This window comes from Thalassophryne amazonica, chromosome 21 (assembly GCF_902500255.1).
Source record: "Thalassophryne amazonica chromosome 21, fThaAma1.1, whole genome shotgun sequence".
NCBI lineage: Eukaryota > Metazoa > Chordata > Actinopteri > Batrachoidiformes > Batrachoididae > Thalassophryne > Thalassophryne amazonica.
Window position 1 is genome coordinate 8,585,565 of NC_047123.1, and position 227,149 is coordinate 8,812,713.

General features: G+C 44.1%; 2 protein-coding genes and 1 long non-coding RNA gene across 6 annotated transcripts in view; 1 reads left to right on the forward strand and 2 right to left on the reverse strand.

The window, feature by feature from the left end:
- Nucleotides 1–55,861, reverse strand: part of LOC117502672 (dihydropyrimidinase-related protein 5-like) — a 57,992-nt gene extending 2,131 nt beyond the window's left edge. The window contains exons 1-12 of the mRNA XM_034161747.1: nt 55,747–55,861; nt 23,035–23,151; nt 22,610–22,759; nt 12,779–12,937; nt 11,052–11,231; nt 9,509–9,577; nt 8,724–8,768; nt 8,557–8,632; nt 8,328–8,484; nt 1,851–1,992; nt 842–984; nt 540–747 (exon numbers count right to left, since the gene is read on the reverse strand). Coding sequence (XP_034017638.1) covers nt 540–747; nt 842–984; nt 1,851–1,992; nt 8,328–8,484; nt 8,557–8,632; nt 8,724–8,768; nt 9,509–9,577; nt 11,052–11,231; nt 12,779–12,937; nt 22,610–22,759; nt 23,035–23,145 — 1,440 coding nt within the window. The 5' untranslated portion in view covers nt 23,146–23,151; nt 55,747–55,861. The remainder of the gene's footprint in view (nt 1–539; nt 748–841; nt 985–1,850; nt 1,993–8,327; nt 8,485–8,556; nt 8,633–8,723; nt 8,769–9,508; nt 9,578–11,051; nt 11,232–12,778; nt 12,938–22,609; nt 22,760–23,034; nt 23,152–55,746) is intronic.
- A 14,050-nt stretch (nt 55,862–69,911) lies between these two features.
- LOC117502670 (DNA (cytosine-5)-methyltransferase 3A-like) lies at nt 69,912–196,581 on the reverse strand. Of its 4 annotated transcripts, XM_034161744.1 has the most exons (24): nt 196,455–196,581; nt 169,161–169,372; nt 160,444–160,537; nt 136,337–136,350; nt 111,562–111,685; nt 111,049–111,086; nt 110,807–110,923; nt 90,482–90,685; nt 89,068–89,226; nt 88,547–88,654; nt 86,959–87,106; nt 85,055–85,198; nt 82,814–82,858; nt 81,583–81,662; nt 80,688–80,800; nt 80,122–80,305; nt 79,529–79,613; nt 79,302–79,447; nt 77,651–77,741; nt 77,359–77,507; nt 74,847–74,932; nt 74,639–74,708; nt 72,410–72,528; nt 69,912–70,125 (listed from the first exon to the last, which is right to left on the reverse strand). In XM_034161744.1, the coding sequence occupies exons 2-24, from the start codon at nt 169,227–169,229 to the stop codon at nt 69,984–69,986; spliced, it is 2,529 nt and encodes an 842-aa protein (XP_034017635.1). In that variant the 5' UTR covers nt 169,230–169,372; nt 196,455–196,581; the 3' UTR covers nt 69,912–69,983. The 4 variants fall into 4 exon arrangements, with proteins under 4 accessions (XP_034017635.1, XP_034017632.1, XP_034017634.1 ...); XM_034161741.1 differs by lacking the exon at nt 136,337–136,350 and having other exon boundaries at nt 160,431–160,537; XM_034161743.1 differs by lacking the exons at nt 110,807–110,923; nt 111,049–111,086; nt 111,562–111,685; nt 136,337–136,350 and having other exon boundaries at nt 160,431–160,537.
- LOC117502675 lies at nt 111,614–136,696 on the forward strand. The gene is made up of 3 exons (XR_004558380.1): nt 111,614–111,739; nt 126,938–126,947; nt 136,669–136,696. It is a non-coding gene; the product is annotated as an uncharacterized LOC117502675 (long non-coding RNA).
- Nucleotides 196,582–227,149: the final 30,568 nt, after the last annotated feature.

Below are 227,149 nucleotides of genomic sequence, written 5' to 3' on the forward strand. Positions count from 1 at the left end.
GAGGCATGAAGAGCTGTTAGAATGAAAAGCTGGACAAATTTCTGACGTGATTTTTCGCTGGACTGCGGAAATACTTAAAGTCTTTTTTTTTTTTTGGAAGTACACGAAGTCAGTGCACGGCATCACGTACTACATCGTATTTTTGTACTACCCAACTGTTTTTCCAAGTTGCCTGAGAACAATTTTGGACTCCTATTTAAAGTTTGTGTTGGACTGTTGATATCAAAACACCAGTGACACACACCAAAATGTAAGTCCCTTTTCTGGTGTTAATAAAATATCAAATCATAAGGCTCTGTTTTTGCTGTTATATAAAAGAAATAATGAATGTTTTTTCATTCTTTCAATGGAACAAATATTTAATTTGATGACAGCTGGAACATACCATTTAACTCGGCTTCGCCTCATTGAACGGAACATGCCATCTTTCGCCTCATGAAATATATAAAATAAGTAGAAGCACTCATTCGTTCAAACAGAATATTAATATGGTTAGATATGGTGTGATTGGTGTAGTTGTGCTGTCAGTGTGAACACACCTTTTCTCTCTGCACCATCTTCTTGTAAAGGAAATCAGGGAAGGTGCGCTGTGGGTAGAACTTTCCTGATCCCTCAGCGCACATAAACACACCATTCTCGCACACCAAACGGCCTCGGCTGATTGTGACCAAGGGAACACCATGGCAACGCATTCCCTCGTACAGATTGAAGTCTCCGCCCTGCACCTGTGTGCTTACAGAGATGGTCCTGCAGAGAAATCGTGTATCAGTGGTACGGTGTGTGTGTGTTCTGCACTCAGCCGGGTATTAATGAGTCATCACTGTTTGTGATCCATACACACCTCATGGCATCTGGGTCCCAGACCACCACGTCTGCGTCGGCTCCCGGAATGATGCGGCCTTTGCGCGGGTACATATTGTAGATCTTTGCAGCGTTAGAGCTCGTCACTGCCACAAAACGATTCTCATCCATCTTTCCAGTTACCTGCAGATGTTGAAGAATTCAAATGTAAAGAAGCATTGGATTTTGAATATTCTGATGTTGCTTCATATCGTTAGTTTTTGACTTTCAGTTTATGTCAGAATATGTTTGGCAGTTTTGGCAGCCAGCAGAGTGTGTTTGTTCTCAGCCAGGTAGTCATACTAGTCATAATAAACCTAACCCTACCTTGTAAATCCTATATAGGCCCTGAAGCTCTTTGCTGCTGGTGCTTATCTCTGGATTCTGTAGCATCAGGTGGATGAGAGTCTACACTAGTCCAATACAGGTTACTTCCCCCACCAGCTTTACCCATTTACAGTTGGGTGGACTGAGGCAATGTAGATTAAATGCCTTGTCCAAGGACACCACAGAATGAGCATGAGCAGTATTAGAACCCAGGTCTATACATTGGCAGGCCAGCTCCATATCCACTCACCTACCTACTGCCAACCTCGAATGATGCCATACATGCTCCAGTTTACTAAGTTTGTGTCTGAAGTGTCTGAGATAATCTGTAATCCAAAGCATTTTCTTTCAGAGGCAAAACCATCTGGAATGAATGGGTGCAGCCAAATCTAGTGCAGCACATAGTGCTGAATTGAAATCACCAACAACACTGTCCACAGAACCACAATGACAAGAAATCTGTCCAAGAACTTCTGGTTTTCTAACACCAAGTTCTGTTAGGACTGTGGGTCTGATAAACCGATGTAGCCAACTCAAAGTTGAGAGAGGTTCAGCTTGTGTGTGTGTGTGTGTGTGTGTGTGTGTGTGTGTGTGTGTGTGTGTGTGTGTGTGTGTGTGTGTGTGTGTGTGTGTGTGTGTGTGTGTGTGTGTGTGTGTGTGTGTGTGTGTGTGTGTGTACATACCACTCCCCTCTCCCAAATGACACTCATCCTGTCCTGAACTCCAGCCACTCCATGGGGGATCTTGGTGAAGTCCTCTTTGCCTAAAGCCCTCTGCTTGGTGCTAAATGGACGGTGCTCTGATGCCACAACACTCAGAGTGTCACTGCAAGGACAAACCGCTTTCATTACAACACCAGCCTGAATTATCAGCACTGATTTAAGGTCATGATTTTGACCATGAATTAAAAAAACAAAAACAAATGGATTTTCAAAGTGTAAAAATTCTTTGAATGACTGTTTTAGTGTTTAATTTAAAGGCATGATATTGTGCAATATTTGTTTTTAATTGACCTTCTTTAATATGGCCTCAGTCACACTTTAAGCCCTGTCTTGACTGTGAGCACATACATGGTGCAAATTTTTTAGTAGCCTGTCCAAGTCCTTACTGGGCACATAAATGGAGGGCAAAGGTGGGTGACGGTTACAAAGGGGCGGGATTTAACATCTTCATTAGTCAACAACATGCAGATATGCACATAAATTCAACCAATCCAAGTTTTACGTGTAACTCCCTTTAAACTGGAGCGCACTAGGTGCAAAGTGATGTGACATTGAGCAGATGCATGTTTGGATTTTTGGTGAGGAAATGGATTGTGCAGTCATAGCGTGCACTTGGAGACATAATGTTGACGGCATAATCCGTCTGCAGTTGGATTAACGTGACTGTGAATACTGCGTCCATTATCACCTGTAACGTGCACTGTGAGTGGAGTGTTCACTGACCACTGTGCACACCCTTTGGAATGAACCTCACACAAATTCCTGAATGAAAGGACGCTGGACATTGCACGCAACACTGGTATTTTTTAACATAATTTAATAACCGTCCAGTCTGTTTGTTACTAAACGTTTGTATTGTGCACGCTCTATGATTCAACACTGACATGAACATTTTATTCTGTTAAACTGGAGTGTGTGATTACTGTTTGGCTAAAGCACAGGTAAGTTTTTGGGTCTGGAAAACTGAATCCCTCCTCCATCCACCTGATCTCCAGACAGCTCCAGCCTTGGGAAGGAAGAAAGGTGGTATTCAAATATATGGCACCAGTCAGAGTTATCATGGGTTTTTTCTTTCATTAGTTATTACTTTTCTTTCGTTGTTAATTTTTTATGTACAATTTAGCTGTCACTATTGTGCATCCCTGTGCACAGAGTGACTCACCACATGCTGCTTTCTGACTTCTACTCGTAGATTCTTTAAAAGCTGTAAATTCATTGAGCTGGAATTTAATAAACCAGGTGTTTAATGGTCTATGGTGCAAATGCTTTCTGGTACCAGACAGTAAGAAAGACAGGTGGATTCGTGATTTAGAGGACATGGTTGGAGTAGAACAAGTAAGTCCTATTGGTCCTGAGCCCCATTGGTCCTTATCTCTGGTTTCTGTAACATGAAGTGGACGGTAGTCTATGATTCTCCCTGAACGTGGTGCCAATTCAATGCAGGTTACTTCCCCAACCAAAGCCAGGACTCACTGAGATGCTGCAAATGAAGTTCTAGTCCAAAGGACACAAACAGGTAGCGTGAGCAGGTCTACACACTGGCAGAGCTACTCATCCACTGAAGGACCGGCTCTACTGGACCTCTCTATCCAAATAAGCATAAAATAACAGATGAATTTATCAGTATAATGTACAGTATGAGTTTATATCCAAAAATCACCAGGCCAAGCAGAATTACATCCCATAGTGCCACCTTAATTGATAATATATTCAGCAATGATACTGAGAATAACACTGTGAGTGGATTATTAATCAATGACATTAGTGATCATCTACCAGTTTTCATCGTTTATAATAGAAACCATCGGCGGAATCAGCCAGAGGAGAAAATAAAATACAGGCGAGTGCGGACAGAGGAAAACATGAACACACTAAAGAAGGATTTACAGGAGCAAAACTGGGAAAAGGTATACAGTGAAAGTGATGTTGATAGTGCATATGAAACTTTTTTACAAATATTTACATCATTATATGATAAAAATTGTCCAATTAAACAAGACTACAGAAAACAAAAAATCCAAGCTCGACCATGGATGATGAAAGGGTTACGAAATGCATGTAATAAGAAAATACACTGTATAGAGAATTCATAAAACTAAAGACTAAAGAGGCAGAAAATAGATATAAGAAATACAAAAATAGATTAACTAATATTATACGGGTATGTAGGAAGGAATATTATAGTAACATATTATATAATAACAAAACAATATTAAAGGAATATGGGATATATTAAATAGCATTATCAAAAATGGTAATAAAAAACAGAGTTACCCTCAGTATTTCATTGATAATAATGTCAAGAAGGAAAATAAGGATGAGGTAGTCAACGGTTTTAATAATTTTTTTGTAAATATTGGACCAAGCTTGGCAGAAAAAATTCCCGATTCCCAATCTGAGGATTGGGATAATAATCTTATAGAAAGAAATCCCTGTTCAATGTTCCTCACAGCAGTGGATGGAAATGAAATTATAGACATTGTGAATAATTGTAAATATAAAACATCTACCGATTTAAATGAAATTGATATGGTGGTGGTAAAACAGGTCATTGAATGGATTGTAGAACCATTAACATACATCTGTAACTTATCATTTCAAACCGGTAAATTTCCCAATCAAATGAAAATAGCTAAGGTTGTGCCGCTGTATAAGACTGGGGATAGACACCACTTCACAAATTATAGACCTGTTTCTTTGCTTCCACAATTTTCCAAATTATTAGAAAAGTTATTCAATAATAGATTAGACAAATTCATAAATAAACATAAATTACTTACTGATAGTCAATATGGATTCAGAGCACATAGTTCAACATCACTTGCATTAATAGAATCAGTTGAGGAGATTACAAACGCAATAGACCACAAATTACATTCAGTTGGAATATTTATAGACCTTAAAAAGGCTTTTGATACAATTAATCATGACATATTAATCAATAAACTTGAACAGTATGGGATTAGGGGGTTGGTGTTGCACTGGGTGAGAAGCTACTTAAGTAACAGAAAACAGTTTGTGAAGTTGGGGGAATATACATCATCATGCTTGGACAATGCTTGTGGCGTCCCACAGGGGTCAGTATTGGGTCCAAAACTGTTTCTAATTTATATAAATGATATTGTCAATGTTTCCAAAATATTAAAATTAGTATTATTTGCAGATGACACAAGCATTTTTTGTTCAGGGGGGGATTTGCAGGAGTTACTGAGGAGGATCAGTATAGAAATGGGAAAATTGAAAATATGGTTTGACAGAAACAAATTATCATTAAACTTAAGTAAAACAAAATACATGTTATTTGGCTATTGTAATACAGACATACAGGTTCAGTTACAAGTCGAGGGGGTAGATATTGAAAGGGTACATGAAAATAAGTTTCTGGGGGTGATAATAGATGATAAGATAAACTGGAAGACTCATATAAAACATATACAAAGTAAACTGTCAAGAAACATTTCAGTTCTAAACAAAGCGAAACATATTCTGGACCACAACTCACTCCGCATTCTTTACTGCTCACTGGTTTTACCATATTTACAGTACTGTGCAGAGGTATGGGGTAATACTTATAAAGGTACAACACAATCACTATCAGTAATGCAGAAAAGAGCTATAAGAATTATTCATAATACTGGCTATAGAGATCATACAAATCCACTATTTTTACAATCCAAATTCTTAAAATTCACAGACTTGGTTCATTTTCAAACAGTACAAATTGTGTATAAAGCAATAAACAATTTACTTCCAGCAAATATTAAAAATATGTTTTTTAACAGATCAGGGGATTACAGTCTGAGGGGGAAATTTAATTTAAAGCATCAGTGGGCACGGACAACATTAAAAGGTTTCTGTATTTCTGTCTGTGGGGTGAGGATGTGGAACAGATTGGGAGTGGGGCTCTAGCAATGTCCAAGCATGACCCAGTTCAAACAGCAGTACAAAAATATGGTTTTTTCTGGGTATAGGGAGGAGGAAGGGTAATGAGGGTTAGGGTGTTTTTGTTTTTTGCTTCGGCTTGTAAATATATAGTATTTTGTATGTAAGTAGGTATGTGTAGGTGTATATTTATGTTTGTGTATATATATGTGTATATATGTATATGTGTATATATGTGTATGTATATGTGTATGTATGTTGATGTGTGTATGTATATATATATGTGTATGTGTATGTATATGTATATATATATATATTGATATCGGTTTAGGTGTGTAGGAATCTATGTGTATATGTGGCAAAGGGTATTACTGGTTGTGGGGAAGAAGGGGTAGGGATAAATAAGCTGATGCTTCACCCTACCCCTTTTCGGACATGTTGGGTACACAGTAGGAACTTTATTGTTGTTGTCTTTACTGATCTATCTTGTAATTGTTGTTGTATCAAATGTTCGAAATAAACAGTTTTCATTCATTCATTCATACTGAGGTAGCTCAGTGGATAAGGACGTGGTTGTATAGTGCAAAAACCATAAATATGTCACCAGGACAATAGCAACAGCATGTTGTGTGTTGGGGGGTGTGGCTGGATATTTTGGTGTTCTTTTCTTTTCTTTGCTCTTCAGGTGGCATGGAAACTGATTTGTCTGTGGAGAAGGTGCTGGCTGAAGAGTCCTCACCCTCATCAACATCATGTGTAGCACCTGTGTCTTGTGCTCACATGCAACCTTAAAGACTTTCAGCTGAAGCAGATAATTGGATGGCGTTCTGCATTTACGTCATGTGTGATTCAAGCAGAACTGCCGGGAACTCGACCTTGTGATGTCCGTTTGTGAGACGCTGAGGACCGCGCCTGGGTTTGACACATCGAGCCCGCGAAGCAAGGAAGGGTGAGGACACTTGCTGTCAGCACACATTCAAGGTGATTAAGTGTTCGACTAATTGTTGATAGTAACTTGGTGTTTTGTTACGCAGTATACTGGAATTGTGATGAGAATTGTGCAGTTTGCTTCTCACTGCTGTGGCGTGCAGGATAAGTGATCCTCCACTTGTTGTGAGAAGCTGCTCATTTGCATAAAGTTAAAAAATACAGACCTGAATGTGTTGCTGATAGCGTGTGTCTTTTGAAAGATATTGTTTTAACTGCTGACTTACCTCACCTCTTCTTTGCTTCACAGAGAGTCAGTTTGTCGTGTCCACCTGGGGGGTGTTTGTCTGGTGGTAGTGGGTCCAGGAACGCCGTGCTTCTATCCTTTTGGGCGCTAAAGAGCGTGCCAACAGTCACTCCACCAGAAGGACGTTGTTTCAGTTTTGTACACATTATTATGCACAGGTGAAAAATAAATTGTTTCTGTTGTTGGAACCGCTTTCTGGTTATTTTTAGCGCTGGGTTCTGTCTGACGCAGGTCCGCTCCTCAACTCGCGTCGACACATAACACAGCACTCTTGTTGTACTGTGCACTGCTTTACTCCAGGTGGAAGACAGGCCCCGTTCTCAGTGAGCATAAATCACAGCAAACTCCACATCTATAAATCTGGTGCCACATTTACAAAACTCTGTGTGAAGTCACAACAAAATCTGTATATGCACAAAGGCAGAAATGTGCATACACTTTTCATCACAATTTTAAAGTCGTGCCTACACACAGTTCTGCTTTCTATATTGCAACAGTCATGACAGTGTAAGTATGTGTACCAACCACATTCCCACCCTATCTTTAGCCATGAATGGATATAGACACTTCCTTGAGTAAGCATTTGTTGATAAAAGCTCTGTATGTGTACGAGTCTAGAGCCAGACACGTGCAGAACAAGTGCATTTACACTAAAACGAGAAACCCATTACTGAGGTGATAAAAGGAACTACTAGTTCTGAAACCATGAACAGAAAAAAAATGAATGAAGAAAAAAGTGACTTTGGCCATAATCCCGCACACAGATACACCTATTTATAGTGGCTAGTTTCAACAAAACAAGTTATTATATGTATACATTTATTATATAATTAATTAATATAGGTGTGTGTGAACAGAAATAATATGTCAATGATAAATTCTGTAACACTGGCTGTTTACTATTACGTTAAATTCTGACTCTCCTCAGTTTTTAATTTCCACTTCACCACATCAGGATTGATGTGTGCTGAAAAAACGTGTGCATAATCTAAAGAACACGTGAGACATGCACAGTCTCAACACACATTATTTATATATTTCAGTTCATGTGCAGAAAAAACTGTGTGTGGGTTTTTAGAAATGACCCCTTGGTGACCTATTTCACACAGTTTACTAAATAAATGTATATGATAATAACAGTAAATACAACATGTACTCAGATTAAGAAACTGTAAAAAATAATAGTCAGTAAATAAATATGTGATATCTTTGATAAAGTGCAACATTCTTAAATCTTTTTTTTTTTTGCTCACTGTCTACTCATATAATGGCAGAAATATAAGCAGCAATACAGAAGCTATATTGGTGTGTAGTGCACATACTTGCCCAGCAGGCCCATGAGGTAGCTGGGTGTGTTGGGGTCGAGGCGGAGAGGAGGGACGATGACGTGGGCGGCAGCGTGGGCCCAGTCCTGGTGATAATACTGCATTCCATTCAACACTGCATGAGCTACTGTGGTCTCTGCATGGACCACTTTTCCTGTTGAAGGACAAAATTCAAAAAAAGGACCAAGATGTGCAGCGTTTCGTTTTCAGTGTGCAGGACACTCACCCTGCATTTTAGCAGCAGCAATCATGTCGCCAGCAGACATACTGGACACATTGATCAGGTATATGGGACAATGTGCCTGTAATCACAAACTTATTTACATTTAACAGCGTATAGATCAATTAATAAATCCCTCCATAAAGACAAGATACTGAGATCCATCTCTTTACCCTGTTGGCGATGGTGATGGCTCTGTGAGTGGCTTCAGACTCCAGCTGCCAGACAGAATCACAAAAAGGAGAAGTTTAATGTGAAGGGAACATACATGCAGACATTCAGCATTCATTGATTTAATCTGATGGAAATAATTCCCCTCAGGACTGTGGATGAGCACAAAGGCAGCGCATGACAAGAACAATACAGTATGTTTACAAGTCCAAATTGCACTGAGGGCTTTCATCGCTGCAGGTAGTTTCTGCAGACTTGTGCACAATCCTCCTGTGCACGCATAGACGCTGATGGTTTGTGATTCCTGGAGCCTCATTTATAAACGATGCATATGCACAAAAAGCATGCATACACCTTTTTCCACAAATGAAGTGGAAGGAAAAATGTCTGCACCCCATGTTCACACGAGCAAGTGATACAGAAAAAATAAGGCAACACAAAATTTAATGTACTGGAACAAAATGGCCAAAATCACAGAAGTATTATATTATTATTTCTATTCACGCACACACACCTATGTTAATACATAAAATTTACTAGTCAGAAAGTGTCATCTAAACAATTAAATGTGTTCTTAATACTTTTTAAATTACTTATGCAAGGGTATGGATGCTGAGAAATTAATTATTACACTTTCCTTCTATGTATTGTCTTTCCTTTCTCTCTGGCTCTTTTCTTTTTAAATAATGTTTGGTTGTTTTGACAGTGTATGTCTTAGAGAGGTAAAACCAAATAAAAATACCTCCATCAAAAATGATCAACAAATTAAAAACGGGATAACACGCACCTCCTCTGGTCGGCTGACTTCGATCCCCTCTGGTCCACTGATGCCCAAATCCAGGGCCTCTTTGGCACCCTGTGAACGCATGCACACGCGCACACACACACACACACACACACACACACACACACACACACACACACACACACACACACACACACACACACACACACAAATAAACACAAGTTTATGTCTATTGTCAGGTTGAAGGCAACTTAAATACATATACTCAACAAAAATATAAATGCAACACTTTTGGTTTTGCTCCCATTTTGTATGAGATGAACTCAAAGATCTAAAACTTTTTCCACATACACAATATCACCATTTCCCTCAAATATTGTTCACAAACCAGTCGAAATCTGTGATAGTGAGCACTTCTCCTTTGCTGAGATAATCCATCCCACCTCACAGGTGTGCCATACCAAGATGCTGATTAGACACCACGATTAGTGCACAGGTGTGCCTTAGACTGCCCACAATAAAAGGCCACTCTGAAAGGTGCAGTTTTGTTTTATTGGGGGGGGGATACCAGTCAGTATCTGGTGTGACCACCATTTGCCTCATGCAGTGCAACACATCTCCTTCGCATCATCCGTGAAGAGAACACCTCTCCAACGTGCCAAACGCCAGCGAATGTGAGCATTTGCCCACTCAAGTCGGTTACGACGATGAACTGGAGTCAGGTCGAGACCCCGATGAGGACGACGAGCATGCAGATGATCTTCCCTGAGACGGTTTCTGACAGTTTGTGCAGAAATTCTTTGGTTATGCAAACCGATTGTTTCAGCAGCTGTCCGAGTGGCTGGTCTCAGACGATCTTGGAGGTGAACATGCTGGATGTGGAGGTCCTGGGCTGGTGTGGTTACACGTGGTCTGCGGTTGTGAGGCTGGTTGGATGTACTGCCAAATTCTCTGAAACACCTTTGGAGACGGCTTATGGTAGAGACATGAACATTCAATACACGAGCAACAGCTCTGGTTGACATTCCTGCTGTCAGCATGCCAACTGCACGCTCCCTCAAATCTTGCAACATCTGTGGCATTGTGCTGTGTGATAAAACTGCACCTTTCAGAGTGGCCTTTTATGTGGACAGTCTAAGGCACACCTGTGCACTAATCATGGTGTCTAATCAGCATCTTGGTATGGCACACCTGTGAGGTGGGATGGATTATCTCAGCAAAGGAGAAGTGCTCACTATCACAGATTTAGACTGGTTTGTGAACAATATTTGAGAGAAATGGTGATATTGTGTATGTGGAAAAAGTTTTAGGTCTTTGAGTTCATCTCATACAAAATGGGAGCAAAACCAAAAGTGTTGCGTTTAGTATCATGGTCCAAAATCATTTAAGTCATTAAAAACTGGCTGCCAACTGGACAATCCTCAATAATAACAGCATTAATAATAATTACATTTTCAACTAAAATAAAAATAACTCAAATAGCAAGTAAAAATGACTTTGAAGGCAATAAAATCGTAAGAACATACGTTTGAAACGTCATCATTATTTCAGTGTGTGTTTGTGTGCAAGTGTTGGAGATGTGCACCTCGGCCACCAGCTCTCCGTTCTCGGTGTGGACGCGTGCAATGGCTCCGATGTCCTTACATGTCTGCAGAGTCTGGTAGAGCTCAGAGTCCCTCAGCATCATTAAGTCTTTGTAGGCCATGAACATCTGGAAGGAGTTGACCCCTTGCTCCCTCACCAGGGTTTCCATCTCGTTATGCACCTGATCGCAGAGTGAAAGCCAGCAGACAAGAAGTTAAATTGTCTCTATTGAGCTGCGCTAATGTGGCACAGAGTGAAATGCCGACTGTGTGTCTGAGTGTGCATGTCACATAACACATAAAGTGAGCCGGTCGGTGACAGTCAATGCATACAAAATAAATTCACATTAGTGACTATGACATATTAGTACAGATCTGTACAAAATATACCAAGTGACACACTCCTGTGTCCCTCTGCCTGTGCAAAGTGTTAATACACAAATGCATAAAAACATGTACATACAAGTGTCTCAATTTAGTGTATGTGTATGTATGTGCATCTGGGTTATAGTGGTGAGAATGCTGTGATCTATTTTTAACTTGGTCACAGAGCACTCATGTGCTCTGTGACCAACTGTCCAAAGATTTTGCCCAGGTGATGGTCTAGTGGTTAAGTGTTGGGTTTGAAACCAGAGAATCCCTCATTCAAGCCCAAGCCAGAATTTACACAGAGCATAAATGATTTGGGTGGGACAGGGTTTATATAGGGAAGTGGGGTGACATAATTAATAGAAATTGTATCTGACCACTTTTGAATGCTTTATACTGATGGCGTGCATGCATGCAGTCTCTGCCTTTTATCTTCTGCAAAATGATCCACTGCAATTACTTCAGGATATATTAATATTGCGTGAACACAAGCGTCTGTGCAAAGGGAGTTTTCTGCCGTTTATGACCTGCCATGGAAGCATGTAATAGATGCATTTGCAAAACGCACTTTGCATCGTTGGCTCACCTGCATTGCTGTGCACAAAATAGACCACAGCTCTGAATACAGATTAAATCTAAAATAAATAAACTGAACGTGTCTGTTTTGTACGCAAGATGCTCTTCATGAGGACCACTTTACAAATTTTGTCACTGCAGCTGGACATCTCGTGTTCTCAATCATTGCTTTTTCCCTCTAACCTCACTGTGCCATGCATATGCACCTGTGCGGCACAGAGTGTGTAGTACACTTCTTTGTGTTTTATTTTTTTTGTGTGTTTTATTTGTGTTTTTTTCTTTGTGTTTGGTACACTGTGGTACACTTCTTTTAAACCAGTCGCCAAATTTTCGAGTCACAGGAGTTGCAAAGCATATTTTGAACATGTTCAGGATGGTTTTCATGATGACACATCACTGACACTAGTTGTTTTTCACAGACAGTTGAACAAATGTGGCATGAAGACCTGTAGTATAGTGGTCATAAAGATACACCAGCTTTAAGGTAATATTTCAAACACTTTAACAATAAAATGAAATGTGGTTTGAGTAGATAATAAACGCTAACAAAAACAGAGAAGCCAGAGGCTGTACAATACATGTTGACTCATGGATTCTGCTGAATATGTGTGTTAACCTAATTCCTGTTAGGTTTTAATCTAGGTCACTACACATTTCATCCAAATAGGAGCTAGCTCGGCTGCTCAGTGTTCATTCAGTGAGGACTAATGTTTGAGAAGCAGAGCGGCACTGAATGAATTTTACAAAGTTAAACATTTGAGTGGGTGATCCTGACATATCATACCTTTGGTCCCCACCAGGTCACGCCGACATGAAGAGCGTAATCACAGCACACTTTGGCATCCGCCAGAGCTCGGCACTTCTCGTAGGCATCCAGTAGGGAGCAGTGTTGTTCAGGCAGGACCAGAGCCATCACCATGGTGGTGCCACCCATTAAGGCTGCCTGGATGAGGTGTGGTGGGGCGATGTGAGGATGAAGGTAGAGGCAGCAGGTAGAGGCAGCGGAAGGAAACAGGAGGCAGAGAAAGGAGAGATTTATCAGTGACGGGAACAAAGGTCCCACTGTTAAACACACGGAAGACGAGTGTCCATGTGACAATAAGCAATGGTCCACATTAATTTACTGTTTCCTCATCATTTGTGCACATTAGTCAGACCACACAAATAACATTTACTCAAATGTCATCTTCTTTCAGTGACAGTTGTGTAGTTTTTCTAAGACAATCCTAGAAAGGCTTGTCCTCACAGACTGTTACTGTAAATAACTGCAGTATTCAAAAATACAGTGTGAAAATGCACTCATGTGCCCCGTGTAAGAGCTTCCTTGAACATCATATTCTTATTTTTACTTTGATTTCTTTGCTGAATTCTGTAAGTAAGCAATGATGGAGAGAAAACAATCAGGCTGGAGGATACTGAGCGCATTAGGACAAGAAATGAAGGGAGTCAACCGCGGTGACTCGTCTGTCTGCAAAATGGAAAATGCACTTTTGCGTATCCATGACAACCAGCTACTGCTCAGCCATGCCCACCCTCGCCCCCTCCTTCATGCTTTTCATCCAAAATTAAACAAAAACTCATCTCGTGCCACCAATCCCAACAGGAAGAGATATGCACTGAAGACATACAGTATGAGAAATTAGAAATGTAATTTATTAAACAGGACCTGATCATGGCAGTATATATATAAAGAGCATTTTTCTGTGTGTGTGTGTGTGTGTGTATACGTACTCATGATCACAGCCCATATAAAGAGGTGGAGTGTGGCAACCCAGTCTCACGGCATGCCGTGATTCAGCAGCACAAAATATACCTTAATCTATTGGTTCGTGATATTGTCACGAAAAGCACCTCATTTTCATAACGGCGGCACAAATTCATTCTAATTCATTCTGTGATAGCTGCACGAAATTAAAAGTGAAGCGGGGGGGTCAGGGGTGGTTATAGTTAGGGTTGGGGCAGGAGTAGGGTTAGTAATAGTGAGTTAAAAAGCATCAGAAGTGTCGGTTTAGCTCGGCTTTTGACGCAACGCTTCTGACGCCTCTAAAAGCAACGTGTCTCATTGAAAATAATGTTTTTTAGACCGATTCATGACGCCTCTGATGCTTCCAAAGCGTCCGGTGTGAAAGGCCCTTAAGTCGTGGTCTACTGCTTTACATTTTGCTTATATTACCACACTACATAAGAGCCCTGTCCCACTGGGGAGAGGATTAATTGCGCATGAATTGAGTACACAAATTACGGGCGTTCGTTGTCGTCCGCAACAAAAATGGCCAAAAATGAGAAATGTCCCAGTATGAATTACAGATATATTAATAATATATAGCGACTATATGATGAACAATCACTGTTATATAACGCATGTAGTGAGGAAACTGATCCGACACATTGAGATTATCACGGCAGTATTACGGGTGTATTATGAATGCATCGCGCACATGTTGCGCGTGCACGGCATCTGCATTGCGGTCATAAAATAAGTGCATTCGCTCCTTTCTGCATCACTATTCACACCAACAATACAGCCTCTGGAGCAAGTGCTGGACTTGGACAAGTTGATCACAGAGTTTGTTCATGTTGTCGTGCAAGGGTTAACTGTTCATGAGTTTGGGGAGCGGCAGGGGGGAAGCCGCTCGGGGTGTGAGACGGTGTTTTTTTTGAGAGTGTCACAGAAAACAGACTTCAGCATGAGTTGTGGCTAAACAGCAAATCTTCCTTTTGTTGCTGTTAAATAAAAGTCCTGGAGGAGACCCAATTGCAGCAGCTACGTCTTTGTGGATCTACACAGCCGGACCGGCACTGACTGGCAGGTATGTCGCTTTCTGCCACATATAATACTTTGGGTTTACGTGACGTGTTTGTTATGCATTCACAGATTGTCCACAAATCAGCTGCAAAGCAGATGTAATAAAAACGCTTTATTCGTGGCCAATTTGTATGCATTCGCTACAACATATTTTAGTTTGTGATGTGGTCATGATAGGCACAATATATATCTGTTTTACACACTGTCCCGGTCCGCTGGCAAGCCGCAAATCCCCGTCAGTTGCAGATATCAGCGGTTAATGGCAGATATACAGCGCATAGAGTGAGTATGTATTGTGTATGAATTGAGTATGTATGGAGTATGTAAGGTGGATGTTATCCGCATCCAGATTTTTGAACAGCTCAAAAATCCTGCCTGCGGACATGCGTGCCTCTTCAGATGATCACGGACGTGTTCGGATGATGGCCGACTCATACAGGCATGTTACACGGATATTGCGGATGTTTGGCGAATATGGGCCACATTTTGTGCGCTATCCATACGCAAATCCTCCTAAACGCCAGTGGGACAGGGCCCTAAGGTCCTATGCAAGTCCAATGCAAGGGGGGCTGAGTGGTCCTGAACCCAAACACAGTTTAAATAAAAATACAGAAGGTTCATAGCACCACTTTAATATGCATAATAACCGGTGCTTTGATACAAAGAAGTTACAAAGACTAATGACACACTCCACCTAAACAGAAAGAGAACAAGCGTAAGAGTGAACAGTTTTTACCTTCTTATTAACAGTGCTGCAGCTTGGTGCGGAGTTGTTGTTCCTCATCCTTCCATTAATTCCATTTATGCACGAAGGACAGTGAACAATCACCACACACACACAACAGTGGAGACAACCACTGTTATTCCAGCTGTCATAGCAGTCAATACATTTCCAGCATCTGATACTTCTGCCTCCTGCGTGTGCACACTTCATGCGCACTTCCCTCCTGAGAAATCCTCTAATTTCTCAGTGCACCCTGTCAATAACAATGCACAGGAACTTGCCCACAACATGACTATGACTATTTAGGTGGTTGCGCTCCGCCATGGTCTGTATTAATATTTCCTGTCTTTTAAATACAAATATGTAATTGGGGATTACCTAAAAGCATTTGCACCATGCACATGACCACTGTCATGACAGGGCCCACCATGTTAATTTAAATCATTGCTCATTGTGTAAATGACAGCTCTGTCAGCCAGAGCACTACTGGGTTTCCTATTACCATAGAATCATGTGTCTGAATCACGTCAGCATCTCAGGCCTTGTGTGTCTGCAAGGGTCGGTGTAGAGTGACATCGATCATAGCCAGGGCGTGTGTCAGAGATCAGAAGACACAGACACAGCTGGGGATTGTGGGATTTGTAATGTCTGCCGGCACGGCTTTAATTAAAATATATCACCCCTCCACTTCTTTCAAAAATAAAGACCGTGTGAGTCAGAAAATAGTAAAAAAAGATATTACAAACATCAAACACAGCTCTGGCTTGTGTGTATTCATATAATACTGTATGTGGAGCAGCAGGAATTTACTTTTTTAATGATGATAAACAATGATTTTCTTGAAGTAGACTGAAACCTGTGCTTTGACAGGAAAAAAAACAAAACAAATAAACATCCAATTTTAGACTGTTTGAACAGTGACAGATTACAGATCAGCGACAGGAATCAAACAAGATCCAACCACCAGTCACAGACGGTTACATAATACAAACACACAGCCCTTATTGTCCAGTGAGGAAGAACAGAAACAGACAAACATGCTGAGATTTTCCACATTTGATTTGTGATTTTTGTTTTGTTTTTAGAAATTTTCACCAATAAAAATAAAAGCATGTCAACTTTTCATGCAGATAACACAGTAGTTTTTTGATGAAGCCTCCAATACCTTTGTAGCTTTGGATCCAATGGTAGCACAGTCATGTAATCACAAACGTATAGTCATTTTTTTATGAACATATCAATTAACAGTGTAGAGAAGCATCATGAATTGTACTAATCGTATCAAGAAGTCTGTATTGAATTATATATTTTTTTAAATCATTGTGATGAAAAGTCAACTACTGCACGGAAGAAATAACGACCTCTTGTAGAAGAATCATAAATGATTTATAAAATAAGCAAAGATGAATGGATAACATCAAACTTACAATTTATATTATAATATAATAATTTACTTTTTTAAATTTAAAACATTCACCACAGAATATTTTCTATACAGTTAGTGTGAACAATGATGTAATTATGTATTGAATTGTGATGGGTGTATTGTGATACGTTTTGTATCGTGGAGCAAGTGTATCATTACACCCCTAATATCAATAATAAGACTAATATCTATTATGGTCTATGAATTTTAATGACTATAGGTGCAACCACTCATGATTGTTATTGGTCCTTCAAAAGATGTTGGACTCTGTAAGAGACTCTCGTTGTCAGAGAGCTCAGCAGCTCTCTGAACAGGTTTGATTCTCATTCGACCATACAATCAGCGATCAGGAGGTGGTCGTCAGATGTTGACCGCAGCTTGATACTCCATGAACACTACACGATGCAGGACGCACGATTAACCTGAAACTTGGTCCAAAAAATTCCTGCATGAAAAATCATCTCGCACAGTGTAAAGTATGTTTTACAACATAAAATGAATGTTGTAAATACAGAATGCAAAAAAATGAAAAAAAAGAATGCAAAAAAAAAAACATGCAAAAAAATTTGTGATGACACTTCCAGAGCTCTGTAAAAATGCCTGTTTTTACAAATGAAAAAATGGAATATTTTAAAAAAGCACATTTAAACACCAACACACAACAGACGTCACATTAACGTGTTGGTTTACATAAATAATGACTGAACCAATCAGTGTTTAGCAGGCACCTTTACCCAGAATCCTTTGTGATCTGTCTCTTTGTTACAAAACCCCAGAATTAAATCAAATCAAATCAATTTAATTTATATAGCGCCAAATCACAACAAACAGCCGCCCCAAGGTGCTCCACACTGCAAGGCAAAGCCATACAATAATTACGGAAAAACCCCAACAGTCAAAACGACCCCCTGTGAGCAAGCACTTGGCGACAGTGGGAAGGAAAAACTCCCTTTTAACAGGAAGAAACCTCCAGCAGAACCAGGCTCAGGGAGGGGCAGTCTTCTGCTGGGACTGGTTGGGGCTGAGGGAGAGAACCAGGAAAAAGACATGCTGTGGAGGGGAGCAGAGATCAATCACTAATGATTAAATGCACAGTGGTGCATATAGAGCAAAAAGAGAAAGAAACACTCAGTGCATCATGGGAACCCCCAGCAGTCTAAGTCTATAGCAGCATAACTAAGGTTCAGGGTGGTTCAGGGTCACCTGATCCAGCGCTAACTATAAGCTTTAGCAAAAAGGAAAGTTTTATGCCTAATCTTAAAAGTAGAGAGGGTGTCTGTCTCCCTGATCCGAATTGGGAGCTGGTTCCAAAGGAGAGGAGCCTGAAAGCTGAAGGCTCTGCCTCCCATTCTACTCTTACAAACCCTAGGAACTACAAGTAAGCCTGCAGTCTGAGAGCGAAGCGCTCTATTGGGGTGATATGGTACTATGAGGTCCCTAAGATAAGATGGGACCTGATTATTCAAAACTTTATAAGTAAGAAGAAGAATTTTAAATTCTATTCTAGAATTAACAGGAAGCCAATGAAGAGAGGCCAATATGGGTGAGATATGCTCTCTTCTTCTAGTCCCCGTTAGTACTCTAGCTGCAGCATTTTGAATTAACTGAAGGCTTTTCAGGGAACTTTTAGGACAACCTGATAATAATGAATTACAATAGTCCAGCCTAGAGGAAATAAATGCATGAATTAGTTTTTCAGCATCACTCTGAGACAAGACCTTTCTAATTTTAGAGATATTGCGCAAATGCAAAAAAGCAGTCCTACATATTTGTTTAATATGCGCATTGAATGACATATCCTGATCAAAAATGACTCCAAGATTTCTCACAGTATTACTAGAGGTCAGGGTAATGCCATCCAGAGTAAGGATCTGGTTAGACACCATGTTTCTAAGATTTGTGGGGCCAAGTACAATAACTTCAGTTTTATCTAAGTTTAAAAGCAGGAAATTAGAGGTCATCCATGTCTTTATGTCTGTAAGACAATCCTGCAGTTTAGCTAATTGATGTGTGTCCTCTGGCTTCATGGATAGATAAAGCTGGGTATCGTCTGCGTAACAATGAAAATTTAAGCAATGCTGTCTAATAATACTGCCTAAGGGAAACATGTATAGCGTGAATTTAATTGGTCCTAGCACAGAACCTTGTGGAACTCCATAATCAACCTTAGTCTGTGAAGAAGATTCCCCATTTACATGAACAAATTGTAATCTATTAGATAAATATGATTCAAACCACCGCAGCGCAGTGCCTTTAATACCTATGGCATGCTCTAATCTCTGTAATAAATTTTTATGGTCAACAGAATCAAAAGCAGCACTGAGGTCTAACAGAACAAGCACAGAGATGAGTCCACTGTCTGAGGCCATAAGATCATTTGTAACCTTCACTAATGCTGTTTCTGTACTATGATGAATTCTAAAACCTGACTGAAACTCTTCAAATAGACCATTCCTCTGCAGATGATCAGTTAGCTGTTTTACAACTACCCTTTCAAGAATTTTTGAGAGAAAAGGAAGGTTGGAGATTGGCCTATAATTAGCTAAGATAGCTGGGTCAAGTGATGGCTTTTTAAGTAATGGTTTAATTACTGCCACCTTAAAAGCCTGTGGTACATAGCCAACTAATAAAGATAGATTGATCATATTTAAGATCGAAGCATTAATTAATGGTAGGGCTTCCTTGAGCAGCCTGGTAGGAATGGGGTCTTCTACTGTAATGAAAACTTATTCCCCACTGCTGGGTAGTCCATCAGAGTAAATGTAAATGTTGTTAAGAAATGATCAGACAGAAGGGAGTTTTCAGGGAATACTGTTAAGTCTTCAATTTCCATACCATAAGTCAGAACAAGATCTAAGATATGATTACAGTGGTGGGTGGACTCATTTACATTTTGAGCAAAGCCAATTGAGTCTAATAATAGATTAAATGCAGTGTTGAGGCTGTCATTCTCAGCATCTGTGTGGATGTTAAAATCACCCACTATAATTATCTTATCTGAGCTAAGCACTAAGTCAGACAAAAGGTCTGAAAATTCACAGAGAAACTCAGTAACGACCAGGTGGACGATAGATAATAACAAATAAAACTGGTTTTTGGGACTTCCAATTTGGATGGACAAGACTAAGAGTCAAGCTTTCAAATGAATTAAAGCTCTGTCTGGGTTTTGGATTAATTAATAAACTGGAATGGAAGATTGCTGCTAATCCTCCGCCTCGGCCCGTGCTACGAGCATTCTGACAGTTAGTGTGACTCGGGGGTGTTGACTCATTTAAACTAACATATTCATCCTGCTGTAATTAGTGCATTATTCAACATTAAAAGATATATGTTATATTTTAACTTTGTACAAATGACAGAATTGACATTAATGGAGTTATTCTATCGGTATTAATGTTATTTATAAATCAAAACCATAAGTCAATATGATTTTATTTTTCAAGACCTCCGCATGACCGGACCTTTATAATTGATACAGGGCTGGCTTTACGGCTGCTCTCAGAGTGCCTTTGTGCTGGGAGGGCTGTAATAAACAAGAGCTTCCAGCAGGGGCCGAATATTGAAAGAAAAAAGTGTGGTCTCATTGTTTGGGTCTCGGGGTGCCTCTGTCTGTGATCGGAGCGCTGCACAGCTTCCAGCAGGGGCAGACTGTTGAAAGAAAAAAGTATGGTCTTATTGTTTGGGTCTGTTGTTATTTTTAATATTATTAGAAGCTATTAAATTTGTTTTAGTAGTAGTTGTAAATGTGCCAGAGATAATATTAGAATTTATCTGTTATCGGTTATCTGTAACTTCCAATAAATTTTTGGGTGGTTTATTGTTTTATCTTTATCGAAGATAACTTTTCAGTTATCTGACTATCTGTTATCAAAGTTAATTTTTTGGTTATCTGTGCCCACCACTGTTGCCGGTGCAAGCTAGGTACAACTCACCCACCAACTGAGGTTGGAATGAACACTAAGTAAATGGCAGAGAGTTGACAAATGCAGCCATGCAAGAGGTGATTGGAGATATCACTGGAGGTGCACAGAGTTGTTACTCAGCCCATTACAGTTTAAAATGGCGGCAACTCAACCAAATATAAGAGTGGATTAAATAAAAACAACACTCAAGATTATATTCAAGCATACAGCAAGTATTTCAAGTTAATGGAAACAACATACAGAAACACAAAACACTAGCTACCATTTCAAAACACGTTGAAAAAAAGAAAAAGGAAAAGAAGAAGGAGATTGCTATAAGATGATGAGAGGGAGGGAACACGATGTGGACGGAAATTGTTTCAAGGTTCCATCACGTGCCATGGTAACACAGTCAACACACAATATTACTGTGTTCATGTGCGTCTACATCCACATCCACACAAACACACTCTCTTCCTGATTTCTACAATAAAAGTGAAGGTTTGTTGTCATGGCAGCGAGGTCAATGGGCAGGAGCAGGCGATGAAAAAAGGCTGCCGGGCAAAGCTGGCATATGGAGGATACAAACCTCCTCCGCAGCGCTGCTCACACCAATTTGGCTGGAATACCATCAGACCAAAGCATGTAATTACACAAAGTCACTGCACTGCAGTTTTTAACGTTTGCCACCAAAATCCACAAACTGCACCAAGGCTGCATCACAAACCAAAGACAAAATATTCTCGAATTAGGAATTTGAAGTTATAATCAAAGATTATACCCTGATCCACGTTGGTATTTGGCACAAGTTTTACACCAGATGCCCTTACTGGTGCAACCCCAGTTTAACCTGGAGAAACACACACAGCACCTGGTGTTCTGAAGAGGTTGCCCATGCAAGTACTAACCAGGCCCCACACCGCTTAGCTTCTAAGATCTGACAGGATCAGGCTGACACCGAGCCACACTGGTGAGAGAGTAACAATTAGAATGTTATCTGTAACCCTTTCAGGATAAATACGTGAGTGCTACCACTAAAACGTATGTTGCTTTGCAACAGGTTTTAAGCCAAATGTCCTTTCTGGCAAAACATCATGTTACATGGAGAACAGACAGGTGTGGCCTTGAACCAGCAACCACTGACTATGGAAATAACACTTGGCCACCACCCCTGCCATGAGGTGTAACCTTGATCTGAATGAATTGGAATGGTCCTATCAGGCAGGCATTCAGAAAAAAAAAATACTTGTTATTTTACAGCACTCTGGACTTTCACCCAGCTTGGCTGTGCATGCTCTTCAACCACAATGTTCAGTTCACTGTGTACTCACGACTACACGGGAAAGAGACAACGTATACTTCATGCTGAACTCCTTTAGCTTTTGAGAGATTGTCTCCATGTCAGGAGCCAGAAGTGTCCTTAGCGTGCAGCACAACTGCACCACCTTCAGGAGCCTTGCACCATCCTGAAGGACCCTGAAGTGCTACAAGGATGCAGGCCCACATGCACCCCCATTAAATTAATAACAGACATAGCTACTGGGGTAAGCTAGAGAGACACCACCCCAGACACCGCTACTACTGCTGCAGGCAACAATTATACTCTCTTTTTTGAATTTTTAAGTCTCCTAATTACTAAATCCTCCTTTCGGCTCAGAGTCTCATGAGATCACCGTGGAACATGTAGCGCCTTTACAAGAAATTAACTAATAAACTCAGCACAAAACAAGATTAAACTGCAGTGTGTATGTGTGTACCTTGGTTCCACTGTAGAAGTCATCCTGGATTGAAGCGTTCATAAAGGACTCCTGCAGATGCACGCTAGTGTCTATTCCGCCCGGCAACACAAGCTTCCCAGAGGCGTCAATCACTTTAGCTCCTCCTGGTATCATCAGTTCCTTTCCAACCTGTCAAGAAGAACACAAACTGCAATACTTCTATACATCCTCCTCTTTCCAAAACGTATCCTGTTGAGAGCGGTGAGGATTTAGAAACTATTCCAAGATAAAGTAGATGAGTAGAATTAACTTGAATATGTATTTTTTTGTGTTCAAGAAACTTTTTCTGGAGCAGAGAATGTATGTAAGAACTGAAGACTGAAGCCTGGATCAGAACACATTCTGTACAGACTATGAGCGAGTGTCAAAAAGATCAAAGATATTGGGGTGCCAGTGTGGACTACCTGCTGAATGATGCCATTCTCAATGTAGACATCTGCCTCCTGGGTGAAGTCGTCGTTGACCACCTTCCCTCCTTTGATGAGGATACGCATGGACCCCATGTTGGCAGCCATAATTCTACCAGAGACATATTTAACACTGATATTACAATGAGATATATAAGCCGGACAACATCTCCACCCCGCTGCCGAGATATCGCCTACATTCGGATGTAACTTCCTCAGCCATATTCTGTGCCGTATCGCACTTCACTGTTATCTGATTACTACAGGAGTTCCTGACTGCTTGTGTCAGCTGGAGGCTGAGCTGGTCGTGGACGACAGGGTGACGAACCGCACCCTTCCCGACCCGTGAAGACAAGGGTTTGTTTCAGGTCCTGTGAAAGACTGTGTTGTATTTGCGGAGGTGGAGGTGTAATTACCACCTGCAATCCTTGAACTGTGTGCGAGGAGTTGCTGAGTGTCACCACACTCACCTCGCTTTCTGTCTTGTTTCCTGCCAGCAGTACCAGATCCGACAGCTGGAGACGGTGGCCACCTGGGATCTCAGGACTTGGCGGCTCCAGTATCCTCCGGGTTCGGTGGCAGCGGAAATCGTGTGGGATCCGGCTCTTCTCTGGATGGACGTCTCCTATCCTCGAGCCTGCCCACACGTCCCCTTTCTACATTTGACTCTAATCCAAATTCTGCATTTGTCTGTATTTGGTTGTGCACGTTTCACAACAGTAAAGTGTTGTATTTTGGCTCATCTATTGTCCGTTCATTTGCGCCCTCTGTTGTGGGTCCGTGTCACTACACTTTCCCAACACTTCAGGCAGTAGTCCAACTGGAAGTTGGACATTTTTTTGCTCTGAACACTACATTGAAGAAACTATTTAATGTTTCTTTGTATTTTATTCCAGATATTTGTCATGCTCACAATTTTAAACCACCGTTTCTGCGGTTCAGTCGGCACAAATTTCAGCTTATTATCATAAATGATAGATATTTCTTTCTTTCTTTATTGTTTATTTGATGAGGACAATGCACATTAATGAACACTTATGAACAATAATAATGAACAATAACGACAATAAATAAATTAAATTAAACATGAGATTATGTATAATACATCTCACCTGTGTTGACAGGTTTGATTGTTTTTGAGCCATTTTTAAGCTCAATTTTAAAAGCACTCATGGTGGGACTGTCTCGTATCATTGTTGGAAGGCTGTTCCAGTTTGTACAACCCTACACAGAGATGGTGTTTTGTCCTGTGGCAGTTCGTCTGAAGGGCACCTCACAGTCCGAGTCCTGAGGTTAGGATCTCTATGTCTAATAAATTCCTCCACAGGAGGTGGGGCTAGGCCATGGAGAGTTTTGTAGACGAGACAAGCACGCTTAAACATTATAAAGTTGTTAAAACTTAAAAGATGGTATTTCTCCAGAATTTCACAGTAATGAGTGGAATATGGCTTTTTAGCAAACACTTTGATGGCTTTTTTATAAAGTTGCTCTAAAGGTTTTAGTACTGTCATACCAGCAAATGACCATATTGTACAGCAATATTCAATATGAGACAGGATCATACAATGAACGTACGATCTAGTAGCATCAGCCGAAATACAAAGCCTGATTTGTTTAAAGTTTTGAAGGTTAAATTTTACAGTGTTGACAAATTTTTTCCCGTGTTTTTTGAAGGAAAGAGTAGAGTCCAAGATAATTCCAGTGATAATGATACTGATGATACTGTTTTGTGTTCAATCATCTGCTTATAAAGCTATAAATTTAATTACTTCTTGAAAAACACAAAGTTGGGATTTTCAGCATTTCACATTTGATTTATCAGTATATACGCCGTCTTGTTTACCCATACATTACTGGACATCAAGAATTATTATATTCCATGTTAAACATAGTAAAGGAGACCTGGTGTCTGATTACCTGCTGCAGTTTTACAGTAAATTTATTTAACTCCCTGAGTTCAAATAAACACCAAATTATAGTGGTTCCCATATTAACCCAGGATGAGTGTTAAATAACCATTTTTGTAAGTGTTAACACTCTTGACGTGTATATTCCTAAAATTACTCCTAGATCACATTTGTGTGGAGCGTGAAAGGTGCAGATTTGTAGTGTACCTCGATTCGCTTTAACAACTCTCCATTTTGATATTTTCTCTGTGAAACATCTCATATTGATTTGCATGTGGCTACCAGGTGGAGATGAAAAGTGTATAACATATACTGTATACTGTATAACAAAGTGTTATTCTTTGATACGTTTCAAAAAGAATGAGCTGAAACTGGATAAAGTGCAACAATCACAAAAGAGTTTTAACAAAATTGAGACAATTTACATATTTTCTGTGTTGCAGGACAGGCGGCACCAGGTCACTTCACTCTGGTGTTAATCAGTGAAATCAGGTGGTGACTTTGAAATCAAAGAAAACCTTCTCGGACCTTTGTTGCATGTGGTTTGAGAACAAATACTACTGTATGTACATTGAAAAAGTGAAACTACGATAAACTTTACAACAAAACCAATTGTTACATCTATATGTCTTAGTTTTTCTAGAGGTATACTTACAATACTTACATAATATGGTTGAAAGCTTAAATGATAAATATACTTTGAGAGAAAATTTGGTGTAACAAATTACATGAATTTTGTACGTAACATTCAATCAAGTTTCATTTTTTTCAAATATAGGTTTAAGATATTTGTTTAAAATTTATACAATGTGTCGTTACTGAAATAATTTAAATATTTTCGGTATTTTTAATTTTTTTTTTTTTTGCACCAATTGCATGTCCAAGCCCCTTTGAGCTAATGAGAGATTTTATTTTACCTGAAATGGGGAAAACAATATGTTTTCTAATGGTCTGATCGATTGTTACCGTGTGAATTTTTGTGCCTGGTACACGATAACACAAAGATTTAACTTTTTTTTTTTTTTGATAATTACAACTGCAACTTCATAAGTTACTAATTTCTTCACCGAAACAGAAAAAAAAGTCTGATGTGATATCAGACATCTCCGCTCCAATTTTCCTGTGACAGTAATGAAAATGTATGTCTAACTAATTACAATATGTGATGTATTAGATATAAAACCAGCATGGATACACAGTATGAGATCAGGTCATGGGGTTCTTCTCTTATCTGTAGATTCAACATAGATGGTTGTCCACGTTGTGTTTGATGGCACAAGACAACAGCTTCCCAATCACACAGAATCAACTCAAAGAGTTGGAGGAGCATAAAGAGAAGAGGAGGAGGAGGACAGCGAGCGGGACAGAGGAGAGAAGAGCAAGGAGACTAAGGAACAGAGAGATAAAGCATGAAGTTATGCTGAAACTAGATGGGACTAAAATGGATCCAATGAGGTGGAGAACAGAACACAGTCAGTTTTGGATTTTTCTCTTGGATAGTACGTTGAACACAGAGGCCTCAGTTAAGACAAAAAAGAAAGAAAGAAAAAAAATCCTGACAGCACCTGTCATCAGTGTATGGTTTCTCAATTCAATTCAATTTATTTATATCAGTCACCCCACAGTGCTTCACAAGGGTAAGGTCTAACCTTACCAACACCACTGAGCAAACACCAAGGCAACACTGATTGGGCATTTTTTGAAGAAAAACTTCAAGCACTACTTCTGAATAGAATAAAATATAATAATCATACCAATAAGGTCAGACCAAAGTCCACTTACACTCAGAAAACAATTTTAGATGAGAGGCGATTGGAATGCAAGATGAAAGAGAGAGGATTTCATAAAAAGGGATGGATCACTAGCAAAGGCAAAAGAAAGAAGAAGCATAAAGGTCTTAATTAATGTAGAGATTAAAGACAGAAGGACTGTGGAAAAGACGACTGGTGGGGGTGCAATGAAGGCAGTGCCTTAAAGGCCTGGGAACAAGAATAAAAGACCGGTTTCCCAGGAGATGGAAACTGGAGCACTTTCAGTGGAACAAGACCCTAAACACAAACGTGCACATGCATGCACATGCACGCACAGATGTGAGCTACAGTGAACCATACCAAAACACCGCAGCTGACCACATGAAATTAAACTGTAAGAGAGTCCAAACAAATATAAAAAATAGGGGAAAAAACAGTTTTCCTGTCTTTAACCAATTAATTTCAAATAATCAACCCACCTACAAGGTGAAGATCCCCTACCCAAACCCTAACCAAACCACTATACTTAATCACATTGGCATTGAAACATTATGAAAATCAACGTGTAAAAAGTCCATGGAGGGTGTCCCCTATGGAGATTTAGCCATAATCCCTCTCCATAGGCCAATGACTGGAAAGAGACTCACTTGATGACTCGTGCTGATAATATCCTAACTGTTAGTGACTTTGATATCCATGTCCCCAAACTACTGAATCCCCACAGCAAAGATTTTTTAATGTTTTGGAAATGTTTGGGTTTGGCCAATTAGTCCAGGGTTCAACTCACTGTAGGGATAATACCTTGGATTTGGTCCTGGTATTGCCATTAATGTGGCCTCTTTTACAATAGCAGTTGTGGATCAGTCACTCATCAAGTTTGAAGTATCATTATCCTGCCCAATGAGACTGGATGCCTTTATGTCATCAACGTGTCACATCAGTTCCTCCACCGTAACTGAATTTAGAGTTAGACTGTGTGAGATTCTGGAATCTCTTTCTGAGTACTGTCACTCAGTGAACAGTCTTACAAACAGCCTGAACACACTGCACACTAAGCTACTGGATTCAAATGTTCCACTTTAATCCCATCGCCACCAAGTTGCAAAGGCCAACCAACCATAAGTTGCAATTTGGTGCATAAATTAGCTCTTAAGTGTTTTTCATCTTGCTGGAAATGACAACATATTGTACTATAAACATGCCTTATTGACTGCAAAGAGGGTTTATTCTTCGACCTAATTATCAAAAACAAGCATAATGAAAAATTTCTGTTTGACACTGCGGCAAAACGTATTCAAGACAATGTCCACAAGCTGTTTTTTAGGGCTACATTGATGAGAAAATAGAGGCACAAAAATTTCTTTGCAAACTTCAGTCAGGCTGAATGATGCCACAAAAATAAAGTAGGCTGATAGAAAACTGACAAAAAATTCTGACACCATCTCATTTGGCAAGCTGTCATGAATTGTGAACAATAGCAAAAATACTGTGCGTCTCTGATCTGTTACCAACTAAATTGTTTAAGGACGCATGGTCTTCACTAGGAACCAATATACTAAGATTAGTAATATGTCATTTACTGTTGTGTGGGCCGCCAGAAGAGGAGGTACTGCTGGCCCACCACCAGAGGGCGCAGCCGCCTCACAGGAGCAGCCAGGGTGACAGCTGTCACGCATCACCTGCAACAGCTGTTACCAATCATCTGATCGGCAGGAGTATATCAGCAGGACTACGTCTCCACCTCTTTGCCGAGATATCGTTTCTACCGAGAAGGTAATAATCTCAGCTGACTGCTTGACAGTAACTTTTGTGATTTTTGTGAGTGATTGCAGAACTTTCCAACGAGAGGTGGAGGCAGCTTACCTGCCGTTCGGATTCCTGGGTGCGAACGCGCCCTCCTTTAATTGTTCTTTATTCCTCGCCAGCAGTACCAGGTCCGACACGCGGAGGCAGTGGCCACCTGGGAATTCGGGACTTGGCGGCTCCAGTATTCCCGGGGTCTGGTGGCGGAGGAAACCGTGTGGTTCCGGTTCTACTTTGGAGAGGCGTCTCCTATCTTCGAGCCTGCCCACACGACACCTGTGTGAATTTGACTTTGTCCATTATTGTAATCTGTTGTACTTGTTGTGCATATTCACAACAGTAAAGTGTGTTATTTGACCTACTCCATTGTCCGTTCATTTGCACCCCCTGTTGTGGGTCCGTGTACTTACACTTTCACAACAGGATATCTCGGCCAACGTCATGGACCCCGTGGGGCGTCAACCGGCTGTTGAACGGCCAATGGAAGAACAGGGCGCACTGGCGTCCGCAGGAGGAATGATCGGTGAGTTGCAGCGGATCCTCACCGCTTTCACGGCTCGGTTGGATTTAATGACCGAGCAGAACGTCCTCCTTAACCGCAGGGTGGAGGCTCTCGCCGCGCAGGTGGAAGCGCGCCCTCAGGGCGCTGCTGCGGCTCTCCCTCCTGTCGACCCTGTGCGTAACAGTGACGTTCCACAGGTCGTTCAACGACCCCTCCCACCTTCCCCTGAAGCATACATAAGCCCTCCAGAGCCGTACGGGGGTTGTGTGGAGACATGCGCGGACTTTCTTATGCAGTGTTCGCTCGTCTTCGCACAACGTCCCGTCATGTACGCGACTGATGCTAGTAAGATAGCTTATGTAATTAATCTGCTTCGCGGCAAGGCACGCGCTTGGGCTACAGCGCTTTGGGAGCAAAATTCACGGCTCCTTCTGACATATGATGGGTTTGTGAGGGAGTTCAGAACAGTGTTCGATCATCCAAATAGAGGAGAGACCGCTTCAGCCGTGCTGTTGTCAATGAGACAGGGGCGCCGGAGCGCAGCTGTTTATGCAGTCGACTTCCGCATCGCGGCTGCGAGGTCCGGCTGGAATAACACTTCCCTCCGCACCGCCTTCGTAAACGGACTGTCGTTGGTCCTGAAGGAGCTCCTGGTGGCCAAGGACGAACCACGGGATTTAGAAGGGCTTATTGATCTCGTTATACGATTAGACAATCGGTTAGAGGAACGCCGTCGGGAGCGAGGCGAAGGACGTGACCGGATACGCGCCGCCCCTCTCCCTTCCGGGTTCGAAAAGGGGCCGCCCTCCCCACGCTCCACAGCCGCAGCGCTTTGTGGGGCAACAGCTCCCCCTGTTGACGTTGTTAGGGAAATGCACAGGGCCAAAATGGGGAGGCTGATCCGTGGAGAGTGTTTTCTCTGCAGCTCAACAGAGCACACACAGAGAGACTGCCCCAAACGGCCAAAACGTCAACACTCGCCCTTAGAGACTGGGCTAAGGGGGGGTCAAGACATTCAAGTGAGACACACACAAATTGCCACACGACTCCCAGTCACAATCCTGAGCGGGGATTTAACCCTTCAAGCCCGAGCACTGGTGGACACGGGGTCAGAAGGGAATCTGCTAGACAGCAGATGGGCAAAGGAGGTAGGGCTCCCTCTGGTGGCGCTTCCTACGCCATTGCAGGTGCGGGCACTAGATGGCACCCTCCTCCCTTTACTCACACACAAGACACCACCAGTAACTCTGGTGGTGTCTGGAAACCACCGGGAGTAGATTGAGTTTTTTGTAACTCCTTCTACCTCCTGCGTGATTTTGGGCATCCCATGGATGTTAAAGCACAATCCCCGGATCGATTGGCCGTCTGGGGTGGTGGTTCAGTGGAGCGAAACCTGCCATCGGGTGTGTTTAGGATCCTCGGTTCCTCCCGGTTCCCAGGCTAAGGGGGAGGTCAAAGTCCCTCCCAATTTGACGGCAGTGCCGGTTGAGTACCACGATCTTGCTGACGTCTTCAGCAAGGATCTGGCACTCACCCTTCCCCCGCACCGTCCGTACGATTGTGCCATTGATTTGGTTCCAGACGCTGAGTTCCCGTCCAGCAGGCTGTACAACCTCTCACGACCTGAGCGCGAATCAATGGAGACCTACATCCGGGACTCATTAGCTGCCGGGCTGATCCGGAACTCCACCTCCCTGATGGGGGCAGGTTTCTTTTTTGTGGGCAAGAAAGATGGCGGACTTCGTCCATGTATTGATTACAGGGGGCTGAATGAGATTACGGTTCGCAACCGATACCCGTTGCCATTATTAGATTCCATGTTCACCCCCCTGCATGGAGCCAAAATCTTTACTAAGCTGGATCTTAGAAATGCGTATCACCTGGTTCGGATCCGGAAGGGAGACGAATGGAAGACGGCATTTAACACCCCGTTAGGTCACTTTGAGTACCTGGTCATGCCATTCGGCCTCACAAACGCCCCTGCGACGTTCCAAGCATTGGTTAATGATGTCTTGCGGGATTTCCTGCACCGATTCGTCTTCGTATATCTATACGATATCCTCATCTTTTCTCCGGATCCTGAGACTCATGTCCGGCATGTACGTCAGGTCCTGCAGCGGTTGTTGGAGAACCGGCTGTTTGTGAAGGGCGAGAAGTGCGAGTTTCACCGCACTTCTTTGTCCTTCCTGGGGTTCATCATCTCCCCCAACTCCGTCGCTCCTGATCCGGCCAAGGTTGCGGCGGTGAGAGACTGGCCCCAACCCACTAGCCGTAGGAAGCTGCAACAGTTCCTCGGCTTTGCAAATTTTTACAGGACGTTCATTAAGGGGTATAGTCAGGTAGTTAGCCCCCTGACAGCCCTGACCTCACCAAAAGTCCCCTTCACCTGGTCGGATCGTTGCGATGCCGCGTTCAAGGAGTTGAAACGGCGCTTCTCGTCTGCACCCGTTCTGGTGCAGCCCGATCCTAGTCGCCAGTTAGTGGTTGAAGTGGACGCCTCGGACTCAGGGATAGGAGCTGTGCTTTCCCAGAGCGGGAGGACCGATAAGGTCCTTCACCCGTGTGCCTATTTTTCCCGCAGGTTGACCCCGGCCGAACGGAACTATGACGTCGGCAATCGAGAACTCCTTGCGGTGAAAGAGGCTCTTGAAGAGTGGAGACATCTGTTGGAGGGAACGTCCGTGCCATTCACGGTTTTCACTGACCACCGGAACCTGGAGTATATCAGGACCGCCAAGCGGCTGAACCCCAGGCAAGCCCGCTGGTCACTGTTCTTCGGCCGTTTTGACTTCCGGATCACCTACCGTCCCGGGACCAAGAACCAGAAATCGGATGCCTTGTCCCGGGTACATGAAGATGAAGTCAAAACGGAGTTGTCGGATCCACCGGAACCCATCATCCCGGAGTCCACTATCGTGGCCACCCTCACCTGGGACGTAGAGAGAACCGTCCGGGAGGCCCTGGCACGAAGCCCGGACCCCGGGACTGGGCTGAAGAACAAACTCTACGTCCCACCAGAAGCTAGGGCTGCAGTCCTGGACTTCTGTCATGGCTCTAAGCTCTCCTGTCATCCAGGGGTGCGAAGAACCGTGGCAGTTGTCCGGCAGCGCTTCTGGTGGGCGTCCCTAGAGGCCGACGTCTGGGATTATATCCAGGCCTGCACCACCTGCGCCAGGGGCAAGGCTGACCATCGCAGGGCTTCGGGACTGCTCCAGCCGCTGCCCGTGCCCCATCGCCCCTGGTCCCACATCGGCCTGGATTTTGTCACGGGCCTCCCGCCGTCCCAGGGCAACACCACCATCCTCACGATAGTGGACCGATTCTCCAAGGCGGCCCACTTCGTGGCCCTCCCGAAGCTCCCGACGGCCCAGGAGACAGCGGACCTCCTGGTCCACCACGTCGTCTGGCTGCATGGGATACCATCGGACATCGTTTCGGATCGTGGTCCCCAGTTCTCCTCGCAAGTCTGGAGGAGCTTCTGCCGGGAACTGAGGGCCACGGTGAGTCTCTCATCCGGGTATCATCCCCAGACCAACGGAGCAGAACGGGCCAATCAGGAGGTGGAGCAGGCCCTGCGTTGCGTGACAGCCGCGCACCCGGCGGCCTGGAGTACCCATCTGGCCTGGATCGAGTACGCCCATAACAGCCAGGTGTCGGCAGCCACCGGCCTCTCCCCTTTCGAGGTGTGTCTGGGGTACCAACCTCCTTTGTTTCCGGTGGTTGAGGGAGAGGTCGGTGTGCCCTCGGTCCAGGCCCACCTACGGAAGTGCCGTCGGGTGTGGCGTGCCGCCCGTTGTGCCTTGCTGAAGGCCCGGATGAGGACGAAGGCCCATGCAGACCGTCGGCGGACCCCGGCCCCTACGTACCGGCCAGGGCAGGCAGTGTGGTTGTCTACAAAGGACATACCCCTTCAAGTGGACTCCCCCAAACTGCAGGACCGGTACATCGGTCCGTTCAAGATCATCAAGGTACTCAGTCCAGCCGCAGTGAGGCTTCAGCTTCCGGCCTCACTGCGGATCCATCCCGTTTTCCACGTGTCCCGGATTAAGCCCCATCACACCTCACCCCTCTGTACTCCCGGTCCGGCACCACCTCCTGTCCGGATCATCGATGGCGAGCCGGCTTGGACTGTGCGCCGGCTCTTGGATGTCCGTAGGATGGGCCGGGGCTTCCAGTATTTGGTGGACTGGGAGGGGTACGGACCTGAAGAACGCTCCTGGGTGAAGAGGAGCTTCATCCTGGACCCGGTCCTCCTGGCCGATTTCTACCGCCGCCACCCGGACAAACCTGGTCGGGCGCCAGGAGGCGCCCGTTGAGGGGGGGGTCCTGTTGTGTGGGCCGCCAGAAGAGGAGGTACTGCTGGCCCACCACCAGAGGGCGCAGCCACCTCACAGGAGCAGCCAGGGTGACAGCTGTCACGCATCACCTGCAACAGCCGTTACCAATCATCTGATCGGCAGGAGTATATCAGCAGGACGACGTCTCCACCTCTTTGCCGAGATATAGTTTCTACCGAGAAGGTAATAATCTCAGCTGACTGCTTGACAGTAACTTTTGTGATTTTTGTGAGTGATTGCAGAACTTTCCAACGAGAGGTGGAGGCAGCTTACCTGCCGTTCGGATTCCTGGGTGCGAACGCGCCCTCCTTTAATTGTTCTTTATTCCTCGCCAGCAGTACCAGGTCCGACACGCGGAGGCAGTGGCCACCTGGGAATTCGGGACTTGGCGGCTCCAGTATTCCCGGGGTCTGGTGGCGGAGGAAACCGTGTGGTTCCGGTTCTACTTTGGAGAGGCGTCTCCTATCTTCGAGCCTGCCCACACGACACCTGTGTGAATTTGACTTTGTCCATTATTGTAATCTGTTGTACTTGTTGTGCATATTCACAACAGTAAAGTGTGTTATTTGACCTACTCCATTGTCCGTTCATTTGCGCCCCCTGTTGTGGGTCCGTGTACTTACACTTTCACAACAATTTACAGCCAGTTCTGTTCCTGCATGCTTTAAATCTTAAGGGATTAAACCCATCCTTAAAAAACTCCCCCCCAAAAAGTACTGCTACAGCAGCTTTTTCGTATCTCGCTGACAGCAGTCTTTTGAGCCACTGTAATTGGTACTGAGAAATTATCACTCCACGGAGACAACACTTACTAAAGTGGTGAATGATCTTCTCCTGCTGTAGATGGACTCAGAATGGTGCTGCTATTGCTTCAATATACTTCATAATTTGATAATGATGACACGCTTGAAAATGATTTTGGTATGATTAGTTGGGTGCTCTCATGGTTGACATTATATTTATCTGACAAATGTCAATGTGTCTTGTGAAACAATATTACTTCAAAACTCACTCTGGTAAAATATGGAATAGTGCAGGGTTCTGTATTAGGCCCTTTGTCATTCTCTCATTACATAGCACCTCTTTGACAGACACTGTAATAATATGGAATTACTTTCACTGTTATGGTGATGACACTCAGCTTTACTTTGCAATTAATAAAAATAACATCTCACAAAATAACATTTTAGAGGATTGTGGAAAAACTTGATGTTTTGTAATTTTTTACTTTTAAATTTTGGCAAGAACAAGATGAGCACTAACTAGTACAGTGAGACACAGAGGCCAATTTGATCAGCTAATGCTAACAACAGCTTCAGGTGTCATTCATCATAGTAACAAAGCAAAAACTCTCTGGGCAATCTTCTTTAATCCCACATTGTCCTTTGACTTGCATAGGGATGGGTGTTGATAAGATTTTATCGATATCGATACCATTATCGATTCCGCTTATCGATCCGATTCCTTATCGATTCCCTTATGGGTACCTCCTGTGAATTTTCTGTGTACTACAAGTAGGCTTTACAGGTTTTCTATGTCGACAACATTTTATTGAGTCTTAAAGTAAATAAATATGAAATTGGTCGCTGGATCCTTGATCTCTGGACATAAATAGAAATAAACAAAATCTGTAGTTTTGTCAAAAGCATTTCCTTTCCTACATTAATGGCATGAATGTCTCTCCATACATCTGAACTGAGCTCAGCTGGCTGCTGGAATCTGCAGGTCTGCAGCCACACAGTGTTGGGCTGCTGCACAGCGCAGGACGTCTCATTTTGGGAGGAAAAAAACATTTTGATCAATTGCAGCTTATTGTTTGTATTACAACGTTTGGAAAAAGGTGTCATTTAATTTAAATGGCGATTTGCTTTGAAGTTAGAAATTCCGAGCGGACTCGACTCAGCAGAGAGCAGTGCAGCGTTTGGAGCAACGGAACGGAGGACAATTCTTGTTTATTTCTTGCAACAAGACAGGAGTCCCAGTTAGTCACTTTAATCCACACAAAAGTGACTCACATATGTTGACATATGTTAATGGCTTTGAGAGGGGATAAGAAGCAGACTTGCCGCTTCTGAAGAGGAGCGAAATAATGAACCAACGAAGCAGCAGATCGAAGCACTGCTTCATTGGTTCAATGTTCAAAGCAAAGCCACGCTGCAGAAACAGTTGATTACAGACCCGCTGCAGGGTCTGTAATCAATGTAGAGAAATGATCATTTTCCCGATAAACGCCCTCAAAACAACAGCCGCTCTGAAGGACTGATAAGGGAATCGTTAAGCACAAAGGGTATTGATGTCAGTAGATCGAATCATTTCTTAATGATACCCATAAAGAACCGGTTCCAAAAACCCAACCCTAGACTTGCACATTACAGAAATTACAAAAAGGTTTGCTTTCATCTCCTTAATATTGCAATTCTGTCCATGGCAGATGCACATGGACTGATTCATGCCTTTGTTTCATCTAGAATTAATTTTTGCAGCATCTTATTTTCTGGCTTGCCACAAACAAACATCACAGTTCTTCAAATTATTCAAAATGTTGTGGCTAGAGATCCAGCCAGGAGAAGAATTTTTCAGCATTTTACCCCAGTTAGGCCTTTTTTTCATTGGCTTCCTGCTAATGAGACACGAGATTTTAAGTTTTCATCATTAACAGACACAATCCATCATAGACTATAGTCCCTCCCTCTCTGGCTAATCTAATTAAATCATATGTACTGGCACATATTGTTTTTTTCCCTCAACAGGTCACAGAGCTTTTTCTTATGGTGCACCCTTTCTGTGGAGTAGTCTGCCCACTAAGATTAAACAGTCATTCTGTACACTGTTTAACAACAAAACAAACAAAAGCAAATGCAGCTGTTATTACGAGGGAAAAACAACATGCTGCTGTGGTTGCTAGAATAATTCTGCAAAGCAATAAAGAAAATTACAGTAAATGCAGTGCATCCAGGAAGTATTCACAGCACTTCACTTTTTCCACATTTTGTCATGTTACAGCCTCATTCCAACATGGATGAAATGATTTCCCCCCCTCACAATTCTATACATAATACCCCGTAATGACAATGTGAAAAAACTTTTTTGCAAATTTCAGTTTTGTTTTGTTTTTTTCAAATTTCAGATTTTTGCAAATTTCTGAAAAAAAAAAACTTAGAAGAAACACGTACATAAGTATTCACATCCTTTGCCATGAAGCTCAAAAATGAGCTTAGGTGCATCCTCTTTCCACTGATCATCCTTGAGATGTCTCTACAGCTTAACTGGCATGCCTTTACCTCATTCTCCATTTTATTTACGTATCACAAAATGGCGTGAGATTGGGTCGGTATGAGCACATTATTTGCCATCACTGACAATGCACAAGAAAAGAAGAAACCCAAGAAAAAATTACTATTGTATGCACTTTGACGTATGTGTACATTTTTTTTTTTTTTGGCTTTTAAGATGGATCGTCCTTTCACTATTTCCATGCGTAAGATTAAAATCTTTGTCACTCCATATATTGCTAAATTCAGTTATCCCAGATCCTTTCTTAATGTAATTGTGAAAATGAGTTTATTAGCAAGTAACAGTGATGTAATTGTGTTAAACTTTTATGTTTACAGCAGATGTATGTTGCAGACTCAAGGGAAAAGGCAGAGGAGAGGAATAAATTGAGGAGAAATGACAAGAAAAGAATGTTTATAAGAAACTGTGGCCCCTCGAGCTGATATTTAAAGAATGAAAACAGAGCAGTCGGATATTTCTAGTCTGCTCCATGCAAACCTCCACAGCTGACCATACGTGGGAGCAGAAATGCTGACTAAGCTCGCCACCGCATCGGACAGCGGGAGCTCTGTGTGAGGTAAAGACGCCCAAAAAAAAAAAAAAAAGTCAGTTCAAACAGTTAATTCCACCTTTAATACAAACAAAGTGGGGAAAAAATCAAAATAATTCACCTGTGGTTAGTGCACTTGATTTCAGTGTTGAAGGTTCCCGGTTCAAATCCCACCCCTCCTGCATGTCACCATGTAATATCTAGTTGTGTCAGGAAGGGAATCCGGTGTAAAACTTGTGCCAATTCAACATGCAGATCCATGTCGGGCTTGCTGTGGTGATCCCAAGTGCAAAAAGGGAGAAGCTGAAGGGGCTTACTTTTACAATAGTTGTCATTTGTTTATTGTTCTATCCTGTAATTATAGTGCCTTATTTAGGTGTTTTGTTTTCTATGTACAGTGGCTTGCAAAAGTATTCGGCTCCTCGATATTTCATGCTTTTTAATTTGTTTATGGCATTTCAAATACAAAAACTAAATCAGGCTTCTCAATATAAAAATTTCTAAAATGATCTTCCTTAGACTCAAACTGAAAGTAAATCTCTACAACTTGATATAAATGAATTAAAACTATAAAAGCCAAGATGATGGGTTGCATAAGTAATCAGTCCCTTTGATATAATACCTGTAAATAATTAATTTGATTGCCAGTTTTCTTCAGACAAGTCAGGGGATGGATACATGAACATTTCCAAGTCACTGAAAATGTCTGGAACTTTATTTATATCAGTTATAAATAAATACAACCAATATGCCGCTCTATGGTAAATATGTGTTGAGTAGACAGTTCTCAAAAACTGAGTGACTGTGCAAGAAGGAGAAGAGTGAGGAAAGCCACCAAGACACACAGACAACCCAGAAGAAGTTACAGACTTCTGTGGCTGTGATTGGAGAAATTGTGCACAGTGCATGTTTGTATTTTGTATCCACAGTTATACTGCTTCAGGATGATGTAGTACAGAGGAGGGTTTTCTTTCACCAAAACATTAAATCTAGGCTTGCATCTCAGATGTACCTTCTGGAAAATTGTCGCTGAACTTTCAGGTCTTGTCCATGATATCACAGAACCACTTTGAGTCCTGGATGGCAACCACCCAAACAGACAACTGGTCCACACCCATCTTCCAAAAATAAACTTCTATCTGCCACAGTCAGCCACTGAGGTCCTGAACACTCAGGCACTAATGCAATGGATTATGTAAAGAGAAATGCCTCACATGGGAAAAACGTCAAAACGTCAAAATTGACACACCATCACAATGCAAGTGATTCATTTAAGTTTCCCTAAGGAGCCACTGTTTGATACAAAGCCAGTCCAGAGGTACCCAAGGATCCTACGATCCAAAGATGTTACGTTTTTATATCCCAGTCAATGTGGAATTGAGCGCACATGCACATGCACCAAACTCCTCCCTCTCCACACCCTATTAAAATAGGCCCTGGGACATGGGGATTCCCCTCCTTGCGTGGAATGATCACAGTAAAACAAATTTGAGTGTGAGCTACAGATGAAGTGTAGTAAATGAAGTAAATGAAGTGGAGATACGCAGGGATATTTTATTTGGTATCCTGTCAACAGGAATATACAGGAAGCGGAAGCAGCACACACACACACACACACACACACACACTGAAGTTAAAACAAATGATGTGCAGCTGATAGTGTGTGACATCACAACTATACTCATGCATTTATGGACAAATACTGAACACAGGGAGACAATAGGGGGCTTGTTAAGAAACTCTTGCTTCACCATCAAGAAACACAAACAAAAATAATAATAATAACAACAAAAAAACATATTTAAATGTGCACATGACCAAATGTGCCCATGCTCATTTCATTCGGAACAATTACGGAAATAAACAATTTACTCATTGCGCACGTGCCACACAGAGGCTAAGGCAGGGGTGGGCAATCATGTGCCATGAAGGGCCGAGGCACTGCAGGTTTTCCTTGCGACCAATCCCCTCAGCAGGTGGGTTGCTGATGATGAGCTTCTACCTTGAAAATAAACACCTGGTCGTCAATGAAATTACCTGCTGAAACACCTGAACATTAATGAAATCACCTTCTGAGGTGATTGGTTGCAAGGAAAACCTGCAGTGTCTCAGCCCTCGTTGCCCACCCCTGGGCTAAGAGAAGGGGTTAGGGTTAGAAATGGTAAAATAAAAACCACGTCACTCATTTTGTGGCAGGAGCATGAAAAAAAAAAAGGCGTGAGACTGGGCTGCCCCAACCACGCTGTTAGTCAGGATGGATGAGTCCTACACTGAACCAGGCCACCGAGTCACTGTCTTAGTTAGATGCATTTGTGCATCACATATTTGAACACTTGTTATGGTTTGGACGCGGATTGAGGAGCGATCCAGCGTCTGACTGAACCCAGCGTCAAATAACCAGAAGCAGTTCCAAAAGAAACGAGTTTTATTTTTTTTCCCCTAGTGCTGTACATGAAATACTAAACAAAACTGGTGAGGTGAAGAGGCGGCGCGCTTTCTCAGCGTCTCAATAGATCGGAGCCCGAACGTTTTGGACTCAGGAATTCCGCCGACACCCCCCCAGGTGGCTTTTCCCAGGACTGTACTCTGTGAAGGAGGAACAGAGGTGAGGTTATTCAACACTGTTACCACGAAATATTATTTAGAGGCACACTTATCAGCTACACGTTCAGGTCTGCTTTCGGATTTAGTTCAAAAGGGCTGCTGCTCACAGCTAGTGGAGGATAATCAATCCGCGCGCCACTGCCGTGAGGAGCAAGCCAGACAATTTTCACCAATATTTAATTATAGCTGCGCAAAAACGCCAAATTACAATTACAGATAAGCCTTGCAGAATAATCACCTCTGACGTGTGCTGACCGCGTTTGCCTCTCACCCTCATCCTCCTTCACAGGCGCAATGTCAGAATCTGGAACGGCCCTCAGCGTCCCCAAACGATCGTCGTATTCTCCGGCAATTCAGCCCTGATCACTGCTGGCTTAAATGCAGCTCTTCATTTCTTCATTGGCACCAGCTGAGAGTCCTTAGATCTGCACGTGAATGCCACAGGTGTCGTAGATCGTCCTGATAGAGAGCCACATGTGAGTGCAACAGCTGCAGCAGATCACCGTAACAGAGGTGAGAGACTCTTCTGCAGCACACTCTCCCCAGAGATCAGCCCCAAACCAGGTGGGAGGAAAATAAACACAAAAACAGCAAAACAATGCCCAGCCAAACCCCCCAACACACAACAACACTGACGGAATGAAAATGTTTCCTATTAACAAAAACAAATTCATCACGTGATGGCTTGAATGTGTGCAGTCAAGAGCTGTGATTACATTTGGGAAACCGGCTCTCGCTGCAAATTGCCCTTTAATTTTGGAATGTGATGTACCTGTATGACATTTGGATGATTGCGTTCCACACAGCTGGCATGGCATGGCTCGGCTCATGGTTGCCTGGCACACTCCTGACAAATCAGCCAGCTCCCACTGGAATACCCCTGTTACCAGGAAGCCCAGCGTGGGCAACACCGGGGTGGACTCACACAACCCCTGGCTCCTCACCGTGCTGCGCTCTGGGCCGGCCACAGTTCTGTGCGCAAACTCCAGTATCAGTGGCCTTAGTAAATCAAAATCAGTTTATGAGCCAATTATTGTCATGTGAAAGCAAATCCTCATGTTCCCTAAATACACGCACATCAGACTGTGCCGTTTGCAAGGACCTCTGATGCTAACGCAGCCGCTGTTAGTGCCATTTTGCGGATCATTTTGCACATGCTTTTATATCATCCATATAACTGCAAACATGTGGGTGTGTTAATCATTCATGTTCATCACTGTGTCGCTGATGTGCACGTCACTCTGATGACTTCTTGTTTTCACACAAATAACGGTTCCCAGCATCACCTCCATGTGTTGGAGATGGCACAATAGCTGTAGAAATGTGTGTATGCCAGCTTTAAGGGCTAAATTACGCATTACACATTTCCACGGTCATTTCACTTTTGATACATCTGAACGTTATTGTGGAGACGGACGTATACCACGTTTTTGTGTGTACGTATGCTTTGTACATGAGGCCCCTGATCCTTTGTGTTTGGAGTTTGCTCTGTCTTCCTTCCACTTCCTTCATGCATGTTTGGAGAACTGGAAATTTCAATCTGACTGTAGTTAACAGTGTGTTTGCCTATACGCGGCCATGCGACAGATTGGTCCTGGCCTGTCCAGGGTGTACCCCGCCTCGTACCCAATGACTGCTGGGAAAGGTTTCTGGTTCCCTTAATTACAATAAGCAGGTGTAGGAAGTGAATGATCCCTAAGAATGATTTCTGCATCTGGGAACCGTACACTTAAGTAAAATTTCCTTAAATTCTTGGTAACAATTTGCACACAGAAATGCTAAACAAATGTAAATTTATTCCCTTGTTTTCATTTGCAAACGTTACTCCGATATCACTATTAAATTACACTTCAAAACAGTGTCAGATGTAATAATAGTGCAGAATCGAATTTTGCACAATTGTTGTTGGTCTACTTAAATCAAAAAATAAATTTGTTGGACACATCAATTTTCAACATGGTGGCCATTTTTTCAAGCTGGCGCGCGGAAATATGTATTTGCACAATCTTGCTTTATTTCTATGTTGTACCATGTAAAAATAAAATTACCTAATGATGCAAAACCTCACAGACCACCAGGCTGAAGCAGAGACTCCCTTTGGAACAGTGTGTGGGCGTGGCTTCTAGTGTCATAAAGGACACACACACACACACACACACACACACACACACACACACACACACACACACACACACACACACACACACACAGGCACCGTTTCTTACCCCCCCCCCCCCAAGACCAGCTGTTTGAAGTTCAACACACAAACACACTTTCAAGTTTCCACTTGTACAAACTGCGCACACAATTAAACAAATACAACATCGAGACACACAACTGAACGTCTCTCTGCTGTCCCTGAAGACATGAGATTATTCATTAATAAGAGTGATGCTGAAAAACTAATTCATGCATTTATTTCCTCTAGGCTGGACTATTGTAATTCATTATTATCAGGTTGTCCTAAAAGTTCCCTAAAAAGCCTTCAGTTAATTCAAAATGCTGCAGCTAGAGTACTGACGGGGACTAGAAGGAGAGAGCATATCTCACCCATATTGGCCTCTCTTCATTGGCTTCCTGTTAATTCTAGAATAGAATTTAAAATTCTTCTTCTTACTTATAAGGTTTTGAATAATCAGGTCCCATCTTATCTTAGGGACCTCGTAGTACCATATCACCCCAATAGAGCGCTTCGCTCTCAGACTGCAGGCTTACTTGTAGTTCCTAGGGTTTGTAAGAGTAGAATGGGAGGCAGAGCCTTCAGCTTTCAGGCTCCTCTCCTGTGGAACCAGCTCCCAATTCAGATCAGGGAGACAGACACCCTCTCTACTTTTAAGATTAGGCTTAAAACTTTCCTTTTTGCTAAAGCTTATAGTTAGGGCTGGATCAGGTGACCCTGAACCATCCCTTAGTTATGCTGCTATAGACGTAGACTGCTGGGGGGTTCCCATGATGCACTGTTTCTTTCTCTTTTTGCTCTGTATGCACTCTGCATTTAATCATTAGTGATCGATCTCTGCTCCCCTCCACAGCATGTCTTTTTCCTGGTTCTCTCCCTCAGCCCCAACCAGTCCCAGCAGAAGACTGCCCCTCCCTGAGCCTGGTTCTGCTGGAGGTTTCTTCCTGTTAAAAGGGAGTTTTTCCTTCCCACTGTAGCCAAGTGCTTGCTCACAGGGGGTCGTTTTGACCGTTGGGGTTTTACATAATTATTGTATGGCCTTGCCTTACAATATAAAGCGCCTTGGGGCAACTGTTTGTTGTGATTTGGCGCTATATAAAAAAATTGATTGATTAATAATAAATGAAGAGCAGCAGGCAGATCTACTAAGAATCTTAGTCACACACAACACACATACACACATTATATAGAATGACACAGATGCACAACACATCTAATTTCATAAAAAAAATAAAAAATCACCTACAGTTGTGTCGGTTTTCAGATTAGGCAGAACTTGTTGGGAAGGTGTCGTGACACGGACCCACAACAGGGGGAACCGGTCCACTATCATGAGGATGGTGGTGTTGCCCTGGGACGGCGGGAGGCCCGTGACAAAGTCCAGGCCGATGTGGGACCAGGGGCAGTGAGGCACCGGTAGGGGCTGGAGGAGTCCTGAAGTCCTCTTATGGTCAGTTTTGCCCCTGGCACAGGTGGTACAGGCCTGGACGTAGTCCCGGACGTCGGCCTCCATAGACGCCCACCAGAAGCGCTGCTGGAACACTGCCATGGTTCTGCGCACCCCGGGATGACAGGAGAGCTTGGAACCATGACAGAAGTCCAAAACCGCAGCTCTGGCCTCTGGTGGGACGTACAGTTTGTTCTTCAGGCCGGTCCCCGGGTCTGGGTTCCGTGTCAGGGCCTCCTGGACGGTCTTCTCCACGTCCCAGGTGAGAGTGGCCACGACAGTGGACTCGGGGATGATGGTCTCTGTGGGGTCTGACAACTTGGCCTTGGCCTCCTCTTCATGCACCCGGGACAGAGCATCCGATCGTTGGTTCTTGGTCCCGGGGCGGTATGTAATCTGGAAGTCAAAGCGCCCGAAGAACAGTGACCAGTGGGCTTGCCTGGGGTTCAACCGCTTTGCGGTCCGGATGTACTCCAGGTTCCGATGGTCCGTGAAAACCGCGAAGGGCACCGTCGCTCCCTCCAACAGGTGTCTCCACTCTTCAAGAGCCTCCTTCACCGCCAGGAGTTCCCGATTGCCAACGTCATAATTCCTCTCAGCCGGGGTCAACCTGCGGGAAAAATAGGCACAAGGGTGGAGGACCTTATCGGACTCCCCACTCTGGGACAGCACGGCTCCTATCCCTGAGTCAGAGGCATCCACTTCAACTATAAACTGGCGATTGGGATCGGGCTGCACCAGAACTGGTGCAGTCGAGAACCGGCGTTTCAACTCCCTAAACGCGGCTTCGCACCGATCCGACCAGGTGAAGGGGACCTTAGTGGAGGTCAGGGCTGTCAGGGGGCTAACTACCTGACTGTAGCCCTTAATGAACCTCCTGTAAAAATTTGCAAAGCCGAGGAACTGTTGCAGCTTCCTACGGCTTGTTGGGTGGGGCCAATCTCTCACCGCTGCAACCTTGGCCGGATCAGGGGCGATGGAGTTGGAGGAGATGATGAACCCCAGGAAGGACAAAGAAGTGCGGTGGAACTCGCACTTCTCGCCCTTCACAAACAGCCGGTTCTCCAACAACCGCTGTAGGACCTGACGTACATGCTTGACATGGGTCTCAGGATCCGGAGAAAAGACGAGTATATCGTCTAGATATACGAAGACAAACCGATGCAGGAAGTCCCGCAAGACATCATTAACCAACGCTTGGAACGTCGCGGGCGCATTGGTGAGGCCAAACGGCATGACCAGGTACTCAAAGTGACCTAACGGGGTGTTAAATGCCGTCTTCCACTCGTCTCCCTCCCGGATCCGAACCAGGTGATAAGCATTCCTAAGATCCAATTTCGTAAAAATTTGGGCTCCATGCAAGGGCGTAAACACTGAATCCAACAGAGGTAACGGGTATCAGTTGTGAACCGTGATCTCGGTCAGCCCTCTGTAATCAATGCATGGACGGAGTCCGCCGTCCTTCTTGCCCACAAAAAAGAAACCAGCACCCATCGGGGAGGTGGAGTTCCAGATCAACCCGGCAGCTAACGAGTCCCGGATGTAGGTCTTCATTGATTCGCGTTCCGGACGTGAGAGGTTGTACAGCCTGCTGGACGGGTACTCAGCGCCCGGTATCAAATCAATGGCACAATCGTACGGACGGTGTGGGGGCAGCGTGAGCGCCAGATCCTTGCTGAAGACGTCAGCATGGTCATGGTACTCGGCTGGCACCGCCGCCAGATTGGGGGGGGACTAAAGCCTCCTCCTTAGCTGTCACACTGGGTGGAACCGAGGATCCTAAACACTCCCGGTGGCAGGTTTCGCTCCACTGAACCACAACCCCAGACGGCCAATCAATCCGGGGATTGTGTTTTAACACCCATGGAAAACCCCAAATCACTCGGGAGGTAGAAGGTGTTACATAAAACACAATCTCCTCCCTGTGATTCCCAGATACAACCAAAGTCACGGGCTGTGTCTGGTGTGTGATTAGTGGAAGAAGGGTGCCATCTAGTGCCCCCACCGACAATGGCGATGGTAAGGCCACTAGAGGGAGCCCAACCTCCTTTGCCCATCTGCTGTCCAGCAGATTCCCCTCCGACCCCGTGTCCACCAGTGCTGGGGCGTGAAGGGTTAGATCCCCACTCAGGATCGTGACTGGGATACGTGCAGATTTACGGGGTTTCCCCACGTGGGTATTGTGACCCACCCTTAGCCCAGTCTCTAAGGACGAGTGCTGCTGTTTTGACCGTTTGGGGCATTCTCTCTGTGTGTGCTCGGTTGAGCTGCAGAGAAAACACTCTCCACGGATCAGCCTCCTTTGTCTCTGATTTGATTGCTTTTTGGCCCTGCTCGTCTCCATAGCAACGTCAGCAGGGGGAGCTGTCATCACGTGGAGAGCCCTGGCTGTGGAGCGTGGGGAAGTCGGCTCCCTTTCGGACCCGGGAGGAAGAGGGACGGCTTGTGCCTGACCACGCCCTTCGTCTCGCTCCCGTCGGTGTTCTGTTAATCGGTTGTCTAACCATATAACCAGCCCGTCTAAATCCCGTGGCTCATCCTTCGCCACCAGGTGCTCCTTAAGGACCAGAGACAGTCCGTTTACAAAGGCGGCGCAGAGCGCAACAGCATTCCAGCTGGCTCGCGCTGCCGCGATGCGGAAGTCGACTACATACTTCGCTGCGCTTCGACACCCCTGTCTTATCGACAGCAGCACGCTTGAAGCGGTCTCGCCTCTATGAGGGTGGTTGAACACCTGTCGGAACTCCCTCACAAACTCAGTGTAAATCGTTAGGAGCCGTGAATTCTGCTCCCAGAGCGCCGTAGCCCAGGCGCGTGCCTCTCCTCGAAGCAAATTTATAACGTAAGCCACCCGGCTAGCGTCTGACGCGTACATGACGGGACGCTGTGAAAAGACGAGCGAGCACTGCATCAAGAAGTCCACGCACGTCTCCACACAGCCTCCGTACGGCTCCGGAGGGCTTATGTATGCTTCAGGGGAAGGTGGGGGGGTTCGTTGAATGACCAGTGGAATGTCTGTCTCTGGCATTCGGTCAGCAGGAGGAGGTGCTGCAGCAGCGCCCTGAGCGTGAGCTTCCACCTGGGCGGTGAGAGCCTCCATCCTTCAATTGAGAACAATGCTCTGCTCGGTAACTACGTCCAACCGAGCAGTAAAGGCGGTTAAGATGTGCTGCAGCTCACCTAACACGCCTCCTGCTGGCGCCTGTGCACCTCCCTCTTCCATTGGCTGTTCAAGCGATGGTTGACGCCCCTCGGGATCCATGACGCTGGCCGAGAAATCCTGTTGGGAAGGTGTCGTGACACGGACCCACAACAGGGGGCGTTAATGAACGGACAATGGATAAGCCAAAAAGTAACAATTTAATGTTGTGAAGTGCACAACGAAGTACAGACAATAACAATATTGCGGAATGTCAATCATACACAAGGTGGCGTGTGGCAGGCTCGAAGATAGAAGACGTCTGGTGATAGAAGAGCCGGAACCCACACAGCTTCCACCACCAACGGATCTGAAGAACACCGGAGCCGCCAAGCCCTGCGCCCCAGGTGGCCACTGTCTTCAGCAGTCAGACCCGGTACTGCTGGCAGAGAACAGAAACAGTTTTGATGAGTGTGAGTTCGCACACTCAGTAATCCCACAGTCTGTGTTCTTTTGGGAGGGAGCACCTCCACCTCCAGTCACACACTCGTGCAGCTCCTGTCTAACCACTTATCTGGTTGGGGTGTGAAGCGAAGCCGTCGCTGATCACACCAAACGCCAATCCCACAGATAAGGCAACACCCACAGGAAAACGGCTGCAAAGAAGTTCAGACTATTAGTCAGCGTTAAGTGTAGCAGAGAAATTTACCTGTATGGTAGCTGATTTCTCGGCGGGGAGGTGGAGTTGCAGTCCAGCTTTTATGGAGGTTGACGTAGACGAGTGACAGCTGGTGGTGATGATGTGACAGCTGTCACTCCACTGGTTTCGGCGCCCTCTCGTGCTTGAAGCCCGTACTCCAAGCAGGGCGCCATCTGGTGGTGGTGGGTCAGCAGTACCTCCTCTTCAGTGGCCCACACAACAGAACTAGGGCTTCAACTAATGATTGCTTTAATTGCTCATTAATCTATTACTTTCTTGATTAACTGAATACCATATATATTGGTCTGAAGACATTTTCCCCCTATTGTGTATAAATATCTTCCATAGCATGCTTATATTACTCAGACGCGGTAAAGTGTGTGTAGTTATCTGCAATTCATGTTCATACATTTGAAAAACCGGATTAATGTTCCACAAAACACTTAAACTACACACAGATAAACTGATGTCTCCTCCAGAGCACCAGGGTTTAAAGATCTGTATGAAGGCAGTGATGATGGTTCAGTCCTGACAGATGCCTAACTGCAGTAATTATGGGTGTATCACACTGATCTCTGTACCAAGAATGGTGCTTACAAGGATTGATCTCTGTACCAAGAATGGTGCTTACAAGGATTACATTTAATAGGATCCAGCACCAGTTATTTGCTACTCAGCAACAGAACAGTCTGGCTTCACACACTAGAAGATAACTAATGCCCGGCCACATCTTACCTCTGTGAATACTTACTGAAGGCACATATATCAGCAGAGCTTCTTTGTAGCCTGTGTTGATTTTCACAAACGTTTAATTCGGTAGAACTCACTGCAGGATAAGGAATCAAAGTATTTCCCCAGACCTTGTCTTCCAAAACAAGACTGTGATGATGAATCCGACTGAAACGACGCAACACTTCAGATTAAAACTTTATATTTACTCAGTGTGAACGCAGTGCAGTGTCTTTTTAAAATACAAGAAACACACTGCTTGACTTTAAATACGCAATAAGTCTATTTCAGGTGGTTTCAGGCTTTATTTTAATTAGTGTCCCATTTTGATAAGTTCTAGCTTTTGCTGTCTGCTACAGTATGCGCCATTGTTGCCTTCCCCGTTTTTGTGGGAGCGTTACAGCGCTACATATAGGTCTGGCATATACAGTGTTTTCAGTGTCCACCGCTGATATGGAACGTTATTAAGTGGTTCGGGAACAATATTTTTTTGTTTTAACTGGTTTGGGAACGCCAATTTTTGAGTGTAACCCAAAACCAGAAACGTTAAAATACTGTTTCTGTTCAGAACGAACAAGTTGGGAATAAAAATTCTGGTTGAAAGCCCTGGCTCTCTGACCTGACCTGGTAAATGGTTGGAGAGATAAAATTTTATTTCTGTGATAGTGTGGTTGTCGCAACACTCCCTAACACTGACTGGTGCGATGTCCCTGCTTAATATGATGATAGACGGAGCCATCCCATGTTGTAACTAGTTACCTAGTCTAGCCCAGCTGTAGTTATTGAAGCTAACTTGCAAGGAGATGTCAAGTTCACAATGTGATAACACCAAAACAAACAACACGTCAGGCTGCGATTCACGCTGTTTAGAAGTAAAAAAAAAAAAGAAGTTAAAGATAAGTTCTAGATTAATAACTGTCAATACATGAAGTAGTGTCACCATGCCAGGTTAGTAAAGTTGTGTAAAATGGTAAAAATACTACATTTTAATTGAATATACTTGAATAACATTATTAAACTCATTGTACATTTTTAAAATGTTAATTCCATCCCAAACCTCTGTGCCTTTATACAGTAAATGATGCCTTTCAGACAGAAACCTTGTCTTAATCTTGATAAACTGGCACACTAATGTCAACATTGTTAAAATCTCAGAAAAGGTTTTCAAACCTTTTCTGTTCATTTGTTTGTTGTGACAGTGACTCAAAAAATATATTTAAATTTATTTTCATTTATATAGCGCCAAATCACAACAGAGTTGCCTCAAAGCGCTTCACACAGGTAAGGTCTAACCTTGCCAATCCCCAGAGCAACAGTGGTAAGGAAAAACTCCCTCTAAGGAAGAAACCTCAAGCAGACCAGACTCAAAGGGGTGACCCTCTGCTTGGGCCATGCTACAAACATAAATTACAGAACAATTCACAGACAAATATACAAGAAATGCTATTGGCGCACAGGACAGGAGGATCGCCAACAAAACCTATAATATATATTACATATATAATATATATTATAGGTTTTGCAGTGACAAAATGAGTTGGATCTGATGTTACATAAGACTGTTTTTGCACTCTATTGAGTACCACTATACTTGTTTGAGTTGTTCATGCAGTTTTGAGTGGAAATTAATTTGGGATGGGTTTAATGTACAGCTTGCTCTGCTCTCCTTTCTTTTCATTGCACCCACAAGAATAAGCTTCACGTGAATTCCATCACACTTTTCAAAATCCTGATGACAACAAACACTGAGTTGTTATTTGTCACAGTCTAAAATGGCTGCTGACATCCATATATATGTGTGTGCGTACATGTAATGACGTGTGTGCAGATTGATGTAGTCCCATTCCCTTGTTTGGACAAGTTTGTTTGTGAGTTGTTGATGCTACGTGACCAAGGCACAGGGTTCTGAGGTCATCCGATCTCCGTCTGTTGGAGGTCCCCAGAGCAAACCTGAAACACTGGGGTGACCGGGCTTTCTCAGTCTCTGGGCCCAGCCTTTGGAACAAGCTCCCCCGTGATCTATGCATCATCACTGATCTGGGTCTTTTTAAAACTAAAGACTTCTCTTTTTAAAATGGGTTTTAAAACTTAGTAGTGATGTGACATTTTATTCTGGTTTTACGTACAGACTTATTCAGTATCCTTTGATTTTACTCGTATTTTGCCATTGTTTATTGTCCTTATGTTGTCTGCTTTTAGTTATACTGGAAAGCACTTTGGTCGCCCTTTGGGAGGTATAAAAGGCTATATCAATAAAAGTCGAATGACTGATTAATTGATTGACGGGACAACATGTCCCATTTAATCTTTGGGTTAGAGTGAAGATTTAGACATGGTAGAGTTAAAAAAAATGTTGGTTTCATGGCCTCTAATCTAACGCAGGTCAGTGCAGTTTATCCTGAAATAAAAAAGCACATTCTATGTGTGTGTGTGTGTGCTGATGCTTGATGTAAGTGAGAAGAATGGAACTGACAGCTGCTGTATCCTGCCTGAGCTGAAGCGATACAAATTGAGATTCTAGACTGTGTGTGTGTGTGTGTTTAGGACACGCAGGCATGCATACCTGCACGCAATGCCCCACACACTTGTGAGGCACTGCATCTGTCACAACAGTACAGCAATTTAAAAATCTAGATCAAACAGACAAGACAAATAACACACAGAAGATAAGAATAGCCATTAAACACACACACACACACACACACACACACACACACACACACACACACACACACACACACACACACACACACACACACACACACACACACACACACACACACACACAAGTTGTGTGTGTTACAGGAGGTTCATGGATGAATCAAGCAGAGATAAACTGGAAAAAACAGCAGAAGTCATGCAAGCATCATTCTGAGGATTCTAAAACAACAGAAAGGGACAGACCACTGGACACGCTCACTATGCTGAGCACTGTGATTAAACACCACATTCAGTGCATAGGTGTGTCAGAAGATGTGCCATTACACAAAACATCAACAGAACTGATGTCAACAAATACAAAGTACCTCCAGGCTGCAGGACATCCATGTGAGCTCAAACTCTATGAATCCGTAACCCCTTTTCCAAAAAGCCATTATCAAGTCAGGTCAGGTTTGGAAGCATGAACCAATGCCACAACGCATAAGTGACCTGGGTACTGGTTTAGCAATCACCAGAATGCAGAAGCGCCAAAAAATGAAGTTCTTCAAATGACCACTTGTGATAAAAGCAAATCAATCCCATAGACCCCCATGTTAAAATGTCCAACTTTACATGAAAAATAAATATGGCAGGAAGCCAGCTGCTAGCAGGCTGCTAGCACCTTTCTGAGCATTTTAATACAAGTCTGAATTTCAACAGATCTTCTGTGCAGCCTGTGTTGATTTTTGCAAAGCGTTTGATTCAGTTGATCAGATTGATCTCCGGGACATCCTGAGAATTTGTGTGATCCGCAAGATGTTGCTGGACATCATAGCCAGCATGTACACTGATACTGTGAGTGTCTTATGTAACGGAAGCAGAGACGGAGTTTTCCAAAATGAAAACTGGTATTCTTCAGGGATGCGTTCTTTTCCCTGGTCTGTTCAATGCTTGCATGGCTGGCTGTTGGGTTTGGGTGATGGAAGCATTCATTGGTGTCTTTGTGGCTTCCCTCACTAGTTTCCCTTCAGCATGTTCACTCAATTGTTGAGAACTGCCAACCTGACACAGATTTATCATACAGCACCGTACTGTTTGCATTTATTAACAACTGATATAAATAAAATCCAAGACATATTCAGTAATTTGGAAATGTTTGTGTAACCTCTGACTTGTCTCAACAAAACTGGCTATAAAAGTAATGAAATAATCCTCATACTTATTGAGAATAAATTATCTCTGTCCCAAATTAAAAAGGAATAGTTTGCACCGTGTATCGTGCTTAGTTATCACGTTATGGGGTAACATATGTCACATGTTATCGAATCCAATGGATGTTAACATTGTTTGACCTTTACTTTGGAGACCAAACATTCAACGCAGTCAAAGGTATTCTATGTATTAATCCTATTAGCTCAACCAATAATTTGCACCTTTTTTAATACCAAAATTAGAGCAACTTTAACTTTTGACCCCTGAACCAAATGAAGCTGACCTTTGTCACCCTTCTTCCTTTTTTATCTCATAACTCCAGAACATTCAGTCATAGATAGTCCAAACTATACCTTTTTAGAATATTTATGATCACACAATGTGGTAGAGTTTTCAATATGATTGGAGCATCTTTTAATTTACCCCTACCTGTCTGCCTATTGAAAATTCAAGTGGCCATTCGCTTCTGTCAAAAGAGTAATGTCTAAGGAGTATTTGTGACAAATTTGGTGCTTCTATCACCATTTGTAGGATTGTTTCATTTATCTGCTGCACTATATGTGTTGAATATAAAGATATATTTTGTAACTTGAGCTTGAAATATCATGCTTTTTTTGTTGCTGTATTCAGGTTGTCTGTGAGCAGCAATGTGGTTTCATACTGAGAAAGAGCACTACATGTTGTGTGGGCCGCTGAAGAGGAGGTACTGCTGGCCCACCACCACCAGAGGGCGCCCTGCTCGGAGTGCGGGCTCCAAGCACAAGAGGGCGCCAGACCCAGAGGAGGTGACAGCTGTCACTCATTACTCCAGCTGTCACTCATCTACACCACCATATAAGCCGGACTGCAACTCCACCTCCCCGCCGAGAAATCGACTACCAGTACTAAGGTAATTCTTCTCTGCTGTTGTTAGTGTATCTAAACTGTGATCTGTGTGCAGCCGCGTACCTGTGAAGTCTGTGGAAGACTGGATTGGCGGATAGTGAGAGGACGACGGTCTTCGTCTCTCACTCCATCCAGAAGGAAGACAAACAGGAGCTGCACAAGTGATAACGTATCTGGAGGTGGAGGTGCTCCCTCCTAACGGTGTCTGGACTGTTAATCACTGAGTGTGCGGACTCACACTCACACATCATCTTTCTGTTTTCTGCCAGCAGTACCAGGGTCGACAGCCGAAGACAGAGGCCACCTGGGGACTCGGGACTTGGCGGCTCCGGTGTTCTTCAGGCCGTTGGTGGTGGAAGCCGTGTGGGACGCGGCTTCTCTCTCGTCGGGCGTCTTCTATCTTCGAGCCTGCCCACACGTCACCTGGTGTTTATTGACTGTGAACATTAAGACACGTTTCGTTGTGTAATATCACAACATTAAATTGTTACCTTTTGGCTTACTCATTGTCCGTTCATTTGCGCCCCCTGTTGTGGGTCCGTGCTACGACACCTTCACAACACTACAGATGCAATGTTTGCTCTGAGAATACTGATGGAGAAGTATAGAGAAGGCCAGAAGGAGTTACATTGTGTTTGTGGATTTTGAGAAAGCCTTATGACAGGGTGCCAAGAGAAGTGGTATTGTATGAGGAAGTCTGGAGTGGCAGAGAATTATATGAGGGCAGTGCAGAACATTTACAAAGACAGTGTGACAGCAGAGAGATGTGTAATAGGAATGACAGACTCATTCAAGGTGGAGGTGAGATTACACCAAGGATCAGCTCTGAGTCCTTTCTTGTTGGCAATGGTGATGGACAGGTTTACAGATGAGATCAACAGGAGTCTCCATGGACTAAGATGTTTGCAGATGACATTGTGATCTGAAGTGAGAGTAGAGAACAGGCTGAGCCTAGCCTGGAGAGGTGGAGATATGCTCTGGAGAGAAGGGGAATGAAAGTCAGTAGGAGCAAGACTGAGTACATGTGTGTGAATGAGAGGGAGCCCAGTGGAATAGTGCAATCACAAGCAAGGTTGGGTAGGATTACTTTGAAAGAATACATGTGGATTACATGTATGTATGTACATACATTTGGATTACTTGTAATCTGATTACATTTCAAAGTAATCCTACCCAACCTTGGTCACAAGTAGAAGTGCTAAAAGTAGATGAGTTTAAATACTTGAGGTCAACTGTCCAATGTAATTGAGAGTGTGGCAGAGAGCGCAGGCAGGGTGGAGTGGGTGGAGAAAGGTGGTAGGAGTGATTTGTGACCGAAGAATATCTGCAAGAGTGAAGGGGAAAGTCTACAAGACAGTAGTGAGACCAGCAATGTTGAACAGCTTAGAGGTGGTCATGCTAACAAAAAGACAGGAGACAGAGCTGGAGGAGACAGAGCTGAATATGTTGTGATTCTCTTTGGGAGTGACAAGAATGGACACGAATAGGAATGACCATGCCAGAGGTACAACTCAGGTGGGATGGTTTGGGGACTAAATCAGAGAGGTGAGACTGAGATGGTTTGGAAATGTGCAGAGGAGGGGGGCTATATAGGGAGAAGGCTGCTGAGGATGGAGCCACCAGGCAGGAGGAGAAGAGGGAGACCAAAGAGGAGGTGTGCTGAGGGAGGACAAGCAGGTGGTTGGTGTGACAGAGGAAGATACAGAGGACAGGGTGAGATGGAAACGCTTGATCTGCTGTGGCACCTTCTAACGGGAGCAGCCGAAAGAAGAGCATTCAGGTTGTGTTTATTATTATGAACATGAATAGTAAGACAGAAAACATACATAAAGTGCAGTATGTATGTGCATCAGATAAATGTATGTACAGCTTTCCTCTTTCAGACAGTTACTTTAATTAATAAGTAATTAGTTATTAATTACATATTAATTACTTTAAAACAATTAAGTACTTTAATACATAGAATAAGTGTTGCCACAATTACTTCAGTTACATTCAGCCGCTGCTGACAATTTGTCGGCAGCGGCTGAATGTAACTAATAAAGTAACTAGTAATCTAACTCAGATACCTTTTAAAATTGAGTACTCAGTAAAGCAACTGTTACTTTATCAACGAGTAATCAGATTACTCCGTAATCAGATTACTACATAATCAGATAAAAAGTAATCAGATTACTTTTTCAAAGTAACTGTGGCAACAGTGACAAAAAATTAAATGGTGGTGATATGAGTTGCACTTAACCCTCCCATGACATTTTATTTTGCACCTGGGACAGTAAATGTAAGACAGGTGACCCCCTATTCTTTACTAATATCAAATTAAGGAATTTGATGAGTGTAACAACCAATGAAAAAGGCCGCTTTCATGTAAAAGGACCCACCCCCCCTTCCCCTGCAAAAAAATTCTTGATACAGCCCTGCTTTTACATCAAGGCTCTAATTAACATCCTTTCAGTGCACAATGCTGCACTGAGGAGCCCCGCGGGCCCCGACAGACACACACAAAGCAAAACCAGACAAATAAAACCAACGAACTGACGTCACACTGGAGATGACATCACGTTAACACCCAAACCTCGACATTTGACGTGGTGCTTTAATCATTTAAATCTACTCCCCCCCCATCCCCCGCCCCGTTATTGAAAATGCAACACGCACGGATTCGCGTGCATGCACGACAACCCCTCATTAAAATGACACAGAAACACGGAACGAGCTTCGCGTGCGCGTCATATGGAAAACGCGTCCCTATCTCACGCGCGCGCGCGCCTGTCTTCACGTCTCGTCAGTATTTCGCTGCTGCACGCACGCGCGGCTCCGCCTGTGAATTTTACAAATCGACTGCCACATAATGACTTTATGTGAATTTAATTTCATTCATTCACAACATATATGGCTAAATACAACCAAAAATGTAATTCATCTCGTTCCAAGACATTTTACAACAAATTAATCAATATCAATTATATATTACTTCTACGTTTCTCAAAGACTGTGTTTCAAAAACAAACCATTTAATATATATATGTTTAGTCATTTCTGCTCCTTACGTTGATGTGCTCGAGTCTCTCTGTTGTCCAGCGCGAGCGGAGTGCGCGAGGACAGCTGTCACAGCGCGAGCCGCAGATGCTTCTTCGCCGGCAGCGGCCAATCAGATTTAGTTTTAGACTTGAGAAGCGTGCGAACCAACCAATCGGAGACGGTTTTGTGACGCACAGATGCTCCCGTTTTCTCTGTAGCGAGGGGCGTGTCCCTTGCCTCGTCGAGCGTACGTTGCGTTCACACGCTTTTGGAAATATGAGTATTAATGACGATCACAACGATGACAATGGAATTTTAACTGATAAATACAAGTGGAAGGACACTCAGGAAACGCGTATCAGCACTTCAAGACCACGTTCCCTTTTAAACAAGCTTTAATCACTGTGAGCATTCGTCTTTTTTTGAGCATTGATCCATTTACCCATTACGTTTTGCGCTGTTTTTCTTCTTCAGAGGTTTATTTTTGTTATGGACTCACAGCGCCCTCTGTTGCCGTCATCATGAACTACTGCTAAATTGGTGGTTGTCCCTTGGAGTTGTTTTTTGATCATTTAACTCATTTTTTGATGCTGGCTGGACTCGCAGCGCCCTCTACTGTACCTGTAGACCCCTGTTGAAAGATCGATCAGTAGGCCCCAAATATCTGCCAAGCTGAATTTATTCTTTGCTTCTTTTTTTTGTTTACAGTAGAATTAGATGCACCAGGCAATTTTTTGTCATACCAGTGAGAACAGTGACGTTTCCCCCTAAACAAAGTTTTCAACAAGTAAAAATAAATAATTTTTGCAAATTGTTGTTATACCTATAAATATGATCAAAATCAAAAACAATGCCATTGATGTGGACCAATTGAAAACTGTAGAAAAGTAAAAACTCTTATCAGTACCCAAATAACTTCACAAATCCAGTTTTATCTGCTATAACGAAAAATAGAGGATGAACTTAAATACAATTCACACAGGGTGGTCTCAGTGGACAATGTTGAAGTTTTTTTTAATCACCAACTGCTGCATCTTTACACCCATCATTCCCAGCTTGAAGATATATTTCTGTTCCATCGATAAACACTCTTCTGCCAACAAATTATGCTGCCTTCCCCTCCTCAAAAGCTTTTTTTAATGATCGGCCCCAGCTTCAGCTGAGATTCTCTGTCCTCCGTGACGTGCAGTCCGTTCCTCTGATTAAAATCCGTTATCCCTCCTTATTGTTTTCTGGGATACCGTGGAAGCTTGGCAAAGTGGTGACACATCCGACTAACTTGTACTTCAATACAATTGTTTGTACTGATGATCTTGGAATCTGCAGTTGTTTAGAAATGGCTCCAAGAGACCTTCCCAACTTGTTTAAATCTACAATTCTACTTCTTAGATTTTCACTAAGGTCTTTGGACTTTCCCATTGTCCTGATTAGGGGTTGGTCCAGTGAGTGCTCTCAAACACATCTTTTTTATGCTGGCAAACAGAAACTAAGAGATGCTGTCAATCATGATCACTAATGAGGAGTTAATAGGCATCAGTCTTGTCAAGTTAAAAGACACTGTAGAACCTTCAACACCATTTACTAAAAGATTTAAGTGAATGTACAGTAGTGTTCAGAATAATAGTAGTGCTATGTGACTAAAAAAATTAATCCAGGTTTTGAGTATATTTCTTATTGTTACATGGGAAACAAGGTACCAGTAGATTCAGTAGATTCTCACAAATCCAACAAGACCAAGCATTCATGATATGCACACTCTTAAGGCTATGAAACTGGGCTATTAGTAAAAAAAAGTAGAAAAGGGGGTGTTCACAATAATAGTAGTGTGGCATTCAGTCAGTCAGTTTGTCAATTTTGTGGAACAAACAGGTGTGAATCAGGTGTCCCCTATTTAAAGATGAAGCCAGCACCTGTTGAACATGCTTTTCTCTTTGAAAGCCTGAAGAAAATGGGACGTTCAAGACATTGTTCAGAAGAACAGCGTAGTTTGATTAAAAAGTTGATCGGAGAGGGGAAAACCTATACGCAGGTGCAAAAAATTATAGGCTGTTCATCTACAATGATCTCCAATGCTTTAAAATGGACAACAAAAAAAAGAGACACGTGGAAGAAAACGGAAAACAACCATCAAAATGGATAGAAGAATAACCAGAGTGGCAAAGGCTCACCCATTGATCAGCTCCAGGATGATCAAAGACAGTCTGGATTAGGAGACGCCTGTGTGAAGCTAATTTATTTGCAAGAATCCCCCGCAAAGTCCCTCTGTTAAATAAAAGACATGCAGAAGAGGTTACAATTTGCCAAAGAACACATCAACTGTCCTAAAGAGAAATGGAGGAATATTTTGTGGACTGATGAGAGTAAAATTGTTTTTACTTTGCATACAGTACACTGTATGTGTACTTTTGAGCCTGTATGTACAATTTTGACCCTGTGTGGGTGAGAGAAGATCCCAAATAAATTCAGACTTGTGCATCCAACTTGTATTTTTTAAGTCATTAATGATGTACGCTATACAATCATTCCACCCCGGCAAAACAACAGGTCAAAGACATCATTAAAACCCAAAATTACCATGACATTCATGCCCATGATGAGTGTATGTAAATTTCTAATCACAACTGTAACATCCTACATGTTGTGTACAAGTTGGAAATCAATAATTTTGAGTCTGTATTTCCGACATCCAGTGCAATCTTGCCTGAGGTTCCAACTTGGAATTCCAACTTTATTGGCCATTTTATTGCACTTTTCCGAGTCGGAGCTTGTCTTCTGAGTTCAGAGGACTGCAGCACTCCCACCTCTTGAAGACATATGAGTACCCCCTCATCAGCTGGAGTAAATTTCTCTCCATACACACTGACAAGGAATTTGAAAGCTAAGTCACAAGAAACATTTCTTTTATTCACGATTCATTTCTTACATTGCTTCAAGTACAAAGTTAAAATACATTTTTAATTAGTTCATATTCATACAAGAGTAAAATAATAGTGCCTTTCATTACTACGACAAACTTAAATACAGTCATTGTAAAGACAAACTTGATTTATAGTCCTAACAATATATTTTTCTTATTTTCAGATAAAATTTTAGCACCTTTTTGAAACATCACCAGTGCCTCCGTTCCTAAAAGCTCATCTTCCATTTAGTCCATGAGATGAGTGTCAGCTTGCGCTGCAGCGTTGTATTTGTACGTGTTGAGCAGGTATTTCTGCTCTGTGTGGAAATAAGTCATCAGTTGTATGTGCTTGAAAGCATGTTAAGTGTTAACAGTGTTGAAAACAGCGCATTGTTCCGCCTACAAGCTGTTACGGGCCAACACAAGCATCACCGTGTCACTCATCACTCAAAAACCCACAAATGTCATCTTAAAAACTCCATCAGTCCCCACGCTTGACCGACCGCTCTCTCAAACTGATAAATGCATGCGGAAATAACATCTATTTTCACCGACAGGGGTCATATTGTACATCTTTACACCAAGTCACCAGGTGTCTTAAAACCAGAATGTACGAAGGCATTTTTGTGAGGTGAAGCATCCTACACTCTAACAAATCATTTTTCTGTACCTGTTGCTTTAAATGGAAGGAGCTGTTATGCATAATTAGGGGTGGGGTGATTTTTGAGTAACAGCTAGCATGTGCCGCTGAGTCGAGAGAGCAGAGCTACGGTCACAGGTGCTGCTAGCCGCTGCTGCTAACTGCTGTGAACAGACCATGCCCGTCTTTTCTGAGCATTTAATTCCAAATACAAGATGCCTTGTTGTGCGCTTAATTGTCCTAGTGAATCATCTAAGAAGTCTGTGCTCTAGCATTTTCGTGAAGTGAAATTTTTGTTATTTGATTTTGTATGATAGCATGTTAGCACTTTTCACAGCTATCGATAACTTGATGACATTAGGTCCACTTAATCCACATTTACTAAGGAAATAAGTCATCATTTTTAATGCCACGAAAAACACTGCTCAGTTTCTGAAAATAGGCTTCAATCAAACTCCTGAACCGAGGTTAGCCTGTTAGGTGATTGTTCGGTAACTCTAAAATGTCTCATAGAGTTTTACTGGTCCCACCCAGGTCACACAGGGTCTCACACACGCTCCGCCGCGTTGCCTGTTTATGGGTTAGCAGTGTCGTAGGCCGAGTATGAACAGAAAGCAATGTTATTTTCAAATAACAAAAACAGGAAACTATAAAACGATGATGCGTTGGCAGTACTGCACCAGCACATATTGTAATCTGGCCCTATAGATTAAATATGAGCTGTATGGGTGGAACACAAAAATTAACTTACACAGGACTATGAAATTGTGGGACGTCTGTCTCTAAGAAGGCTTTCTGGGTACTCGGTGTTTCCCCTAGAATTTCTTTCACGCCTGGTAGTACTACCCAACGCAAACGCTAAAGTTAAGTGATGTGTTCATTATTCATGTAATCCTGCCACAGTCCTGCATTTGTGGTTTTAAAACAGCCGGTATGGTAAAAACAACAACAAAAAAATAAGATGGAATATCAGTATACAAATAAGATTTACTCCAGAGAAGATTGATTGTGTGGAAAAACATCAGAATCGCAGTGTTGTGGAGGTGCTGAAATGATTATTCACATCCAAATGAACGGTTTCTTTGTCTGTATTTTTCATTGGTGTTATTCCCAAAATTTGTCTGGCCTGGCGGGAAACACTAGTACTGTTGGAATGACTTTGTGTCAAACAAATGGTTACTTTGAGACTCAGACGAGGCATACTTCTTACATTGTGGGGGAACACAGCTACCACAGGGCGCTTATCTGGGCATGATCCAGCATGTAGGAGGTTCAGTACTGAAGACCCCAGCAACCGGAGAAGGCCAAGAAGAGGCTCATACTGTGGGGTAAAAAAGTATTTAGTCAGCAAGGTTGGGCAGGATTACTTTGAAAGAATACATGTGGATTACATGTATGTACATATGTACATACATTTGGATTACATTTCAAAGTAATCCTACCCAACCTTGTTAGTCAGTTCCTGATTGTGCAAGTTCTCCTACTTAGAAAGATGAGAGAGGTCTGTAATTTTCATCATAGGTACACTTCAACTATGAGAGACAAAATGAGAAAAAAAAAATCCAGAAAATCACATTGTAAGATTTTTAGAATTAAGAATTTATTTGTAAATTATGGTGGAAAATAAGTTGTAAGATTTTTAAAGAATTTATTTGTAAATTATGGTGGAAAATAAGTATTTGGTCACCCACAAACAAGCAAGATTTCTGGCTCTCACAGACCTGTAACTTCTTCGTTAAGAAGCTCTTCTGTCCTCCACCTGTTACCTGTATTAATGGCATCTGTTGGAACTCGTTATCTGTATAAAAGACACCTATCCACAGCCTCAAACAGTCAGACTCCAAACTCAACCATGGCCAAGACCAAAGAGCTGTCGAAGGACACCAGGAAGAAAATTGTAGACCTGCACCATGCTGGGAAAAGTGAATCTACAATAGTCAAGCAGGTTGGTGTGAATAAATCAACTGTGGGAGCAACTGTAAGAAAATGGAAGACATACAAGACCATTGATAATCTCCCTCGATCTGGGGCTCCATGCAAGATCTCATCCTGTGGGGTCAAAATGATCCTGAGAACGGTGAACAAAAAACCCAGAACTACACAGAGGGACCTGATGAATGACCTGCAGAGAGCTGGGAACAAAGTAACAAAGGCTACACACTACGCAGAGAGGGACTCATATCCTGCAGTGCCAGGCGTGTCCCCCTGCTTAAGCCAGTACATGTCCAGGCCCATCTGAAGTTTGCCAGAGAGCATATGGATGATCCAGAAGAGGATTGGGAGAATATCATGTGGTCAGATGAAACCAAAATAGAACATTTTAGTAAAAACTCAACTCGTGAGTTGCATTCCAAGAAAACCATATCTACTGTGAAGCATGGGGGTGGAAACATCATGCTTTGGGGCTGTTTTTCTCCAAAGGGGACAAGATGACTGATCCATGTTAAGGGAAGAATGGACATGGCCATGTATCATGAGATTTTAAGCCAAAACCTCCTTCCATCAGTGAGAGCACTGAAGATGCAACGTGGCTGGGTCTTCTAGCATGACAATGATCCCAAACACACCACTCGGAGAACAAAGGAGTGGCTCCGTAAAGAGCATTTCAAGGTCCTGGAGTGGCCAAGCCAGTCTCCAGACCTCAACCCCATAGAATATTTGTTGAGGCAGTTGAAAGTCCGTGTTGCCCAGCGACATCCCCAAAACATCACTGCTCTAGAGGACATCTGCATGGTGGAATGGGCCAAAATACCAGCTACAGTGTGTGCAAAGCTGGTGAAGACTTACAGGAAACGTTTGACCTCTGTCATTGCCAACAAAGATTATGTTACAAAGTATTGAGTTGAACTTTTGTTATTGACCAAATACCTATTTTCCGCCATAATTTACAAATAAATTCTTTAAAAATCCTACGTGATTTTTTTCTCATTTTGTCTCTCATAGTTGAAGTGTACCTATGATGAAAATTACAGACCTCTCTCATCGTTCTAAGTAGGAGAACTTGCACAATCAGGGACTGACTAAATACTTTTTGACCCCACTGTATTTCACCTGGTTATGGCAGCTAAACGGTTACATCTGCCTGGGTGGTTGCCATCCAAGGCGGTTCCGTAATGTAGCGGAGGCGGTAATGGGACCAGCGCATGCTCGCAGACCTGATATGACACGTGAGACTTTGACGTGAAATAAAACCCAAAACATATTTGACTGTAAACATCTCTAAGTACAGTTTTGCACAATATGACCCCCGTACAGGAAAAATTCTACCTTAAATTCTAAAAATGTAACTCTTCAGTGATGAAATGTTATTCATCATGTTATCACATTAATATATGATGTGATTAGATGTTATTTCATCCCATGTCTTCTTTGACAGTGCTGCGTCGATCATAGGTACAATTTCTTCGGGCATTCTTGTATACAACAGAACAAGTCACTATACTAACTGCTATATAAGCGTTCTCTAGCCTCTCTCCTGACTAGGCCGAGACCGAACTGAACTGAGCACCAACCTGGAACAATACACACACACACACAATAACAGATTATTATTGTCATTATTATTATTATTATTATTTATCATTACTCCCTACTCTAACATGGAATCGGAGATTACACTGACTGACTGACATGCAGCACCATGGGGGCGGGGAAGCAGGGTGGTTTGGGTCTGGGCTGGCGGGAGCTCCAAACGGCAGGGGGTGAAGTCACACCCACTGGTGCCGTGGAAAACCTGATGGCAACAGGCTGCCGGCAAGAAACACAGTGTGAGTGTGTGTGTGTGTGTTATGTGTGACGTGGCTTGACCTGAAAGGGGTTTAGCGACGGGTGAGATTCGGCACCGTGTTGGTTTCCTGCTGTTCTGAATGTGTTTGTAAGAGCACTGTAAGAAGAGCTGAGGATAAAAAGCACCTGAAGGTCAGTAAAAACCACGCGAAAATCTTTGACCTAGCTGATTTTTAAAACTGTTTGTGTGAGCGCGCCGGCATGTGTACGCACAAACTGGTGTGTGCTGTTTTTGAGCTGGCTTGTGAGGGAAGGTCAGAGGATTGGAAAGCTTCCAGGAAAAAAGATGGTCATCTGAAGACCAAAAGCACCAGACTGAAAGAGATGTTTTTGTCAGAAAAGAGCCCCATCTAAATAAAAGACCTAAAACTCTTTTATGAAAGCACCAGTTGTGTGTCAGTGACTCTGAAACTATTTAGAACGTGTCTGACACGCCAGGTGACCACCCTGTGTTCTACACCTGCCTCTCCCACTCAGCACCATGGAGAAGCTGAGCTTATCTCAGCATGCATTGGGCAAAAGGCAGAATAAGTACTTACAGAATATAAAGAAAACATTTGTTATTTATACAGGGCTAAGCTGGAGAAAGCGAAAGAAAAAACCCACAACAGCACAGAGTAAAGGTCTGCCTCTGGTTTCAGCGGATGCTGCTGCTGTAACTACGCTGAACTTCAGCCCAAAACATTAGCTGGTTGGAGTTTCACTGCAAAATAGTGCTTATGATGTTCAGGATTACAGTGCATCGTGCACATGCATCAACCCAGAGACACCAGGATGCACAACATGGAATCTGGGTAGTTTCTGTGTTAGCCGGCAGAAAAAAAGTCAAGTTTGTCCAAAAGAACGTTTATCACGATATGTGTAGATGTTTACGACACAGCGACAGACACTGAAAGACATTTACAGGCATCTGAAAGAAAGAAAGATAACAGCAAATAATTACGAACAGGCAGTATTAGTTGAGTTTGCGTTGGCGTTCTGCTCCAGGAAGACGAAAGTGAGGACAAATCCAAACAATGTGACAGAAAGACATTTTTCTTTCTGATGAGAGAGGACCGGACTCATCATTGATGAAGATGCCAGCGTGCATTCAGCAGGCTGTCAATGCACAGGGTGAGTGGTGTGATAGAATGTTAATGATGTTAGTGCCTGGTGGAAGTCTGACTGCCCGGGCAGCGTGCTGCACATCCAGGTACCTCCACGGTGACGCATGCACACAACACGCTACAACCCCAACCATGATAAGCACTTTTAGGGTTGACGTTTCCATATTTAATGTGCCACTGCTTTAAGTTTGCTTTCCCTTCAAGCTGAAGAACAAGATAATGAAAGACACCATAGTACTCTGATGTTCCTGCAAACATTTGTCAGAGGTAGTCGTTATCTCAGTGCAGTGGAACCAGCATTACAATGGGAGGCCAGTCACCAATTTTGATCTAAAGGGAGATGATGTAAAACTTAAAAACTGCAGGACCACAAAGACCCTACAATTTTACAGTTTAGCATTCCAACACTGGACCTGCACAATCGATCCATCTGGCTAGCAAGCAAATTTAGTGTTCTTTTCAGATCCGTTCACCATCATCTTCGAACAAAACTTTACTTTACATCGTATCATAAACAGCAGTCCACGTCCATGTTTTTGTACAATTTGTTTTCACACAGGGTGCAAAATGTACCCAAGTACATGTGGACCACATTGGAAAAAAACCCCCCTGAAAATTCTGTTTTCACCGAAAAAACAAACAAAAACAAAACAAAAAGCTGCTAGCTGTGGTTGCCAGAAAAAATTTGTAAAAATAAATACAGTCAAAATACCTAAATATCTTAAGAGAAAATACTGTAAGTTTTACAGTATAAAGCCATTGTAATTTTGCAACAAAAAAAAGAAATAAATAAAAAATAACAGGAGAATTGGGTATGGGCAGCCTTGAACCGGGGATATTTTGTTTGCAAGCACAAATGGCCACAATTTTATCATATGGTGCTAATTAGTCTGAAAAGGTAATGAAGTTCAGAATCCATTTGATCCTATTGATATTTAGTCGACTCAACTGAATACATTTTTTCAGAACTCCTCATATTCACATCCTCTGTACATATACAGTAAAAATATGTTAATATGAGTTATGTTCATTATATTTTCAGAGCAGTAAGGGGTGGGGATCAAGTGGTTAAGTGCACCGTTATCCAGTGGAGAAGGTCCTGGTTCTGCCTAGTCAGAGGGCATCTGGTGAAAAACGTGAGCCAAATCAACATGCAGATCCACCTCAGATGGTTGGATTGTCACATGGGATTTATTTTTGCGTGGCTGATTCCAGCACACAGCAGCCGGGTGAGAGGATTTTAACCACAGGCTGCGGTTCCGGCTCCATGTCCACGTCCGCGCTGTAAAACACTCCTGGACCACTGTTGGAGGTGAGATTCATGTTTATTAATGTTGTCGTGGCCTGGCACAGCAGTTCCACGTCATATCTCCTACAGAGTTAGAAGGTGATTAAGTAAGAATATGTATATTACAGCGATGAGATCCGTTCAGCTCCAAAACTGACGCGTGCAATGATGCATTATTGCGCACCGCAGAGAGGCGCAGCTGCCTGTGGCATATAGAAATAAGATGGAGACTACAGTTCACATTATTTACATCGCCCATGGGAAGGAATGGACAAAAATCGGTACAGTAAGGTCTATTGTGGATATAACAGCCTGTTCAGATTTGTGGCGGCGTGCACATATTAGTGCATGGTGCTTTCAGTTTGATAGGCTGTTCGCATTCACTGTACATAATGAATGTGTGCCACATACATATCAACAGTTCCTTTGCGCTCCCGGGGGGAGGGGGCATTGGAGGTGGACATTATTATGCGTGGCACGTGCAGGTCATACAGGCAGGCTTTGCCGTGCCAGATCCATCTCGAGGTTCCCTCGTACGCGCTCAAATTGTTTCAGATCCTGTTTTGGCACCATCAGAATATCTAAATTGCGGTCAGATGGTGCTCAGACTGCACACATGGAGCACCGTCGAATAGGTGTCCCATCTCGACGGCGCCCGGAGGGATTTGAACATGTGCAATGCACTCAGGGTCGCCGGCCGACTGGGACCAACCGTGTTGACTCTTGCAGATGGCTGTAAGAATGTTTTCGAACTGCAACGTGACGCTTTTCGGATGTGGGTCGAATCGTCATTCTAACACCCTTCGGCCTCATTTTGGCTATGTGTGACAGGGGTATAAACATGCTTGTCTCCCAAGCAAAATTATATCCAAATCTACCAGAGGCCCTTTTACCATAAGCTGAGTTTACACTGTGTGAGTTTTGACCCATTTTGAGCCATTTCGTGCGAGAATTTTTTGGATTGCGCCGAGTTTCAGCTTAATTGTGCGACCTGCATCCTGTAGTATACATGGAGTAACGAGCTGCATTTAACCTCTCATGACCACCTCCCCATCGGCAATCGTATGGTCGGATGAAAATCTAACCTGTTTGATATTCTGGTCGCCCCTCATGAGGGTGTCGCGCTGTTGAAGCAGCGCTACGAGCGTCTACAAGCCGATTTACCCCAACCTCTCGCACTGCACATGTGCACACACCGATGCGGAATTGGAGAGATCATAAACAGTGATCATCTCTTTGGGAGAGAGCAGTTTATGTTTTTCTTCTGGAAACACGAGTCCGACATGTGGTCTTTGAACGTACAATGTGAGTAGTCAGATCACATCAGAGCATCGGGCCGTACAGTGTGAGAACATAAAGCGTGCGCTCTGAACTTTTACATCCTGCAGTTTTGTCGTAATTTGAGCTGGAGCCGAGTACAACGATTGAAAATATCATACAGTGTCTGCCCAGCTTTATACAGCTGGAGTTGTGTTTGAAAACCAGATCAACATGTGGATCCCTTGTCAAATCTCTTGTGGTGGCTCTGAGCAAAATGGCAGCAGCACAACAAAATCTCATTCAGTGGGATTCAATGTACAACAATAAGCAGCAACTTCATTTAATTTTTACAGAAATAATTAGCTTAAAAATTGCATAATGTTAATTTAGAAAAATAAAAGCTGTTGGATTTATTGGTTTAAAATGTAAATTTTTCTTGTAAATGACAAGAGTTTTATCAAATTTACAAGTTGTTCAGTCAACGAATTTATGTATTTTTACTGTAATATTTACAGAATTGTTCTGGCAACTGCAGCTGCCATTAAAAATGGATATATATATATATATATATATATATATATATATATATATATATATATATATATATATAAAATATTTGGAGTAACATTTACTTGAAATAACCTAAGAAAGTTTTTTGACTCAGGAATTCCAAGCAAATTTTCCAAGGGGAATTCTTAAGTAAAATTTAATTGCATCTATATATTAGTTTTTCTAAAAGATTAACTCAGGTAACATTTACTAGCAATTATCAACTGAATATTTTCATTGAATTTTACTCTGTCTTTATTCATAAAAAGTAAAACTTTTCAGCTGTTCCCCTTGCTTTTACTCAAGGATGCAACAGCAGATCCAGTTTGGATCTGCATGTTGATTTGGCACAAATTCTACACTGGATGCCTTTCCTGATGCACCTCCACATTACATGGAGAAACGTGGCAGTGCACTAAACACTAACCTCAGTGCAGTAACCACTTGTCCACCACCCCTGCACCACAGCAGATCTTAGATCATTAGTTCATGAATGTGTTCATTATAAAACAACTATTGATGCATCTTTTTTCTAAACAGAATTTCTTTTGTCGTACTGTCTGACAAATTTAAGTATTTTTAATAATCCATAGTAGGCAGAGGTGTGGCCAAGTGGTCAGTGCACTTGGTTTCAGTTCCCGGTTCAAACCCCACACCAGCCACATTTCTCCCATGTAATGTGGAGGTCCATCAGGGAGGGCACCCAGTGCCAAATCAACATGCAGATCCAAATTGGATTATTAAGGATTATTTCAACAAATCCTTGAAAGAGAACTATCTGCTGACAAAACTGTACTCAGGAGTCCTTCATGTGTCCGTCATACTGCCCATTATAACTCAGATAAATGATCCCACGGAAAACAGGCCAACACCAGATGAAAGTCTCAGTGTTCAGATAAGATCTTACAAGGATCTGATCTGGACTCAGATATAAAAAGTCACATCCAGTCTTAGCTGTGACATCTGAATCCAAAGTATATAAAATAGATTATTTAACCATTGTAGTTATGGTTACAACTTTACATACACTAATCAGCGGTAATTTTGGACTTAAACCAAAACCACTTACCATGCAGGTGGCATTAACATTTATTTCTATTTTGCATTATTATGAAGAACTGCTATCAAAGGTTACAAAAATAAGATAACACAGCAGCACTACTACAAAAGGTATCAGTTAAATACTGGAGGGTGGAATATAATAAGTATACGCAGTGTAAAAATGTCACCCAACAGTGTTTGGATAACAATGTATCTACACACACATTAGCTTAGCTAATGTTAAATAAAAGAATTGTGAACTAAAATGTTCAAATCAAGAAATTACTTAAAAAGCAGAAAGCATTTTTTAAAGTAAGTTTGGTGTTTGTCCAAGGAGGAAGGAATGTGCCGTATTTTCATAACTACTAGGGGCCTGTTCCTAAATGTTACTACCAGTATTATCGTAGCTCGGACATTTTTAAATAAAATCCACTGCAAAATTTGTGATCTGTTATGACGGGCACAAATTTTTCGCCAGTGGGTGTTAAGAATACGAGACCTGCCCACAGTATAGTTTACAGCAGCGTTTGCCAACCTGTGAAACACGGCGCTCATGATATGGTATAATTACGAGATCGGAAGCGTGCACACTGTTGTTGTTGGTCGACTTCCGGCTGCTCCCAGTTTCTCAGGTCGCCACAGTGGATCCAGTACAGATCCTCATTGGGATTTGACACACGTTTTATGCCGGATGCCTTTTCGGACGCAACTCCAGTTTTAAAGGGACCGATCACACACAGTGGTCTCCCAGCCAAGTCTTGATCAGGACCTACTCTGCTTTACGTCTTTGAGATCCGACCGGATCAGATGTGCTCAGAGTGGAACGGCAGAAGCGTTTTCACTCACACACTGAGATAACGTTTACCTCTTCAGCAGGCTCACCATGAAACAGAAGGATCTGCTTTTATTGTTGCACCTTAAACGAGGCTCGACAATGACTGCGTTCTGAAAACAGTCGCCTTTGTTTTTCTTTTGGGGTCACCAGAACATTCTGCATGTTTCAGCCATCAGTCAAATTTGAAAAGTGCGTCCTCTCTGCTCCTGCTAGTGAGTCCAGGACGTAAAACAGCAGCAGCCACGGAAACAACCACAGGCGTTCAGTCTCGACAGCACAGAGAACTCCAAAAGCACCGCAATCAAAATAGTGGCACCATTTGGACTTCTACCACTGCCAGCACCATCAGCTTTAACTAGTGTGTGAACGTGTGTTGGTATAGTTGTGTTGATTGCACCAGCAGTACTGTTACTACACACAAATAAAGAGTAAGGATTCACCGGTGTGTTGATGGTTGAGAGTAAAAGAAGAAGGTTGGGGTAACTTTGTTGGTTTCTGACCACTGGAGGTGTTACGCAAGAAGACATCAGGTTCCGAGTTGACAAGTCTGTGTGAGGAGATACAGTACACGAACCCTGCAGCAGAGAGCGTATGTGGAAATCTCACCTGCTTCAGCAAGGTAGCACCAGGGGACTAAGATCAGCCAATGGTCTGTTAAGGAAGCAGTCCATTAAAGTGTGTCAGTGAGTATGAGAAACACAAATGACTGTAACTGCCTCTGCAAACAGGTGTGTGTGTGTGTGTGTCTCATCATATGTCAGTCTACATCAGCCCACTATCACGTTGTAGTTGTGTACTGTGTGTAGCTATGAGAGTGTGTCTCTCCTGACATGAGTGTGTGTATGTGTGAGAGATTTGTGTAACTAATTGCAGGCGAAGTACTCCTTGAGAGGGGCAAAGAGGTGTTTGATGACGGGGACGCTCCAGGAACGTCCAAGAAGCCTTTGTCTGGCCAGGCGACTCATGTTGGACACATCAGTGTAGTGGACGGGGAAACCAAACACCCTGGACACACAAAGACAAGATGAGTTGAACGTTGGATTCTAATGCACGTCTAATTCAGTCAACACACCACTGAACACACACTTAAGGCGCCATCGTCAGTACACAGTCTGAAACATCAGTTTGGGGTGTCAAAGAATCATTTGTGTTATTTACAGGGTGCATCATCTGAATGCAAATTTGGGTGTTAAGTGCACATGTCACGTTTTGACCCAGAGCGGCGCTTTGATTCTATTTTTTCCCCACTTTCTTTTCATCATCATCTGCTCCTGCTTTGTTTTATTAGTTGTTTTTTTCATCATGTGTTTATTCTATGTTCCATTTTTGCTTTGCCAATTTGTTTATTTGTTAGTTTCATACTTTGGCCATTGTTCAGTTCCATTCTAGTTTGTTCTGCCAGGTTGTGTTTTCATTGTTTGTCATTTAACTATCATCTGTTTATTTTTGCTGTTCTCATTTCTGTTGTACTTTTACACTCAACAAAAATATAAACGAAACACTTTTGGTTTTGCTCCCATTTTGTATGAGATGAACTCAAAGATCTAAAACTTTTTCCACATACACAATATCACCATTTCCCTCAAATATTGTTCACAAACCAGTCTAAATCTGTGATAGTGAGCACTTCTCCTTTGCTGAGATAATCCATCCCACCTCACAGGTGTGCCATATCAAGATGCTGATTAGACACCATGATTAGTGCACAGGTGTGCCTTAGACTGCCCACAATAAAAGGCCACTCTGAAAGGTGCAGTTTTGTTTTATTGGGGGGGGGATACTAGTCAGTATCTGGTGTGACCACCATTTGCCTCATGCAGTGCAACACATCTCCTTCGCATAGAGTTGATCAGGTTGTCAATTGTGGCCTGTGGAATGTTGGTCCACTCCTCTTCAATGGCTGTGCGAAGTTGCTGGATATTGGCAGGAACTGGTACACGCTGTCGTATACGCCGGTCCAGAGCGTCCCAAACATGCGCAATGGGTGACATGTCCGGTGAGTATGCTGGCCATGCAAGAACTGGGACATTTTCAGCTTCCAAGAATTGTGTACAGATCCTTGTAACATGGGGCCATGAATTATCCTGCTGCAACATGAGGTGATGTTCTTGGATGTATGGCACAACAATGGGCCTCAGGATCTCGTCACGGTATCTCATGCAGATGAGCTTCCCTGAGACGGTTTCTGACAGTTTGTGCAGAAATTCTTTGGTTATGCAAACCGATTGTTTCAGCAGCTGTCCGAGTGGCTGGTCTCAGACGATCTTGGAGGTGAACATGCTGGATGTGGAGGTCCTGGGCTGGTGTGGTTACACGTGGTCTGCGGTTGTGAGGCTGGTTGGATGTACTGCCAAATTCTCTGAAACGCCTTTGGAGACGGCTTATGGTAGAGAAATGAACATTCAATACACGAGCAACAGCTCTGGTTGACATTCCTACTGTCAGCATGCCAATTGCACGATTCTGTCTGCTTTGTATTTTCATTTACTCCCGCTCTTGCACCTGCTCACTTGTCTTTGGTGTCTTTGTCTCTTTCATTACTCCACTCTGTGCTTTCCTTCCTTCACTATCTTGCAGTGTGCACAATCTTTGTCTCACCCAGTTAAACCCTCACAGTCTCACAACTCACTGCCAGTTTGTTGTCTTTTGTACACATTTCAGCCTTTGTATTCAGTCCTGTTTCACATTGCCATGTACTCTGCTCCACTGCTTGATTACCTTTGCACCAAACCTAAGCCTGGAATAAAGATGATGATTTCTCTTACACCAAAGCCTAGTCTAGAAGTCTGCATTGCGGGTCCAGCTGCTTCAGGTGCCCCACATGACACACAAGGGTTGGATTTTTGTTATTCAATAGTCAAGGGCAGAGGTAGATCTCACTGATCATTCACTGGAACATATTTGGCACAATAAAAGCACCAAAACCTGTTTTGTTGACAATCATAATAAAATTTGGACAAATAGTACTTTGACAATTTAATGTGGATGTATGACTGAAGATTTCAGCTCTTTGGTCAACATCTCTTATTTGTTAGACTTCTCTGATGTTTTGTCAGATACTTGTACGGTCACTCGGGTTTTGAGAATTACATCCTCCAGACTGATGTACCAAACAGTACCACAGTCTTTGCATAATTGAATGATTGACACAAATGAAGTCCAAGACATATTCACTGACTTAGAATTGTTCATGTTTCCATCCAGTGACTTGTCAAAAGAAAACTGACTGTAAAAGTCATGATTTGTTTCAACATTAATCCTGATAAGACAGACACACACATCATCATACCTTTCCATCTCTGTACACCAGAGGATGTCCTCCTTGTTGTCCATGTAGACGGGGAAATGTTCGTCTTTCCCCTGCTTCACAGAGTTGGAGCGTGTCGTTATCGTACGCAACTTCTCAAACTGCAATGAGCAGCCACAACCAAATGCATCACACACACACACACACACACACACACACACACACACACACACACACACACACACACACACACACACACACACACACACACACACACACACACACACACACACACACACATCCTTTTTAATCCCGCAGCTGTTCTCTTTTTGTTTTCTATTATGCATGGTGGATTGAAGCTGCATAGAAAAGTGATTGATGGTGATGATGCTTTTGGAAAACTACTCCTCTTGTTGCAGAGGCAAAAGTGTACAAAGTGCATCCAGAAAGTATTCACGGTGCCTCACTTTTTCCACATTTTATGTTACGGGCTTATTCCAAAATAAATGAAATTCATAATGACAATGCGAAAAGGTTCTTTTGAGATTTCTGCAAATTTATTAAAAATACAAAACCTAAGAAATCACATGTACAAAAGTATTCAGTCTTTGCCATGAAGCTCAAAATTGAGTTCAGGTGCCTCCTGTTTCCACTGATCATCCTTGAGATGTTTCTACAGCTTAATTGGAGTCCACCTGGGGTAAATTCAGTTGATTGGACATGATTTGGTAAGACACACACCTGTCTACATGTAAGGTCCCACAGTTGACAGTCAGAGCACAAACCAAGCATTAAGTCAAAGGAATTGTCTGTAGACCTCTAAGACAGGATTGTCTCAGGGCACAAATCTTTGGAACGGCACAGAAACATTTTTGATGCTTTGAAGGTCCCAATGAGCACAGTGACCTCCATCATCCATTAATGGAAGCAGTTCAGATCCACCAGGCCTCAAGAGCTGGCCTCTCATCTAAACTGAATGATCGGGGGAGAAAGGCCTTAGTCAGGGAGGTGACCAAGAACCCAATGGTCACTCTGTCAGTGCTCCAGGATTCCTCTGTGGAGAGAGGAGAACCTTCCAGAAGGACAAGCATCTCTGCAGCAATCCACCAATCAGGCCTGTATGGTAGAGTGGTCAGACGGAAGCCACTCCTTAGTAAAAGACACATGGCAGCCCACCTGGAGTTTGACAAAAGGCACCTGAAGGACTCTCAGACCAGAAGAAACAAAATTCTCTGGTCTGATGAGACAAAGGTTGAACTCTTTGGCGTCATATTTGGAGGAAACCAGGCACCATCCCTACAGTGAAGCATGGTGGTGGCAGCATCATGCTGTGGGATGTTTTTCAGCAGCAGGAACTGGGAGACTAGTCAGGATTGAGGGAAGGATGAATGCAGCAATGTACAGAGACATCCTGGATGAAAACCTGCTCCAGAGCACTCGTGACATCAGACTCGGGCGACGGTTCAACTTTCAGCAGGACAATGACCCTAAGCACACAGCCAGGATATCAAAAGAGTGGCTTCAGGACAACTCTGTGAATGTCCTTGAGTGGCCCAGCCAGAGATGGATTTAACATCTCTGTAGAGATCTGAAAACGGCTGCGCACCGACGCTCCCCATCCAACCTGATGAAGCTTGAGAGGTGCTGCAAAGAGGAATGGACCAAACTGTGCAAACATAGGTGCACCAAGCTTGTGGCATCATATTCGAGAAGATTTGAGGCTGTAATTGTTGCCAAAGGTGCATCAACAAAGTACTGAGCAGTGTGAATACTTATGTATATGTCATTTCTTAGTTTTTTATTTTTGATAAATTTGCAGAAATTCATGTTGTCATTATGGGGTGTTGTGAGCAGAAGTTTGAGGGAAAAAATGAATTTACTCCATTTTGGAATAAGGCTGTAACATAACAAAATGTGAAACGAAAAAGTGAAGGGCTGTGAATATGTTCCAGATGCACTTTATAAGTGGCAACAGGGGACAACTGTAAAACACCTTAGTCCATAGTGAAATATGACTACAACAGGCAAGAGTGGATTTTAAAAGGTTTAGCTCCGCATCATGCTCCTCAAGTATCACTTTTAGATTCTGCAGACTTATTAATAAATACTACACGAATTTTTCTAAAATGTAGAGATTTATGTTTTTTTAATGCCACTTTTGAAAATTCTATTAGAACCCAGTATCTTTTCTTGTCACTTATCACGAAGTAACACACTGCGTGACAGTAAGCACAGACACGCATGCACACGGACACAAACACGTCGGGATACCTTGGCTGTGCGACCGTGTTCCAGGCACTCTTGAAGGTCCAGTCTGTCGTTGGCCATCGGTGTCAGAGGTCTGACCACATGAAACGTGTCAAATATTAACTTCATGTAAATCAGAGTTAGAGTAACACAATTCAATGGTTTACTCTTTAGAAAAACACAGGTGACCACAACAAGTGCTGATTTCAATAATGTGCTTGTGTGTTTTCACCTGGACATTCCAGGCAGGTTCCCCCAGAAATATCGAGCTCGGTGGGCTGCAGAAACCTCCTTGGCATCGATCATCACTGGGTTACACTGCAGACAAAAGGCAGTGTTATGTTTGTTTCACTGAAATAAGAATCCGAACATAAGTCTGAAATATCTTATTTTAGCAGAACCTTAATGCTTCCGAAAAACCTCAAGGTGACGTCAACTGTACGTACACATGGTCAGAAGGTCCGTGGAAAGATGAGGGATTACCAAGTTATTATTAAGTTTTGTTGTTTTGTTAGAAAATCCCACCATTCTTAAAACAAGACCACGGCACAGTGAGTGAATTTCCTGGTTAATTATGGAGACCCTCCTGGAACCTCTAAGGTTTAAAGCTGTACGCCTTTTGGGTTTTAAGGTTTAAGTCATGAAAAGAATTTTCTTTGGCACCACTATAACTTTAGACGTGGTGGAGACAACTTGCTAAAGTTCAAACCGAGCATCAGAATGGGGAAAAAAGTGGATTTATGTGACTTTGAACATGGCATGGCTGTTGGTGCCAGACGGGCTGGTCTGAGTGTTTCAGAAACTGCTGATCTACTGCGATTCTGACGCACAACCATCTCTAGGGTTTACAGAGAGTGGTCCAAAAAAGAGACAATATCCAGTGAGTGGCAATTGGGTGGAAGTAAATGCCTTTTTTATGTCAGAGGAGAATGGGCAGACTGGTTGAATGCCATGATGTCAATATGAACCAACATCTCTGAGGAATGTCTCCAACACCTTGTTGAATCTATGCCACAAAGAATTAAGGCAATTCTGAAGGCAAAAGGGGGTCCAACCAGGTACCAGAAAGGTGTACCCAATAAAGTGGCCAGTGGGTGTATTTTGTAAATGTTAGCAAGAAATAAACACTTTTAAACTCAGATAAAACTGAAGTTATTGTACTTGGCCCCACAAATCTTAGAAACATGGTGTCTAACCAGATCCTTACTCTGGATGGCATTACCCTGACCTCTAGTAATACTGTGAGAAATCTTGGAGTCATTTTTGATCAGGATATGTCATTCAATGCGCATATTAAACAAATGTGTAGGACTGCTTTTTTGCATTTGCGCAATATCTCTAAAATTAGAAAGGTCTTGTCTCAGAGTGATGCTGAAAAACTAATTCATGCATTTATTTCCTCTAGGCTGGACTATTGTAATTCATTATTATCAGGTTGTCCTAAAAGTTCCCTGAAAAGCCTTCAGTTAATTCAAAATGCTGCAGCTAGAGTACTGACAGGGACTAGAAGGAGAGAGCATATCTCACCCATATTGGCCTCTCTTCATTGGCTTCCTGTTAATTCTAGAATAGAATTTAAAATTCTTCTTCTTACTCATAAGGTTTTGAATAATCAGGTCCCATCTTATCTTAGGGACCTCATAGTACCATATCACCCCAATAGAGCGCTTCGCTCTCAGACTGCAGGCTTACTTGTAGTTCCTAGGGTTTGTAAGAGTAGAATGGGAGGCAGAGCCTTCAGCTTTCAGGCTCCTCTCCTGTGGAACCAGCTCCCAAATCGGATCAGGGAGACAGACACCCTCTCTACTTTTAAGATTAGGCTTAAAACTTTCCTTTTTGCTAAAGCTTATAGTTAGGGCTGGATCAGGTGACCCTGAACCATCCCTTAGTTATGCTGCTATAGACTTAGACTGCTGGGGGCTTCCCATGATACACTGAGTGTTTCTTTCTCTTTTTGCTCTGTATTTAATCATTAGTGATTGATCTCTGCTCCCCTCCACAGCATGTCTTTTTCCTGGTTCTCTCCCTCAGCCCCAACCAGTCCCAGCAGAAGACTGCCCCTCCCTGAGCCTGGTTCTGCTGGAGGTTTCTTCCTGTTAAAAGGGAGTTTTTCCTTCCCACTGTCGCCAAGTGCTTGCTCACAGGGGGTCTTTTTGACCGTTGGGGTTTTTCCGTAATTATTGTATGGCTTTGCCTTACAATATAAAGCGCCTTGGGGCAACTGTTTGTTGTGATTTGGCGCTATATAAATAAAACTGATTTGATCTAAAAATACTGTTTTTGAAACCAGATAACACCTCTGAAGTGATTTACAAGACATCTTACGGATGGCGTGCACGCCCCAAGAACGCGCATCAAGCAAGTGGGTCAGGTCACAAGTAATCTTGAAACCTTACTCACTTCCTCCTGCGGTTCGTCTGCACGATGGCGTTTGAAGGAAAAGATAATATTCGCCTGGATTTCAGCAGTGTGGCCTTTTTCATTAGCACTTTCAAATGTATCCGCTGTGAAACAATCAGAAACTAAAATTTTTAATTCTCTGATGTTGATAGTGTGAACTATGAGCAAATATTCATTACATGCTTTTTTTTTAAATCATGCAGCTAAAATAACAACAAAAAATTTCAATGTCAATGGCCAAAAATTTAAACAAACTGAATTTATTCTCTTTGTGTCTGTTGATGTTTCAGTGTAAACTGTGTTTCGTGTGTAAACATCTGCAGGTGTGTGTGAATTTTGTCTACCTCTAAGAAGCGGGAGATGTCCCGTTTGTCACTCACTCCCATGGCGACCACATTCTCAAACAGCCAGAAGAACGGTCGCTCATCCCCCGGCTTCGGCCGAGCCTCGTGAAGTAGACGGTAAAACTCAAAAAACAACCGTCCGGTTCCCTCTGCAGGAAGAAGAGCACGCTGCATTGAGAGGTGCACAAGTGCCTCAGGAAAATTGTAACGTTAATGTTTCCCAAGGATATTGTGCAAAATTTTCCTGAAAGCACTGAAATCAGTCTTTATATGTATACAAAATAAAATTTACCATAAAGACCTTTTCGTGCTGGGTTGACTATGGAGAGGTCGTTGCAGGGGCTTCCTCCTATAACCAGGTCAAAGGGCCCCCACTCGTCGATCTGACACACATCAGCACAGACAAAACAACTTTGGTGGAATAGAATTAACAATAGCCAACTGATATTTCTATGACTTTTTAGGTAAACAGAAATAAGCTGCGTGTCAGCGCGATGCTCTGTTTAAAAAGACTTTTTCACAGTTTCATCTCACTGAGCAGCACCTTTTTTATCATACGGTAAATCTTTCAAATCTAAAACATTTCTTTAACCCTCTGGGGACCAAGAGAAGTTTCTCAAATTTACCATAATTTACCATACAATCCCCCTTTAAGATACTTTCTTTGAGTATAACGCCCATGTGTTGCATGTCAAAATGTTCAGAACAATCTCAGCTTTCTGAATGTGAGACATATATGGTATTTGTCACAAACACTGTGTAAAATATATAATCTGGTTCTAAAGATGAAAATATGAAACTTTTTTTTAGAAATTCTTCAAATCATCATTGAACATTAAGGGTGTCACGGTTCAGTTCATATTTATGGTGAGACGTCATGGTCCAGTTCAAGTTCAGTGTTTACATACAGTAGCTTTAATCAGTGAGCGGCATGAAAGGTGCCGAGTGCCACCAACACTGGGACAAAGTGTAAATGTAAACTTTCCTTTGTCATTAAACATTTAAAAATTGGATTCCATCTCTTATCATTTCCACTGGGGTGAATTTATTGTGCATCGCGCTGTGTTTTATTTTTTGCTTGTTTTTATGTCGCATGACGTGTGGAGCCAAACTGCCTTCCAAATTTAGTCAATTTAAGTTTGTTTTACTTTTGTGCAAATGACAGCATCTCATAAAACCTCACTCTGTAGAGATTTTAAATCACTGCACACAGCGTGACTATTCGGTTAACTTCTCATCCGTGAAATTTTACACTAATTTCATACAAAACATCAACTTTTGTCATAAATTGGTGGCATTTTCTGTATAAACTCAAAAGCGGACTGACCTCATCCGGGGGGGATTGCACTAAAGAGGGAGAAAGAAATTTTCATAATCTGTGCAGGAAGGCAGCTTCCTGCACAGATTATGAAACTGGAGGGACACAGTCTGTGGACCTGAGATGAAATGTCAATGACTTCTGGAAACAAATACACGTGTCTATAATCATACTGTGCAGCGTCATACCGTCTATTCCTTGCACAGTTCTGTGCACCGAACCTTTGCGTGCGTACCGTAAGATTCAATACAAATACATGTATTGTGACACTCCTAGTAAACATCCATTTTTATTTGTGTTTTAGAGTTAGAAATGGTTTTATCAACATCTTCAGGTCACAAAAGTGGTTCAACATATGAATTTTTTTTTAAAACTATGCATAACTAATTAAAAAGAATAAATAAATAAAATATGTGCTGTGACTGTCTATAGGGGAGATCCATTTTACAGATGAGAATTTGTGGTTTCAGGAAGTAGTTGTATGAATTCACTCTATTAATTGTGTTTTTATTAACAGACACACAAAAATGACAAAAAGTACACTTAGATGCGCTTGCACATCCCTCAACCCCAGAGGGTTAAACCAGCTCTGAATCTTAGTGGTTAAGACAACAATTCCACTCACGTGTTTGCGCGTTACATTGCGCACGTCACCCACGTACATGATGCGCCCCTGATGTCGAACCATGCCAACAGTGATGGAGTCTTCACACACTTCCGACGCCACATACTTATCGACCTGGATGCCCAAATCCTTTAACACTAACAAACCTGAGTACACAAAACCTTTCATTATTACAACTGTGACGTTTATCAAGCACTTTTACACACGCTCTCAAGCAGATACTGGACCTGTAGCAATGCCGTCAAATAGAGACAGCACTCTAATTGGTTGCCTCTTCTCAGCTGCGACTGGAGGATACAACTTAGCCGGCTCCTGAGACACAGAAGAAGAGAGGCAGAAGGACAATGAAAAGGTTTGAACACGAGGAAACTCCAACATAGACAATAAGTGGACTCTTCACTTTGACTATCCCTGAAGATGGAGGACGATTGTCTTTGATCGTTATAGGCTCCGATATGGCTGGTGAGTCCAATCTTTCAGTGACAACCCCTTCAACCCCTTGGAGAGATTTTGACAGTCTGTGGAACTACTACAGACCTGGATGCAGATTTTCTTGTCACATCCAAAAGGACACTGATGCACAACCAGGAGTAACTGAGATTTGATCCTGTTACCTTGTGAATAATCCAGTCATCCCACTAAACCCAAGAAGAGGTTCTGACAGCTAATAGTGCAAATGTGTGCTTCTTTACGCTCCCTTACCCCTCCCCCCAAAAAATCTGTTTTCATTGTGTATTATTATAATAATTTCATAAGTAGTACATTATACATTACATACTCAAACTGAAATAAATGAAGACAATAATAACTTCACACTTACAAACTCTTGTTCGTGGTTGTTAGCAAAAAAGTGTTGTAGTCGGCAGGGCCAGTCGTCCCGCCGCCGCAGTAACCCGTAGGTGTTCCGGGGTCCACACATGTAGCAGTTCCAGGGGTCTTCTTTGATGGCTGCTGCAGCCGAGCCCGCACCTACCAACAGATCCACACACTCCACACAAAAACACCTGTACACACACAATCATACACCCGCAGATGGATTTTACATGAGACTTCATTGACACTTAAGGATAATGAGTACAGGTGTAAAAATACTTTGTATGACAACATACTGCAAAGCATCAAAGTGATCATGTATCAATTTTGGGCAGAGATAAACAATATAATGCTGCAAAAATATGATTAGAACACACTGCAATTATTTGGTCAAAGTCCTTTTCCATCTACAGACATAGAAAATATCCTTTTGTGTCTCTGTCCAGTGTAAAAAGACATAAGTTTTTCTTTGTTGACACATGCAAGCTTTTGTCGACATGAAATTTAAACTGTTTTCTGGGCCATAAAAACGTACCAGCTGCTAGTAGCCAATTAACACTGTGCAATACTGACCTACAGCAGTTGTTGTTGCCACACATGAGCACTTCTCTGCCTCCACAGCAGATGGTGCAGTAGGACTGGTAGCCGTCGTCATCGTACTGGTAGGCACACTCCAGAAATGAGTTCTGTCAGAACACAAAACAGGGTCAGGACCAAGCCGTGTTTGGTGTTCCACTTAATGAACTCTTAAGAACATTCTTTTTAATGATCTTTTTATTTGGAAATACATTATAATACATCCAAGTGCAAATATTTCCACACTTTTTAACTATTATGTTATACAGAACCAAGTATCTTGTAATTGAAATGGAATTTCTTGTTCCAAAGGTTTGTAGTAGCCATATGGCTGGACTATTTCCTTTTATTTCAGTACCGTAAGGGAGGGTGAGACAGAGAAAGAAGGAAGGAAGGAAAGAAAGAAAGAAAGAAAGAAAGAAAGAAAGAAAGAAAGAAAGAAAGAAAGAAAGAAAGAAAGAAAGAAAGAAAGAAAAAACAAAAAAAGGCAGAACATATTGATTAATTAATGATCAGATCTGGACTGTATAATAGAAGATAAACCTTACTGAATTTTCATATACCATTGGGGCTTGGCTCTGCCCAGCTAACAAGCTAGCAACTGGCAGAAGAAACATGATGTCCACTTTGCAGACAAACGTGGGCCAAAATACATAACAGAATGGAACGTAAAGCCCGAATTCAACTAGCTCAAGCTTGAACTCCACCGTTGAAAGATTAAAAGACAAGTGAAGGAACAAGCATCTCACTGTTTCTGAATTTAAAGTCTGCCTTTAACACAGGGTCTATATGTGCATTTAAAATATTTATTTGTTAGTTATTGCTGCCAAATTATTATCGTACAGCCTGACTGTCACTGAGAAGACATGAACCTGAATCATTAGTGTCTTACTTTGCAGCCCTGACACATTGCTCCCACAAAGAGAGGATGCTCCAAAGAGACGTTTTGGCTTCCACAGGAGATGCAGATATCTGAACACACAAAGACACACAACAATGATCACACTCCTAACATGTTTTAACCCATTATTTACACGTACCAGGAGCTGGTAAAGAGGTACGGCGCATCTGGAAAGTATTCACAGCGCTTCACTTTTTCCACCTTTTGTTATGTTATAGCCTTATTTCAAAATCGAGTAAATTCATTTTCCCCCCTCAAAATTCTACTCACAACACGCCATAATGACAACATGAAACAAGTTTTTTTGTTGTTGTTGAAATTTTTGTAAATTTATTAAAAATAAAAAGCTAAGAAATCACATGCACATATAGTACTCCTCATGTGTTTATGTCCAAGAAATCAGAAACATTTCAGCCACAACATTTGCAACTTTTACTTCAATTTACAGTCAACTATCTCATTTGTTGTCCCCACCATATGAATGATTAAATACTGCATTAATGTTGGCCGGTATTACTTGTAACTATGGCAGCTATCTACCAAGTATGAAAAATAAATAATACGATTAAAACCAGAGTTGTTTTAGACATACAGTTTGATGTGAAGCAGAGCTGAGTCCAAAAACATCCTCTGGATGTGAAGACTTTACTGGCAAAATCACATTTTGTTTCCTAGACATGATTTGGTCATAAGTGATGAAATAGATCACCTGTCATTCAGGGTTTTAATATATCTGGGACATATTTTGACATATTTTTACTTTTTTATTAAATTATTACTTTATCCAGCAACTACTCTCTTACAAGACAACTTTGTAACAGGTTTTGGTGACTTTTTGGTCACCTCCAAAACCAGCAAAAAATACAGCTCCTTTGTTTCAGACTGCAGGAATCTTAGGCACAATAATGAGTACAGAAAGCCAAGATACTGTATAAAATAATGAAAAGCTTCTAAATATCAAATAATCTTATGCTAGAGTATTTAGCTTTTAAATGTAAGCAAAATAAATGTCTTCATGAATGACCCAATACAGTTTTACAACAGTATATGTTTTGTTCTTGGGCAATTATCCAATAGTCTGTAATCTTTTGCTTTATTAAAATAAACAATTCTCAGAAAATATTTTATTTGATAAATTTTTGGCTTTGCAATTAGCATTTAGAAAATTCAAATTTAAAGATTATTGAACATCAAACACACAAATAGTTGCAAGCATTTTTACCTTCTATATTCCTCGTCTTCTTTTTGATTTCCTGTATGAGTCTCTCTGGAAAAATGACACATTTCAGGATGTTAATCATTTTGCTTATCAACATAGATTACAAAGGAGATGAACAAGAACGATATCTGTGCTTTCGTGTAAATTATACTGTGAAATTATATGAAAAAATTTCCTGGTGAGAACGAGTGAACGTCTTATTTTGGGCCATCTTTAAGCATGCACAGTAGTAATAATAATAATAATAATAATAATAATAATGGGTTCTCCCCAGACAATGGAACAACGGCACCACGGCGACATACTGCCATCTAGCGCCACTATAGTGTAGCGTCATCTCATCATGTTTTAGTGGGAGACTTGGTGAGAATCTAACGGCACGCAAACCCGCTTTTGCGGGAAATTTCACATAAACAACTTCAGCTATTTATTTTATCCTACTTACATTCAGATGACACAAACCATGACAAAACAAACCTTACACAAAGCCAAATCTCTGCATTTTTTTTTGTTTTGTCTTGGCGGGGACGCAGCGATCGCGCTGAGCATCACAGAGGCAGGTGCACAGCCGACTCGATCAATGCTGTCTGCTGTGGGATCGATCGGATCAGAGGCTGAGAACGATACTGCAGCCTCTGTGACAGTGAACAGGGAGGCTTTTATGAAGAAAACAGCAGAACGGAATTCAAAATTATTCAGTACCGAGACACACTTTGATATTTTGGTGCTGGACAGTTGCGTGCATTATTTTCATTCATCTATGTTTTTAATGACATGTCGCACTGAAATCAGAACATTTCAGAGTGTTTCCGTTTCTTAGAGGAAAATGCGCACTTGAATGCTACTAACGTTAAAAACGGAACCACAGATTAATTACAAAGTTTACGTAACTGTGCTGCGGTGTTATGATGACTCGTTTTTTAAGTGATAACTGTTCATTTTGATGCAGTCACGGTAAAAGGAGCCGCTTTCCACCGTGCAAAAACTTAGTGCGCGTGCACAATGCACAAGTGCGGTGCGCACCAGCTCCACTGAGAAGAAGAAAACCTGAACAGTCATCCACTTGTGATTTCCAAAGTCAAATCCACCAAAGGTGTCCCCATGCACGGATTGTGTGCGATTGCCAGCCGGGTTTGTGGAGCTCCTCACAAAGTTCTCGTCACGGTTAGATAGAAAGTCCATTATCTCCTGAAAATAAAGTATTCTGACTTGTAAAAAAATCCCTCTGCGCGTCCAGCCTGTACAAAACAGCGTCATGGAGACACTCCGTGTGCATGCTCACGGTGGGACTAAAATAGTGTCCAGCGACATAAACAGCAGCATCACCACACGTTAGAATGTAAAATCCGACAGACTCTGAAAAAATTAAGAGTTTTGGGGTGAAGTGAGTCACCTTCTGTCTCTCTGTACAGCCTCTGTAAATCTGAACCTTTACTTTCGAATGAAAGCTCACGAGCTTCATTATCGGATGAAGCAGTGTTCGTTTCTTCACTGTGTCTCCCTGATGTTTCTGCTTTTCCTAAAATGTACATTACACGCTGAGAAATGCCGACAAATGCAGAGTAAAATGCAGAGTAATAAGACGTTTTCCAGAAATGCACCTGCTGACTCGGGGAGGAAAGCTGGACCTTTTGTTTTTCCATTTTTTGACAGTATAGAGGGGCGTCAAAATCTGAATCACAAGGACAAGGTGAGGTTTTCACACTTTGAAGTGAACGCCCCCAGCCTGGTGATACTGTGACATGGGAATTCAAACTTTTCAAATTGAAAACTATGCAGGGGAAATGTGTAAAAAAAGTCTAGAATCTCCCACATTTTAAACTGTCTTTCTGTACATTATTTTTTCTTTCAAATAAGTTTAAAGCACATTTGTTACAAGCAGTATGTCAATAAAACACAAACATTTTAGATTAATTTAACTAATCAACAATTCAGCACAGAATCAGGCCACAAAGAGAACTAAAAGATTTCCATTTTTGTCTTTGGACTTCAGGACACAAGGTTGGATAGGACTCCGAGTGGAAGCGTTGCGCGCGGTGAGAGTTCCCAACAGCACCGCTATACTAAAAATTTCTGGGGAGAACTCTGTAATAATACATCTTGATACATTTTTTTTCACTACAGTGTGACACAGGCTTTTATTTGAATTTTCTTGAATATGTAACATCGTGGCGTCAGTAACTTTAGAGTGTGTTGTGCACATACATACACATTTAAATAAGACAAATGTGAATGTTCACTTACCTCTGGTGCCTTCATCAATCACCTCTCTAATCTTTGCTTTATCAGCTGAGTTTTTGCGAGGTTTCTTTGCAGGGGGAGGTGTGTATGCAGCCTCGGGCTCCACCCACATCTCTGGATATACTTCCTTATACGGGTTTTGTTCCTCTGTGGGGAAGAACATAGGACATAATTCCACATTTCAGGTCTGTTTAAGTATATGGTATTTTCAAGACAATAAGTTGTGTTTTTTTGTTGTGGTTTTGTTTCGGGTTTTTTTCATTCATGTGGAAGCCCCTGCAAACTTATGTTCCGAACTGACTTGTATACGAAAAAATACTGCAGTATTATTCGCAAGTACTCCTGTATACAAACTGGTGTACTATGACTCACACTCTGGAGCAAAAGAAGAACAAGAAGCTGAATAAGCACTAAATGAGAAAAAATATATATTCTTTGGCTTTGAGAACAAGGAAATTTAAGAAATCATGCTCTCAAACTGAAAGACCAAGCTCTGCAAAAAAGAGGAAACAGAACTGTCATACTGCTCAGCACAATACTTGTTCTGACTTTGTGGGACAACAAGAATAGCAACACCAAACCAGATAAGAGAATTCTACTATTTTTTGTACGCTTTTCTTTTCTTTTTTTACATAATACAAATGTTTAATTACATGGCACGTTTACTTCAACTATGACTGTCTGTTTAGTGGTGACAAGAAGCACTTTAATAAAGTTTTGTGCATTGGACAGTAACATTAATTAGCACATGAGCTTCTGATCGCCAGTACACCATTTACTTTATAAATAAATAATGCACCATTTTCAAAGTTTAATTTTAACAAGAACATGTTTACTTACATTTTGTGCCTTGTACAATAACATGAGTTATCTAACAAGCCAACAAAGCGTTCATGTTATGAATAAATAATGTGGAGAGTTTTCAAACGTTTAGTTACAATGCATGTTTGCCACAGGTATGACTGTCTGTTCAGTGGCCACAAGAAGCATTCTACCCACGTTTTGTGCCTTGTACAAATTCAGAATTCAGGTTGGTGCTGTGCACCAACTTGATCAAATAACCGTGAAAGGAATCCCGGTTTACAGTTGTATCGGATACCAAAAGAAGCTAAGTGTCGAAAAGCGTGGTCAGACAGAATTTGCTGTCAAAGTTTTATGTCACCAGAGAACATGTGACTGTTGTTGGTGGAGTAAAGTCTGAGAATCTAAGGTACGACGCCTACAGCCCTCTGTCTTTGAGATGAGCATGCAGGTATATCATGTTGCCTTCTTTCAGCCGTCCTAAGCCCACAGTGTAAGGGGTCGAGATCGCTGGGAATCTATCGAGCTATGGGGCAAAAAACACAAAACAACATTTTCTGACTTTTGCCAAGTCGTGCGCATGCTTTGGAGGACATGGTGCCAAACTCAACCAGGTGAGAGCTGCTTGGAGAAATCAGCTGAGGTGCACTGAGCAAAAATGTTTGCAAAAAAAAAAGAAAAAAAAAAGAGAAAATACAACATAACTGTGATTTTTTAAAAAATCGCAGGAAGCGATCCAAAAGAGATTATGTGGTCTCATCAAATAAAAGATTTGTTTTAAGTAAAAAAAAAAAAAAAAAAAAGGTCAAAATACAAACAAACCGAAAAACAGACAAGTCATTTAAAAACAGCAAATGTTTGCTGTTTTTAAATGACTTGTCTGTTTGGTTTTTTTTGTCACTGTAAATGCACCTAAATTTTTTGCACAGCAGTGTACATATACGTGAACAGGACTGTGCAGTATGTTCTCTTGTCTTTCTAATATTTGTCCCAAAATGAGGAGAACCGTGATGCTCAGCGTGAGTGTGTGCAAGCGTCAGTCCGTGTTTAAGACAGCAGACACAACATGATACTAACGCATGTCTGCTTTTAGTGAACATACACACCCTCTGGAGGGCCCAGCGCTTGGGGGCCGCTCGGAAGGAAGCCAGTCATTGCCCACTCTATCATCTGTCGGGTCTGAAGCTCCACCCCATCAGACTCGTCGCCCACGTCACAGGAAGGAACGGGCCTGCCCGCACGCACACTTGCCACCTTGTCACAAAATAACCATATCCATATTTACTGCAAAAATTCAGTTACAATAAGTTAACAAATCATATTCAGAAAACAAATAAATCATCACATAATCTCTGTTTTCACAGTTTACAAATCCCAGAGGATGCAACAAGAAATGTGCTGCATTATAAGAACAGAGTCCTGTTTCACACCCAGAAACTATCCAGTAGGACAACAGTCAGATCGACTAGCCGGGGGGGCGGGCTTTGGAGATTAAGAGGCTTCTTTAAGGGCACCTCCGCGCTGGTAATGAATGGGAAAACTGCTTTCAAACTCCCTCACCCAGATTCATTCTGCCATTGCGTAAACAGAAGTGACAACCACGTGCTCACAAGACTGCTTCTCTAACGTTTAGGTCATTACTTCCAACACAGCTGAGAAAATCATGCCCACAAACACAAAAACAATAAACTCTATCACCTGGTACATCTCCAAATTAAAAAGGGAGTTAATGAGGACAAACTCAATACAATACAGAAAACTTTGAAGCACTAGATCAGTCAGAAAAAGCAGCTTTGTTTTGCTTATGTACATAAAATCCCACAGTCCTACCTGCCACCCACTAAACACTGCCACCTGATGCATGGTTTGTGGATGATGGATTAGCAACAGGTGTGGTTGTCAATGCGAGAGGGAGGGAGAGCAGAACAGAAATGTACTTTTGTAACAGAAATGTGATTTTCTGCTTGTCTTGTTTATGAGTAGGCTTAAGATGGAACATGAGATCGACAGACGGATTGGGCTGCATCTGATGTCCTGCAGATGCTCGTGAAAACAGAAGCTGAGCCAGAAGGGGAGACTCTCAATTTACCAGTCAGTTTATGCTAGTATCCTCACCTAAGGTCATGATCTTTGGGTAATGACAGGCAGAGCAAGGTCACAGATACAAGCTGAGGTTCCTCCATCAGGTACAGGGGCTTCCACTCAGGGACAGGATGAGAAGATCAAATATTCGTGAGGGACTCAGAGCAGAGCCGCTGCTTCTTTTCATCAAAATCTTCGAGCTGGGGCGGTTCAGTGATGTGGTGAGGATGCCCCCTGGTCATCACCCTAGGGAGGTCTTCCAGGCACGTTCAACTGGGAAGACCCCTTGGGGACGACCCAGCACACGCTACAGCTGGAGTTAGAGGACTTGGCCAAAGTTAGGGAAGTGTGTGTTTAGCAACGGTTGTGTTCCAAATTCCAAAATAACATGGTCACAAGTCCACACAACCCGGTAGAAAGGATTTTGTATGAATGCAGTCAATGCAGATACTTTTCCCTTCTCTGTCAGTCTCTCTCAACATGTGTGTGGTTTTGTTATACATAGCTTGAAATTAGCTTGTTTCTCAGTTTCTTTCACTTCCAAAGCCTCGGCCCAGTGGACACCAAGGCCACCGCCTTTTGTCTTATATACAAGAAATTAATATTTCTGACCTGCAGAGCCTCAAAGATGGCTTTCCGATACATTGGTTGTTTGTTGTAAGTGGGCTGGTGGAAAGCAGACGAGAAAGAGCTCAGAGGCATCAGTTTCTCTACACACACCTGCAAAGAGACATATAAAAAGAAATAGTATCATAACAACTGAAACCAGCGGCACATGGGTTAGAATAAAAAAATAATAATAATGAAGCATTTAACAGTCACTTTATACTGTGGATAAATGTTAAGAGCAGAACACACTGTGAATCCCCCGATCTTCCTCCCGATTACTGGTAGTCTACGTTCTTACTCTTACAGATATTAATCTCAGAAGGTCATGGTCAATAACTGTGTAAGCCAGCGTGTGCAGATCACAGTTGCCCACGGCCAAGATTTGAAACAATTAAAGGTATAAATGTTAAAATTCACCTAAATAGCTCCTTCTAAAGTGTGAAAATTTAAAAATTTTCCCCTCCCGCACCCTCCCCCTCACAGTCACCCACTTCCATACTGTACCCATCCCTCATATTACTCACCACAGAGAACTTGCCGTCCCCGAACCACATGACCCAGCGAGTTCCATCAGCAGCTCGGCTCCGGCCGCTCATCCACCAGGATACAATCCGGCCAGGCCACCAGGAGAAGCCGCGCAGTTTTCCGAACACCAGCATACCAATGCCAAAGCCTCTTCCATCCTGTTAGCACACACAGATAACATTGAATCGTGCCACATCCATGTCTCCAGTTATACCAAAGGACCCTGTGACAGAAAAAGTTGTAAGCAGGTTGTATGCATGTAAGCAGGCGTGTCTCTCCTGAATCAAACCCATTTTGATGGGCCCTAAACATTCTCCTGAGAGATGTAGAATTGATGACTTCTCACCACTCCAGTGTCTTAAGCATGACTTTACACGACATACAGGATTGTAGGTGGTCCTCCTGTATTTGCAAAACACCCCTTAAGGGGTTAGTGGTCGGATCAGTACTCCAGCCAACTGCAAAAACAACATTAATACAGATTCCATATCAAAAGACTGATCGGTTTGTCTGTGGGAGGAACTTGGCTGTTGCCTTCTACTGGAGGACAGGACACTGTGAGTCCCACCTTTGCAATGGACGAAACAGTCATGTCTCTTGGGGGTGGTGACTGGTGTTGAGGTGTCATGTGATAAACAGCGACTCTATGGGCATGTGGAATGTCGTGTCTCTTAGTGGTGGGTAAACACTAAAACCCGTTCTTTGAGTTGGGAGGGAGGAGACATAAACTGTGAACATCTCCTCCAATGCTGCCTTTCCTCAGCTCATGAGCTCTTAGAACATCCTTTTATATCATAACTGTCACATTATCCTGTTAGTTGCTCACAGTTAAGAGAGTCGTGATGAAGGAGCTTCTTTTTAACTCTTAAATCCACACATGGTGTCCTTCAGAAGGTTTTCAGATTCACCAGGAAAACACTGCAGGAGAAAGACTGCTCAGTGCACTGTGTCCGCTGCAAGCATGTGCAAGCATTCCTATCCAATCCAGCCGTAGACAGAAATGACATCATCATCGTCATCATCATCACTCTGAAAATGGGTACATGTGTGGAACTTCCATTTGAGAAATGGGTTCTTCAGACCCAAGTCAGATGAGTAAGGGATATGAAGCAACACCTCCATGCCAGATTTGGCTGCTTGAGCCACTTGCCAGCTGTTGTGCTTTGAAGCACCAGCAGGTCCACTAACACTTCAGCTCTTTGCTTCTCTTTGACTGAAACAGGGGGCTGCTGCACGGATTTACACTCACCTGATCAGTTTCAAAGGGCCCGCACACCATGAAAACAAACATTTCTCATTTTAAACTTGTTTTTGTGACATTTGTGCCTTCATTTTGGAGGGTTTAACACTGGAGACACTCTATCCTTAAAAACTGCAAACTCATTTGCCGTACAGTATCACGTGTCATATTACCTGGTATTCTATCTCACTGGGTGTGGGCTGGTCTCCCCTAGCAACAGGCTCCGGTGTTACAGCGACTGTTGGGGAAGCAGGATCTGTGTGTTGTTGTGAAGGCGGAGGGGCTGGGCTGGGTGGCTCCTCCTCCTTTTGAAAATCGGCCTCAGACAGGTCGTCCATCATGTTGATCTCTGCTTCCCGATAAGCCCGTTTCTCTGCCTGCGAAGGAGGCAAGGAGCCCAGAATCAACTGACAAGACACTATATGACTGTAGTAATTTTTAAAATGTTAGCATAATGGTGAGAATTGCTCTTTTAGTTGTGTCTTGTTGCACAGTCACCAGAACCGCTGTCAAACGCACTTACCTCCATGTACAGTGCATCTGGAATGTATTCACAGCATTTCACTTTTTTCCACATTTTGTTATGTTACAGCCTTATTCCTAACGGGACTAAATTCATTTTACTTCCTCAAAATTCTCACAACACCCCATAACAACAACATAAACGTGATGCACCTTTGGCAGCAATTACAGCAGGGGTGGGCAATTATTTTTTGCAAAGGGCCAAATGAGAAACAGAAAATATTTTGTAGGGCCGGGCCAAAAGGCTAAACTCAAGTCTGCACAATAGTAATTGCATTCCTATATAAAAAGCAGGAAATTGTTTTGACAAGCTAGATGTTCTGATTAGGCAATGAAAAAAGCGGTTACCTTACAAAAATGCAATTTATTCAATCAAATTTTCAATCAATCAATCAATCAATTTCTTTATATAGCGCCAAATCACAACAAACAGTTGCCCCAAGGCGCTTTATATTGTAAGGCAAGGCCATACAATAATTATGTAAAACCCCAACGGTCAAAACGACCCCCTGTGAGCAAGCACTTGGCTACAGTGGGAAGGAAAAACTCCCTTTTAACAGGAAGAAACCTCCAGCAGAACCAGGCTCAGGGAGGGGCAGTCTTCTGCTGGGACTGGTTGGGGCTGAGGGAGAGAACCAGGAAAAAGACATGCTGTGGAGGGGAGCAGAGATCAATCACTAATGATTAAATGCAGAGTGGTGCATACAGAGCAAAAAGAGAAAGAAACAGTGCATCATGGGAACCCCCCAGCAGTCTACGTCTATAGCAGCATAACTAAGGGATGGTTCAGGGTCACCTGATCCAGCCCTAACTATAAGCTTTAGCAAAAAGGAAAGTTTTAAGCCTAATCTTAAAAGTAGAGAGGGTGTCTGTCTCCCTGATCTGAATTGGGAGCTGGTTCCACAGGAGAGGAGCCTGAAAGCTGAAGGCTCTGCCTCCCATTCTACTCTTACAAACCCTAGGAACTACAAGTAAGCCTGCAGTCTGAGAGCGAAGCGCTCTATTGGGGTGATATGGTACTACGAGGTCCCTAAGATAAGATGGAACCTGATTATTCAAAACCTTATAAGTAAGAAGAAGAATTTTAAATTCTATTCTAGAATTAACAGGAAGCCAATGAAGAGAGGCCAATATGGGTGAGATATGCTCTCTCCTTCTAGTCCCCGTCAGTACTCTAGCTGCAGCATTTTGAATTAACTGAAGGCTTTTTAGGGAACTTTTAGGATAACCTGATAATAATGAATTACAATAGTCCAGCCTAGAGGAAATACATGCATGAATTAGTTTTTCAGCATCACTCTGAGACAAGACCTTTCTGATTTTAGAGATATTGCGTAAATGCAAAAAAGCAGTCCTACATATTTGTTTAATATGCGCTTTGAATGACATATCCTGATCAAAAATGACTCCAAGATTTCTCACAGTATTACTAGAGGTCAGGGTAATGCCATCCAGAGTAAGGATCTGGTTAGACACCATGTTTCTAAGATTTGTGGGGCCAAGTACAATAACTTCAGTTTTATCTGAGTTTAAAAGCAGGAAATTAGAGGTCATCCATGTCTTTATGTCTGTAAGACAATCCTGCAGTTTAGCTAATTGGTGTGTGTCCTCTGGCTTCATGGATAGATAAAGCTGGGTATCATCTGCGTAACAATGAAAATTTAAGCAATACCGTCTAATAATACTGCCTAAGGGAAGCATGTATAAAGTGAATAAAATTGGTCCTAGCACAGAACCTTGTGGAACTCCATAATTAACTTTAGTCTGTGAAGAAGATTCCCCATTTACATGAACAAATTGTAATCTATTAGACAAATATGATTCAAACCACCGCAGCGCAGTGCCTTTAATACCTATGGCATGCTCTAATCTCTGTAATAAAATTTTATGGTCAACAGTATCAAAAGCAGCACTGAGGTCTAACAGAACAAGCACAGAGATGAGTCCACTGTCCGAGGCCATAAGAAGATCATTTGTAACCTTCACTAATGCTGTTTCTGTACTATGATGAATTCTAAAACCTGACTGAAACTCTTCAAATAGACCATTCCTCTGCAGATGATCAGTTAGCTGTTTTACAACTACCCTTTCAAGAATTTTTGAGAGAAAAGGAAGGTTGGAGATTGGCCTATAATTAGCTAAGATAGCTGGGTCAAGTGATGGCTTTTTAAGTAATGGTTTAATTACTGCCACCTTAAAAGCCTGTGGTACATAGCCAACTAACAAAGATAGATTGATCATATTTAAGATCGAAGCATTAAATAATGGTAGGGCTTCCTTGAGCAGCCTGGTAGGAATGGGGTCTAATAAACATGTTGATGGTTTGGATGAAGTAACTAATGAAAATAACTCAGACAGAACAATCGGAGAGAAAGAGTCTAACCAAATACCGGCATCACTGAAAGCAGCCAAAGATAACGATACGTCTTTGGGATGGTTATGAGTAATTTTTTTTCTAATAGTTAAAATTTTGTTAGCAAAGAAAGTCATGAACTCATTACTAGTTAAAGTTAAAGTTAATTTAACTTTAAAGTTAGTTTTCCAAGACAATAGTGAACAAACTGTGAAACATTTCTGCCTCATTACATTTGTGACTATTTTCAGTCACATTGACCCCAAAAACTGTTCGAACAAGGAGGGTCTTAGCTTTCAGAAGACATCACATTAAATGTCACTGAATTGTGCAAGAAAAAAGAGAAAAGTGTCCCAGTTCACTAGTTCTTATCATGTCTTTGTATGTTCCAGTGTTTTTCAGTTATTTTTTCTTATTCAGTGAGAAAAATCTAGTCTCTATCTTTAACAAGTGTATCAAATGTGAAGCACAGCTGACAGATGATCATCAGTGAGAGGATTTATGAAACTTCATCAAATCCACCTCTCTCTTTTTGGCATTAGTAGACATTTTTGAGGAGCGATACGCATTGATTGGATTAATAATTTCCGAAAAAAAAAAAAAAAAAAAAAACAGACTTCAAAATAAAAGAAATGCAGTTTTAGTTCAGTCATAAAGGCCCGGTCACACGACGACAGCAGAACGAAGTAGAAAAAGTAAAAAAGTCAGGAAAAGGTGGACGAATGATGCTGTACTTTTCCCATCACCGAACAGCCTGCACACCAAGAGTGCATGAGTGTGAAAATGAAACATTCACGATCACTGGACCGAAAGTGGGAATAAAACCAATAAAATAAAACTGTTTTATTGGCTAACAGTTTTATTTTATTGGTTGGATCCATGGCCCAGTCCTCCATCTCCATCGCTGTCCCCACGGATAATTCTCCATGGATCACGCAAATGCGTCGTGCCAGGCTGTGTGGTACAGGGCTATCGCTCCGTGCCAGGCTCTGCCATTATGCAATGGTGCCATGCCAGGCTGTGTGGCATGCACTACGTGACGGCACCGTGCCAGGCTGTGTGGTGTGGGGTGATCGCTCCGTGCCAGGCCCTGCCATTACGTGGTGGCGCCATGCCAGGCAGTGCAGCTGTGTGGCATGCATTACTCAATGGCGCAGTACCAGGCTGTGTGGCGTGGGGCGATCGCTCCGTGCCAGGCTCTGCTATAAACCCTATCTTTGAGCAGTTTGGTCCATTCCTCTTTGCAGCACCTCTCAAGCTCCATCAGGTTGGATAGGGAGCGTCGGTGCAGACATTTTCAGATCTCTCCAGAGATGTTCAATCAGATTCAGGTCTGGGCTCTGGCTGGGCCACTCAAGGACATTCACAGAGTTGTCCTGAAGCCACTCCTTTGATATCCTGGCTGTGTGCTTAGGGTCATTGTCCTGCTGAAAGATGAACCGTCGGCCCAGTCTGAGGTCAAGAGTGCTCTGGAGCAGGTTTTCATCCAGGATGTCTCTGTACATTGCTGCATTCATCTTTCCCTCAATCCTGACTAGTCTCCCAGTTCCTGCTGCTGAAAACATCCCCACAGTATGATGCTGCCACCACCATGCTTCACTGTAGGGATGGTGCCTGGTTTCCTCCAAACATGACGCCAAAGAGTTTAATCTTTGTCTCATCAGACCACAGAATTTTGTTTCTCATGGCCTGAGAGTCCTTCAGGTGCCTTTTGTCAAACTCCAGGTGGGCTGCCATGTGTCTTTTACTAAGGAGTGGCTTCCGTCTGGCCACTCTACCATACAGGCCTGATTGGTGGATTGCTGCAGAGATGCTTGTCCTTCTGGAAGGTTCTCTCTCCTCAGAGGAATGCTGGAGCACTGACAGAGTGACCATCAGGTTCTTAATCACCTCCCTGACTAAGGCCCTTCTCCCCCGATTGCTTGGTTTAGATGAACAGCCAACTCTAGGAATTCCTGGTGGATTTGAACGTCCTCCATTTACAGATGCTGGAGGCCACTGTGCTCACTGGGACCTTCAAAGCAGCAGAAATGTTTCTGTGCTCTTCCCTGATTTGTGGCTTGAAACAATACTGTCTCTGAGGTCTACAAACAATTCGTTTGACTTCATGCTTGGTTTGTGCTCTGACATACACTGTCAACTGTGGGACCTTATATGTAGACAGGTGTGTGTCTTTCCAAATCATGTCCAATCAACTGAATTTACTCCAGGTGGACTCTAAGCTCCAGAAACATCTCAAGGATGATCAGTAGAAACAGGAGGCACCTGAGCTCAATTTTGAGCTTCATGGCAAAGACCGTGAATACTTATGTACATGTGATTTCTTAGTTGTTGTTTTTTTTTTTTTTTATATATAAATTTGCAAAAATCTCCAAACAAACAAACAAACAAAAAACAACACTTTTTTTCACATTGTCATTAAGGGTATTCTTGTGTGTAGAATTTTGAAGGAAAAAAATTATTTTATCCATTCTGGAATAAGGCTGTAAACATAAAAAAAAAGTACAGTGCTGTGAATACTTACTGGATGTACCGTACATTTAAACTAAAGCTAAATGGGCAGCACACACAGCATTATCAATACATATTTAAAAATGTTTTGAAAGTGACAGTAAGGCCCTCTCACTGACTTCATCTTGCTCATGTTGATTACTTCGATTATCACTTTAGGGTCTTCAATAGACGGTGTCAGACAGCAGCATTCGAGCTTGACCGATATATCGGTGGGCTGATAACACTGGACAATATTTGCCTTTCGCAAACAGATCGATGTTGACATCATTTTTGCCGATATGAAAACCTTTACATTACAGAATAAACAATACAGAGAGAAATAACAAAAAACAAAACACTTTGGCTGTTGAAAATTATGTCATTATCTAGTTAATCCAGCAGAGGGCAGTGACGAGGGTAGCATGGCTGGGACCCCCATTACCCTTAACAAGACAGGTGGTCGCTATGCTGACAGCTAGGTATGGCCAAAACAGATTAGAGGTCTATTTTATGCAAAAGCTGAGAAATGCACTACAGCAACTGCCAATCCAGATAAAGAGAGTTTGATAACAGCAAGATGTACATTGGCTGGTTGTTGGTTACATGTATAGTTATTTTTTTAAATAAATCATTGCCCTTTTATGTAAATATCAGCATATATATTGGTATTGTAAATTTTTAACTTTCTAATATCGGTATCATATCAGCTCCCCCACAAAAAAACTCGAATATCGGTCAGGATCTACTTAGCAGCTGACAGGTTACACCACAGATTTTGATGCTTATCACTAACCACTGATTTCTCAACGAGGTGTAAACAGTGATAGTCATAATTTAACATTCCCCAGCCAGGATCATGAGCAGGTGTGTGAGGTGTCCTGTGTCTCACTGACCCACTCACATGCTGACTGGGTGTGTCACGGATCACAAAAGCCATGGTTTGGATCAGATATGGTTTTTAAGTCAAAGATTGGCTCATTTTTGAATTAGGGAAAAAAGACTGGTTTCCATTTTAAAAAAATAATAATTTAATGAGCAATAACAAGAAGCACTTGTGTCCAATGTAATACATAACATCTTAAAATAAAATGCTCCATTCATTTATTTTCTGCTGTTTAACCAGGTCCAGGTCTCAGTGGCAGTAGACCAAGCAGCTCATCACAGTTCCCTATCCTGCCGATTCTTTTAAACTAACTCAATGCACACTTTTTGCTGTATCCTCTAAATATGCTGACGTTATATTTTACATGTTCAAATATTTTACTCTCAATTCAATTCTTTTACACAGCGCCAAATCACAATATACATGTCATACTGTAAAGAAAAAACCTCCCTCAAGTGTTTCTGATTATAGAGAGAAACCTCAAGCAGACCAGATTCAGTGGGGAGACCATTTGCTTTGGCCATACTACCAAAATGCAATGTGAAAAAAACAAGTAACAAAATAACTGACAAACATGTAGAGAGAGAAATACTGCAACTAAGCAACCATATACAGGGTGACACACAAAAAACAGAACCCATAAAACTCTTAATATATCCTACAAAATATGCTCCAAATGGTGTAAAACAGCACATCGGTTACATTCTGTCAAGTTGTGAATGAGGCGAATTGTCTCCACACACACACACACACACACACACACACACACACACACACACACACACACACACACACACACACACACACACACACACACACACACACACACACACACACACACACACACACACACACACACACACACCCATATTTATCCTACCATCAGCTGCTGAACAATTCAGATCACTCCAGTTTGCTCCTCAAAATCTAGATTAATTCACAGCAGAAGAACTTTGTGACTGCATGCTTAGTTGGGCTCTGTGCCATGGAGTGGCGCAGAGAGGAGAAGACGGAGAGAGCCAGATGTGTGGCTCCACGCAGCTCTCGTCTCACTCGTCAGGCACAGTAGCAGCAGCAGGTGGACGCGCTGATGAGCATTGGAATGAGATGTTTAGCCGACTTGGTGTCACTGTCTTTTTTCAGCATACTGCAGCAATGAAACTGAATGCGGTGCAGCAGAGTTTTATTGTGCGCACGTCAGAAAAGAACGCTGTCATGCTCTATTAAGGATCACCACTAATCATGATGGATCAACACGCTCAGTTGCGACCTCCACGACATGAGACAAAATGAGGTGGGTGAGTGACATTCGTGGAAGATTTTTTGACAGCCAAAAACATGCTCCATGAAAACCACGAATATCACGCACCAACACGCACTATTAAGAAACCTATTCAGATGTGTTAAGTCACGTTAGAATGTCAGGAATGTGCCAAGAATGACGCAAATATGACATTCGTAACACGTCCTGCCTGTATGTAAACGCAGCATAACTCTGACCTGCTATAAAGTATACGATCATGTTTTCATACTGCATGACATAGTACGTGCAGATTTTCAAGTACGTGCAAATTTTCCCCCAAAGTTCCTAGAATATCACAGCCTTATATGTTTTGCCCATTTTGGTACAGAGGCACACCTCAGTCCATCAGGGATGTCTCATAACGGATGTTTAATATGATCTTGTGGCTGTTCCAGATCAAGGCCTTGAGACCCTCGGCTGTATGTAGAATCCCCTACTTGTTTCTCTGAACAGGAAGTGAGAAAGTGAGCTGTGGTGGTTGTACTGAGAGGTGGGTGGGGTGGGTTGGGGGGGTCAATGAGTTTAGCACAACAACCCAGAGAGAGAGAGAGAGAGAGAGAGAGAGAGAGAGAGAGAGAGAGAGAGAGAGAGAGAGAGAGAGAGAGAGAGAGGGTAAATAAAGCAATAACCCAGAGGAATACGAGCCAGGCTGGCTGAGAAAAACTGGACTTAATGAGACACAGACAGACGATACAGATCGTTAAGACTTCAAATGTCATTTTAACAATACTGTAATTTAGACCACATTTTCAACTCTGTCACCAAATACTACAAAATGATACAGAGTTCACGTACTGATTCCATACAGGTATGTCACAAGCCAAAATTAACCCTGAACTTTTTACAGATTAATTAGTTAAAGAATGGCCCATTATGGTGCTGGACAGCCGTATCACTTCCACCTGTCCGTCCCGCTGGGACTGCCCTGTTAAGATGGAGAAGCCGGTAGATACTCTGACTGTACTGCATAACCTGACACAAAAACCACATGCTGTATCTTAAAATACATTTTATCAAATGTAAAACATTTGATAAAAGTAGCCTCTGTGTGTTCTGTCTACATGGAAACCAGTTTTAAAATGATCAATACGTGAATTCTTGACTTATTACATAAAACCACATAAGTCGTTGAAATCAACCACTTGCTATATCACCATTTTCAGAATAATTCGTTTCTGAAAATGTCGTGCAACGTACACTTTATGGGAGGTTACATGTAGTTGTTTTTTTTGTTTTTGTTGTATTTTAAGAAATCTGACTTCCTGGTGCTTTTCCCCAGATTCCACAGCCTGAAGTGCATGAAAGTCTATGACTCCCAGAGAAAGTGGTCTCAGACCATAACAGGTTACTTCCACTGCCAAGGACGGGATCCATTTACAGCAGTATGGACTGAGACAATGCAGATGATGTGTCTTGTCCAAAGACAGACAGATATTGTTACCAGGAAATGAATGCAGGTCTACATATTGGTAACCCAACTACTGCAATACCACTGCTCTGCAAGTGCAGTATGTTTTTTTTTCATGCTGACAAATAAAATAAATACATGTTCAATGATCTGAGAATAATGACATAAGATGCATGTATGATGTAATCAGTATAAAAAAAAAATTCAATAAAGTTCAGAGACACACACAGACACAAGTCTTACAACCCCAATAAGCCAATCCCATATTCAACCCTTTCAACATGGAAAACTTTGAACTACATATCTCTATTTCACAGAATCCAAACTTTTATTTAAGTCAGAAAGCATCATGTATGTAAAGACACAGTCTCCATGTTTGGTTCAGTAGCTCCATTATGGACTCTGAACCACATAATGTGGGATGGAATCCTCACAGAACATTTACATTTTTCAAACTTAGCACACGCTTCACTTGGACATTAATGACAAATGTACAGTACATGTACAACTCAAATGCAGGGTTTATAATAATAAATTAACAAATTTATTCATATCAGACAAGCAAAATAGTCAAAGTGCTCGATACGATAAAACACAGAGACACAGCAATTTAACATCCAGGAGAACTATTATTTAATGTAATCAAGCTGTGTGTTGTATTTTCTTTTCTTTTTTTAAGTATCAATTCAGACACTGTTTAAGCACCAGCACCATTTGACAAAAGGTATTGCAAAGAATGTCTGTCTATAATGGTGTTTTTCACTATGTGATTTATGACTGCTGTGTGACTTCATCATGAAGTCACTCATACCAACCACTCAAATATTTTGCTGACTGATATACGCATTCAATCACCCATCTCAAATTGTTGGTTGTTGAGTTAGAAAAGGTGATTTTGTTTTTGTTGACCTATACCTTTGACCAAACTAATTCAAAGTCTAACCCCCTATAAATATTTATACAAGCAATATTCCCACCAAGTCTGAAGGAAATCTGACCAGCCATTTTTGAGTTTTCTTGTCAAAAGACACACACACACCAGTGAAAACAATAACCAACATGCAAATAAATAAATAAATAAATGAAAAGATTCAGACTCATAGTCTTAATTTGTAAATTTTATTATTGATAACTCTTTATTTCATCAATCCAATTACTGATCAAATGAAGCATTCGTAGAGTTTACAATTTGAGAGAGACAGCTACTGGGGAGCCACATAAAAAAAAAGCAAAATCAACAAAAACGGTTTCATTACATGCAAATTTTTCTGTGTAATTTATACATTTATTTTTGTTTTGTTTTTTCCTACGTTGTTCAGAATACATGAAATGCAAATACGAGCACGAGTTCTTACTTGTGTTCATTTGGCATTGAGGTCAGATAACCGGGGGGAGAACGACAAACAAACTGGAGTTACATTTCAGGCACTGCATTTGCAAAACCTACATAGATTATTGGACATATTTCATTTTTAGCAGGTAATTAGGAACTGTACTTATTACAGGTCTCCCATCAGGAACATCACATGAAGAACCAAAAGGAAAAATAAAATAATAATAAATAAATAATGTGTGTTGTTTCCTCAAGGATAAAATGGCAGTTGGAAGCAGTGGTGAAGAGTGAGGGATGAAAGCATCTACTGACAGTAAAAGTGAGAATGTGATGTTCTCCTCTCAGTTTGACACCGAGTTCAGAAGGTAACTCCGCAATGCTCCTGTTGACATATGACCTCGGATACCTAATCAGGATCATAGACTGCCCCCCCCCACCCCCAACCACACACACACACACACACACACACACACACACACACACACACACACACACACACACACACACACACACACACACACACACACACACACACACACACACACACACACACACAGATAGACATGAAACAATGTGTTGTAACTGGTTTCCTAAAACAGGATGATGTTAAATTCTTAAAATCTAAATTTTAACTTTGCATTGCATCGTTTTGTATATTCAGTGTTTAATTTCAAGTAACAAGTGGCTTCATTCCAATTTTAATATATTTTTGAATGCTCCTCATGTTTGGAACAGTTTCATTTATAGCTGTTTCCATTTCTTTCCATTCACAAAATTACTGTCAACAAAAGGAAGCAAGCTTTGTATCATATGCAAATAATCTCCTAGAATTATGACATAATTACTACAACTAAAACTAATAATTAATAATAATGATGAAGAAGAGGAAGGAGAAGAACTAGAAGAAGTGTATGGATTAACAACCAGTATGCCTGGGAGCATGTCGGAATCCACAGAGTAAGTTTTGGATGGTTTAACGGGAAAAATTCATGGTTCTGACTCTTTTCACCACCACACGAGTGATGAGGTTCAGCAGCTAGTGTGGATGAGTGGAAGAATAAATGTAAAAAACAGAGTTAAATGCAGGCAGTAGAATGACAATTACCCCCCCCAGGCTGGTACAAACACTTCAGAATGTGGAACTAAATGTGACAATTTATGGCTTTAAACTTTGACAAATGCTGTGACCAGGTCACTGTTTTCACTCTTTGCTCCACCCACTTGACCTCTATCCCTTCACCCCAAAGGCCAAGCCAAAAAGGCATTCCTAAAGCCACACCCCTTTTACGGCCGTGGCACCCCGTGACCTCAGGATGTACTCGGCAAACACAGACTCTCTCTCAGGAACATGCTACAACAAAGAGAGCAGTTCTTTGGCGACGCAGGCCGTCCGCACAGCGACTGAGCTGTGATCGCTGCCGTGAGACATGCTGACAAAAACACAAAAGCATGTCGAGCCTGAGGTTAAACCTGCAACACGATTTGGTGGAGTGTGGTTGTTTTCCAACACGTTGCCAGGAGAAAAGTGGAAAATGCCCTTTTCACAAAAACAGCACTCACCATGTTTGGTCTATTTGACACGTCCTACTGATGCTTAACCCGGGTCCAGTCTACTTAAATACTTCTCCTGTTTAAAACAAGCACTTCACATGCAAAAATAAACACAAAAATCTCCACAAACAACTTGTCTGAGTAGGTTTGCCCAAATACTTTCACTCTTTAACACATGCACATTTTGAAGAGAAAGAAAAGGAAAAAAACAAAACAAGCACTTACAGGCCGGACATGACAACTCTGCAGCAGTAACCTTTCCTGGTTCACTCTCTCTGTCATTTTCTTCATCTGTCTTTCTCTCACCTCCTCTTCCTCTCTGCGGCGCTTTGGCTAAACTCGCCCTCAAACCGCCTTTACCCCCTGTCCCCTGCTCTCTGCTGATTGGCCAGCAGTGAAGCGTGTGATTCACTGGCTCCTTAAGCTAACAGATGTTTAGGATAACCTTAGTGGCGCGGGTGCGCACACAGACGCGCACGCACATGTACACAAAGAGCAGCAGTGTAGAGTTTAGGCTTAAGCATGATGATGGTTGTTGGATTTGAAGGGTGAACACACACACACACACACACACACACACACACACACACACACACACACACACACACACACACACACACACACACACACACACACACACACACACACACACACACACACACACACACCCTGACTTGTGTTTACACAAGTGTATAAGGTTTGTTGTACACTGAGGTCAAAGGCTAGGTAAACTTTGGATTGACAAGGTAACAGTACATATGTTGAGCAGGATTTTCTGAAGCAGGGTTGGGGGAGGGAGAGAGGGGAGGGGGGCGCAGTCTGTCATCACTTTTACTCCACGTGGAATAACATAATATAATTGTGACGGCGTTTTTACAACTGAAATCCATATGATGAAAACAGAGCATTAGTTTCGAAAAATGACTGCTCGAGACAATGAAGTTACTTTTTGTGCAAAATTATGACATTGTGGAAAAAACAAAGAAAGAAAATATATTCAGAGCAAAAAACAAACACTTTGGGCTCTATGTTGCAAAGTTGTGCATGATGTAAGCCAAGTGTGCCTGCTAGTTTCCACCAGTGCCAATTTTCCTTCAACAGCAAAAGTACTTGTGCTCATCTGTGCACCAGTGGGCATGTTCGTCTAAAAATGAGGACAAAAAAGATGGCACTTCCTAATGTTACAGGAAATCGTTTGCACTTTAGATGATCCAAAAGCAGATCAAAAGGCCACCACATCTACTGCAGTGTCTTTGTGGTACAATCCCAATTCCAATGAAGTTGGGACGTTGTGTAAAATGTAAAAAAAAACAGAATACAATGATTTACAAATCCTCTTCAACCTATATTCAACTGAATACACCACAAAGACAAGATATTTAATGTTCAAACTGAAACGTTATTGTTTCGTGCAAATATCTGCTCATTTTGAAAGGGATGCCTGCAACATGTCTCAAAAAAGCTTTTTTGAGACATGTTGCAGGCATCGTGTTGCAGAAATCAAACATTCCAACTTCAATTCACTGGAATTGGGGTTGTATTTTAAGAGTGTAGCACTCAGACGCTCCTTACATACATGGGTTCATCAGATGTGCACTCTGTGCACAGCACAACAGCAACATGAAATTGACTTGAATACATTAAATGATAATGGTAAAATGGTAAATGGACAGTACAGTCTCACGCTTTTTTCTTTTCGTGCTCCTGTCACAAAATGAGTCAGATTTTCGTGATGCGTTTTTTTTTTACACTATTTATAACCCTACCCCTTCTCCTAACCCTAATCATATCCTAACCCTCCCCCTTCCCCTAATCATAACCATAAACCCCACAGACCCCTCCACCCCACGTCACCCTGCATTTCATGATACTGTCACAAAATGAATTTGTGTTCCCATAACAAAAAGGTGGCGCTTTTCATGACGATACTACGAACCAAAGATTAATTTACTTTTCATAATGCCATCACGAAATGGCGTGAGAATGGACTGAAATGGACTGCATTTTCCATCTGAATCAGAAGCTAAATGTGCTTTACTGTAATGCCTAACATTCACACGCACACACACAGACACACATCCATGTCAGGGTGCTGTCATGCAAGGCACTCACTACACACAGGGAGAACTTGGGGATTAAGGACCTCGCCCAAGAGCCCTTAGTGATTTTCCAGCCAGACAGCGGTTTGAACCAACAATCTTCTTTTCTCAAGCTCATGACTTAACCACGAGCCCTTCGCCTCCCCAAGGTGATGTCTCATGATCACCTCTTGACCATTTCATTATTCATTATAATGACAAAAGAATATTAAGTAATGGGGGAAAAAAATATTTTAACAAAGCTGGTTTGTACCATATTTTTCGTCTGCCTTTCTCCATGTAGGAACAGGGGAGGGGTTCCATTATCACAGGGGATCCGAACGCTAAGCATGGTTTAAACCAAAAACATAAATGCTGATAATTTAACATCAAGATGTGTAATGTGTATTTTGACACAAAACACACTCCAAATACTAATCACACACTCCAACCCAGAATAAACAGAAGTGCGTGTTGATGACAACACAGGAGGAAGAAGGTTCAAGTCTACAGATTCTGGATGCTTCTAGTCTTATTGCACAGTCCTGAGACATGGAGGCTAACTGCTATCTTAAGGGGTTTCATCTTAGCAACAACCACCTGTGTCACCTGGAAATATTTGGCACCAGTTCTTTCTGTGGAATCTTTTAGTACTGGTGGAATGACTTTGTGTCAAATGAACAGGTACTTAGGGAGCACCAAGAGATATACAAGGAATACCAACTTCCAACTATATGGACACATTTTCTTGAGTACAATCCAACACGTGTGCATCAGTGCTGAGGAACCCAGCAACTGGACAAGGCCAAACAGATGACCACATGTCGCTGGGTAGAAGATGGCTTCTTTGGGGAGGTGGTGATGGACTGAAGGTCTGCTGGGGTAGTTGTCAGTCTGGACCAAGGATAGTTCTTTGAGGTGGTGGACACATGAATGGGCACCACATGCTCCAAATCCTGACCTGACTCCTCAATGGCATCAGCCAAAAATGACTCAAACTGATACCTCCAGTTTGACAAAAACATGACACCCACCCATTCAGGCATTCCTCCACTGTTTAACAGTCGATTTTAAAATGGATCTGACTGATGTCTGGGGCTCGCTACTACCTCTGTTTTACACCTTCAGTCATCGTATGTGATTAGCACATAGGCCAGAGGTGAGGCAGGTCCCTACTTGCACAGTAAAACCTGACGTTAGTTGAACTCAAACAGTTTGCAGACACCGATTACCTCAAACAGCATATATCACCATTTTAAATAAGTAAGATAAACTTGGTTGATCACTGTTGAGTAAATGTGAAATAAATAGTAACAACTGCCTCAAACAGTCCTGAAGGAATCCTTCTCAAACCTGACAAAAGGTTCACTAGTACTGAAGTGATGAGACCTTCACTGAGAACATCTCACACTTTCAGTGTGGAATCAGTGTGACCACGTGTGGTTAGATTATCGTGGCCGAGCAGCTAAACTTCATGTAAATTCTACAAAGTAGCATCAGTCTGTGATGTTTTTCCAATATCTTTGCATGTGAAATCGCAAGCGCTCAGCAATTCCCACGTACGACGTTGGGCCTTTGCTTCAAGTCTTTCCATTGTTATAGATGCTGGGACTTACAGATGTGCACCAAAAGTGCATCATACTCACTGCAGCACACATCTACAATTTGGCTCTAGTAATTTAAAATCTTTGAAAAAAAATTAAGTACCAAGTCCCAGCTGAAGAAACTCACAATTAAGCAGAAGAATTAGGAATTTTTTCTGGAAGCCAAGTAATACAGGTCCTCTGAAATAATGATAAAATGTTTTGTACCTGTGTTTTGACCTTTTTTAGGTGTTAGGCTGGTCCTGCTACTTGTATGCAATATGTCAAGAGCAAATTGCGTATCATCTGCAGCCACAAGATGGCAGCGTCCACACTCGTGACAACTGAAAGATGCTACTGTACCCCACTGAAAAAAACTGAGATATAGAGAGAAAAAAAGAGAAAATGCAGAACTGAAACTGCAGAATATAAAGGATGGAGCTGAAAACTAAACATAAGCAGCAAAAACAAAGTCTGGAGTGAGCGAGAAACGTGTTGGGGAACTGATGAAAAGCAGAGTTAACTCTTGCTGCTATGAACTAAACAAAGGCTAATCGTGGGCTAAAAGCCAGATGGAGGAGCAGGAGGAACAGGTTCACAGATGGTCCTTGAACAGCGAGCTGCTGGCAGATGCTTATCAACAGCACAGTTACGTCTCCATGCCCAGGTAACTGCTAAGGAGATAAATATAGATGATTTTGCTGGTAGGTCTTTTTGGTGCTGTCGCTTCATGCAACACAATCAAAGTGGGGTTTTTCTTGGATTCTTGTGAAATAAAAGTGACTTATGGACCGATGTGACTCATATGTTTTTTTTCCCTTCTTCTTCTTCTTCTTCCTGGTGCATTTTTTGGCAGATGCAACAAATACTAAATACTCCAGTGAGACATATAGTCCAGAAAATATGTTATAACTAGTTCTGTTTATCGACTCTTCAATTTCCTATGGCTACTGTTACACAGTAATTTAACATTCCGTTCAAATTAATATTCGCTTAACATCTAGAAGAAAAAAATAAATGAGTATGGCAAACACATCATGAGCAGTAACAGGTGAACAGTTTGACGTATCACACTGCAACCACTGGAACCAAGGACATGCTTGGCTCCAATGGTTAACAACTGGTTGACTGTACCTCAATAACCCGAGCAAGCATCAAGTCCATAGTGTTCCCACAACAGGCTCTGAACAATGTGACCAAATGCAAAATTATCCCACAATGGCAGGAAAAGCTAAAGCATGAGGATCAAACACATTAATATATATATATTAAAAATGCCAACACTCAAACTCTTATCAGTTGTGAAAAGAATTTCATTCAAACACACACATGCACACACATATCTTTAAAGCTTCATTTATTAGTAAGTGTGTTTGTCTGAAAGTTTCACTGAGGCCAGTCATATCCAAATATTGGTCCATCAACAAGTCATAAAAATCAAACAATCGTGGTTGTTTGGAATACTAATATATTCTAATAAATTAATATATAGTAAATTAATAAATTAATATATAGTAAAACTCACCTAAACCGTCATCATAATAAACCAGATACTCGGACAAAAGCAAAAATGCCAATGTTTTTAGATGGTTTTCCATGTAATAAACACTGTATATACCAGATTTTGCATCATGCATTTTCACTCACATCAGACAAAACATCCTGTCCAATCACAATGTATTTCCATTAAAAACCCCTCGCGTGTCCCAGACAGAGCAGCCTGTTGCAGAGGTACGAAATGAAGTTCAGCACTGACACTCGCAGATTTGCGGAAAGCAGGTACTGTATTTCCTTGATTAAAAGCCCGGACGTTTATTTTTGTTAAACCGTTCTCAGACCTGGCGCCTAAACGAGGCAGGCCTTTATTAAAGGCTAGCGATTATTTATAAAATTGCTGCCAGCACTGTAACATGGTGTTAGGTTGCACACATATCCCGTGGTGTGGTGGACAAAAGACAACCGCTTTAGATCAGAGCCCACTGCGTGGCTGTGAACCCTCTCCGCAGCCTGATGCATACCTGCTAAACGACTGCAAGGGCTGTGATTGGTCATTTTTACATTTTGACTCCTTCCTCTCCTGTCATATTTGAATAGTTTTTGCAGTGCTTACGCTGTTTACATTTTGATCATGGATCAAATACGTTTGGCAGAAATGTCCACAAATATGACCAACTTTACAACACGGAGACGGAAAACGATACTCAAATGACGTGCAATTCATGAAGGGAAACTACACGTGCAGTAATGTTGATTTGGAGGTTGATGATGATGATTATATAAAGAAGTGGAGCTCGTGGAGGGACAAACTGATCCAGAAAAAGCCACTGTTCCTGTGGTAAATTGCTTTAAGACACCCAACAATGTGACGGAGAACTTTAAAAGGGTCACGCGGATGTCGACATCATTGCATGGCCATGAAGTTACAGAACTGCAGAAGCATAAATCTGGCTTTAGGATTTTAAGGTACCAGTCCACAGCAGATTTAGAAAAAAGAGTGACTTGACCAAATGTAATCCTTTTTAATGCACATAATGCCCAGCGTTTTTGTTTTTTTTTTTTTCAGACAAACTTTTGACCGGGTCATTAAATGAGGCAGGTCCTTATTCAAGGTCAGGTTTTTAATCAAGGAAATATGTAAGCCTAATTGGTGCTGAAGATTCGCCCTAGATCTTTCTGTGCCTCCTGATTGCAACTAATCCGTTACATACATATAATGGATTTTGTCCGTTTTATACATATAGCGGATTTTGTCTATTGTATACATGTAGCGGATTTCAATTATAATGCACAAAATTCGCCGAGCCACCTGAATCTATTATGTACCAGTTTTATTGCATTCCATTAAATCCAGATTTCTGGCCCCAAAAAAGCAACAACCGATACATTACACACACCCAATCACTGAGTCATCAATCGGCCGACACGCTGCATCCCTGCAATTGCTGTTGCAACTAGAAAGATTAGCCAGCAGACCACAGTTGCAGTCAGTTGTATGGGATGGCTCAACTTCCAAAAAGCCTGAGGCAACAAATGCACTGATGACATGGTGGTCACCATTAGCCTGGCATGGAAGACAGACAGCCCCAGATACATCACTGCCATGGGGCTGTTCAGAAGATGGGCAGAACAATGTGGTTCCCCAGACAGTCTTTTCTAACTTCTTCAGCTAAGATGATGGCCTACCTGAATGCAATCCTGGATGGATGCTCTGGGTACAAGGTGAAGAGTCGTCTTGTAGCTCTACCAGAGCAAAAATGACCAAAGTTAACAGTAATGGCTCCTTATCCATCGATGAGATTCAAACACCAGGAGCAACATCCTTCAACTGCCTCCCAGATCCTCCATCCAAGAGGCCTCATCCACCAGCATTTTCCTGTCTTTGCCAGCAGAACATCCAGTTACTCTTCTGGAGATCTGAAATCCTAATCCCCTTCAATGTAGTCTCCTCTTTGACTGCACACACTTCTCCCAGCGGTTCCGCCATTGATAGAAGCATTTCTGGAAGTCCTCTTTTGGAATGGTGTCACATTCCACATGATGTCATCTCGCAACTCTAACTGACTCCCTTTTAGTGTTGTTTTGATCTTGGGGAACAGCCAAAAATCAGAGGGAGCCATCTCAGGAGAGGAGTGAGCCTGACAAATTACAAAAGTGTTGTGTTTGGCCAGAAGACCGTGAATCAGCTGAACAGAATGGATGAGTGCATTATCATGATGGAGTAGTCATTTGCGGTGCAGAGCATCACGAAGACGGACGTAGGACCTCCCAATAATACTCTTTATTAATATTTTTGCCTTCTGGTGTGTACTCATGATGCAGCACTGCACAGGAGTCAAAGAAACTGGACAGTTATGACTTTGACACCTGCTGTGCTTTCTTTGTCCGATGACTGAGATGTGGTTTCCGGTTGTACCCGTAAAGCCATATCTCATCACGAGCGATGACGGTGTTCAGGAAGTTGAGATTGCTGTTTGCACATTCCAGCATGTTCTGTGAGATTTCCAGATGCAGCTGCTTCTGCTCCGCTGTTCACCAACACTCTTCGCATGCCCAAATCCTCTGTCAAAATGGAATGTACCGAACTTGTGCTTATCTGCACCTCATCTGCACGTTCTTGGATGGTGACATGACAGTCATCCATGAACAAAGTCTGTATTCTGTCAATCATGTGGCCATTTTGGCTTGTGGATGACCTATTGGAACGTGCGTCACTCTCCAATGATGTGTGCCCATTTTTGAAGTGGTTATAACACTTGTTTATTTGCGTTATGCTCATGTCTTCATGCTGAATCTTGCAAATGCTTTCCACTTGGATATCACCAAGATTTTGGGAAAATTTGATCCAATACCTTTGTTCAAGTTGTTCTGAAAATCTGACAGCTGCTCAGTACACGTCTCAACTCTATGGCTGATTGCTTGCAACTGATGCACCTTGCGGACGAGAAAAAATTCACGCATGCTCAAGAAGCTTCCACAAACCTCCCCACCAAATGACAACTTGCATGCTTTATTTATTTCCGGAGGATAAAATAAGGTCGGACACTTTATGAATGCACGTCGTATATAACTCTTTACTTCTTTATGAGCAGAACACGCAACAGGTCTCACCATAAAATTACATTATTTTGTCCTCAAAATAAAGTTTTTAGCCCTTTCACCCTGACATGAATCTTGGACAAAGTTTGCCTTCTGTATCTGTTCATTAAGACAAACTCTCCCTCCACAAAGACACTGTTAAAATGTTTACAAGAGACTCTCATTAGATGATGACTGATTAGATTCATAATATCCTGGAATTACAAAGAAACTACTGTCATTTAAACAGTTATTTTTTTATTTTTACCTTCTCAAACACATAAAACAGGTTTCCAGATGTGTTTGTTCGGTGGCTAAGATGCTTACATCAGGTGGAATTTATCAAATTGTGATCCTTTTTTTTAAACATTAATGGAGGTTTTATTCGTACAGACAATAAGATGCTGCTCTCCCACCTCTATCTTCCAGCGGCTAAGCCATTCTTCTCTCTGTCTCCTGCTGATGTAGTACGGATCTCCAGCCTGGAAAGTTACTCTGGGAATGGGCCTCCTCCGCAACCTCCCAGTCTCCCCCTGCACCCGCACACACAAACACAACTTACTACACACGTCATAGACTTCTAAATCTGCTAGTATGAAGAAGAATGAAGGTTATCTTTATTTGCGTGAAATGCCATCAGGGACGTGGTATTCCTCACCTCTCTGGGGGAGTCACAGCTTCTGTCATCTACCTCTTCTGCGGGAGAAGAAAAGTGGATTACAGAAAATGTCACATTTGCAAAAATGTACTCAGAGTTATAATGCAGAGGTAACCTCATAATCTCCACTGCTCAAAATGCACAAAAATAATGCAAACTGGAATTTAATTGAATTGTAAAACGTTAGTTACATTTTTGAGGGGTAGTTTTCTAGGATCCATCCCAAAGTACTTTTTCAAGTAGTAGATCAGAAATGTTCAGGTTTCCTGTTGTCAGGAACGCAGCAAAAGAAGCAATGTGTTTATGTGCCTAAAACAAGCAATTTCAGGACTTAAATTTTACTCATAGCAGGGGAGTTTATACGTAGTTGCACACTCATATAACTGAGAGTCGTCTGGGCTACAGTATTTAACATGGAACTTCAACTATGCGTCCCAGTAAAAAGTATATTAAAAACTGTTTTTTGCACAATAAAAAGCTTTTAATAACAGTCAGCTTGCATTAAATTTGCACCTTTACTCCGATCGGTGTGTTCTAGTTTCCGACGCCCACGTTTCTTTCGAGGGGAGGGAGAAGGCTGGAGTTCCTTGGGCAGGGTCGGGAGGGCGTTTGCACAGGAGCCAGAGGTCGCCATCTCCTAGGAAACAAACAAAACACAGTCATAATGTATAATGCAGCAGGATTCACAGGTGTAATGCGCGCACACATAAAACATGTACAGGCACACATGTATCTATAAGCTATGGCACAAAGTAATTAGTCTAAACTTGTTAGTACAATCCAGAACAGTGTGTGTATGCATAGCATCAGTGTAATGAATCCCACACACATAAACACACATGAGATGAGAAAGGAAGTAGTTTGGATGTTAACTGCACTTATGATTAATGAGCAGTTGTGGGAGAAACTCTTTGGGTCCCATTTCCTTTGAGGCCATAATGACCAGCACCGGCAGCGTCATGACTACTTGGTATCTTCAGTCAAGCACAGTCTGTCCAGCTGTTTGGGATTTTATTGTCAGCATACAAGCAGTTTTTTCATCCCTTTTAATGAGGCAACACAAAGACAATTGTTGTTTTGGTAGGAAAAGAAATTGCACAGATAAAAGGCTTCTCTGAGAAATGCGCATTTCAAAATCACTTCGCCTATAAAACGGTGATTCTGGGAAATGAACTGGAAAGTACATGGGTGATTCTTAGACTACGGGCACTTATGTCCTTTGATCATACTGTATGAAAAACAGAAAAAAGGGGAAATTTCACACTTTTATAGTTATCTTTACAGTGAAAGTGTGTTAAGAAATTTGTTCTAGTAGTCTATGATGACTTTTTCACCTTTTTTCAGCATCATTATATGCAAATATTGCCGTTTTGTGCTTGTCCCACACCCAGATTTTTGATCTTCAATGATAAAAATGAATGGTAAAGAAACGTTTTTTCTAATGTTTTAAAATATCTCCAAATAAAATATCAGTAAAATAATCAAAACATAATTGGGGTATTCAATGTCATACAACTGTTGTGATTTTTTTTTAAAAATGTAGTTGTCCCACACTATTGCCGTAATTTCCACCACAACATGTAATGTCCCTTTAAATAGTTTGTATGAAAGATTGTTTGGGTAGTTTCTATGGAGATAAACAGTGACATCAGAGCACATGTATATAGCGCCAAATCACAACAAACAGTTGCCCCGAGGCGCTTTATATTGTAAGGCAATGGTGTGGTGGAAATTACATTTACAAGGCCAATAGTGCCCGTAGTTAAAGAATCACCCACATGCTAAACATGCATGGCAATTACAGGAGGCTGCTGCAAAACGTCAATAATTAAATAAGTATTTGGACAGTGACACAGCTTTACCCATTTTGCCTCTGTGCACCACCACAATAGAGTTGAAATGAAACAAACAAGATGTGCTTGAAGCAAGGGCGTAGGTTTGGTCTCAGCTTTGGTAGGGACAATACCACCCCCCCGCCCCCCTGCCCACCACCACCACCCCCTAACCCACTCATACCATTAGACGCACAAGTACAGCATAATAACATATGACGACATAATGCTGAATAATTTAACACTTTATTTACATTATTAAGTGTGTAGGCAGACAAACAAATAGCTTAAATAACAAAATTGCACCCAAAATCACAAATCTGTTCTATAGGCCTACACCTGAGAGAACAAGACAAAAAAAAAAAAATACTTGGGGAGCTAACAAAAAAAAAAGTTTTTGCAACCAAGATGTATAATCTATTCTCTTCATCAATAATGCAGTTGTAGGTATCTGGCAACCTAATTTGCCAACAAAAAAAAAAAGGGCTTTACAATGATATATATGGTGTATTACGGTAAACGTAAGCCTGTCATATGTCATAACGCAGAGGAAAAACATGGAAGTTTCACACTAGTGCGCCGCTGATTCTCATTACCGTAAGTTCTCATGTAAGCCCTCGCGCTGAAAAATTTCAACACTGACAGCAAGCCAAGAACCCGTGCTTTCCAACAGTATGCTATATGTTGCATATATTACGGTAAAGTGCGTTCGGTGACTTTTGAAATGAGGGAAAAGTATGAAAAAGAGCGCAAAAGTGACAGAAAAGTACAGAGACAGACAGCAAACATAAATGTAGTAATTTTTGAGGAAAAGGCAGGGTGTTAGTGTCATTTGTGAAGGTGTGCGTGCATGTTTGTGTGGGTGTGCAGTTTATTTTAAGTGTGGCACACAGCATTGTTCGCAAGCCCCCGCCCTTCTTGTTTTTCTGCACCGGAGCAGTGTTGCCAGATATGAAATATGAAACTATCGTACCAAAACCTCAAAATTATCGTATTTTGGGAGAAATTATCGTACACAAACAAAACGCATACAACGTAGCTATTTTAGCGTTTTTTTTTTTAATTTACAAAGAATTTTATGTCACATTTTTAAACAGTAATTATAGTAATGGGGAAACTATGGCACAAAAAGAACGCAAATGCACAAGCAAATGCACTACCAGACTAGAAAGATTTTTTTTTTCTGTGAAGGGACACAAACGTGTTAATTACCAGACTAGAAAGAGTCGAATTCAACCTCGAGGTCGCTGTCATCATCCGATGCCATGGCCACTTGTGCAGATTTTGTTGAACACAGAAAAAAATGTTGACACCTCCATAAGGAACTTTAACTTTTTTTATTCTTCTTGTATATCTCTTTGCTCTTGTGTTTTGTTCGTTTGTTATTGCATTTGTTGAAATAAAGTTTCGAAAAAAAAAAAAAAAAGATGTTGGTTGGGGAATCTTCCTGTCACGGTAAAGATTGGATGGGAACTCATTACTTTGTATGGAGAGAGGGCGGGCTTTCAAATGACTGTCCCGGTCGCCCAAAGCCAGCATTTGATGCCGCCTGAGTGCAACACCTGCAAAATGATTCTTGGGTGTCAGAGAGAGATGCGTGTTTGGGCAACCAACTGAAATTATCGTACATATTGGATTTTTTCCCATTATTGATCGTACATTTATTGATCGTACATCGTACAGAGGGCAAAACTATCGTACAAATACGATAATTATCGTACATCTGGCAACACTGCACCGGAGCCACCCATCCTCTGCGCTCTGGGACCTCCCACTTTACAAATGAAGCACTGCCTGCCACGAGATGCGCTTTGTTTACATCCATGTGAGAAGAACGTGAGCTAATGAAATTGCAACATGGGTAACCCTGTCACTCTGGCACGTCGAAAACACAAAACGTGACGACTAAAATTATAGTATCGAGTTCGCAAAAAAATAGTGAATGATTTTGTTATATAAAAAAAATTCTAAATATTGGTAGGGACTATTTTGCCATCCCAAAATATTGGTTGTGACTTGTCCCTATGGTCCATATGCAAACCTACGCCCCTGGCTTGAAGTGTAGACTTTCAACTCTAATTCAAGAGGATTAACAAAAATGTCTTATTCTGCATTTTGGAATTAGCCACTGATATACACAGCCCCTCTGCTTTCAGAAGCCATAAGTAACTGAACAAATATACTGAATAGTGTAAAATCTAATTATTAATTTACACCACTTTTCTTTAGACAAGTCCATATTTATATATGATCCATATTTCCAAGTTACTGAACATGTTGGACTCCATTAAAAATACAAACACATACCATATGTACTTTAATATCTATCTATCTATATCTATTTATATATATATAGATATATATATAGATAGATATAGATACACACACACACACACACAGTAAAATACGCATGTAGCGTATTCAGGTGGACCAGCGAATTTTGCCTGTTATGCCCACATTTATAAAATGGACAAAATCTGTCACGTGTAAAACTGACAAAAACGGATTATTTACAGTCAGCAGGCGCCGAACGATCTGCGGGGAATCCCCAGCTCCAATTAGGCTTACGTATTTCCTTTATTAAATGCCTGACCTTGAATCAGTGGGCCTGTCTCATTTAATGGCCGGGTCAAAAGTTTGTCTGGAAAAATAAATAAACAAATAAACGCCTGACTTAAATAAGTGCTGGGCATTATGTGCATTAAAGCCATTGGGCCTCATGTATCAACGTTGCGTACGGCGATATTTGAGCGTATATGGGGTGTACGCCAAAACGGCTGCGCTACTTGGCATTTATCAATGTGGTCGTTGGCGTACGCTGCGCTGAAAATATACACCAGGTCGAGAGGTGGCGTAAATTATACACCAAATGAACCAGCGCTGGAATCCACATAAAAATGAAGATGATCAACATGATAAACAGTGCCATTATACAAATCAATGCGTATGTTACATAAATAACACTTTCCTGATTATACTACATAATAATCAATACAAATCCCGCCTTTGCGGGATTGTTATGGAGCACGATCCGTGGCCACAGCGTTGACAGGAAGGAAAGCGCTGCACGCCTTTTTCTCCAGACTTCGAGCCTGGAGCCAGAGCAGCGCTGAGCTTAACTTCATGTGGTGTGATCGTTTTAGACTATGAAATTGATAATAACAACTGTAGTTTTGTCATTCCCTTAATTCGCCCGTACTGCAGCCAGGTTTTGTCGTCTCCATTCGGTTGTCACAATAAAATAAATACAGAAATACATTTAAAAAATAAAGAAATCTGACAGATTAGGCGTGTCTTATTAATTGAGCGAGCAAATATCCACATGTCAAGAATTATTGACATGTGAAAAGAGAATACAGTGGTCCCTCGCTATAACGCCGTTCACCTGTCGTGGCCTCGGAGTCTCGCGGAGTATTTAGTCCAATTTTGCATGCCTTTTTTTACAGTGTTCTGTGTTCTGCGTATCTGTTTATAAGAATCTTGTTGCCCAGAAGAGAAAAGAGCGCCAACAACTACTCATAACTGTGTTTGTCACATGGAAACAAACACCTGCTGCAGCGAGATGTGAGTGGGAAAAGGCGCAGCGCCAGGACGCAGAGGCCCGATCTGTGAAATACTGGTCAGTCACTATTAATAATTTCTTATGTGTCCGACCTCGTTCGTTGATCGTTAAAATTAATTCGTTAGTTCTAAATGCCATCATAATTATTTATAGGAAAACGTTCTATTTTTATTTCTCAAACAAATGTTTGGGCCTGAAAACAGTTTGGTATTATTTTCCTACTAAGGTTTGAACTTTGAGAGTGTTTGAGAGAAAAGTGAGAAAATGTTCATGCCTGATTGAGAAAGTGTATAAACTGTGTAGTGAGGGGTTTTACAGCCTTAAAACATCTATAATAATTTTTGCGGTTTTGCGTATTATGGGCTATTTTTTAGAACGTAACTCCAGCGATTAATGAGGGACCACTGTAACGCTTTATTGATTATATACCACAAAACAATTGATACGACAGCCGCTTTTGATGCTCTATTGGCACGTATCGTGATTGGTGGAGTTCTTTTTCATTGCCATCTTCCCGACTTCCATGTCGTAAAATGAGGGTGTGTCTGAAGCGGAGTCTGAATATTTATGGGCGTGTTTATTATAATTACGATCATTTCCACCCGCCGCATTTATCAAGATCACGTCAGGCGTACGCCAGAAATGGGCAGGTGCGCACTGCTTGATACATGTCATGGTGACTTTGGTGTATTTCAAGTTTACGCCGTAAATTTATGCCACAAGTGCGCAACATTGATACATGAGGCCCATTATGTGCACTAAAGCCTGATTTATGCTTCAGCAACTCTGTAACTCTGTGGCCATGCAATGACATCAACGTGCGTTTGATGGTTTCTAAGTTCTCTGTCATGTTGGTGGGTGTCTTCATGCAATTTATGGCAGGAACAGTGGATTTTTCTGGATCAATTTGTCCCTCAACAAGCTCCACTTCTTTATACAATCATCAACCCCCAAACCAACGTTAGCGGTATGTGCAATACAGTGGTCCCTCGCTATAACGCGGTTCACCTTTCGCGGCCTCGCTGTTTCACGGATTTTTTTTAGTCCAATTTTGCATGCTTTTTTTTTACAGTGCATTGTGTTCCGCAGCCTCATCAAGCAGCCGGTCGCGACACCGAGAAGGCAGAGCACGCGTATTGTGTTCTGTGTGTCTGTTTATAAGAATGTTCTCGCCCAGAAGAAAAAAGAGCGCCAACAACTACCCATAACTGTGTTCTACACTCGGAAAAAGACACCTGCAGCGAGGTGTGAGTCAGTGGAAAAAGACGTGACAGCGCAGCGGCGCCAGGACGAAGAGGCGCGATCAGAGGAACTGTGAAATACTGGTCAGTCACTATTAATAATTTCTTATGTGTCCAACCTCGTACGTTGATCGTTAAAATTAAATTAGTTCTAAAAGCCATCATAATTATTTATAGGAAAACGCTCTATTTTTATTTCTCAAACAAATGTTTGGGCCTGAAAAGAGGTTGGTCTTATTTTTCTACTCAGGTTTGAACTTTGAGAGTGTTTACACACGAGAGAAAAGTGAGAAAATGTTCATGCCTGATTGAGAAAAGTGTATAAAGTGTGTAGTGAGGGGTTTTACAGCTTTAAAACGTCTATAATAATTGTAAAAAATAACACTGGCCACTTGCGGATTTCGCCTATCGCGGGCTATTTTTAGAACGTAACTCCCGCGATAAACGAGGGACCACTGTATTCCTCCATGAATTGTGGGTCAATTGAGCATCTTTTTCTGACCGCAATAACTTTTAGAAAATATGAGGGAAAAAGCGAAAAAGTAAAAGTGACCAATGACAGCCCTTGCAGTCTCCGTCATTTCGACCGGGCTACAGAAAGGATTTGCAGCCATGCAGAGGGCTCTGATCTAAAGTGACTGTTTTTGGTTCACCACACCCAAGGATATGTCTGAAACTTAACACCACATTACAGTGCAGGCAGAAAGTAGCATTTTGTTTCTAGACAATAAATTTTGCTGAGTAAAATTTACTCTGCTGCGATAACATTGGGTCCCAATCTAAATAGAGTAAAATACACTCTATTATAGAGTGAAATCAGCTCTACCGTCTTGTCAAATCAAGTGTTTCTACTCCACTAAGAGTTGATTTTACACAGTGATAGAGCTGATTTAGCACTGTGATGGAGGATATTTAACTCTATTTGGACTGGGACCAAATGTTATCTCACCAAAATTTACCGTGTAATCATTGGCCTTGAATTACAGCCTGCCTCATTTAGGCCCTGGGTCAGAGCACAATTTGAAAAAAATTAATGCCCAGGCATTTAATCAAGGAAATACAGTACCCATTTTCCTAGAATTGGCGATTGTCCGAACTTTGCCTTGATGAACTTCATTTCGTACCTGTGTTGCGACTGGGAACATCGAGACTACTCTGTCTGGAACATGTGAGGGAATTTTAATGGAAATGCACTGTGACTGGAGAGAATGTTTTGTCTGATGTGAGCGAAAATCTATTATAAAATTAGGTATACGGTGTTTATTACACGGAAAACCATCCAAAAACATAGACACTTTTGTTTTTGCCTGGTGATTGCGAGTATCCGGTTTATACGATGACGGTTTAGGCGAGTTTTAATATATATATAGCGGGGTTAGAATCTCAATTCTTCCCAATGAATTTTGGTGTTCATCAGGGATGTGTTCTGGCAACCTACACTGTTCAGTGCTTGCATGGTTTTGGTGTTTGGAAACCAATGTGATAGTGAGGAAAGGATAACTGACCTTCACTTGACTTCACAGACTATGCTGTGATCTTTTCAGAATTAATACATATCCCGACCGCAGCAACTGAGAAGGTAAATGAAGAGAAAGAGTTTGTGGATTGTAATAAGTGAAGTTGCTATTTCAGCGTGTGCAATGAATCATGGGTAAGCTCAAAGGTCATTTGTGATACATTTGACCTGGAAGCGATAAGCCGCCAATGTTTTGATAGTGACGTAGATTTTGGACAGGGCAGATGAAATTCATGGAAACTGATGATACAGAGATGAGTTTGGATGATTTTTTTGGAGTTGGACAAGGGTGAATTAAGCAGTTTTGAAGAAACGAGAAAAAGAAAAGAGCGTGCGCGTTCAAGAAATGAACATGGCCATCTTGCCGGACACGGAACAAGTTGTCCAACAAAACCAGGCAGATTATGAATCAATACTTAGGACCAATGATGGGGAAACGATACCAGACCCCATGAAGATTAACAAAGAAAAGTGTACGGAGGAGAAGGATGGAGTGTGCCAGCAACCCTCTAAACGTCTACAATATATTCTTAATTTATTTGACTGAAATGTTGCAAAATCTTGCTAAAGCAGTTGTTAGGGTCTGCGTAAACAAACATGAATATTCATGTTTCCGTAAACAGCGGTATCACAGCTCATTCAAATGTAGTATTTACGTAAATCAAAAATAGCAACTTCAAGAAAATAGTTCTAATAAGCTTCAGTAAGATATTACCGGTTCATTTCACTGAACAATACATGAAATTCTTAGAAAAACAAAGACATACCAGGTGGTTTCGATCCTCGTCACAAACACAAACAAATCTTTCCCAGAAACGGTGATCTGTATGCTTCACTTTCAGTAATTCTACAACTAGTTCACACTAAATTTGCTAAGAATAGAAGCACAGACACACAACCTTTGCTATTTTCATGATATTTTAGTATGCCACAGATCTGAAGCCTATAAAACATTGTTAATATTTTTAGACATTGCACTACCACCGTTCTATTCTCGGCTGACCTTTGGCCAGAAGAGCTCGTGGGACCGTTAGCCACACTGTGCATGCTCCTGCTGAGATAGCGACTTCACATATTGTCCTGGATCAAGACTATAGAGCCGGGCTTTAAATGACTTCATGGACTTGGCCATCAGAAGTGTAGCTGTATGTGGTGAAAGTGGCAAACTTGTAGAGATATTCACTTATCTCTGCACTGACCTTCATGTCTCTGGGTCCACTGCCTTTGAGATGCATGGGAAGAGCTGATGGAGTCCTGAGGTGACTGGACATTTCACACAACAAGGAAGGTTCAAGTCTTTGGAGTACTAGTGTTTCCTGTCTTACTGTATGGTTGTGAGACTAGGATGCTAACCAGCGATCTAAAGCAAAGACGGGATGTCTTTGGTACTCAGTTTCTTTGGATGATCCTTGGGTACCGCTGGAATGACTTTGTGTCAAACACACAGTTGCTAAGGGAGGTTCAGATGAGGAGTATCACCTGCATTGTGAAGGAATGTCAGCTACAATATTATGAACATATTGCATATTTTGTGGCCACGATCCAGCACACAGTTGGCTCAGTGTTGAGGACCCCAACAACTGGACAATGCCAAGGGAATGCCAATATTTCACCTGGCTGCTGAAGATAGATGGTTACGTTTAAGAGGTTGGGATAAATGGATGGGATGAATTTCGAGAGGTTGGGATACAAGGATGATGCTGTACTTTGAGGAGGGGTTGGAGGTATATTTGATTTGGGGAGAGCTGCGAGAGATTTCTTGCCTCATTGACATACCAAGATTTACAATCACTGACTCACTAGCCCTAAGGTCACATTAGTTACAAGCAACACAAGCAAAAGAGGCAAACCAAAGACCTGCCATTCACTGCCAAAACAAGTGAGTGTTTTGCAGCAGCAAGAGACAACGGTCGCTCTGCCACCAGTTAGGCAGGGCCAAAATAGATCAGAACTCTATTTTATGCAAAAGCTGAACAATGTGACACGTGACTGCCAATCTGAGTAAAAAGGCAGCGTGACTTCAGCTGGAGACTTAAGTTGTGATTGGCGCTGTACAGATTAATTGAACTGAATTAAACTGATGGACCATTTGTCTACTTGGATGGTAGATGTGGTGACATAAATAAATGTAACAAAGGTAATAACTATTATAACAGCGGGCACAAATGCTGTTGTAACCAGTTGCTGCTGTTGGAATAAAATGCCATTATTGTAATACTTATTACAAATTACTTTAGTATTGCAAATTACTGTAATAACTGCCATTATTTTAATAATTATCAGAATAGCAGGTGCAAATGTACAGCAAAGCACTATTACAGGCAGGGGCGCCGCCAGGGATTTTGGGCCCCATGAAAAGAAATCTTACTGGGCCACCAGCCATTTTATTTTGTCAGTATTGTTATTGTATTAGGGGCCTCTCTGGGCCCCTGTCAGTCGTGGGCCCCTAGAATCCGTCTCCTTATTCTTCCCTTTTTGGCACCCCTGATTAGAGTACAGCATTTTATGTCACCCTAACAATGACTAGGCTCAACACTTCGCAATGGTACAAATGTCATTTGAAACAAAAGATAGAAATCTTGGTAACATATTTTGCAGTAATTTCATCTTTATATCTTATTCCAGTACACAGTTGTAGACAGTTAAATAAAGTGTGTATACTTGTGACATCTTGCCCCATCAGTGGGTACGTTGTCATACTAAGTTGTCAAATTGTATTATCAACAAATACCTCTACTTAATTAAGAATATTGATTTCTGTATGAAATCTGTCATGGAAATCACAAACATTTTCCCTGTTACTTACACTGGCTAGTTGCCTCTGGCTTTTAAGCAACAACGCTGGGCGCAGCTTTATGAAGGCTGTAATTATTGCAATAGTGACAGTTACTGAAATAACTGGTGCAACAACGCAGTCAGAAATTGTGTTGGAAATCTCACATGCTTAAAAAAACTAACCCACCAAAATACTGAAATACTACACAGTTCATGTTGCATTTAAAATTACACCTCAGTACTAGCCTATCGCCAGTTCTCTGGCTTATCCATTGGTCAACCAGCATTAACAAAGTTGAATTCTAACCATTTCAAAATGCCAGCAGGGTTTTTATGTCTGTGTTGCTAACCAGGTAACAGATTTTTATTGATGGCTTGTTAAAAAGTCGAGAGCCAGAGTAAATGTCAGACTCAAAGGATATGTTAACACTATTGAGCACTAACAAGCTCACAAAGACAGTAATGAACACATGGGAAAGGCCATAAAGACAGAACATAAAAGATGATTAAATAGCCACAGGACAGACTTAGAACATTAGGCAGTCAAGTGCAGGATCTGAAAAAAGGTCGTTTCTCTGAGGTGAATTTTTGGTAGAACATCAAGGTTCTTGTACAATGGCCAGAAAAAAAGGTTTTGAGTGTAAATATGATACCCTTATGGAAGGACGGGGTTGTTTGTTTTTTTTATTGCCGGTATCCTTCGTGGAGCTCAATGTCCTGGCTCCTTACTACAAAAAGGTTTTGATCCAACTCATTAAAAATGCAAATAATAATAATAATAATAAAAACAGTAGATATGATATCATCTTGAAAATGTTTTCCAGCCAAGTGATTTTGGCAGTTTTGGGAAAAACAGTGCCAAACCAGGAGCACATGTTGGCAGTGGAATGAGCTCAAAGCTACTGTGTCACAGCCGTGGCAATGGCTGGAAAGAGGCCCGTCGTCCTCAACAAACAAGTCATCATTTCTCAACTTTTGCATGCAGTTCACAGCTTCACAACACTTCATCAAGTTGGCAGAATATGGCTCACTGAAGGTACTTGATAAACCCAATCCCCTTTACATCCCAAATAATCGATCCCATCACTTTCCCAGTAAAAGGCCTTCTTCAGATGGGTCAAAGCAGATGTTTTCACCACATGGATTGTTTATTGGTCTCTGGTTCAAAGTGGTGGCTCCAGCACTCACCCTGGGTTGGTGTACAACCAATGACAGGTGCTGATCGACATGAAAACAGACGCTCACTAAACAAAATCTTTGCACGTCTGAGTTACTTCATCAGTTACTTCATCAACTCGCTCACAGATGGGGAGGTACAGTCAAGCAATGAGGTGGAAGGCCACCCAGATCTTGACTCATCACTCAGCTTCACTCTCCTTCTGTTGAATTATATGGCTCACCCTTTCACAGACCCTTTCTGTAATCATTTCAAATTCATATCTTTGATGACGGCACAATGCCAATTGTTTTCATTCTGTGTATTTTCTAAAGTATTTGATACCTTTGAATTTCAAACGACAAATACAATGAGAACTCCCACCAAAAGTTATTATATTTTGGTTCTTCTAGATTGTATAAGGAGAGCTATTTGCTGATGTGAGATCCAGACTCCATTATTTCTGAAATTGCAATTTGATGTAATGAATTGGAAATACACTTAAAGAAAATACGTGTATTAGAAAAAAACCTCTCAAATATCACAAAAAAAAAAAGTTTTCACGTTAGCATAAGGTGGGTTTTTTCAGGCAATGTGACAAAATTTTATTTCAGAAAACGTCAACGGAAGCAGTTTTTCTGCAGTTATAGGACATGTTGCAAAATACATGGTGCAGTATGTGTGGCTGTACGAAGAGGCTGAGAGCTTAAAAACATAAGAGACGACATTGCAGCAATATTCGATTTGCAAAACAACAAAATATCAGTATTTAGCAGGACTTGCACATCCCTCGCCATGACAACTGGAATGACAGCTATTGTGACAGGACAAAACTCGATCATCGCATAACATCACTCAGTATAAACGCTGTCATTTGGCAGTTGTGTCTGATCAACCTTCTAAAAATTTTACAGAAATTTTGCACAAATCTGGAATAGACACCTGCCTAGCAACACGACAAGAGTGTGTGTGGATAACAGACCAACCCTGAAGCGAAATATATGAACAATGTTGCACTGTACTGAAGTCCTGGATCCTTTGTTTTAAACAGAATGAAGTGTATTAACTCAGTATCAACTCTTAATAACAAGCTTTAAAGTTAAATGTTTGTCATGCTCTCTCCATGGATTAAAAAAAAATTCAAATAAAACAGCGAGTTCTTCAGTTCATTCCCATTTGAAAACAACGACCTTGTGAACAATGAAATGTAACACAGGTTGAAGGACAAAACTCTGGAAAATGAACTGCACAAACTGCAGCTAATGGATTTCCATTAAGGAAAAAAAAAAACATTTTCACAGACTCAATGTAAAGACAGGTGATATAAGCTGCACAACACATTCAAACAAAAATAAATTAAACCACTTATATCAAGTGGGTGAAATCAGTAAATCAGTATATGCCTTGCTAAATGAAGTTCATTAAACTGTGGATACTTAATTACAAAGATCAACTAAGCTGTGAAAATGTTTTAAAAAATCAAAATGATGGTATGAATTAACAACAAACTGAAAGCGTGCCCTAGTTTTAGCTGTGCACGTACAAAAAAATCATACATTTTACAATCAAGGGAAATTAAAGCTGCATAAGACTTTTTTAATTTTAAAGATGCCAATAAATGATTATACATTATTATATTATTAAATTCTTATATCTAACAATTGATCAAATAATGGACTACTTACACATTCAGGAGATACTGTGGAACATTTCCATTTTTTCCTTTGTAGTCATCTTTCTGGCGTATGTAAATGCATTTCAGGCCTGATTTCGTCCACCAACAGTTGAGAAAAACATGTAGTTGTTCTTGGTCTGCTATGCGCTTTATGCTGTTCAGGCACCCGTTTGATTTGCTTGTTTTCGCCACATAATACTGAACAGGTGGAGGAGCACAGCTGATTTGTACAGGAACTGGCTTTGATAGTGTCATTAAACCAGGAGAATCATCTGAAAGCTGCTAACCCACATATGATCAACAACTCTGATTTTAAACAGAATGACGCTTAGTGCAGCTTTAAATTTCAATCTAAATGAAATGTTGCGAATGTCACAAATGAACAAAAACACAACAACAGAACTGAAAGATATTTGCCAACTCCAAGAACAGACACGGCACCGGATGCGTGCACATTATCGTGAGTGTTTCTGGTCTTCCAGGCCTTCAAATGCATCCTCACTGACCCTGCACTTCCTCCTCACTCAGTCATCTCAATATAACATCGGTCTCTCATGAAATGTACTGTGGAAAGTACTGCACATTATGGCTGACACACATTGATCAACAAATAAAGAGCATTATTTGATTGGATGAAATGTTAATACCTGAGAGGATGTAGCAGCACAGTAAGAAACTAAAAATAATTAAATAAGTACTCACCCCAGCCTATTACATTATAAATTCGGGGGGCATTCACAAGAATACATATTTCTGCCAAGTGACCCTCCAACCAACCACAGCCCCTCTGTACACCACCAAAAAAGTCAAACTTAAACAATCAAGATGCGCTTGGAGTGTAAACGTTTAGTTGTAATTCCTATGGCTAATCACTTTAACCATTTAGGAAATTACAGCATATACATATGACCTCCATTGTCAGAACCTATACGTAATTAGGCAAACAAAATATAACAATTATTGTTACAAATTATTATCAAAATTAGAGCAACTTTAAACTTTTGACCCCTGTACAAACTGAAACTGACCTTTGTCACCATTCTTGCTGTTTTTAACCCATAACTCCAAAACATTCAGCCACAGATAGTCCAAACTATACCTTTTTGGAATCGTTATGATCAGACAAATAATGTGGTACAGTTTTCAATATGATTGGAGAATCTTTAATTTTGACTCCTGTGTAATTGTTCAACTGACCCCTACCTGGCTGCCTATTGAAAATTCAACTGGCCAATCTTTTTTTGTTGTTGGTTTTTTTTCCAAAAGAGTAATGTCTAAGGAGTATTTGTGCCTAATTTGGTGTTTATATCACCATTTGCAGGATTCCTCTGCAAAAAAATTTTATCTGCTGCACTGTACGTCTTGGACTTTATGATCATCAGTCATTAAGAAATATGACTCTCAAAATTCATAAGTGACTTTACAAAAAACAAGAAATCAAATTAACTTGGCCTGGCAACAAACACTGGTCAAAAACGACAACAACAAAACACTGTCTTCCTCTGCTATAACGACATCAAGAGAATGATCAAAAACCAAAAATAATCACAGCTCTCAGATCTTGGCTCTGGAGCATCTGTACTCATGTCAAAGTCTGGCCCAGGTACAGTGGTAGGTCTCCAGTGTGAGCTGTTTGCATTCTTTCCATTTGTGTCTTCTGAGGCCCCTTCAGTGGGTTCAAACAGAGGTTAGCAAATAAATACCCATGATATACAGCACGGCTTCCAGATTCAGTTCCGCCCTTCTCAGCACTGTAACAGCTTGAGGAATGGATGGAATAATTGATTCAAGTAGTTCTGAGTTCCAGATGCACGACACCAACAAGCCTGCAAAATACCCCTTCTGATACTGCATTTACGTTTGAAGTTTGCAACAACATAGTAAACCGGATGGTCCATTGTTTTCAAAGAGACAATGCTAACGATGAAAGCTGCAGTCTCTCACCTCAACAGAAAGTATTGTCAAAGGTTAAAATAAAGGGGGAGGGGGCTGTATTATGGACTATGCCAGCATAACTCTGTTACCTGCCAGGCTGTAATAACAATTCACGAACAAGAAGTATTTCCTGTATAGGTAGCAAGAACTATTGGTGCACGTCTTTATCAATGGACTCTCCTTTCACGGCACGCCAGTCCAACACAGGTTACTTCCCCAGTTAAGGAGCCTGGTGGACTGCAGATGAAATGTTTTGTCCAAAGATATAGACAAGAGCATGACAAAGACTCTACATATTAGCTGCACAGTTCCTTATCCCACTGAGCTACCTGCTGTCACAATGCACAAAATATCGCTTCATGCAGGTTATCTTCATTTCTTTCCAGCAACAAGGGAAACAAAGCATGCTGTTTAAACCAGGGAAGTATTTGGCCAAAGTCCTAGCAATAAATCAGTAATTTTCAACTTCCTTCACCACAGAAATTGGAACTGATTAGAGTCTAATTGCAGACAGATGCATGGCGGTTTGAGAGCTGTATGTGTAAATTACCCAGATTTGCTCACAACATTTATTGAGAGAGTTTTATTTAAATTTTTTATTTATTTATTTTTTTGACTTGTCAATTTCTGATGCATCAATGCAGACAAAATGACTTTGTGGCATCGGAATGGTAAATGGACTGCATTTATATAAGCGCTTTTTTTCCATCTGCATCAGATGCGCAAAGCGCTTTACAATAACGCCTCACATTTACCCTGGATGTCAGGGTGCTGCCATACAAGGTGCTCACTACACAACAGGAGCAACTAGGGGATTAAGGACCTTGCCCAAGGGCCCTTAGTGATTTTCTGGTCAGGCTGGGATTTGAACTGAGGATCATCTGGTCTCAAGCCCAACGCTTAACCATTAGACCATCACCTCCCCTGAGTCAAACTATCAATGTAGAGACTGGGGTTTGATTGCAGGTATGACCTTCTAGCCACCTGCCTGTGTCCTTGGACAAGACACTTCATCTGCATTGTTTCAATCCAGCCAGCTGTACATGGACACCAACCTCAGCTGGGGAAGTAACCTACAATGGACTGGCACCCCTTCTAGGGAAAGTCATAGACTCTCATCCACTTCACATTAGGGTATTCAGGCATAAGCACGGGGTCATTGGGTTTCAGGGCCTGGATAGAACTTATTTCCTATTTGCAGGGCATCCTGTTAAGGGTGTACCTCGCGTCAAGTCCTGTGACTGCTGGGATAGGCTCCAGCTCCCCCCCCACCGACTCTTAATTGGACTAATTGGGTATATAAAATGGATGGATGGATGTTATATTTGCAGGAGGTTAAATATCAAGTTCACAAAATCCTGCTGCCTCTGGACTTACTGTACTATCCTGTATCCTGGATGCTAACCAGTGAGGTGAGATGATGAATGGGTGTCGTTAGGACTCTCTCTGCAAAATCATTGGGTACTACAGGAAAATCTTTGTGTCAAATAAATGGTTACTGCAGGAGACCTACATAAAACCTACTACATTAATCAACCAATACCATGGTCATAAAGGTTTTTCCAAATATGTTCGAAAAGGCAGGCGCCTCATTGCTTAGGACCAAGTAATAATTAAAGTTATGCTGACCGAACATCTGGATTCTGCATACAGATACTGTAGTTACTACTGAGAGAAAATGACTATCTGTTGGGACCCACAGCAATCCCATGAGGTGATGGATGCAACAATGCACAGCAGCAACACATACCACCAACAGAAGTCTAATTTGAACACTTCCTGTCATTGCAGAAACTTATTTTGAAAGTGTTCATTTTGGCTAATAATTTGAAAATTCTGAGAAAAATAAGTAAACAAATAAAATAAACCATGATTTTATAGTTTACATCGGCTTAAGGGCTTGTGACCAACAGTACCCTTTGGTTTGATTCTCCGTCAGACAGGAAGAAAATCACCAAAGTGCCCTTGAGCAAAGTCCTCAATCCTTAAACAGCTCCCAGTGTGAAGCTGAGTGCCCTGTATGGCAGCATCCTGACAATGGAGTGTGTGTGTGTGTGTGTGTGTGTGTGTGTGTGTGTGTGAGTGTGTGTGTGTGTGTCATCACTGTCAAGCACTTTGTGTGTCTGCATGAGATGGAAAAGCTCTATAGAAATCCAGTCCATTTACCACGTAAGGTTTTTGATTCTGAGCCTTTTAAAGCACACTAAAGCTTCTAACAGGAACCAAAGCAAGGCCAGATTTTTAGCAAATTATATTGCAAAGATTATGAGTTTAAACTTAACTTGAAATCCTTATTAGTTTTTCAGCTGAGCTCGAGTACACAGCCACCACTCTGCTGTGCTGCTTTAATTCAGGGTCTGGTGTAATATGTTCTTACAACGGCGTTTTAGGGCCACATTGAATTTTTTTTTTTTAGACTTCGAGAATAAAGTCGTAATACTACGAGAATAAAGTTGTAATATTATGAGAATAAAGTCATAATATAATATTTCAACTTTTTTCTCATAATATTACGACTTTTTTTCTCGTAATATTATGACTTTTTTTCTCGTAATATTACGACTTTTGTCCCGTAATATTACTGTACTGTACTGTTTTTTCATTTAGCTCTTGAGCTGGTTCTACTATAAAAAGGATAAAAAATGATATATGTCATTTTAATGGAGTGCTCACTGAACCTGATTCAGAACATACAGCAGAGCAGCAAAGGACAAAGTGAGGCTGGAAAATAAGGAGAAGCGAGCGCAAATGCAAAGAGGATAAGTGGAAGTTTCAAATAATTAAGGAGCATCAATCCAAAGTAGATACCCATCGAAACCATCATTGTATCTGGTGTGTGTGTGTGCCTGCAGAGTGTGTGAAGGAGGAAAGAGAGGAGAAGAGGAGAATGTCCTCGTCCATCTGTCTGTCCCTCTCTGCTCTCTGCTGTCACTATCAGCTTCACCCTGAGTCCAAAACAATAGAACTATTCCTGGATACACTGTGCTCCTGGGGGGTTGTGTTGGTGTGGCAGTTCTCTTCTACACACTGACGTAAACACAGCCGTACACGACAAATTCTGAGTGCAATTATTTATAGTAAATACAGTGCATAATGCTGTAATAAGGCAGTGTGCTGGGGCCCCCGATGGTTCCGATGGACATTCATTCATTTTGTGAACAATCTATAAAGTTCTACTAATAGACAGCTGTAGTGGGAATGATCATTCTTGCATTTATTAGCATTTGAAAAAAATCATTTGTAAGCTTGCTTTGCTAACTTCTTTTCATCTGCTTTATGAACATTATGGTTGCATTTTGTAATGAGTGCATCACTGAGACACAAGAGTTCCTTCCTACATTTTCTGGCAACCAAGTACCCCTGGTCTTTACTTCTTCATCAACAACATATTCATCGTCCCACCACAGTAAAAGTAAATGACAGTTCAGTCTGGACAGAACGCTTCTGAAGTACTGTCCTAATTTGAGCAGCTGTAGAAGACTGATCTTGCTGCTGGGATGTTACACATCACCAGTGCCATGGTTGTTGTGGCTGATTCTTTGGTCAACTATGAACCACTAAATATTGGTAAGACTGCAAAGACAGTGAAAAACAGCTAAGGGCAGGGAAAGCTCCAGGGATTGACGGCATTTCAGTTGAGCTCCTCCAGGCGGGTGGAGGTGCTGTGTTCCTGGCACTGTGTACAATCTTTGTTTCAATTTGGGAGATGGGTATCAGCCCTACAGACTGGAAGAAAGGACGTCTTGTCCTGCCCTTGAAAGGAAAGGGTGATCACATGGACTGCAACAACTACAGGGTGCCATCCTGCCTTCTGAGCCAGGAAAGGTGCTTGCAAGGATCATTCTTAATAGAGTAGGGTTCAGTAGCCCTTACTAGCCACTCGAAGAGTCTGGTTTCAAGCTCATGAAGTCAACCATCGACCACATGCTTGCTCTGCAATAACTCACTGAACACAAATGTGAATATTAGCAATGCCTTACAGCCTACGTTGGTGGTTCCTGCGGCGAGCTTACAGAGTCATGAGGTCACAGGTTGGGGGTGTTCGGTGATGTTCATGTTTTTGCAGGAGAACAAACGATCACGTCTTTGGGGTCCCGGTGCTTCCTGTTTTACACTATGGTTGTGAGAGTTGGTCGCTAACCAGTGACCGAAAGAAATGACTGAATATCTTTGTTAGAGCCCTGTCCCACTGGGGAGAGGATTAATTGCACATGAATTGAGCATACAAATCGTGGGTGTTGGTTGTCATCCGCAACAAAAATGGCCAAAAATGACAAATGTCACAGTATGAATTATGGATATATTAATAATGTATAGCGAATATATGATGAACAATCACGGTTATATAACGCATGTAGTGAGGAAACTTATCCGACACACTGAGATTATCACAGCAGTATTACAGGTGTATTATGAATGCATCGCGCATGTGTTGCACGTGCACGGCATCTGCATTGCGGTCATAAAAGAAGCACACTCGGGCGCACTCTGTGATCAACTTGGACAAGTTGATCACAGAGTGTTGTCATGCAAGGGTTAACTGTTCATGGGTTTGGGGAGCGGGAGGGGGGAAGCTGCTCGGGGTGTGAGACTGTGTTTTTTTTTGAGTGAGTTGTGGCTAAACAGCAACTCTTCCTTTTGTTGGTGTTAAATAAAAGTCCTGGATTGCAGTAGCTACGTCCTTGTGGATCTACACAGCCGGACCGGCACTGACTGGCAGGTATGTCGCTTTCTGCCACACTTTGGGTTTATGTGACGTGTTTGTTATGCATTCACAGACTGTCCGCAAATCAGCTGCAAAGCATATGTAATAACAACTCGTTAATCGTGGCCAATTTGTATGCATTCGCTACAACATATTTTAGTTTGTGATGTGGACATGACGGGCACGCAATATATCTGTTTTACACACTGTCCCAGTCCGCTGCCACACCGCAAATCCCCATCAGTTGCGGATATCAGCAGTTAACCGCAGATATACGAGGTCTGTCAATAAAGTATAGGTCCTTTTTATTTTTTTCAAAAACTATATGGATTTCATTCATGTGTTTTTACATCAGACATGCTTGAACCCTCGTGCGCATGCGTGAGTTTTTCCCACGCCTGTCAGTGACGTCATTCGCCTGTGAGCACTCCTTGTGGGAGGAGTCATCCAGCCCCTCGTCGGAATTCCTTTGTCTGAGAAGTTGCTGAGAGACTGGAGCTTTGTTTGATCAAAATTTTTTCTAAACCTGTGAGGCACATCGAAGTGGACACGGTTCGAAAAATTAAGCTGGTTTTCTGTGAAAATTTTAACGGCTGATGAGAGATTTTGAGGTGATACTGTCGCTTTAAGGACTTCCCACGCAGTGGGACGTCGCGCAGCACTCCCAGGCGCCATCGTCAGCCTGTTTCAAGCTGAAAACCTCCACATTTCAGGCTCTATTGATCCAGGACGTCGTGAGAGAACAGAGAAGTTTCAGAAGACGTCAGTTTCAGCATTTTATCCGGATATTCCACTGTTAAAGTAGATTTTTTTAATGAAAGACGTGCAGATGGATTGCAGCGTCGGCTCGCAGCCGCCGCGACGCTCCGCCACAGGAAAAACACCTCTGTTGGAAGCCTTAAGGACAACTTGGAACATGCCCAACTGTTAAACAATTTCTCAGATACTCACTCCACTGAAAGCCATCAAAAGCCGCCTGGATTTTACAAATGGTTATCAACACGGAGGTGTTTTTCCTGTGCCGCCGCACCGCGCCGGCTGCGTCCCGATGCGTGGACCCGTCCGCACGTCTTTCATTAAAAAAATCTCCTTTAACAGTGGAATATCCGGATAAAATGCTGAAACCGACTTCTTCTGAAACTTCTCTGTTCTCTCACAACGTCCTGGATCAATAGAGCCTGAAATGTGGAGGTTTTCAGCTTGAAACAGGCTGACGATGGCGCCTGGGAGTGCTGCGCGACGTCCTACTGCGTGGGAAGTCCTTAAAGCGACAGTATCACCTCCAAATCTCTCATCAGCTGTTTAAAATTTTCACCGAAAACCAGCTTAATTTTTTGAACCGTGTCCACTTCGAGTGCCTCACAGGTTTAGAAAAACTTTTGATCAACAAAGCGCCAGTCTCTCAGCAACTTCTCAGACAAAGGAATTCCGACGAGGGGCTGGACGACTCCTCCCACAAGGAGTGCTCACAGGCAGATGACGTCACCGACAGGCGTGGAAAAACTCACGCATGCACACGAGGGTTCAAGCATGTCTGATGTAAAAACATATGAATGAAATCCATATAGTTTTGAAAAAAATAAAAAAGACCTATACTTTATTGACAGCCCTCGTACAGTATGTAAGGCGGATGTCATCCACATCCAGATTCTTGAACAGCTCAAAAATCCTGGCTGCGGACATGCAGATGTTTGGCGAATATGGGCCAATTTTGTGCGCAATCCATACGCAAATCCTCCTAAACACCAGTGGGACAGGGCCCTTACTCGGGAGAATCCTTGAATACAGCTGGATTGACTTGTGTCAAAGGAGCGGTTATTTATTGGAATGTTGAATTTGTTTATTTTCTCTTCATTGTGATCCCTTTGTCATTGTTTTTAATCTTCTTGTGCTCCTACAAAGTTAAACAAAGAAATACGATACAACCTGTGCTATTGTGAAAGTGTTAGAATTACTGCTGCTTTCTGACAATCTGAAGTACATCAAAGGTGAAAAATCAAACTTCATTCATCAAACTTTTGAATAGAGTGACATTTTATTCATTTTATATCAAACTAGAAGCACTCAGAGTGTGCAAACCTCCGCCAATGCCATGGGGTCACTGACACCATAACATCTACACGCCGTGGAATCATTGAACCTAAAAAGTCTAACAATGATGTTTGCTCAGTAGTAAATAAAGTTTCATCTGCTGTGACTGGGTAGCATGTATCCTTAGTGCTTGGCATCACAGTTTATTGCAACTTGCACCTTTCACAAAAGCTGCTGTCATCTGACCCCTGATACTGATATTGCATGTGCTTATAGAGAAAAACAAATAAGAGACAAAATTCAATGTATTATTCAACTAAACTGCAAATATATTAATTTTTTTACATTTATAAAACACTTCTCTAACAAGGCCATAGGATCACTGACCCTAAAGAGATTCCCTCCTTGGCACAGTGATCTATTTCTTTTTGTCTCTTTCTCTAATATTGTATATAATAATCATTAGATTATTAATATATAAACAAAAATACATTTAAGAACTATTACAATTTGAAAACAAATGCACCTGAACGTGATGACAGCTGCAACTGCTTAATGCTAACTTTTAACATTGAAAATGCCATAGACATGCTAACGCATTAGCATCGGGATCCGGACCGTGATCTGGATCACCGCTAAAATTTAATCACTTGTTCCTCTTGTCATTTCCAACCTCTCCACAAAATTTCATCAAAATCCGTTCAAAACTTTTTGAGTTATCCTGCTGACAAACAGACAAACAAACAAACGACCGAAAACATAACCTCCTTGGCGGAGGTAATAAATTACATATACTTACAGTATGTCGCACATGTTTTGGTCTTGCTGCACCATGGTGCTGAGTAATCATGCCGTGAATGCCACCGATACTCACACCGACATGGATGGTGCTCATATGAAAATGATGACGTGCAAAGAAGTATGATTTACAAGCAGAACAGAAGAGCAGTCATTTTGAGCTTTGTGCTGATTTTTTTGTTTTTTAACACTGAGCCTGCCAAGTTCACCGTTACATGTCAAGCAGTGTCTAAAGGCAGCAAGATTGCTCAAAATTACAGATGTTTGCCCAAAATAATAACCAACAAGCAACCTCAGTCTGTAATCACAAAGTCCACACAACTGTTTGCACTGAGACACAGACAGACAGAAAAACAAAGACACAAACACTGTCAACTGTCCCAACTCACCACCACACAGAAAGAGACCACAGCCGCTCACAATCCCTTATGTGATGTTATTATATTGTAATGTTTAAAAATGTTTTTTAAAAAAAGGCCGGTGTTTTTTTCAGCACTTGGCTCAAAATGGTCACTTTTTCCATTATTATCTTTATCGCTTTTATTTTTCACTTCATGATTTCCACAGCCCAACTTTATAGGCTTCCTCTTTAAAACCCAATTTATTCAAATTCCCATCATTTTCATCAACAGGTTCACAGAGTTGACGTGCAAACAACAAAGACTAAATAAAACAGAGCGAGACAATCCCTCGCACAACCACACATGTTGAATATTTCACCCATCGTCCTGTGATTTGAAAGGATGCGGTGTTAGCAGAACTGTTCAGCATGCGGGACAGATCTTAGAGACAAGTGTGTCCAAACACTGTCATTAGTGGTACATTAAATGAAAACCATGTCTCCCTTTGTAAATACATACAAAACACATAGATGGGTCCATAAGTACGGTGCATCCAGAAAGTATTCACAGTATTTATCCATGTTATGTTACAGCCTTACTCCAAAATGGAGTAAATTCATTTTTCCTTCAAAATTCTACTCACAATATCCCATAATGACAACATGAAAAAGTTTTTTTTTAATTTTTGCAAATTTATTAAAAATTAATTTATTAAAAGAAATTACACATACATAAGTATTCACACCCTTTGCTCAATACTCTGTTGATGTACATTTGGCAGCAATTACAGCCTCAGGTCTTCTTGAATATGATGCCACAAGCTTGGTGCACCTATCTTGGCAGTTTTGTCCATTCCTCTTTGCAGCACCTCTCAAGCTCCATCAGGTTGGATGGGGAGCGTCCGTGCACAGCCACTTTCAGATCTCTCCAGAGATGTTCAGTCAGATTCAGGTTTGGGCTCTGGCTGGGCCACTCAAGGAGATTCACAGAGTGTCCTGAAGTCACTCCTTTGATATCTTGGCTGTGTGCTTAGGGTCACTGTCCTGCTGAAAGATGAAGCATCGCCCCAGTCTGAGGTCAAGAGTGCTCTGGAGCAGGTTTTCATCCAGGATGTCTGTGTACATTGCTCCATTCATCTTTCCCCGAATCCTGACTAAACTCCCAGTTCCTGCTGCTGAAAACATCCCCACAGTATGATGCTGCCACCACCATGCTTCACTGTAGGGATGGTGCCTGGTTTCCTCCAAACATGGCACCTGGTAGTCGCACCAAAGAGGTCAATCTTTGAGAATTTTGTTTCTTGTGGTCTGAGAGTCCTTCAGGTGCCTTTTGGCAAACTCCAGGCAGGCTGCCATGTGCCTCCTTGACCAAGGTCCTTCTCCCCTGATCGCTCAGACAGATGGCCAGCTCTGGGAAGAGTCCTGGTGGATCTGAACTTCTTCCTTTTATGGATGTTGGAGGCCACTGTGCTCATTGCGATGTTCATGCAGCAGAAATGTTTCTGTACTCTTTCCCAGATTTGTGCCTCAAGACAATCCTATTTCGGAGGTCAACAGACAATTCCTTTGACTTCATGCTTGGTTTGTGCTCCAACATGCACTGTCAACCATGGGACCTTATATGGAGACAGATGTGTGTCTGTCTATGTCCAATCAACTGAATCTTCTCCAGGTGGACTCAAATTAAGCTGTAGAAACATCTCAAGGATGGTCAGTGGAAACAGGAAGCACCTGAGCTCAATTTTGAGCTTCATGCTAAAGGATGTGAATACTTATGTACACGTGATTTCTAAGTTTTTTTAATTTGTAATAAATTTGTAAAAATTGCCCCCCCCCCATTCTCATTATGGGGTATTGTGTGTAGAATTTTGAGGTGAAAAAAAAAATGTGTGTGTGTGTGTGTGTGCATGTAACAAGGCCCACATTACTGGTGTGCATGTCGTCATGCACATAAAAAGGCATGATCAGATCTGTTCTCCTGTTCTGTCTGGGTGGAGCTGTTTGATCAGCTACCCTGGCTCCCTGATTCTACCGCAGGGTTCAAGCATCAAAAGCACACACACACACACACACACACACACACACACACACACACACACACACACACACACACACACACACACACACACACAGTATAAAGGGAAAGAGATGTCTACAGGAGAAAATATCTCTTGGGGGAAAAGAAAATCAGTGAGAGTAGGAATATGCTGTATACAGGGTAAAAAAAATGACGATGTTGTGAAGCCTTAAGGTGACTTGAATCTTGCCAGTTAAGAGCCAGTCAAGTATTTAAATGGGAAGGAAACAGCGTATGTTTTGGTTTTGTGCAAAACCAAAGACACCCTGACACCAGCTGTCGCAACAGAAATGTTCTGTGGTCAGTTAAGAAAAACAGCTGGAAAAAAAAGCAACCTGCACATATCTACAGTGAGGAAAATAAGTATTTGATCACCCTGCGGCTTTGCAAGTTCTCCCACTTAGAAATCATGGAGGGGTCTGAAATTTTCATATTGGGTGCATGTCCACTGTGAGACATAATCTAAAAAAAAAAATCCGGAAATCACAATTTATGATTTTTTTATAATTTATTTGTATGTTACTGCTGCAAAAAAGTATTTGAACACCTGTGAAAATCAGTGTTAATATTTGGTACAGTAGCCTTTGTTTGCAATTACAGAGGTCAAACGTTTCCTGTAGTTTTTCACCAGGTTTGCACACACTGCAGCAGGGATTTTGGTCCACTCCTCCATACATATCTTCTCTAGATCTTTCAGGTTTCAGCTCCCTCCAAAGACTTTCTATTGAGTTCAGGTCTGGAGACTGGCCAGGCCACTCCAGGACTTTGAAATGCTTCTTACGGAGCCCCTCCTTAGTTGCCCTGGCTGTGTGTTTGGGGTCATTGTCATGCTGGAAGACCCAGCCATGACCCATCTTCAATGCTCTTACTGAGGGAAGGAGGTTGTTTGCCAAAATCTCGCAATATATGACCCCATCCATCCTCCCTTCAATACGGTGCAGTCGTCCTGTCCCCTTTGCAGAAGAGCACCCCCAGAGTAGGATGTTTCCACCCCCATGCTTTACGGTTGGGATGGTTTTCTTGGGGTTGTTCACATCCTCAAAACATGGTAAGTGGAGTTGATTCCAAAAAGCTCTATTCTGGTCTCATCTGACCACATGACCTTCTCCCATGCCTCCTCTGGATCATCCAGATGGTCACTGGTGAACTTCAAAGGGGCCTGGACATGTGCTGGCTTGAGCAGGGGGACCTTGCTGCCCTGCAGGATTTTAAACCATGACAGCATCATGTGTTACTAATGTAATCTTTGTGACTGTGGTCCCAGCTCTCTTCATGTCATTGACCAGGTCCTCCTGTGTAGTTCTGAGCTTTCTCAGAATCATCCTTACCCCACAAAGTGAGATCTTGCATAGAATCCCAGACCGAGGGAGACTGACAGTCATCTTGTGTTTCTTCCACTTTCTAATAAATAATCATAACAGTTGTTAGCTGCTTGGCTGTTGTCCTGTAGTCCATCCCAGCCTTGTGCAGGTCTACAGTTTTGTCCCTGGTGTCTTTAGACAGCTCTTTGGTCTTGGCTATGGTGGACAGGTTGGAGTGTGATTGATTGAGTGTGTGAAAAGGTGTCTTTTATGCAGGTAACAAGTTCAAACAGGTGCAATTAATGCAGGTAAAGAGTGCAGAATAATTAGGGCTTCTTAAAGAAAAATTAACAGGTCTGTGAGAGCCAGAATTCTTGCTGTTGGTAGGGGGTCAAATACTTATTTGCAGCAGTAACATACAAATAAATTATTAAAAAATCATACATTGTGATTTCAGGATTTTTTTTTTTTTTTTTAGATTATGTCTCTCACAGTGGACATGCACCTAAGATGAAAATTTCAGACCCCTCCATGATTTCTAAGTGGGAGAACTTGCAAAACCACAGGGTGTTCAAATACTTATTTTCCTCACTGTATCTACCGAATCATGACTGTGTGTGTGTGTGTGTGTGTGTGTGTGTGTGTGTGTGTGTGTGTGTGTGTGTGTGTGTGTGTGTGTGTGTGTGTGTGTGTCTTAAGGCAGGTATACGTCCAGTTTTGAGCTGGGTTGTCAAGCATTTAAAGTCTGGTCCATCATTTAAGCAAGTATCCAGATGCTTATTCTTGCACCACTTTCTTACGGCCTGTTATACCCAACATGAGGTACGGATAGAAATACGCAGGGTACCAATACACACACAGTCCGGGATTCTGGATCATGCCTTTATTTGGTTTACAGGGAGCGCAGGTGTCACCTTGTGTATCTGCATCACTGTAGCTCGTCAGTCAGTCATGTGGTCATGGACAAAGTCCCATCAGCGTGCTCAAAAGAACGTGACGATAACCAGACGAAGGACACATTACTGGACTTCACACTTGCATGTGTTTGTCAGTCAGCACACTGTTTTGCAGACATCAAATGAGTGTGACTTTGACGAGTTTGAATTTTATGATGGCTGGATTTCATACAGACCTGACAGAGGCCACCAATTTATTGACTAGAGGATTGATTATTTTAATGAACTTGTTGTGTGTTGGGGGGTTTGGCTGGACATTTTGGTGTTGTTTTCTTTTCTTTGCTCTCCAGGTAGTATGCAAACTGGTTTTTGTCTGTGGAGAAGGTGCTGGCAGAAGAGTCCTTCACCCTCATCAGCATTATTGGCTGCACTGGTGGAGGATGTTCACGTGCAGGCCTAATGACTTGCAGCACCTGTGGATGATGCTCACGTGCAAACTTAAAGACTTTCAGCTGAAGCAGATACTGAGATGGCGTTCTGCATTTAAGCCATGAGTGATATGAGCAGAATTGCCGGGAACTCGACCTTGTGACGTTTGTTTGTGAGACGCTGAGGACCGCGCCTGGGTTTGACACATCGTGCCTGTGAAGGAGGACGGGTCAGGGGACATGCTGTCAGCACACATCAGAGGTGATGATTGTCTGAATAAGTGTTAACAGTAATTTGGTATTTTTTTACGCAGTATATTTGAACATTGATGAGAATTGTGCAGCTCGCTTCTCACTGCCGTGGCGTACGGAATGATGATCCTCCACCTGTTGTGAGAAGCTGTTCATTTACATAAAGCTTAATTTCAGACCTGAATGTGTTGCTGATAGTGTGTGCCTTTGAAGGATATTTGTTGTAGCTGTTGACTTACCTCACCTTTTCCATCCTTCAGAGTCAGTTTGTCGTGTCCACCTGGGGGGTGTTCGGTGGTGAGTCTGGGTCCAGAAGCATCGGGCTTCGATCCATTTGGGCGCTGGAGAGTGCGCCGTCCTTCACCTCGCCAGACAACCACACATTTATGTTGTACACAATTATTGCACAGAAGGGAAATAAATTTGTTTTGTTTTTGGAACCGCTTTCTGGTTATTTAGCGCTGGGTTCAGTCAGACGCTGGTCCGCTCCTCAACTCGCGTCTGCACATAACAGTAGTTCCCGGCCATTCCAAAATGGACCCAGCAGCAGAAGCGGTTCCTTTTGCTGAAAGAGTTCAAGAATACTTGGAGAAGATATGGGAGCAATTACGGCCTCTCGCAAATCAAATTAAACAAACAGATGCTCGCATTACGGAGCTTGCAGCGCAAGCCGTTCTGCTTCCTGCTGCTCCAGCTGCGGCACTATCGATACCGCTGCAGAATACTCCGTCACCCAAAGGGAGGCGGAGTGCGGCGGATTATTCCGTGGATTTCCGATCTGTGTCGGCTTTCCCCGACACAGATCAGGGCTGCCTCTTCTTCGCCCCACTGAGACTCCTCCAACGGGACCTCTGGCTCCTCTTGCGGATGAGCCCATGCAGCTTGGACGAGCTGAAGCCGCCATATTGCCCCGGTCACATAAGCGTCAAGAAAGATAACAATGACGTATCTCCAGGTGTTCTTAGACAGGCATAATAATGGACACAAAAAAAAAAAAAAAAAAAAAAAAAAAGGGCAGATCTTTGGTTGTTTAGTTATTTGGGCTGTTTTTGTTTTCTTGTAAGGGGTTATAAATTGTTTGGGGACTTAGAGGCGGTTCTGGTGGAGTGAACGACTGGCAGTTCGGAGCTCGGCTGGACTCAGGTAATCACAGGTTTTCATTTTTTGGACTTAGGTAATTTCTGTTTGAGGATTGGGTCGTTTTGTTTTGTTGTTTTTATTTCCCTGTTTCCCTAACCCCAACCTCACATGCTCTAAGACCGTTTGTCTTTTGGGTTGTGGGGTGGTGCAGGTTGGTTACGCTGAGCGTTTCTCAGAAAACCTCTGCACCTAGGGGGGGGGTTGTCAGGGGCGTTTTTTTTGGGTTTGGTTGATGCCCGGTTCCACTCTAGCCCCGGTGGGGCCTTTGACCGTTCGTCATTGGTGTAACCGGGGTGTGGTGCAGCGGGAACGTACCTCAGTCGGAGTGGTGGGCCGATCTGTGCCATTCGCCATTTCGGTAGTTCCACCCCTCCCGATGGGCTGGTGGTATGGTCGGTTTGGGGCACCGGACGTATTTCCGGTTTTCCGCTGCGCTTAGGGGATGGGACTGGGTTAGTTTTTCCTGTTTCCTTCCCCAGCTTGGTAGTTTTGTGCCGTTTGCCAAAACTGAGTTGACGATAGGCTCTGGGAGTGATCTGGGGTCTTTCGGGGTGCTGGGGGGGGTAACAGGGTTTGCCGGTTGTTTTATTTGCCCCCGGGGTGGTTTAAGGAAGTCCGCCGGGGGTTGGATTTTTGTGTTTTTTTATGTTTCCTTCCAGGTTCCACCTCCAGGGTTGATGGGACGGTCCTCTGGGGGGGAATTGGCTTGTGGGGCCGACTAGCCAAGTGGGGCCGGGTCTGGGGTTCCTGGGTTGTGGGGAGGGTGCCTCCTGGGGTTGATGGTAGGGTCCACTGGGGGGGGGGGCGCTTTTGCTCCATGAATACCTGGGGACCTCTGTGGGATTCCGGCTTTGGCTGTTACTCCTGGAACTGGCGGTAAAGGTCTTCTGGGGGGTGTTGGGCTCTGCAAGTCGTTCTGGGGGGGTTGTTTGTTATTTTTCTTTGTGAATTTATGTTGGTATTGTGTTGTTGGGGCTATGTTGGGTTTTTGGATTTGGGTGTTTTTCTTTTCTTCCCGGGGTTGGATGGGACGGTCCCCTGGGGAGGGTTTGGGTGGGTTTTGTGTTTTTCTTGTATGTTAGGTTGTATATGGGACTCTTTTGGGGGTTTTGTTGATGCCAGCCGGCCTTCCAGCTGCGGTGCCCTGTCCTGCTGTCTGCTGTGGACCTTGGGAGCGTTACACCGTCTGCTTCCTGACGTGGACCCCGGAGGGAGGTGCCGTTCTTGGGCCTGGTCTGTTCGGTCGCCGGGAGGCTTCCCGTTAATGGGGGGGTACTGTTGTGTGTTGGGGGGTTTGGCTGGACATTTTGGTGTTGTTTTCTTTTCTTTGCTCTCCAGGTGGTATGCAAACTGGTTTTTGTCTGTGGAGAAGGTGCTGGCAGAAGAGTCCTTCACCCTCATCAGCATTATTGGCTGCACTGGTGGAGGATGTTCACGTGCAGGCCTAATGACTTGCAGCACCTGTGGATGATGCTCACGTGCAAACTTAAAGACTTTCAGCTGAAGCAGATAATGAGATGGCGTTCTGCATTTAAGCCATGAGTGATTCGAGCAGAATTGCCGGGAACTCGACTTTGTGACGTTCGTTTGTGAGACGCTGAGGACCGCGCCTGGGTTTGACACATCGTGCCTGTGAAGGAGGACGGGTGAGGGACACATGCTGTCAGCACACATCAGAGGTGATGATTGTCTGAATAAGTGTTAACAGTAATTTGGTATTTTGTTACGCAGTATATTTGAACATTGATGAGAATTGTGCAGCTCGCTTCTCACTGCCGTGGCGTACGGAATGATGATCCTCCACCTGTTGTGAGAAGCTGCTCATTTACATAAAGCTTAAATTCAGACCTGAATGTGTTGCTGATAGTGTGTGCCTTTGAAGGATATTTGTTGTAGCTGTTGACTTACCTCACCTTTTCCATCCTTCACAGAGTCAGTTTGTCGTGTCCACCTGGGGGGTGTTCGGTGGTGAGTCTGGGTCCAGAAGCGTCGGGCTTCGATCCATTTGGGCGCTGGAGAGCGCACCGTCCTTCACCTCGCCAGACAAACACACATTTATGTTGTACACAATTATTGCACAGAAGGGAAGTAAATTTGTTTTGTTTTTGGAACCGCTTTCTGGTTATTTAGCGATGGGTTCAGTCAGACACTGGTCCGCTCCTCAACTCGCGTCTGCACATAACAGAACTGTCCTCTGGCCACCCGAGACTCTTTTGTTTTAAAACTGCTACCAGTCAACCAGTCAAATGGGGACATACTGCCAATGCATGCTGTCCATCCTGGTGTGCGTGCATTGATCCCTGATGTTGTGGTGCAAATAAAGGCGCGCGCGGGGGGGTGTCTTGGCATGCATGTGTGTCTTGTTTTTCTCTTAACTGCAGAGGACCGATTTCATGCAGTTTGACACTGTATCCAGAATAAATTATTCATGAAGCTGATGTGCTCCATCAGCGGCTCCTGATTGCAGGAGGTGGTGTTGTGAAAGTGTAGGAACACGGACCCACAACAGGGGGCGCAATGAACGGACAATGGAGAAGGTAAATAACAAGGTTTACTATTGTGAAACGAGCACAATAAATACAACAATCACAATTTGGGGTCGAATCCGCTGGTGTCGTGTGGGCAGGCTCGAAGGTAGGAGACGTCCGTCTCAGTCGAACCGGAACCACCCAGATCTCCTCTGCCACCGAACCCTGGAAATACTGGAACCGCCAAGTCCCGAATTCCCAGGTGGCCACTGCCTCCGCTCGTCGGATCCGGTACTGCTGGCGGGAGAGAGCAACAACACACAGGTGTGGATGCGACCGCACCCAGTAACGGAGAGGGGAGAAGCTGCCTCCACCTCTTGTCAAAGTACAGCAGGAAGGTGAGTACTTATCCAAGCAATGAAGCTATCAGTAGTCAACAGTCCTGAAAAGGTTTAACAAGTTTAGCTGGTTGTTCAGAATATAAATGCAGAGAATATTACCTCAGTCTTAGGCGATATCTCGGCACTGAGGTGGAGACGCCGTCCTCCTGATATACCTCTGTGCTGAGTGGAACAGCTGTGTCTGGTGATGGGTGACAGCTGTCACCCAGGCTACTCCCATAAGGCGGCAGCTCCCTCTGGTGCCTGGAGCCCGCACTCCAGGCAGGGCGCCCTCTGGTGGTGGTGGGCCAGCAGTACCTCCTCTTCAGCGGCCCACACAACAGGACCCCCCCCTCAATGGGCGCCTCCTGGCGCACGACCGGGCTTGTCCGGATGGCGACGGTAGAAGTCGGCCAGGAGGGCCGGGTCCAGGATGAAACCCTTCTTCACCCAGGAGCGCTCCTCGGGTCCGTACCCCTCCCAGTCCACCAGATACTGAAAACCCCGGCCCATCCGACGGACATGAAGGAGCCGGCGGACAGTCCAAGCCGGTGCTCCGTCGATGATCCGGGCAGGAGGCGGCGCCGGACCCGGGGTGCAGAGGGGTGAGGTGTGAAGGGGCTTGATCCGGGAAACATGAAAAACTGGATGGATCTGCAGTGAGGCCGGAAGCTGGAGCCTCACTGCGGCGGGGTTGATGACCTTGAGGATCGTATACGGTCCGATGTACCGTTCTTGGAGTTTCGGTGAGTCAACCTGTAGAGGAATGTCCTTGGTGGACAACCAGACCTCCTGCCCAGGACGATACTTGGGGGCCGGGGCTCGCCGCCGGTCTGCATGTTTCTTCGCCCTCGTCCGGGCCTGCAACAAGGCAGAGCGGGCGGCACGCCACACCCGACGGCACTTCCGTAGGTGGGCCTGGACCGAGGGCACACCGACCTCTCCCTCAACCACCGGAAACAAGGGGGGCTGATACCCCAAGCACACCTCAAACGGGGAGAGGCCAGTGGCTGATGACACTTGGCTGTTGTGGGCGTACTCGATCCAGGCCAGGTGGGTACTCCAGGCCGTCGGGTGCGCGGCTGTCACACAGCGAAGTGTCTGCTCCAGTTCCTGATTCGCCCGCTCTGCCTGCCCGTTGGTCTGGGGGTGGTACCCAGACGAGAGGCTGACCGTGGCCCCCAGTTCCCGGCAGAAGCTCCTCCAGACGTGTGAGGTGAACTGGGGACCGCGATCGGAGACGATGTCTGATGGTATGCCATGCAGACGGACGACGTGGTGGACCAGGAGGTCCGCTGTCTCCTGGGCCGTTGGGAGCTTCGGGAGGGCCACGAAGTGGGCCGCCTTGGAGAAACGGTCCACTATCGTGAAGACGACGGTGTTTCCCTGGGACGGCGGGAGACCCGTGACGAAGTCCAGACCGATGTGGGACCAGGGCGATGAGGCACGGGCAGTGGCTGTAGCTGCCCTGAGGTCTTTCTGTGGTCGGCCTTGCCCCTGGCGCAGGTGGTACAGGCCTGGACGTAGTCCCGGACGTCGGCCTCCAGGGATGCCCACCAGAAGCGTTGCCGGACGACTGACATGGTCCTTCGCACCCCTGGGTGACAGGAGAGCTTAGAACCGTGACAGAAGTCCAGGACTGCAGCCCTAGCCTCTGGTGGGACGTATAGTCTGTTCTTTGGTCCGTTTCCGGGGTCCGGGACACGGGTCAGGGCCTCCCGGACGGTCTTCTCCACGTCCCAGGTGAGGGCGGCCACGATAGCGGACTCCGGGATGATGGGATCCGGGGGATCCGACGGTTCCGTTTTGACTTCGTCTTCGTGCACCCGGGACAATGCATCCGACCTCTGATCCTTGGTCCCGGGACGGTAGGTAATCCGGAAGTCAAAACGGCCAAAGAACAGTGACCAGCGGGCTTGCCTGGGGTTCAGCCGCTTGGCGGTCCTGATATACTCCAGGTTCCGATGGTCAGTGAAAACCGTGAATGGCACGGCTGTTCCCTCCAACAGATGTCTCCACTCTTCGAGGGCCTCTTTCACAGCAAGGAGTTCCCGATTGCCGACGTCATAGTTCCGTTCAGCGGGGGTCAACCTGCGAGAAAAATAGGCACACGGGTGAAGGACCTTATCGGTCTTCCCGCTCTGGGAGAGCACCGCTCCTATCCCTGAGTCCGAGGCATCCACTTCAACCACTAACTGGCGGCTAGGATCGGGCTGCACCAGAACTGGTGCAGACGAGAAGCGCCGTTTCAACTCCTTGAAAGCGGCTTCGCACCGATCCGACCAGGTGAAGGGGACTTTTGGTGAGGTCAGGGCTGTCAGGGGGCTAACTACCTGACTATAGCCCTTAATGAACCACCTGTAGAAATTAGCAAAACCGAGGAACTGTTGCAGCTTCCTACGGCTTGTTGGTTGGGGCCAATCTCTCACCGCCGCAACCTTGGCCGGATCAGGGGCGACGGAGTTAGAGGAGATTATAAACCCCAGGAAGGACAAAGAAGTGCGGTGGAATTCACACTTCTCGCCCTTCACAAACAGGCGGTTCTCCAACAACCGCTGCAGAACCTGACGGACATGCCGGACATGAGTCTCAGGATCCGGGGAAAAGATGAGTATATCGTCCAGATACACAAAGACGAACCGGTGCAGGAAGTCCCGCAGGACATCGTTTACCAACGCTTGGAAGGTCGCGGGAGCATTAGTGAGACCGAACGGCATGACCAGGTATTCAAAATGGCCCAACGGGGTGTTAAATGCCGTCTTCCATTCGTCTCCCTTCCGGATCCGAACCAAATGATACGCATTCCTAAGATCAAGTTTGGTGAAGATATTGGCTCCATGCAAGGGGGTGAACACCGAATCCAACAGGGGCAACGGGTATCGATTGCGAACCGTGATTTCGTTCAACCCCCTATAATCAATGCATGGACGAAGCCCGCCATCCTTTTTACCCACAAAAAAGAAACCAGCACCCATCGGAGAGGTGGAATTCCGGATCAACCCGGCAGCTAATGAGTCCCGGATGTAGGTCTCCATTGATTCACGCTCCGGCCGTGAGAGGTTGTACAGCCTACTGGACGGAAACTCACTGCCTGGAACCAAATCAATGGCACAATCATACGGGCGGTGGGGAGGAAGCGTGAGAGCCACATCCTTGCTGAACACGTCAGCGAGGTCATGGTACTCCGCCGGCACCGCCTTCAGATTGGGCGGGACTCTGACCTCCTCCTTAGCTTGGGAGCCGGGAGGAACCGAGGAACCTAGACACTCCCGATGGCAGGTTTCGCTCCACTGAACCACTACCCCGGACGGCCAATCGATCCGGGGATTGTGCTTTAGCATCCATGGAAACCCCAAAACCACACGGGAGGTGGCCTGAGTCACAAAGAACTCGATCACCTCCCGGTGGTTACCTGACACCACCAGAGTTACTGGAGGTGTCTTATGTGTGATTGGTGGGAGTAGGGAGCCATCTAGCGCCCGAACCTGCACAGGCGAGGTAAGAGCCACCAGAGGGAGCCCTATCTCCCTGGCCCATCTACTGTCAAGTAGATTCCCCTCAGAGCCCGTGTCCACCAGTGCTGGGGCCTTCAGGGTTGAATCCTCAAACAGGATCGTGACTGGGAGTCGTGTAGCAATGTGGGTGTGTCCCACGTGAATATTTTGGCCCACCCCTGGCCCAGTCTCTAGGGGGCGGGCGTTGGAGTTTAAACCGCTCGGGGCAGTCGTTTGCGAGATGCTCACTCGAGCCACAAACATAACAAGCTCCGTGGGCCTGCCTCCTTTGTGCTCCAGGTGCCCTAAATGTTGCCCTGCTCGTGTCCATAGCTTCGTCAGCAGGGGGAGCCATAGGCGCACGGAGCGCAGGAACAGAGGAGCGTGGGGAGGGCGGAGCTCGATCGGACCCGAAAGGGAGAGGGACGACGCGTGCCTGGCCACGCCCTTCGCCTCGTTCCCGACGGCGTTCTTCTAACCGGTTGTCGAGTCGTATGACTAGATCGATGAGCCCATCTAAATCCCGCGGTTCGTCCTTAGCCACCAGGTGCTCTTTTAGGACCAGTGACAGTCCGTTTACAAAGGCAGCGTGGAGGGCAGTGCTATTCCAGCCGGATCTCGCCGCCGCGAGGCGGAAGGCGACTGCATAGGCAGCTGCGCTCCGACGCCCCTGTCTTATTGACAGTAGTGCGGTTTGAAGCGGACTCTCCTCTGTTGGGATGATCGAACACCGTTCTGAGCTCCCGTACAAACCCATCGTATGTATGAAGGAGCCGTGAGTTCTGCTCCCAGAGCGCTGTAGCCCAAGCGCGTGCCTCCCCGCGAAGCAGATTGATCACATAAGCTACTTTGCTAGCATCAGTCGCGTACATCACGGGACGCTGTGCGAAGACGAGCGAACACTGCATCAGAAAGTCCGCGCACGTCTCCACACAGCCTCCGTACGGCTCTGGAGGGCTTATGTATGGTTCTGGGGACGGAGGAAGGGACCGTTGAACGACCAGTGGAACGTCACTTTCGCGCGCAGGGTCCTCGGGAGGGAGAGCCGCAGCGGCGCCCGAAGGGCGCGCCTCCACTTGTGCGGCGAGAGCCTCCACCCTGCGGTTTAGGAGAACGTGCTGCTCGGTCATTAAATCGATCCGAGAGGTGAAAGCGGTGAGGATCCGCTGCAACTCACCGATTACCCCTCCCGAAGCCTCCGCCGCGCCTTGGTCTTCCATTGGCCGTTCAACAGCCGGTTGACGCCCCTCGGGGTCCATGACGCTGGCCGAGATATCCTGTTGTGAAAGTGTAGGAACACGGACCCACAACAGGGGGCGCAATGAACGGACAATGGAGAAGGTAAATAACAAGGTTTACTATTGTGAAACGAGCACAATAAATACAACAATCACAATTTGGGGTCGAATCCGCTGGTGTCGTGTGGGCAGGCTCGAAGGTAGGAGACGTCCGTCTCAGTCGAACCGGAACCACCCAGATCTCCTCTGCCACCGAACCCTGAAATACTGGAACCGCCAAGTCCCGAATTCCCAGGTGGCCACTGCCTCCCGCTCGTCGGATCCGGTACTGCTGGCGGGAGGAGAGCAACAACACACAGGTGTGGATGCGACCGCACCCAGTAACGGAGAGGGGAGAAGCCGCCTCCACCTCTTGTCAAAGTACAGCAGGAAGGTGAGTACTTATCCAAGCAATGAAGCTATCAGTAGTCAACAGTCCTGAAAGGTTTAACAAGTTTAGCTGGTTGTTCAGAATATAAATGCAGAGAATATTACCTCAGTCTAGGCGATATCTCGGCACTGAGGTGGAGACGCCGTCCTCCTGATATACCTCTGTGCTGAGTGGAACAGCTGTGTCTGGTGATGGGTGACAGCTGTCACACCAGGCTACTCCCATAAGGCGGCAGCGCCCTCTGGTGCCTGGAGCCCGCACTCCAGGCCAGGGCGCCCTCTGGTGGTGGTGGGCCAGCAGTACCTCCTCTTCAGCGGCCCACACAACAGGTGGTGCGTTAAAGATGTCTGAAATGTCAACTATCTTAGCGACAGTCCTTCATTCTGCATGTCATGATAAGTCCTGACACCTATTAAAAAAAGTGCTTTGTTTTTAATCAATATGAACAAACACATAATCTAACCTTAATGCAGAGCAGGTCGCTCAGCAGATAAGAGCAGGCCTGCCAAGTTGTAGACCAGGGTTTGAATCCCGCTCATGCTCCCTGTCTGTGTCCTTGGACAAGACAAGTCTGCATTGTCTCAGTCTACCTAGCTGTAAATGGGTACTGGCTTCGGCGAGGGAAGTAACTGGAACCCTGTACAGGGGAGGGAGTCATATAATATCTCAAAATATTCTCTCAAAATTCTTGAAAGGGTAGTTGTAAAACAGCTAACTGATCATCTGCAGAGAATGGTCTATTTGAAGAGTTCAGTCAGGTTTTAGATCATCATAGTACAGAAACAGATAGTGAAGGTTACAAATGATCTTCTATGTCCTCAGGACAGTGGACTCATCTCTGTTCTGTTCTGTTAGACCTCAGTGCTGCTTTGATACTGTTGACCATAAAATTTTATTACAGAGATTAGAGCATGCCATAGGTATTAAAGGCACTGTGCTGCGGTGGTTTGAATCATAGTTATCTAATAGATTACAATTTGTTCATGTAAATGGGAATCTTCTTCACAGACTAAGGTTAATTATGGAGTTCACAAGGTTCTGTGCTAGGACCAATTTTATTCACTTTATACATCCTTCCCTTAGGCAGTATTATTAGACGGCATTACTTAAATTTTCATTGTTACGCAGATGATACCCAGCTTTATCTATCCATGAAGCCAGAGGACACACACCAATTAGCTAAACTGCAGGATTGTCTTACAGACATAAGGACATGGATGACCTCTAATTTCCTGCTTTTAAACTCAGATTAAAACTGAAGTTATTGTAGTTGGCCCCACAAATCTTAGAAACATGGTGTCTAACCAGATCCTTACTCTGGATGGCATTACCCTGACCTATAGTAATACTGTGAGAAATCTTGGAGTCATTTTTGATCAGGGATATGTCATTCAAAGTGCATATTAAACAAATATGTAGACTGCTTTTTTGCATTTACGCAATATCTCTAAAATTAGAAAGGTCTTGTCTCAGAGTGATGCTGAAAAACTAATTCATGCATTTATTTCCTCTAGGCTGGACTATTGTAATTCATTATTATCAGGTTGTCCTAAAAGTTCCCTGAAAAGCCTTCAGTTAATTCAAAATGCTGCAGCTAGAGTACTGACGGGGACTAGAAGGAGAGAGCATATCTCACCCTATTGGCCTCTCTTCATTGGCTTCCTGTTAATTCTAGAATAGAATTTAAAATTCTTCTTCTTACTTATAAGGTTTTGAATAATCAGGTCCCATCTTATCTTAGGGACCTCATAGTACCATATCACCCCAACAGAGCGCTTCGCTCTCAGACTGCAGGCTTACTTGTAGTTCCTAGGGTTTGTAAGAGTAGAATGGGAGGCAGAGCCTTCAGCTTTCAGGCTCCTCTCCTGTGGAACCAGCTCCCATTCAGATCAGGGAGACAGACATCCTCTCTACTTTTAAGATTAGGCTTAAAACTTATCTTTTTGCTAAAGCTTATAGTTAGGCTGGATCAGGTGACCCTGAACCATCCCTTAGTTATGCTGCTATAGACGTAGACTGCTGGGGGGTTCCCATGATGCATTGTTTCTTTCTCTTTTTGCTCTGTATGCACCACTCTGCATTTAATCATTAGTGATCGATCTCTGCTCCCCTCCACAGCATGTCTTTTTCCTGGTTCTCCCTCCCTCAGCCCAACCAGTCCCAGCAGAAGACTGCCCCTCCCTGAGCCTGGTTCTGCTGGAGGTTTCTTCCTGTTAAAAGGGAGTTTTTCCTTCCCACTGTCGCCAAGTGCTTGCTCACAGGGGGTCGTTTTGACCATTGGGGTTTTTACGTAATTATTGTATGGCCTTGCCTTACAATATAAAGCGCCTTGGGGCAACTGTTTGTTGTGATTTGGCGCTATATAAATAAAATTGATTGATTGATTGATTGATATCATCCGCTTGATGCCACATAATCCAGAGAGAAGCACCGGTACCAACGGGCCTCAGGGCCTGAATAGGACTCATTTTTCTGACCTTAAAGTTTGACTTCACTCTTTTACAATCTTATATTGTTAGCAATCAAGACTCTGAGTTCTCTGCTCACCTCTGACAATTATACTGTACAAGAGAAATTTCTTTGTCAACAAGTTGCCGACAAATCCTAAAATTACCCACACCACATTTTTCTGAGCCAAAAAATTACAATGGAAGTTATTTATTTGCGTTTTATGATTACCGTATTTTTCACAGTATAAGTCACATTTTTTGTTACTATTATTAACCATCATCATCACCATTATCATTATTATTATATTGCCTATTTGTACTGGAATTTCCCAGGAATCAAAGCACAAAAAAAACCCTCTAATGATAAAAGAATAAATGCCAACAACAACAAAAATGCTGTGAGAGCACAATATACCCCGCTGGCAAATGCTGCTTTGGTACAAGTGCTTGCTAACATTTCAAGGTATGTGACAGTTGATTTCACAATGCCGACACCAACTCAAGAAACTGGTAGTGTCTGGGTTTGTTAAGCAAGGGCCATAATGCTGCCAAAATGTGTCAATCTTGTACAATATTACAATATGCGTATTGACAACCTATAGCAAGGAACTGTACCAAGTTTTACGAAATTCCTCTTAAAAAATGAGAGAGAAGTTGATTTCAGAATGCAGGCACCCACTCATGAAACTGACGGAGTCTAGAGTTGTTAATCAAGGGTCACAACTCTGGTAAAATGGGCCCAACTCGAATGATATGCGTATTACCAACCTATAAGAAGGATTTGTACCAGATTTCATGAAATTCCTCCTAAAAGTGTGAGAGGAGTTGATTTCAGTAAACTTGTACTCTTTATGGGAGGGACGGATGGATCGACAGACAGACAGACAGAAATCGCTACAACATAATCTCCATTCAGGTCTTTGGCCTGCGGGGATCAAAGTACACTAGAACAATGTACAAAAATCCCAAATTATACAGCTGAGAACACAGAAAATAAACGGGACTTATACTCCAGTCTGACTCGTATTCAGGAAAATATGATACTTACAACATATATTGCTGGTGGCCATGTGTGACATGTGCACAGTAAACTATCTAACCAGAGCTAACTTCTCAGTGATGCAGGGTTGACTGTGGCAGCCCACTGTGACATCAGTGTTTACTTCCATCTAATGACCTTTTTTTAAACACAAATTACGATGGATAAAATCTTTTCAAGCTACATGCAAAGACTTGATCCACCACTTCTCTCTCTCTCTCTCTCTCTCTCTGCACTTAGCTTATCACTACATAACAATTTGTGGAAGTGATATTGGATCATACTTGGCATGGAGAAGATGGCGTGATCAAGTTCACAGAGTACACAAATGTTAGTATTATGTCACCTCTGTACAAATTTGTAAAAATATGCCTTCAATTCAACACATCTAGAATTAGTCTATTTTTATGTGCAATAAGCAGTGTTTCCCTGACAGTTTTTGAGACCTGGAGGCCCACCAGTATAACGACAACCCTCACCAGACCAGAAGACATATTTTTTTATTCAGGAGGGTCGACAAAATTTGCCTGATTCTGAGCACATCAAAATTTTTCACACAAAAATGACAATGTTTGGCAGATAAACAAAACATTTCATTAAAAATCCGAATGCTCATGGCATCAATTTAGTAAATATAAATTGAATGGTAAATGGACTGCATTTATATAGCTCTTCTCCATCTGCATCAGAAGCTCAAAGCGCTTTACAATTATGCCTCGCATTCATACAGACACACTCACACACCAATATCAGGGTGCTGCCATGGAAGATGCTCATACATACTGAGAGCAACTATGGGATTAAGGACCTTGCCCGAGGGCCCTTAGGGCCCAGTCCCACTAGTATTTAGGAAGATTTGCGTTATGAACTGCGCACAAAATTGGTTCATATTCACAAACATCCGCAATATCCGTGAAACATGCTTCTATGATCGGCGAACATCCGCACACATCCGCAAGGCAATCAATCAATCAACTTTTTTTCTTATATAGCGCCAAATCACACAAACAGTTTGCCCCAAGGCGCTCCATATTGTAAGGCAAGGCCATACAATAATTATGAAAAACCCCAACGGTCAAAACGACCCCCTATGAGCAAGCACTTGGCCACAGTGGGAAGGAAAACTCCCTTTTAACAGGAAGAACCTCCAGCAGAACCAGGCTCAGGGAGGGGCAGTCTTCTGCTGGGACTGGTTGGGGGCTGAGGGAAAGAACCAGGAAAAAGACATGCCGAGAAGGGGGGCAGAGATCGATCACTAATGATTAATGCAGAGTGATGCATATGGAGCAAAAAGAGGAAAGAAACAGTGCATCATGGGAACCCCCCCACAGTCTACGTCTAAAGCAACATAACCAAGGGATGGTTCAGGGTCACCTGATCCAGCCCTAACTATAAGCCTTAGCGAAAAGGAAAGTTTTAAGCCTAATCTTAAAGTAGAGAGGGTATCTGTCTCCCTGATCTGAATTGGGAGCTGGTTCCACAGGAGAGGAGCCTGAAAGCTGAAGGCTCTGCCTCCCATTCTACTCTTACAAACCCTAGGAACTACAAGTAAGCCCGCAGTCTGAGAGCGAAGCGCTCTAATGGGGTAATATGTACTACGAGGTCCCCTAAGATAAGATGGGATCTGATTATTCAAAACCTTATAAGTAAGAAGAAGATTTAAATTCTATTCTAGAATTAACAGGAAGCCAATGAAGAGAGGCCAACACGGGTGAGATATGCTCTCTCCTGCTAGTCCCCGTCAGTACTCTAGCTGCAGCATTCTGAACCAACTGAAGGCTTTTTAGGGAACTTTTAGGACAACCTGATAATAATGAATTACAATAGTCCCAGCCTAGAGGAAATAAATGCATGAATTAGTTTTTCAGCATCACTCTGAGACAAGACCTTTCTGATTTTAGAGATATTGCGTAAATGCAAAAGGCAGTCCTACATATTTGTTTAATATGCGCTTTGAATGACATATCCTGATCAAAAATGACTCCAAGATTTCTCACAGTATTACTAGAGATCAGGGAAATGCCATCCAGAGTAACGATCTGGTTAGACACCATGCTTCTAAGATTTGTGGGGCCAAGTACAATAACTTCAGTTTTATCTGAGTTTAAAAGCAGAGAAATTAGAGGTCATCCATGTCTTTATGTCTGTAAGACAATCCTGCAGTTTAGCTAATTGGTGTGTATCCTCTGGCTTCATGGATAGATAAAGCTGGGTATCATCTGCGTAACAATGAAAATTAAGCAATACCGTCTAATAATACTGCCTAAGGGAAGCATGTATAAAGTGAATAAAATTGGTCCTAGCACTGAACCTTGTGGAACTCCATAATTAACTTTAGTCTGTGAAGAAGATTCCCCATTTACATGAACAAACTGTAATCTATTGAGACAAATATGATTCAAACAACCGCAGCGCAGTGCCTTTAATACCTATGACATGCTCTAATCTCTGTAATAAATTTTATGGTCAACAGTATCAAAAGCAGCACTGAGGTCCAACAGAACAAGCACAGAGATAAGTCCACTGTCCGAAGCCATAAGAAGATCATTTGTAACCTTCACTAATGCTGTTTTTGTACTATGATGAATTCTAAAACCTGACTGAAACTCTTCAAATGAAGTAGCAAGTATCCGCAGAGGCACTTTTTCCGTTGCCAGGATTTTTGAGCTGCACAAAATTTTGGTCGCGGATGATATCCGCCTTACATACGCAATACATACACAATCTATGCGCTGTATATCTGCCATTATCCGCTGATATCTGCAACTGACGGGGTATTGCGGCTTGGCAGCGGACTGGGACAGTGTGTAAAAACAGATATATAGCGTGCCTATCACGTCCACATCACAAACTAAAATAAGTTGTGGCTAATGCATACAGATTGGTCACAAATAAGCGTTTGTATTACGTCTGCTTTGCATCTGATTTGCAGACAATTTGCGAATGCATAACAAACAGAAATTGACATACCTGCCAGTCATTGCCAGTCCAGCTGTGGAGACGTACAGATGTAGTTATGGATCCCCAAAGACGTAGTGTCATAGTTGCTGCCATCCAACAACATACCAATCAACGGTCCAGTCCAGCAATTGCTCCAGAGGCTGTGGTGTTGGTGTGAACAGTGACGCTGAAAGACCCGAGTGCGCTTCTTTTATGACTGCAATGCAGATGTCGCGCACGCGCATTACAACCACTGTTGCTGCCACATGTGCGCGATGCATTCACAATACATGCGTTATACATCCGTGATTTTTCATCATATACTCACTATACATTATATACATCATAGTACAGAAACAGCATTAGTGAAGGTTACAAATGATCTTCTTATGGCCTCGGACAGTGGACTCATCTCTGTGCTTGTTCTGTTAGACCTCAGTGCTGCTTTTGATACTGCTGAACCATAAAATTTTATTACAGAGATTAGAGCATGCCATAGGTATTAAAGGCACTGCGCTGCGGTGGTTTGAATCATATTTGTCTAATAGATTACAATTTGTTCATGTAATGGGGAATCTTCTTCACAGACTAAAGTTAATTACTTTAGATTAGGCTTAAAACTTTCCTTTTTGCTAAAGCTTATAGTTAGGGCTGGATCAGGTGACCCTGAACCATCCCTAGTTTATGCTGCTATAGACGTAGACTGCTGGGGGGTTCCATGATGCATTGTTTCTTTCTCTTTTTGCTCTGTATGCACCACTTCTGGCATTTAATCCTTAGGTGATCGTCTCTGCTCCCCCGCCACAGCATGTCTTTTCCTGTTCTCCTCCCTCAGCCCCAACCAGTCCCAGCAGAAGACTGCCCCCTCCCTGAGCCTGGTTCTGCTGGAGGTTTTTCTTTCTGTTAAAAGGGAGTTTTTCCTTCCCACTGTAGCCAATTGCTTGCTCACAGGGGTCGTTTTGACCGTTGGGGTTTTACCAATTAGTGTATGGCCTTGCCTTACAATATAAGCCGCCTTGTGGGCAACTGTTTGTTGTGATTTGGCGCTATATAAAAAATTGATTGATTGATTATTAATATATCCGTAATTCATAACTGAGACATTTGTCATTTTGGCCAATTTTGTTGCGGATGACAACGAGCGCCCGTAATTTGTATACTCAAATTCATGCACAATTAACCCTCTTCCCAGTGGGACCGGGGCCTTCGTGATTTCCGGTCTGGCTGGGCTTTGAACAGAGGATCCTCGGGTCTGGACCCCAATGCTTAACTACTACACTCAAAACGGACTCATTGGATTACCATCTAATAAATATAGGTAGTCCCAACTAAATTATGTTAAATTATCTTGCATGGATGTGCTTTTTGGAGTTGGGGCTACATATATTTATTAGATGGAAATCCTAGACATAATGAATTGAGTTCATCCAAGTGAGTCATTTTTTTTTTTTAGTGTAGACCGTCACCTCCCCAAATTGCTTATGGGTTCCTGTTTCTTTAATATGTACAGACAATTGGAATATTAAATCATTATTTTAGAAATGGGTAAGAGGTTTGACCTATTTCTATAGACCCAAAAATGGAAATAGGAAATAAATGAATAAATCCGAGTCCTATATTACACATCTGAGTCATGTTGTATGTTTTCTTTCATGGGAGTAGATATTTGTTTCAGTGGTTTGAGCTGATGTTTTATTCGGTGGCTAAGAGAATCAAACAAAAATTTTCCATAAAACAAGGTTAACCTGAGTAGTCCAAAATTATTTATAAATGATCATTTTAATAATGTAAGAGAAAAAGTATCCAAGACCTACCACATGCAAAGGTAAATTGCCCGCGTACACATTATTGCTTATTGTGTCACGTTTAGCGCAACAGCTGCAACCACGGTCTTCCAATAACATCGCCGTTGCAGAATGATGGTCCATTGTTCGTTGCAGACCCGCTTTAGCTAAACTGGACCGAAAGCCCTGTTAAAGCTTCGGTTCAGTCCACCATTCGATCACTCCAAAACTGTAATACTGTTTCTCTGGAGCAGTTCAGATATCCTCCTGTACTATATGGAAGAGCTGCTATACAGATGCTTTAATTCTCCATAGAACAGACATGTTTGTCCAACATGTCCCACAGATGCTCAACTGGACTGTTCAGCAGTTTTCCTTCCTTGGACCACTTTTAGCAGGTACTGCCACTACAGACTGGGAACATCCCACAAGAGCTGCAGTTGTAGAGATGATCTGGCGCAGTCTTCTAACCATCACAATTGGCTCCAACACATCAACTTGAGGACAAAATGTTAATTTGCTGCCTAATCCATGACAGTTGCTAATGTAAGAGATAATCAATGATATTCCCCTGTCAGTGATCAGAATGTTATGTCTGTTTGGTGTATGCAGCGCTTGAGTAGACTCCGCCCCCACTCTGTGAGACCTCACCTAATGTGGGAGTCCATACGTGAAAGGCCATGGTCCCCTGGTCCACAATGCCAGGGGACTGAAAACATTCTTACACTACTTCCTGCCATTTTTGACATAGGTTCAGAGTTGACTGGTGGTATTCAACACTATGGATGCAAAAAACAAAACCTGTGCAACACTAACACTCAAAGCCGGAGTCCATGGGACAACCCAACAGGGCGTGACACACCAGGATCAACAAGAGGTTGTGTCCACCAGCATCATCTAGATATGAGTATCAGGTCTGGTGATGGTTCAGGGCAGGACGCAAATGCAGGACTCAGACAACTGGCTCTGTATGTAAAAGCAGTTTACTGAAACAGTAAACGGGGTACACAGTAAGGCAGTCCAACAGGAATAACAAAACTAGGAACATCAGGCACAGTCCGGGGATGAGGATACAAGCAGGTGGGCAAAAAAACACATGAAGCAGGCAGAACAAGATACAGAGCTGAAGAGAAGGCACTAGGGCGCATCAATCTGGCGAGGGAGTAAAGCAAAATGAGGAGCTTAAATACACCCAGGTGAATGGAGGTGCAGATTGAGAGCAGGCGGTGCATGGAATACCAGAATGAGGGTGTGGCCAGCGAGAGGGAAACACCCACCACTAAGAGCCAGCAGCGACAGACAAGAGGAAAACGTGACAGACAGACCCAAAGAGGAAAAACTCCAACAAGAGAATAAACAAAGCAGAAAGCAACGGAAAAAAACACAAAGCCAAGAAATAAAGCAGACAAAACGCAATTCCTACAATGAGATGGTAATCTAGTTTTTCAGGGCAGGAAAAGGGAACAAATACAAGGTAGAAAACTGATCACTATCTGTCTCAAAGATCCCATGTACTTCTGGCAAGCTGTAGGTGAAATAACACATATTGTTTAAAAGAATATCCTTCTTTATTCGACTCCATTATGAAACTGTGAATGGGTGGTGCAACACAATAAAGTTGCACAAAACACAATATCTCCCATCACACCACAGAAGCTCTACGAGCATAGTCACACTAGGCCATTGTACCATGCCCAAGCATTTCTGACCGAAAGTCCAGTTTGTTATACTAGTGTGGATACTTCATCATGTTCACCCCATGGTACGCTTAACTGTGCCTGAGCCCACTTGCAGAAATGGTCAGGGTTTGTGGTCCAGCTGGACTTGGGAATCATATGACTCTAGTGTGATCACAATCCATGCCAAAGCACAGCTCTCAGATGTCATGTCACTGAGTAACTGTTCCATTTCACAACTATGAATAATATTATTATTACTATTTGGATTGTACAGTCTACAATTAATTCAGATTTGGGTTAAAAACAAGGCTGGATTCTCACCATATTGATGAAATTCCAGCAGTGTGAAAAGCCTACAAATACTTCCTCATTTGCAGACTGTACAAAGCTGGTCATGCATACAGGAATATTAAAGGAAGTAAATATTAGAAGAGTTCCTCAGTGGTTTTTTGCTGCAGCCAAATGTGCCATGTCATTCTTTCTAAAGCATGTGTGCACCTTTGTCAGAAAAGATTCCGCTGCCGTTTATCCATAGAAATGTCCTCAGATTACATACAGTAAACCTTATAATGGAATCAGGTGGACTAGCAAATTTTGTCTGTAATAATCGAAATCAGTTATAGGTAGATATGGGACAAAGTCTGTTATACGCATAAAATGGACAAAAATCCGTTATATGTATGGAACGGATTAGTTACAGTCAGGAGGCGTCAAACAATCTACGGGGAATCCCAGCAACCAATGAGGTTTATGTATGTTCCTTGATTAAAAGCCTGACCTTGAATCAGGACCTGTCTCATTAAGTGACCCGGGTGAAAACTTCATCAGAAAAAAATAAACGCCTGCCTTAAATAAGTGTCAGGCATTAGTGCATTTAAAAGATACATTTGGTCGAGTCACTCTTTTTTCCAAATCTGCTGCAAAAATCCTATAGCCTGATTTTATGCTTCTGCAACTCTGTGGCCATACAATGACGTTAATGTGTGTGTGACCTCTTCAAGTTCTCCGTCGAGTCTTTTATGCAATTTACAGCAAGAACAGCAGCCTTTTCTCGATTAATTTGTCCCCTCAACGAGCTCCACTTCTTTATTAATCATCAACCTCCAGCCAACAATACGGTACATACAATTTCCTCCATAAATTGTGGGGTCATTTGACTGGGGATTAATCCATAATCAAATGTAAGCAGCGTGCGCAGTGAAAAAACTTTAAAAGATGAGAAGAGAGGAAGGAATGAAAACGTAAAAGTGACAAATCACAGTCTTTGCTGTGTCCGATTTAGATCAGAGGGCTCTGATCTAAATCCCTCACGAGTGTCCTTCTTGCATGAGCACTAGGTTTTTGAGAACTACCTACTCCAGACACATTTACCACACAGTACCAAACTGTTTGTATTCTTCATAATTGATGTAAATAAAGTCCAAGAGATATTCAGTGACTTGGACAATGTCCTTGTGTTGTGTAATTACTCGTCAAAAAAACACTGGATGTAAAAATTCTGTTATGTTGATGTGGGCACATACTTGTGCACATCGTTTTGGGCATTTTTATTTGTGTCATGTTGTAGAAATTTAGTTCACTGTGAATTAAAAAAAACTTACATTCAGAACGTTTTACTACAAAGGAGACTAAATTCGATATTCTACAAAACTTTAAAATGTGTAAAAGCTCAAGGAGGCACAAGTGTTTTCACAGCACCGTACACACACACTACAAAAGACATAATCCATGACAGATGATCTCAAACACATTGCCCGCCCTTCCTCTGCTGCAGCGTAAATCTTCAAATGCTCATTTCCTTCTTTATTTACAGTACTCACAGGAAGCAGCTGCTTCGTTTTCTGCCAGGACGGCCCACTCTCCGCTTGTTGCGGGGGCTTGCTGGCGTCCCTTCCTCTGGACTGTCGTGGTCTGCTCCATCTTCACTCTGTCCAAACAAACAGTCCCAATCAAGCACAGAGCCAGCTGAAGTTATAACTGATGAATGCAACATTACAGTCAGCAATATGTCAAGGCAACGTGGTTACGCACTCCTGTGAGCCAGTGACCGACAAAAAGGGCAAAATGAACAAACTGCAGCACAGACGTCAAACTACAAATGCACATGACATGAAATAACACCAGAGAAGTCTGTTTCCAGCTTCAAATTCAGCTTTAATTTTGCAAGGAAACCAGGACATTCTTCACTGAAGTCCCACTTTGCTGCAAGTGTGAACATGAGTTCACAATAAAAAATTCACAAGATTAAAAACCCAGATTATAATCTGTCTGATAACAGGCAAAAAAAAAAAAAAAAAAATTGTTGCCATGACTGATGTAACAAACAGTCATTTCTGGGAGCACTCTGGTCCTTGTGCATGAGGCAAAAAGCATCACATGGCCAAATGTTGAACCTGATCTTCCCTCAGCGTGAAAATGATGCTGCTAATCTGATTCCCAAGTACTGCTCCTTGAACACATCATTCCAGAGACTTAGTACCAAAGACATCTAGCTGTCACCTCACATCGCTGGTTAACATCAGAGTCTCACAGCCAAACGGTAAGACAGGAAGCACCAGCAGACTAAAGACTTGGACCTTCATTCTGCAAAGATAAAGGAATTACCAAACACCACAACCCATCAACACTACATTAAATTTGTAATTAAGTGGTGGTGTGGCACTTTTTTTCTTGTTGCATCAGGGACTGTCCCCAAATTTACGTAAATTGCAGATTCTGGAGGATATAAGTAAAATGACAGCTCAACACCTTACACAACTGCACTATTTACACGACAGCTGAAAAGCTTTTAGCAAACTAGAATCTCTATAAAAATGCTGTGATTGTTTGCCCCATTAAAAGCATAACACCTGAGAAACCTCACAGTTTAAGTAAAAGTTTCTTTAGAGGCCCTTCACACATAACACACACTGAAGCCGACTAGCGCACGAAGGAAGAATTGCGAGCCATTCGTGAAAAATCAGAGCTGCCTCTAAAGCCTCGTACATGTGTCACTACAACTAGTTGTGCACACCAGTGGCTGAAAGACAGAGTGTGCCCTGTGAGAGTCCATTTGATCCCTCTCACGATAGGTGTCGGCCAAATTCCAGGTGACACACAAACATCCACCACCGCTCGCTGCACACTCAGAAAACTTGGTGCCATTCGCGCTTTTAGCACGAAAACAGTGAGCAGACGATCACTTTCGAGCTGGATGTGAAATCTGTCTAAGTGCACAATGAGTGTGGCGTTGCAAAGCACACACGTGGCGTGCCAGAGTGTCGGCTCCCCCCCACAACACATGTGCTGTGCATGTGTATCGCATGTGTGTTGAAAATTCCATTATGGAATAAGGCTGTAACAATAAAAATTCAGAAAAAAGTGAAGTGCTGTGAATACGTTCTGTATGCACTGTAACCTGATTAAACAGGAACTATTAAGTCCCTTTGGCTGCTCCCTTGTTTCACTTGGGGTCAACACAGCAGGTCTAAGGTGTAGCGGCATGTTGATTTGAAGTTTTACGCCGGATGCACTTCCTGATGCAACTCCATAATTCATGGAGAATGGCAAGGGGTGGCTTTTTGAACTGGGCGCACTTAACCACTTGGCCACCACACCCCAGGAACTGATAAATGGACAAAGTCTAATAATTTATTATGTTTTATCACCTAAAACACTCACTGGCCACTTCATCAGATCCACCTTGCAAGTTTCTGGTTGGGCCTGGGTTTTTTCAGAACAGCTGTAAAGTAGGTTCCTTTGGTTTCTCCCTTGTTGTCACTCAGGGTTGCCACAGCAGTTTAGAGGAACAGCTATAACTGCCTTAATTCCTCATAGTTTACATTCAACATTCAACAAGGTGCTGGAAACATTCCTCTCAGATTTGGTCCATAGTACTGTAACAGTAGTAGTCACACTGTTACACCAGCAGCAGCCTGGATTATAAAACAGAGTAAGATGGATCCATGCTTTCATGTCGTTTCCAACAAATTCTGACCCCATCATCTGAATGTTGCAGAAGAAATTAAGACTCATCAGAGCAGACAATGTGTTTCTAATCATCCAATTTGGGCCCAATATAGACTCAGCTTCTTGGTCCTTGCAACCAGTGGGTAGAATCCATTGGGGACCTCTGCTACTGTAGCCCATCTGCCTCAAGGTTTGATATGTTGTGCGTTCAGAGATGTTCTTCTGCATATCTGCAATGTGTTGTTATTTCATTTACTGTTGCCCTTCTGTCTCCTAAAACCAGTCTTCATTCTTCTCTGACCTCTGCCATTAATAAGACATTTTCCCCCAGAGAACAAATGCTCCACAGGTGGTTCTTCTTTTTGGGGCCATTTCTGTAGACCCTAGTGATGGTTGTGCATGAAAACAGCTCATCAGATCAACAGCTTGTGACAAACTCAGACCAGTCCATCTGGCACTAACAATCATACCACATTCAATGATCTTTCTTCCCCAGGCTTATACTTGGTTTGAGCTTCACCAGATCCTTTTGACCATGTGTACATGCATGGAATCTGGAGCCCCTTGTGCTGCAATTAACAGTCAGATCACTTTCAGCTTCACCTTCTGCACACATCTTGACATATCTTGATTTTCCTGATATTGCTGTCAGATTCCTATATCTATCACTGCCCTCTTTAGCGCTTTGTCAACCACATCAATATCAAAGGCCGACAGGATCTTTGCTTTGACATTGTGAAACACTTTCAATGATGTTCTTGTACACGAGGACAGCCACATGGTCATGTCTGGCAGTGTATAATGTCACAGCAGTGCAGCTTACACCCTGCTCCTCTGTACTGGTCGTCTGGTCCTCTGTCAGTGGTAGATCACACGGTGAGTCTTGGCCTTGAAGGATGCCTCCTCTTTACCATCCTCTGTTCCCTGCTACCTGAGGTACTCTTGGGATGCTTGTTCCTTGCAGTCTATCTTCTAAATGTGCTCATGAATGCTCCATGATTCATTGTGGACGGCAGCACTGACACTTGCTGGCTCTCGGCCACTCATCTTTTCATACGGCACTTTTGTACAGTCTCATGGTACTGGACTTCAGGTGTAACCCTCCATGCACTGTGAGGAGTGTCCTACTTCCAGCTCCTCCTTTGGACAGCTTATTATTTCAGCTGGGTACCAGTACTCCTAAGGTTAGTGAAACGAGTTTGTGACCAGAGGGTCAGTGGTTCAGTTCCGTGATCAGACAGAAAAAATCTATCCATCCCAGCCAGCTTGTGTAATAAATCAAAACCAATAATTGCTATCATCTTGTAAATCATTAATAACATAATTCGATCATGTAAGATACCATAAGCATGTGCTGCCAGCCTGCTGGGCGATTGTTTGTGCACTATAACGTATACTATATTGCCTCTTCAGATTTCATGTGAGAGAAGAATCAACACTTTGGTTTGAAAAAGGATTTCGCCTCTCACTTGGAAAAGTGTTAACTGTCTGCTAAGTCACAGCCAAGATATTTGGGGAGGGCCGCAGTATGGCGGGTTGCAAGGCGTTGGCGGACACGGCCATCTTGCACGGTTTTGTTTATCAAGTGTTTGCCTTATGCTCAACTGACTTGCACTTCTGTGAAACCTCCTCTCTTGTGCTGGTTGACTGCGTGCACGCTGTGCTGAAGGGGGCGTTAAACATATTTTATACTCCCTGAATAACCACGTCTGTCCTGCTTCTTGCATCTCTGGTCATCTGGGTCTGCAGGATCTGCTGTCCGTTTTTGTGTCGCCTTTAATATCTTCCTCCTGTTCTCTCCCTCCTCTGCTGGACCCTCTGTTTCGGTGACAGCGGAGTGGTTGCTAGGGCACATAAACTGCTTAGCAACTGCCTCCAACAGGGCGGCCGTGCTGACTAAATGCTGTGATGTCACTTCCCTGACAATGAGCGTAGAAACTGGTTAGAACAGGCAACAGCCCCGTGCGGGTTTCCTGGTGTGTAGTAACACACCACAGACGCATCGACACACAACCAGACACGAAGCAGGTGTTTATACACAAAGTGCAACAGGTATCGAAAAACGCTCACACAACAAATTCACATGTGAGCGCAAAAAGAACAACTTTCAGAAAATCTGCCAATCTGTCCATAAAGCTTTGGTCTATTTCTGTCTCCTGGAGGTTATTTTAGGCTCCTGCAGTTGCTAAGCAACCAGACTGCAAACTGGGGGGGGGGAGAGTACGATCCCATCAGCAGCAGACGGCTTGTCCTCTTTCCTTCCATCCTCATGCCCTCCTCCGACGGTCTCTTTTCTTTCACATGCTCTGTCTTGGATTTCCCTCCGCTCTCGTTTGGATTCTGTATTTTTACTTTCAATCAGACAATCACCCAAACCAGTTTATTTGACCTGCATACAAAATACTATTCACACAATCCACGGGAAAAATCATCTTGAACAACACAGCTGTTTTCACTAACGTTTTGATTAAAATAGTCTTTTCAGCCTCAAGAGTCAAACAGTCGTCTCCACTTTGTTTCTCTTTCTGGCTCCTTCCTTCCAGGTTTTTTTTCTTGGACATCTAACATGAAATCAGGTCTTGGGAATCCCGCATACAAATGCAAAGGGAAAACTTTTGTAAGGGAAAACTTTGTACTGGTTGGCTCGCTGCCAGACGGTGGATATGGAAGCGAGTGAGACTACTGCTCCTTATGTGGCGGCGCGACAGAAAGAACTTCAGACTTCTGACAGATTTACGAGGGCTGCCCCAGGTTCTGGGGGCACGAATGAAAGAGGCCATTTTTCACCTTGGGCATGTCTGACCGTGTTTGTGTCTGTCGTGTAAAAACTCTTTTAAGACTAGAAAGCCTGTAATTTCACCTACATGTGGTTGGGACTGTGAGTGGAATGCAGAAATGCCTGCAGTGAACGTAAATGGATAACTGCGAGTTTATTCATTAATGACGAGTGCAGCGTTACTGTTCATATATATATATATATATATATATATAAATAGCAGTAGTAACAGTATTTATGGTAACATATTACCATATAATACCATTTATGGTAATGTATACCCATTCCATTACTATAGACATCAATCGCTGGACTAAATAATGTATATATTGTTTGCTTGTGCCGTGAATTTCCCAGGAGTTCAGTGGTTTAGTGGTGAGCACTGTTGCCTCACAGTCAGAAGGTTCTGGGATCGCTTCCCACCCAGGCCTTTCTGTGTGGGTTTGCACGTTCTCCCAGTGTTTGCGTAGGTTCTCTCCGGGTGCTCCAGCTTCCTACCACTTCCAAAAACATACAGGTTATCAGAACTGGACACTTTAAAAAATAACTGTAGGTGAATGTGAGTATGAAAATGTGGTCGGACTTTTACTTTCTGAAGCCTGAGTTTTCCATCTCTGGAAAGCGGGTATAGAAAATGAATGTACGAGGTCTCTTAGATAATAAACCGACCCTTTTATTTTTTTTTTTAACTATATGGATTTGAATGACATGCGATTACACCAATCATGCTTGAACCCTCGTGCGCATGCGTGAGTTTTTTCACGCGTGTCGGTGACTTCATTTCCCTGTGGGCAGGCCTTGAGTGAGATGTGGTCCCGCCCTCTCGGCTGAATTCCTTTGTTTCACACGCTGCTTCGAGACAGCGCGCGTTGCTTTATCAAAATTTTTTCTGGACCTGTGAGGAATATCCGAGTGGACACTATTCGAGAAATTAAGCTGGTTTTCTGTGAAAAGTTTAACGGCTGATGAGAGATTATGGGGTGTTTCTGTCGGTGTAAGGACTTCCCACGGAGCGGGACGTCCTGCAGCGTTTCCAGGCGCTGTCGTCGGCCTGTTTCGAGCTGAAAACATCCTAATTTAAGGCTTAATTCACCCAGGACATCGTGAGAGAACAGAGAAGATTCAGAAGAGGCCGGCATGAGGAATTTATGCGGACATTCCACTGTTTAAGGACATTTTTTTAATGAAAGACATACGCGCAAATTCGCCGAGTCGTTTCCGTGACGACTCTGCAAATCTGTGTGCGCCGCGACAGGAAAAACACCTCCGTGTTGAAAACCATTTGTAGAATTCAGGCGGCTTTTAATGGCTTTCAACAAGTGAGTAACTGAGAAATTGTTTAACAGCTTGGGCATGTTCCAACTTGCCCATTAAGATTTCCAACGGAGGTGTTTTTCCTGCCACGACCCCCCGCGGTCGGGTCCAGCCCGACATGCGACTCTGCCCGCACGTTCTTTCATTACAAAATGACCGTTAACAATGGAATGTCCGAATAAACTCCTCATGCCGACTTCTTCTGAAAGTTCTCTGTTCTCTGACGACTTACTGCGTCAACAGAGCCTGAAATGTGGAAGTTTTCAACTTGAAACGGCGAGACGCTGCCGCCTCGAAGCGCAGATCACCGTCAGGCGCCGTGGACCGTCCTTAAAGCGACACTACCAGACCAAAATCTCTCATCAGCCGTTAAAATTTTTACCGAAAACCAGCTGAATTTATTGAATGGTGTCCACTCAGTTGTGCCTTACAGTTTTGAAAAAATTTTTATCAAACAAAGCAACAGTCTCTGAGCCATTCCTAAACAATGAAAAAAATCAACGAGCGGGTGGACGACTCCTCACTCAAAGACTGTCCACAGGCGAATGACGTAACCGACAGGCGTGAAAAAACTCTTGCATGCCCACGAGGGTTCAAGCATGTCTGATGTAATCACACGTGATTCAAATCCATATGGTTTTTGAAAAAAATATAAGGTCGGATACTTTTCTAATAGACCTCGTATATGTGCTTTAATGATGGCTACCTGGAACGTGACTGTTCCGGGTAGTCGTGAGCTGAAAGGAGACGGGCAGTTCGAGCACACTTCAGCACAGTGATGATGCTCGGTTTCAGTGCTCACAGCGTCGTGCATTTCTGGGTCCAATTTTCACTGTGTGAACTGACAAAAATGAATACGAGATGTCAAGCAGAGCTGCGATGACAGGAGATACGTAAACATGTGCTGAGCCGCCACAACCTGTGTTTGGGCTGAAACAAGGCAGGAGTGAGAGCGCGCTCTAGCTGAAGGTCTTGTGGGAAAACGCTATTCTGCTCAGCTCAGCACAATGGCCATGGCATCCAATTTTCTTGCCAAGCACAGAAAGAATTAATCTAAGATATCAAGAAGGGTTCATCTGCCTGGAGTCTCCAGACAAGCACTATGGACTCCAATCTGAGAGAAAAAAAAAAACACTTTTCCAAAGCATGGCCAGGATACAGCTGTTTGGAAAAATCAGCTGGTGTGTGCTGTTAGTTTTAATTATAGTAAATTAGTACATTCTTAATAGTAAAAAAAAGTAAATATTAATGTACTTACTATTTATAAATAGGCATTTTAAAGATTGTAAAAAAAGTACATTCTATAAGAAAAAATTAAATTAAATTTAATTAAATAAATTTTAAAAAGGGCGGCATTGTGGCTTAAGTCTGGTTTACATGGCAAGATAATTAGGTTGATATCGGACCCGATCTTCCCCTTCCGACAATTTTAAGGATGCCCCGACAATCGTGATGACGCTAAAGATAATCTTATCAGATATTCCTGCTGTGTGTGGTGTGTTAAGAGCGCTCTGATCTGCTCGGAAGGACGTCAGGAGCGCTCCAATTGCATATCGGAGATATCCAACATGTTGGATTGTCTTGGCCCGAGATCGCAGTGTGTGCTGTGTCCTCCGACCACAAACGAGCACGCAGCCTGCTGAATGTGATGTGTAGCCAATCAGAAAGCGAGGTGACGGATGCACGGAGCGGAAAATAAAATCAAAACAGCTGTTCTGACTTACCAGAAAGTCCGGTGGTCACGCTGTCTCCACTTCTTTAAAGAATGCCTTTTCTTTTTCTTTTTGCATCGTTTTTCCCCCTCTGTTTTAAATAGTCCACAAAGTATCTCCGTTTGTTTACTCTGAAGTCACGTTTAATCTCGAGAGATTTTACGAGATTTCCTGTCTGACCTGGGAATGTTCGTGTGTGAACTCTGTTAGTGTGTGCTGTTTTTACAGTGTGGCTGAACACCACACATTGTACGAACAACACTGTTAGATCTATGAATTTTTATCTCCACGTGTGTGGTCTCTCAGGTTTTGGAAACCTAAAGATAATTTCAAAATCCTGCTATGTGAACCAGGCTTTAGTGGTCAGCACTGGTGCCTCACAGCAAGGTCGTGGGATCAATACCCGGCCTTTCTATGTGGAGTTTGCATGTTCTCCCCGTGTCTGTGGGGGTTTCCTCCAGACACTCTGGTTTCTCCCACAATCAAAAACATGCTGATTTAGGGTCTGCTCCTTTCTCTGCCCTACATCTGGTCTCCGGGCGCTGGAATGTGGCTGCCCACTGCTCCTAGTGGCTAGATTGTGTCTAACTGTAATTAAGATGGTTAAATGCAGAGCACAAGTTTTGTTGTATGTATATATGTGCAGCAACAATAAAGGCTCTATTCTATATTCTAAAGTACATCCTCCAATTTCACCATCCATTGCATTGTGTTATTGTGGACATCTTGATTTTCCAATTAAGTAGACACTGCTGCACAATTTCTTGCAAAATAAACTTCACTGAAGAGCTATTTCTCACCACATCATTGGAGGCATCATTCTCCAGCGTCTGGGGCGTTTCGGTGACAGCAGGACTGTTGGATGGCATGACCAGGACCGGCTCAGTAAACCAAGATTAGAAAGTAAATGTGAACCAAATCAACACATGGGAAAGGCCTTCATAAGCACCAGCTGCAGCTTCAGTGCGTGTGTCAGTCAGACAGCCACTCTCTCACGATCCTCCCCCCTCTCCTGACAAAACACAGAAAACACACAACAAAATTAGATATCAGCAAATACATCTTTCACATTTCAGTCAGTGTAATTCTGACAAAGCAGCTGAAGTTTCAGCTCTCTCACACACATAAAGGCCAGACTGCACACCTTCTGCACACAAACAATGTGTGTTTTTTTTTTTTTGTGATCAGATTAACATGATAATCATATGCAATCATGCTGCAGCTCGACTTAGTAAAAACAAAAACAGACAGCACATCATCTTTTACGTTCTTTCTCCACCTTCCTGTATCAGAAGTGATTTGGGAGTTTACAAAACATTTTTAAAGGTACTTTTGGCCAGAAACCAGAATGCAGTCCATAGCTGAAGCAGTATCACCTTATCATCCTGACGTCTGCAAGCAACAACCTGCTGGTTGTTCTTGCAGCAGGACTCCAAACCAAAGGAGATAAACATAGCCTTCTTTTTTCCCCTAAACATATTTTTATTATGTTTTTCCAACATGAAGAATATTAAGGAATAAGTAAATGAAAAAACTGGTAAAATAAAAAGCTAAAATAGGGTGTACATTACAAAGCAATGTTGCACCACTCGTTCCTTAAATTTAAACAGAAATGTACCAAAAACAACAACAACAAAAAAAGTGGATGGCCCCACTAAGGACCTCATTACTGGGAAGGATCCCGACCCCCGTCACGCTGGATGAGATGGCCCAAAAATGGCTGCCAAATACTGTAAAATTACGGACAATTAAGGTTGTCCATTGTGGCCTTCGGGTTTGGCACGGCGAAAAAGACGGCAGGCTAACAGACAGCTCTCTCGTCACCCTAGTTTATACCCCCCAATTAAACTACTTTAAAACACCAGAAGTGCTACTGCGAAATAGAAGGGGAGGAAAGCATGAAAAGCTATACAATCACAAAACATGGCAAAATCTAGAAAGGTGTGGACTGTGACGATGAAGCTAATGCTAATTTGCCTAGCTCCAACAGAGCCGAACCAGCGGAAGCTAGCTTGCTAACAAGCATGCATAAAGAGATTAAGGCCATTCGCTCTGATGTGAAAATAGAACTGACTTTGTTTCGCTCAACATTGAGCGAGGATGTGAAGAAGGAACTGACCGAATTTAAGGATGAAAATAACCAGGCGCTGGGGGATATAAAAGGGGACCTAAAATCCACAACAGGGGTCGAGGAAGCGGAACAACAAGTGACCGAATTAGAGGAATGCAACGGGACTTGGTAGATGCAATTCAGTAAATGAAAGAAGCACATGAATCCCTGCAAACAAAGGTGACAGAATTGGATGCTCAGTCACGGCAAAATAACACCCGCATGCTATGTAGGCCAGAGGGTGAGGAAGATAACAATGTGGTGGACTTTATGAATAAACTACTGATTTTGGAGTTCGCCAGTGTGCTATTCTGAAGGAAACCAACATAAAATACAACGCTGCCACAGAGCCCTGGGAGCTCGACCCCCAAGATCTATAATCATAAACTTTCAGGAATATAAAACCAAAGAACGAAACCTATCTGCTGCATGGAAGAAGAAGGAGGTTTACTATAAAAGATAAAAGAGTTTATTTCTACTATGATTACCTGACAGAAAATGTCAAGAAAAGAAAGGAATACACCAGAATACGGCAGATGCTGAAGGAGAGAAGTGAGCGCTTCCAGACCCCACCAAACTTAAGTGTTTTTGGAAAGCGATCCGCGGATTTACAAGAACGCAAAAGAGGCCACGATCAACCTACAGATGAGGGGTTTTTCCATCGCCCAGGGTGGAGACCCCAGCCCGCCCCCCCGCGACCTGTGCAGAGTGAAAAAGTCTGGAGCAAACATCAGCAGCAGACATCATACCTGGACCAGATACGCGAGAGGCTCCATGCACTCCGCCGCTCCTCAGGGGAGCCCTGACTGATCAGGACTGATTTTATTCAGCTCAAGATTTGCAGTGGTACAGTTGTATGTAAAAGTATGGGCACCCCTGATCATTTTCATGATTTTCCTTTATAAATCACTGGTTGTCTGGGTCAGATATTTCAGTTAAATATATCATATAGCAGACGAACACACTGATATTTGAGAAGTGAAATGAAGTTTCTAGTATTTACAGAAAATGTGCAATAATTCTTTAAACAAAATTAGGCAGGTGCATAAATTTGGGCACGCTTGTCATTTTATTGATTTGAATACATTTCGCACTAATTACTGGAACACAAAATTGGTTTGGTAAGCTCACTGACCCTTGACCTCCTTACACAGGTGAATCCAATCACAAGAAAGAGTATTTAAGATAGCCATTTACAAATATTTTGTTGTGTGGGCCGCTGAAGAGGAGGTACTGCTGGCCCACCACCACCAGAGGGCGCCCTGCCTGGAGTGCGGGCTCCAGGCACCAGAGGGCGCTGCCGCCTTATGGGAGCAGCCTGGGTGACAGCTGTCACCCATCACCGGACACAGCTGTTCCACTCAGCACAGAGGTATATCAGGAGGACGGTGTCTCCACCTCAGTGCCGAGTTATCGCCTTTAGACTGAGGTAACGTTCTCTGCATTTATATTCTGACTAACTAGCTAAAAGACTTGCTAAACCTTTTCAGGACTGCTGATTACTGAAAGCTACGTTGCTTGGATAAGTACTCACCTGCCTGCCATATTGTGACTAGAGGTGGAGGCGGCTTCTCCCCTCTCCGTTACTGGGTGCTGTCGCATCCACACCTGTGTTGTTGCTCTCTTCCCGCCAGCAGTACCGGATCCGACGAGCGGAGGCAGTGGCCACCTGGGAATTCGGGACTTGGCGGTTCCAGTATTTCCAGGGTTCGGTGGCAGAGGAGATCTGGGTGGTTTCGGTTCGACTGAGACGGACGTCTCCTACCTTCGAGCCTGCCCACACGACACCAGCGGATTCGACCCCCAAATTGTGATTGTTGTATTCATTGTGCTCGTTTCACAATAGTAAACCTTGTTATTCACCTTCCTCCATTGTCCGTTCATTGCGCCCCCTGTTGTGGGTCCGTGTACCTACACTTTCACAACAGGATAACTCGGCCAGCGTCATGGACCCCGAGGGGCGTCAACCGGCTGTTGAACGGCCAATGGAAGACCAAGGCGCGTCGGCGGCTTCGGGAGGGGTAATCGGTGAGTTGCAGCGGATCCTCACCGCTTTCACCTCTCGGATCGATTTAATGACCGAGCAGCACGTTCTCCTAAACCGCAGGGTGGAGGCTCTCGCCGCACAAGTGGAGGCGCGCCCTCCGGGCGCCGCTGCGGCTCTCCCTCCCGAGGACCCTGCGCGTGAAAGTGACGTTCCACTGGTCGTTCGACGGTCCCTTCCTCCGTCCCCAGAAGCATACATAAGCCCTCCAGAACCGTACGGAGGCTGTGTGGAGACGTGCGCGGATTTTCTGATGCAGTGTTCGCTCGTCTTCGCACAGCGTCCCGTGATGTACGGGACTGATGCTAGCAAAGTAGCTTATGTAATAAATCTGCTTCGCGGGGAGGCACGCGCTTGGGCTACAGCGCTCTGGGAGCAGAACTCACGGCTCCTTCATACATACGATGGGTTTGTACGGGAGCTCAGAACGGTGTTCGACCATCCCAACAGAGGAGAGTCCGCTTCAACCGTGCTACTGTCAATGAGACAGGGGCGTCAGAGCGCAGCTGCCTATGCAGTCGCCTTCCGCATCGCGGCGGCGAGATCCGGCTGGAATAGCACTACCCTCCGCGCAGCCTTTGTAAACGGACTGTCACTGGTCCTAAAAGAGCACCTAGTGGCGAAGGACGAACCGCGGGACTTAGATGGGCTCATCGATCTAGTCATACGACTCGACAACCGGCTAGAAGAACGCCGTCGGGAACGAGGCGAAGGGCGTGGCCAGGCACGCGTCGTCCCTCTCCCTTCCAGTTCCGACCATGCTCCGCCTTCCCCACGCTCCACAGCCCCTGCGCTCCGTGGGGTCACAGCTCCCCCTACTGACGAAGCTAGGGACACGAGTAGGGCAACATTTAGGGCACCAGATGCACAGAGGAGATGGACCCACGGAGCGTGTCTTGTTTGTGGTTCAATAGAGCACCATGTGAGAGACTGCCCCGAGCGGTCAAACGCCAAACGCCCGCCCCTAGAGACTGGGCCAGGGGTGGGCCAAAACATTCACGTGGGACACACCCACATTGCTACACGACTCCCAGTCACGATCCTGTTTGAGGATTCAACCCTGAAGGCCCCAGCACTGGTGGACACGGGCTCTGAGGGGAATCTGCTAGACAGCAGATGGGCTAGGGAGATAGGGCTCCCTCTGGTGGCTCTTACCTCGCCTGTGCAGGTTCGGGCACTAGATGGCTCCCTACTCCCACCAATCACGCATAAGACACCTCCAGTAACTCTGGTGGTGTCAGGCAACCACCGGGAGGTGATCGAGTTCTTTGTGACTCAGGCCACCTCCCGTGTGGTTTTGGGTTTTCCCTGGATGTTGAAGCACAATCCCCGGATCGATTGGCCGTCCGGGGTAGTGGTTCAGTGGAGCGAAACCTGCCATCGGGAGTGTCTAGGTTCCTCGGTCCCTCCCGGCTCCCAAGCTAAGGAGGAGGTCCGGGTCCCGCCCAATCTGAAGGCGGTGCCGGCGGAGTACCATGACCTCGCTGACGTGTTCAGCAAGGATCTGGCACTCACGCTTCCTCCCCACCGTCCTTATGATTGTGCCATTGATTTGGTTCCAGGCTGCGAGTACCCGTCCAGTAGGCTGTACAACCTCTCACGGCCGGAGCGTGAATCAATGGAGACCTACATCCGGGACTCATTATCTGCCGGGTTGATCCGGAATTCCACCTCTCCGATGGGTGCTGGTTTCTTTTTTGTGGGTAAAAAAGATGGCGGGCTTCGTCCATGCATTGATTACAGGGGGTTGAACGAAATCACGGTTCGCAACCGATACCCGTTGCCCTTGTTGGATTCAGTGTTCACCCCCTTGCATGGAGCCAAAATTTTCACCAAGCTGGATCTTAGGAATGCGTATCATTTGGTTCGGATCCGGAAGGGAGACGAATGGAAGACGGCATTCAACACCCCCTTAGGTCATTTTGAGTACCTGGTCATGCCGTTCGGTCTCACTAATGCTCCCGCGACTTTCCAAGCGTTGGTAAACGATGTCTTGCGGGACTTCCTGCACCGGTTCGTCTTCGTATATCTAGACGATATACTCATCTTTTCCCCGGATCCTGAGACACATGTCCGGCATGTCCGTCAGGTCCTGCAGCGGTTGTTGGAGAACCGCCTGTTTGTGAAGGGCGAGAAGTGTGAATTCCACCGCACTTCTTTGTCCTTCCTGGGGTTCATCATCTCCTCCAACTCCGTCGCCCCTGATCCGGCCAAGGTTGCGGCGGTGAGAGACTGGCCCCAACCAACAAGCCGTAGGAAGCTGCAACAGTTCCTCGGCTTTGCTAATTTCTACAGGAGGTTCATTAAGGGCTACAGTCAGGTAGTTAGCCCCCTGACAGCCCTGACCTCTCCAAAAGTCCCCTTCACCTGGTCGGATCGGTGCGATGCCGCGTTCAAGGAGTTTGAAACGGCGCTTCTCGTCTGCACCAGTTCTGGTGCAGCCCGATCCTAGCCGCCAGTTAGTGGTTGAAGTGGATGCCTCGGACCTCAGGGATAGGAGCGGTGCTCTCCCAGAGCGGGAAGACCGATAAGGTCCTTCACCCGTGTGCCTATTTTTCCCGCAGGTTGACCCCCGCTGAACGGAACTATGACGTCGGCAATCGGGAACTCCTTGCTGTGAAAGAGGCCCTCGAAGAGTGGAGACATCTGTTGGAGGGAACAGCCGTGCCATTCACGGTTTTCACTGACCATCGGAACCTGGAGTACATCAGGACCGCCAAGCGGCTGAACCCCAGGCAAGCCCGCTGGTCACTGTTCTTTGGCCGTTTGACTTCCGGATCACCTACCGTCCCGGGACCAAGAATCAAAGATCGGATGCATTGTCCCGGGTGCACGAAGACGAAGTCAAAGCGGAACCGTCGGATCCTCCGGATCCCATCATCCCGGAGTCCGCTATCGTGGCCCGCCCTCACCTGGGACGTGGAGAAGACCGTCCGGGAGGCCCTGACCCGTGACCCGGACCCGGAAACGGACCAAAGGACAGACTATACGTCCCACCAGAGGCTAGGGCTGCAGTCCTGGACTTCTGTCACGGTTCCAAACTCTCCTGTCACCCTGGGGTGCGAAGGACCGTGACAGTCGTCCGGCAACGCTTCTGGTGGGCATCCCTGGAGGCCGACGTCCGGGACTACGTCTAGGCCTGTACCACCTGCGCCAGGGGCAAGGCCGACCACAGAAAGACCTCAGGGCAGCTACAGCCACTGCCCGTGCCTCATCGCCCCTGGTCCCACATCGGCCTGGACTTTGTCACGGGTCTCCCGCCGTCCCAGGGACACACCGTCGTCTTCACGATAGTGGACCGTTTCTCCAAGGCGGCCCACTTCGTGGCCCTCCCGAAGCTCCCAACGGCCCAGGAGACAGCGGACCTCCTGGTCCACCACGTCGTCCGTCTGCATGGCATACCATCAGACATCGTCTCCGATCGCGGTCCCCAGTTCACCTCACACGTCTGGAGGAGCTTTTGCCGGGAACTGGGGGCCACGGTCAGCCTCGCCCGCTCTGCCTTGTTGCAGGCCCGGACGAGGGCGAAGAAACATGCAGACCGGCGGCGGGCCCCGGCCCCCAAGTATCGTCCTGGGCAGGAGGTCTGGTTGTCCACCAAGGACATTCCTCTGCAGGTAGACTCACCGAAACTTCAAGAACGGTACATCGGACCTTACAAGATCCTCAAGGTCATCAACCCCATGAAAACATGAAAAAACTGGATGGATCCGCAGTGAGGCCGGAAGCTGGAGCCTCACTGCGGATCCATCCAGTTTTTCATGTTTCCCGGATCAAGCCCCTTCACACCTCACCCCTCTGCACCCCGGGTCCGGCGCCGCCTCCTGCCCGGATCATCGACGGGGGAACCGGCTTGGACTGTACGCCGGCTCCTTGATGTCCGTCGGATGGGCCGGGGTTTTCAATATCTGGTGGACTGGGAGGGGTACGGTCCCGAGGAGCGCTCCTGGGTGAAGAAGGGCTTCATCCTGGACCCGGCCCTCCTGGCCGACTTCTACCGTCGCCATCCGGACAAGCCCGGCCGTGCGCCAGGAGGCGCCCGTTGAGGGGGGGGGTCCTGTGTGTGGGCCGCTGAAGAGGAGGGTACTGCTGGCCCACCACACCAGAGGGCGCCCTGCCTGGAGTGCGGGCTCCAGGCACCAGAGGGCGCTGCCGTCTTATGGGAGCAGCCTGGGTGACAGCTGTCACCCATCACCGGACACAGCTGTTCCACTCAGCACAGAGGTATATCAGGAGGACGGCGTCTCCACCTCAGTGCCGAGTTATCGCCTTTAGACTGAGGTAACGTTCTCTGCATTTTATATTCTGACTAACTAGCTAAAAGACTTGCTAAACCTTTTCAGGACTGCTGATTACTGAAAGCTAAATTGCTTGGATAAGTACTCACCTGCCTGCCATATTGTGACTAGAGGTGGAGGCGGCTTCTCCCCTCTCCGTTACTGGGTGCTGTCGCATCCACACCTGTGTTGTTGCTCTCTCCCGCCAGCAGTACCGGATCCGACGAGCCGGAGGCAGTGGCCACCTGGGAATTTGGGACTTGGCGGTTCCAGTATTTCCAGGGTTCGGTGGCAGAGGAGATCTGGGTGGTTTCGGTTCGACTGAGACGGACGTCTTCCTACCTTCGAGCCTGCCCACACGACACCAGCGGATTCGACCCCCAAATTGTGATTGTTGTATTCATTGTGCTCGTTTCACAATAGTAAACCTTGTTATTCACCTTCCTCCATTGTCCGTTCATTGCGCCCCCTGTTGTGGGTCCGTGTACCTACACTTTCACAACATGTTTCCCCTCTTTGCATCTCTTCTAATGAGTGGCAACATGGGAGCCTCTAAACAACTCTCAAATGACCTGAAAACATCATGGTTTAGGGGAAGGATAAAAAAAGCTATCTCAGAGATTTCAGCTGTCAGTTTCCACTGTGAGGAACATAGTGAGGAAATGGAAGACCACAGGCACAGTACTAGTTAAGGCCCGAAGTGGCAAGCCAAGAAAAATCTCAGATAAGCTGAAGCGACATGATCTTGCTGCAGACAGTGTCTCTGTGCATCGTTCAACTATACAGCGCACTTTGCACAAGGAGATGCTGTATGATGCTGTAATGTAAAGGAAGCCTTTTCTGCATACACGCCACAAACAGAATCGCTTGCCGTATGCTAAAGCACATTTGGACAAGCCAACTTCATTTTGGAATAAGGTGTTGTGAACTGATAAAACTAAATTGAGTCATTGGACATGACAAGGGGCGGTATGCATGGCAGAAAAAGACACCAGCATTCCAAGAAAAACACTTTCTACCTACAGTAAAATTTGGAGGTGGTTCCATCATGCTGTGTGGCTGTGTGGCCAGTGCAGGTACTGTGAGTCTTGTTAAAACTGAGGGTCACATGGATTCCAGTCAACATCAGCAGATTCTTGAGAACATTGTTCAAGAATCAGTGACAAAGTTCAAGTTGCACCAGTGTTGGATCTTTCATCAAGGCAACAACCCTAAACACTGCTCAAAATCGACTAAGTCATTCATGCAGAGGAACAAGTACAACAATCTGGAATGGCCATCTCAGTCATCCAGATGTTATTGAAAATCTGTGGTGTGATTTTAAGCGGGCTGTCCATGCTCGGAAACCAACAAACCTGAGATGTTTGTAAAGAAGAATGGTCCAAAATACCTTCAACCAGAATCCAGGACTCATTGGAAGCTATAGGAAACGTTTAGAGGCTGTAATTTCTGCAAAAGGAGGATCTATAAATACTGATATATTTTTTCTGTTGGGGTGCCCAAATTTATGCACCTACCTAATTTTGTTTCAATAATTATTGCACACTTTATGTAAATACTATAAACTTCATTTCACTTCTCAATTATCAGTGTGTTTGTCTGCTATATGATATATTTAACTGAAATTGCTGATCCAAACAACCAATGATTTATAAAGGAAAATCATGAAAATCATCAGGGGTGCCCAAACATTTACATACAACTGTATACTTATATTTTTGGAAAAGACTGAAACACTATTATTTATGTCCTCTCCTGCAAATCTATGCATGAGAATATATTGATTACCCTGTAGCTTAAGATATCACTAAGTGAAACAGTAACTGGGAGAGTGGTTCTGTTGGAAAACTGCCAAAATTAAGCAGATGCCATTTGCTGTCATTTTAGGAGCAATAATTTCAGCTCCAGGGAGGGGCCCTTACTTTATTTGAGGCCATCCCTCAGTTCTAAGGAGCAAATTTGTTCTCCAGTTATGGGAGTCAAGTTGTTTTATGTTCACGTTCCATACATGCTGCTTTTTGGCAAGAGAACACATTTGTCTAATTCAGAACATGAAAAACTTAAAAACCTGAGATTCATGAATAACCTTTTATTCTTCACATAAATCAGGGCAGAAGAGGGCAGTGGCCATACTAATATCTAATAAAGTGCAGTTTCAATTAACCTCCCAACTTAGAGACAAGCAATCATTGGGAACAGTAATATTGGGGGGGTATCACTCACGCTGCATTAGATAACAAAAAAAAAGATACATTATGGAGACTGAACACTGGGGTGGTGGCCAAGTGGTTAATGCGCTTGGTTTCAGTTTGGAAGGTTCTGGGTTCAAATCCCACCCCTGCCACATTTCTCCATGTAATGTGGAGTTGCGTCAGGAAGGGCATCCGGCGTAAAAACCTGTGCCAAATCAACATGCAGATCCACCTTGGATTTGCTGTAGCGACCCCGAGTGCAAACAAGGGAGCAGCCGAAGGGACTTACTTACTATGGAGACTGAACACTAGTATATTAAATGTTTAATAATGTAAAGTGTTTATAAGAAAAGAATTGAAGAAATATTTGCAATGAATGATAACGGCGTAGTACCACCTGATGTTTTATGGAATGCTTGGAAGGCAGTACTTAGGAAGTAAGTACTTAGTACTATAGGAAACAAGAAAAACAAAAAGATTATTGGACTTACAGCTAGAGATGAGGACCTTAGAAACTCAACACTCAACTCTGAAAGATCCACAAACACTGACTGAATTTAAAGTGTCTCCAAAAAACAAATAAATGAGATATATCATGAGGAACCAGAAACTACAGTACATGAAGTAGGCGCTACGGCTATGAAATTTCTTGCTTGGAGGACTACGTAAACAACAAACAGATGAGGACAGTTCACAAAATAGAAACCCAAGAAATCATAATATTAGCTACAAATTAGAAGAAATTTAGGAAACCTTTGAGGCCGATTGTAAGGACTTATACGCCACAGCCTGATAAAGCTGATTCCTCAGTTGCCTATATATTCTTAAAATTCCTGGATCTTCCAACAATAGGAGAGCACAAGAATAGTACCCTGACTGCGGAAACCACCCCCACTGAGTTATCCAAAGCTGTCTCTTGATTGAAAACAACAAACACTGGCACCTGATGGATATATCAGTGAACGGTATACGATTTTTAAGCCATAGTTAATGCAAATGCTGCACAATGCTTAATTACACCCTTAAAAGAGGGTCAGATGGCACAACATGGAGTGAGGCTGTAATATCAATAATCCTACAGAGGGCAAGATAAGGGATGTGTGTGCCTCATACAGGCCAATATCACTACTAATAGAGATTACAAACTGTTTGCATCAATTATTGCCAAAAGAACGGAACATATTGTCCCTGAATTAACTGACTTAGACCAAACTGGGTTTGTGGCGAGACAAGCAAGCACGGGACAGGCGTACGCTCCATACAGTTGATTATCTGGTCCAAAAATTTTTTACTGCAAACACTAATCAGTCTAGATGCAGAGACGGCATTTGGCTCACTTGGCTGCTTCCTTTACCAAACACTGGAACGTTTTGGGTTTTAATGAGAAATCAGTACAGTGTATTAGATCATGTTACTTAAACCCCACTGCTAGAATAAGAATAAACAGGCACTTTTCCAGACCTATTAAGTTTGAGAAGAGGATGTACACAAGGGTGCCTGCTTAGCCCATCCTTTTTGTCACTTTTATAGAACCTTTGGCTCAGGTAATAAGGGAAGACCCAGAGGCAAAGGGAATTTTAATTAATAATAAGGAATACAAAATAAATTTCTTCACGGATTATGTTTTGCTCACTTTGAAAAACCCTGGAACAAACATACTAAATTGATGCTTGTCCTGAACAGTTCAGCTCCTTTCAGGGAATAAACTAAATGCAAACAAATCCCAAATTGTGACATATAATATTACTCCAAAATCCAAACAGTTTTAACTGTTAAATGGGACTCCCCTGCTGTTAAATATCTTGGTATCTGGATCCCTAAAAATATTACCAAAATATATGCTTACAACTATGCTGCTGTTATTAAATCATCAAAGCAGATATAGAATGATGATCAGTATTACCTATGAATTTCTCAAACTGTACTGAAACAATAAAAATTTATATTCCGCCATGACTCCTTTATCTATTCTAGACACTTCCTGTTAAAGACCCAACTAAAGATTTTAAAAGAAAGGAATAAGATATCTCAATGTTAATATGGACAGAAAAAAAAAGCCCAGGATTAAATATCAAAACTCTACACTTACCTAAAAACAATATGGGTGGATTCTCAGTTCCCTTTTTTAGAGGATTACTTTATTGCTGCCAATTAAGAATTTGGCATGCTGGTGCAATCCAAACTACTCAGATAAATGGAAAGATTTGGAATTATAACAATCTAAAACTACAGCACAGTCGACATTAGGTAACTCCAGCTCTGGGACCTACATTGTGGAGAATTTAACCAATGGACCAGAGTGGCTCTTAAAATATGGTTAAAAACCCTGCTAAAGGTTTTCCCTTGAGAAAATGCAAAATTGTTGAAGTGGGGTAACATTTCAACCTAGAGTTTATACCAGCGAGTTTAGATAAATGATTTAGAGAGTGGGCATCTACTAGCGTAACACGCTTTTTTACTGTGTAACCTGTGACAGTGATGTGGTCGTCTTTTACCATCTCTCAGATGTATACAACCTGGGGAGAAATGAGTTCTTCAGGTACTCACCAGGTTAGAGATTATTTTAACAAGAGAATTAACTAATCACTAAGACCCAAATCTAATTATATATTTACTGACCACCAACCTCGAGGTCATGGCAGGAATTTTGCTGTTAATGTATTATCTCCCTATTTCTGACTCCAAAACTGATTTTTAAGCAAGTGGGCCTCCCGGGACAGATGGATGTTAGAGAAAATTGTTGTGAAAGTGTAGGAAACACGGACCCACAACAGGGGGGCGCAATGACACGGACAATGGAGGAAGGTGAATAACAGGTTTACTATTGTGAAACGAGCAAATGATACAACAATCACAATTGGGGTCGAATCCGCTGGTTGTCGTGTGGGCAGGCTCGAAGGTATGGAGACGTCCGTCTCAGTCGAACCGAAACCACCCAGATCTCCTCTGCCACCGAACCCTGGAAATACTGAGGAACCGCCAAGGTCCGAAGGTCCCAGGTGGCACTGCTCCACGCTCGGCGGATCCGGTACTGCTGGCGGGAGAGAGCAACAACACAGGCGTGGATGCGACAGCACCCAGCAACGGAGAGAGGGGAGAAGCCGCCTCCACCTCCAGTTACAGTATGACAGGCAGGTGAGTACTTATCTAAGCAATTCAGCTGTCCTGAAAAGGTTTAACAAATCTGTTAGCTATTTAGTCAGAAAATGCAGAGAAACGTTACCTTCGTCTAAAGGCGATATCTCGGCACTGAGGTGGAGACGCCGTTCTGCTGATACTACCTCTGTGCTGAGTGGAACAGCTGTGTCCGGTGATGGGTGACAGCTGTCACCCAGGCTGCTCCCATAAGGCTGCAGCGCCCTCTTGTTGCCTGGAGCCACGCACTCCAGGCAGGGCGCCCCTTCTGGTGGTGGTGGGCCAGCAGTACATTCCTCTTCAGCGGCCCACACAACAGGACCCCCCCCTCAACGGGCGCCTCCGTGCGCCGACCGGGCTTGTCCGGTATGCGGACGGTAGAAGTCGGCCAGGAGGGCCGGGTCCAGGATGAAGCCCTTCTTCACCCAGGAGAGTTCCTCGGGACCGTAACCTCCCAGTCCACCAGATATGAAAACCCCGGCCCATCCGACGGACATCAAGGAGCCGGCGTACAGTCCAAGCCGGTTCCCCCGTCGATGATCCGGGCAGGAGCGGACGCCGGACCCGGGGTGCAGATGGGGAGTGTGAAGGGGCTTGATCCGGGAAACATGAAAAACTGGATGATCCGCAGTGAGGCCGGAAGCTGGAGCCTCACTGCGCCGGGGTTGATGACCTTGAGGATCTTGTAAGGGTCCGATGTACCGTTCCTGAAGTTTCGGCGAGGTCTACCTGCAGAGGAATGTCCTTGGTAGACCAAACCAGACCTCCTGCCCAGGACGTATACTTGGGGGCCGGGGCCGCCCGCCGGTCTGCATGTGTCTTCGCCCTCGTCCGGGCCTCAACAAGGCAGAGCGAGGCGGCACGCCACATTCCCGACGGCACTTCCGTAGGTGGGCCTGGACCGAGGGCACACCGACCTCTCCCTCAACCCCGGAAAACAAGGGGGGCTGATACCCAAGCACACCTACAAACGGGGATAGAGGCCGGTGGCAGATGACACTTGGCTGTTATGGGCGTACTCGATCCAGGCCAGGTGGGTACTCCAGGCCGTCGGGTGCGCGGCTGTCACACAGCGAAGTGTCTGCTCCAGTTCCTGATTCGCCCGCTCTGCCTGCCCCGTTGGTCTGGGGGTGGTACACCAGACGAGAGGCTGACCGTGGCCACCCAGTTCCTCGCAGAAGCTCCTCCAGACGTGCGAGGTGAACTGGGGACCGCGATCGGAGACGATGTCTGATGGTATGCCATGCAGACGGACGACGTGGTGGACCAGGAGGTCCGCTGTCTCCTGGGCCGTTGGGAGCTTCGGGAGGCCACGAATGGGCCGCCTTGGAGAACGGTCCACTATCGTGAAGACGACGGTTTGTCCCTGGACGGCGGGAGACCCGTGACAAAGTCCAGGCGATGTGGGACCAGGGGCGATGAGGCACGGGCAGTGGCTGAGCTGCCCTGAGGTCTTTCTATGGTCGGCCTTGCCCCTGCGCAGGTGGTACAGGCCTGGACGTAGTCCCGGACGTCGGCCTCCAGGGATGCCCACCAAACGTTGCCGGACGACTGTCACGGTCCTTCGCACCCAGGGTGACAGGGAGTTTAAACCGTGACCGAAGTCCAGGACTGCAGCCCTAGCCTCTGGTGGGACGGATAGTCTGTCCTTTGGTCCGTTTCCGGGTCCGGGGTCACGGGTCAGGGCCTCCCGGACGGTCTTCTCTACGTCCCAGGTGAGGGCGGCCACGATAGCGGACTCCGGGATGATGGGATCCGGGGGATCCGACGGTTCCGTCTTGACTTCGTCTTCGTGCACCCGGGACAATGCATCCGTCTTTGATTCTTGGTCCCGGGACGGTAGGTGATCCGGAAGTCAAAACGGCCAAAGAACAGTGACACGGGCTTGCCTGGGGTTCAGCCGCTTGGCGGTCCTGATGTACTCCAGGTTCCGATGGTCAGTGAAAACCGTGAATGGCACGGCTGTTCCCTCCAACAGATTCTCCACTCTTCGAGGGCCTCTTTCACAGCAAGGATTTCCCGATTGCCGACGTCATAGTTCCGTTCAGCGGGGGTCAACCTGCGGGAAAAATAGGCACACGGGTGAAGGACCTTATCGGTCTTCCCGCTCTGGGAGAGCACCGCTCCTCCCTGAGTCCGAGGCATCCACTTCAACCACTACTGGCGGCTAGGATCGGGCTGCACCAGAACTGGTGCAGACGAGAAGCGCCGTTTTCAACTCCTTGAACGTGGCTTCGCACCGATCCGACCAGGTGAAGGGGACTTTTGGGGAGGTCAGGGCTGTCAGGGGGCTAACTACCTGACTGTAGCCCTTAATAAACCTCCTGTTAGAAATTAGCAAAGCCGAGGAACTGTTGCAGCTTCCTACGGCTTGTTGGTTGGGGCCAGGTCTCTCACCGCCGCAACCTTGGCCGGATCAGGGGCGACGGAGTTGGAGGAGATGATGAACCCCAGGAAGGACAAAGAAGTGCGGTGGAATTCACACTTCTCGCCCTTCACAAACAGGCGGTTCTCAACAACCGCTGCAGGACCTGACGGACATGCCGGACAGTGTCTCAGGATCCGGGGAAAAGATGAGTATATCGTCTAGATATACGAAGACAAACCGGTGCAGGAAGTCCCGCAAGACATCGTTTACCAACGCTTGGAAAGTCGCGGGAGCATTAGTGAGAACGAACGGCATGACCAGGTACTCAAAATGACCTAAGGGGGTGTTGAAGGCCGTCTTCCATTCGTCTCCCTTCCGGACCCGAACAAATATATCGCATTCCTAAGATCCAGCTGGTGAAAATTTTGGCGCCATGCAAGGGGGTGAACACCGATCCAACAAGGGCAATGGGTATCGGTTGCGACCGTGATTTCGTTCAACCCCTGTAATCAAAATGCTAATGGACGAGCCCGCCGTCTTTTTTACCCACAAAAGAAGAACCAGCATCCATCGGAGAGGTGGAATTCCGGATCAACCCGCAGCTAATGAGTCCCGGATGTAGGTCTCCATTGATTCACGTCCGGCCGTGAGAGGTTGTACAGCCTACTGGACGGGTACTCACAGCCTGGAACCAAATCAATGGCACAATCATAAGGCGGTGGGGAGGAAGCGTGAGAGCCAGATCCTTGCGGAACACGTCAGCGAGGTCATGTACTCCGCCGGCAACCGCCTTCAGATGGGCGGGAACTCGGACCTCCTCCTTAGCTTGGGAGCCGGGAGGAACCGAGGAACCTAGACACTCCCGATGGCAGATTTCGCTCCACTGAAACCACTACCCCGGACGGCCAATCGATCGGGGATTGTGCTTTAGCATCCAGGGAAAACCCAAAACCACACGGGATGGTGGCCTGAGTCCAAAGAACTGATCACCTCCCGGTGGTTACCTGACACCACCAGAGTTACTGGAGGTGTCTTATTGCGTGATTGGTGGGAGTAGGGAGCCATCTAGCGCTCCGAACCTGCACAGGCGAGGTAAGAGCCACCAGAGGGAGCCCTACTCCCCTGGTCCATCTACTGTCAAGCAGATTCCCTCAGAGGCCCGTGTCCCACCAGTGCTGGGGCCTTCAGGTTGAATCTTCAAACAGGATCGTGACTGGGAGTCGTGTAGCAAAGTGTGGGTGTGTCCCACGTGAATGTTTGGGCCCACCCCTGGCCCAGGCTCTAGGGGCGGGCGTTTGGCCCGCTCGGGGCAGTCTCTCACATGGTGCTCTATGGAACCACAAACAAGACACGCTCGTGGGTCCATCTCCTCTGTGCATCTGGTTGCCCCTAAATGTTGCCCTACTCGTGTCCCTGCTTCGTCAGTAGGGGGAGCTTGTGACCCCACGGAGCGCAGGGGCTGTGGAGCGTGGGGAAGGCGGAGCTCGATGGGAACACGGACAGGGAGAGGGACGACGCGTGCCTGGCCACGCCCTTCGCCTCGTTCCCGGACGGCGTTCTTCTACCCGGTTGTCGAGTCGTATGACCAGATCGATTGAGCCCGTCTAAGTCCCCGCGGTTCGTCCTTCGCCACTAGGTGCTCTTTTAGGACCAGTGACAGTCCGTTTACAAAGGCGGCGCGGAGGGCAGTGCATTCCAGCCGGATCTCGCCGCCGCGATGCGGAAGGCGACTGCATAGGCAGCTGCGCTCCGACGCCCCTGTCTCATTGACCAGTAGCGCGGTTGAAGCGGACTCTCCTCTGTTGGGATGTCGAACACCCGTTTCTGAGCTCCCGTACAAACCCAACGTATGTATGAAGGAGCCGTGAGTTCTGCTCCAGAGCGCTGGAGCCCAAGCGCGTGCCTCCCCGCGAAGGCAGATTTATTACATAAGCTACTTTGCTAGCATCAGTCGCGTACATCACGGGACGCTGTGCGAAGACGAGCGAACACTGCATCAGAAAATCCGCGCACGTCTCCCACACAGCCTCCGTACGGTTCTGGAGGGCTTATGTATGCGTCTGGGGACGGAGGAAGGGACCGGTGAACGACCAGTGGGAATGTCACTTTCACCGCGCAGGGGTCCTCGGGAGGGAGAGCCGCAGCGGCGCCCTAAGGGCGCGCCTCCACTTGGTGCGGCGAGAGCCGCCACCCTGCGGTTTAGGAGAACGTGCTGCTCGGTTCATTAAATCGTATCCGAGAGGTGAAAAGCGGGTGAGGATCCGCTGCAACTCACCGATTACCCCTCCCGAAGCCGCCGACAGCCCTTGGTCTTCCATTGGCAGTTCACAGCCCGGTTGACGCCCCTCGGGGTCCATGACGCTGGTCAGAGATACTCCTGTTGTGAAAGTGTAGGAACACGGACCCACAACAGGGGGCGCAATGAACGGACAATGGAGGAAGGTGAATAACAAGGTTTACTATTGTGAAACGAGCACAATGAATACAACAATCACAATTTGGGGTTCGAATCCGCTGGTGTCGTGTGGGCAGGCTCGAAGGTAGGAGACGTCCGTCTCAGTCGAACCCGAAACCACCCAGATCTCCTCTGCCACCGAACCCCTGGAAATACTGGAACCGCCAAGTCCCGAAGTCCCAGGTGGCCACTGCCTTCCGCTCGTCGGATCCGGTACGGCTGGCGGGAGAGAGCAACAACACAGGCGGGATGCGACAGCACCCAGCAACGGAGAGGGGAGGAAGCCGTCCTCCTGATATACCTCTGTGCTGAGTTGAACAGCTGTGTCCGGTGATGGGTGACAGCTGTCACCCAGGCTGCCTCCCATAAGGCGGCAGCGCCCTCTGGTGCCTGGAGCCCACACTCCAGGCAGGGCGCCCTCTGGTGGTGGTGGGCCAGCAGTACCTCCTCTTCAGCGGCCCCACACAACAGAAATGGCCACTTTCATCTAGTGTATTTTGGGAATGGCCCTCTAACTCATTCATATTGGTAAGAGCTGACCAGAGAAATAAGGACAGTTTTTTGGTACTGACGTTTTGTTATTGTTTTACCTCACCATGTTGGGAGGCAAAATCCAGATGGACTGAAATCTCAAGACAATAACCTTTACAAAATAATCTTAGCTGCAAGCAAGAAAGCCATCACATGGAAGTGGCTGCAGGTAAACTCCCCTCAAAGGACGACTGGACTGCAATTGTGGATGAAATATATTGTACATGGAAAAATTAACTTTACACCTTGAGATTAAGAACTGAACAATGCTTAAAAGACTGGGAAAAAAAGGAATTCATATCTTGCCAATGTAACGTTGCATAGATACTGCTATTTTTGTACTGATGTACAGCCCTGAGCAACCATTCTTACGTCTTTCTTTTCCCCCCCTCAGACTACTTCTGGCCAGGACGACAGACTGATGCAGGATACTTCCAACTCTAGTACCCCATTTACAACTTGGACTAGGGTTATTGCAGGGGAAGTATCTTTTGGCATGGGACGCAGACAGACATGTGACAGAGAATCGAACACAAATCTACACTCAACAAAAATATAAACGCAACACTTTTGGTTTTGCTCCCATTTTGTATGAGATGAACTAAAAGATCTAAAACTTTTTCCACATACACAATATCACCATTTCCCTCATATATGTTCACAAACCAGTCTAAATCTGTGATAGTGAGCACTTCTCCTTTGCTGAGATAATCCATCCCACCTCACAGGTGTGCGCATATCAAGATGCTGATTAGGACACCATGATTAGTGCACAGGTGTGCCTTAGACTGCCCACAATAAAAGGCCACTCTGAAAGGTGCAGTTTATCACACAGCACAATGCCACAGATGTCGCAAGATTTGAGGGAGCGTGCAATTGGCCTGCTGACAGCATGGAATGTCAACCAGAGCTGTTGCTCGTGTATTGAATGTTCATTTCTCTACCATAAGCCGTCTCCAAAGGCATTTCAGACAATTTGGCAGTACAGCCAACCAGCCTCACAACCGCAGACCCACGTGTAACCACACCAGCCCAGGACCTCCACATCCAGCATGTTCACCTCCAAGATCGTCTGAGACCAGCCACTCGGACAGCTGCCTGAAACAATCGGTTTGCATAACCAAAGAATTTCTGCACAAACTGTCAGAAACTGTCTCAGGGAAGCTCATCTGCATGCTCGTCGTCCTCATCGGGGTCTCGACCTGACTCCAGTTCGTCATCGTAACCGACTTGAGTGGGCAAATGCTCACATCTGCTGGCATTTGGCACGTTGGAGAGGTGTTTCTCTTCACGGATGAATCCCGGTTTCACACTGGTCCAGGGCAGATGGCAGACAGTGTGTGTTGGCGTCGTGTGGGTGAGCGGTTTTCTGATGTCAATGCTGGGGATCGAGTGGCCCATGGTGGCGGTGGGGTTATGGTATGGGCAGGCGTCTGTTATGGACGAAGAACACAGGTGCATTTACTGATGGCATTTGAATGCACAGAGATACCGTGACGAGATCCTGAGGCCCATTGTTGTGCTATACATCCAAGAACATCACCTCATGTTGCAGCAGGATAATGCACGGCCCCATGTTGCAAGGATCTGTACACAATTCTTGGAAGCTGAAATGTCCCAGTTCTTGCATGGCCAGCATACTCACCGGACATGTCACCCATTGAGCATGTTTGGGATGCTCTAGGACCGGCGTATACAACAGCGTGTACCACTTCCTGCCAATATCCAGCAACTTCGCATCAGCCATTGAAGAGGAGTGGACCAACATTCCACAGGCCACAATTGACAACCTGATCACTCTATGCGAAGGAGATGTGTTGCACTGCATGAGGCAACATGGTGGTCACGCCAGATACTGACTGGTATCCCCCCCCCCCCCCAATAAAAACAAAACTGCACCTTTCAGAGTGGCCTTTTATTGTGGGCAGTCTAAGGCACACCTGTGCACTAATCATGGTGTCTAATCAGCATCTTGATATGGCACACCTGTGAGGTGGGATGAATTATCTCAGCAAAGGAGAAGTGCTCACTATCACAGATTTAGACTGGTTTGTGAACAATAATTTGAGGGAAATGGTGATATGTGTATGTGGAGAGATGTTGAGTTCATCTCATATAAAATGGGAGCAAAACCAAAAAGTGTTGCGTTTATATTTTTGTTGAGTGTACATATTAGTATAGTGGCCTAAATCATGTTCCACTGAGCGACCTGTTCTACCTATCTATTCTGACAGTTAGCCTCATGCAAGAACATTTACAAAAATTTCTCATCTTTTCGAGTGTGATGAGCTTATAGGCGCGTGAACGCCAAATTCATCAAATGCTCCAAACTCCAGATAATGTGCTACACGTCCGTATGTATGGAAATCAGCATGAATTCACAACTACAGAAAATTAAAACCAAAAACATTCCAAAAAAATACCAAACAAGATGAAGGGGTAAGTCGTTGTCACACAGAGAACTGGTTGATTGCCTGTCTCCGCCTCTCTCCCCCCGTTACCCACGCGTTGCCTGTTTGTGGGACTAATAAAGAAATATCTTATCCCTGACATATATTAAATTAATGACATTGTTACACTATATGAATAAATCAGAATTATGCCACAGTTCAACATGCAGAATTAAACAAGATAACATCAGGGTAACTATAACACGTAATTTATGTGAGATTTTCAAATTAAAGCTGCTTCAAAGTAATTAAATATTCAGTCGCTTAAAACATAGGTCTGGATGACAGCAGACTATTTAGTATGTGAGCTATATAAGCCTCACACACACACACACACACACACACACACACACACACAAAACTTGACTTCACTATATTTTTCTGAACCCTTGCAATGCCTACAACAGGAAATTGAGAGGTAATGTGATGAAACTGAGATAACAAGGGTTTTCTGACTCTATTTAAGGGTGTATAAGGTGTCAACTGACAGGGACCCGGTGTTTCACCGTATTTCAATATTTTTATTTGGCCAATTTATAGGTAGTCAATTCTAACAAGTAAGGTATCATCTGAAAGTGGTGTTCATTACACAATACTGAATATATATATATATATATATATATGGAGGTTTAAAAAAGAGTAATACACTTCAATCATAAACGGCAAAATGGAAATGGATCTTTAATATCTCAACTTCCAGAAGAGATGACAACAGGCAAGGTGCCAAAAGAAATGTGTCCTTCTCTGATTAATCATACAAAGAAAGATTAAGTGAACATTTCCACTTTGATTCACAGAAAGAAATAAAATCTACATTTTTTAAAGTATATTTGTGAAGATGAACTTGCATGAAAGGTTATGGTCACATCATCTATATTTAACAACCATATATTACAATCACCCACAAGAGCTCTATTTTTTCAGTATTGTAGAATTAACACACTTTCAGACAAAACCTTACTTGTAGAACTGACCACCTATAACTTGGTCAAAAAATAACTAAATATTGATCCCTGGCCTTTAGGGTACACACCTACAGAGTCAGAACACCCTGCTTACTCATGTTTAGTGACTGTTACTTCTCCATTTCATGCTGCGTGCACACAAGGCCCATATCTAGCCAATGGACTAATTTGCATGTGAACAACAACAGGTCTCTAACACTCACAAATTTTGCTCATAGCTGTGAAAAAACTCAAAATATGACAAAATTGGTGAACACAGGAAATTCTCTTGAATCACATTCTGCCATTAAGTATCAACTCTGCTTGATTCAATGGTTCTTTCATTACACCCAATGTCGACCGGAACACCAAAATAATTTCATATTTGCGGTGTGTTGCATAAAACCCAAACAGAAGGTCCCCATTTCACTACATTCTCCATGTACATCTGGATCAGCGTGCAGATGCATACTGGATACGATGTGGTGGCCACGAGCAAAACAAAAGAAGCCATAAATTTTCATTTCAGTTCAAATAAATGTATTTAAATTTATGAAATCAGATTATCAGCATTGTTTTAGCTCAAATGAATTAACGAAATCCTATTGTTTAGTGTCGTCAGCAGGCTGCTGCTTGAGGAACGTGTGTCAACATGCATCCGAACAGAATCTATAAATGTCAGCAGCTATTATAGTCTGTCTTTCTGTCAGCACCTCACCTGGCTAAACATGCCAACGCATGCCTAAAAAGAGTAGCCACTGCAGGTGGTGGCAATTTTCCCCGTGAGATAGGCGGTTTTCAGCAAATATAACAAAAAACCCTCTGTAGCTAGTCATATCAACATCATACCAGCAACATTAATTAACACTTGTTACTGTACATTCAGTATCTGGGATAGCCGTCACAAAAGTAAAAAATATATTATTTTTGCAATTAAACACTATGAAAAAAGACTGTATGTTGTTGTTGTTGTGCTATTTAGCCATAGCAGGAATAAACCTATTTGTAGTTTATAATTGTATTATGTTGAAATGTTAACAGAGCATATTTGAAGGCCAGCAGGTTTCCGGTGCACTTTCGCTCTCACACTGTAAATACACACATATGCAGCCTTTCAGCAGCATCATGCACACACAACACATCTGGTGTGCAATAGCATGACAACATACATACAGTAAGACAACATCTGCACAGCACCTACACTGAGTGCGTGCCCCGACAGGCTTGCACTGACCAAAACAGCTTGATTTGTGGTCCACCAAATATGATGGGAAATAAAAAAAAAAGATATCCAGAGATCTGTGAACAAGCTCACAAAATGATGTCCTAATATCAGTTTCTTGCATGCATTACTAAATCTAGTATTAAGTCATTTGTGATTGAACCTAAACTAACAAACTGGTCAGCCTCTATAAATGTAATTCACAAATATAATGTATTAAATAGCAAGCGCATCGTCTGCACTAACCACGGCGCCCTGGGAAAATGTTGATAAGCTTATTGAAAACTGACACTTTTCTTCTGTAGAAGGCTTTTACAAAGCGCAGTTGAGGGATTTTGACATTTTTACACCAAAATCAATAGGTGTCTTGGGGTCACCATGCCGAACACAGACACCAAGTTTGGTGACACTTGGGCAGTTAAAGAAGATGTTATTGCTCTCACAATATTTGTACAAAGTATGCACCAGTGATCTTGACCTTTTGACCCACAAATTGATAGGCTTCTTGGGATCACTATGCAAAATGCATAATTTACCAGGTTTAAAGTCAGTATCATACAGTATGGTGCACAAATTCATCATGAAAGTCTGGAATTTGAAATCCGCCAAACACTATAACAGAATTTGCAAATTTCATGAACAGGTGGACGGATGGTGTGATTTCTGTATACCCCCTGCCCCAAAATTTTTTGTTTGCAGGGAGTATAATACTATCACACACAGCAATAACATCAAAATCAGTCATATTAAAAGCAATTTGAAGCAACATATTAAAAATAATGGTTATATTACAACATCAATTTAAAAAAAAGCCTCCAAGGCATAAAAAAATTACTCTCATGCACATAGTCAAATGTTCCAAAAGTTTTGTTCAGCCCAAAACTGGGTGGTCTGATACAAATGTGCCACCTGTGTTTTGTTATCTAAGACGACTGGATGTAAATACCTTAAACAAAAATCGTGTGCTCTCAAAACGTCACACAAATTAGCGGGTGTTGTCATTTTGATGCTAATGGACAGGATTATAGTCCCGAAAATTCCAAATGAAGAGATCAGAAGGTGGAGAACGTAGGATCTGTGGACCTGACCACTGGGAAGACAATCCCACGGTTAACACAGAGCCATATGTTAATATCAGCCTCAACACTTAATTCAACATGTTTCACATGGCTTAAGATCATGGTTCATAAACCCCCGATGGACACCATCACCACCCTCTACCCTCCCTGATAGGCCAGTTTAATTTTTAATTGCCTTCTAATAATGGGCACAATACATAAAAAACCTGTCCAAATTAAATTTTAATGGCAGCCTTGCAAAGCAGTGTTTCAGCACTGCAAAAATAACTGTTAAATAAATGGAAAAACTCAAGTGACAACCAAACAAAACCAGTTCCTTTGCAGTATCCTTTCAGTATTACACAGTACATTAATGGGAGGAAATAATTTGTGATGAAATATGTGAATTAACAATCTGGTCAACCTCTCGACATGTACATGATAAATATGATTTTTTTTTTATAAAATAAATAAATAAATAAATAAAAACAAGAACAAAGTTTAGTTATCTCTCATTGAAGATGTTACACCAGAATCATTTGGTGTACTACTACTGTGTGACGTTTTACTGAAACCAATAAAGTAATTTAACCCTCTGGGGTCCCAGGGCATTTTTTGGACAGTTCACTCGCCTGGCATAAATGTTTTATTATTGCTGTTAACAGCTCTCCCTGCATCCCACAATCAAGTTTTATGTCTTTTATTTCGGGACAACCCGTGCTTTCAGAATATATTTTTTGTTGTTTTATAAGTGTAATAAAGGTTTACAATCAAAAATAGGCAATTAGAAAATAAAGCGAAAAATAATTTTCCACACACATTTATTCAAAACACACAGCAACTATAATAAACAACTGTTTTGACACTTTATAAAGGTAATTTGAGGTCTTGTGTGAAAGACTGTACAACAAAAAGGTTCAAACAATAAACACAAATGCACATTTTGAACAATATATACAAAATGGTCTATGTGTTTTGTTGTCCACTGATATGGTAAACAGTGCTTTAAGCAGAGAAAGCAACAGAGTTATCCAGTAACATTCACATGCAAACTAGTGGAGCAATCCTGATAGTTACACACTCTTTGTTTGAGCACGTGAGATTGTCATCAGAGGCTCTCCTTGTGCTCCTGCTTCACTGATCGCTGTGCGTAATGGTGCAGGGCGCACTGAGTATGTACTAATAGTATGTACTCATTGGAACACCCAGGGGCTATTCAAATGGGCCAACTAGTAACATATCACTCCTGAAAACGATCTTTGGCTTTTCATGAGAAGTAAATCTGCCCTACAATTGGATTTTAGAAAACCATGTGATGGTGAACCAATTCCGATTGGACACTCACATTGCGCACGTCATCACACAGCTTCTATGAGGAGTACAAAGATGGCCGATGGCTGGCTCGAAAGTCTGCGGAGTTAACTTTTCAGCAAAAAAAAAAAGAGTACGTTTCTATCCCCAGAGGGTTAAAAGCCAATACATACATGTACTAATTGATGCATTTAATTGTTCATTAATTAATGACATACATACACACCTTAATGCATTAATTAAAGTCCAACGATCTCGCGTTAAATATGCAGATTCAGAATTATTGTATATTGTATTGTTTAATTGAAATCTACCTATATTCAGGAGTTACACTTAGAAGACAGACAGGGTATAACAGTAGTTGTCAGAAACTAGCAAACCTGTCAATGACTCCAAAAAACAGGACAGCAATAGGATTTATTCTTTTTTTTTTTTTTTTTTTTTTTTGGCAGATTCTTGCAGTTATTTTAGTTTTTTGTGCTAATAAGATTTTATCATTTTTACATTTGTAACGTCTACATTTGTCTCACAAGTCTTTCCTCATAGCACAGCATAGCATAAGGATAGTTCTGTTAATTGGACCAACATCAATCAGGTTCATTAAATATTTATACTCCATTTTACATTTTAAAACTACCAACACTGGGCAAAGGTAGCCAATGTATTCATAGTTATATTCAAGAGACATACTGTGTCATAACCTCCCGATGTGGTCTTATGTTATTGTACTTCGAAGGCAACAGATGGAAAAGAGTGGTGGAAACACAGGAGAAATGGGTGTACAGTATCCACCCTGCGAAGGGGTTGGGGTCTCCCAGCACAAGCTTCAGGCCAACTAACTTCTCCAACTTCAGCATATTTAGGTCATGCACAATCTCACATTTCTATAGTGATCCTATATAAGCTGATTTAAATTGTTCCAGTGTTCGTGCCAGCAGTGGTTTAAATTAGACCACAGCCAAAGGCCCAAGCAAGAAAGGCCTGCACAAGTGGGAGGAGAAATAGTTGCGCAGAGACCTTCAAAGGTGTATCAAAATAGCCAGCAGGTAGGGAAAGTCTGACAAAGGCTGGGCTTCATTTCACAATAAAAGCATGACATATAGCTGACAATCGAGATTCTGGCTAACGTGCTTGATTTTTTAACCCCTGATGTAAAAATCTATTTTGTTTTAACAAGGCTGATATCTGTGTATTTTTAAAACATTAAACACTGAATCAAAAAAGAACACCTTTTATTTAAGCCTTCAAATATTTAACAGGTACAATATTAACCATGATGGATAATTTTCTGCTACGTCCTTGAAATCTACATAAACTGCTGAAAAATTCATCTCAATTCAGTATAAGGGGTCGTCTTATTTTAAAGCGTACACAGGAAATACGGCGGCTACTTTAGGTAACTTGATGAGGCAAAGCTTCCTTTTTTTAAATATTGGGAGCAACCTCACGCGGCCTTTACCGGACGGCCTGATAACAGTGTATAATCCAGCCGGTGACAGACACGAGCGATTATCTTTAGTGGGTCAGGTAAATAAATAAATAAGAGAAAAAAAGCACACGGCTGCTCGGTTGTGCGCGTTTCGGACGGAATGCACTCGTTAACCCCTGGATGCGCGCGCACGCCTGCACGCCGCGGATGCGACGGTTCCGCGCGCCAATAGTCTGTCTGCATCTGGCGGCTGAAGGACCGCGCGCCCCGGTTTGACGTTAACCTGGTGTTTCGTGGGAGAGACGGAGGGGGGTGTGCGCTTGCATTTAACGTGCACATACATTCGTTATGTAACCACGGTCACGTTCACAGAGAACTCTTCCAACTTCACTGGACTGCGTGCGCACGTTCGAGTCGCATCTTCACGCGCACACCTTCGGCTGAAACGGAACCACTGGTTCGGCCGAGGAGCGCGCGAGCCGCGACTTCAGGAGACTCGAGCGCTGCAGCTAACTTGTAGCGGGCGCTCGCGTGCGTTCAGGAGGCAAAATGTCATGTTTATATTTACCGTGTCGTCCGTCCCTCAGGCGCCCGGACCCGGACGGTCTCTCTCTCTCCCTCACTCCCTCCTCGCGCTCTACCGGGTCTTCTCTCTCCGCTGCTGGCTCGCGCTCCCCCCGCCTGCTCCTCCTCTCTCTCCGGCCGGCCTGCTCGCGCGCTCTCACGAGCCGCAGAGGCTGCAGCGCCGAAGAGCAGTCCGCCAGGTCCTAAAGCCGGTCAAGTCGATTGCACAGCATAAAAGTGAGAACGGGCGAGTGAGTGGGTTAGTTAGCAGTTCATCCGAGCATTGTGGAATCAGTAACTCAGAAACAACAAACAGTATCATCCTCTAACTCACCACATTCAAACAGCACAAAATGTAGATGAAGCGAATGCAAGATCAAAGGGAAAGTACCTATTTGTTAATGTAACATGTCTAACTTCTATGGGGTCATAGATGTTTCTGCCACCAGCTGGCAGTGTTGCCGCAAAAATCTCACCAGAGGTCGCTATACTGGCTCTGAAATGTGGCTAAATCTCACAAGATTGTGTGATGACAGAACATGTCAAATTTGCATATGGCGGGAAACTGCTAAAATTCACAAGATTATGTGATGATGCAAACATGCAGGGGTGGTGGCCAAGTGGTTAATGCACTTGGTATCAGTTCAGAAGGTTCCAGGTTCCCTGCCACATTTCTCCATGTAATGTGGAGTTGCGTCAGGAAGGGCATCCGGCGTAAAATCTGTGCCAATTCAACATGCAGATCCACCTTGGATTTGCTGCGGCGACCCCGAGTGCAAACAAGGGAGCAGCCGAAGGGACTTACTATGTCATGATGCAAACATTTGCATATGGTGGGAAACTGCTAAAACTGACAAGATTATGTGATGATTCAAACATTTGCATATGGCGGGAAACTGCTAAAACTTGCAAGATTATGTGATGATGCAAATATTTGCATATGGCGGGAAACTGCTAAAACTTGCAAGATTATGTGATGATGCAAACATTTGCATATGGTGAGAAACTGCTAAAACTTGCAAGATTATGTGATGATTCAAACATTTGCATATGGCGGGAAACTGCTAAAACTTGCAAGATTATGTGATGATGCAAATATTTGCATATGGCAGGAAACTGCTAAAACTTGCAAGATTATGTGGTGATGCAAATATGTCTAATTTGCATATGGCAGGAAACTGCTAAAACACAAGATTATATGATGATGCAAACATGGAGGGGCTGGTGGGAACTATATAGTGGTAATTTTGTTTTTTTGCATATATTTGTTTTTGATTTTTATAGACACACACACAAATATTTTTACACACACACACACACAAATATATATATATTATATATATATACGTATATTCCTGTTTTTGGAGGCAATGGTCTAGTGGTTAAGCATCGGGCTTGAGACCAGAGGATCTGTTATGTGGGCCGCCAGAAGAGGAGGTACTGCTGGCCCACCACCAGAGGGCGCCCTGCCTGGAGTGCGGGCTTCAGGCACGAGAGGGCACTGCCGCCATGGACACAGCCGGGGGTGACAGCTGTCGTTCATTACCTCTTGACAGCTGTCACCCATCTACTCAACATCATCTCACTCCATAAAGACCAGACGTCATCTCCACCTCGTTGCCGAGATCTCATACTTCATAGGAGGTAATACTCTCAGCCTTTTTGTGAGATTTGTAACTCTGTTATTGTGAGAATTTGCAGGAGAACCGGTGTTTGTGAGGAGGCTGTGCAAGACGGCGCTCCTTTTCAGCTGAGACCGCTGCAAATTGAATGAGAGGTGGAGGTGGCATTCCCACCGTTGTTGTTACTGGGTGTACACACACCCACACTTGACTGTCTTTGTTCTTCGCCAGCAGTACCAGATCCGACAGTCGGGGACGGTGATCACCTGGAAATTCGGGACTTGGCGGCTCCAGTATTCACCAGGTTCTGGGGCGGCGGAAATCGTGTGGTTCCGGCTCTTCTCAGGACAGACGTCTTCTATCCTCGAGCCTGCCACACGTCACCTCTGGTATTGACTGTTATGATATTCTGTGATTGTCTGTATGTTCGTTGTGCACATTCACAACATTAAATTGTTACTTTTGGCTCATCTATTGACCGTTCATTTGCGCCCCCTGTTGTGGGTCCGTGTCACTACACTTTTCCAACAGGAAGTTCTCGTTTGAATATTTGCTACTACCACCAAGATCTGCACCCGCGGCGGCTCCACCCGGGCCCGCGCCCTGGGCTTCCGTGCGCACCGCGGCGACCCTCCTACTCATAGCGGCGTAGCCCCACATGGAACCCCCGCACCGTCCGTACGATTGTGCCATTGATTTGGTTCCAGGCGCTGAGTTCCCATCCAGCAGGCTGTACAACCTCTCACGACCTGAGCGCGAATCAATGGAGACCTACATCCGGGACTCATTAGCTGCCGGGTGATCCGGAACTCCACCTCCCCATGGGGGCAGGTTTCTTTTTTGTGGGCAAGAAAGATGGCGGACTTCGTCCATGTATTGATTACAGGGGCTGAATGAGATTACGGTTCGCAACCGATACCCATTGCCATTGTTAGATTCCGTGTTCACCCCCCTGCATGGAGCCAAAATCTTACTAAGCTGGATCTTAGGAATGCGTATCACCTGGTTCGGATCCGGAAGGGAGACGAATGGAAGACGGCATTTAACACCCCGTTAGGTCACTTTGAGTACCTGGTCATGCCGTTCGGCCTCACCAACGCCCCCGCGACGTTCCAAGCCTTGGTTAACGACGTCTTGCGGGACTTCCTGCACCGATTCGTCTTCGTATATCTGGACGATATTCTCATCTTTTCTCCGGATCCTGAGACCCATGTCCAGCATGTACGTCAGGTCCTGCAGCGGTTGTTAGAGAACCGACTGTTTGTGAAGGGCGAGAAGTGCGAGTTTCACCGCGCGTCTTTGTCCTTCCTGGGGTTTATAATCTCCTCCAACTCCGTCGCCCCTGATCCGGCCAAGGTTGCGGCGGTGAGAGATTGGCCCCAACCAACAAGCCGTAGGAAGCTGCAACAGTTCCTCGGCTTTGCTAATTTCTATAGGAGGTTCATTAAGGGCTACAGTCAGGTAGTTAGCCCCCTGACAGCCCTGACCTCTCCAAAAGTCCCCTTCACCTGGTCGGATCGTTGCGAAGCCGCGTTCAAGGAGTTGAAACAACGGTTCTCTACTGCGCCAGTTTTGGTGCAGCCCGACCCTAGCCGCCAGTTCATGGTTGAAGTGGACGCCTCTGACTCAGGGATAGGAGCCGTGCTGTCCCAGAGCGGAGAGACCGATAAGGTTCTTCACCCGTGTGCCTACTTTTCCTGCAGGTTGACCCCGGCTGAACGGAACTATGACGTCGGCAATCGAGAACTCCTTGCGGTGAAAGAGGCTCTTGAGGAGTGGAGACACCTGTTGGAGGGAGCGTCTGTGCCGTTCACGGTTTTCACTGACCATCGGAACCTGGAGTATATCAGGACCGCCAAGCGGCTGAACCCCAGGCAAGCCCGCTGGTCACTGTTCTTCGGGCGTTTCGACTTCCGGATCACCTATCGCCCCGGGACCAAGAACCAGAGATCGGATGCCTTGTCCCGGGTACACAAAGACGAAGTCAAAACAGAGCTGTCGGATCCACCGGAGCCCATCATTCCGGAGTCCACTATCGTGGCCACCCTCACCTGGGACGTGGAGAAGACCGTCCGGGAGGCCCTGGCACGGAGCTCGGACCCTGGAACCGGTCCGAAGAACCATCAGTACGTCCCACCAGAGGCCAGAGCTGCAGTCTTGGACTTCTGTCACGGTTCCAAGCTCTCCCTGTCATCCAGGGGTGCGAAGGACCGTGGCAGTTGTCCGGCAGCGCTTCTGGTGGGCGTCTATGGAGGCCGACGTCCGGGAATATATCCAGGCCTGCACCACCTGTGCCAGGGGCAAGGCAGTACATAAGAAGGCCCAAGGACTCCTCCAGCCGCTGCCGGTGCCTCATCGCCCCTGGTCCCACATCGGCCTGGATTTCGTCACGGGCCTCCCGCCGTCCCAGGGCAACACCATCTTCACGATAGTGGACCGATTCTCCAAGGCGGCCCACTTCGTGGCCCTCCCGAAGCTCCCAACAGCCCAGGAGACAGCAGACCTCCTGGTCCACCACGTCGTCCGTCTGCATGGGATACCCTCCGACATCGTCTCTGATCGTGGTCCCCAGTTCTCCTCACATGTCTGGAGGAGCTTCTGCAGGGAACTGGGGGCCACCGTGAGCCTCTCGTCCGGTACCATCCACAGACGAACACGACAGAGCGGGCCAACCAGTACTTGGAACAGACCCTCCGCTGCGTCACATCCGCGCACCCGACGGCCTGGAGTAACCATCTGGCCTGGATCGAGTATGCGCATAACAGCAGGTGTCTTCTGCCACCGGCCTCTCCATTTGAGGTGTGTTTGGGGTATCAGCCCCCGTTGTTTCCCGTGGTGGAGGGAGAGGTCGGTGTGCCCTCGGTCCAGGCCCACCTGCGGAAGTGCCGTCGGGTGTGGCGCTCTGCCTGTTCTGCCTTGTTGAAGGCCCGGACGAGGGCGAAGACCCATACAGACCGCCGGCGATCCCCGGCCCCTGCTTACCAGCCCGGGCAGGAGGTGTGGCTTTCCACGAAGGACATCCCCCTCCAGGTGGACTCCCCAAAACTTCAGGACAGGTACATTGGCCCCTTCAGGATCCTCAAAGTCCTCAGTCCTGCCGTGAAGCTCCAACTCCCGGCTTCACTGCGGATCCATCCGGTTTTCCACGTGTCCCGCATCAAACCTCACCACACCTCACCCCTCTGTGTTCCCGGACCGGCGCCGCCTCCTGCTCAGATCATCGACGGGGAGCCGGCTTGGACGGTGCGCCGGCTCCTGGACGTCCGTCGGATAGGTCGGGGGTTCCAGTACTTGGTGGACTGGGAGGGGTATGGACCCGAAGAACGCTCCTGGGTGAAGAGGAGCTTCATCCTGGATCCGGCCCTCCTGGCCGACTTCTACTGCCGACACCCCGACAAACCTGGTCGGGCGCCAGGAGGCCCCGTTGAGGGGGGGGTCCTGTTGTGTGGGCCGCCAGAAGAGGAGGTACTGCTGGCCCACCACCAGAGGGCGCCCTGCCTGAAGTGCGGGCTTCAGGCATGAGAGGGCGCTGCCGCCATGGACACAGCCGTGGGTGACAGCTGTTGCTCATTACCTCTTGACAGCTGTCACCCATCTACTCAACATCATCTCACTCCATAAAGACCAGACGTCATCTCCACCTCGTTGCCGAGATATCATACTTCATAGGAGGTAATACTCTCAACCTTTTTGTGAGATTTGTAACTCTGTTATTGTGAGAATTTGCAGGAGAACCGGTCGTTTGTGAGGAGGCTGTGCAAGACGGCGCTCCTTTTCAGCTGAGACCGCTGCAACATATTGAATGAGAGGTGGAGGTGGCATTCCCACCGTTGTTGTTACTGGGTGTACACACACCCACACTTGACTGTCTTGTTCTTCGCCAGCAGTACCAGATCCGACAGTCGGGGACGGTGATCACCTGGGAATTCGGGACTTGGCGGCTCCAGTATTCACCAGGTTCTGGGGTGGCGGAAATCGTGTGGTTCCGGCTCTTCTCAGGACAGACGTCTTCTATCCTCGAGCCTGCCCACGTCACCTCTTGTATTGACTGTTATGATATTCTGTGATTGTATGTTCGTTGTGCACATTCACAACATTAAATTGTTACTTTTTGGCTCATCTATTGACCGTTCATTTGCGCCCCCTGTTGTGGGTCCGTGTCACTACACTTTCCCAACAGGATCCTTGGTTCAAACCAGACAGACAATCACTAAAGGGCCCATTAACCCACAAGTTGCTCACGGCATGTAGTGAACACCTTGCATGGCAGCACCCTGGCATCGCTCTGTGTAAATGGGCAAATGTGAGGCATCATTGTACAGCGCTTTCAGCTTATGATTCAAATGGAAAAGTACTATATAAATGCAGTCCATTTACTTTATTTACAAGCTGGCTGGTTTGTGTTAAATAGAAGTTGCTGGATTTGTGGCTAGATAGACTTTTTAAATTGCCGTAGGGAAGGACAAAAGTCGCTAAATCACTCAACGGGTTGCTCAATTGGCAACGCTGCCTGCTTACTGGTTAGTGTAGTACACAGCAGTACTTCAGCGTTAATGACACAAGTAAGCTCTTTAAAAATTCAAACAAAAATAAGACTCACATATAAATATTATAAGACTTTTTTTTAACCTTAAATGGAAAGTAACCTGAAGTCGCCAGAGGCCATGATGTCCCAGGTGGCTGTCCAAAATGAGGTTCCACTGTCAAGAAAACACTCATCAGTTAAACCAGCACACCTGGTCTGACCCAGGGCAAAACGTTCCCTCTGATGTGGGTCACCGGACTCGTGTTGATCTTTTCATATTGAGTGCTGACCCCGGTTTCTCTGGCATTACCGTGTCTGTGTGAAAAAACTGGATGGATCCGCAGCGAGGCCGGAAGCTGGAGCCTCACTGCGGATCCATCCAGTATTTCATGTTTCCCGGATCAAGCCCCATCACACCTCACCCCTCTGCACCCGGGTCCGGCGCGCCTCCTGCCGGATCATCGACGGGGAACCGGCTTGGACTGTACGCCGGCTCCTTGATGTCCGTCGGATGGGCCGGGGTTTTCAATATCTGGGGACTGGGAGGGGTACGGTCCCGAGGAGCGCTCCTGGGTGAAGAAGGGCTTCATCCTGGACCGGCCCTCCTGGCCGACTTCTACCGTCGCCATCCGGACAAGCCGGCCGTGCGCCAGGGGGCGCCCGTTGGGGGGGGGTCCTGTTGTGTGGGCCGCTGAAGAGGAGGTACTGCTGGCCCACCACCACCAGAGGGCGCCCTGCCTGGAGTGCGGGCTCCAGGCACCAGAGGGCGCTGCCGTTTATGGGAGCAGCCTGGGTGACAGCTGTCACCCATCACCGGACACAGCTGTTCCACTCAGCACAGAGGTATATCAGGAGGACGGCGTCTCCACCTCAGTGCCGAGTTATCGCCTTTAGACTGAGGTAACGTTCTCTGCATTTATATTCTGACTAACTAGCTAAAAGACTTGCTAAACCTTTTCAGGACTGCTGATTACTGAAAGCTAAATTGCTTGGATAAGTACTCACCTGCCTGCCATATTGTGACTAGAGGTGGAGGCGGCTTCTCCCCTCTCCGTTACTGGGTGCTGTCGCATCCACACCTGTGTTGTTGCTCTCTCCGCCAGCAGTACCGGATCCGACGAGCGGAGGCAGTGGCCACCTGGGAATTCGGGACTTGGCGGTTCCAGTATTTCCAGGGTTCGGTGGCAGAGGAGATCTGGGTGGTTTCGGTTCGACTGAGACGGACGTCTCCTACCTTCGAGCCTGCCCACACGACACCAGCGGATTCGACCCCCAAATTGTGATTGTTGTATTCATTGTGCTCGTTTCACAATAGTAAACCTTGTTATTCACCTTCCTCCATTGTCCGTTCATTGCGCCCCTGTTGTGGGTCCGTGTACCTACACTTTCACAACATGTTTCCCCTCTTTGCATCTCTTCTAATGAGTGGCAACATGGGAGCCTCTAAACAACTCTCAAATGACCTGAAAACATCATGGTTTAGGGGAAGGATAAAAAAAAGCTATCTCAGAGATTTCAGCTGTCAGTTTCCACTGTGAGGAACATAGTGAGGAAATGGAAGACCACAGGCACAGTACTAGTTAAGGCCCGAAGTGGCAAGCCAAGAAAAAATCTCAGATAAGCTGAAGCGACATGATCTTGCTGCAGACAGTGTCTCTGTGCATCGTTCAACTATACAGCGCACTTTGCACAAGGAGATGCTGTATGATGCTGTAATGTAAAGGAAGCCTTTTCTGCATACACGCCACAAACAGAATCGCTTGCCGTATGCTAAAGCACATTTGGACAAGCCAACTTCATTTTGGAATAAGGTGTTGTGAACTGATAAAACTAAAATTGAGTCATTGGACATGACAAGGGGCGGTATGCATGGCAGAAAAAGAACACAGCATTCCAAGAAAAACACTTTCTACCTACAGTAAAATTTGGAGGTGGTTCCATCATGCTGTGTGGCTGTGTGGCCAGTGCAGGTACTGTGAGTCTTGTTAAAACTGAGGGTCACATGGATTCCAGTCAACATCAGCAGATTCTTGAGAACATTGTTCAAGAATCAGTGACAAAGTTCAAGTTGCACCAGTGTTGGATCTTCATCAAGGCAACAACCTAAACACTGCTCAAAATCGACTAAGTCATTCATGCAGAGGAACAAGTACAACAATCTGGAATGGCCATCTCAGTCATCCAGATGTTATTGAAAATCTGTGGTGTGATTTTAAGCGGGCTGTCCATGCTCGGAAACCAACAAACCTGAGATGTTTGTAAAGAAGAATGGTCCAAAATACCTTCAACCAGAATCCAGACTCATTGGAAGCTATAGGAAACGTTTAGAGGCTGTAATTTCTGCAAAAGGAGGATCTAATAAATACTGATATATTTTTCTGTTGGGGTGCCCAAATTTATGCACCTACCTAATTTTGTTTCAATAATTATTGCACACTTTATGTAAATACTATAAACTTCATTTCACTTCTCAATTATCAGTGTGTTTGTCTGCTATATGATATATTTAACTGAAATTGCTGATCCAAACAACCAATGATTTATAAAGGAAAATCATGAAATCATCAGGGGTGCCCAAACATTTACATACAACTGTATACTTATATTTTTGGAAAGACTGAAACACTATTATTTATGTCCTCTCCTGCAAATCTATGCATGAGAATATATTGATTACCCTGTAGCTTAAGATATCACTAAGTGAAACAGTAACTGGGAGAGTGGTTCTGTTGGAAAACTGCCAAAATTAAGCAGATGCCATTTGCTGTCATTTTAGGAGCAATAATTTCAGCTCCAGGGAGGGGCCCTTACTTTATTTGAGGCCATCCCTCAGTTCTAAGGAGCAAATTTGTTCTCCAGTTATGGGAGTCAAGTTGTTTTATGTTCACGTTCCATACATGCTGCTTTTTGGCAAGAGACATTTGTCTAATTCAGAACATGAAAAACTTAAAAACCTGAGATTCATGAATACCTTTTATTCTTCACATAAATCAGGGCAGAAGAGGGCAGTGGCCATACTAATATCTAATAAAGTGCAGTTTCAATTAACCTCCCAACTTAGAGACAAGCAATCATTGGGAACAGTAATATTGGGGGGGGTATCACTCACGCTGCATTTAGATAACAAAAAAAAAGATACATTATGGAGACTGAACACTGGGGTGGTGGCCAAGTGGTTAATGCGCTTGGTTTCAGTTTGGAAGGTTCTGGGTTCAAATCCCACCCCTGCCACATTTCTCCATGTAATGTGGAGTTGCGTCAGGAAGGGCATCCGGCGTAAAAACCTGTGCCAAATCAACATGCAGATCCACCTTGGATTTGCTGTAGCGACCCCGAGTGCAAACAAGGGAGCAGCCGAAGGGACTTACTTACTATGGAGACTGAACACTAGTATATTAAATGTTTAATAATGTAAAGTGTTTATAAGAAAAGAATTGAAGAAATATTTGCAAATGAATGATAACGGCGTAGTACCACCTGATGTTTTATGGAATGCTTGGAAGGCAGTACTTAGGAAGTAAGTACTTAGTACTATAGGAAACAAGAAAAACAAAAAAGATTATTGGACTTACAGCTAGAGATGAGGACCTTAGAAACTCAACACTCAACTCTGAAAGATCCACAAACACTGACTGAATTTAAAGTGTCTCCAAAAACAAATAAATGAGATATATCATGAGGAAACAAAACTACAGTACTATGAAGTAGGCGCTACGGCTATGAAATTTCTTGCTTGGAGACTACGTAAACAACAAACAGAGAGGACAGTTCACAAAAATAGAAACCCAAGAAATCATAATATTAGCTACAAATTAGAAGAAATTTAGGAAACCTTTGAGGCCGATTGTAAGGACTTATACGCCCAGCCTGATAAAGCTGATTCCTCAGTTGCCTATATATTCTTAAAATTCCTGGATCTTCCAACAATAGGAGAGCACAAGAATAGTACCCTGACTGCGGAAACCACCCCCACTGAGTTATCCAAAGCTGTCTCTTGATTGAAAACAAACAAAACACTGGCACCTGATGGATATATCAGTGAACGGTATAAGATTTTTAAGCCATAGTTAATGCAAATGCTGCACAAATGCTTTAATTACACCCTTAAAGAGGGTCAGATGGCACAAACATGGAGTGAGGCTGTAATATCAATAATCCCTACAGAGGGCAAAGATAAGGGAGTGTGTGCCTCATACAGGCCAATATCACTACTAAATAGAGATTACAAACTGTTTGCATCAATTATTGCCAAAAGAACGGAACATATTGTCCCTGAATTAACTGACTTAGACCAAACTGGGTTTGTGCGAGACAAGCAAGCACGGGACAGGCGTACGCTCCATACAGTTGATTATCTGGTCCAAAAATTTTTTACTGCAACACTAATCAGTCTAGATGCAGAGACGGCATTTGGCTCACTTGGCTGCTTCCTTTACCAAACACTGGAACGTTTTGGGTTTTAATGAGAAATCAGTACAGTGTATTAGATCATGTTACTTAAACCCCACTGCTAGAATAAGAATAAACAGGCACTTTTCCAGACCTATTAAGTTTGAGAGAGGATGTACACAAGGGTGCCTGCTTAGCCCCATCCTTTTTGTACTTTTATAGAACCTTTGGCTCAGGTAATAAGGGAAGACCCAGAGGCAAAGGGAATTTTAATTAATAATAAGGAATACAAAATAAATTTCTTCACGGATTTGTTTTGCTCACTTTGAAAAACCCTGGAACAAACATACCTAAATTGATGCTTGTCCTGAACATGTTCAGCTCCTTTTCAGGGAATAAACTAAATGCAAACAAATCCCAAATTTTGACATATAATATTACTCCAAATCCAAACAGTTTTAACTTTAAATGGGACTCCCCTGCTGTTAAATATCTTGGTATCTGGATCCCTAAAAATATTACCAAAATATATGCTTACAACTATGCTGCTGTTATTAAATCAATCAAAGCAGATATAGAATGATGATCAGTATTACCTATGAATTTCTCAAACTGTACTGAAACAATAAAAATTTATATTCCGCCATGACTCCTTTATCTATTCTAGACACTTCCTGTTAAAGACCCAACTAAAGATTTTAAGAAAGGAATAAGATATCTCAATGTTAATATGGAACAGAAAAAAAAAGCCCAGGATTAAATATCAAACTCTACCACTTACCTAAAAACAAAGGGGGATTCTCAGTTCCTTTTTAGAGGATTACTTTATTGCTGCCCAATTAAGAATTATGGCATGCTGGTGCAATCCCAAACTACTCAGATAATGGAAAGATTTGGAATTATAACAATCTAAAACTACAGCACAGTCTACATTAGGTAACTCCAGCTCTGGGACCTACATGTGGATGAATTTAACCAATGGACCAGAGTGGCTCTTAAAATATGGTTAAAAACCTGCTAAAGGTTTTCCCTTGAGAAAAATGCAAATTGTTGAAGTGGGTAACATTCAACCTAGAGTTTATACCAGCGAGTTTAGATAAATGATTTAGAGAGTGGGCATCTAATAGCGTAACAGCTTTTTGTACTGTGTAACCTGTGACAGTGATGTGGTCGTCTTTTACCATCTCTCAGATGTATACAACCTGGGGAGAAATGATTCTTCAGGTATCACCAGGTTAGAGATTATTTTAACAAAGAAATTAAACTAATCACTAAGACCCAAATCTAATTAATATATTTACTGACCACCAACTCGAGGTCATGGCAGGAATTTTGCTGTTAATGTATTATCTCCTATTTTCTGACTCCAAAACTGATTTTTTAAGCAGTGGGCCTCCCCGGGACAGATGGGATGTTAGAGAAATTGTTGTGAAAGTGTAGGAACACGGACCCACAACAGGGGGCGCAATGAACGGACAATGGAGGAAGGTGAATAACAAGGTTTACTATTGTGAAACGAGCACAATGAATACAACAATCCAATTTGGGTCGAATCGCTGGTGTCGTGTGGGCAGGCTCGAAGGTAGGAGACGTCCGTCTCAGTCGAACCGAAACCACCCGATCTCCTCTGCCACCGAACCCTGGAAATACTGGAACCGCCAAGTCCCGAATTCCCAGGTGGCCACTGCCTCCGCTCGTCGGCTCCGGTACTGCTGGCGGGAGAGAGCCAACAACACAGGCGTGGATGCGACAGCACCCAGCAACGGAGAGGGAGAAGCCGCCTTCCACCTCCAGTTACAGTATGACAGGCAGGTGAGTACTTATCTAAAGCAATTCAGCTGTCCTGAAAAGGTTTAACAAATCTGTTAGCTATTTAGTCAGAAAATGCAGAGAACGTTACCTTCGTCTAAAGGCGAATCTCGGCACTGAGGTGGAGACGCCGTTCTGCTGATATACCTCTGTGCTGAGGTGGAACAGCTGTGTCCGTGATGGGTGACAGCTGTCACCCAGGCTGCTCCCATAAGGCGGCAGCGCCCTCTGGTGCCTGGAGCCCGCAACTCCAGGCAGGGCGCCCTCTGGTGGTGGTGGGCCAGCAGTACCTCCTCTTCAGCGGCCCACACAACAGGACCCCCCCCTCAAACGGGCGCCTCCTGGCGCACGACCGGGCTTGTCCGGATGGCGACGTAGAAGTCGGCCAGGAGGGCCGGTCCAGGATGAAGCCCTTCTTCACCCCAGGAGAGTTCCTCGGACCGTACCCCTCCCAGTCCACCAATATTGAAAACCCGGCCCATCCGACTGACATCAAGGAGGCCGCGTACAGCCAAGCCGGTTCCCCGTCGATGATCCGGGCAGGAGGCGGCGCCGGACCCGGGTGCAGAGGGGTGAGGTGTGAAGGGGCTTGATCCGGGAAACATGAAAAACTGGATGGATCCGCAGTGAGGCCGGAAGCTGGAGCCTCACTGCGGCGGGGTTGATGACCTTGAGGATCTTGTAAGGTCCGATGTTACCGTTCCTGAAGTTTCGGCGAGTCTACCTGCAGAGGAATGTCCTTGGTAGACAACCAGACCTCCTGCCCAGGACGATACTTGGGGCGGGGCCCGCCGCCGGTCTGCATGTGTCTTCGCCCTCGTCCGGGCCTTCAAAAAGGCAGAGCGGGCGGCACGCCACACCCGACGGCACTTCCGTAGGTGGGCCTGGACCGAGGGCACACCGACCTCATCCCTCAACCACCGGAAACAGGGGGGCTGATACCCCAAGCACAACCTCAAACGGGAGAGGCCGGTGGCAGATGACACTTGGCTGTTATGGGCTTACTCGATCCAGGCCAGGTGTGTACTCCAGGCCGTCGGTTGCGCGGCTGTCACACAGCGAAGTGTCTGCTCCCAGTTCCTGATTCGCCGCTCTGCCTGCCCGTTGGTCTGGGGGTGGTACCCAGACGAGAGGCTGACCGTGGCCCCCAGTTCCTGGCAGAAGCTCCTCCAGACGTGCGAGGTGAACTGGGGACCGCGATCGGAGACGATGTCTGATGGTATGCCATGCAGACGGACGACGTGGTGGACCAGGAGGTCCGCTGTCTCCTGGGCCGTTGGGAGCTTCGGGAGGGCCACGAAGTGGGCCGCCTTGGAGAAACGGTCCACTATCGTGAAGACGACGGTGTGTCCCTGGGACGGCGGGAGAACCCGTGACAAAGTCCAGGCCGATGTGGGACCAGGGGCGATGAGGCACGGGCAGTGGCTGTAGCTGCCCTGAGGTCTTTCTATGGTCGGCCTTGCCCCTGGCGCAGGTGTTGCAGGCCTGGGACGTAGTCCCGGACGTCGCCTCCAGGGATGCCCACCAGAAGCGTTGCCGGACGACTGTCACGGTCCTTCGCACCCCAGGGTGACAGGAGAGTTTAGAACCGTGACAGAAGTCCAGGACTGCAGCCCTAGCCTCTGGTGGGACGTATAGTCTGTCCTTTGGTCCGTTTCCGGGTCCGGGTCACGGGTCAGGGCCTCCCGGACGGTCTTCTCTACGTCCCAGGTGAGGGCGGCCACGATAGCGGACTCCGGGATGATGGATCCGGGGGATCCGACGGTTCCGTCTTGACTTCGTCTTCGTGCACCGGGACAATGCATCCGATCTTTGATTCTTGGTCCCGGGACGGTAGGTGATCCGGAAGTCAAAACGGCCAAAGAACAGTGACCAGCGGGCTTGCCTGGGGTTCAGCCGCTGGGCGGTCCTGATGTACTCCAGGTTCCGATGGTCAGTGAAAACCGTGAATGGCACGGCTGTTCCCTCCAACAGATGTCTCCACTCTTCGAGGGCCCTCTTTCACAGCAAGGAGTTCCCGATTGCCGACGTCATAGTTCCGTTCAGCGGGGGTCAACCTGCGGGAAAAATAGGCACACGGGTGAAGGACCTTATCGTCTTCCCGCTCTGGGAGAGCACCGCTCCTATCCCTGAGTCCGAGGCATCCACTTCAACCACTACTGGCGGCTAGGATCGGGCTGCACCAGAACTGGTGCAGACGAGAAGCGCCGTTTCAACTCCTTGAACGTGGCTTCGCACCGATCCGACCAGGTGAAGGGGACTTTTGGGGAGGTCAGGGCTGTCAGGGGGCTAACTACCTGACTGTAGCCCTTAATAAACCTCCTGTAGAAATTAGCAAAGCCGAGGAACTGTTGCAGCTTCCTACGGCTTGTTGGTTGGGGCCAGTCTCTCACCGCCGCAACCTTGGCCGGGATCAGGGGCGACGGAGTTGGAGGAGATGATGAACCCCAGGAAGGACAAAGAAGTGCGGTGGAATTCACACTTCTCGCCCTTCACAAACAGGCGGTTCTCCAACAACCGCTGCAGGACCTGACGGACATGCCGGACATGTGTCTCAGGATCCGGGGAAAAGATGAGTATATCGTCTAGATATACGAAGACAAACCGGTGCAGGAAGTCCCGCAAGACATCGTTTACCAACGCTTGGAAAGTCGCGGGAGCATTAGTGAGACCGAACGGCATGACCAGGTACTCACAAATGACCTAGGGGGGTTGAAGGCCGTCTTCCATTCGTCTCCCTTCCGGACCCGAACCAAATGATACGCATTCCTAAGATCCAGCTTGGTGAAAATTTTGGCTCCATGCAAGGGGGTGAACACCGAATCCAACAAGGGCAATGGGTATCGGTTGCGAACCGTGATTTCGTTCAACCCCCTGTAATCAATGCATGGACAGAAGCCCGCCGTCTTTTTTACCCACAAAAAAGAAACCAGCATCCATCGGAGAGGTGGAATTCCGGATCAACCCGGCAGCTAATGAGTCCCGGATGTAGGTCTCCATTGATTCACGCTCCGGCCGTGAGAGGTTGTACAGCCTACTGGACGGGTACTCACACGCCTGGAACCAAATCAATGGCACAATCATAAGGACGGTGGGGAGGAAGCGTGAGAGCCAGATCCTTGCTGAACACGTCAGCGAGGTCATGGTACTCCGCCGGCACCGCCTTCAGATTGGGCGGGACTCGGACCTCCTCCTTAGCTTGGGAGCCGGGAGGAACCGAGGAACCTAGACACTCCCGATGGCAGATTTCGCTCCACTGAACCACTACCCCGGACGGCCAATCGATCCGGGGATTGTGCTTTAGCATCCAGGGAAAACCCAAAACCACACGGGAGGTGGCCTGAGTCACAAAGAACTTGATCACCTCCCGGTGGTTACCTGACACCACCAGAGTACTGGAGGTGTCTTATGCGTGATTGGTGGGAGTAGGGAGCCATCTAGCGCCCGAACCTGCACAGGCGAGGTAAGAGCCACCAGAGGGAGCCTATCTCCCTGGTCCATCTACTGTCAATCAGATTCCCTCAGAGCCCGTGTCCACCAGTGCTGGGGCCTTCAGGGTTGAATCTTCAAACAGGATCGTGACTGGGAGTCGTGTAGCAATGTGGGTGTGTCCCACGTGAATGTTTGGGCCCACCCCTGGCCCAGTCTCTAGGGGCGGGCGTTTGGCCGCTCGGGGCAGTCTCTCACATGGTGCTCTATGGAACCACAAACAAGACACGCTCCGTGGGTCCATCTCCTCTGTGCATCTGGTGCCCTAAATGTTGCCCTACTCGTGTCCCTAGCTTCGTCAGTAGGGGGAGCTGTGACCCCACGGAGCGCAGGGGCTGTGGAGCGTGGGGAAGGCGGAGCTCGATGGGAACCGAAGGGAGAGGGACGACGCGTTGCCTGGCCACGCCCTTCGCCTCGTTCCCGACGGCGTTCTTCTACCCGGTTGTCGAGTCGTATGACCAGATCGATGAGCCCGTCTAAGTCCCGCGGTTCGTCCTTCGCCACTAGGTGCTCTTTTAGGACCAGTGACAGTCCGTTTACAAAGGCGGCGCGGAGGGCAGTGCTATTCCAGCCGGATCTCGCCGCCGCGATGCGGAAGGCGACTGCATAGGCAGCTGCGCTCCGACGCCCCTGTCTCATTGACAGTAGCGCGGTTGAAGCGGACTCTCCTCTGTTGGGATGGTCGAACACCGTTCTGAGCTCCCGTACAAACCCAACGTATGTATGAAGGAGCCGTGAGTTCTGCTCCCAGAGCGCTGTAGCCAAGCGCGTGCCTCCCCGCGAAGCAGATTTATTACATAAGCTACTTTGCTAGCATCAGTCGCGTACATCAACGGGACGCTGTGCGAAGACGAGCGAACACTGCATCAGAAATCCCGCACGTCTCCACACAGCCTCCGTACGGTTCTGGAGGGCTTATGTATGCTTCTGGGGACGGAGGAAGGGACCGTTGAACCGACCATGGAATGTCACTTTCACGCGCAGGGTCCTCGGGAGGGAGAGCCGCAGCGGCGCCCGAAGGGCTCGCCTCCACTTGTGCGGCGAGAGCCTCCACCCTGCGGTTTAGGAGAACGTGCTGCCTCGGTCATTAAATCGATCCGAGAGGTGAAAGCGGTGAGGATCCGCTGCAACTCACCGATTACCCCTCCCGAAGCCGCCGACGCGCCTTGGTCTTCCATTGGGCCGTTCAACAGCCGGTTGACCGCCCCTCTGGGGTCCATGACGCTGGCCGAGATATCCTGTTGTGAAAGTGTAGGAACACGGACCCACACAGGGGCGCAATGAACGGACAATGGAGGAAGGTGAATAACAAGGTTTACTATTGTGAAACGAGCACAATGATACAACAATCACAATTTGGGTCGAATCCGCTGGTGTCGTGTGGGCAGGCTCGAAGGTAGGAGACGTCCGTCTCAGTCGAACCGAAACCACCCAGATCTCCTCTGCCACCGAACCCTGGAAATACTGGAACCGCCAAGTCCCGAAGTCCCAGGTGGCCACCTGCCTCCCGCTCGTCGGATCCGGTACTGCTGGCGGGAGAGAGCAACAACACAGGCGTGGATGCGACAGCACCCAGCAACGGAGAGGGGAGAAGCCGTCCTCCTGATATACCTCTGTGCTGAGTGGAACAGCTGTGTCCGGTGATGGGTGACAGCTGTCACCCAGGCTGCTCCCATAAGGCGGCAGCCGCCCTCATGGTGCCTGGAGCCCACACTCCAGGCAGGGCGCCCTCTGGTGGTGGTGGGCCAGCAGTACCTCCTCTTCAGCGGCCCACACAACAGAAATGGCCACTTTCATCTAGTGTATTTTGGAATGCCCTCTAACTCATTCATATTGGTAAGAGCTGACCAGAGAAATAAGGACAGTTTTTGGTACTGACGTTTGTTATTGTTTTCTCACCATGTTGGGAGGCAAAATGCCAGATGGACTGAAATCTCAAGACAAATACCTTTACAAATAATCTTAGCTGCAAGCAGAAAGCCATCACATGGAAGTGGCTGCAGGTAAACTCACCCTCAAAGGACACTGGACTGCAATTGTGGATGAAATATATTGTACATGGAAAAATTAACTTACACCTTGAGATTAAGAACTGAACAATGCTTAAAAGACTGGGAAAAAAAAGGAATTCATATCTTGCCAGATGTAACCGTTTGCATAGATACTGCTATTTTTGTACTGATGTACAGCCCTGAGCAACATTCTTTACGTCTTTCTTTTCCACCCCCTCAGACTACTTCTGGACAGGACGACAGACTGATGCAGGATACTTCCAACTCTAGTACCCATTTACAACTTGGACTAGGGTTATGCAGGGGAAGTATCTTTTGCATGGACGCAGACAGACATGTGACAGAGAATCGAACACAAATCTACACTCAACAAAAATATAAACGCAACACTTTGGTTTTGCTCCCATTTTGTATGAGATAACTCAAAGATCTAAACTTTTTTCCACATACCCAATATCACCATTTCCCTCATATATTGTTCACAAACCAGTCTAAAATCTGTGATAGTGAGCACTTCTCCTTTGCTGAGATAATCCATCCCACCTCACAGGTGTGCCCTATCAAGATGCTGATTAGACAACCATGATTAGTGCACAGGTGTGCCTTAGACTGCCCACAATAAAAGGCCACTCTGAAAGGTGCAGTTTTATCACACAGCACAATGCCACAGATGTCGCAAGATTTGAGGGAGCGTGCAATTGGCATGCTAACAAGCAGGAATGTCAACCAGAGCTGTTGCTCGTGTATTGAAGTGTTCATTCTCTACCATAAGCCGTCCCAAAGGCATTTCAGACAATTTGGCAGTACAGCCAACCAGCCTCACAACCGCAAGACCCACGTGTAACCACACCAGCCCAGGACCTCCACATCCAGCATGTTCACCTCCAAGATCGTCTGAGACCAGCCACTCGGACAGCTGCTGAAACAATCGGTTTGCATACCAAAGAATTTCTGCACAAACGTCAGAAACTGTCTCAGGGAAGCTCATCTGCATGCTCGTCGTCCTCATCGGGGTCTCGACCTGACTCCAGTTCGTCATCGTAACCGACTTGAGTGGGCAATGCTCACATCTGCTGGCATTTGGCACGTTGGAGAGGTGTTCTCTTCACGGATGAATCCCGGTTCACAACTGTCCAGGGCAATGCAGACAGTTGGTGTGGCGTCGTGTGGGTGAGCGGTTTTCTGTGTCAATGCTGTGGATCGAGTGGCCCATGGTGGCGGTGGGGTTATGGTATGGGCAGGCGTCTGTTATGGACGAAGAACACAGGTGCATTTTACTGATGGCATTTTGAATGCACAGAGATACCGTGACGAGATCCTGAGGCCCATTGTTGTGCTATACATCCAAGAACATCACCTCATGTTGCAGCAGGATAATGCACGCCCCATGTTGCAAGGATCTGTACACAATTCTTGGAAGCTGAAAATGTCCCAGTTCTTGCATGGCCAGCATACTCACCGGACATGTCACCCATTGAGCATGTTTGGGATGCTCTGGACCGGCGTATACAACAGCGTGTACCACTTCCTGCCAATATCCAGCAACTTCGCACAGCCATTGAAGAGGAGTGGACCAACATTCCACAGGCCACAATTGACAACCTGATCAACTCTATGCGAAGGAGAATGTGTTGCACTGCATGAGGCAAATGGTGGTCACGCCAGATACTGACTGGTATCCCCCCCCCCCCCCAATAAAACAAAACTGCACCTTTCAGAGTGGCCTTTTATTGTGGGCAGTCTAATGCAACCTGTGCACATAATCATGGTGTCTAATCAGCAATCTTGATATGGCACACCTGTGAGGTGGGATGAATTATCTCAGCAAAGGAGAAGTGCTCACTATCACAGATTAGACTGGTTGTGAACAATATTTGAGGAAATGGTGATATTTGTATGTGGATGAGATGTTGAGTCATCTCATATAAAAGGGGAGCAAAACCAAAAGTGTTGCGTTTATATTTTTGTTGAGTGTACATATTAGTATAGTGGCCTAAATCCTGTTCCACTGAGCGACCGTTCTACCTATCTATCGGACAGTTAGCCTCATGCAAGAACATTTACAAAAATTTCTCATCTTTTCGAGTGTGATTGAGCTGATAGGCGCGTGAACGCCAAATTCATCAAAATGCTCCAAACTCCAGATAAATGTGCTACACGTCCGTATGATGGAAATCAGAATGAATTCACAAAATACAGAAAATTAAAACCAAAACATTCCAAAAAATACCAAACAAGATGAAGGGGTAGTCGTTGTCACACAGAGAACTGGTTGATTGCCTGTCTCCGCCTCTCTCCCCCCGTACCCCGCGTTGCCTGTTGTGGGACTAATAAAGAAATATCTTATCCTGACATATATTAAATTAATGACATTGTTACACTATATGAATAAAATCAGAATTATGCCACAGTTCAAACTGCAGAATTAAACAAGATAACATCAGGGTAACTATAACACGTAATTTATGTGAGATTTTCAAATTAAAGCTGCTTCAAAGTAATTAAATATTCAGTCGCTTAAAACATAGGTCTGGATGACAGCAGACTATTTAGTATGTGAGCTATATAAGCCTCACACACACACACACACACACACACACACACACACAAAACTTGACTTCACTATATTTTTCTGAACCCTTGCAATGCCTACAACAGGAAATTGAGAGGTAATGTGAATGAACTGAGATAAACAGGGTTTTCTGACTCTATTTAAGGGTGTAAAGGTGTCAACTGACAGGGACCCGGTGTTTCACCGTATTTCAATATTTTTATTTTGGCCAATTTATAGGTAGTCAATTCTAACAAGTAAGGTATCATCTGAAAGTGTGTTCATTACACAATACTGAATATATATATATATATATATATATGGAGGTTTAAAAAAAGAGTAATACATCGTCAATCATAACGGCAAAATGGAAATGGATCTTTAATATCTCAACTTCCAGAAGAGATGACAACAGGCAGGTGCCAAAAGAAATGTGTCCTTCTCTGATTAATCATAACAAAGAAAGATTAAGTGAACATTTCCCACTTTGATTCACAGAAGAAATAAAATCTACATTTTTAAAGTATATTTGTGAAGATGAACTTGCATGAAAGGTATGGTCACATCATCTATATTTAACAACCATATATTACAATCAACCCACAAGAGCTCTATTTTTTCAGTATTGTAGAATTAACACACTTTCAGACAAAACCTTACTTGTAGAACTGACCACCTATAACTTGGTCAAAAAATAACTAAATATTGATCCCTGGCCTTTAGGGTACACACCTACAGAGTCGAACACCCTGCTTACTCATGTTAGTGACTGTTACTTCTCCATTTCATGCTGCGTGCACACAAGGCCCATATCTAGCCAATGGACTAATTTGCATGTGAACAACAACAGGTCTCTAACACTCACAAATTTGCTCATAGCTGTGAAAAAACTCAAAATATGACAAAATTGGTGAACACAGGAAATTCTCTTGAATCACTTCTGCCATTAAGTATCAACTCTGCTTGATTCAAATGGTTCTTTTCATTACACCCAATGTCGACCGGAACACCAAATAATTTCATATTTGCGGTGTTGCATAAAACCCAAACAGAAGGTCCCCATTTCAATACATTCTCCATGTACATCTGGATCAGCGTGCAGATGCATACTGGATACGATGTGGTGGCCACGAGCAAAACAAAAGAAGCCATAAATTTTCATTTCAGTTCAAATAAATGTATTTAAATTTATGAAATCAGATTATCAGCATTGTTTTAGCTCAAATGAATTAACGAAATCCTATTGTTTAGTGTCGTCAGCAGGCTGCTGCTTGAGGAACGTGTGTCAACATGCATCCGAACAGAATCTATAAATGTCAGCAGCTATTATAGTCTGTCTTTCTGTCAGCACCTCACCTGGCTAAACATGCCAACGCATGCCTAAAAAGAGTAGCCACTGCAGGTGGTGGCAATTTTCCCACGTGAGATAGGCGGTTTTCAGCAAAAATATAACAAAAACCCATCTTGTAGCTAGTCATATCAACATCATAGCCAGCAACATTAATTAACACTTGTTACTGTACATTCAGTATCTGGATAGCCGTCACAAAAGTAAAAAATATATATATTTTTTGCAATTAAACACTATGAAAAAAGACTGTATGTTGTTGTTGTTGTGCTATTTAGCCATAGCAGGAATAAACCTATTTGTAGTTTATAATTGTATTATGTGGAAATGTTAACAGAGCATATTTGAAGGCCAGCAGGTTTCCGGTGCACTTTCGCTCTCACACTGTAAATACACACATATGCAGCCTTCAGCAGCATCATGCACACACAACACATCTGGTGTTGCAATAGCATGACAACATACATACAGTAAGACAACATCTGCACAGCACCTACACTGAGTGCGTGCCCCGACAGGCTTGCACTGACCAAAACAGCTTGATTTGTGGTCCACCAAATATATGGGAAATAAAAAAAAAAAGATATCCAGAGATCTGTTGAACAAGCTCACAAATGATGTCCTAATATCCAGTTTCTTGCATGCATTACGAAATCTAGTATTAGTCATTTGTGATTGAACCTAAACTAACAAACTGGTCAGCCTCTATAAATGTAATTCACAAATATAATGTATTAAATAGCAAGCGCATCGTCTGCACTAACCCACGGCGCCCTGGGAAATGTTGATAAGCTTATTGAAACACTGACACTTTTCTTCTGTAGAAGGCTTTTACAAAGCGCAGTTGAGGGATTTTGACATTTTTACACCAAAATCAATAGGTGTCTTGGGTCACCATGCCGAACACAGACACCAAGTTTGGTGGGACACTTGGGCAGTTAAAGAAGATGTTATTGCTCTCACAATATTTGTACAAAGTATGCACCAGTGATCTTGACCTTTGACCCACAAATTGATAGGCTTCTTGGATCACTATGCAAATGCATAATTTACCAGGGTTTAAAGTCAGTATCATACAGTATGGTGCACAAATTCATCATGAAAGTCTGGAATTTGAAATCCGCCAAACACTATAACAGAATTTGCAAATTTCATGAACAGGGTGACGGATGGTGTGATTTCTGTATACCCCTCTGCCCCAAAATTTTTTGTTTGCAGGGAGTATAATACTATCACACAGCATATAACATCAAAATCAGTCATTATTAAAAGCAATTTGAAGCAACATATTAAAAATAATGGTTATATTACAACATCAATTTACAAAAAAGCCTCCAAGCTAAAAAATTACTCTCATGCACATAGTCAAATGTTCCAAAAGTTTTGTTCAGCCCAAAACGGGTGGTCTGATACAAATGTGCCACCTGTGTTTTGTTATCTAAGACGACTGGATGTAAATACCTTAAACAAAAATCGTGTGCTCTCAAAACGTCACACAAATTAGCGGTGTTGTCATTTTGATGCTAATGGACAGGATTATAGTCCCGAAAATTCCAAATGAAGAGATCAGAAGGTGGAGAACGTAGGATCTGTGGACCTGACCACTGGGAAGACAAATCCCACGGTTAACCACAGAGCCATATGTTAATATCAGCCTCAACACTTAAGTCAACATGTTTCACATGGCTTAAGATCATGGTTCATAAACCCCCGATGGACACCATCACCACCCTCTACCCTCCCTGATAGGCCAGTTTAATTTTTAATTGCCTTCTAATAATGGGCACAATACATAAAAAACCTGTCCCAATTAAATTTTAATGGCAGCCTTGCAAAGCAGTGTTTCAGCACTGCAAAAATAACTGTTAAATAAATGGAAAAACTCAAGTGACAACCAAACAAAACCAGTTCCTTTGCAGTATCCTTTCCAGTATTACACAGTACATTAATGGGAGGAAATAATTTGTGATGAAATATGTGAATTAACAATCTGGTCAACCTCTCGACATGTACATGATAAATATGATTTTTTTTTTTTATAAAATAAATAAATAAATAAATAAAACAAAGAACAAAAGTTTAGTTATCTCTCATTGAAGATGTTCCACCAGAATCATTTGGTGTACTACTACTGTGTGACGTTTTACTGAAACCAATAAGTAATTTAACCCTCTGGGGTCCCAGGGCATTTTTGGACAGTTTCACTCGCCTGGCATAAATGTTTATTATTGCTGTTAACAGCTCTCCCTGCATCCCACAATCAAGTTTATGTCTTTTATTTCGGGACAAACCCGTGGCTTTCAGAATATATATGTTTTTGTTGTTTTATAAGTGTAATAAAGGTTTACAATCAAAAATAGGCAATTAGAAAATAAAGCGAAAAATAATTTTCCACACACATTTATTCAAAACACACAGCAACTATAATAAACAACTGTTTTGACACTTTATAAAGGTAATTTGAGGTCTTGTGTGAAAGACTGTACAACAAAAAGGTTCAAACAATAAACACAAATGCACATTTTGAACAATATATACAAAATGGTCTATGTGTTTTGTTGTCCACTGATATGGTAAACAGTGCTTTAAGCAGAGAAAGCAACAGAGTTATCCAGTAACATTCACATGCAAACTAGTGGAGCAATCCTGATAGTTACACACTCTTTGTTTGAGCACGTGAGATTGTCATCAGAGGCTCTCCTTGTGCTCCTGCTTCACTGATCGCTGTGCGTAATGGTGCAGGGCGCACTGAGTATGTACTAATAGTATGTACTCATTGGAACACCCAGGGGCTATTCAAATGGGCCAACTAGTAACATATCACTCCTGAAAACGATCTTTGGCTTTTCATGAGAAGTAAATCTGCCCTACAATTGGATTTTAGAAAACCATGTGATGGTGAACCAATTCCGATTGGACACTCACATTGCGCACGTCATCACACAGCTTCTATGAGAGTACAAAGATGGCCCTAGTGGCTGGCTTCGAAAGTCTGCGGAGTTAACTTTTCAGCAAAAAAAAAAAAGAGTACGTTTCTATCCCCAGAGGGTTAAAAGCCAATACATACATGTACTAATTGATGCATTTAATTGTTCATTAATTAATGACATACATACACACCTAATGCATTATTAAAGTCCAACGATCTCGCGTTAAATATGCAGATTCAGAATTATTGTATATTGTATTGTTTAATTGAAATCTACCTATATTCAGGAGTTACACTTAGAAGACAGACAGGGGTATAACAGTAGTTGTCAGAAACTAGCAAACCTGTCAATGACTCCAAAAAACAGGACAGCAATAGGATTTATTCTTTTTTTTTTTTTTTTTTTTTTGGCAGATTCTTGCAGTTATTTTAGTTTTTTGTGCTAATAAGATTTTATCATTTTTACATTTGTAACGTCTACATTTGTCTCACAAGTCTTTCCCTCATAGCACAGCATAGCATAAGGATAGTTCTGTTAATTGGACCAACATCAATCAGGTTCATTAAATATTTATACTCCATTTTACATTTTAAAACTACCACACTGGGCAAAGGTAGCCAATGTATTCATAGTTATATTCAAGAGACATACGGTGTGTCATAACCTCCCGATGGTGGTCTTATGTTATTGTACTTCGAAGGCAACAGATGGAAAAAGAGTGGTGGAAACACAGGAGAAATGGGTGTACAGTATCCACCCTGCGAAGGGGTTGGGGTCTCCCAGCACAAGCTTCAGGCCAACTAACTTCTCCAACTTCAGCATATTTAGGTCATGCACACATCTCACATTTCTATAGTGATCCTATATAAGCTGATTTAAATTGTTCCAGTGTTCGTGCCAGCAGTGGTTTAAATTAGACCACAGCCAAAGGCCCAAGCAAAGAAAGGCCTGCACAAGTGGGAGGAGAAATAGTTGCGCAGAGACCTTCAAAGGTGTATCAAAATAGCCAGAGTCAGGTAGGGAAAGTCTGACAAAGGCTGGGCTTCATTTCACAATAAAAGCATGACATATAGCTGACAATCGAGATTCTGGCTAACGTGCTTGATTTTTTTAACCCCTGATGTAAAAATCTATTTTGTTTTAACAAAGGCTGATATCTGTGTATTTTTAAAACATTAAACACTGAATCAAAAAGAACACCTTTTATTTAAGCCTTCAAATATTTAACAGGTACAATATTAACCATGATGGATAATTTTCTGCTACGTCCTTGAAATCTACATAAACTGCTGAAAAATTCATCTCAATTCAGTATAAGGGGTCGTCTTATTTTTAAAGCGTACACAGGAAATACGGCGGCTACTTTAGGTAACTTGATGAGGCAAAGCTTCACTTTTTTTAAATATTGGGAGGCAACCTCACGCGGCCTTTACCGGACGGCCTGATAAACAGTGTATAATCCATCAGCCGGTGACAGACACGAGCGATTATCTTTAGTGGGTCAGGTAAATAAATAAATAGAGAAAAAAAGCACACGGCTGCTCGGTTGTGCGCGTTTCGGACGGAATGCACTCGTTAACCCCTGGATGCGCGCGCACGCCTGCACGCCGCGGATGCGACGGTTCCGCGCGCCAATATGTCTGTCTGCATCTGGCGGCTGAAGGACCGCGCGCCCCGGTTTGACGTTAACCTGGTGTTTCGTGGGAGAGACGGAGGGGGGGTGTGCGCTTGCATTTAACGTGCACATACATTCGTTATGTAACCACGGTCACGTTCACAGAGAACTCTTCCAACTTCACTGGACTGCGTGCGCACGTTCGAGTCGCTCCATCTTCACGCGCACACCTTCGGCTGAAACGGAACACTGGTTCGGCCGAGGAGCGCGCGAGCCGCGACTTCAGGAGACTCGAGCGCTGCAGCTAACTTGTAGCGGGCGCTCGCGTGCGTTCAGGAGGCAAAATGTCATGTTTATATTTACCGTGTCGTCCGTCCCTCAGGCGCCCGGACCCGGACGGTCTCTCTCTCTCCCTCACTCCCTCCTCGCGCTCTACCGGGTCTTCTCTCTCCGCTGCTGGCTCGCGCTCCCCCCGCCTGCTCCTCCTCTCTCTCCGGCCGGCCTGCTCGCGCGCTCTCACGAGCCGCAGAGGCTGCAGCGCCGAAGAGCAGTCCGCCAGGTCCTAAAGCCGGTCAAGTCGATTGCACAGCATAAAAGTGAGAACGGGCGAGTGAGTGGGTTAGTTAGCAGTTCATCCGAGCATTGTGGAATCAGTAACTCAGAAACAACAAACAGTATCATCCTCTAACTCACCACATTCAAACAGCACAAATGTAGATGAAGCGAATGCAAGATCAAAGGGAAAGTACCTATTTGTTAATGTAACATGTCTAACTTCTATGGGGTCATAGATGTTTTCTGCCACCAGCTGGCAGTGTTGCCGCAAAAATCTCACCAGAGGTCGCTATACTGCTCTGAAATGTGGCTAAATCTCACAAGATTGTGTGATGACAGAACATGTCAAATTTGCATATGGCGGGAAACTGCTAAAATTCACAAGATTATGTGATGATGCAAACATGCAGGGGTGGTGGCCAAGTGGTTAATGCACTTGGTATCAGTTCAGAAGGTTCCAGGTTCCCTGCCACATTTCTCCATGTAATGTGGAGTTGCGTCAGGAAGGGCATCCGGCGTAAAATCTGTGCCAATTCAACATGCAGATCCACCTTGGATTTGCTGCGGCGACCCCGAGTGCAAACAAGGGAGCAGCCGAAGGGACTTACTATGTCATGATGCAAACATTGCATATGGTGGGAAACTGCTAAAACTGACAAGATTATGTGATGATTCAAACATTTGCATATGGCGGGAAACTGCTAAAACTTGCAAGATTATGTGATGATGCAAATATTTGCATATGGCGGGAAACTGCTAAAACTTGCAAGATTATGTGATGATGCAACATTTGCATATGGTGAGAAAACTGCTAAAACTTGCAAGATTATGTGATGATTCAAACATTTGCATATGGCGGGAAACTGCTAAAACTTGCAAGATTATGTGATGATGCAAATATTTGCATATGGCAGGAAACTGCTAAAACTTGCAAGATTATGTGGTGATGCAAATATGTCTAATTTGCATATGGCAGGAAACTGCTAAAACACAAGATTATATGATGATGCAAACATGGAGGGGCTGGTGGGAACTATATAGTGGTAATTTTGTTTTTTTGCATATATTTGTTTTTGATTTTTATAGACACACACACAAATATTTTTACACACACACACACACAAATATATATATATATATATATATATATACGTATATTCCTGTTTTTGGAGGCAATGGTCTAGTGGTTAAGCATCGGGCTTGAGACCAGAGGATCTGTTATGTGGGCCGCCAGAAGAGGAGGTACTGCTGGCCCACCACCAGAGGGCGCCCTGCCTGGAGTGCGGGCTTCAGGCACGAGAGGGCACTGCCGCCATGGACACAGCCGGGGGTGACAGCTGTCGTTCATTACCTCTTGACAGCTGTCACCCATCTACTCAACATCATCTCACTCCATAAAGACCAGACGTCATCTCCACCTCGTTGCCGAGATATCATACTTCATAGGAGGTAATACTCTCAACCTTTTTTGTGAGATTTGTAACTCTGTTATTGTGAGAATTTGCAGGAGAACCGGTCGTTTGTGAGGAGGCTGTGCAAGACGGCGCTCCTTTTCAGCTGAGACCGCTGCAACATATTGAATGAGAGGTGGAGGTGGCATTCCCACCGTTGTTGTTACTGGGTGTACACACACCCACACTTGACTGTCTTGTTCTTCGCCAGCAGTACCAGATCCGACAGTCGGGGACGGTGATCACCTGGAAATTCGGGACTTGGCGGCTCCAGTATTCACCAGGTTCTGGGGCGGCGGAAATCGTGTGGTCCGGCTCTTCTCAGGACAGACGTCTTCTATCCTCGAGCCTGCCCACACGTCACCTCTGTGTATTGACTGTTATGATATTCTGTGATTGTCTGTATGTTCGTTGTGCACATTCACAACATTAAATTGTTACTTTTTGGCTCATCTATTGACCGTTCATTTGCGCCCCCTGTTGTGGGTCCGTGTCACTACACTTTTCCAACAGGAAGTTCTCGTTTGAATATTTGCTACTACCACCAAGATCTGCACCCGCGGCGGCTCCACCCGGGCCCGCGCCCTGGGCTTCCGTGCGCACCGCGGCGACCCTCCTACTCATAGCGGCGTAGCCCCACATGGAACCCCCGCACCGTCCGTACGATTGTGCCATTGATTTGGTTCCAGGCGCTGAGTTCCCATCCAGCAGGCTGTACAACCTCTCACGACCTGAGCGCGAATCAATGGAGACCTACATCCGGGACTCATTAGCTGCCGGGCTGATCCGGAACTCCACCTCCCCAATGGGGGCAGGTTTCTTTTTTGTGGGCAAGAAAGATGGCGGACTTCGTCCATGTATTGATTACAGGGGGCTGAATGAGATTACGGTTCGCAACCGATACCCATTGCCATTGTTAGATTCCGTGTTCACCCCCCTGCATGGAGCCAAAATCTTTACTAAGCTGGATCTTAGGAATGCGTATCACCTGGTTCGGATCCGGAAGGGAGACGAATGGAAGACGGCATTTAACACCCGTTAGGTCACTTTGAGTACCTGGTCATGCCGTCGGCCTCACCCAACGCCCCCCGCGACGTTCCAAGCCTTGGTTAACGACGTCTTGCGGGACTTCCTGCACCGATTCGTCTTCGTATATCTGGACGATATTCTCATCTTTTCTCCGGATCCTGAGACCCATGTCCAGCATGTACGTCAGTCCTGCAGCGGTTGTTTAGAGAACCGACTGTTTGTGAAGGGCGAGAAGTGCGAGTTTCACCGCGCGTCTTTGTCCTTCCTGGGGTTTATAATATCCTCCAACTCCGTCGCCCCTGCATCCGGCCAAGGTTGCGGCGGTGAGAGATTGGCCCCAACCAACAAGCCGTAGGAAGCTGCAACAGTTCCTCGGCCTTTGCTAATTTCTATAGGAGGTTCATTAAGGGGCTACAGTCAGGTAGTTAGCCCCCTGACAGCCCTGACCTCTCCAAAAGTCCCCTTCACCTGGTCGGATCGTTGCGAAGCCAGCGTTCAAGGAGTTGAAACAACGGTCTCTACTGCGCCAGTTTTGGTGCAGCCCGACCCTAGCCGCCAGTTCATGGTTGAAGTGGACGCCTCTGACTCAGGGATAGGAGCCGTGCTGTCCCAGAGCGGAGAGAGACCGATAAGGTTCTTCACCCGTGTGCCTACTTTTCCTGCAGGTTGACCCAGGCTGAAACGGAACTATGACGTCGGCAATCGAGAACTCCTGCGGTGAAAGAGGCTCTTGAGGAGTGGAGACACCTGTTGGAGGGGAGGTCTGTGCCGTTCACGGTTTTTCACTGACCATCGGAACCTGGAGTATATCAGGACCGCCAAGCGGCTGAAACCCCGGCAAGCCCGCTGGTCACTGTTCTTCGGGCGTTTCGACTTCGGATCACCTATCGCCCCCGGGACCAAGAACCAGAGATCGGATGCCTTGTCCCGGGTACACACGACGAAGTCAAAACAGAAGCTGTCGGATCCACCGGAGCCCATCATTCCGGAGTCCATATCGTGGCCACCTCACCTGGGACGTGGAGAAGACCGTCGGGAGGCCTGGCACGGAGCTCGGACCCTGGAACCGGTCCAGAAGAACCAATCAGTACGTCCCAACCGGAGGCCAGAGCTGCAGTCTTGGACTTCTGTCACGGTTCCAAGCTCCTCCTGTCATCCAGGGGTGCGAAGGACCGTGGCAGTTGTCCGGCAGCGCTTCTGGTGGGCGTCTATGGAGGCCGACGTCCGGGATAATATCCAGGCCTGCACCACCTGTGCCAGGGGCCAGGCAGTACATAAGAAGGCCCAAGGACTCCTCCAGCCGCTGCCGGTGCCTCATCGCCCCTGGTCCCACATCGGCCTGGATTTCGTCACGGGCCTCCCGCCGTCCCAGGG

Excerpts from the sequence above, each read along its gene's own strand:
- LOC117502670 (XM_034161744.1), bottom strand. The coding sequence starts at position 169,229 with ATGCCATCCAACAGTCCTGCTGTCACCGAAACGCCCCAGACGCTGGAG. Across the intron at positions 82,859-85,054 it reads GATTGATGAAGGCACCAGAG|AGAGACTCATACAGGAAATC; the intron begins GTAAGTGAACAT and ends TCATTTTTCCAG. Across the intron at positions 70,126-72,409 it reads TGGTGTACAGAGATGGAAAG|GGTGTTTGGTTTCCCCGTCC; the intron begins GTATGATGATGT and ends TTGTGTGTCCAG.